This window comes from Actinia tenebrosa, unplaced genomic scaffold (assembly GCF_029948245.1).
Source record: "Actinia tenebrosa isolate PJP-AT-01 unplaced genomic scaffold, QUT_ActTen_1.0 PGA_scaffold5__44_contigs__length_20552954, whole genome shotgun sequence".
Lineage (NCBI taxonomy): Eukaryota > Metazoa > Cnidaria > Anthozoa > Actiniaria > Actiniidae > Actinia > Actinia tenebrosa.
This window is the reverse complement of record NW_028292582.1, coordinates 554,187-840,201: the sequence shown is the minus strand read 5'-3', so window position 1 is coordinate 840,201 and position 286,015 is coordinate 554,187. Positions and strand designations below refer to the sequence as shown.

Below are 286,015 nucleotides of genomic sequence, written 5' to 3'. Positions count from 1 at the left end.
GTCGAAATTCGTTTTTGCCCAAGTCCTACGCAGGCAAGAACCTTGACATAACATGGCAGAAATTTTTCTGCAAGCGAACAAATTTTTTGGCACGAAAATTTCGGTCAAAGAAATTTTCGAGGAAGGGCCAAAAGAGTTTTTAAAAAAATCAATCCCCCATTGCAGGGATCATTTTGATCAAGTTTTTTGTGGAGTTCGAGGCTTAAAAGACTATATAAAAACGTGGTTGAAAGTGAGTTGTTTTTTTCAAAGATGGCGACTTTAATTTCCTTCCTTATAAGAGTATATATGCCATAAGAGCAACATTAGATACCATTAGGGGAATTATTTAGGAAAACAAAGGCGCGCGCTATTATTATTATTATGTCTAGTAAGTGAATTATTTTTTGTGTTTATATTATTTCGACTGGAAACTTCATATTTTAGAAACTTCATATTTTGGAAACTTCATATTTTAGAGTAGCAAGGTCGAAAAGACTAGCGCGAAAGAAAGGCTGTAGTGCATTTTGATTGAATCATTGCACTGGATTTCATTATCAAACGCAAAAATAATCATAGTCGATTTTTTCCCCCGATTTTATCTTTACCGTTAAATTTTATCTAAATTGGGCTCCCTGTGGCTAAAACAATGCCACTCCCCTCTCTTAGGCAGTGCCTAATTTCATATTATTCGTCAGCGATGACTACACTTGATATTTGCTTTGCATTGCACATTCGATACATCAGATAATATGACCATAACTAAATGACACTATGATGCGTTTTCGTTAGCCTTGTGCCTCTGGCTGGAACAGTGTTGTTTCCATTCGTGACGTCACGTTCCAACTCTCTCTGATTTTCGAAATGGTGGTGAGTTTGAAGACTCATAGAAGGCGGCTAAAAAAATCTAAATATTCTTATTACGAAGACTTTCTGTCTTGATATAGCAATCAACACAAAGTTGTGTAGAATATGTTTTACGAGTTACGGATACCTTGGAGAAAAGGTATGGTTTTAGGAGCTGGAACTTAAAAAGCATAGCGGAAAACCGTGCAAAGTTTTGAATGAATCAACCGCAAAATAGAAGGTTTGATAAAGACGACATGAAACATTATACATGCCAATTTTAAGGAAATCTGTCTTCTTAAAGTCCATATCTTTCCCTTTCAAGCTTTAATGAAGCCCGAAAGAGATCGATGCAGTACTAGTTTAAGCTAGAGTTTTTATGTAACCAAAAAAAGCTCGTCTATTTTACAACAATGGCTCTCAGTACTAGTTTGAGTAACGAGTTATTGTAACGTCTATTTTCCAACAATGTCTGGCAGTACTAGCTTTGTTTAGAGTTTGTGCTTCATGCCGCTGGCTTCTCACACATAAATGGCTTCTTTTCCAGGCAGTGTTTGTCCAGCCACATCCTGTTACTTCTCATTGCCACGCACTTTCTGCCAGAGAGCACAGGTTTGGGATTGTAGGCTGGCAGAGGCATAAACTGACTGACAGGTGTACCATCAGACCAACGAAAGGCATTTTTGTTGGCTTGATCATTCAGGCCAATCCATACTCCTTGCTCATGCCAATCTGGAAAATAGGCCACAGTAATAAAACAACGATGACGTAACAGCACGATTCCAAACTTATGAACATTTTAAAAGCTACAGATTCAACGTACTCTGAAAGCCGCGGGGTTTTTTTTCAGTACAAGACAAAAGCCCGTACAAATTAAATATGCGCTCATTTGAGGGATTTTAAAGAGTGCACCTTAATAGTTCATTAATTAATAGTTCATAAAATGAATATCGTTTCACAAATCGTTCGGGATTTCATTATCTTAGTGTAACATGGACTAAGTATGTCTTTTATCTTGAATTGGTCATGTCAAAAATTACAGCACAACTTCTTAAGGTGTCCTATATATTACTATAAGGACGTTCATGGGCAAATGATCGCATGAACGTCCTCAATGTAAATGGCGTATTCATTGCATTAACAGAAAATAAATGAAATCTCCGAACGTTTCCTACAATGGCATAGACCCTTTGTATCTTAAAGCCAATCCGCCCGAAATTCAAGTTTTGCAATAGTCCGTCCTGTAATTTGTTTATACCAGCTGATGCTGATGTTTCAGCCTTGGATTTTGTAAGCCGGACCTCAAAAACGTATGGCATGAATGCGAGAAGCAGCAGTAAGGCGGACTCGCGAATCGCCGGCATTGCCAAAAATCACATATCGAAAAACACCAGGGGGGGGTGGGGTTTTTGGAGCAGTGACGAGGCCCTACAGGGGGTCTTGCGCGATCGGGTGGCAGCGCGAAAAGTCCCTTACTGCTGCTCTGTTGGGTACTGCAAACGGAGGTTAAAAATATCTTATAAATATACGATGCATGAATGTAAGAAGTTTGTTAACGACTTTTGCATAATTTGCCTAAGATTCAAAGTTAACATACCCAAGCCTCGGGGTTTCTGGTGTTGTGGTAAAAAAATGCAGATAGAAGATGACACGTCAGCACAGTGTTACGAGTGTGGTAAGAATATTCGTAATGCCGTACCAAATGCTACCAGAGAGCAGTATTACGCCAATGGAGGTCGTACGAAGACCCCATATAAGAGAATAAGATACTTCCGAGACTGGGTGAGTCATATCCAAGGTTTACATCCGATATATTTAAGCGACGAAGTAAGGCAGAAAATCATAGACCACTTAGAAGAGCCAACCCCGCAAAGTCTACGGAAAACGCTGAAAAAATTAAAACTAGGGAAATATTACAAAGCTATTCCCTATCTTTTGTCTGAAATTACCGGTAAGTCTATTCCTCATGTCCCAGATATGCAAAGGGCCGAGTGGTTATTCTGTCGGCTGGATAAGGATATTCGTTATTACCCCGACGTAATTTACGAAATATTTTACAAAATAGACCCCAACCACCCCCTATTAGAATGGATTCCGAGAAGATGAAATGTGCAGTCGAAATCCCCATGCGATGTCTACTGAGCGAGTTTTCTTTGTAGATCTTCCTTTGCCTTTTGGTATATCTGTTTGCGGGATTCCTCGGACAGATCTTTCACGATGGTTTTTTTATTACCCGACTTTAATTCGCCGTATTTCTTTTCCTCCGCGAGGATCAAAGAGAACTCCGCGTCGTCTATGCGGCGGTCCTGCAGAGCCTTGGAGACTAAGTCGGCAATGGTGTTAGCCTTTGCTCTTGCCAGGGCTATATGAGTGTCGTGCTTGGATATCTTACCGGACAATTGCTTTATAATGCCTGTCGTAACAGCGGAAACAATGCCGCAGACGGCTCCAACGCTGGCTAAAGGAACGCCAACGACTATTCCAGGCCCGGTAAGCGAAGTAGCAACGCCAGTGCCTGTTAACGCCACGGACATGGAGCCGGAAGTTATCGCGATTTTATGTAGTATGCTTCGGGCTCTGGCGTACTTTTTCCTGACCTCTTCGTAGTGTTTCGCTTGCCCTTCCAAGTAAGCCAGTATTAAGTTCGCTTTATTCAGACGAAAGTTCTCGGCATCCTTAGGAAGTTCAGGATAAAGTGGGGGTGCTGAAGGTATAACATCCATTATATACTAATGTACGACGCTTTTGGAAACGATATGGAGGATCGGCCACATTATACACCACCACCACCCAAACAACCTCCAAAGCCAAAACCAGCGCCAAAGCCTAACTTCCCTAAATATCTACTGCCGGCAGCGGAGGATTATCCATTTTACGATAATAAAGACGCGAAGGACTTTGCTGGGTTGGTTACCACTTTAGAAATACCCGTAGGTAAAGCGGCCTTTAAGATAAAGATTAGAGACATCTTCAGAGAAACCCGCATGAAGCATACATCAGGCAAGGAAGCCAGAGAATGGCTGGCAGGGTCTAACATGCGGTATTGGCCGCAGCAGCTGAACTTTGCTGTTTGGGCTGCGACGAAAGGATGCGGTGTGGCCATGGATATGTTACATATTCCATTTTTGAGATTTCACGTTGCCTTTACCATCCGCAGAATATTGTTTGAACTAGGAGCGCCTCTACCAAGTGATAATATCTTTAACGCGAAGGATAATAAATACGATAAAGTCGCATGGGAGCGTTTAAAAAACGAGTTTGGGCTTTCAAACCCCGACTTTCGTAATAAAGAAGGCGCCGCACACGGCCTCGGAGAAACGTACACTTACGCTTCTTACGTTGGCGCCAGCATAGAAAGGGCTGGTATGGGGTATCCGAGCTCTTATGAATTCTCAGACCTTGGCGGTAAAGCATCAAAGGGTACTTTAATTTACTTCATTGAAAGCAAAGAAACCCATCCGTGGGCGCCATTTGTTGCTGCGAAAGGCATTGGTTTGAAGAATCTAGCAAGGATTAACCGAAGTATTGAAGCCTTCGTTTACTGCATTCTAGGGGCGCAGGTTAGCACTGGGGCGTCAAAAGAAACGCAGCAAGTATTCCTTGTCCTCTTCGAAAGCGCTATCATTGAGAATGAGATCTCTAAATCAGTGCAGAGATATCAACTAGCGGTGCAGGAGTCTAAAGTGCGGTTAGACTACGCATTGTCGCCGGGCTGTTGGTTGATGCCAAGTAATTTGGTTATCAACGCCGATTCCGTAGTGGGTTATAACAACAAACTTCAACGTGCTACGAAAGACATGAAGTTTGGTGTGAACGACGTGAATGCTGACACCCTTCGAAATATACCCCATTTCGCTGAGAAGCCTAAAAATACGCATGAAACGAAGCCACTACCTGTAAGAAAGGTAATGACGAAGAGATACGTACGAAGGAAAAGAAGGGAGCCTGAAGAAGAATATGACCATGACCTGTTAAAAGCCGGCTTGGTTGTTACGGCAGTTGGTTTGGGTTATTATATATGGATGTAAGCAACCCACATGTAGATAAGCGAGGCCCTAAAGGACCGCAGGGGCCACGGGGACTTAAGGGAGACACTGGAGACCCCGGGCCGCAGGGGCCACGGGGACCAGCTGGCCCCATGGTGAAAAAATATGCCATAGATTTGGCGTCATCAGTCGTAGTCAGTAAGTATGACTCGAATCACTCGTGGTTTTATACGGATGTGACTACGAGCCCCGGGGTTAAGGAGAATGCTACTAAGTTCGATACTTTCGCACTGGATTTCGTATTAGACGACGAACCAAATAAATGGACTTTTACATACTTAGTGAACATGGAAGATAGAGGGTGGTATGCTTTTTGTCCATATCCAGACTACGTCATGAGAGCGACTCCGTTTATGGGTACCATGAACTTTTATAAAATAAGGGGGAACATCAAACTAACTAGATTTGAAATGTTTAAGTCATTCATATAATGGCGATGAACAACCCCTATGTAGCTGGAGTAGATTGTGTTTATACGGCCTATGCAGGCGAAAAAACATACACCCAGGCATCTTGGGTTGATGTCACGGGCATGTCTGTAGACCTGAACTACTCAGGAAAGAAGTTAATCCTTTGTAGTATTTGCATTGGTGCGAACAGTCACGCCAACGTGGGCTTTCGTTTTTGCGACGACAACGGCATACTACAGCCTATGCGCGCTAAGACTAATTCGAGGGAGCCTGTGCATTTTTCCGTAGAGCCCAACACCCAGAGCACCGAGAATCTATCCGTTTGGACCCTACACATGGTTGCCGACTGCCATGGGAAAGTAAAGCTGCAAATACGTGTAGACGATACGGGAATCGTCACGGTGAATAGTATACACGACCAAAGAGACCAGCCCTATAATCACGCTACCATTAGCACTCTTACGGTAATTAGTCTCTAGAAGCAAATTTATTTGCTTGTATATATGCATACTTACTGTCTAGACCAAAAGGCGTATAGCGAAGGGAATGAGTGGATTGATATCGGAATGTGGGTTGAAGTTGGGGGTTTGGGATTGATAATATGCACTATTAGCATTAACACGGGTAATGGCGCAAATGTGGGGTTTAGGCTCATTGACGAGAATAACCACCCATTGCCACTTTACAGGACAAAGGTCAATACTAGGGATTCGGCCCACTTTTCGTCGGAGCCCCCTCCGCTAAGTGCAGAAGACTTAACGCCGGTTACTTTTCATATGATAGCCAACTGCCAATATGCCAAGCTGCAAATTCTCCCCCACGATGGCAATGTAAGGATAAATTACGTCGGCGGGCGCGGCGCTGCCACCCCCGACAGGCCCTGGAATCATAAGCCCATTAGCACCATGAGTGTGCTGCCGCTAGTTCCGCATTATCAAGGCGGTGCGAATACTATCTTTACTTATCCCCAGTCGAGGACGCCTCGGGCGACCGACGATAAGCCACCAGTAATACACAAGGATAAGATCAACCCTTCATCTTCCTCAGGAGTACCATTACGATAGCTACCACGAGGAGCCAGACGTTATTCCCGACGAACTTTAACAACTCGCCGCCGGTTCTTAATATTAGACTCAAAACGCTACCAAGCAGCCCAGGAACGCTAGCTGCGAACGTTTTTCCCAGGGCTATAAGACCCGCGCCTAATTTTTTACCCATCGCCTGTATTCCTTTTCCCACTTTGTTTCCCATTTTTTCCATTTCTTTTTTCTCTTCTTTTCCCATTTTTTCTCCCATTTCCTTCGTTCCTTTGTCCATTTTTTCTCCCATTTCTTTCGTTTCTTTTCCTATTTTTTTTCCCATTTCTACCATGTCTTTTCCGAGCGCTTTTGCGCCCGAAGCCACGCCGTTAATTGCATTCATGATTCCAGCAATAGCACCTGCTAGTGCTCCGGCGAACGCCAGCGGAACGCCATATTTCAAAAGGGCTCTTTTTATCTTTTCCTTGGTGGTAAGCCCCAGCTCCTTTTTCTTACCTTCTATTTGCGTTTGTAATTCCGCCAGTCTTTCCTGAAGGGTTTCTACTTCCTTTTGGGCTGCCTCCCTTTCTTCTTCAGGGCGAGTTTGATCTTCGATTATTACTCGCTGTCGATCTATTTCGTACTCCAAGTCTTCGACGGCCTGTCGAAGTTGCCGTATTTGTTCCTCCGCCACTGCCTTGTCCAGCATCAATTGCCTTTCTCTGTCAACAGACTCCATTAATTCTTGTCCTAAGCGCTGTAGTTCCGTGTCTTTTCCCGCCGCTTCATTCAAAGCAGCCCTTAGCTGATTCCTTGCGTCGCTTTTTTCGTCCAACGCCTTAGAAAGTCTATTCCTAAAGTCTACGATTTCGTCGGCATGGCTCTTAGTAGTTAGTTTATTTTGTTTAATGAATTCGTCTTCCAATTCTCTTATACGTTCCTGCAATGCTTGGTTTTCCTCCTGGACGGCTTTGAAGCGACTAGTAAGACCGCCTTCTTTCTTGGTTACGTAGTCGAGTTGTCGCGTAAGGTCATCGATGGTTATGTTATTTTCCTGTATTTCATTCTTAAGTGCTTCCCTTTCAGCAGTCTCGTCGCTCCCCAATTGGCTAAGTCTTTCTTGGCGCTCCTCTTGCAGTCTTATTGCGGATCTGAGGGCATCTTCGCTACCCGGCAGTGAAAGGCGACTAACAAAGGCCTCCCTGGCAACTTCTGTATTCCTTTGAGTCGAAGTGCTTAGCATCGTCAAGTTGGGCGTTCCAAGCGCATTTGTGACTCCTTTTGGAAGCTGGTTGTTAAGCAGGTGGGAATTCTTCCTTTGATACAGGTTGTGCCATTTTTCCCTACCCGATTCTCTAACTTGAACTTGCCCTTTGTCTCCTATTTGGATGTCTAAGAGAGCCAGGTTTATGTTTGGGTATCGCTCCCTTAGGTCCTCGATGATGTCCGCCATTAAGTCCGACCGCACGCCAAGGGATTCCATTTGTAAGTATTCTGGAATGGGCGTGTGGGGGTTCTTAGACTTGAATTTATCTCTCAAAGAACGCATAGCATCGCGGGCCCTGACGCCATACTTGTTCAGCAATTTATCGAAGAGACCTCGTCCGTCTACGTTGTCATTAGGAAGTAAAGACTCGTATTCTTCATCGTTAATGTCAACTTGGCCTTCTTCGGTAAGGGGATCAAAATCCGTTCCTTCTACTTCCATTATATATGATAAGCTCAAAGTTAAATCCCAACGTATTACCTAAGCAGGTTGGCGGGCTGAAAGCAGAACGCACCTTTCATCGTGTCACCTTTACACCTTCTAGCGCTAAACCTGGAGAAACGCTGTATGTGGGCGTTCCCCGCCTAACGGATAACCTAGTATTGGTTCCTGGCACCCTGGCGTTAAGGTTTGACCTAGCAATACAACCAAGCACCAAGGACAAGCGCTATACCGTCAATAACGTGGGTAGGAACCTCGTCTCTAAGATGAGAATCAAGTTTGCCGGGGAATCCCTCTTGGATTTGAATAGGTACGACCTGTACACCACGTATAAAGATTTATGGTTGACGGCCTTTGACCGTGCGCAGAAGATAGAGCAGGGAATCGGAAGCGTCGTCTTACGTCAGCTTCGCAGCGACACCAACCCGGCACCTACGGACTCCGGTGACGCAACCGCAGTAGCAGACGCAACAAGGGTAGTAACTGCGTACGGTAGCAAGTACGTCATACCATTAGACTTTGAAGTAATTACGAACCATGGTGTGTATTACCCCAGGCAGCTTGCCGAACTGCAGTTTGAAGTAACCTTGGCGGACACTACGAACATTCTAGGAGGAAAGGACAGCGCAATCAGTGGAGCCGTGGATCCTTATTCTATCACTAATCTAGAATTACAATACGAAACCGTGTACTCTGAAGACCTCGCACGTAGCGCCGGCATGGAATACAGCGCCGGAAAGGCGTTCTTATACGACCACGTAGTGATGTATAAGACGTTCAGCTTCTTGGATAAAACAGACGAGGTTATCAACCAAAGTATTAACCTCCCCCGAAGAAGTCTCACGGGGTTAATGTTGGTGTTTGCCAAACCCTACGAAGCCGGTAAGCGCGACTCCGAAGCGTTTCACAACCCCAACATTACTAACGTCGGCGTGAATATCAACGGCGTTCCAAACAAGGTCTACTCCCAGGGGATAAAGCCCGCAGACGTGTACAGAGAGGCCATGCGCAAGTTTGGCGACCAAATTAGCCCCGAGGAATTCTTTAAGGATAAGTATGCGCTGTGGATTGATATGCGCACCATTAACGACGAAGACCTACATGGCCAGGGTTTACGTCTAGTAAATACGCAGGATGGCATAACATTGGAGATCAAGCGCACAAAGAACTCCTCCGCGGGTGACGCTGACAAGATAAACTGCTACATCTTCGTCGTGTCTGACGCGCAACTGAGCGTGGAAATGAACCAACTTAAAAGTGTTGCATATTAAGGTTAAATATTCCTTAGATATACAATGCTTCGCGTATTCGAAAACAACGACACCAAACTGCAATGCATAGTGCAAGGCGACAAACTGTACTTTAAAGCGAAGTCCGTGGCGTTGGCGTTGGGTTACGTAAATTCCAGAAAAGCGGCGTCTGATCACGTATCAGAGGAAAATAAGGTACTTCTCAGGTCTTTAAAGGGTGTAACTCAGCGTGACACCCTTAACGCACAGCCCAATGCCGTGTATTTGACGGAGGAAGGTCTTTACGAATTGATATTCGGATCTGAAAAGGCTGAGGCTAAAAAGTTCAGGAAATGGGTGTTAGGTGACGTCCTTCCCACGCTAAGGAAAACCGGTAAGTGTGAGATAGACAAGCGTTTCGACGGTCCAAACAAGTTGGTATTCAAAATAGAAAATGAGTTCGACCTGCATAAAAAGGTAGTGGACTACATCCGCAAGTTTTACCCCCAAATGCTCATAGCGCCGGGTCTAGGTGAACTGCAGGATTCAGACGGCAAACGTATAAAGTGCTGGCAGAAAGGATATCAACGCGGTCAACCCGACTTAATGATTTTAAACGCGCATACACATTACTGTGGATTCTGCATAGAGCTAAAGACCCCAAAAGGCAACGGCAGGTTATCTGAAGATCAGCAACTACTCTTACAGAGGTATGAAGAAAACGGCTATAAGGTGCTCGTAAGCAGCGACTACGACGTCATTTGCAGGGAGATCACTGCGTATGCTGAACACCTACGAATTCCCTGCAGGTGGTGTTGTAAGGGCTTTAAAACCTCGGAGACTTTGGCAACACACTTAAAGATATTTCATAGAATATATGGACAAGGATAAATTTAACGAGTTAAAGTTTATACAAACGCACTGGAGGGATTTGCAGGTGGGGGAGATTTACGAGATAAAGAATTATGTGGTCTTTGAAGACTTGGACCGCCTGCGTTTGGTCTTAAAGAATAAAAAAAGAACATACACCCTTTGGGCGCCCGATAGGATAAGGTACGCCATCGAAGGGCAGGATGTTACCCATGTTATGAGCCATGGTAAAAAGGATGGCAGGTGGGTATTTGACGTGGTTAATTGGGAGCCCGAGAGTCCTCTGCATTCGTAAGGACGTCTGCCGCGGAGCACCAATGGGATCCTTCAAGAAATACCTTGCCGCAATGAAGGCAGGTGTATTTTTTACGCGGTGCAGGAGTGGGCGTAATGCAATCAGCTGGTGGTTCGCACGTAATACAGTCCATATATTGAAAGGGTGATTAGGAATCCTCCCAGAAATGCCACAAAGTAGGCTAGCATATACCTTTAAAGGGGTTCTTATTTTTCTTAATAATGATAAATGAGAATAAGAATGGGTTTGCGCAAACCCCATTCTAAAAGGGTCTCAGAATGTTGAGTATAAAGTTGTTATATTGTTAAGGACGTTTATTTGTCGAGGCAGTTGAAGATATGTTCCTCTTCTCTGATGCAACCACAACGGTCGCACTCCTGCCTCCAATACTCCCTTTTAGTCCACGGAACGCCTTCTGCGCGTTCGAAAGAGGGGTAAGTACGGACTATCTTCTTATGGTAATCTATGCGATTCCTTAAGTAATCCTCTTTATGCGGGCAGCGACACATCATATCCGCACATTGGTGGCAATCCACGCCTTCTAAGTCGTAGCTCCCAAAGAGAAATCGATAGTTGACTTCATGTGTTTTCCGATGCGTCTGTAAACGTTGACGACTGCTTAGTATCTTATTACAGAAACTACACTGTCTGCTTTGTTCACAGACGCCCCTTTTCAGGTGCTCGGAGGTGTTAGGGAATTCCTTATTACAGCCCTTGCAAAGCCCACAAATGCGTTTGTCTTGATGTTGTCGCATCTTTTGAACGGTACTGAATTCTTTACCACAATCCTTACAAACTTTACTAATTGGTTTCTTTGTGCAAACGCCACGACGAACGTGGTATTGTAGTCTTTGCTTGGTGCTGAACACCTTTTTACACATTGAACAGTTCATTTATACTTAAGTGTACCTTAACCACAATATAACGTATTTTTAACTTTATTGTTAACATTCTGCAGTGTCTTTTAAAACAGGTCTACGGGAGCATAAGCTGCGTTTAAAAGACACTTCATAATGTTAAAGATAAGGTTATCATATTGTTAAGTATGTCTGCATGCTGCTTTAAAAGACACCTCAGAATGTTAAGTATAAGGTTGTTAAATTGTTAAGGATGTTACTTCTAAGAAAAAAGATGTCTTAGAATGTTAAAGATAAGGTTGTCATATTGTTAAGTATGTCTGCACGTGCTGCTTTAAAAGACACCTCAGAATGTTAAGTATAAGGTTGTTAAATTGTTAAGGATGTTACTTCTAAGAAAAAAGATGTCTTAGAATGTTAAAGATAAGGTTGTCATATTGTTAAGTATGTCTGCACGTGCTGCTTTAAAAGACACCTCAGAATGTTAAGTATAAGGTTGTTAAATTGTTAAGGATGTTACTTCTAAGAAAAAAGATGTCTTAGAATGTTAAAGATAAGGTTGTTATATTGTTAAGTATGTCTGCACGTGCTGCTTTAAAAGACACTTCAGAATGTTAAAGATAAGGTTGTTAAATTGTTAAAGACTATTATCTCTTCTTTTTTTTTTTAAGAAAAGAAATATCCTTATCCTTAGGTATATTTTCTTAAAAGAAGAAATAATAGTCCTTGACAATTTAACAACCTTATACTCGACATTCTGAAGTGTCTTTTAGAAGTAACATGCAAGACATCCTTAACAACCTTATAGTTAACATTCTAAGGTGTCTTTTAAATGACTCATACGTATATCTTTAACAATTTAACAACCTTATAGTTAACATTCTAAGGTGTCTTTTAAATGACTCATATGTATATCTTTAACAATTTAACAACCATACACTTAACATTCTAAGACATCTTTTAAAGCAGCATGCATATATCTTTAACAATTTAACAACCTTACACTTAACATTCTAAGACATCTTTTAAAGCAGCATGCATATATCTTTAACAATTTAACAACCTTATAGTTAACATTCTAAGGTGTCTTTTAAATGACTCATACGTATATCTTTAACAATTTAACAACCATACACTTAACATTCTAAGACATCTTTTAAAGCAGCATGCATATGTCTTTAACAATATAACAACCTTATAGTTAACATTCTAAGACATCTTTTAAAGCAGCATGCATATATCTTTAACAATTTAACAACCTTATACTTAACATTCTAAGGTGTCTTTTAAATGACTCATACGTATATCTTTAACAATTTAACAACCATACACTTAACATTCTAAGACATCTTTTAAAGCAGCATGCATATGTCTTTAACAATATAACAACCTTATCTTTAACATTCTAAGACATCTTTTTTTCTTAGAAGTAACATCCTTAACAATTTAACAACCTTATACTTAACATTCTTAGGTGTCTTTCAAACAGCTCTACAGCGGATATCGCATGAAGTCCTTAACGCTTTCTTTTACCCAACCGGCCATCGTCAACAAGGCGCCAAACCTTTCCGCGCGCTTCAGGCTGCACATTTCATCATACAATTCCTGCACGCGCTCCCGCAGCCGATCGATCTCCTCCCTTTGCATTTCTATGGTGTCTCTTTTATCTTTTGCGTCGGCGGCAATCCTTCTTACTGCTTCCACTGGGTCCATCGTATATATAATGGATCCGAACCATATTCCCTGCAATGCTCTGATAGTAGGACCCACCGGCTGCGGAAAGACCCAGTTCGTGGTAGAGCAGCTATTAGGACCCTTTAGATACCGCTTCGACTACATAGTGCTACTTTGTCCCACCTATGTGAATAACCGCACCTGGACGGGCATAGGAGTGAAAGATGACGACTTCTTCGTAGATATCTTAGACCCCAACGAGTTATCCAGCCATTTGAAGTTCTGGCACAAGCAATTCCCTAAAGATACGCAGACACTCCTCATATTGGATGACATTGCCTGCGGGGACGACGTAAAAAGACGCACTTCGGAGCTCGTTAAACTCGCCTTCAGCGGTAGGCATGACAATATCAGCGTTTGGTTGCTTTCCCAGCAGCTTACCAGCGTCTCTAAGCCTTTTAGGGAAAACATAGGTTCACTTGTCGTATTTTATACTCCGAGTCGGAGTGATCTGGAAACCATTCTCTCTGACTACGGGGGTGAGATAAGCAAGGAACAGTTACACGAATACATGCGGCATTTAAAGACGCACCAACATTCCAAGATGATCTTCTCTTTGAAGTTTCCGTATTCCATTAACATATATGGATATTGAGCAGTTGATAGATGAAGTCCCCACGCAGCTAGATGAAAGTAACCTCAAGGAACAACTTAACATCCTGGTGTCTTCTGGGAAGTGTAAAGAAATGATAGGCAAGGAACTTACCCATGAGCAGGTTAATAAGCTGTCAGAAGAGGAGGTTAAGAAATTCCATAAAAGGTACGAGGCCGCCCTTGCAAGTAAGACCACGGACGCCGTAGCAGACTCCGCTATCCGACTTGCGACTAAATTGCTTGGACTTGCACTGCCCATAGACGACGTGGAGCAACTGCGGAAGGACATAAGCGAGGACTATGTTATCGCCCAAGAACTTAAGATAACCTGCGGGTGGTTGTCTTTGAAGTGCGGTAAGTTAATGGCAGTCGCCTCTGCGGCTTTGCACGTAGCTCAGCATGTCGACTTGAAGGAACTTGCGGGCACCTTTGGTGCCTCTTGGAAGGACTTCAAGAAGGACAGAGAAGTCGAAAAGGTCTTCCAGGCAGCACTTGCTGAGGTACCTGATCAAGTCGCCTCAAGTACTTAGTCAAGTCGCCTCAAGTACTTAGTCAAGTCGTCCTTAAGTCATTCTCAAGTACTTAGTCAAGTCGCCTCAAGTACTTAGTCAAGTCGTCCTTAAGTCATTCTCAAGTACTTAGTCAAGTTATCCTTAAGTCATTCTCAAGTACTTAGTCAAGTTACTTATCAAGTCCTTCAAGTCCTTAGATATAAATGAGTGAACCAGAGTCGAAGGTAGAGCAGCCCGAGCAAAAGATTACCAAGGCTAAATCTCCAGGCAGAGTCGCTGCCGGAAAGAAGCTCGCGGAGATGAACAGGAAGAACAAAGCAAAGAAAGAGGAAAAGGTGGAGGAAAAAGAAGAGGGATCCTTTTGGAATCCCGGCTACGTCATCGGCGCGTTAGGAGTCGCTATAGCAGCAGGCAGCCTTTACTTACAATGGCGGGCTACGAAGCCAAAAGTAAAGTGGGAGGCCGCAACATATCACGCACCTGTGGAGGTTAGAAAAAGTAAGGTCCCTGAAATGGAGTAACCTTCTCGCTTTGTAATATAATGTCAACCAAATTAATTGACGCCGTCCAAGAAGCTGCTATCACAACCTCCATCATCGCCGGTATTGGTTGGGTAGGTAAGAAAGTCCTAAAGGAGGACCTTACTGAGGACCCAAGTAAAAATCTGAGTAACTTTGCTAAGATGACCGCTGCCGTATGCGGGGCTATCATGCTAAGAAATTACCTACAGAAGGAAAAGTACCTGCCTAACATATAATGGTTAGCTTAGTCGCAGGTGGAGTTATTGCAGCTTTAGCATTTACAGGGGCTAATTATGGTGGTAGATATCTGGATAAATTAGTTAGCGGTGATAGAAACGCAGAATCTAACGCTGAGAGGAAGAGGCACGACTTAGCGCTGGAGAAATATCAGCGAGACGTGGCAGCTTGGAATGAAAAAAGACAAGCTTACAGGGATTGGTTGGATAAGAACTACCAAGACAAAATGCAGGCGGATAAGAACTTCGAAAACACAGACTACGCCTTTAAGCTCTATGCGCAGGCGCACCCCGACTTTAGAATGAGAAAGCCTCAGTTCAAGAATTACTACCAGCCTTCTAAGAAACAAAAAGACAATGAATTGGTCTTTGTAGGAGTCGCAGGGCTGGCGGGAGGCGTGGCTTTGGCGTATCTAATATAATGATCGTCTTTTTGGAAAGCGACAAGAATGACTTTACCACTTACTTGAATCCCCCCATTAAAGCCCATAAGGTTCGGCTCATAAGTTGCTCTTTGTACAATTCTTGGTATAACCTGATTAGGGGCATAGTCACTGAGCATACAGGAGGATCTAACTATCAAGCCGTATTGCTGCCCGATGGACATTATACACCAATCACACTGGCCAAGGAATTAGCAAAACACGGTTATACTCTCACCACAGGATTGCCGCACGAAATGACCCTCAAACATAATATGTCAAATTATTCAATGACTTTTGGAAAGTCTGACCCATTGGGATCTTTATTATGTGCCTCAGGCAAGACGATTACCAACACAGCCATACCTGTGAAATGGAAAGTCGCATCCTCTTACGAAGTCTATTGCGATTTAGTCCATAGTTACAACAATGGAGAAAAGTCTTCTCTTATGTCCAAATTCCTACCTAAGGGTAATCCATTTGACCTGGTAGAATACACTCCCATTTCTTTAAGCTATGATTTGTCTAATTTGGTAGAAAGCATAAACATCACCATTAAGGTGGACGGAAAGACGGTGGATTTTAACGGACGTAAGATCAATCTTGTCCTGGAATTCATATAATGGGCCGCGTAGAGGACAAACTCAAAAGGATTTACTATGGGCCCGAAGGCTATTGGAGAGGAGCGTCGGCTATCAAGAAACTCGCGACCGCGGCCAGGGTATCAGAAGAAACGGCTAAGAACTGGCTAAGAAAACAAACCCTCTGGCAGGTTTATCTTCCCGTGCCCAAGTACATTCCCAGGCCCAGCTTTACCGTAAATGCCCCCAATGAAGTTCATCAGGCGGATTTGCTTTTCTTACCGCACGATAAGGTGAGAAAAAAGACCTATAGATACGCTTTGACCGTAGTTGATGTCGCAAGCAGATACAAGGACGCCGAACCCATAACCAGCAAGGATTCTGGGGAAGTCGCAGAAGCCCTAGGTAGGATTTATAAGCGCGTTTTGAAATGGCCTACGCTGCTGCAAGTGGATGCGGGGACAGAGTTCATGGGCGTGGTTACTAAGACCCTGAAAGACCACAGCACTAAGATTAGGAGAGCCGAGGCAGAGTACCACAGGGGTCAGAGCATCGTTGAAAGATTCAATAAGACCCTGGCCGAGCGCCTCTTTGGATACCAGTATTGGAAAGAGCTGGAAGATCCCTCCAAACGCAACAGGGAATGGACTCAGAGGCTCCCCCAGGTCGTCGCGGCTTTGAACAACGAGGCGGCCAGGGCTACGGGAATGAAACCCAGGGATGCCATAAAAAAGAAACACGTGGAACACAAGTCCTACGTCAGAAGTTCGAGGGCGGTCGGACTGAAGGAAAAAAAGCTACCCCGCGACATAGTGGTCAGATACCTCTATCAGCCGGGGGAACTCGAAGGTGGCAGTAAGAGGGCCACGGATCCTAACTGGTCTTTGGAAACGTATGAGATTTCGAAGTCCGTCACCAAGGAAGGGCAACCCGTGTTGTATTACCTAAATGGCCCAAGTCGTGGATTTGTCATGGAAGAGCTGCTCATAGTCCCCAAAGACTCAGAGTAGTGCTAGCTGCCCTTCAAAGTAGCGCAGCACCGCGCGCCCGATTACACTCTAGGCATGTTAGCCTTACGTTGCCTCTGCAATGCCCGCGTTTGTTATTTATGCGATCCACGGAGAACTGCTGATCGTCATTTGGGTCAAACCTCCATAGTAGAGGTATGTTACACTTTGCGCAGCGGGCCCCTTTCTTATAGACGTCGTCCACGCATAGGTCGAACGTCATATTTTTTTCTTCGTCGTGCCTTTTGTAGCGAAGGAGCTTCTTAGCAATGTTCTCCTTAGCTATGTCCTCTGGCGTCTCATCGTAACGCAGTTGCGGCCCCCAGGCTCTCTTCAACTGCTTGGCATATTCTACGCGGCTTACGGCGGTGTATATCAAATTACTCCAACACAGCCGCTGGTCTATGATCCATAAGGTTTCTTTTATGGTAAGCCCCTGCGCGCTGTGGACTGTCATGCAATAGCCCAAGCGCCAATCTGGATGGGAGGTAATTCTTTCCACCTTTTCTATGGGCACCCAGGCTTTATCATGCGTTACCGCATTTTGCAGTTGGATGTCGGTACCAGGTACCCAGACGTCTCTTTTTTGCATGCGGGTATCGTGGGGTTTATAACAAACAGGTACGGGATGCGTAGGGAAGCGCTCTCGGTGTATATTTAGCAAATCCTTTTGTATGCGAGACCGTGCTGCGCGTTTGCTGCTCAGCACCAAATCCTTTGGATGCCATGCGTAAAGGAAGTCCTCGTATTTCTTCGCTCGTATGTGCTTACGTAGTATCTTGTTTTGTTCCGCGTCGCTAAGGCCCCTTAATTCCGCCTTTAATTTACGTACTTGGTCTTTGCTGCGGTAGTCGGTGTTGATTTCTTCACAGTGGTCTACCATTCCTTTTAACCATTCGTGGGGCATTTCTCCGGCTATTGGAGGAGGTTGGCATGGATCCCCAGCAAATATCACCTGGCATTTCCCTTTTAGGAAGTCTACGAACTCCTGCAGTATTTCCAAGGGAACGGTGCAAATTTCGTCCCAAAGTATTACCGGAGGTATGTCGTGTACTGCCTCCGGTACCCACTTTTGGCCATTCCAGCGAAAGAAGCTGTGGTAGGTCTGCGCGTCGTAACCCATCTCCGTTAATTCCCTTCCCAAACGATGCGTAGGAGTTAACACCTTTATCTTTGGAAAGAGTTCCAAAACCCTGGTGGTCTTACCACTACCACCCGTTCCGTAAAGGTAAGAGAAGCGTTGGTAGGAAATGGGGTCCGTAACTAACGGTAATGGCTCTTCTGTGGGGGTAATGGCGCCTTTTGTGTGTCCACCATGATATTCCACACGTTCTCTCCAGGCTTTTATCTCTTCGTCTTTAACGCGCCATTGACCACTTTCCGCTAACTCGTCTTCGGTGTAGAACTCCTGCATCTTTTCTAACACTTCGGGCTTTACGTACAAGGAATCCGTGGCTACACGTGGTATGTCCTCTTTGTCGAACCGTAGCAGCATCGCAAGAAGGTTAATGTGCGCATATGCTAACATACTGGCGCGTAAATGGTAATATTGCGGTCTGTGATCTTGGTAGTAACACAGTGCATTCCACTTATGTTCTTTTTGACCTTCTACGAAGTAGTTCCACTTTTCCACAGATACCATCGATCCATCATCATGTGCGCGCTTTATGAGGAAGCTTAACTCTCCTTCGTCCGTTATTAAACGTCGCTGCATATGTTTTTCGCCTTCTTTTGCGCCCTGAGTGAACTTTCCTATGACGACCCGCGCGGTGGGGTTATGCTCAGGTAACCATTTTGTGAAGGAGGAGTGACACAATATGGCTTCGTGGGCGGTGTACGTCATAAGTTTATGCTCTTCAAAGAACTTTAACAACGGCACGGGAATCCATTCCTTCTCCTGTAAATGTTTACCATACCACGCGTAAATTATGGGGTGTAAGCCCTTTGCTAACTTCCATGAGGTTAATCTTACAAACCCCGTAGCTGGGGCGTCATAGCTGCCGTCTAAGGACACACGAAAGAACTGTGAGTCTGGATGTCCGTAGCGGTCATAATACTCCTTACAATCCCCCAATCCTTTAAAACTTGCGGGGTAACAGTGTTTCATGTCTAAGGAGACGTATTCGTTTTCGTCATACTCCATGTTCCACAGACCTCCATGACCATGCTCTACACAGGCTTTGGCTATGTCGGCGAATTCCTTAGGCGTGGACTTCCATCCGTTCCTCTTCTTTGCGGCTAAGAAGTCCAAACTACGAGAGCTAAGGACCTCGTCTGAGAAGTCTTCCCCTAAGGTTTCACAGGCACTTTGAATGCGTTGGTGTTCAATTTCGGGGCGGTAAAGAGTACCATCCTGCGTCATAAACTGACTTCCTTCCGAATCCATCAACCAAACGGAGTTTTCGTGGACTAATTCTACCAATGGTGAAGCTTTATAGACCTTAGTTTCCTTCTTTTTGGGGAACCTAAGTTCTCGCCAAGCGTGTCCATTGTGTTGGTAAATGATTATGGGGGCACCTCTACCTCCGTATTTGTGCGTACCTGGGTAAATGAACCCGTCAGTGATATCTTTTACGTGTATGCGGCGTTCTAAGGCAGTCTCTAACTTCTTGATGTTGTCTATGGTGGCTCCGGCCTTATGTGTGTCTTTTTCCCATTTCCTGATGGCGTCTCTTCTCTTTAAAGTTAACTTACTACCACGGGTGGAGTCCTCAAAGAACTCTCTTACTAACTTCGCAACACAGTTACCTGGATGTCGCATTGGTTTGAGCTTCTTAACGTCGGGCTTCTTAATCTCGTACGCACCGTAAATGACCACAGTAACTGGGTAAGCGACCTCGTAAAACATCATGTCAATGCCTACTAACGCTCCCGGGCGCGTATTTTCACTTAAGACAAACAGGTTTTGCTTACCTGACGCCCGAATAGGATTACGGCCCTTTTCGATTATCCACTCGCCGTCTAAATACTTTATAAATGTTAACTCCAAACGGTAGTTACCTTCGGGCATCATGTCGATAATTCTTTCTGCTCTTTCTTCGTTCATCGTCTCATCTGTATCTCCCTCCATAAATGTTGTGAAGGCAAAGTCGGCGTCCAGGCGATCCAACACCTGAGTTCTTAGCTTACGCACAGTTTTGTTTCGTATGCTCTTGATGGCGTCCATCTATATCTAAGGAATATCTTAACCTCCGTTTGCAGTACCCAACAGAGCAGCAGTAAGGGACTTTTCGCGCTGCCACCCGATCGCGCAAGACCCCCTGTAGGGCCTCGTCACTGCTCCAAAAACCCCACCCCCCCCTGGTGTTTTTCGATATGTGATTTTTGGCAATGCCGGCGATTCGCGAGTCCGCCTTACTGCTGCTCGAGAACATTTCCGCATATTTTTCTTAAACCTCGCGCCTGGTTTAGGTTTGTCATCTTCGTACTGCACCGTTTTCATTGGAACCTCCCTGCTACAAAATAAGTTCAGGAAATCAACAAATTTAATTAAGTAATCAATTAACAATTAATCACTTACACATGGCGGTTTGTGCTTCGTGGAGGCTCAATGATTTGTGAAATAGCATAAAGTGTTTGATGTAACCATGGAAATAGTTATTAACTTCATGTTTGCGAGACGAACCAAATACAAAATCGGTAGGTACTATTTCCAGACTCGTAGAGTTATAATTTTCAAACTTTTTTCCGTTGATCAAGAGGCCATACAAACTTTCTGTTTTATTCCAAATGAAGGAAAAATGGCACCACTTATTTTTGATGCATCTATGAATAAATGAAAATAATAAAATACTTTAATATTGCCTGATAGAACCTCTGCGCTCATATAAGTCATGGTACAGCTAAGTCGCAGATCGAATTGCGATTACTCTAGTTTTGTGAGGGAGGAAAACCAGAGGTCCCAAATAAAATCTTTCAAACCGAGGGAGACTTCAAATAGATAGCAATCACAGAGTGATTCATATTCCATAAATCTAACCCGAAACCCGAGGCGAGTGCACTACCACTACCGTAACCTTGATTCCCTTTGACTATATAGATGACAGATGTCATTGCTATTTTGTTATGGATTGGTAAATGGTATAAGAAGAAGGCGTAAAGATATCTAACTAGAAGCCCATGCATGGAGGCCATCACAATTAAAAATGACAAAGTATACAAACGAAGGTGGGCTACCGACCAGTCACGTTATTTTATAATCAATTCGTGCTATAACCAGTTGATCATTAACCAATCCGTTAGCCAATCAATCTTTCTACTATTTACTCAATCCGGTCTTCGGTCAATATTTTAAACGTACCCGCAGTTCCTCTTATCCATCGTTGCTGGAGTTGCAGCATTGACTTTACAGTAAATACATTTCTCCGATCTGGTGCCAATGTATATTACTAAATATCCATTACTCGAATAACCTTCAAATGCACAAGGATAACCAGCAGTCGTGTTCAGATGCTTGAGCCACATTGTGATTGTAAACCCCTCGAGATTGAACGGTACAGCATCTATCTTGGCATATCCACCATTTCCAGAGAAATACAGTGCATTTTCACCATCATGATGTGATAGGTATCGGGCACCTCCTGACGTCCCATGAAAACTGATTTATTTGAATAAACAGGTAAATATTTAGAAAAGGCATAGCATAACAATACTTAAAGAAAGAAAACATTTTACGGGTCGTCAAGACATCATTATCTAGCTTCCAGGAAGAACGTAAAGAAAGCTAAAGTCGAATATCTAATGAAATTGACGTAATCTTATTAGAAAAGCTTAACCCTAAGCTAAGGTGTTTTTCCCCTCATGGACAGCATTTCAAAAAACGAACGATCAAATATGTTTTTACATTTTTGAGAACACTAAATAGTGAATTTAGATCTTTAAACCATGTTTATTTTTTGCGCGATGTTTACCAGTGCTAGAAGACAGATTGCGAAGAACGCATATCCTTCCTAGTAGCTTGATAAAGGTGTGATAGTGGTGTAGAGTTAAAGCGAAAATGACAGAAATCAGGTGACTTTTTCTGGATGGAATTTGTAGAATTTCTTTATTATTTCCAGGTTTTAGCCTCGCATTCAAAATAATTTTGAAAGTGAGGTGAAAATATTAATAAGAATATGTACAGCCTTTCCTTATTTTCGACTGACCTTTTCAGTCATATTAACAATAGGGGATTTTACCTTTTCCAGTCCATTCTCCTGATTTGCAATCGGAAAATGATCAAATTTACTTTATTTGTATCGATCTGAATTTCAAGTTCAATGTTTGGTCAATAAAGGCATACAACGATGTGCATCGAGGTTAACATGTTATTGGTCGACTAAGAAACATCAACGTTGAATTATATGAACAATGATCTTTGTTTAACGACCAATATGTGAATGATTGATCTAGGCCTGAGCGTCATGTAAACGTCCATTTAGGCGGGGGGGGAAATATGTCTTAAAGATCGTTACACTGCACGGTGATCTGCTAACGCATCAGTGGCAAATAAACTAAAAATAACTGTTTTTCTACTTTACCTTACTCCTGGCTCGTAACCGTTAAATTTCCAATAAACATCAGGGAATTTCATTTCTGTTAAAGTTAAAACATAGAGTGTTGACAAATGTTTTTCTAAAATGTTTCTATCGCAGATGTTATGAAAGGCCTGTATTACAGTCAGACTCTGTCTGATGGTTGGTTTATTCGTTGGTTGGCATGGTTGGTGGGTTGGTGGGTTGGTGGGTTGGTGGGTTGGTGGGTGGGTGGGTGGGTGGGTTGGTGGGTTGGTGGGTTGGTGGGTTGGTGGGTTGGTGGGTTGGTGGGTTGGTGGGTTGGTGGGTGGGTGGGTGGGTGGGTTGGTGGGTTGGTGGGTTGGTGGGTTGGTTTGTTTTGGGGGCGCTTCTTCAACTGATTTTTGTAAATTACAAAGAGGAAAAATTAACAGGCAATAACATCAATTCTTGTCATGCAAGGTTGGTCAGTGACTAAACATTACCTCGTTCTCCGTAAGTCAAATTAAGCTTCTTCACAAATACATCGTACACAAAGTCATTCTCATGTGAGCTCGTTATGGACAGGAGGTCCCCTCCATGTGCCTGACAGAAAAGACGAGCATCGGTCCAGTTTTTCAGTTCCTGAAAAAGTTTGATGGCTGCTTTACCATATCGAAACCATCCATTACCCAAATCTGCAAACAACACATCTATAATTATTCTTAAAATCAAGGGAGGCGTAACTGTAGAACATTCGCTTCTAACCTCTGGGGTTAGGTTCGAATTCTAAATGCGGCCAATCTGGTACCCAGAGCCCAAGTACGTTTCTCTTTGTCAGCACCGAGAAACGAGAAAATATGGCTGTAAACGATTTTCAGTTAACTTCTGGTCCGTCAATATCGGAAGGGAAGTTACGACTGCGCGTGCCTATAGCACAGGCAAGCCGTTTTTTGGGTTACCTTCCAAATGTCGTGGTGGAAGAACCGTGTACGTGGAGCGATGGTTGTTAGCAATCAGTCCTGGAGCCTGAATGGTTTCCACTCATGCGAGTCAAATATTCAAACTCGCATAAAATGATCAAACTTGAATGTCGCATGGAAGAACTTGGATTTCGAGTTACTTCAATGTCACATTGTCAAATTATGCTCAAACACGAATATCGAATTGTAAGACTTCAGTGTCGAAATGTGAAACAGGAATAACGAATGCAAGACTAAGGGTAAATTGTACGGTTGACATGTAGAAAAGTAAGCTCTATTCGCCCTATTCTCCTCGCCTTAATTCTCGCGGAAAATTGCTTTAATTCGAGTCTTCTAGTCATCTGCAATACTATAAAAATACTAAAGATACTACGATCTCGGATACGAAAGATCGATTATTCTAACATATCCTGGCAAATCCATTTGCTTTCTAAGATTTTCCGAGTCATTTAGCCATTTTATTTCAGGAAAGACTATTGCTATTGGTTTTTCCTGAACCAATCAGATATTCAAATAATCGGCTGCCTTAACAGCCTCTCCTTTCTCGGTGCTGACAAAGAGGAACATGGGCTTGGGTATCAGATGTGAGTAAAGTTTCTTACGTCTTTTTCTTGATTTGAGGGTTTTATTCCGGATTCTCCGGTTTTCCTCGATCTCATCGCAAAATATAACATGCTAAATTCCATTTCGATCTGTAATGTAGCATTATTTGCCCTACTGTCTTTGAGCAGTCCAGAAGTTGTGAATTGTTTTAGGGTGTCGATCAAATATGAAGACAATATTCTCTTGGACTTGCACGAATCATAAATAATATTTTTAGATGAAACTCGCTAAACTATCTTTGCGCAAAAATACCATTTACTTTTTAAAGTTTCTAGTCTTTGGTTTAGCTAAGAGGAACGAATGCTGCGTTACCTATTCTAACCAGCCCTTTGAATTAGTGAAGCTGTTTTCAAAGTGCATACTGATGATTTCGTTTAATAATAGATAAGCATAGAATAGAAGTCCAAAATCAAGCAGAGTAAATACCTTCTTTTCTTTTACATTCATTCATCTTGCAGTAAAGATCATTAACTCCCTAACATGAACAAAGATATCGTTAGAAACAAATCAGCGTATGATTTTTTAGGCAAGAAAAGCGTAATTTTAAATTCTGTTTAAAGAATGTGTGATCAAAGGGTTCTTACCTTCATTTCGTGATACTGGAATCCCTGACTAGATACTAAGTTTCCAGGATTGGCTCCTTTACTTGAGTTATTCAAATCACATTCAACTGTTCCGTAATTGGTGGGACGAACATTGATTGACATGCACCATGACATCCAAACACAGTCATTCCAACATAAATTGACGATACTGTGAACAACAGTCGTGATCACGTGACCCTCTAGTTTTTGATTTTCACTTGCAACAAACTTGTAAATTTCACACGAATCAATGATACATAAGTAGAGAGCGACCAACAGAGATACATAAACGAATATTGCTTTTTTGGGTATCATTCTGAAATAAAACGAATTCATCACATTGTATATAAGTATGTTTCTGATCGTAGAACGTATTCATGATGGCGTCATTTGACTTCCACTACCAGAATCTTTGCACACATTCTTCGTTCAGTTGTTTAGCACCGATTGTCTTCAGTACTTTTCTCATTAGGAAAGCAAAATTTTAATAAGAAAGGAAAATCGCGAAGCATCTTGGTGGCGGGAGGCAAATGACGCTAACATGCATACCGGCTTCCTATTACAGGAGTTGCCATGACATTTCATTGGCAAGCAAACTTTTGTGTTTTCCGACAATGTCATGGAAGCTATTTGATTGACATCCACCAAAACTCTATTTCTTCACGACGGGACATTGTACAATTCCATGCATGCTATTGAGAACGACTGTATGAACCTTAAGGCCATGACATCCGTGATTTCAATATATAGCTTTATCAGAAATTTCGCTTTCTGAAAAACATCGCAAGATGGCTCACGAGCGTGATAAACGTAAACTTGAAGTTAGCTACTTCCAGTATTGACAATTTCATACTTTTAACAAGTTATATCTCAATACGTCTCAAAATTTCAAGATTAGACAATTTTATACTTAAAGAATTCATATCCAAATACGTCTCAATATTTGGCTTGCAAATAATTTCCAGAAAATTTTATGTGTATAACTGAACTAAATAAAAATTACTTGCTTTGCAAGAAGCTGCCAAATGGTAACCGGTTTGTGATTTAGGTTATTTTTTCCAGTTTTTCTTTTTCTCCTTCCGGCTTCTTTACAATATTTTGCAGTTCTTCATTGCTCCTCTTGTCCTTCTTGTTCTTCTTGTTCTTCTCTTTCTTCATTGTTTTTCTCGCTTTTCTCTTTTCTATTTGTTCCTCTTGTCCCTCTTGTTCTCTTTCTTCTTCTTCTTTTTTTTTTTTTTTTTTTTTTTTTTTTTTTTGTTCTTCTTGTTCTTCTTCATCATTGAGATCGCAGACACTAAATTTGGGGAACAATTCATCTGGGACGTAACTGAACTGACAGATTGAAAATTTTGCGATTGCTATCCAACGAACTGAGGGATATTTATCCTATCTTTACATAGGATCGTAATTTATTGCAAAAGTCTTAGCAATTTTTGTTAACAATAATCTATTCCGCCTTTTAAGGAGAGAGTATAGAATAAAGCAATATTATACCTAATTTAGTTGCGCAGGAATTTTTCGAGGTGAGAAAGTAAGCTCGGTTTAAGCAGTGTTGAGACGTAATGATAAAAGTTTTTTTTTTTTTTTTTTTTTGCAATAGAAAAAGATTAGATTCTCCTTCACTGAGGAGAATTCAAACTTTTTGTCAAGCGTTCATAGACTTTTAAGTAAAAAATCTTAAGTTTAAGATTAACACTCCCAAAATGCAATATATAAAAAATATATAAGAAGAACGAGAAGAAAAAAATAAAATGAATTTGCACAAAGATAGAAGGTTGATAAGGAAACAATAATATTAATGTAAAGATAAAATACCTGAGTTTGGCGTTGTTACAATGACTTTCGAGACTGTCAAAATTGTTAACCACTTTCGAGGTGCCGAGTCAAAGAAAGATTTAAAAAGAGTTGGAATTGATGAAAAACAAATGAAAAACAAATTAATTATGTAGAAGTTAAATTGACCTTGACTATGACGTCAGATGTAAACAATCTATTGTTTAGTCGAGAAAAACATGACTTCTAACCTTTAATAATGAATGAAATTTTGGTAAAATAAATTGTTTTTGAAGAGAGATTGTAGCTAACGATTGTATGTAATATTTTAATTTTTTGGGTCTTTTCTTGGACATTTCGTGTAATTTTTGACATCTAAATCACACTCGTGATGGGAAAAAAATTATTTTCAAACAAAGTAAATCGATGAAAAGCAATTCATTTATTTTGATTTATCGATCTTGGTATAATAGATTTACACGAGCGTGCGATCTAATTGGCGATATAAATGACTGATGTTTCGATGTTTGCGACATCATTGTCAAAATGAAATAAAAATAATTAGAATAATCGAGCGTACTGACTCTTGATTATTCTAACTCTTTCTATTTCATTTTGACAATGATGTCAGAAACATCGAAACGTCAGTCATCTATATCGCTAGTTTTTATCATCTTATGAAATATCTACATGCATATTTTGTTTGCATGTCCAAGTAATAACAGCTTGTGTGATGCAATTTTCACGAATTCAGACATTTGTTCTTTTAACAAATCTTCAGCATCAGGATAAGGAGGTAAATTGTACGTCTGCACGTTGAAGCTAAAAACTCTTAAGTAAAATACACACAGCAAAACATTCCTTATTACAGTTGTTGAAGCTTTTTCTTCATTCCTCTTGCGTCTTATTTGGAATTCTTCAAAACATTTGAAGACAATTTCAGCCCATTCTTTAGCAGTTAAAAGAACTGAATTGTCTTAACACTGGATCCTTTTCACAACATTTTCCATTTGTCTTTCATCGTTTTTTGCTTCATTGCGCAAATCATACAGGATACTACCCTGAATGCCATGCTTCTCAAATTCACTATAGACATCTTGGATGCGATAACAAAAATCACCCAAAATGTCTTTGTTAGTTTGAAAAGCTGGGCTCGTGACATCGTCACTATAGACATCTTGGATGCGATAACAAAAATCACCCAAAATGTCTTTGTTAGTTTGAAAAGCTGGGCTCGTGAATAAATTCAAAAACTTGACAAGAGCTCCTATGACTTCTGCGCTATCTGACAGCTCTACCTTTAAATTATTATGATTGACAGTCTCTATATCGACTACAGGAACTGTTGTTACTTCTTTTATCTCCAGAGTTTCGTTAGATTCAATGAAGTCTAGCAAACCATTAAAAAGGCTCCTACCCACTTGCAAAAACATAGCACTAATTTGAATCCTGGCATCTTGTCCAACATAGTCGATCTTTCTCGGAAGAACTACCTGGTCAATAACATCTTCACTCGTACCAGCAGTGAAGGTCATGCCTATGTCGATACCAAACTCTCTCCAACTACGTGACCACCTGTGGACCTCAGTGAACCGTGCAAGCATCTTTCTATCAAAGGCAAACTCTCCTCCTATTGGCTGGCGTACTACTTTGCGGCTGATGGCAGTAAAAAGAGGAAACATGAGGTGATTGGTGGCTCTTCCCTCGTATTTATAACGCCAGTATAAAGGAACAAGGTATGAGAAACCTTTGTGTAAGCCAAGACACATGCGATACACAAAACCATCGGTCCCTATGAAAGCCAAACATTGCCAACATTAGTGACAATAGTGAAGAACCGATAAGACGGTTCACTGAGGTTCGCAAAATAGTTAATATAACATTGTTGTGGAATCATTCAGATAATGTTCAACTGGTAACTGGAGCAATACATGATACGCAACTCTCTGTTCTTTTCCCAATTTTAGGCCAGTGATGTACCCAAAGACTCAAAAAAAATTGTAATATTATATATATATTGACAATAGTTTTACTACCTCTCAAGTCTCCATCGATACACATGACGAACCCTGGGGCATGACTGTCTTGTCTCATAGCATAATGGTGGATAAAGTTAAATGAAGACTCAAACTGCGAGCCTTTGCCTCGCTTATCTGTCTTCCCAGAAATTGACGAGAAGATGTCACTGTCTTCTGTCACAACAGTTGCAAAGTCGATTTTGTATCTAAACCAAAGAAATAATACCCAGTATAACCCAGTGGAGGATTCCCTAGTATCCCAAGTGCATTAGCACGCTTATTATTAATTTCTTTGGCATTAACCGGTTTATGTGAATCTTTTTGTAATGTTACTTCTACCTGATACTCTAACATTACTAATACTAAGGTGTTGCTTTAGAACATGACTAATTTGGCAAATAAAAGTGAATCTTTTTGTAATGTTACTTCTACATGATACTCTAACATTACTAATACTAAGGTGTTGCTTTAGAACATGACTTATTTGGCAAATAAAAGTGAATCTTTTTGTACAGCGTTACTTCTACCTGATACTCTAACATTACTAATTGCTTACTATCAATCACGTGACTTTTTTGGAGTTGACTGGGGGGCAAACAAGCGGTTGACTGGGGGGCAACTAGCGGATGCCAAGTCAAAACATATCAAAATAAGTCCTCAAACTATTGTATTTGACTATTTCCACGACATCAAACCAGAAAACAAGAGATCAAAACAACCTCCAGGATTCTACAAGCCATCAAAAAAGAGCTATTACCGGAAGTGACGTCTATATAAACTCAATAAATTATTGTTATTATTATTATTATTATTATTATTATTATTATTATTATTATTATTATTATTATTATTATTATTATGAGACACATGAGACACAAAAAAAGAACATGAGACACTGACTCCTTCAATCATGTTTCGGTGGTAAACGCTATTTCAACACTGTTCCGTGAGATAAATTCTCTAACTTCATCCACTTTAAAAGCCAAAGACATCACTTTGTCAGCATTACAGATGACACTTTTGCTGTTGTGCAGTTCGAATTTTGCACTTGATTGAATTCAGGGTTAGATTCGATTGTTTCCATTCCGGTAGAGAGACTGGCGTTGGTGTCGGTTTGAATATTTAATAAGTTCGATAGATTTACTCCATGTTGCTTACACCCGGTATATTCTCGCTCATCAGATGGCTGTAAAGTAGGAATTCTTCGTAAATAAAACTTTCGTCGATGGTTTCATCCTCGTTGACCTCTAAACGGTGCAAGAATACCGTACCGAACGTAGCGTGTTACAAACTTTACTTGATCAACTGCTTTTCCACTGAACCGCAACATTTCAAAGAGATAGCAGATTTCCAAGAATTACGCAGCAAAAACAGCATTTCTCTTGAGTACAAAAACATCTTACAACAACACACTGATACAACAGCACACTGATACAACAACACACTGATACAACAACATACCAATACATTGATACAACAACACACTGATACAACAACACACTGACACAACAACACACTGATACAACAACACACTGATACAACAACACACTGATACAACAACACACCAATACATTGATACAACAACACACTGATACAACAACACACTGATACATTAGCACACCAATACATTGATACAACAACACACTGATACAACAGCACACCAATACACTGATATAACAACACACTGATACAACAGCACACCAATACATTGATACAACAACACACTGATACAACAGCACACCAATACACTGATACAACAACACAATGATACAACAGCACACTGATACAACAACACACCAATACATTGATACAACAACATGCCAATATACACTGGTACAACAACACACTGATACAACAACACTCCAGACATTGATACAACAACACACTGACACAGCAAATTCATTTGAATATTTGTTAGGGTGGCCAAAATTGGTAAAGTTGCACTGTAAGGACATCTTTACTTAAATTTGGTGACACGATTGTGATTTCCCAAAAGTGTTTTGTTCCCTTTGGGTTGGGGTTAAAACACGGATTGTGATATTGGGGTGGAAAAGAGATGCCGCGTTGGAAAAAAAAAGTCAATAGTCTACGCATTGCATTTTAAAAATAATATCTAAAATAATAATATGTGATAAAAGCATCAAACTAGTCTCTATGCTTTTCTATTAATCTCAAATACCTATACATGATGATAATATCACTTTATTTTCAAAGAGCATACGTTTAAGATTACAATGAATATGATCTAATAATTATACATTAATATGTACAAACACAACTAGTCTATATAAAAAATAAATTGACTTAATTAACTTAATTAACTTAGTAATTAAGTGTTTAATTAAATTAAAACTTAATAAGTTACCATATGATTTCAAACTTAACCATGAGGGCTAAAAACACTTTCATAATGTAGTTCACAACTTCCACACTCTGTCAACTGTAGACTCAAATGATTAGTGAAAATATGTTATAACACTATGTATATGTTGAGGAAAAAAGAAAGAACGAAAGGCAAGAAAACCGGCTCATCTTGCAACACCAAGAAATACCCAGAAAACCGAGCAACACAGAATAGAAAAAGGAAGAGGTTATTGCAACTGAAAGAACCAAGTCCTAAGATAATATAAATGTCTCCTTGAATAAAGCAACAGGTGGCGTTTAAAAATTACAACAAACTTGACCACCAACAAATGATAATAAATAATGCAATTAACGTACAGTGGATTCCACCGAGTGGCTCTGTTTCCACTGCATTCCAATTGGACTTTAGAACTTGATTTTTAACCTCGAAAAGTAAACGAGAACTCTACTGACATACAACACCGAGCACGCACGGCTTGACCCGAACTACGCCACCCGTGTTTCCAATAGAAGACCACATGACTGACCGGTACCTTTGCTAGTGACATCTCATTGTTATATTATAATTAATTCTTTTAACTTTCTTACGAAGACTCTCAAGTATAACTGTTTCATTTCTGACTTTAATCATTTTTATTTCCAGGTAAATCATTTCCGCCAAAATGGAGAAGACAGATCAAACTGATTTATAGATGTCAATGCTTTTTACCTGTATATCAAACACAAATGGCAAATACAAATTTCTTGGATGTCTTGGTAAGTCTGATCTTTTTAGAAAATCACCGAAGAACAAATATTTCACTAACTCTTTGAAATACTTGATAAAATAACACGTTTACGTTGTACTACTGTTAAAACTTTTTTATGCAGGCGTCTTCAGATCAGATTACATTATTTGAAAATTTCACGCCATAAAAATGCTAAAGAACATTTTAGAGTTCACAGCTAGTTAAATATTTAAGCAATAGAAAATATTTTCCGTGTTTACATAGTCTGATAGCAACACGAGGGGAGGTTGGGAGAATTCGAGACAGTTATGCAAACCCGGGGAAATCATATATTCAAACAGCCATATCTCTGTTCTTTCGAAATTGAGGATCGAAAATTGTAAAACTGAGCAAAATTTGACTTTCCGTGACGTCACATTTCGTCACATACTCTATATATCCCAGTATTTTATAAACCGAGTGTTCATTGGTCATTTCATGATTTATAAAAAACGAAATTTAATCTTACTCCGCCAACGCGATGGTCGCGCGTTCGAGCTCCATAAAATACTTCGTATGGACCTCACAATTTTAAATTAAATCAAAGGTAAACCCATGGTAAGCTCGTGAAGCTTTTTGAGTACCAATGAACTAAGATGATAACAAATGACACTTGGTGACTCATTTCATTGAGGGTATTGTGACCCGAGTAAGGCGGTATAGTCGGAGTTATGTTTTGTGCAAACAAACTGTTGTCTTTATCAATTAAATTATTGGCTTGTTCTGATTGGCTACAATCCTTTCTTTTCCGATTTCTGGTAACGAAATTTTCCTACGATTGGGATTATCTGGACCGAGTAGTCTAATCGATCCAATATATGACAAACCAGGCTGTTTTCGGATTCTTCTTCCAACGTAATTGTTACACACGGTACTTTTGATCCCGTTCGAACCAATAGTTGACACGTTTTTGCTGGAACTTATATTTACTGCTTCTTTCTTTGAGATCTATGCTCAGTACATGTGTGTAAGAATATATCCCTATCTATATCTCTGGTTACAAAACTACTATCTGGTTACATGAACATTTCGTCACACACTCTAATATTTACATAAAGACTTAGTCACGAAATGCCGTACTAGTTTTGTGTCTCACATACTCCCCCACTTAAAATGATGTCCTCCTGGACATGACAAAACACTAAACATAAATCAGACGTGTACACTATTCAAAGACTATCTACAGATTATAGAGTTCAAGTGAATTGGGTTGATCAGGCCCAATCAGTTCATTGCTGTCTCGTTTTCTATAGTCCATATGACTTCTCTTGTCCGCCGGCGCTGGGCACGTCGTCTCTCTAATGTTTCGTGTAGTAGGACGTGTGTAGTCCCTGACTAATCATTGTGTATTTGACACAGTCCCGTTCCAGTTTTTTTTTTTTTTTTTTTTTTTGATAAACTATAAGAATAATATGCTAAAAATATATCTGTTAGTACTGCGGGTTGTAAGTGTTGTAGCCATTAAACTGTTGGCGATACACTGTCCATGGGTATACAGGTTGGTTGTAAGGTTGTTGAACTTGTCCTTGTCTAGACAAGACTGGTGGGTTGATGAAGGTCCCTCCGTGTGCAGGAGCGGGGTAGTGATACGTCCCTCCGTAATAAGGGTAAGCTGCGATACCATTTGCATGGTACCAGTTAGTCATTGGTGTCCCAAGAGTGTTGTAGGTTAGCGTCTGTGGAGGGCGTCTCTCGCGGACTGGTCTGCCTTCCGGTTCTGTAGGAGGAACTGCTTCTAATTCTGTGTCAGGTTCGCCTACAGTGATGAGCTGAGGTTGAGCGTCCTCAAGGTTCTGAGCTTGGTCATGGCTTGCGTAGTCTTCCTGAGGTAGATTGTCTTGCTGGGATACCTGGTCTTCTTGTGGGGGGTCTGTTTCCGCTGACTCATTATGTTCACGTTCATTAGTTGCTGGATTCAGTTCGTTTGGTAAAAACCCTCTAAACTGTTCTTCTGACTCGTCATCAGATGGACTGTCATTAGTTAGAAACTGAGGTTGTGTCAAGGCCGGTCTATCTTGATTCTGGTTTGCTTGCCTTTGTTCCATTTGTAGCTGGGTGTGGCCCAGTGGAAGTGAGTCACATGGTAGGAGTAGATTCCTGTGGAGTATTCTTCTTTTACCGTCGATTGGGCGTCCTTCCGGTCTCACAACGTATACCGGGATTCCCTCTCTCTTTTGTACTACCACATGAACCTTGTCCTCCCAATGTGATCTAAGCTTTCCTGGCCCTCCACGTTCAGAGAGGTTCCTGACCAAAACGCGGTCACCTGGCTGCAACTGTGTGTAGTGAACCTTCTGGTCATAGTTCTTCTTTCCTCTAGAGGTAGAGATATCAGCATTTTTCGCTGCCTTCAGGTATGCTTCCTGCATTGCTGTGTGCCATTTCTTAGCGAACTCGGTGTAGCTGGATGTTCCCTTTTTGTTTGATGTTCCGAGAATTATGTCGATCGGTAGTCTTGGAGTCCGGCCAAACATCAAATAAAATGGCGAGTAACCAGTTGAGCTGCTTTTAGTACAATTGTACGCGTGCACTACTTTATTTAGCGAGTCTTTCCATCTACTTTTCGCGGTTTCAGGCAAAGTTCTTAACATCGACAGCAGTGTCCGATTGAAGCGCTCTGCTTTCCCATTGCACTGTGGGTGATATGGAGTCGTCCGCACTCGAGATGTTCCTGATAGACGCTGGAGTTGTTGAAAGAGTTTGTTCTCAAATTCCTTTCCTTGATCGTGTACGATTGCACCAGGAAATCCGAATCGGAGAAAGAAGTCGTTGTACAGTCGTTCAGCTGCAGTTGCTGCTGATTTGTTTCTAGTTGCATATGCCTGCGCAAAGCGAGTGAAGTGATCGACTACTACCAGTATGTACTCATAACCACCCACGCTGCGCTCTAGATGAAGGTAGTCCACAGAGATTAGTTCAAAAGGCGCGGATGTGCTGATGGGTTGCAGAGGAGCACGAGTCTCTCGATTCGGTTTGCGTTGCTTGATACATTCGCATACGTGAGATACAAAATGAGTGATGTCTCTCTCCATGTTTGGCCAGAAGACTCGTTCACGTGCGAGGTGTACAACCCTCTCTGCCCCTAAATGTCCCATATCCTTGTGGAGTTCCTTGAACACTAAGTTGTGGTATTGTGGAGGAAGTACAAGCTGTTTATACTCTCCAATATGTCGGCGTAGTAGTCCACAGTCGTCTATATGTAGTTTATTCCAGTGTCGAACCAGAGATTTTGTCTGTGGTTGCTCCCTCCTCATCTCTCTGACTGTGGGGCAGCGTCCTTCAGTCTTCATGGCTAGTACGCGTCCTATTGCTGGGTCTTGTCGTTGAGCTTCCAAAATGGTATCTGTTGGGAGGCCGTTAATTGTCACTCCACTCAACATTTCTTCATCTGGAGTTATTAGAGTACCACCCACTGCTGCTATCCAGACGGCTTCACCTTTCTCTTGAGCATGGAGTCCATTGAAGGCCGCTGAGACGTCTTCTCTCGTTGTCGTGGTTGTGCAGGATTCCATGTAGGTGTTGATGTCAAGAGGCATTCTCGAGAGAGCATCGGCGTCACCATTTACGCTACCTGGGCGATACTTGATTGAAAACCTGAAATCAGCAAGTTCTGCTACCCAACATTGGCCGGTCGCGTTCAATTTAGCTGTCGACAGTACATACGTAAGGGGATTGTTGTCTGTGTAGACGGTAAACTGCGGTGCGTAATAGAGATATTCGCGGAAATGGTTACAAATAGCCCATTTTAATGCTAGGAATTCTAGTTTGCCTGAATGTAAGTTGTAATTCTTCTCAGCCTTCGTGAGTGCCCGCGAACCATACCCTATCACTCGCATAATACCGTTCTGCCTTTGATAGAGCACGGCTCCTAATCCCTCCTTTGATGCATCTGTGTGCAGTACAAACGACGTGTTGTAGTCTGGATAACCAAGTATGGGTGGTGTAGCCAAACAATTCAGCAGCTTCTCTAAGGCTTCCTGATGCTTGGCTGCCCAGGTTACTGGTTGCGAGGACGAAACGGCAGGCTGACTTCGTTTTCCACGGCGGAACGTTTTCTTGCACTGTTCTGGTGTGCTAGTTTCGTTTCGTCCTTGTAGGAGTTCAAACAGAGGACACGCAATCCTTGAGAAGTCCTGAATATATCGCCGATAATATCCGACCAGCCCGAGAAGTTTTCTTACATCCCCGACTGTTTTGGGTTGCGAGTTTTTCAGTACTAGTACTGCGGCAACGTTCGATGGGTCGGGTTTATATCCTTCTGCGGATACGATTTGTCCCAGGTAACGGACTTCTCTTTGAAACAGCTTACACTTAGCAGGTTTTAACTTAATACCATGGGATCGTAAACGACGTAGAACCTGTCGGATGTGCTCGACATGGTCCTCAAAAGTCCTACTGTACACGATGACGTCATCGATGTAGGGGACGCAACAGTCATCTCGCATGTCGTGGAGACAGCCTTCCATGAATCGTTGGAACTCAGCAGGCGCTGTCATTAAACCAAAAGGAATTCTAACCCATTCATAGAGGCCCCATGGAGTCACGAATGCTGTAAGGTTTCGACAAGATGGATGGATGAATCCTTGGTGATAGGCTTTTCCTTGGTCCAACAACGAGAACCAGCTGTTCCCTCCAAGGTTCTCTAGAGTTGTCTGCACACGCGGCAGTGGGTGTCGGTCTGGAACTGTGCGCTCGTTCAGCTGACGATAGTCGACACACAGACGTAGGCTGCCATCCTTCTTACGAACGCACACTACTGGTGAAGAGTAAGAGGATCTCGAGTGTCGTATCCAGCCACGGTTTAGAAGGTCCTCCACGTACTGTTTTACCTCAGGATACAGAGGTCTCGGGATTGCTGTGTACGTTTTCTGGACTGGTCTGGTGTCTGACAGGTTGATAGACATTTGCAGCTCTTCAGCACAGCCGATGTCGTGGTCGTCTTGGGAGAAACTGTGGGCCTCTTCTTTGAGCATGCTCAGAGCGATGTTCTTTTGCTCGTCTGTCAGGCCGTCTACGCTAGGTAGGTGGGAGATTTCCTCGGCGCTAAAATCCGTTTCGCTGGGTGGTGTCGCTTGTTGACATGGTAGATCTCTCCGTGTTACCTCGACAGGTGTCACCGACCGTACTTGGTAGAGGCTACCGAGAACAGTGTGGCCCTTAATACGTACGTCATGGTCAGAGTGGTTCTCGACACTGATTTTCACGCGACTGGATGAGCCTCCCGAGATAGTCACTACAGATTCTGGTACATTTATTTCACTCGGCCACGAGGCTTGGGGGTCTGGTTCAAACAAAACTGGAATCTTACCCTCAGTCGGACCAACCTTTGCTGAGCACTTTATAATTGTTGCTTGCTTTTTGGGTATTACAATGTCTCGCTTGCAAGTTTTAATTTCGGCAATTTCGCAGTATGGATCAACCGCGCGCAGCGTACTCACTAGCCCTTCTACGTCGCTTCTTTTCAGATGAGTCATTGTCGCCGCCACACTGTCTACTATTCCGTCCTTTGTTTCCCCTTCACGTTTAACAAGTTCTGCGATAACATTGTACCCAATAATAGGTGTGTCTAATTGGTCTCGTGAAACCAAGAAAGGAACTTTGACTTTAGCTCCCTCTCCTCCTGACAAAAGCTCAAAGTCTATTTCGACCCAACCCTCAAATGGGAAAGGGGTACCGTTGGCCGCTGTCAGGTTTAGATTTTGCCCATCTAAAAGTTCCCCTATTTTACGCACGGTAGTCCCATCCATTTGTTTGTCAATCCAGTCTTTGGGGAGGATAGAAACCTGAGCCCCAGTATCCCATAATGCATCAGTTTTGCGACCATTTAACAAACAAGTTATCATGCATTTCTTCCCCACCAAATTAACAACTTTGGTGAGTTGTCCTGGCGTGAGGTGTGTGCGGTAAAATCCTTGTTCTCTCATCTCTTCATTCTCTTGCTGGGTGAGATAGCCTATTGCATTGCAAAGTGTTTTGTGCTCATTCCAATGTGCAAACTTACACGCACTTGAACAGTAATTAACACTTTCGCATCCCGAACAAAGTATGACTGTTTCTTGTTTCCCTTGTACTCCGCACGACACGCACACATGGGACTCTTTGTTTTCCCGGACTACTCCCTGTCCCCCGGGCGTAGCCGTCGGGAGTTTCCCGACTTTGTTTTGCAACCCCGCGCGAAGTGTTCACCCGATCCACATTTAAAACAATGACTACAACTTTCAGCGTTGTTTTCTTCACATTTAGTGCAACGGCGAACATTCCTCTCTTCCTTCCTTCTTTCGCGCGGTTTATTTAAATCCGATCGAATTGCAGCCACTTCAGCCTGAAGAGCCTTGAGCGTTGCCATGTAGCTATCTTCACTCTGTGCTTTCCCACTGCCATGGTTCTTTGGCGCTGGTATTTTTCTATCGTTTTGTTCGACAGGAGCGTGAATTTGATTAACGAGCGCTTTGCGTGACCCAGGACTCAGCTTACTCATGCGCTCAGACTCTTCCGACGCCGCAGCATTTAATTTCTCCATTAGCTCTTCGTCACTAGCGTCAGCGTTTAACAGATGTGGCCGAAGCTTTGTGCGTATGGATTCCGACTGCAGGCCGGTCTCGATCACGTGGCGAAATAAACCATTTACTAACGCAGAGTCATACTTAACAGTTCCTTCGTTCGTTTGCGATGCAAAGAGAACTTGTTGGCGCAAATCCATGACTCTAATTAGAAAATCTTGCGGAGACTCCTTCGCAGCCTGACATGCCGTTGTCAATTCTTGGTAAAGCTCTGTACTAGATTTCTGTTTATAATGTGCTTTTAGAATCTGCTCAAGTTTTCCTATCGTTAGCGCTGGCATCATTTCTAAATAAGATCTTAATTTAAGTGATGGACTAATCGCTCTGATCACGCCTTCGATTACTTCTGTCTCGCTGTATTTGTTCTTAAGACCAACCTCGATTTGCCTCAAGAGACTTACGAGAGACAAGCGGTCTTTGTGCGTATCTCCTCCAATCATACCAATGATACGAAAATCGCGCCTGAGTGCATTTCGTACATCTACGACGCCTACGTCACTAAGAGTACATACCGGTTCGATTGCTTCCTGTTTTGATGATTTGTTATCTGGTTGTAGAGATACCAACTTTTCGTTTGCTTCGTTGATTTGCTTCTGGTAATCCTCCATCATCTTCTTGAAGTTCTCTTGCATCTTCTCTAGTTCTTTCTTCGCTTTGTCGTATTCAGCATCCTTCTGCGCTGTGTTGCTCTCCTTGGTGAATTTGCCGATGTCTTCAATGACTAACTGTTTGTCCTCTGAGCTCTCTATTACTTCTTCGACTGTCCTCCGTATTTTCCTCGATAACTTTAGTTTTCCTTCATCTTCACAAGGCACCTTGAGGTGTTCTGCTAACTCCTGCAAGCGTTCTAGCGACAAATTTAAAATTTCTTGCTCCAATCTCAACTGCTGAGCCTCTAAATCAAAATCCATCGTAGCCGGCTTGGTCTGTTATTACACCACACCCCCAAATCTTGCAAAACCACGTTCTCTAAAGTTTTCTGGCGTTCAAACGGACATTAATTCCTCTTAGGCCACGTACATCAAGTCTTCAGTACCATACGAAGGGAATGCTTGACTTATTTGCGATGAAAGCATTCAAAGGAACGCTAATTTCGTATCCATGTGCGTCCAACACAACATCAACTTCTTTGACCACGAGGTCAATCGTCTTCCAGGTCTAGAGAACCGCCTTTTTACGAGAAATTCCTCGATTAGCGGTCCTGGCAGGGTCGCCAAAATGTTACACACGGTACTTTTGATCCCGTTCGAACCAATAGTTGACACGTTTTTGCTGGAACTTATATTTACTGCTTCTTTCTTTGAGATCTATGCTCAGTACATGTGTGTAAGAATATATCCCTATCTATATCTCTGGTTACAAAACTACTATCTGGTTACATGAACATTTCGTCACACACTCTAATATTTACATAAAGACTTAGTCACGAAATGCCGTACTAGTTTTGTGTCTCACATAATGATAAATACGACAATCTCATATCTCAAGGTCCAATAAAAAGAGCATAAAGTAAACTAAGAATACTCAAAATATGCTGCTGATTACATGTTATTATGAAGTGATCGAAAATCCAAAATGGCTTCATCTGCAAACAACGTACCCAAAACGATTGGCTGAGAAACGTTATCCGAAAAATGCGAAATCTAGCCACTCCAATAGCTCTTCACGAGCTAAAAAGACGATATTTTACTATTTCTAGACAGCATAGTAACCAAATTATCGAAATGCGAGCGTTCCTTAACTTGTCAGAAAGTAAGGCATAACAACATCAAAATTTGAATTTTGATCGAAAGTTTGTCTATTTTAACAGTGTCACCTTTTTTTTATTTCTTGGTTTTAACGCATGCGCTCTAAGTAGATGATTATACTTGTATATCTCATATGATTTTGATTGGTTATAAAGCGCTTAGGACAGCGATAGATAAGCACTATATTAAATTCATATTATCATTATAATAATTACCGTGGATAAATAAAGTTTCGCTAATTCAATCTATCCTCCATTCATCCATTTCCTTCATCCATTCACACATTTTTTGAAATAATATCTTTTTCATTTTCTTATCTTGTTACAGAAAAGAAAGTTTCTAGCGCTGATGTGTTTCTCCGTCGCAGTTGTAGTTATTTTCTACTTTTCCACCAATGAAATCAAGCGTTCTAATGAGCATAACCACCGTCAACCACTGTATAAAAGAAAACTATGGCGTCACTTGAATCCGGCACAAGAACAAAGCCAACGTAAGGAAATTAGGCCACTTTCTCTTCCTGAAGGAATTCTGAATGTTTGGTCCCGTCGGCGTGATGCACAACGTACGAAGTTAAAGCAAAACGCTACATCGTTCAAACGAAGTGAGACAATGGATACTCAGTCTAGTAAGGAAATTAGGCCACTTTCTCTTCCTGAAGGAATTCTGGATGTTTGGTCCCGTCGGCGTGATGCACAACGTACGAAGTTAAAGCAAAACGCTACATCGTTCAAACGAAGCGAGACAATTGATACTCAGTCTAGTTATGATTGTTCATATGAAGGCCTTGGTGATGCAGCAGCGACAATCCACAGCCATCAACCTACTTGCATTCCATACAACAGATCGAAAAAAGATTGTAATAAAGCTTTTGAATATTATGATCTCTTCGATCTGAGTTCAAAACCCGTAAAATGTAAAGATATCTCCGATGATGATCCCATTTGTATTTTCAAGACACAAAATCGACTGAGTTTTGACGACAATGAGTCCAGCGTTGAATGTGATCCAGATATTTGTGATGGTGATGAAGTCCTTGTAGGATGTAGAGATGCAGTCTACGGTATCATCCCTAAAGAAAAATCCTGGCTGAGATTCGAATCGGTGGAGATTCTCCAGAAACAACTACCCAGCATAATCAAGGAGAACTCGATAAACGGTATGAATTTCTGTTTTATAAAATGTGCCAATGACGAAAAGCCGCAGCCACTTATTTTCCCGCCATTACTAAGACGGTTCCGAACGTCGAGTGACCGAGATAGAATCAGTGTTAATATCCTAGTGGAAGATGCTGTATCTCGTGCGCACTTTTACAGGTCTCTTCCAAGAGCTACCGACTTATTGCGCAAACTAAAACGCTCCAAAATCTCCACCGTTCAAATACTTGACTTTGAGCTGGTTCAGAGTTATGCGTCGTTTACTGTGGAAAACTTGAGAGCTTTATTCAGTGGAAAGGAGCTGATGGGAAAATCTGAGACGGGAAGAAGAACTGGCATTGACGAAATGACGAAGCGTTTTCAACAGCGAGGATACCAGACATTAATACAGGAGGATTTGTGCTTCTTTGATGAGTGGGGTTCTGCACTTTCCGAAAGTTATCAAAAAAGGTCGAAACCTTTCTCTAAGAGTTTTAAGAGAGTTTTTCAGGAATATTTGAACCATACAAGTTACTTGGACAATCGCGGACTCACTCATTTTGCGTGTGAGGTTTTACGCACTTATGGCTATACCAATCCTTTCAGTAAAAAGCTTCCGGAAATTTGCTTGGATGGGAAATTCGTCAGCCAATATCTACTAGAATATGTTGAACATTTTTTGCGCGGCGTTGAAAGCCAGAACAATGTTGCTCCTGCTTTTGTGTTCACGCATCTGAACACGGCGCACGAAAGCAAGGGGATTCGAATACGAGAAGATGATATTCCCTTGGGAAAACATATCAAGGTCGTATCCAAATTACAAAATACAATAACTATAATCATATCTGATCACGGGGCAAAAACTAACAAATACTCTATCGAAACTTTTCATGGAAGACTAGAAGTGTTTTCGCCATTAATGTTCATGATTATACCTGATAACGTTGCCAAAATCCTTGGCAAGTCACGTGTTCAGAATTTAATAGCCAATCAAAAGAGACTTGTTTCGCTAGTTGATTTACATGGTATGTTGAATTCATTGGTTGAGATGCCGTCAGCGCCCGCAGTAATGGATTATCGAGTCAACGGTCTTCTTTCTGCAATCCCTCTCAACCGCACCTGTTCAGATCTTGAAGGTCTGAATTCAGATGTTTATTGTCGTTGCAAAGGATGGAATCGATTTATTAGCACTAGTAACCACGAAGTTCATTGGCTGGCTGAGATAGCGTTGGGGCACATTAACAACATTATAACACAACAGTTTACTAAGGGCCGTCGTCCCAAATTTGACCGCTCTCGTATAGGTTACGGCGCATGCGCAAGATTTCTTGGTAAATCCGTCGAGACAGCGCGTCAAGAAATCTTGGGGAATTACGTCATAACCATCTTGTTACTAATGGTTACGCCGGCGTACGGCGTAGATTCAGTGGAACGATTTCAGGTTAAGCTCAACTATTCTTCGGTTGGCCAACCCAATGTTCAAATTATGGATATTGTGAGAGTCAGTGTGTATGGGAAGTACAAAGCATGCGTAGATAAGACTGTTGATGTCAAGCTATGCGCATGCGCTGAACGGAAGAAGACAGCTAGTGGCAGGCCACGGCCTGATCTTCGTCAACTTCTATCAAGTCATCATTTTGGGCTGAAAACGTCGTTGAGATTTCTGTCGTCGCGTTGTGTGATATTTGGAGAGAGGACATTGAAAACCAAAGCATTCAAAAAAATGCAACGTCGAGTCATAGCATTCGAGATTGCAAACCAGTGTCGAAAGAGAACTTTTAAGTTGAAGCTTAATGGAAGTTTGAGACGTTCACTTGTATCGCGGAAGCTGCCATTTACTTTAGTCCTTAAACCTCGTACTGTTATGTTTTTGTATGCTGTTAATAACGGGTGGAAGTATGGAAGATTTAAGCCTCTGGTAAGGCTCATAGAAAAGTAATTACTCTTATGGAAATGGTATGTAAATTAGATGTCGCCATTACTAGGTCAAGTGATAGAAGATAATAAGAGAGAATATTAGAGAAAGAGAGAGGAGAGAAAGGAGAGAAAGGAGAGAAAGGAGAGAGAGAGAGAGGAGAGAAAGGAGAGAAAGGAGAGAAAGGAGAGAAAGGAGAGAAAGGAGAGAGAGAGAGAGAAAGAGAAAGAGAGAGAGAGAGAGAGAGAGAGAGAGAGAGAGAGAGAGAGAGAAAGAGAGAGAGAGAGATGTCTTTTATTTAATCTCGGGAAATTTCATCAATGTACAAATTGGTTTTCATGAAAACCGAGTTCATAGGTAATATATATAAAAAATTAATAATAACGTTAAGAATATATAGACAGATTTATGAAATAAATTCTCATCTACCCCCCAAAAATATTATAGTAATTAAAGTGTTAAGGACCAACAGACGAAAGATTCCTCTTAAAAGATTTTAAATTATTGGACAGTCTGACACTTTGGGGTAACGAGTTCCACACTTTTGCACCGTCATAAGAGAGAGCTCTTTTTAAAAACTCAGTGCTGGGTTTCGGTAACTTTAAGCACTTCTCTCTACCACGAAAATCGTAGGTATTTTCTTGAAAATAAAAGAGTTCCCTTACAGATTTTGGTGCAAGTGCATTTAAAGTCTTAAACATCATTATTGCTTTATGCTCCTTTCTTCTTCTTTGTAAGCTTTTCCAGCCTAAAGAAGTTAAAATATCACTAGATCTGACATCGTAGCTGCTTTTTGTTATTATTCTTGCAGCTCTATTTTGCATTTTTTGCAATCTTTCAGCAGACGTTACTGGTAAATTATCCCATACCACGTCACAATAGTCAAACCAAGGTAAAACGAGAGCCTCATATATGGTAATAGCTGTCTCCAAGGGGATGTAATCGCGGACTCGTCTTATGCCACTCAATCCAGAGGATATTTTTTTACAAATGTAATCAATATGAGCAACCCAAGACACCCGTTCGTCAATCACAACACCCAGAGTTTTTGCTGTAGAGACTCTAGTAATTGGTTTGCTATTTAAATATATGTGTGGTTCGGAGGTAATTTTTTTCAATTTATCGTCAGAAGCAATAAACATGTGCTCTGTTTTAGCTGAATTTAAGCTAAGTTTGTTAGCTTTCAACCAGTTATGAATATTGGAAATATCAGCGTTCACCTCGTCAAATAGAGTCTTTTGTGATGTGCCACAAGTGGTGAGACTTGTGTCATCAGCATACATTCTAGCATTTGAAAATTTGACACTATTTGGCAGATCGTTTATGTAAATAATAAATAATAATGGCCCAAGGATTGAGCCTTGAGGGATGCCGCAATCGAGTGTTCTAGAGCTAGATAAGGTATGGTTTATGTAGCATCTCTGACTACGATCTGTGAGGTAAGATTTGAACCACTTTATCGACTCTTCTGCAATCCCATAATAGTATAATTTGTGGAGAAGTATGGAGTGATTTACTGTGTCAAAAGCTTTTTTAAAATCTAGGAAAGTGACACAGTTCAATTTACCTTCATCCATATTGGTAAGCCACTCCGTTGTGGCTTCTAGGAGTGCAGTAGTAGTCGAATGAAGCGGTCTAAATCCCGACTGCTTTTGAGAAAGTAAATTATTTGAGTTTAGATACTCATATAACTGGTTAAAAACTATTCTCTCGAAAATCTTAGCAATAGTAGGTAAGACCGAAATGGGACGGTAATTATTCAAATCATCTTTGTCATTAGCTTTATGAATTGGCGTAACTTTCGCAAGTTTCCAGCCGTTAGGAAAAATCCCTTTATCAACTGATTGATTGAATAGCTTCACTAGTGATTGACTTATTACTGGTGAAGCAATCTTGATGAAATGAGATGGTATACCGTCAAGACCTGTCGCTTTTTTAACGTCAATAGAATTAATGATTTTCATAAGTTCATCAACTGATGTGTGTCGTAAGGTGAATGTTGAGCCAATTCTAATTAGATAATCATTATAAGCAGTCGGTCCATCGGGAATTAAACAAGCTAATTTAGTCCCAATTTCAGAAAAATGACAATTGAATACCTCAGCTATTTCCTTCGAGTCACACATCGATGTATCACCTGTTTTGATAGATGTTACATAAGAGCCAGATTTAGTCCTTCGTGAGAGGACTTCATTAATAGCTTTCCAGACCTCCTTTGAGTTTTTTGAATTTTGTGCAAAATGATTTTCATAATATGACTTCTTGGCTCTTTTTATCTCGTTGTTGACGCGATTTCTAATAGACTTATAATCACTCCAGTCGTCCCTCGAATTCGTTTGAGTAGCTTTTTGTTTCATTTTATCTCTATCGTACATAGCTTTCCTCAAATCAGTTGTCATCCAGGGAGACTTCTTGTTTCTTATTCGTTTTGTTTTGATCGGAGCGTGCGAGTCAAGAACAGAGAGAAATAACTCTTTCCATCTGTCCCACATGTCATCCGGGCTTTCCTTATTATCCAAACAATCCCAAGGGAGTGTTGCTAAATCCATAAGAAACTTGTCGGAGTCAAAGTTTTTAGCCGATCTAAATGAGATCTTACAGTGATTGTTGTTTGTCGGAATTGCTATTTTCCGTATTGTATAAACCAGACTATGGTCACTGATACCAATGTGAACCACTCCACTTCGGACTACCCTATCTGGGCTATTCGTTAAGATCACATCAATGAGGGTTTTACTTTTTTCAGTGACTCTAGTTGGTTCTGTGATTAACTGCGTAAGTTGAAACAATTCAGCAGTCGTATTCAAATAGCGGGTTTGCTGATTAATATTAGTAGATAATAAATCACAGTTTAAATCCCCTAGGATATAAATTTCCTTAAACTCAGAATCTATTTTTGTTAACACATTTTCAAATATATTGAAAAATGAGCGTGTATCATAGTTAGGAGGCCTATAACAGGCTAAAACGGCAAAAGACTTGCTATTTGGCTTCATGATTTCAAAACACAGGGACTCTACTTTATCATCAGTTAAGTCACTACGGTTTTTCCCATTTACGCCCTTTTTCAAGTATAAACAAACTCCCCCTCCATTGCGGTTTCTATCAGACCTATGGATGTCATAGCCTTCGATGCTCACCATTGAACTTGGGATTGATGGATCGAGCCTTGACTCATTTATGCAAAGAAGATCAAAATTTTGCTGAATGACCCATGATCTCAGTTCATCTATATGAGCTACAAGACTAGTTATATTTAAAGAGGCCATTTTAAAACCTCTAACATTAGGAATAGAATGAGGTCTATTATCACCGTCAGACTTATCAATATTAGTATTTGAGACAATACTAGAGGGATGAATAGAGGAATCTGTTTCGTCTAGTGGTTCCTTACCTTTTAATCATGCTTTAGATTTAAGATATTTATTGAAATCTTGCGCAAGGATTCCTATTCCTGCACGATTTAAATGCAGTCCTTTGGTGTTAAGTCCTTTCTCTGTTACATTATGAGAAATATAGTCCCATTCCCGTTCGTTGCAGAAGGCTCTAAGCGATATGTTCACATCCTTTCTTGCTGTTTCAAGGAGACTCGAGTCTTGGCGAATGATTAATTCAGATATCGCTATTTCACAAGACGGCAGCTGTTTTTCCACAGATTCGCAGATTCCAACTATCCTCTCTGCAATGGCCTTAGATTCATCAGACTTAAGATTATTTGTACCAATATGTACAATAAGATTATTAGGTTTCCTTCTGATTATTGGCTTTATATAGTCCTCCATATCCTCCACTGTGGCCCCTGGGAAGGGTTTTATATTAACTCTGTTTGTCTTGCTTGACATTTTCCAACCTTCGAGCTTCGATATTATAGAATCTCCAATTATAACTGTACTAGTTTTGTTTCTGTCCTGAAGCGAATGGTCCTGGTTATTAGTAGGTAGCTTGTTCTCAGCTTTGTTCTTTGGTGTTGTCTTTTGTTGCTTGGCCTTTTTTTGTTTCCTTTGTACCTTTTTCCAGTTACAATGAGATTCATTCATTGTGTCACTCATACTACTCTCCGGGGTCGTAAGATCAACTACAGTAGCTTGTTTAGTTTCCGTATGATCATTGTTCTTGCATTGATCATTGTTCTTACATTGATCGTTTTCTTTCGTAACTAGCCTCAACGCTGTTAGTAAGCTGGCTTTTTCGTCTTGTAATTTGCATACTTGCTGTTTTTGAATTTTAATTTCCTCCTGAAGATTACAGATAATTTTACGAGAATCATCGTTTTCCTTCTTCATTTGTTGGATATCAAAGTTCTCTCCGTTTTGGAAAGTGTCTTTCAATAAACTTATTTCTTTACGCAAGTCAGTCAGTAAACCGAATAATAATGAGGCAATTTCAGAATCAGTCGGTTGTGAAGGCTCAACTCCTTTTTCTGCAGGACCATCATTCTTGCTTGGAAGAAGTTCATGAAACTTATTCCTAAGGCATTCTTGATTTGGCCCAAAGATTTTCAGTCTAAGTGATGATGTGTAGAATCTTACGGAGCATTCCTTGTCATCGGTACTCACTTTATACGTTATTGCGTTGTGAGCTTTGTCTTCTTTAAAGACGCCATTACTGCCTTCTTGGACATCGAACATAAAATCCACCAAAGATTTAAGTTCTTGTTTAAGTTCTAAGAGAGAGAGAGAGAGAGAGAGAGAGAGAGGAGAGAAGCAAATCTCTCGAATTTGCTTTTTTTTTGTAGCTGTTGTATAGTCAACAAAATGACGAGTCGTTTTGTGCCTCTTCAATTTCCAATGATGGAATTTATTCAGAACCAAGAAAACAATTTTTGACTGAATTCCGTACAGTTGATCAGTGACACTTTTGACTCGTTGTTGTTTATTAGTTCGCACATTACTTTATCCATGACAATTATCTAAGTTCCTAAGCTATCATGAAAGGGGGAAGCAAAAAGGAGCTTGGCTCCAAATTAAGTGCACCCTAACATTATTATTAGTAGTTCATTAAAGTTCATTCTTTTTGATTGTTCTTCAATGTAGACTGAATACAGACTAATAAAATTAGAAACAGCAAAATTATTTGGAGAGTATTAAAGATGTTTCCATAGTTTTGGGATCCGATTCAAGTAGCTTGTCTAAAACAGCGACTCAAAACAGCGACTTCTTGTCGACGGACTCAAAAGTTTCAAGTATTTTTCAACTTTATTCTTGAAAAAAGGAATTTTTTTGAAAGAAATATAACTCCGGATATCGGACCGCGGTGAGAGACACATAATACTGGCCCTCTTGCGCAGCCAATCAGGACGCACTATTCTTAGGATATCATGGTCTGGAAAATAATACAGTTAACAGCATTTACTTAGCTTGAATTCATCTTAGTACTTGCAAGGCAATACAAAAAAGAAGTCGCCTTGAATCTGACACAAACAAGTGCGCAAGGATTTCTGGTGTTGTAATAAATGAGGCATACAGACGGCCTGTGTTATTTGCAATGGTATATTTAATGTATTACATCGTTCAGTCCATCATTGTTTTCCCTTTCTTGTTCCGAAGCTCTTCATATAATCATAAATATAAGATCTCTCTCAATATTTAGAGTGACTTTTTGGAAATTGGAATTGCTGAAATATTTTTATATTTTGGAATATATCATAACTTGACTAAGTAAACGCATTAGATCATATATTTTAATGAATTTTGTGCTATATGAGTAATAAAATTATTATCATTATCTATTAATAAAATCATTGTTATCAATGTTTGCGGATAAAGATAATAAGTATAATATCATAATATCGAATATTATAATACGACACACTCAATTTCCCGTGTATTACGACCTTTTTTCGTGCAATTACAGATTGGTAATACACGGTCTGTGAACCGGTTTTGAAACTTGTTTATTTTGTTGATGTTTTAGCGAGGAAATTTTCTCCTTTTCCTTTGTGAGGTTCACGTAAGTTGTTTGAGTTCGTAACTTTCAAGTTTGCTTTTTTACAATAAAAATGGGTTATTTATCCGGCTGTAATATACGACTAGCAGTGTAATAGCCTCTATTTAATCTTAGGAATGGTAAGTGATCTAAAATGATAAAGTTTGAAAGTAAGATCCGAGATATTATGTGACAATGAAGGCTGTATACTGCCTGGCGCCAGTTTTGATGCGGTCCATTATGACAGAAGATTGATAGCCCCTTAAAACAATCATTCATATACTTTTAGTTGCTGGAAAGATTGAATTAATTATCTTAAATACAGAGCTTGATTGCTCAATCATTCACACATGTAATCCTTTTTTCATTCCTTGGCATGTATGTACGCTGCCATATGGCCGATAGGGCCAAAAGTCTGTGTAAATACAAATAGCGAAGGTAGAATTTGCCACACACCACTGGTTCTTCAATCAACCATGTATATAGTTTATCTGATTCACGATACATACACTTCGACGTCTAGCTTAAAAACCATTACTAGATTGTCTCAGTTTAGCTGCCACCAGGACCTGGTTTGATGTTCTCGCTGGAAGAAATCAAGAACTGTAATTGTTTGGTTGACTTCTCTCCGTAGGGGTTTAATTGCTATTTACACTGGAGATTAATCAGGTGAGAGTTTTGTAACTAAAGACAAAACAAATGACAACTGTTGTGCAAATATTAAAAGGCATTATGTTCAACTGTATAGCAAAACCTAGATAATACAGCACGAACAAAGACGAACTAGTACACTAAGCCGCTCAGTTTAACGTACACCTCTCCAAAAGATTAATGAATAACCACGTTTATAAACTAGATCGAAAGAGGTTTATCTTGATATCTAGAGAACCTAAGGTATGCCCCTAAAAGCGACACTGCATTACAAAGTGGATTAACAAACTTTGAAATCTGTTTGATATTCTTACGTTGTTGGGTGTAATGAATGTTTGTTGGAAAGATTTATTTTGACAATGTTTTGATTGATATATGTTTCGAGGCTAATACGACGCAAACTTGAAAGGTGGTTATGATTGTACAAGGTTTCTATGGTGAGTCTGAAAGGAAAATACCTCAACCGTTTCATCACGCCACTTTATCTTGTAGCGATCTTAAATAGCCTCCAATGGTTCACTGAATCATTCATAATCTGAGTGAACAACTTATTTAAAAAGTAATACAAAGGGAAAAAATCTTTCACTCCAGTATTTATAGAAACCTTTGAAAAGTGAAGTCTCCATGATGGCAGTGAAATAGTTGTACTTTTCAGTTTCAAAAAAAATTCAGATTTTAAGAAGTTATTGAAAAGTCTCGATAAAAACTTATTTTAAATTCATGAGACCAAGAACACAAAACAGGCGTCTTGTGATAGGTAATGTCGTAAGACTTTTGTGTTGACGTTGATAACTAATTTAAGGGATTTTTTACGTATAACCCCGTCGTATGCTATCCGGGTTTCTAACAACAGCATGAGAAGTAGATGGATCAGGGTTTGTGTTAGTCCAGAAATACAGATGAAAGCCATTTGCGCACCAACAAATAACCGGGTGAGTTCGTACAGTCATTATTCTTTTTTGCTGATATCTACGATATTGGACAGGCCGTCATCTTGACTTCAAAGACAAGCTCTTTGTAATTCATCAAAGCAGGAGACATATGGACTTAACTTGAAATTGTTTTAAAATCTTAGACGGCCTATTATTAGTCATTGATACGTGGAAATCTGAATGATTATTCAAAAGTTATCACCAGTAAAAGTAATGCAGTTTGTTAGTTTGAGTTTATCTCACCGAAGCACATGCAGACACTGACAAGACGGAAAGCTTTGAAAAATAAAGGCGGGAGCCCTTGAGCGGCCTCGAGGTCTCCACCCATGATGGCCAACCTGGCTCAAGTTCAAAATAGAAGCACCGATATGACTCTCCACTCCCGTAAATGAGGAGCCGGTATGATAAACGTGATAAAATTTAAATTTAATTAATTTCAAAAGCTATTTTGTTTATTTTTAAATTCTTATATGGTGAAATATTATTTACATCATATTTTTAAATAATTGCAATTTCTAATCGTTCACCCATAAACTGCCAACAAACAAATCAGGCAATACCGTTAGAAAACTAAGATATCCACTGAAAGGGCTAAGCGGTTAAATATTTTGCCAAAATTACTGATTATCATCAAGCAAAACCTAGGGAAAATTGACGGAGGCGCGAAAAAATGTTTCACTAATGCCACTACTGAAAGAGATAGTTGAGAACGACAGTAATTGAAAAGCTAGATAACAAAAGCAAATAAAAATGTAACGGTATTTGCTTACTGTAAATGCTAACTACTTGAACTGTTTTGTGGATAAATTGTTCTTGATGTTATTTGGCCCTTAAAAGAGACCTCAATTCTTAGAAACAATATCACAAATGTGTCTAGACATCAAGCCTAGCTTACAGCATCGTGTCAGTGATTCCTAAAAAAATCACTTAAGATTTCTATCAGATTTGGTTACACATCATATAAGAGAATAGGAGTAACGATTAGACTCGCAGCCCGAATGGCCTACGAGTCAATACGCCTTGAGTCTAAAGGCTGAAGCTGACTCAACAGTTGTTACTGATCAGTTTTTGCTACTAAAGAGCTTTTATGTCACAGAAAAAGGAATCCTATTCTATGCTATATATACCCTATGGTTAATAGGGTACGTTGCACGAGCATGCATCCAAAAAATCGATGGTTCACATAGCGTCAGCTATTAATGAAGATTTCGTTTATTTTTTATTTTTTTTCAAATCAACAAAGTTTTTTTTCCTACCGTTTTACTATGTCATAAAAGCATTGGTCAACCTCCCGCTTGCACCCAAAACTCGATGGAAGCACGCTAATTAATTACCAAACAAGTACAAAAACAGTAGGTCAAAAACATGAAATATATACATCATATAGAAAAGCTAGAGTGATTTTCATATGATCGTGAAAGAATAGGCAAACTAATAGTTAGTAGTAGACTCTAAACTAATGATTTTCTTTTGTTCTTTATCAACTATTACAAACTAAATGGTCTATTTTCTTTCACGGTCATATGAAAATCACTCTATTGCGGGTCAGTCTAATAGAACTTAGCCTGCGTAATGACCCACTAGCCTCGTCCACCCCTCCACAGGTTGCCCCACTCCTCCCCCCTCCGCCTTCCCCAAATTTGGGCTGCTACACAGGCTGAATAGAACTATGCTATATATGAATGCTCACGCCCTACGGTGAGCAAATATGTGATACGAAATGAGGAAAAGTAGATTGAGTCGAACACCCGAAAAGACTAACGACAATCGACTATGCAGGAAAAAAATACTAAATATGCTTTACAGAAGTATGTTCACACTGTTAGGTTCATGCTCTGCATCGTAACTTACTGAAATCAGAAGAAATATCTGGTGATACCTAAATTGAATGCACAGTTTACTAAAACATATTACAGAATGAACGCTGTTTTCTCCGTTTTCAAGCCGGCGTTGTAGACACCGTCTGACAAGTTGTTTGTTTTGCTAAGCTGTTCATTTTTGAATATCCTGAACCGAAATGAATGTCCCAATCAAGTTTTGACACAAGAATAATTTGTTTGCGAAGAATTTTTTTTCAATTTAAATATTATCCTAACACTTTCATGAATACTGCAGGTCTTGGCGTTGAGGGTAGCGCTTTCAATTTAATTTCAGCTTCTGGGCCGTTGTTGAGGATAATAACTCAGTAAAGTCAAACTGTTCTTACTAGAACTAAAATAAAAAACGAGTTGATTGATTGAAAAAACGTTCAGACATAAAGCTAAATGATGTCAGCCATTTTCCTTTAAAAGAAATTTAACATTTGAAGATTAAGTTTTATTTAGTCTAGATTTATTAGCTAAGTGCTTTGATCGAACTAGTATATTTACCTCCCCTGGATTTGTCTAAACACTGTCAATTGAAGAAAGTTTACTTTTCACAAGTAGAAAGTATAACAAAAAACACAAAAGGCACGCCATAGGTCGCCATAGTTGTAAGACTACATCTTTAGTCCTGTTACTAGTGGAGTGCTGTTTATGTATTGTCTTCTCAGAATACATGCTGTCTAAAATTCCCCTCATTGTATAGGCTGGCTGGGCATTTGGCTTGAAAAAAAAATGGGTGGCTTGGCCGCGTTCAACTGACCTGAAGTAATATGGGGTCATCATTTGATAAAACAAAAGCCGTTGTTTAGAATAATTCCGTTGGGATCATCAAGCTGTCTTAACAGCTAAACATCTCAGTTCAAAAGAAATCTCATCAAGTTGTAAAACTGTGTACAGGTCTTTCAAGTCTTTGCCCCATTCAATAGCTTGTGTACTCTCGCTGTCAAACAACGCACACTCATTTGCATAATTGGAGATTTCAATGTGTGACTTTGACAGGGTCCAGGGTATAGTCGGGATTCCGCTTTATTGAGTATTTTGTTTCTCATGTTGAAATCCGATACTGAAGATATTTTAATTTTAAAACTTTGTGACGTGTGTGGATAAATCTATACTTTAGTCGGCATCCGTGTGAAAAGCACTCAATTCGAAGTTACTGTTGTGTAGCGCAGTGCTTGAGTCTAGTGGATTGATGCCCTTGCCCTCTAGTGTAAGTATAAACAATGTCCACTATAGAAACCTATTTTATCTTCTGCAATCATCAACTAGTATCAGATTTAGAGGCGCTATTTTCATAATATGATAATCACTAGTACTAGCGGTTGGCTGTGATACGCGTGAGAACGACCACCTTTCTTTTGCTATTCTCGAGGTATTGATAACTGGTTATAAGGCAAAGACAACAGCGTGTTCTGCGAAGCAGATTGCGCCCTAAGCATGGGGAATTTAAGTATTTACGAAACAGACAGAACACACTTCTTCTTTGCCTATCTTCTGTTAGATGGAAATCTCGAAATCAAATTGCTGTGTTGATGTATTCATTTTGTGCATGTTTTATTCTAGACTTCGCCGATATGCGGTTGCCAAGAGAAGACTTACTCCTGATTATAGTTCACTTGCAATTGGTTTATGGCTTATTGAAGAATTCGCATGGGATTCCAGATCACAACCAAGGTGAGTTCAAATTCTTGGTTAATTTACTAGATAACTTTACATTGGAGAAAATACGTATATATTTTTACTTTCGTTTTAAAATACTTTTGATGATGATGATGATTGCATTACCAAAGCGCTTGTCGATGGACTTCTTAAATATCAATCACTTATGAGATTCGAATTCATCAACTCTCTTTCTTTTAACACTCTAGGCAATTTTATCAACCAACTACACGACTACGATATTGTGATTCCAACTAAAGTGGATAAAGATGGTACATTTATTTCCCATGCTGTACATCATGATGTTGAAGAAGGTGACACAGAGGAAGCGAGTGACATCCAGTACAAGATACCTGCATTCGGTAAAGAACTTCATTTGGCTTTGACGCGCCATGTAAAATTTATTGCACCTGGATTTGTCGTCCAAGAAGGAACACGTTTAAGACAACATAATCACAAGTGTCATTTCAGTGGGCGCCTCAAGGATCAGCCTGGCTCGACGGTGTTTGTGAGCAACTGTCGTGGATTGGTAAGTTTATACATGTAAAGCCAAACCCGGGATAAATTGCCTTTGTTTCACGTAATTACCACCCAAATAACAGCACACACACAATTCGAAAACCAATAAACTGACAGAATTGGAAAAGCTCGTTCAATACTGTTTACAATGATATGCAGGATACCGCGTGACACTGCGCCGGCTACTTGGGCTCACAGCACGGCGTGCAAGGCCTTTGCCCTCTCTTGTCTACCGTTAAATTGTTTTAATATCTTAATATCATATGTGTATATTTAAACCACAAGTTGGTTGGCATTCCAAGAGAATGAATAGCTAAGGTCCTATTAAAAACTAATGAAACATGAAACTATTCATTATTGAAAAATAAAAACATCAATATAGCCTTCTGACGACGCTCTAAATCTATCGCATGGTCAATAGCCTTACTTATACACAGCAATAAAAAGATGTTTATTATTGTAAGCTGTTTCTAAAGGATCAGAAAGAAACGTTTATCTAAAGATGGTTAACTTGGGAATCCCAATTGTTGACAACAACTTTCGAAGCGATGAAAGGTTTCGTCTGGATCCAATTTGCCTACAAAGTGACCGGAAACTGAAACTGCATTTTTGCAAATAAAAGTTGTGTTTTGACAACAGTCAATAGATTTGCGTTGATGTCATTACTAAAGCACTTGGAAATGTTCAGGAAATGGTTCTGTTCCTAGATTGGATCTGAAAACATCATTACGGACAAGATAATCATTCTCGAACATATTTTTCTCCTGTGTTAATTTTTCGGTGTAAAAATGGTTTTTCTCTCTTTTATCTTTCTTTTCTTTTTTCAAGTAGTTCTTAGTCCTAATCTTTCTATTCTTAGCTGCTGTTATATTTTTAAAACTCGTTATACTTGTGGATTAACTTATTTAGTTTCAATGAAGCTTCTATCGTCACGTCTATCTCGATAAACTTTGCCCTCTTTCGTTCCCACTCCTTGTCATATTTCTTACCGCACCGTCTTCACAACACATACTTCTGCTCATTGGGTAGTCGTATGTCTTCTTAATATTCCTTTTGTTTTCACATCAAACATTTTTCTCTAAGGTTTAGATCTGTAAACGAAATGCACCGACTCGGACATGTTGGTTGGTGGCTGGTAATGTGGCACATTCTACACTCCATTCTATACTCCATTCTAGACCAATGAATTAAAGTTCACAGGTCATAAAGTGACCGCGAAGAAAGAACGAGTGGTACCGAATGAAATCAAGATATGATCTGCTGATCCAGTTATCTCTAAAAGAATAACGAGAAATGAAATCGATGCTATCCATTCATTACTGGTTTCATCTGCGAACATTAAAACAGGCCCCCATGTTCTTTGCATTAGTCAGGATACAAGTATGAATTGTTCATTGATTTCATATTCCAGGTATCATGACCAGCATCTTAATAGGTCAACGCCTTAAGAAAAAATTCAAATTTACCTCAAAATTGAATTGCTCTTTGTTTCCTCAAGCGATTGCCATTATCGTGTGATATGTTAATGATGGTGAGAATGATGATAACACATGAACACAGGAGACGCTTTCAGCTGCAGTGAAAGACATTCAGCGGTTTAATGAATGAGCTGCCAACTTGAGCACAAAGCAATGCATCGGGAGTTTTGAAACATCACTTCATTATCAAACTGCAAGCTCTTCATGAATTTTTATGTAGAAAAACAAAACAGCTCATAGTTTGCTCTTCTTACCATGAAATTAACTAAGGAATTCGAATCTAGAATAAACAAAATATCACTCGTAAATTAACTCTTATTCAAAACGTTTGTTCAAACAATTCCTTAAGCCAACAACATTTCTTTTTTGGGGGGAAAAGGATAAGACTCTTTTAATGTTTTTTTTTTTTAAGTCAGGAGAAAAAGATACTCAGTATCGTGTTGTTTTTGATCTTGCAATTAGGTTTGAACTTCTCAGTAATCTTGGTTAAAAGGTTGATATCGATGCTAAAGCGTTAACGGATATCCTTCAAAACTGACATTCTTGAGTTCAGGTATCTAATTTGTGTCAACGCCCATACTTATAATTCACGTTCATCCCGAGCTCTTGTGGATTGTTTGTGATTTCTCGTAGTTCTTGGCGGACTCGCATCTCTCGTTCCATCTTATCTCAATAATACAAGCCGTGTTTATCTCTGCACTTGGTATTATTGATAACCTTCCTGCCCTTGCATTAGAAATCCATAGAAGAAGATAAGTCAGAGCATTCTTCCTTCTGTTTTAGTCGCACCCAGGTACAGACTTGCAGATATTTTTGAACTCCAACCTCGTTAATACGACCACAAGTATCTATACTTTGCATTGCTAGCCGAAGTATGGCATTAGTTTTATGTCATACTATTTGTCTAACTCGTTTCAAGTTATCCAGCGACATTGTTTGGTTTCACCTTTGCCTCGCATTTTAAGATTTGTTTGTCTTGCTGGTTCTAGAATCCTATTTACAAGTAACAGTACAAAGGAATTCCAGACATTCTTTCTATAAACACGAACACTAGGAACTAGAAATAAAGGGGCTTTTTTATCCACTATATGGTTTGAATCGGTGGGGGATAGACATACAGACAGACAGACATAGATAATATTAATTTAGGCACTGCATAAAAGCGGAGCTCCCACTATGCACAGGGAGGCCAATTTAGATAAAACTGAAAGTTGAAAATAAAATCGGGGGGAAATCTTCAATTTCTTCTTCTTCTTCGCGATGAAGAAAAGTAAAAAAATGCCGCGATTGTTTTCTACAAACACAGACCTGAATTCTTGAAGAATACTTCTTGATCCATCTTTGACTACATGAAACTAGTTTTCTTAAATCTGTTGTTGGTCTGGCTTTGAAATCAAGCGGGATCTCCGTGTTGTGTACACGGACGGACGTACTTACGGACGGACGGAAGTGACGTCAGCCAAACCATAAAAAATCAACTCGATGGGTTTACTTTTTTTCTCAAGTATGATGCTCCGCTCTGGCGGGGGAGCTCCGCTAAAACGTGTAGTGAGAAAGTTATTCCATATGCTCGACAGAAAATTTCTCTTAAATTTCTCTTTTGCCATAGAGATGTGTTTTTCCTCCTCTTCAAAATCTCATATACTTTAAAGTTCAACGCTCCCTCAATTAAACGCATGGATATTCTTAACCTGAAACCAAGGTTTGCTAACGCTCGGTAAAAGAAAGTGTGAAATTAGAGTATTTGACCATAACTTTGGAATATGACCTCGGACAAAACCTATTCACTACGGACCGACTGCAGATGATAAATGACCAATATATTCATTATTTTAGTTGGTTAGTTAATCAGTTTATTGACATAAGTCTAAAGCCACACCTACAGAGACCTCTAATAGCGCTAAATAACCATTAATAGTACGTATTTTTTCTTGATACTACAGGAAGGTGTTATCCAGGATCCTAATGGTGATCATATTTTCATTGAGCCGGTACGTGGGTATCTTAATAAAACACACGATGTCAAGCATCCACACCTTGTTTACAAACGATCAGCAGTTAAACCAGCAGTTGATGGAAGGCCAGGCTGCGATACTCAAGGTAAGCGGCAACATATGTCTACACAGCCAAAACGTTACATGATCTGAGCATGCGCAGTTGTCGTCCTCAAAACCTTACATAATCTGTTCTTCCTTAAATTTATGTAAGATATGCTTTTATGTAAGATTATTAATTTCTTTATTTAGAAAAAATATCGCTAGCTCAACGTAAAAAGGAACCTTATCTGGAACTGATACGTGAGTACAGTCATGATCGTCAACGACGGTCAATATCAAGTGAGCGTAATGTGGAGGCACTGGTGGTTGCTGACAAGACTATGTATGACTTTCATAAAGATGACGTGGAGAACTATGTCCTCACCGTTATGAACATGGTAAGAACAGAAGAACTATTTCTCTTTACCCTGGGGAGATATATATATATTTTTCATGTCAGACCACGTGTCATTCCCCATAAGTATAGTATCGTGTCTATGTTTAACGGTCGCGCGCGAGAAGACACATGAATATGGATACAACTCAAACAAAGAATCTTATTCAAAAGAGAATGGCAATGAATGGCCTGAAATGGGAAAACATCACGCCAAAGGTAAAGAGGTCTATTATCTCAGATTCTAAGACAAGATGCCCGAAGTGAAGCTGGCTATATTCTAAAGGTAGAATATGATGGACCAGACACTCTTGGAAATTTTTCATGATTTTGCATTTCATATTATCTCGTAAAAAAAGTAGGGGAAATGACAAAAATAGGCAATATTCATATGATGGTCATCTGCCATCTTGGAGGGTTAGAAACATAATTGCCCTCCAATATGGCGGGAAATAACCTCGTGATCAATGCACAAAAGTTGAAAGAGATTTGAGAAAATGAGGGAGGATTAATCACAAGGTCCTGATAAGATCTTTCATGTCTAGTTTATCATTTGTTTTATAGTGGATATATTTTCTCTGTCTTGCCTCTTAGGTGAATAATATATATCGTGACCCGAGCATCGGCAATGCCATCAACATAGTGGTGGTACGACTGATAATACTGAAAGAAGACCAGGTATCTATATATTGCACGTATTCAGTTAATTGTTACAAAACACCTATTACATTAAGCACAGGAAAAAAAGAACTTCCAAAACCAAAACAGTCCCCTATCTATTGATGGGTGGCAAGCATTCCCAAGAGAGTCAAAAAACAAAAACCTGGCGGCCATTTTGGTGTCGTTAACAATGGATGCTAATGAGAAATCTCTTTCCCGAGAGGCCGCGATGAAGCAACGTGCAATCGAAGGGTAGAATGTTCCTCATTACAGACCACGTGTTCAAGCAAATGACAGAAATGAAGACGTATCAGTATTGAAACAAGACGACAAGGGCTAAGAAATCTCCCGCAAGAAAACTTAGCTAAGTGTCTTATTGCATTTTTTTTCTTTTGCAGCCGGATTTGAATGTAACACATCATGCAGATGACACTTTAGTGAGCTTCTGTCGATGGTCCACGTCTGTTAATCCTAAATCTGATAACCACCCTAACCATCATGATCTTGCTATACTTGTGACAAGGTTAGTTCATAGTCGGTCATAATAATCTGTATCAGTCCCTGCCATCATTATCTAACTATACATTTGACATCCGAGGTCACTATTGCAACTGCCCTCCTAACACACAAGGCATGAAATGAAATGGATCAAACACATAGAAATTATAATATTCGTGGGAATTGTGCAGATTTGATATGCGTTTATCAAATATTGTCGTCCTTCAGACTAAACAACCAATCAGACTGACTTGATTTACATTCAACAAAATGATAAAGGCCACCACAGCTTTTGGCATTTTATGATGAATTACTGAGGGAATTCCAAAGACAAAAATGTCTGACTGAATCTAGCCGTTTGCAAACCCATTTTCACAAGAAGAATATTATCGAGTCTTTTTCATCTAGCATCTCAAGAACTTATTTGCAATATGGCAAGAGTGAATGCCAGTTATTAAATTTTCTATCCAAATCGAAAACATTTCCAAGAAAAGCATATTATCACCATCTGTTAAATCTTTTTAAAGATTAAAAAAGATTACATTTTGCAGTCGGTCTGTTTAGCTTAGAATCGTGCACGTAGCAAGAGCTCGTTTAATGGGAAACTTCCACCCCATTTTCGGCTTTACAAGGGTCGTATTGAAATGTGAAGTGCCAAAACAAACGACAAAGTCTAAAACATTAGCATATATACAACACCCTTCAGCGTTAGGATTCAAAATATGCCATTGACTGAGTCATGTTTTTTTTTCACAGACGTGATATCTGCAAAGGAATTAACGAGCCCTGTGGCACTCTTGGTGAGTGATTATTAGTAGGTTGTTCAGTCTTATCTAGAGTTTTGAAGTGTGGTGTCACTCGGACATATATTGACATTATTGCAATTTTCTAAAGATTGGTTCACAACATCCAACTGAAGCTCAATACAGTGGCCTACGAATTATTTTATTAAGCGCTTAAATGTGTGAGATATTTTGTTCCGTATATTAAAGGATAACTGAAAAATTCTGTGCGAACAAATAAAGCTTGGATGATTGATTGATTGATTGGATGATCGATCGATATTGACTGCTTTCTTTCACGCAGTTCCTACTGATTTTTTGGCAAAATCTTAAGCGCGAAAACGCGACCCCCCTCAATTCATAGTCTTCTCCGCAGCGGTTATTAGTTTCGGTCCCAGTTCCTCACGGGCCCCTTGCTCGAATTAGTTTTGACATTTTTGGCTTTACTAATAGATTAGACTGTTACTCACGACATTGCATTTAGTGCCGCATTTTTGCCCCGTATATGTTCAAAGATTTGTCGTGCATACCAACTGTCAAATTCCTAAATGTTTTTGCAGGTCTGGCTCAAGTAGACGGCCTCTGCACGAGACGAAAAAGTTGTAATATTAACGAAGATAGTGGTCTCTTGGTAGCATATACAATAGCACATGAAATAGGACACAAGTATGTTGCACTATTATATGCATATCTAAATGTAATTCAGCAAATACAGCAATCAACACCCACCCTCACTGGCCTGCAGCACCATCCCTGCACAAGTCATTAAAACTAAATCAACATTTATAATACATTTAATATGCGGGCATTTGAACTAATCAGGGAAGAACGACATAGCTTTTTAATGGTTCCAAGACGGTATTATAGTCAACTCAAGTGGTTTTTAAAGAGAAAACCATAGTGGTAAAGCATTTTTCTTTCGTCAGGTTTCGTTACCGCACGCGTTGCAAGGCGTTATGAATCAAGCGTTGCTGAGAGCTCCTATCCAAACACGATAAATGGGAAAAGAATCCGACTCATACTCAGATACCACATTTAAAAAATCCATCACAAGACAAATTTTGCTCCTTTGAGAAAGCGATTCCTGTTCGTGATTCATTCATTCCTTTTGGATCACATTTATTAACATGAAATCAACTAGCTATCGCTCTTTGCTGCAAATCATATATCATCTTGTGATGTTGATAGCCTAAACCGTTGCAGCCGAAGTAGGACGAAATTCAATCATTCAGTTCGCAAAGGCACGGCTACAACCTATTAAATTACAACATATTTAGTCTGAAAGAGTCAGGATGACATGGTGGTAAAATGCTCACGGCATCTCTCCCCTGAGGTGCGGGGTTCGAATACCAGTCGTGCCATGTGAGCTGAGATGTTTTGTTCTCTTTCTCGGAGGGTTCGTACGACCTTTCGGTTCCCCCCTCCTCTTCCCCCCCCCCCCCCCCCCCCCATCAAATTAACCCTAACCAATTCAAACTGGTTAGAGCTGTGCTCCGAAGTCATACCAGGCGCCTTCTCATTGCTTTCAATTCGACTCCGTTGAGATGCGCCACTATTGTAATGGCGGTGGTGACTAGCGACATCAAGTTGTTATATCACGTTTAGAGACTATACCACCGACCAGGATAATATGACGTTAGGTTCATCGTTACACCACGTTAAAAATGTTTCTATATATAACATTTATTTTAAATGATAAAACTATTAATTAATTCCTGACCTAAACATTTCTATTTATTCTGCCATGACAGTTTTGGAATGCTACATGACGGCGATCTGGGTACATGTGGCAAAGATATAGTGAAGTACATAATGTCCCCTGCGTTACATTTATCTGGCAAACAGAAATACTGGTCTAAGTGCAGTAGAGATTACATTACACGGTTTCTCAAGTAAGTCGTACAATATGTGTAGTGAGTGATACGTTGTTGGAATAAGTTTAGCAACGGCTTGCCTTTAAACTTGAATTCCCCCCCCCCCCCCCCAACCTACCACCGGCCCGTCTGCGCCGAATAAAACAACGGATTCGTTTGAAACCTACTAATAAAATCAGGCACCAAAGTTCTATACGTTGGCACATTTAATAACTACAGTTACTCTAGTGCTGGGGTTGCGTGCTTTGGCATTGTGATTGTGGGGATGGATTCTTTTCATTGATATTCTGATTGCTCTATCTACAGCAAGGGCTGGGGTTGGTGTCTAAACGATGCACCAACACCACATCCTGAACTCCAGGGCCCCAAGGTATTACCTGGTGTGCTATACGATACTGATTATCAGTGTAAGATACAATACGGAATGAATTCATCACACTGTGTGGGTGTAACGGTAAGTAAAAGCCTCGCTTCTTCCGCTATATGCCACCCTGCATAAACTTAATGCTCTTGAAAGACAGCCTGGCTTGCAGCAAAAAAAAGGAGATACGTATTTACAAGTGTAAGTATTCTTACCTCATATTTTTTTCTTTGGCAGGATCTTTGTAGTACCTTATGGTGTAAAGTTGGTCATTCTTGTCAGTCCAAACTAGAACCTGCTGCTGATGGTACCGAATGCGGTGAAGACCAGGTAAGGAATATTGGACCTATTAAGAAGAGAAAATTATGCATGTTTTGGAGTAAAATCTTTTTTGTGTTATAGATTTGTTACAATGGTGAATGCATCAAGAAAGCAGATCTGCCTAAAAGTGTTGATGGTGGTTGGGGCTCGTGGAGCAACTGGAGCGAGTGTTCACGATCATGTGGGGGTGGAGTGTCCTTCTCACAGAGACAGTGTGACAGCCCCAGGTAAGGAAAAGCCATCAGTATCCATGCTGGTAACAGCAGGCAGTATCGCCGAACGAAAGCAAAACGATACATACACCTATTTGAACAAACGTTCAGTCATTGCCAAAGGCGATAGGCGATAGGCAAAAAGTGATAGGAGATAGGCCATTCCAAGATCAAGAATAGCTGAAATGACTTGTGTTTCTGCTCCTTATTCTCGTCAAGAACATGGACCTTAGTGTTAAGACTGATTCAATGTTGTTTGTATTCGACGAAACCATTTCCATGTCGGAATGGTTTCAATGTTTTTTGAAATAATGGTGGGGATGGGGGGGACGTGCACCCTGTGCTCCCCCCTATTTACGGCCCTGTATGCGAGTCATATATGGTTTGCGTGGGTATAAGAAAATGAGTATGATTTAGAGTCATTGTAAGTCGTCCGACTTTTTATTTTTGAACAGACCTATAGCAAACGGAAAGTACTGCATTGGGAAATGGAAGAAATACAAGATGTGTAATGTCCAGGTAAACAAGGGCTGTGCATCGGTTCGTACACTGGTAATGATAATAATCAAATACCAGTGGCATGGACGATTCGCTAAGGAAAAATTACCTATATGACTTTGAAATGGATTGTCTTTTTAAATCTGAATTTGCCAGGATTTGATTATCTTTGCCAATTATGCATCTTTGCAACTCTTTTAACGTACCTCTAATCTGTTTTAATCTTTCTAGGAATGCGAGAAGGGAGCAAAAGATTTCCGAGATGAGCAGTGCTCCAAATACAACGACAAATCATACCAAGATAGAAAATATCAATGGAAAGCCTTCGCTGTTCATGGTATGGAGGATTTGCTTATCTTTTAACTAAGTAGTATTGCTATGCAGTGTCGGAACTAGGTTTTGAAGCAAGAGGAAGGGGGGAGGGGTAGGGTTGGGCATTCAATATTGTAATGAGAGATAATTTCATCCCTCTTGGATACAACTGCACTATTTTATTTATTTATTTTTAATTTAACCATTTTTACTATACATGTGGGATAATTTTATCGTAGCAATTGAATAAGATTAAAGCTTGCCTCAACATTTTGTCCATAAATGTCCTCAGATTCTTAAGGGGGGAGGGAGATTTAAGTTGTAAAATTGAAATGACTAAAAACATAATTCAAAAATAAGAATTTAAAACCTAATTCATTGAGGAATTATCATAGGTAAAGTGTTACCTTCGTCATCTTCTTTAGATCGTCCTTGTGAATTACACTGTTCTCCTAAAGGAAATTATGGATTGTATATCAGGAAAAAATTTTCTGATAAAGTCATTGATGGTACGAAATGCTATCCCGATAAAAGACAAGTCTGCATCGATGGCAGGTGTGAAGTAAGTAAAAGACAACGATTTGCAGAACAAAAATGTCATTTATACTTGTACTTCCCCACCCACACAACCCACCCTTGATCAAAATCCTGTCATGTAGATAAATGATCATAGTAGTGTCTTGTTCTATCTCCAGTACTCCCCCACCCACCCCACCCTTGATCAGGCCCCCATCATGTAGATGATTGATCATAGTGTCTTGATCTATCTCCAGTACTCCCCCACCCACCCCACCCTTGATCAGGCCCCCATCATGTAGATGATTGATCATAGTGTCTTGATCTATTTCCAGTACGTAGGATGTGATAACGTTCTTCACTCTAATGCTATGGAAGATCGATGCGGTGTTTGTCGTGGAGATGGCTCGACATGTGAGACGATTAGCTCGGTATTCAACCAGACAACGGGCACAGGTAACGACCATCAGTTCTCTTTGGAACATATTTTTTACCAATATATTTCCTTTATTTATTATAGTGATTCGTCTTCTCATACCAATATCCATACAAAGATTTTTTAAATTTTATTTGACAATATTTTTCCGCTATGTTTTTTCCAAGAGCCGATAAATGGCTCATTAATCCAGATTACCCTAGTAATAGCAAAGGTTTGTCAGTCTTTAGTTCATATTGCTCATGTTCTCGCCAGGTTTTTCTCTGTATAGTCTCCTTGTATGGGACGTCAAAGCAGCTCAATTTGGAAGATATAAAACAAAATAGTTTCAATCTAATAATAATTGGAAATCTATTGTTATTTCCTCCAAATTGAGCTGCATTTCGACAGATTGCAAGGGGTCTATTTACGGGTTTTTTGTGCCCTCTTAAAGTCTTCGAAAAACTGGTTTTACGAATTTCATAGTTCCCACATTATCAATTTACACTAAAGAATACAACAACACTGTGTAACATAATTTTTCGGAAATAAGTCACTGGAAATAATACTTGAATTTCTCAACTATCATGTGTTGGTTAAGGAGAAAGATCTTTTTTTAAAATTGTTTTTATTCATTGATAACCAGGTTACGTGGAGACCAAAATCATCCCTGAAGGTGCGCGTAATATCAGAGTAGAGGAAGTTGCTGGAGCTCATAATTACTTAGCTTTAAGGTCGTCTACAGGGAAATACTACCTGAATGGTCACTGGTATATACAGTGGAGTGGGGAATACAAGGCAGCAGGGACTGTTGTACGATATACAAGAAAACACAACAAAGAAACATTTGTAGCTGATGGTCCTACTAACAGTGATCTGCATATTATGGTATGATGCTTGCGCATGCGTGCAATTCAGCTCATTTTCCCCCAAACGTCAAGAAAACCTTTCGAAGACAAATATAACTTTTTGGTAATAATATAGTCTATTATTTTTTTCCGGTCCGGTATCCTAAAAAATCGTGCGTTCTGATTGGCTGTTTGAGCGAGCGGTATTTTGTCAGTATCTGCCCGCGGTCGCGGTCCGGTATCCTTGGCCGCTAAACAACAAAACAAGTATTGCAATTTGTTGTTTTTACTGGCAATATTTATTCACTTATTTTCTCTACAAAACACGCTGTTTTACAGTCACGTTTATCTCAGTAAGATGTCTGATGACGAGCATAGTGATAGCGAATTCTATTATCCTTTGGACTACAAAAACAATGAAAACGAAAGCGAGAAAACCAGAGAAAAGCAAAGTTTTTCAGTGGACGACGTCCAAAGTTTCATACAGACTCAGCGTCCAGAAAATACTATTAAGAAAACTCAGTATGACCTAAATGTGTGGCGAAGATACTTGTCCGAGTGGGGAGAAACTACAGAAGTTGAAAACATACCTCCACAAAAGCTAAATTTGTTGATCTGTCGTTTCTTCATCGAGATACAAAAGAAAGATGGCGAAGCGTACGAGCCCTCTACACTAACCTCTTTCCATCGAAGTCTTCAGAGATACCTCAATGATAAGCAGTCCACAGTCAATATATTTAAAGATCAAGAATTTGCCATGTCAAGAGACGCTTTAAAGTCTAAAAAGAAACAACTGGCTGAAGTAAAGGCCAAGGGAAATCTTCCTCAAGCAGCCCGTGGTGTAACAGATGAAGAAGAAGACCTCTTGTTTGCATCTGGTGAGTTTGGCGAGCAAAATCCTGAGTCTCTTCAAAGGACTGTATGGTGGCTCCTATCTCTACATTTTGGTTTCCGTGCTCGCGATGAAAGCCGTAAACTGAAGTGGGGAGATGTTTCCCTGAATGTTGACAGCGTTACCGGAAAGGAAGTTTTAACTTGGGGCACAGAAAGAGGCTCAAAAACACGACAGGGCGAAGGAAATCGTGCATTCAAGCCAAACGCTTACGCTTCTGATAATGAGCGCTGCCCAGTAAAATATTACAAAGCCTTCCGTAGCCACAGACCACAAGAAATGCTTCATCCAGACTCTCCGTTTTACCTGGCTATCAAGCATAAACGAATGCAAAATTCAAATGTTTGGTATTGCAAAACTCCACTCGGTAAAAACGAGATTGGAAATCTTCTCTCGAAAGCTGCCAAACGAGTAGGGTTGAAAGGTAATGTGTCCAACCATAGTGTAAGGAAAACGTTCATTTCTCGCTTGATGGATGCTGGAGTTCCACCAAACTACGTAGCCCAGCTGAGTGGACATAAGAATCTCAAAAGCCTCGACTCTTACAGCACAGCTTCGTTGACTCATCAGCGCGAAATGTCATTGACTCTCAGTCGGTCAAAACAGTCAAGCCGCTCTATGATGGCTGCCAATACAACAGAAGTTTCTTGCTCTGAAGATATCAATGCCAAGCCAAGTACATCCACAAGTTCGTCATCAGAGGGTGGACCATTTGGCTATGGTATTTTTCCTGGTTCGTCCATTGGTAGAGTTGAAGGCTGCTCATTCACTGTGAACATCGTTCATCAACACGTGCAAGCACCAAAACCAGCCAAAAGGCGAGGAATTCTTGAAAGTGATGACTCTGAATCGCAGTAGACATTGACTTTGATATAATTTAATGCACCCATCTGCAGTTAAGCTTTTTCTGATGTGATCTTGTGCATTTCTTAAACGAATTAGAATTTGATAAAAGCTCTTTTTTAAGTCATCGTAGCACTGCTGTGCTTGTTGTTTGATCCATATCAGTGCGCATGCACGGTTTCTCAATCGTTTGATTGACATGACATGTTATTGGCTTTTTTGTAAATGTGAATAAATTACTTTCACTTTTTCTAATTTTTCAACTTGATCATATTGTTATTACTCAGTGAATAAAATATTTTTTTAATGATATTACTTCCCTTACAACGTATGCAAATTTTTTTCTTTCAATAAATATTGCCATCCATTATCTTTGACGTTTTTCAAATAATAACAGCAACGTTGCACGATTAAAAAGAAGTAAAAAAATACGGGGAAAAAATAAATAAGTTATTTACCGTCCTATAGTCGGTCCGGATAGGGAAAAACTGTGCCCTCGGTCTTGAAAACGGACCTCGGCCTAACGGCCTCGGTCCGTATATTCAAGACCTCGGGCACAGTTTTTCCCTATCCGGACCTCCTGGCCGGTAAATAACATATATATCCTTTTGAAACAATTTTATCAGCCTTAAGTTTTAAGAACTGACTGAAGTTTCCTGAAATTTTGGAAGACATTTTTGGGTGGCTTGGTGTTCTTATAAAAGTTTGAACTGCAAACTATCCAACTCTACTTACATATATATACGACACCGTGTCTGGGAATCTAACCCGACTCAAAGTGAGATGTGAGCGCTCTCACCGCTGTCACTCATGCTTCTCTATTATTGTGTTTATAAATACACTGTATTATTTAAAAAAGGGGGACAGAGGGGGTGGGGTGGGGGGTGGGGGTGGCACGACAGTTGCACCGCATTTGCCGAGGTCGCAATTCTTGCTATCACTTTCAGTTTTGGTACCACCACATGATGTCCCTACTGCACTGTGAGTGATAAGACTTACAAGTTTGTTTTGTTTTGCAGTTACTATTCCAGACACGAAATCCTGGTGTGAAATTCAAGTACACAATACCAAAGAAGGACATCGAAAAAGTAAAAAATACGCTTCAGTTTAATTGGCGTTACAGGGACTGGTCACCATGCTCGACCACTTGTGGCATAGGTGAGGAAAACAATTAGACGGTTTCGAAGATGCTCAAGCGCTTTCATAAATATCGCAGTCGCAGATATTAAAACGAGGCATTTTCGGGCAGTGTGATACCACTGGAAACCATAGAATTCAAGGCGATTTCTAAAACCCTTGAAGGAAAGATTTTGTTTGAATTGAGCTTTATTTTTTCAAAAAGTAATTATCTTTTCCCCAACCAAACGAAACTTCAAAATATTCCTTCGTTAACACAATTTTCAAAGTTTTGTATGTGTTTTCTCTCTTGAACAAAAGATTCTTTGTTTGAGGCCCCGTCCACACGTATCCGGAAATTTTTGTATCCGCAAATTATTTTTTTGCGGATACGAAAATGTTTGCGTCCACACGCAGCGTATTCGAATCGTCACCATCCACACGTATCCGTTTTCGTAAAATTTCCGGATACGGACACAAAAATTTGCGGACACGTGTGGACGGCGCCTGAGTTGTATCCATATTCATTTATCTTCTCGTGCGCAACCGTTAACAAACAATGAATTTTGAATTTTGGTGTAACAAGCTTTATTGTTTTCTGGGTTAGTGTTTTTGTTTGCAGGATATTGTTAGCTCCAAATTAATTTATACTGTCAGGTACCCAGCGGTCAGATGTCATATGCTACGAACACATTGGGAACTCACCTGTTGACGATAGATATTGTAATGGTACAGAACGACCTGACGATAAACAACGCGCCTGTAACGAGAACCCTTGTCCTGCCACGTAAGTACAGGCCTAGAAAACACGGGATATCATATAAGACTACGACAATATATTATTCAGGATATTATGTGCAAACTTTTCATATGGGATCCCTTTAATATATGGGAGTTGGTATTTATATTGTCTGTGTAGTATTCGTATTACTAGTCCCAAGGAATGCTCATGAAAATTTGTTGGGATCCAAAATGGCGGGAATGATAGTCACGTGAATAGTTGGTGAATATTTTACCAAATGTCTTAAGACTAATGCTGCTGAATTTTTCTGAAAACGTACTCGAGGAGAATGAACACTTGTATTTAGTTGAAGGCAAAAAAGCAATATAAGAGCAGTCAGGGACGACTGCATGGGAATAAATAGCCGCTACTTTGGTCCAAAGACGTCATGAGAGCATCAGTCTCGCCTACAATAGGGGCTTTACAACTTATGTTATTGTTGGTCCTATTGCTATTCAAATCCCTTGGCTTCATAATCTCGTTACTTGATTCCATACAGTTTCAAATGCCTTACGTATATATAGATTACTTCATAGAAAGTGCGGCGTACGGGGTTATATTCACGAGTTGTTTGTGTAAAACACGAACGAGCGAGAGCGTTTTACACAAACAACTCGTGAATATAACCCCGTATAAAGCACTTTCTATGATATTTTGTTTTCATTATATATATGACTAGAATTCACATGCAAACACGTTTATTTTAAGTGAGTAAAAAGGACAAATTTTGTCGAAATTTCATAAGTTTTAATTTTATAAGTTAAGTAGATGCAATGTCAAATATACAAAATGGAAAAACTCCGCACATCAGTTTATAAAAGGAAAATGGATATACAAATAGTCAATATGAATTTTGAAAAAATGTACTTTGATTGTTTTTTCATTAGTCACTGACCTTAAAGTCGTCGGTTCGTATTCATCCCCATCTTTCTTCCTTACTTCAACGAGAAAAGCAGAAAGCAGCTCGTCTAAATCTCTTGGCTGGATTTCTTCCAGGTTTTGCTGCACATTTTTTGTCTCGAGATATTCAGTCATAAAGCCAGGTCTCTCCACGTCTTGCTTAGTGTGTTTTTGTTTTCTTGGTTTTCAATAAACTCATCTACCGGCACATCTAGTGCCACAAAACGACTCGCCATTTTGTTCACATCAACAAAACTAAAGAAAACGCAAATTTGCTTTGGCGGGAAGCCATTCAAATGTCACAATTGCTCGTTTTATGATTGGTTGGTTTGGTCAATTCTATGTTTTGATTGGTTATATTTTTTACACTGTGAAAAGCTGTATGCGAAGCTGATTAATCGTATTGCATTTTTCACCAGTGAAATATAAAGCATAGAGATTTTTATAATAGAGATTTATTGCATGGAATTCTAGTTATATATATACATAATAAATGACTTTACTGATTTATTACCAGTTGGTATAAAGGGCCATGGCAACCATGTTCCAAGTCCTGTGGTCAAGGAGTAGCTGTCAGGTCTGTTCTGTGTGTCAGAAGTATAAAGAATGACGAGCAGATTGCTCTAAAGGACAGCGCCTGTGCTAAAGCAAAGCCTAAAACAGTTCGTAGCTGCGCCAAAAGATCGTGCCCTCCTCCTTGGAAAGTGGGCAACTGGACAAAGGTGAGAGCAGTAGTAGTAGCTAAATGGCTTTTATTCAGTTGTTTTCTCATATTACATCCAATGGCCAAGCGAGAGTACCAGAGTTGGGAAAGAGCATTTAGGCAAAAATTCCCACCAAATCCCACAAGTAGCCAACAATGAAGGAAAAAATCTCAGTGATCAAAAACTTGATATAAATGTATGGTTATGCAGGTTTTTGTGACTTAGACTTGTGTTTTCTTTGTGTGTTCAAAATGTCCCCACATTGGAGTATCGACACTACACGAGTGAAAAACGTCTGCGCATGCTCTTAATCTGTATGTAAATTATTCAATACGTATGTAAATTTAACTTTCAAACATACCTGATAAATTGGACTTCACAAAATGCCAAAACCTAGTGTCCATGCTTGAGACTTAAGGCTAATTATTTCATCTCGTGTTTTTTAATACAGTTTCTTGGTCTGACAAAAGCATACTCTGGAACTTTTTTGTATACTTGGAGAAAACAAACATTAATTTTCTCACTCAAACTCTCCAAAATTCTTAGAAAACGTGCCGAAATGCACTCATGCGCAAACGTTTTTCTCTAGTGTCGGCCGACACTATACTAACAGCTATTATGGTAGATGGTCTTTTTTTTTCTTTTTTAGCCGTTAATTTTATTCTTATCCTATATGATTCATATTCTCGTTTAATTTCCACTTGTATTACATATGTATTTTTTTAGTGTTCGGTGACTTGTGGTCGAGGTACTCAGCGACGTACAGTTATCTGTCAGAGTGCTCACACCACTCGCTCACCATGTGACAAGAACTCAAAACCAATCACATGGCAGTATTGTAATGATGGGTCATGTAAGATTGCTAACAAATATCTTTTTTCTAAGGTAAGAGTAAAAGACTGGGACCTCAACACTAGAAGCACCATTCTGTTTTGCCTACTGAACCTGTAAAACTGCATTTTCTCAAGTCAAAACGGTCACGGCTAATTACTATGAGTATCCATATGTATATGCCAGAATCTCACGAATAAGTATTATCCATTTCTTATGATTGACAGTCTGTGAGTCAGCATACTCTTACTTTAAGAACTCATTGTCGTAGTATGAGTGTCGATCTTTGCTGTACTGTGACCCGCCAATAGCACACTGCGCACGGATTCTAAAATTAGCTTGAAGACGCAGACAAACATCTTGCATTCTGTTTAGTAAATCGTGTTGAGCGTTATACGAAGAGATTTTATTATTTTTGCTTAAAGTTAGTATGATAACCCAATTAAACAAAGATCTACTGCGATCGGCAATGAAAATTATCTGCTAAAGGTAAACTGATAAGTTTGTCCGAGTTTCGCCTTCGTCTCGTTGACGTCGTCATCTGCGCGCAGCGCTATCACTATAATTGATCAGTTATTCAAAATCCTATTGCAATGTAATTGACAAAGTTCTTTCCCTTGATAGTTTTCACTGGAGTCGAGGTTCAACGATGAACTCAATGTCGTGGATCGAGAGCACGAATCACCATATTCATTTACCCATGATGCTACGGGGGTAGTTACTTGTAAGGGAGGCAAGTGTCGAGACTGGATCCTGGGAAGCTGGAGTAAGGTATGGTTAAACGAATCGGAATTAACTTGAATTGGAGGGCAGACTTTGGTTGAAGTCGTGTAGAGATTGAATGTTAAAACAAGTGGAAGTGGTGACACGATGGTTGCGCGCTCATGAAATGATAGTACCAAGAGAAAATGAACTATTCAAGCTTGTAACAATTTGTAACGTTTGTTTTTCTGCACGCGTATACTGCGTGCGCAATTTGCTGTTTGCCCAATTTTTACTTGAAAACACAAGAAAACATGAGCAGTTAGCGTAGAGCGCGCGCAATATGCGCGTACCGAAAAACAAAAGTTGAAATGAATGTTTCTAAAAGTAGCATCAAAGATTTTAAAAACAGCATCACAGAGTGCTCATGATGGGGCGCGGGTCTATAATTCGCGTCCAAAGTGACTTTTTGTAACGTGATAACGATATACCAAACCGTACAATATGATAACACTGTTTTATTGATATAGTGTTCTGTGAAATGTGGCCAAGGAGTTCAAACGCGTCGTGTTTACTGCCCTGGTTCACACAGATACTGTAATCCATTAGTCAAACCTGCTAAACACCGCAAGTGCCGCATGAAGCCTTGTCTTGCATGGAAGGCAGGAGCATGGACCAAGGTATCTTCCATTTGTACATCACCTTCTTTAGTTTCTAATTGGCTGGAATACCACTGTAACCATAGTAACTAATGATGTATATATATATAGCTGAAACATTGACCTCCATATTGGATTTGAAAGGAGGCTTTCGTTAAGAACACTCCCATATGTACTACAAATGTCTGTTCGACAAGTCTTAACGACAAAGTGCATCGAATGATCCCTAATATTTCAAGAGTTTTCTCGGCTTCGTTTTCATGCTGAAGAGATTTCGGACATAAGCATTACGGAAAACTTAGGCTCAGGTCAAACGTCGAGCTTCACATGAGCCGAACCTATGACATCAAAGAAGACCGCCTTGTTTTCCATTGTTTCAATTAGGTTCGGCTCGTGAAACTTTTTTAACACCTTGGACAATTATTCACGTCTCGATTATTCTAATTATTCGATGCAAAGGCACGGCTACCTTTCAAGACGGCGCAGGGAATTGTGAAAGGTACTATTGTGCCAACTTTGATGCTTGTATCGAAAAAAGAACAAATTTTACCTTAAAAGCCAGTAATCTTTCTCTTCAACTTGTCTCGAAAAAGCGTTGCGACACAAGTTGCAAGAGTGTTTACACGCGGTGCAACGGAAACACAACCGCTGCAATGCTCCATGCAACTTGTGTTGCAACGCCCTTTTATAATCAACTGGCTTTCGATTCGCAATTCTTAATCTATTTTATTACTTTCCCGCTTAATTAAACGTGTTATTTTATCTTCTAGTGCTCTGTGACTTGTGGCAGCGGCATGCGTAAGAGAATAGTCAAGTGTTATAACAAAGACACAGGTCGTGTAACGGCTGGATGTTCGAAAATCCAAAGACCCAAACATTACGAGAAATGTTCAGCTGGGAAATGCCCTGTCAAGAAGAAAGGTTCGTAACAGCTATACGTAACAACTATCAATGAATTTAGATCTTAAACGATATGTTCTCGAAAGCCGTAAATCAATGCTGAAAAGCCCTGACAAAAACCATGTAATATAGAAATGCGTTTGGGGAGCAGCAGGAACAACAGCAGCAACAGCCATTTGCAACAACAACGACAGCTAAAACAGCAGCAGTAACGACAAACGTTAAAAAAAGCTGGTTTACACCATAAACCACGAGTGTAATAGTTTTTCATAATGACAGACAATTTAATTTTCTCTTAACAGAAACCAAGAAAAAATGTCCAGAATATGGAAAGGATGCTTCCTTTTGTAAATTAGTTGGACTTCATGGATTTTGCAAATTCTCTCACTGGAGGAACCGATGTTGCCTGACTTGTGCAGGACGGCCTAAATCTATATTCTGATCCTGCCATCGATAGGATCTAGTTGAATTGGATCAAGGCGCGATTTTGAAAAAAAGCAAGAAAAATGGACATGAAGTAACAGCTTCACAAACACGTGACTGCGGTAGCACCGAAATATGGTCTTACGTTGAACATCACGCCATATCATGGCACATAGCTTTGACCACTCCGACACCCAAGCTATACGTCTTGTAGTCCTTGTAGAAACGCCATGGACAATATAAAGCATTGTAGAATTATTATCATATTAGCTAAATATAAACATAGTTAATATTATCTATTAACTATGATATAAAGCAGCATTTGTTGAACAGAGAAAGACAAACTTGTCTTGTCTTGTCGGACTAGAGAATACGTGATTCGTCACGCCATAAATGAAATAAACAGCTCAATGTGAACAACGTCTCAATATCAAAAAAAATAGTTTTTTCGAAACTTTTTTACTAAAACTTACAATGGACATAAACGATATCATGACAAGATGTCCAGCAAAGAAAGTACATCAAACAAACAAAACAAAACAATAAAAAAACTGTTAGTGCTTCTTTTTCATGGCAGAAAAATAGAGCTATTTCACATAGGTTGAATGGGAGAATGACGATTGCACTACCGAAAGGAACTGTGGTCAAACTATCAAGAAGACATAAATGGAATACATGACGACCGCGTCAACTCACTATCTACTGCGATTCTCAATATTTCACTGCAAATTTAAACATTTCAATAGAGCATTTGCATGATGGCGTCATTTGACTCCCAATACCATAATGCTTCGCGAATTTTCTTTTTTATTTAGATTTGTATTCTCTAAAGAGAATAGTAAAACAGTTGGTGCTAGTTAACTGAACAAAAGAAAGTGCGCAAGGAAGTCTGTTAGTGGAGGCCAGTGGAGGCCAGTGACGCCATCATGCAAACGTCCAATTGCTTGTTGAGAAATTGTTTTTCACTGCTGCCAGTCAAAAGTATAAAAGGTACGGACTAATTTTTTTTTGATTGATGGCAGCGATGAGCCAAATTTCCGAGTTGCAGAATATCGAAAACAGCAGTAAGGTCGGATCCAGCCAAAATTTTAGGGGGGGGGGGGGGGGGTAATTGAGTTTCTTCCGTCAACACAACGGCAAACAGTGAAAAAAAGAATCTAATTCTTCAGTTTTGTTTTGTTTGTTTTTTTCTGCTGAAGGGGGAAAAATAAACATAAATAGGTGATCGTAAAAGGACAGCAGACAGTACTGCCTATCGGGTATGTACCCTCTGCCTATTCTTTTTACAAAAGCTGCGCTTGACTTTACAGTCCCTATTATATTCTAAGACTTTAATACATCCATGATATTGCTCCATATGTCGATGTAAAATGGGGTTTTAGAGGGTGGGTTATGCTTTTCCTTGAGTTTCATCCTAATTTCTTTAGCTGATATTGTCTTTCTGTTGTCTCGACTTACTTGAGACATGGGTTTTGATGATCGAAAGCGCTTGTATAGTTCATTGGTCGTTTGGTTTGTGAATAGTAAATAAATATGTACACAGGAGAAGATAGACAGGAGGAATGATACCATCAGTGCTGTCACCAAGAGTGTAAAAATAATTGGTTGGTCGATTAACAAATGCTGGGGGGAAATGATGAGCAGTAATTAAGAAAAGAACAGTAATTTAAAATTATGATCATGGCTTTAGCCTCTTTTTATAGTGAACAATATTGATAAAAAATTATAAGGAATGATCACTAAGGAAAAATCATGGATGGCAAATTGCATTTTGGTTGTTCATTATCTTAAGAAAAGCACTTAAAAGCACTTCAGAGGCTGTAGTCACATGTTTGTCTGTAGTTCATGGCATACTTCTGTATGTACAACTGCATGACTCAATGAATGGTCATGGATGTGTCATACAGAATGCTGAGCATTGCTATTTCTCAACATTGTCTAACATCACCTCCAACTGACCCGTAAGTTAGCCTATCTTGACTTAGGTCAATCAGTCCTGAGGTTGTTTCAGGGTTTGATCTGTTAGTTAGGCATGCCCTGACTTAGATCAGCCAAGGGGTTGTTTCAGGATTCAATCTGTGAGTTAGCCATACCCTGTCTTTGATCAGCCCTGAGGTTGTTTCAGGATTCAATCTGTCCTGAGTGAGACATGCCCTGACTTTTATCAGGTTGTTTTAGGGTTCAATAAAATTTGAAGGTGTCTCTTACCTGACATATGTGTCTAATTGTGACAGGATAGGTTCCACCATCATTACCAACATATTTCATCGACATTAGTCCTTCAGATATCACAATATATGTAAACACCACAAGGATGATTACGGTTGTGTAGATACTGAGTAGACAAGTAGTGAAGATAAAGGCCAGAAAATACTTGTAGTTGTGCTTCCCTATACAATTATTGACCCACGAACAGTGGTGGTCAAATCTGCTGACACACATGTTGCATATAGCTGGAAAAATGAGGAGAAACCATAATGAGAAAATGGTTTGACATATTTGTCCAATACATGATACTGATGATACTGTACAATCATGCAGGTTGGATCACAGACCCTGGGCGAGGGGGGTGGACTCCCTTATAAAAGGGGGCAGGGGGTCCCCGTCGTCCCTTTTAAAGTTTGAAATCAGGGTTTTGGTCCTGCTTAGGGTGATAACCACGAGAATGCACACCAACTGAATTTTGTGGTCCCTTTTAGACTATAAACTACAAAAAGGCAAGCAATTTGTATATGACTGCGTCATCATAAACTCGTTAGAGTAGACAGTGCCTAATGCAAATAAAATTGAGAAACCAAATTTTAAAAAATGCATTATTGATTAGTCCCTCTTAGGGGTGAAATTTCATCACTGCCACGCCCAACATCCCAAAATACAGTCATTTTCAGAATTTCCGACAAGGACCCCGCCCCTTTTATAAGGGAGTCCCCCCAGGGCACAGACTTACACCCATTTTTACTACACAAGTTTGGTTTTGCATGGTTTTCATGTATCAAGGTTAAAAAATTTCAAGTCTATGCTAGCAATGAATTTGATTGATTAATCAAATTTCCCTAATAAAATAAAATGTATGCAGATGTACTATGTTTTATCATATAAAACCCAGAAGAAAACCCTCGTGGAAAGGGCGAGTATGAAAAAAACAACCCTCAGATGAACTGTGCTGCATGACCTCAGAAGGATCCCCTGAATCCAATATGTCCCTGCTAACCCATGTACTGTAGACTATCTTTATACCTCGCTATACTTACAACAGTGCTTTGATCTTGATGGTTTATCAGTTCCACAAGTATGACACTTTGATTTTGTGTAATATAATCCATCATAATGATAGTCATTGATGTATTTGTCCAGGGTATGAGATGAGATTATTCCTGGGTCACTACGGCAACATATGACAAAGAATATGACGTCTGCAGTAATCAACAAGTATGTAATGACACAAAAGACATTAGCCTTTTCAAAGAAGGGCACTATCTTTACTGTATAAATAGCGCTACCACTTGTTATTAAGAAGGTGTAGAACAAAACCATGCAATAGTTCCTGTGGGACAGAGAATGACAGCAGTCAGGAACAAAAATATTATTTTCTTGGTTTTTGATATGTTTTAACAGGTCACTGATTTGGCATCAATATGTTGTACTAAGCCCAGTTGTACGAAGGGCGGATAGCGCTATCCAATGGATAAATCCTTATCCAGTGGATAAGTCGATGCTGTTATCCAATAAATATATCCACTGGATAAGATTTATCTATTGGATAGCATTATTCGATCCTTTGTACAACTGGGCAAAGTGTTTCAAAATTTGATGTGTTAATTATTTGGTAACAACTATCTTATAACACCTTATAAATAACCATCTAGTCTTTTTAAAAGAACCCTAGTCAACCTTGTACAATCTTCCACTGCACACCAGAATTGATGAAATACTATTTTCACTCTTCTTATTTCCTACCTCTTAAAGAACAGATAATCAACAATCTGATCAATGAAATTCAAGACTATCTGTGGCAGAATTGCTTGACAAACAGACATGAAACAGTCATTAACCTGCAGATAAATACATATGACAAAAAAAAGTTAGGACTTCTTTTGATAAGTATGCTGCGAGCACAATATATCTGGATCAAATGTTAAATCTATCACCAGTGACTACAGCTGTGAGTTCAGGATTTTTCTCCAGGTTCTCTGGTTTTCTTCCCTCTGCAAAATCAATACTAAATTCAAATTCGATCCATGAGCTACACTGTAGCTGTCTAATTGTAGCCCTGACTTTGATTAGCCCATAGTTTTAGGATTCAATATGACTTGGATCATCCCATAGTAGGTTGTTTCAGGGTTCAATTGAAGAGTTATTTGGGCTCTGACTTTGATCAGCCCAGAGGATGTTCAGCGTATAAATAAAAAAAATGAAAATCATTTATTTATATTTAACATATCTATAAGAGGCTCCATAGGTATTCCTGTATCTTTTTAAGCATTTTAACAAAGAAAGAAATAGTACACAAGGGATTAATGTCGTCTGAAAAACAGTAGTAAAATACCTGGAACAGTTTTGATCTGATCCACGAAATGAGACCGCCATCATGGAATGAGCTTCCTCCCACAAGTAAGACATAGCTGAAAGCCACAAAAACCACTGTGTAAATGATAGCTAAGGTTAGAAAGTCCATGTTTAGACTTCGTTACCATCCGCCATTTTGGATTTGGTCCAGTCCTTCGTGCTCATTATGGGCTTCCTGTGTGATATGTCAGGGAAGTCTTGGGTAGGGGAGGGGTAGAGGAGTTTTGACTCTGACTTTGTTAAATTTTTGAGGTGCGTCGAGGCAACTGTTGATAATAAAAGTTCCTAACTAAAGTTCACGTGCTGGGTTTTCAAACATCCCACACGCACGCAATGAGTCAACTACAGAAACTTTGTCATCAGAGAAACAAATATCTTTCGCTGCTCATAGTAATGGGTTAATCTTACACGGTTTAAATTCTTTAAGCTAAAGTCTCGGATGATTTTGACAACTTTTCAGAACACGATGACATGCTTTTTGCTCATCCAACGCCTTATTAGTTTACTGCGCATGACTAACTCCTTTTTAAAGTCTTCGATTCATTTCCATACATCCCACACACAATAAGGTGAATACAGGAACATTCTCATCATTTAGAAACAATTTCGTTTTGCTGGTCATAGCAAGGGGTTAATCTTACACGGTTTAGGGGCCGACTAACCTCTCCCATAGGCTTCGTCCGAGCTCCCTGGTCAGTCACTGGATAGCGGTGTCGGGGTCGAAATCTCCGGCGTAGCCGTAAATGCTTTGCGCTGCCATAATGCGCTTCAGCACAGGGTCTGGAGGTATGGTCCTAATTTTAAAGAAAGAGTAATAAGATAAATAAAAAAAACTGAATATAAAAAGTTAAACGTGCAACATAGAGAACTATGTAAGCAAAAGAGCGTTTTTGCGTGACGTCACAGCCGCCATCTTGGTGTTCCAAAACAATGCCTTTTCTAACCTAGGGAAATTTGAACTCTTTTTTTATGCAAAAACTGTGCAGAAAGTTTCTTTTGTTTCGTACACCAATCTGGCTACCTTGTCACGTGAGTGAAAACACTCTATTGAATTAGCATAAGTCAACTCTATTTAGTACTATTTATAGGTTTCACGCTTTTAGTGTTTGTACCAAGTATTTACCAAGACGCATGGAATTATATACGCCTAATTATGAAAATGGTTGTAACTCTAAGACATGTGCATGTCGTCACAGACCGCCTGAGCAACACAAAAGCGCCCTTGAAAATGAACGTAGACAAAACTAACTCTTTTAACCCATGACCATCATCGCCCAATAACAATATGGCCCCCGTTGCAGACGTTTTATGTGGTTTGCTTCCCTCCCACAACAACTTTTTTGATAATAATAATAATTTAGCTTTATTTCCGTCAACGTGAGCTCTCTTAATAAGATGAAATCGGGCATAAACTTAATCCCTTGAAGCCCCCGTGAGGAAAAAGTTTGTCTGAAAGAATTTTTGGGAGAAATATTTACTTATTTGATATACTCAAAGGCGTTTTACAATTGCTTTTTACAATTGCTTTTTTCCCAGATTGGTTTTTATGCAATAGACCCCTTTCGAGTTCCAAATTACCGCTGTGTTCCTTGATTACAGATTCATTTACTCAGGCTTAGCCTCCAACCAGTGTCTAAATATTCACAAATACCAAAAGTAAAGTAAAAAATCACTTCAGCAATACAAACACTTTGAAACTTGACGGACCTTGACTGGAACACGTGAATATTCTTCACAAAATCGAGGCTAACCCTGAGTAAATGAGTCTGTAATCAAGAAACACAGCGGTAATTTGGAACCGAAAAGGGTCTATTAACAAACATGAGATTGAGGCGTAGACACTGAGGGTGGTCGCTGCAAGGCGCCTCTACGGGGGAGGAACGAGACCGAGGGGCTTTGTGTACGAGACTGGAAACGAGATAAATATAAGTTCACGCGCCGAAAGTTAAGTTCTTAAAACCATGCGTCTGTGATCCACGGAAGTACAATTATTACTGGTCGATTATCTTCAGTCACTTCGCTTACGATTAAAGTCCTTTCTCCAAAATGTTGCTGAAAGAAATATCAACCAAAGATTTCTGGATCTGCGTGTTGGCTGAATTCCTTGCGACGTTCTTCTTCGTTTTCTTGACGACTGGTTCAGCGATTACCTGGGATCCCAACCATCCACCAACCATTGAACATATCTCACTATCATTTGGTCTCAGCATCTCTACCCTAGCCATGTCGATACTCCACATTAGTGGGGGTCTCATCAACCCTGCTGTAAGCGTAGCACAGACTGTGACCGGAAAGATCTCTCCAATGCGAGGTGCTTTTTACATGATCGCCCAAGTCATAGGAGGTAAGAGACATAAAACGCACATGAAGCTAACCACATATATCAGTACTTGATCCTTTGGTGATTTCATTTGCTTTGACCTCAAAATCACGGCACTAAATGCGGTTTCTCTACGTATGCGCAAATAGCCATTGATTACCTCAGGGGGGACATCTCAAGATTAAGTGTAGAAGTAGATATTAGTTCCAAGACAATTTTGGGAAGGGTCCATTTGACCTAAAGAGACCACAACAGCTGCCAAAATAAATGCGCAAAGTTTTGAGTGCCGGTGAAGTAATCCTCGTGGTGGTTTTGCAGCATGGCCGACAGTCTGAGATAATGTCGTCTGAGCCGTGACGGGGATCAAAACAGTTCGGTCAAGGTTTCACACTGATAACTAGATCTGCAGAGTTTCTTTTTTCAAAAAGAATGCCACAAATTCCATCAAGAATGGTGCGATTTCTTTTGCTTTTCTTGTTAGCCTTGCATAAAAGACTGCCGCACCAGTAGCCAATGTTAATGCGCAAAATTTTGGGTTGCGATGAAGTTAGTTAATCTTAGGAATCCCTCGTGGTGGTCGGCAGCATGGCCGACAAGTCTGAGATATAAATGCTCTCTGAGACAATGTTGTTTGAGCCGTGACGGGGATCACAGCACATGGCGAATGATTACTAAAAGGACTACGAAAACAAATAAAGGCATAATATTATAAAAGAGCATACAGGAATTAGTGAAAACTAAAAAGTTTCAAGTGGTTTTGCTGAAAGAGCGCTGAAGTTACGGGCGACAGAAGTTGGCTTTGTAAGGGTGTATGGTGGCCAAGCTTAGTTTCCAATTACCATTCATTTATTCATTCCGGAGTGATTATCTCAAAAGCAAAAGTACAGTTCACGATACATAATGGGAGCTGACAGACGGGTGAGCCATGTTAGCCTACTTAACTACAATTCAACACTGGTCAGCCCAACGTACACCAAAGCGAGACTGTTGCTAATGGTCATTTGCATTTACCACTTGCATTTACCTTGTCAAAGGAGAAGAAATGAGAAGAGATCTCGCTTGCTGTGATTTGTCCAATCGATGTCATTAATTTAAATAGAAAAATCTATTTTTCTTTCGTCCCTCCCTACCCAGCCCCCTCCACCAGGGACTTTTGACTCGTAAAAAGCCAATCTTCCTCGACCAATCGACACGGACAGACAGACGGACAGTAACCAAGGGAAATAGAGGGACGTAGCTCGCAGTCTAATTCTACTTCAAAATTCTTTCTGACCATTTTCTCTCGATCTATTCTAGGTATAGGAGGATCAGCTATGCTCTATGTTCTTACTCCGTCAAGTAAGCATGGAACTTTGGGAGCTACAGTCCCATCAGTTGGTGTCTCTACAGGTCAGGCTTTTGGCATCGAATTCATGTTGACCTTCTTGTTGGTGTTGACGGTGTTTGCCTGTACTGATCCCAAACGTCAACATTATGGCTACGAGATTCCTCTGGCCATTGGATTTTGTGTGACTGTTTGTCATTTGATTGGGGTGAGTAGATTTGAATCATTGTAGTTAAAACTTGTACTTGGCAGATAGTGTCCGTTTAGAGAATCAGGTCGAGATTGAGGAGACGCACGGTGGAGGGGACTGACTATCAACAGAGACGGTAGCGGTAGTGCACTTGTCTCTCCCCTCTTGACTTTTGGGTTCAATTCGTAGACTAGGGGGTCACATGTGAGTAGTGTTTGTTAGGTCTCTCCCTTGATCCCAAGGATTTTCTTCGCAAATCCTAGCACGCAAAATTCAATTTGATCTGCCGAATACCCATGTCCTGACTTTGATCATCCCCGAGGTTATTTCAAGGTATCGATAAATGCCAGCCTTTTTTTAACTGAGGAGAGAGGGGTGAGGAAGATCCTTCCCTGTTCATATAAGTTATATTTATGCTTTAATTCTTTTAGATTCGTTTTACTGGTTGTGGAATCAATCCGGCACGATCCATGGGTCCAGCGGTCATCATGAATATCTGGACTAAGCACTGGGTGAGTTTGGGGGAGTATCCACTTATTAAGCTAATTCACTAAACTATCATTGAATACTACCAATATTGGACCACACCCAACAACCTTCATAGTTTAATTCAAGAACAATTCATTTGTACCATTTTAATTTGTAGTCATATATATATATATATATATATATATGTATGATTGTTATGGAGGGAGGAAACCCGAGTACCCAGAGAAAACCCTTGTGGCAAGGGAGAGAACAACACATCAAACAAACTCAACTCACATCTGATCTAGTGTGAGCCGTGGCTGGAACCCGGGCCACAGTGGTGAGAGGCGAGCAGTAAACCACTACGCCACTCGTGCCACCAATTAATCTTCCTAATTCAATCTTGGAGACGCCCTCGAGCACGAAAAAGTGTTCATGTGTCGTCTTTAGGCAACGTTTTTACTATAAGTTTGATAAATATAATTATAATATGGGATATTGGGCTGTAAGATATATGCTGATGATGAAATGGAAAAGATAGAGGTTGAGAAACATTATCTGCATTAATTACCGCATGGCCATAAATGATTCCCTGGGTCAGAGAGCGAGGTAAGGAATGCAGGGGGAAGGTACTTCATTGACATATTCTGTTTCACCACACAAGCTAAGACCTAATATCTAGCATATGTCACCTGCAGGTGTACTGGATTGGACCGTTAGGAGGAGGGATAATAGCAGGCGTACTTTATCAGTTGGTATTCCGTGCACGAGAAGATCATGCATCCATCACCGAACCTGGTGGCATTGTCTTAAACAGCTTGATGTCACATTAACACTCTGTCTAATACAACCTGGTTTACAGTGGCACGAGTTTGTAATATGTATTTGTCTTAGGCCAGTACGTGTCCTTTACTGAACGCGGTTTTATAATGGTAATTGGACTGAGTGGAGAGCAGTTTGGTCTGAAATCAAACGAGTGATTACAAAATTACACGGCACAACCGCGTAGCGGGAGTGCACAATTCGTTAATAACAAGTTTGATTTTTATACCAAAATTGCACTATTACCTTTTAATTATATCCATTTTGAAAACTCCTACAATAGTAAAACATTTAAAATTAAATTTTACTAAATTAAAAAAAAACTGTCTTTCACCTACAAAATTGCCTTACAAGTTTTTGAATAGTGTGAAACATTTTTGACAACTGACATTTCACGTTTGCCGTAAATAAAATGCTTGAATTCTCAATTGACGATGTCGTACGAATATTAAATATATATAGACCCTTTAATGTGTGCCAGTTAAATAGATGTTGAAGTCAAGATCCGCCAGTATCTTGTGATTTGCTAAACAACCCTACCTTACGTAAATGCTTCGCGCTGCCATACTGCGCTTCGGCACTATGTCTGGAGGTGTGGTCCTAATTTCAAATAAAGAGTAAAAAGATAAATAAAAAAACAGAAAATAAAAATTTTAAATTTAACGTGCTACATGAATAACTATGCTTCTGTCGGTAGTGATGGATTTAATGTGACGATTGCGACCGATGACTACTATGATGATTCAAGATGACACATGCAAGGGTGGGTAAACACGGTACTGATAATGAAGAACAGGACGAACAGGTTGACATTGATAATCATTACCTTCCGATGTGTCCTTTACTCATCATTAATACAGTGAACGTCCAGAGCAGCGGCAGACGCCAACATCATTTTCCAGAGGAAATGGCTGGAGGCATGGAAGATTGCTAATGAATCACATGCTCTCTTTAATAGAGACAGTGGAAGAACATTGCCTGATAGCTATCGTAGCTTGATAGGCAATTAAGATCATATAGCTTATCTTAATAGACAAAAAAAAAAAAAAATAAATAAATAAAATAGCGCGCGCAATTAATTCTCCCTTCGTAACACGCGCGCTCCTAGCAACTGATACATTTAACTATAGCACGCGCACATTGTTATGTTGCGTGTTTCTTGTAAAATTGTCACAACCGTTTGCCCTGATGAAGAGCAAGATGCTCGAAAGCTTGGCTGGATTTATAATTAAAAAGCTGATGAATCATAACTATCATGAATCATTTTCTCTTTCGTGATTGAAGTTTTGGAAAATCTTCATACTTAGTCAACTAGGGAAGCCAAGTCCCGGGGACAAGGGAATGTCCTTGGTGCTAACTGCTTAGAAAGTAATATAAACTTTTGCTTAATCTTTAAGCTTCCAATGATATTGTACTGGTAAGTATTCTATATCTATATCCCTGAAGATGGCATCTATTGTCTAAAGCTTGTTTAAATCCCATGTTGAAAGCCCAGTTTAGATCATAGTGCCAAACTAAAATAACAGAATTAACATTTGGAAAATCAATAATATATTGGTCAGAGTCAAAGAAATTGTGCTGAATAATGCAATCAAACAGGAAAACCTAGCAATGACAATGAAATGAATTTTTTCGGCTCGCCTTTGGTTGCTATATGTTTTACGCTAAGACAGATTTTGGATGCTATCCTGGATTCATAGTTTACATCACTCTAAATCTCCTAACCATACAATTTCATTCCCCATCCCCGAATATCCTCTTATTTACCTGGGCCCGGCTGAACGAGAAGGATGAATAGCGCTCTCCGATGAATAAATCTTATCCAGTGGATAAGTCGATGCTGTCATCCAGCAACTTTATCCATCAGATAAGATTTATCCGTCGGATAGCGCTATCCACCCTTCGTAGAACTGGGCAGAATTTTCCCCCAAATTTCGTATGTAGGACTCCCTAATCTAATAGTTCGTCTCAGTGGACATAAGGAGATGTGATTTGTTATTTCTCTGGTTCTTGTTTTAATGTTTAGCCAGGCTATTGTCCACTCTATTTCTAGTCGTGGCCTGCTTTTTGGGTGCAGCGACTTGTGAAAGTATAACATCTGATAAAACAATTTTACAAAATTGAAATATTAATACTTCAAATTGATATCAGTACACTGACTAACCCGGATTTCCGAATTAATTGTCAACTTCGATACCAGACTAGCTTTACCGGCAAATGAGCTTATTATATCTTGCCATACCATATAAGGTCATTTATCAGCCTTCAAGATTTATTTGCTCATTGACACTACCCTTAGTATGTAAAAAATAAGTATTTTATAGCCAGATGAGTCCGTAGGGCTTTAGAGTTAAATACAGGAATCAACAGATTTTTTAATTTTCAGTAATTGCATGCCATTAATAACCGCTGCGTCCCGATGGGAGTTAGTATAATGAGTATACAAGCGCAGAGGTTGAGTGGATCAAACCTGTGTCGAAGCGAAAGTCTACTACGTATACAGGTTTAGCGTTTTAAAATTTATTCGCAAAGGCTGGAAATGACATTAGAAATAACTAGCTTCAGTACGTACTATTATATCTTCCAAATTTTGTAAATTGTCTTCTGACCAGCTGATATAGATATGTCGCGATGTAGAAAGGAATTTAGATCAGGATTAGATAACGGATGACTTGAGAATACGATCGAAAATAAATCATAGTGCATGGCATATGTTTTGAGTGACAAATCTCTGACTATGTTTTACGAGTATTTTGCGACATGCATTTTATTTAAAGACTATTGAAGTTATCGCTGACTGGATACTGAACAGTGGCGAATCCAGAATTATTTCAACCTTCGAAGGCATAATACAGTATCCTTTTTAGGTTGGATCAGCCCCTTCTTTGTTGTCTTAATTATTTTCCAAATTCCAAGGAGGGTTGGCTTCATACAATAGCCACCCAATCCACCCCATGTATACGCCCTTGATCACGGTATGATCCTGTAACGCCTGTCTTTGACTCTCTGGTTATAAATCAATACATGACAATTGATATCGTTACAATTGTGCTATCTTGGTACTGAATTAATCAGAGTAATTAGCCAATTATACCTTAATATGTTAGGCATCAACTTGATGACAAATAGCTCAATCGATGGCTATTAACTGGTTGGATAAATACATTAGTGACCTTGATCTTTAAGCACATACAGCCATCATTACCCGTGGGAGGTTAGACTTAGCATATCGGCCTATGTGTGCTTACATGTGTATAACATTGGGTATCGGATAAACGCACAATAAAGCAAAACAGAATTAGGAAACCCCCTGCTTTTTTGATCAAAGAATTAAGAAAAAAAAACAAAGTCACGATTGTACCCCCATCTTTTGGGCTCCAACCCCAATCACTAGAGATATAAAAAACTACTGCTTTTTTGGCCGTTTTGGGCTATTTAGAGTTACCTTTAATGGTAGGTTTTGTAATTAGTGTATAACCGGGGCTAAGGTTAGGCAGACTTTGGAGTGCAAACTAGTCTTAGCTTCATCTATGGACTTTGTTTACTCTAGTAAGTAGCACAGCAGTTCAGTAGTGCAGTTTTCGTATGACTGTGAAAAGCTCAGTGCCGTAAGCGTGACGTGACCGTGATACTTTCTAGAATTTTAATTGGCTGATTTTTTTCACGCGCAATATGATTGGTCTAAAAGTGCCGTGATCTTGGCGTGACCGTGTCCGCGCCGTGTTTATGCCGTGTTCCGGGTATTTGATTGGATGGAGAGTAAATTCTCGTGCAATGTGATTTGTCTGGCGTATCCCTTGCTGTGTCACGACCGTGTTCGTGCCGTGAACTTTTTACAGTCATACGAAAACTGCAATATATACAGGATTTTCCCAAGGGGGAGGGGGATCACGCCACTTTGCTTGACCCCTCCGCAACGTCAAACAAAAACATTCTTCCATTTAGTACAATACTGAGGGGGGTCAGTGACGGGCATCCTAGATCCCACCCCGGCCCTCGTTAGTATAAAAAAATCTGAGTATAGTCCTAAAATAATGTTTTAATTTTCAATATATTTTTATAATTAAAAATGGTCAGATATGTTAACAATGTAACTTTTAATGTTTTGCTTTGAATAGTTGAACGGATATTGTCATTATATTAGCTAAAAAATTTAACTGAAAGAATAAAATGTATAAATTTTAAATTCTTATCTATGTCTTATTTTCTTTACAAAATATTAGCATCAAATCTAAAATCTATAATTAAAGCCACTATATATTTGCCATTCCTATCAAGGCTTACTTGGTTCTCTCATTGAGAGGCTTGTTATGATCAACAACATGTACTATGGTGTAAGGAATCCAATATAGACCAGACAAATGACAACACTAGCTTAGTGTTTTAGTACAAATGCATGAATAAGTAAGTTAGCTTTATTTATACTAAAGAAAAAGCAGTTCTAAGTATAAGCTAGTAAATGTAGACTCAAAAAGAAAGATAAGGTTTGGTAGCCGGTATGACGATGAGTGAGGGAAGAGATTTTCAGACAAGGTGACTGAAAAAGATGGTAAAGGGTAGGATTCATTAGGTGTAGTGAGGCGTAATGGACTGGTAATTATAGCACATGGTATGTATTTGCCTGTGAGACAGTATCAAAGTGTTTTCTTCGGCTGTGTATGAAAACCTTTTCTCTAAATGAGGTTGAACCTGGTCGACTATGTAATAAATTTCCAATAATACATATCTTAACAATGACTATATAACTTAATCTCAAATGCTATATATTATATGCTTCTATATAATCTTAATCAAAGAAACCATGACAACTGCTCAATATGTGCTATCATAATACGTTAATAAATCTTACTCTTATGCTTTCGTCGCATTTGACATACATGTATTAAAAGTACGAAACAATAAAATAGTTTGGTTCTGTAATATAAAGTATATAAAAAGTATGAAAAATATACTATTTAGTAAGGCGAGCATCGTGTGCTTCTCTTGCTTCTTAGAAGGAAGGAAAGGCTGAAGGTAGGGCGACTGCGAGTACCATCCAAGAACACTATATACACGACAAGACGGAATCGATTGCGTCTTTCAGAGTCCACGGTAGATAGTTTATAGACAGGACAGCCAGTTTCTGGACTTTCGTAAATTGCGTCCAAGTCAACGGAAAAATACTGATGGCTTTGGTAATCCTGCGAGAAAAAAAAAAGATTAACCAATTCTTTCGTTAGTATCAGCCTGGATGTTCTCTGTGTTTTAATGTGTAACGTGGGTATCTAACGCGTGTGCGGTCTTTGAAAGCGGTCAGCCCTTAGTGTATTTTCTACCTAGCTGAAGCGAGAAAAATTATTTACCGAACGAGCAATTACTATGCAAATAACTTAGGAGCTGACAAGATTTGTCACTAAATATAACAGAACTTGCAATATGACGGGCATTTTTCAAAGGAAATTTCGTTAGATTGAAATTTAGAGAACCTTGGACTCAGGTGATCTAATGTCACCTGACAATTGGAAAGGTGTCTTGTAATGAGGCAATTTCTTGAGGAAATTTTCAAACCCAGGTTTAAATATATTCAGCTCTCTAATGTTGTTTCACTTCCACTTTCCACGATCTTTCTTTGGGGGGAACTTTAGAATTCTGCTTTTACAAACCGCAAAAGCTGCGTTACACAAAGGATGGAACGGACAGTCGAGTGCATGGGCTTTATTTTTGAGAGCAAAACAAAATTGGACATCCAACGCTTTATTGATCATTCCGATACAAATTTCGGTTAAATAAACATCTGTATTACTCAGTACAGTTTATTTATCCATCTGGAAGAAAAAGGGGGCCAACGAATAATAATTGATTTATCAAAAAAATCCCCACATTATCTAATAGAAGACTGTTTAGTTGTTACACTATGTCAACAACAAGACACTGGGGGTATAATGGCTTGGCTTAATTAACTTGTAACGGGTTAACCGAACATTTTGTTCCAACGGAAGACTGATTACGAGAATGTCTGATTATTTTTGACAAACGGAAAGAAATGAGAAAGAAATGAAAACTGTCAGTTATTGACGAACACCGTTTTCCTGATATATCCACTGTACGTCACGAGGACACAACACACAATAAGTCACGAGCGACCAACGAGACATGCTATTCAAACACTAACTAGTTTTGTTTCGTTTTACATGCACACTTGTGATTACAGTACTTACATCAGTAAGCATGAGATTATCCATTCGAGGTTTGAGCGGCACCTGTCCATTATGATCGCCACATAGCTTGGCAGCCTCTGGTAATCTTTCGACATAGACTTCAACATGTTGTATCTGCGCGCAGTACGTCACCATCATATCTATGACTGCTCCTGTAACCCTCTGTTTTGAGTGCTTGTTTTTTCGGCACTGTACTTTCTCATAGACGCTTCGAAGGTTAAGGAAATACACTCGTTCCTCGTGGCTGTATGCTGCTTCACCTCTGTATGTATTTAAGGGGTTTCTTGGGATCTGTTGCCATGGTGAGTTGCTGTAGCAACAAGAGGAATAGATTTCTTGCTCGCGTTTGGCTACTTGATATGGTTTTACTTCTTCATCACATTCTGAAAATGAAGTTTAATTGGTTAAAAAATAAAGAAATAAACGAGTGAAAATGCTGGGAACATTTACTTAATTACATTTTTTTTTTTTTTGTAATTTATCACATTTGTTGCTGTAATTTATTTCTTTTTCATTGCTTGACTTTCTTTCTTTCTTTCTTTTTTTTTTTTTTTTTGGCTAACTACAAAAAATTTGATAAAGGTATCATGTTATTTGAAATCTTTCATCTTTAATTGTGATTGGTCAATTGGTATTTTTACTGACTTTATTTATAGCTGCTACGTATTGGCGTTTGTGCACTAAAAAATACCCATCTAAATAATCCGAAAGAAGAAAAACTGTTTAAAATAATTAGTACATATTCACTTCAAAAATGAAATAATTAAGTTATAAATAAAACATAATTCCCCTAAGTCCACTAACATTATATTATTCAAATAATCAATTTTGCTGTCATGATTGGTTGATATTTTTAGATCTAGACAGTGTAATCTGTTTTTCGCTGACACACTGTTCAAAATTATTAATGTTGTTATTTCATTAGGTGTCTACACTTGCTCGGGTTTCCCAAAGCGAAATACCACACCCTTGTTTGTCCATTGAACGTTAAAATGACGCCACGCATGGAAAAAATGTAATATTGTATTAAAGTGAAAGAATAAAAATATGACTTCATATTGCGCAAACTAAAAAGTACACGATTACAGACAATCCACGTATATCAAGCGGAACCTTTTCATACAAAATACAAGGGGTTTCCTGTTGATCTCACTAACTGTGAGACTGATCGACTCACGCCCAACAAGTCATTTCCGCTTGCATAGAATCACGAGGGCGCGCCAATCGAGTGATCCACAGCATAACGTAGTTTTCCACTCGTAAAACAGCTCGCAATCTTCACTAATCATAACAACTAAGGGAACTATTAATATGGCTGATTCGAAACCCACTAGAAGGTTTTATTTTAGTGTCAAAAAGCTTTATGGTAGACTTGAAGAAGCTGTGAATCAATGCATGTCAGTATCCTCAGATCCTAAGAGAGACGATATTGAAATCTTCAGTTATCAAAAAAGAAAATCCTGATTGAATCGACCTTACAGATCAGTACACTCAATTAACCATTGTCCTCAGTAGAGCCCAGACTTTTCTGGTTATCAGTCAGAGGTTGAATCTCGAGTCAATGCATTAAGTTCGTAAAAAGAGCAAATTGATACGATTAAGACTGATAACAACACACCGCTACTAAAACACTGGACGGATTGCACTGTCCATCCCTGAGTTAAGTAGTAAAGATAGACTGTCTCTGTTTAGAATCATAAACGGCTAGTTTTGATTCAAAAACAACTCCCTAAGATCAACACTGCATAAACAGGCTGGAGTTCTTTTCATGTCCGCTGGAATAAAATATCTTGGCACCGGGCAGTTAATTATAACTTTCAATCATCATTGGCGGAATTAAGACTTAGAAAGCCTCACATACCGACTGAAAACTAGGAAGAATTAGTGGCCTATTTGTAAAGGGGGAAAGGCCTTGTGATATGTCAATGACTACAGTAGAGTGTGAAAGCGACAGGGATTTATAATCGATGTTGTCATAATTCAAATAAAACACAGAATAGAAAGTATAGTAGTTATATATAGTGTATTTGGAATGACAACAGAAGAAAAAATGATCAGTAAAAGTGGAAAATCCGGCAAAAGTTCTTACCAGTAATGAAAGTCGTGTTGCTTTTGCAAAGTTTCATTGGTTTCATTCTGTGTTTGACTATGCCTCGCTTAGGTCATCAGGAAAAACGAAAGATCTACGACTTTCCGCATGTGCGATTTTCAAAAAAACTTTTAAAAGCAAAAAAAAAAAAAACCTTAAATGTCCTAAAATTACGAAACAAAATTGTACTAGTTCTCTCTGGCTGTTTCGAAGCCGTGATAACTAAAATCTTGCCATGAGGATATGTCTTACTGAGCTGATTTGAAAGTGAAACTCCTCATTTCGTAGTTTTATCATTTGTTCTCGCTTTTAGTTGAAAATGTGAATAACGAAACTAGCTGATAAGCAAATTTCTTTTCAAATATGAAGGTCTCGTAACTTAACAAGATTTCTGCGCGGCAGCTCCCGTGCTTAATAAGTCTTCGTCACTCTTTTCTCAAGTTGATTTTAAATACAATCGTTTCCTGAAATGTTTAATTTGTATCAAATTCAAAGCCACAACCTCGGAACGAGTTGCCGTAGGGGGGAGCTTAGCGTATCTACACAGTACGTGGGTCAACAAGTGAGCCTTAAGGGCCTTGACGATGCTTTTACTCCTTCTTTTCTTCTTTTTTCATTGTTTTCCTTTTGCAAAACGCTCCTGTCTTCCTGTTCTGCTTACAAGCGCTCTAGAATTACTTTATGAATCAAGGAAGTACTTTGTAATTAAATGCGATCAATTGGAGTTGGTTCCAACAGGATACTGGTCAACCTTAGTACACGACATTCTAAAAACACGGCCAGGTAGAACCCTTGTTAACAAGAATCATGCTAAAACGATATTTAACACAACCTCCCAATCTTTCTCAATCTGCACATGAAAGGTTTCCTTCAAATTAAGGGCTCAAAATGTCCTAACTTGACCAAACGAACTAGTTACAAGAAAAACTTCGTAGCATGGAGTACTGATGTAATGTAGAAGTTTAGTTAACGTGAACCTTTTGAACTCACCGTGTTAAAGTGGGCGAGGATATAAACAAACAATCCTGCGATATCAGAAATTCTAAATCTTAAGATTTTTATAAAAAATACATGTACAATTTTTGTAAAAAATTTAAGAACTTTTCAGAAGAATGCTTCTCGTTTAGATGTTCTTAATTATAGGCAATTGGCAATCGTAAAGTCAGATTTAATTAAAGATTGATTGTCGATAAAATTGTATTTAAGAAATGTGACTTCAAAGTAAAATATATTTTTTAAATGATAAATATAAGACAATTTATAAAACTTACCACAATTCGACATCATGTATCTTTCTGTACTTGGATCGTTGAAAAAATCTCTCAGTAATTCTTCCATCTTTTGGGGTTTTATACCTCTAGAAATATTGATCAAGTCTGGCACACTTTGACCTGAAATTTTCGTTAAAAGATAACGAGGTTTTTTTGGATTCTGATTACTTTAAACGCCGTTTTTTGATTTTCTCTTTTCTTTGCGTGTAAAATACAAGTTGGACGTTTCCCTTGGATTTGTCCCTTAGTTCACTGGCTTTTACTTTCAATGTATCAGTAAAACATTTTCAACACAGATCACGATTTATATCAACGACAAACTTTGATTGACAAGGTGGGGAGGGGCAAAATGAATTGGCGGAAGTTTCATATTCCTAGTCCAGCCACGTGTGAAATCTTGACATATTGACTTCCGGTCTCTCTATTCTGCAGATTGCGTTACTCCAATCACAATTGATCTTGTTTACCAACTCAAAGTTGTTAAAACAAAATGTTCACTGATAGTTCAGGCAATCATTTAACCCATGGCTTGACCTAATTATGATTGTAAAACGTTATTTTCTTACATAGAAACGCAAAAGTAAGAATTTAGTCCGAATTTAGTCACCAAAAACGAGCTCCTAGAAAATTCTGTGACCCTAGACTAGAACTAATTGACAAAACTCTACGTAATTCACAACTGGCTGGTTTGAGTAGCTTATCGACCCAGAAGATTTCCTCAAATGATAGATTTATTTGTAGGGGTCAAACATAGAGGATAGGCCGGAAACAAAATATGATCAACTTCGCCATATTTGGAACTTGTCGGAGTTGGACAGAGTTTTTTTAGTTCAGTGAGTCTGTTCAAGTCATAATAATCTGGTCATTTTATGTTAGTTTGTCGGGGATTTTTGCTGATAAAAATTTTTATCAAAAGTTAGCGATTTAAGAATTATACTTTATGAAAGAAATAAAGCGTATGTTCAACTGCAAGGAAATGAAGGAAAAATGACGATAAAAAAAGCTTAAAATGATAACTCATCCTCCTTCCTGTAGCTATTGGAAACTAAGTTTTAAAAAGAAACATATCGAAAAGGGACAAAAAGAAGCTCACATCTGTGCGTGGAGTCCCAAAACACTAACGATTTTTTCACTAAAGATCGACCAAAACCAATTAATACGAGCTAAACCTGGCATAGTTTTATCGGAATTTTTTTAAACGCTTCATTTGGTAAGCATGTGAAAAATATTTTTGTTGCTATTTAGTTTTAATTCTAATAATTGCTATCCTAGTTTTCATTCTTTATGTGTCGCTCCATGTTCGATTGTTTCCGCTAACACTTTCAATCTTTTTGAAATACGTAATTCTCAATCATCTTCTCGTACATTCTAGTTCTTTATATGCGAAAGGGAAACAAAGTAAGAAAGATCGGTAAGCAGAAGTTGGGGGAGGTATATGTACGAGGGAGAAAAATACTACCTTGGGACTTCCGGTTCTTTCCTTGCAGCCATTTAGAGAGCAATCGGTGAATGTGCTAGTTTTACACAAGACAATCGCCAAACGTGATTTATATATTCAAATTGCATGATGTTAGAGAATCGAGACAGTGGAGAACAATTCTGGTTTCGTTTCTGGGATATTTTGATATGATTTGAAGGTGAAAACGGATGCTGGTTTAAGCTAAGAGCTGATACGGTCCAACATGTACCATGCTGTCTCATGTCATGAATCTTACATTATCATACATAAATTCAACTAATATATTGACTATGAAAGTGTTTTGCTATTTCTATCAAACATCTGAATCATATAATAGCTACCTTGACATTTTAAGCCCAAACTAAATATGACTCAGCGAAGCAAAAACCGGCACCATAGCACGTTTGTCAGCTAAAGTGTTTTGAAAAAGTGATGACATTTCTCAAATTCAAAAAAGCAAAAAAAAAAAAAAAACAAACTAAGCCTTCCTTAAAAATAAAATGCAGGTATTATTTAGACTAAATATATCCTATAAAATGCTGTCAGCCATAATTTACGTCTATTTTCATTTCCGAGATAAAACATTTATTTTCGAGGAAATCAAAACACTCTTTTTCGAACAACAGGAAAATAAATTGATACATTATGTATTTAAATGAAACATAATTAGCTCATATCTGAGTTCTATTAAAATCTACGCTTTCAGAAGTTTCCCCCACAATATTACCACATTTCTTATGACAGAGCTAACTCGGTGCTTTATCGCTTTGTGGTCCATACAAAACACGCCGGGCCATTGTTTTGTTAATGTGCAATTATGAATTTGCGCTGTTTCAGTTGGTTCAAACGAGAGATTGCAAGCCAAAACTGTAGAAAGAGAAACCCTTGCCATACAAACATACACACAAACAAAAAATCAAGAGGCGAGGCTTTTTTTTCTCCTTCCGTAAATTTATGAGCTTTTTCTGGAGCCAGACTTTTAGTACTGTTTTTCATTGTACTTTCAAGAGCTGCTTAATATTTTGTCTACGATACCTTTTCTAAATAAACTGATTAAACTGAATTCCATTCTTAAAAGCTTTTTAAAAATATAATAAAGTTTCTTACCAACGCCATTAAAGTGTGAAAAATCCTTTCAACGTCCAGGTGCTGAAAAGAAAATAGTTTTAAAATAGAAGGCAAGAATACAAAAAGTACAATCTTGAACCGCCTACGAAAGCTGTCTCCTTAGTTAAGAAATGTCTGGCTTGTTATAAAGGGGTTTGAAAGTAAGGTTCAGTTAGGATTTTTAGGATACATTTGTGGTATCATGCCGGAATAGCACAAAGTGATTCAACTGAAAACAAGCTTTAATCTGAAATATTCCCGACTGTTGAAAATAGATAAAGTATTATTTCCTTTAAACGTACTCCCTCCCCGGCACGGTACAGGGCTGCAGGTGGATTCTAAGTGAGAGCGGAAGCTAAAATCACAAAATAATGTATTGGCATCTAGTTTTATAATGAACAATGTAACCCTGATTTTCTCGCTATTTAACATCGCTTGATGAACATCATAGTTCAAAAAACCGTTCTCGTACAGACCTTTCTAACTAAACGCCGCCGCGCCGCTCGTGCTCTTTTATGACTTAGAAGACAGAAAACAACAGAAACAGAAACGGCTTTCTTAGCTTTCCTGAAGTTATTTTTACAGAAGCTTGAAAAGCATCTGATAAAAGACTTTTTATCTCTGATAAACGCTTTATTAAACGACTATGGAACTAAGCTAGCCATTTGACGTTTGGCGGGACCACGAGTTTGACAAACAACGCGAACGACTCCAAGCCGAGCTGCTTAAACAATTAAATTAAAGGTGCATTAAACGTCTTTTGATGTGATTCAACACTAGTTCACTTCAGACAATTTCAGTTCAAATTCAGCAGCCACATAACTGATCCCCGTATATGTGACGAAAAACTTATAGGCGATGCCAAGTAAGTAACTCTTTGCTTCAAGAAAAAAATGGCGGTAAAAAAAATATAGAGTGGAGTTTTCTAAAAATAACTACGACTGACAGGTAACTTTGAAGTTCTGTACGTTGTGATTTGCTTTGAAAAGGCAGATTTTAATACTGTTCTTATTGAATTATATACTTTGTAAATTATATCGGTCCCATCGAATTCATATCGAGAGTCATCATGAAACAATGCTCGTTAATGTAATAGAAATGGGTAAACACAGTCCAATGGAAAACAAACATGACTGAATGCTGAATACAATTACCCTGTTTCTCAACCAGGTTTCTATCACTAAATGCAACTCTCGAACGTTGCGTTTTGTGAGGATGGTTAAGTGCTCCACACGGAGCAATAGTTCTACAGTAAATAGTTTTCTTTTTATACTGCATAAAAGGCGTAATTTCTATTTTTGGGGAAAATGCCGCGAGACGGAAGAGACTTTTTTCACTGATACGGCACTTTAATTATGGGATGCTCAGGGAGCAAACTTAGAAACATTTATGAAGCATAGAGAGGCAAAGTTTGGCGTTTTACAAATCGCCCCAACTACCAGCAAATTCAATTAGTTTTCATATGTGTTACACATTGGAGAACGTGAAGTTACATAAAAAGAAACACTGACAGCTTTGCTTTCTATAAACTTCCAAATATTTGCTCCTTCGGCATCCCATCTTTTACTGAAAACAAAATAATTCAAGATGGCAGCCTCATCAGTAAAAATGAAATAAGTCCCTGCCTCACCACAGGAAGCCCAACTTTCAATATAAACAAATCTTCAAAAATGCGTTAAATTGTTTAATCACGAATTGAGTTTTATATTTAAAAAAAAATCTTTACACGTTTTACAAGATTCATTAATTTTGTTATGATAAGGATACAGTTCCTATAATTTCAACCTTCTTCCTCAATACAGTCCTCAACTATCTTTTTGAGGTTGGGATTTTCCATTGCAGCAGCTATTCTCTCTTTGTCGTTAATTTGTTTGTTGACTGTGGGGGGAAAACACAACTGTCACATCCATGTTCCATGTTTCTACCAGCTTAGGGACGGACCATTAGATAGTTGATGGGGGGGGGGGGGGGGGGGGGGTTGCATAAATCCCCCAAAAAATATCGAGCAAGCACTTAAACCTAAAAAAAAAAAAAAAAAAAAAAAAAAATCATGCAACCCCTTCTGCTAGAAGAAAAATATCTAACGCAAAAAAAAAAAAAAAAAAAAAACGTGCAAGGGTTGGGCCAAAAAAATAAATATCATGCAACCAAAATTCCTGCAACCCCCCCATCAATTATCTAATGGCTAATCCCTTATGAAAACGTGTAGAGCGTATCATATACTCATGACCTCATTTACGCATAGTTGGCACGGCATTAGTTAGCGTGCTCTGTGGGGGATGGATGGAATAGTATTTCAATGTTGAAGTTCAAAGTATCAAGAAATTCTCCTACAGAGCTTACTGCATGGAAGTTGTGTACGTGGATGACATGGTTATAGATTTTAATCTTGGGTTTTTATAACTTTTTTTCCAAATTATTTTTTGGTTCCTTTACAAGAGAATATCAATATTAATTTAATATTATTCCTCGCTTTATACAAAACTATCTGGTAGTAATTATGACAGGTTTTGGGAGCTTTTAAGAAGGCAAGGGACAACCAGAATAGCAAAACCTACAGCTTAAAATAAGTAAATATACATCAAATCCTGACTAATTAAGTTCACTATAAACAGCACTGTAACATTGGAATACTGTCTGTTTCTGCATGCAATGTGAATTCAAAGTTCAACCAGAAAACATAATTTTATAACATATAAAAAATGTCATAATGGAATGAGAAGTCAACAATAATTTTAAATGTGTGGACAAAAGACAGCGTGTACAGGTAATCTTTTGGTTGTGGTGTGAGCTGCAATGTTCAACTTCAAAACAGTGCATGTAACATTCTGGGTCATACATAGCAGCTGGGGGGCACAGATTATAGCCCCCCCCCCCCTTCCCCACCCCAAATTAAATGAGGAATATTTTTCAAATTTCTTAAATTGTATATAATTTAAATGCTTGAAATGATAATAAAGCTTGCAACCCTAGCGTACACGATAAAACAAACTTTGCATAAACAACAATGCAGTTTCAGGGTAATTATTGTCCATACAAACTAGGTTTCAATCTTACCTCCCCCCCCCCCCCCCCTACAAATTGTGGTAAATATCTAAGTGTTGTAAACTTACTTTCTTGTTCAGTTGAGTGTGTTCCCTTGGCCAGGAAAATGTCCAGCTTTTTAAATAAGAATAAAACAAAATTAGTTGGTAAAATAACACAAGATGTCAGATTTTACAGGAAATGACACAACTATACAAGTCTTGTGATTTTTAAATAAAACCTGCTTTCTATAAGCAAGCATTTAAATTTATTTATTATTGAAACAAGCAGTCAAATTGTTCAGAACTGCATGTTATATGTTGTTGATAGTTCCAAAAAAAGAAATGTTTTATATACTGCTAACATTCCTTTTTTCGATGGGATATTGATAATACCTTGAATTTGTCAGGCAGTGTTCTCTCCAGTTTGACCCTAAGGCAAAGACCTGTAAAAAACAATACTGTTAGCATAAATCCGGGGGGGGGGGTACTCCCCTATATTTGCTATACGGGTACATGCCGCCAAACAGGTATGGTTTTCAGCAATTCTACTCTGGAACAGGGTATATAAAATCGCGCTCGCTCTGGAACAGGGTATATGAAATCATGCTCTCTCCTCTCTGGAACAGGGTATCCATTTTTGCAATACCGCAACATGGTATGATTTTCAGTGATCTTGCTCTGGCACAGGGTATGAATTTCAGCGATTTTACACCGGATCAGGGTCATGGTTCAGTAGGCTCAGTTGCACATCCCTACCCTAAATGGGCAAGAGTACCCCCCTTGGGCATAAATACCCTGTTTTTATAAATTAAAATGCAAGTTTTAATAAGCTAACTGAGCTGTCAACTTTGTTCACGCTAGCTGGTCATGCTAGATGGTTTCTTATGTGGTTTATCCATCAGTAAAGAAGCCATTGGTCTTGGCTGGTTGCTTTTCAAGATCTGCTGCATCAACCTTTGAAGATAAAGGTCATTGACCTCTCTCTTGGAGATGTAAATCTGTCCTCAATCAATCAATTTGTTCATTAATGTAGATCTATCATGCAAAAAAAGTAGAACAAACTATGCTTTTGAATTTAAAATGCCGTAAAAAATAATTCTAATTAATAGACCCCTTGCCAAAATGGGGGCCGCAAATTGGGTTGAGTTAAAATTAAACTGAGAGAAAAACCAATACCATCCAATACCATCACTGGAAAGAGCACCTTTATTTTAGTAACTCCAAGAAGATTTATTATGTCAGGTGTTATATCGGCCGAGAAAACTGGCCGGCCATTGAAAATTGACAAATTTACAGGCGTTTATATGTCTGGGGGTATAGCGTATGCCCCCCATTCCCCCCCCCCAGAAGCTTTTCTTACTGCTGTTTAGAATAGTAACTCAAGAAATCGATCTGAATTTTCTTTTTTATAGTCAGAGAATTTGTATGAGAATCTGAGAACAATATCAGAACTTTTTGGTGACCATAACACAATCCAACACGTTTTTGGCAAGCGCTCAAAAGGTGAATTCAATCACCTGGTTTCTCATAAATTTCAACTTTCACAAAATATGCAAAAGATCATGGATGAGTAATTACTTCACTTGGCTGAGAGGATATTTAATTCTAATATTCCTTACTGCAATAATATAAACCAGCAGCTATACCCTAAAAAATTGCATTTCATTGGTTGATGGTATCACCTTGTTGCCAGCATGTACTATTTTATCATTTCTTGCTTCCAGAGCCATTATTTCTTAGTATGCATGAGTAAGAATAGACTTTTAACAGTCTCTTTTTTCCTTTGTCCTGTTTTCAAAGCGCAGTGAGTGGGGGAGATTGAGGTTCCCTACTTTTCCTCTCCCTACATGCTGTTTCACTCAACCCCACTCCCCACATGACCAAGTTATGGAATAAACTCGACTCAACCCTTTTTTTTTTTACGTATCAGAATCAGAAGTTATTCAAAGCTCAGTAAGTGAGATATTTTCATTTTTATCTCAAAAACTGAAGGTAAATTAAGTGGCAAAGGACATAGAGTCACTTCCATCTGATTATGCAGTAAATAAATACAATATGTTTACACACCTATGAGGGTTGCCAAAGAGCAGTGTGGCACGGTAGGGGTAAAGATGATTGTTATGTGATTATTTCCTCCATTTTGCTCTACTCTGATATTATCTTCTGATACAACATTCAATTCCTCCAAGGTCTGAGGCTTTTCTGGATCCTAGTGAAACATTAATACAATAGCTTTACTTCTAGATAACCCATAAGTTAGGTATATATAGCTGTGTGAGTAAAAGAGTTCCTAAGAAGGAATTGCAGGGGCAGATCTAGTGTGTGTGTGTGTGTGGGGGGGGGGGGGGGGGGGGGGGGGTAAGGGAATCAAGACTATGGTGTCAACCCCCCCTACCCCCCTCCTTTTTTTAAAGTTTAAAAATGAGTTTAGAACTGAAAACATTGACATAAAATTTCACTCAGTTTACTTGAAGCTCTCAAATTCAATATTTTTCACGACCTTCCACCTAATGTGTTACAGGACACAAAGGTTCTTGCAACTTGCCTCATAATTACAAGTTGTGTATTTCTGGTATAGTCCAGGATATCAAGGGTTCAAGAGTGGCATAACAGTAGTGCACTCACCTCTCGGCTCCAGGGTTTGATTCTTAGACTCAGGTCATAAGTGAGTAGAGTTTGTTAGGTCTCAACTCTATTAATTTGAGGGTTTTCTTCAGATTCTCCAATTTAGTCAGAGGTTTTACCTTCTCAGGTAGTAAATTAGGTTTGGTCTAGACTTGAGGTATTAATCAAACCCATATTCAGGACAGGATTTCTAGATACATTGCTATGATAACGTACCTTAATATCTTTGACGAGATCTGGGGATTTAGTCAGAGGTTTTACCTTCTCAGGTAGTAAATTAGGTTTGGTCTAGACTTGAGGTATTAATCAAAGCCATATTCAGGACAGGGTTTCTAGATGCATTGCTATGATAACGTACCTTAATATCTTTGACGAGATCTGGGGGAAAAACAACACATTATTAGCCTTAATCAAAGGTCATTTCAATAAACTGCTCTGGAGAAAAGCAGAACTTAATCCAAACATTTAATGCTAGCAACCATTTACCGTAGACCTCCAGAGCAAGATCTATATTTTGCTGGCATTGCTCAGTCGTCAGATTACTACCAGTGTTGGTATCGTTAGGTGTTTCTTTGGACATCATTCAACCTCTCAACACCGCCATCTTGTTTTTGGACCGGCCGTGGACTTTACTATGAAGACTGGGAACTAAAATTGTCACAGGTAACCCAAGAACCTTTAGCATATTGTATTTCAACGAAATCTACTGCTGTACGGTTTGGATCGACATCTTGGTTAGCAACCAAAAATAAATCAAGTAATTTTTCCTCAAAGATTACCAAGGGTTTGATTCCAAGTGAATTCGGGACCGTCACTTGGTTTCCGTAATAGCCAGCGTCCGCAATAACGAGAATTAATTACGGTCATTTCTTTGTCATTATTTTTGCCGGGGATTTTGCTCCTGTCCGTATAAAATAGAGAGGAGTCCGTAATATCAGGGTGTCCGCAAGGCGAGAGTTGACTGTAGGTAGGGGGTGGATAGGGAGATAAGTGAGTGGGTAGGTGGGCGGATGGTAAGGGTAAAAAGGTGAGTTGTACGTAGTCGGGTGGTGAGGGAGAAAGGTGGGTAGAGAGATAGGTGAGTAGGTAAGGAGATAGGTCGGTAAAAAGTTAGGGGGATAGATAAATACGCGAGTTATTACGGGAATAGTGAGAATTCTTTGAACATTTAAATCTTTAGAATAACCCTCTTCTCTTCTCTTATTTATTTGTCTTTTCCTCCCACAAGGCACTTCCATATTTCCTCCCCATTCTGGCAACGAGAATACATTCTATCAAATCCTCAGGGAATTCAAACGGAATTTTGCGAGCAAAAAGTTTGTTTTTCATCTTTTTCCCCAACACCCAACATAAGTCTTTCACATGTATCCAACAAAGGCCTCGTACCCAGATTCCATGACATTCCATTCCATGTTTCATTTTGCTAATAATCCACCGCAAGGCCCGCGATATTTTACATGGTTGATTCCCAGGGATCCCCCCTGGGGCAAGTGGGTGCTGCTGTAAGGAGGCGTAAATAGTCTCATCAGGAACATAGGTGTCTTTTATAAATTTAATAGTCTTTTCCAACCTTGCTGTAGGAAACGAACCTCTCTAATGGCGACAATGTGGGTCGACCCTTTGTAGATGGACACATTGTGTGGCGGTGGTGAGTTTTTAATGAGTGTTCTGCAACCTCGAGATTTCGAGACTTGCTTTATTCGACGTTTAAAATGTTTACGCATTGGAAAACTTTCGATGCTATTTGCGTTGTTAAGCATTTTTAATGCTTCTACGATTTCGTTGTTCTCGTATAGCGGAAAATCTTGCCCAATTAAACTAATACAATATTTCCATTTCACCGTTGATTCCAAAAGTTCTCTCATGCATTCTGACTGAGCTTGAGCTAGTGAAATATACCCCCATACAACATCAATCCTCTTGGCTGCAATAAAAACATTGGGCAGACAGCGTATTATGGCCTTAATGGCTCGATAAAAAAACTCTGAGGATTTCTTGTCGATGTGAATACATTAAACATTGTGTGGCATGTAGATAGCCCGGAGAATCGATCCTATCAAAAAGGGAGGCACCTTTGTAGATTGTGAAGCCATAAGCGATTGGTAAGTTTGCTTCTTCTTCAGTCACGTTAGGATGAGCAAAACAAGAGTGTAAAATATGGTCGCAATCTTCAAAAGGCTTGTAGAGGTCGAGGATTTTAAAGTTGTGATTCTTTGTAATTGAAGTTCTATTTACTTTTTCTTCTCCAGATGTCTTTTACACCTTTTCCATCTTGATTCCTGTAACAAAAAGTAACTCTAACTTTTTTGGCAATTTGTTTGACCTTTCAATTTAACTCGAAATGTTTCCATCTAGTGGTGTTGTTTTTTCCCCCTTGTGTTATACTGATAAAGTTCCTGTAAATTTGGCGGGAGGTTTCCGGCGGGTCAAAACGCACGCGCGCTGCGACTAAAACTTCGAATACATGGCAGGGACACATGGGGAGCCCAAAGTTTTGTTGATGTTAAATATATTTTTTACGCAAAAAAATTACATTATCTGACGAATGAAGAGATTTTTTAAAATCTCAGTCACGGGTTTATGAAAATCACTCTAAATAGGTAAAACGATGTTGAGATCAATTTTTACAATAACTTCAAATTTTCTCGCGCGCTGATTGGTTATTTCTTATCATCAATAAGAGGACAGACAGATAAAGCTGACGTCAACGAGTGCGCCTCTTTCCTTTGGTTGTTTTGTCTTGAAAAAGAGAAGTTTTATTGTTTTTGTTATTGTAAAAAACAAATAGACATCTTTTATGTCTCAAAAATTCATCAAAAATATCAAATGAATATATAAGAATATTAATATTAATAAAAAATAGATAAATAGTATGATTATACTAAACTTTACTCATTTCTATTCATATTTATTATATATAGCCCTGAACCTTTTATATATAAATAAAATTAGGAAAATTACACGTTTGAACAGATATGCATTTTAAAAAACCCAGTAATCAAGCACCGCCAAGCAGTGCTGTTGAGATTGGCCAAAATAAACGTTAATAATCATTGTCGACTCGTTCTTATTGTTTTGTTTATATATTTTCTCCAATCTCGTATGCAGAGCCTGCGTTTCTTCCGGCCTGCGTCGAAGAACGAGGACTCTCTCTCTATTTTAAATAATTTGCCATAAGGCAGGTGCTACACAAAAGAACGATTGTCCCGTACGAGGCGCAACACCATATTTTATATTTAGTTTTATCAAAAAGAAGCAACCAACCTTTTTTAACTCGCTTCCATCGGTATAAAATCATGTGTTATTTTAAAAAGATATTTTGAACAATAAAAAAACGTTTCTTCTAGAGACTGGAATGACTAAGCTATAACCAACGACCGTGTTTACATTTCTTTACAGACTTGATGACGTCAGGTCCATACCAGTCGGATAGAAGCTTGATGGGGTTGTTAGGGCAAAAGACTTGGACACCCATAAACAAACAACGTCGAAGTGGAAAGAAGTCTTTCTTGGCAATTTCTGCTCGGTGTCCTTCAGGAGCCGTTACAATAAAATCACCCAATTCAAAGAAATTAAATACGTCCAAGAATGCGCCTCGGTTGTAGAGACGAACCAAAGGTTCTTGAATAGAACAACTATCTATGTGACTGGGAGCGATCTACATTGGTAAAAAAACACAACATCAGTCGATTAATACTCTGTTAGAAACAGAGAAAAGATTACTCAAGTTAACATTAAACTAATCAATAATCTATTACTAATTAATAATAATTAATTTTTGATGATCATTGTGATTGTACTAATGACGATGGGGTTGGGGATGATAGTGATGGATGTGAAATAATAGGGATGCGTGTAGGTGATGACATGGCAGATAGGGCTTTCCGCATATGATAGCGAACAAATAGTGGTCTGAAACCATTGCTTTCTCTCCCTGTTGCCGTAAACAACAACGAATGCAAATGCAGTAGCATCCATAAGCCCTGCTTTCGAATAGGCCTTTTTACTGATACGGCGACCATCTTGGACAGAAGCAGAAAGTATATAAAGCACAGAGTGGCGGGGTTACGTTTTCAAGTCTTTGAGTCTCGTAATTTTTTCCAAATACCAACAAATTCAATTTGCTTTTTAGATGTGCTTTTCATTGGGAGTAAAGTCATATAAAAAGACACCCTGAGAACTGTGCAGTCTATGAATTTTCCAACTATTGCCCCCTCTGCATTCCACGTCTCAATTGAGTCCAAGATGGGAGAGAGAAGTTAAGAAACTATGCGGAATGTCAACATCGAAAGGCACCGATCCGACCTCATTATACCAACACATCGACTGTAGAGAACTGGATTCCTCGCAAAACCTTAAAGATACAGCTAATACCATCAATAATGCTTCTTTGTCTGTGATGAGTGAGTTTGAGCCTCTCCAGCCTAACACCACTGAACAAATCACCGATGAAGCTCCTCCCCTTCAAGTATCTGAAACATGTGTGTTTAAGAAGCTGTCTTCACTTAACCCATCTAAAGCAACTGGTCCAGAGAGCGTTCCTGCATGGCTCCTAATTAAAGAAAATGCGGACTTGCTTGCCCAGCCAATTGCTGATATAATCAACTTATCTTTCAAAGATGCAAGACTTCTTCAGTCGTGAAAAGAAGCTGACATTGTCCCCGTACCAAAGCAGAAACCCATCAAAGACGTGAACAAACATCTCCGTCCAATATCACTGACACCTGTGTTATCCAAGATTGCAGAGGACTATATGGTGGAATACATCAAACCTGACATACTAGCCAAAGTTGACGAAAATCAATACGGAACGGTTCCAAGATCCAACAATACCATTGCTCTCATTAACATGATTCATGCATGGCTGAGTGAAACAGACGGAAATGGTGCTACTGTCCGAGCAGCTTTATTCGACTTACGTAAGGCCTTTGACCCAAGAGAATATTATTACTTCATATTCTCTTGCTTTGACCTTATCGACCACAAGATCTTAATGCAGAAACTCTCGACTTTTGGCCTACCCTTTCCATTTCGAAGAAATAGTTTGTGAAAATGAAAATGTTTTCATTTTTACAGTTGTAAATCAAAGGTAACCCATGGTAAGCTCGTGAAGCGTTTTGAGTACCAATGAACTAAGATGATAATAAATGACACTTGGTGACTCATTTCATTGAGGGTATTGAGACGATTCGAGTAAGGCGATAGTCGGGAGTTATGTTTTGTGTAAACAAAAATTTATCAATTAAATTAAATCTATTTGATTATCTATTAAATTAAATTGGCTTCTGATTGGCTAGAATCCTTTCCTTTTCGATTTCTGGTTACGAAATTTTTCTACGATTGGGATTATCTGGACCGAGTCTAATCGATCCAATATATGACAAACCAGGCTGTTTTCGGATTCTTCTTCAAGGTCCAATAAAAAGAGCATAAAGTAAACTCTAAGAATACTCAAAATTACATGTGATTATGAAGTGATCGAAAATCCAAAATGGCTTCCTCCACAAACAACGTGCGTGGATTCTTCCAGTGACGTCACTAGGCGAATACAATGGATTCCATGGTTACGGGAATTACCCAAAACGATTGGCTGAGAAGCGTTATCCGAAAAATGCGAAATCTAGCCACCCCAATAGCTCTTCACGAGCTAAAAAGGAAATTTGTGTCTCGTATTTCTTGTGTCTCGGCCAATGTCCTTACTTAGGTCTTTACCTCCCAGTACAACCCGAACTACGACCTTAGCTTTGTTCACAACTAAGTACAAGATTGAATGCACAGAAATAGTCAAAAATTGCTCGTCCTTATATAACTAGGTAATCTTTTACATCACTTATCTAGACAAGTTCAACCTTGGTGGTTTGAATGTTTAGGTTAATTTAAAGAGGTATGTAGAGCAACTAGAAACTACAAGTAGATCTCCATAAGTCAAAACAGTCTCGGTTACTAAAGTAAACATGCTAGACTTGCAGAATCGTACGCAAAAAGCATATTCATGTAAACAAATCATTCCTAAAATTCTGTTGCATAACATTTGCAAGATCTTTAACATTTGAAAATATCACCAGAAATACCGTAAATTTTCAGTTTCGGAACTAAAAGAAGCTTGAAATCTGTACACAACAACGGTCAGAAGCAAATGAGCACATTTTACGTTTTCACCCATCATGCTTTGCAAACCCGTGTCGCACACCCCCTGCCGATCACGTGAACAAAACGTGCCTTCAACAATAGCAAAACCTGATTGGTTTAATTTACTGCCCAAACGAGTGCAAAACATGATTAGTTTACTGGCCAAACGTGTTGATTTTATTGGCCAAACTAAACGTTTAATTCACAGACAAAGTGTCGCGTTTCAAATTACATAAACAAACGCGAAATTTTGGCAGCGGTGAATGGTTGAACGAAAATGGTCAAAGTAATGTACAGATGCATAATGATGTTATTTTATTAATAACATGCCCTTTGGAAAACGATTTAAAGTTTTTTCTAAAACTTCGATTTTCCGAACTGAAATTTAATGCTGATTTCAAATCTCGAAAGAAAAATTGGGTGTCCCGAGCTTGTTTTCGAGATAATCAGCATTTAATGGAAGCCTACGCGCGAGCTTTTGGAGCAAAACTTGCGCCATCGGAAGTGAGCAGAAAAAAATTAATACCCCATTCACATCAAGGCTTAAACATGTTTTAAAGTGGTTTAACTAAAGAGATTTGGTAAACTATTTACGAACACTGCACAATCTTTGGTGAAATAATGCATGTAAACTATCCTTTGTCTTGCTCTGACAATATTTTAGAAAGTTTCATTATATTGTAGGTTTCTAGTTTCTCAATTTTCTTCCTAATGATAACATAGTTTAACTAAACACGTTTAGGTGTGAATAGGGTATAAGATTCATAATATATTAGTTATTTGTAGACTATATGATTGCACGAATGACGGCTAGGCAATCCTTCTACAATAATACATAGATATTTTCGGCAAAAAGACAGAAATACATTGATTTGTCATATTTTGTAGTTTCGGTGCTCTTAAAAAATCTCATAAAGTCGAACAAAAATCCCTACAAAAATCTATTTTTTCATGTGTTACAAATATAAACTTTTTCTAAAATGTTGATATAACCTAGATTTTTAGGAGTTTTTTCGAATGAGCTATTAAAAAATAGAGAGTCCCGTGCAAAATTTGAGGGTTTTGCCCTGTTGAAGCTCAAAACGCGTATGGTTCTTCAATAAAATCTTGTAGATTTTTCAGCGGTTTTTGAGCGCGCGCACATCGTGGGCTCAAATCGAAACTTAAACGCTTTATATATCATGAACAGTGCTCATTTATTTATTTATTAGTTTCGCCATATGTTAAACTGGAAATATAATAATTGAAAAATACTGTGTTATATATGACAGGGTGACCGCAACAGCGTTAAGCCAATAGCGATGCGCGGACGTGACGTCACTAAAATGTAACGTAATACGAGGGTCGGACATTCGAACCGGATGTACTATACATTTACTATAATATTGTATGGCAAAACAAGATAGTTTATTGAAGAAAAAAGTAGTTATTTTGACCGAAAACGACGACGTTCCTGGCTCAAAATTTACCAGCTGCCCTGAAGATTATACGGTTGAGCAACTAAAGCGCTGGTTAAAGTGCAGAGGCCTAAAACAAAGTGGCAAACGTCAAGAGTTAATCACTCGTGTCAAGGACTGTATCGCCAGTGGAAATCACCATTTACTCGATCATGGAATCGATGATGGAAAATGGCTGAAAGCCAAGGAAGATCGAGAGAATGGATGTAGTTTAGCCCACAACAAATCTCTCGTACCTGATCCACCAGAGAAGAACTGGAGGCTATTTCCTTCGAATAATATTCCATCATTGTTTAACTACGGGCACGTGTATCACTATGCCTTAGAGTCGCTTCCTGCCCGCAGTGATCAGTGATCAGTGATCAGAAGTCAGTCCAACGAAGTGTTTCATTAGTTCTGAGTTTTCCTTTACAATTTCATAAGATACGTTACTAACCACCTTTGTTAATACTTCTCTTGAGTTGATAGCAGCATTTCTCATCATCATGGTTTCGAGTTTAAGGGCCAGTTCGTGCTTGCTTACATCTGTTTGTGTCGCAAACTCACGACTTTTAGCTGGCTTCTGTAAGTCATCCTCTGGTGTGGGATTTTCATTAAATTCAGTGCTGTTATCAACTTTAGCTTCGTTGATGACTGAAGATGGTTGGTCTTGGCTTGCCTCCGATCGACTTCGTTTACAAGGAACGGCGTCCGCATGTCTTTCACGTGGCGGCTTTCGCTTTCGTCTTGACGCTTTCAATACTTCCCTTTGGCTCAGAGTTGCCTTCAAGGGCACATCGAACTCCTCTGTAGGTCCTGCCTCTCCTGGCCAATGCAAGTAGCATATATATGTGTGTTTTGTGACACGATCTACTGTAAAAGCTTTACCTTGACCACAAGCATTAACCCATCTAGTACATCTCTCGAGTCCTTGGGACTTCTTTGGGAACGGTAGAAATATCGGTTTACTTTCCTGCAATCTCTTCTTTAGCGCCGGGTGAAGCAAATCAGGATATCTAGAATCACTCTTACACTCTCCCCAACAGCAGTGCTTTGTCGCGACCATTTACAGCACAAAATATTCGACAACAACTATATATTCTTCCCTTCGACTCACTATTCTTTAGCAATGTTTGTCCGACCTTTGCGGGGGGTCCAAAGTTGACGTAATCTATTTTTAGAACGTCCGCGCATCGCTATTACTGCGGGCACAGAAAAAATGTCTTAAATGAAACTTAGTGTTGCGTTATGCATGTCACAGTACTCGTCAACTTGCCATCACAATACGACAAGATCAGAAAATATTCATTTTCTCTTCAAAATAAGCCGATCTTTTCTACAAATTCCTTTAGAAATATTATTAAACTTGCTTTTACACGGATATGTATAATCGCTAGTTGCTTTTTGTTGTGAAATCTTCGAGTTGTTGACCGAGACGGCGGTATACGCGGTCATAGTTTCTACTGCAATATCGATCAAAGCCTAAGGAGTGTTTTGTTCCTTGAGAAACTGCGCTCGATTAATATGGTAAGTTAGGCCGGTCATTCCATAAAGATTCCATCGGAATTGGTATTCGTTTTGCTCTTTGTTAATGTTTTGAGTTCTCCTCTCATTTCTTATTTTCTGGAAGAAACCATTTTGCAAAGTTCAATGTTAGCGTTACGCACTTCGAAAAAAAGAGCTTGTGGATTATTAACTTTGTGTTCGTTCAGATCAAACCTAACACTCAAATAAACGGCTTTTTTATGTTTTCTATGTTCGTTGAAAGCATTATTTCATCTCATAATCAGTGAACAGGAATGAGAATCTACGAGTAAGAATGAATTGAAACTCGGTGAAAGCCTACTACGGGGAATTGAAAGAACCACGAAAGAACCCCGAGTAAGCGCCACAGCGCGCGTCTAGTTTCTGCATGAAGATTGAAATACTTTTATTTAGTAGGTATTGGGTGAAGTTCAAAAGACCATGACTCACTGAAATTCGAATAGAAAGACTTCAATATTATGGAAATTCGATTTTTTAAACTTTCATTATTATATTTGTATACTTTGCATATATCAAATCATCTGAGCAAACAGAAACAAACTTGGGCTACCTGATGAGAAACTTAATTTGTCCTCCACTGCAGACCAACATTCTGGCTACAGTCATGCTTCATTGCAAATTACGATGTAACAGATCCATACTTTTTCTATTTGACTCCGTAAAGTAGGACGAGCTGAACTGCTACAAATCTACTAAAGGAGTTTATTTACAACATACACGCGTTGGAATAAAAGCCTAGAGCATTGACTCACCTTGCCTTGACAGTCCCATCGAAGTCTGTCGTCCATTGACTTATTATGTTCAGAGCTAGGGATAGCATTAATATAGGTATTACCGTCCCATTCCTGAATATTTCTTGGCCATCCTAGTTTCTCTAGTACTAAGATATCTTTATAGTGAACGAGAAGATCCATGTCGTGGTCCCAAGGAATCACATCGTTGTTACGAACTATTCCTATCAAACTTCCCCAAAACAAAGCATACTGAATGTTGTGTTTTTCAGCAATCTCAGACCATTTTTTTAAAATTGCCGTTAATGATGCTCTACGACTATTATCAGGGCAGTCCAAATCACCGTATACCAACTGCCATGCTGTCTTGTTTTGTTTTCCCCATTGTGTTGTCCTTTGGTAATCGAAATATATCGGTGACGTAGTTTTTGGAGGAACCGCTGTTGGTTTTCGTTTCTTTATATCAACTCTGTTGTATAAAGTATTTAGAATACTAGTCCTAGAGCTTGAAGAATTGTATCTAGCAAAATACACAGCACTTTGTGCCTTCGATACTGTGTCTTTTGCAATTTGAATCCAATACCTCACAGCTTTTGGTCGTGGAGCACTGCTTGTCCTTTCGTTTTCAATCAACAAAAAAGCAAATAAAACACCAATTACAGCCAAACCAAGAAGAAATCGCTTGAAGCCTCCCAAAATACAAGGGGAATTAGGTTTGGTTGTCTTCATCATCTTCCTGTATCCTTCATAGTGCCGCTAAGCTAGCCTTTCTGAGAGGTTCGAATGAAAGTACGGGACTAGACTTGCCGAGCCGAATAACGTGTTATCGCCAAGCGTCCGTCAACACCCGACACTAAACATGTTCTCATTGGTTGCCGAAACATAAGACGTCAGTCAGCCAACAAAGTCCTGAAGTCGCCAGTTTCACATCATTCTAGGAGCGCATTGCTATAGAACACTTTCTAAAGGCCGGCTTAGACGGTACGATTTTCGCCTACTATCGTATACAACACGCTCGCGCCATCCTACAACTCGAGTCGTAGCGTGTAAATCGAGCCTACTATGACGTCACATCAAAACAATCTTCAACAATCTTTTGTTTAAACGTAAAGGATCATGGTCGTTGGAGGGGGTCAAATCAACGCAAATTCACCGAAAATTGTTCTAAAACCCGTATCAATCCACGAAGAGAATTAGAATAGCCAGCAAACTCCCGGAATATTTTTTAGTACATATTAACACATATTATATCTGATGGTATTCCGATCGGCAACGTTGACATGCTATTGCTTCTCTACGGACTGCAGAAGAGTCGAGGATCGTTGTGTAGAGCGTTGTGTCGATTTGATGGAAAGGCCCTGGCAACGTAGAGAGGTTCTGACGATACTGCACATCAAACTCGTAGACAGCTTTCCATTGAAATTTCCGATTAGCTTTCTGTACTATGATTCGGTAACTCGAAAGTTCCTGATAGAGTGATGGGTCGGTCGTCACTAGTTTGCGTTCGTAGCTTGACCAGGCTTCAAGCCAATGATCGAAGGATTCGATCGTAGGGCTTTTGCGTCTGTTGGCGTCTTCCCCGGTTGAATCGTGGGGTTTAGGTAGGAGGGCGGACAGGTCGACATAGTTATAGCTAGAAGACGTTTCGTTGAAATTACCTGAGCTCGCGCTAGCTTGTAAACCTGTAGGAATTGTCGGGCCATTTTGTTGCAGTTGGTCACGGAGATCCTTCTGGTCGAGTTGCAGCTTCCCCACTTGTTGCGATAGAAGCCTTATTGCGCTGAGTAACTCTCCATTGGTCTGTGTTGGGGAAGTCTCATGAATATTAGCCTCGTGGTCGCTGTATTCGTCGTAATCGCTACTGGGTCCCTGGCAAGATTTGTGCATCTTACCAAAGCGATGATTTTCCTGTGTCGTGTGACACCCTGGACAGTAGCGCTGTCGCTGTTTCTTTTTCGATGACATAGTGAAACGATTATTGACTATATTGACTATTGACTATGAAAACGCGTAGACTACAGAACGACGAACACTGCAATATGAAACACGACACTTAATGTACGTGATCTAGTTCCGAATCCCTACCGCTCCACTCCCATTAACCTATGTTAATACTTAACATCACAAAACCAGGCCATTTTTAGATTTAAAACTGTTTCGCTAGGAGCAAATTGTGTTGAATTTTCTATTGGATTTGGCGATTCTATCCCCCACTGAAACAAGCAGTGAAAGCGTTGCGTGACGACACTAAAAGCGGCTGTGGGGGAGACTAACGACAGACGCGAGCGTGTTGTATACGATAGTTGTAGGCGAAAATCGTACCATCTAAACCGGCCTTAAGGGACATCGATCTGAATTCGTTACAATATGATTCTCATTCTAGAGGCAAGATTTGTATGACTAATTAATCTAACCTGGGAAATCTCTCCGAGGCGCTTGCGAGAACATATTGCTTTTATACCACTTGGAAGTTTATTACGAACGTGTTTTAATATCGTGTGGAAAGAGAAAACACTCCACAGTTTACAAACATATTTAAGTCTACCTATAATTCTTTCTGAGAAGTTGATCCCTTATTTAACACCATCGTTTCCAGTAAAATTGAATCGTCAAATGTTAATTTTTTCAAAGTTCTGATGTGATCTTTTGAAGCATGCTCAACGGTTCCTTGCTGTTGATATCGTTTACTTAACAATTATTGAAACTGTTGAGGGATCTATCCTTAACCTTCGTCCAATATCTCTAAACCTTTTAGCTCGTGGATACGCGAAGCGTTTTTGCTGATGTATTGAAATATAAAACAGAAACGCTTATGTACAATCGTCAAATACATTTAGATTTTTTTCATAAGACTCGTAGATCGAGCTGGATGCATCGAAAAAACGCTTTGATTAGAATTCAAAACGAGATTCAGATTCCAAATTTTGGAGGAATTTATTCTCATTAGACAAAGGTCAAAGTCACGGCGCCATTCAGCAAAAAACTCATATAAACTCGATCGAGCGAAGTTTTATAATTCACATTTCCAATTCCTCGGCTTCCACGAGGGGGGGGAGGGGATTTCGGGCTAGATGTGGGGGAAAGTGGGGACCTGAAATCCTTGCCCCAGTACCTGGAGATTGTTTCAATAAAGTATTGGACTCTAAAGGTCTAAAAAAGCATTGTTTTTTGTTTGAGTTTTATTTTGACTTTGATTTACCGGCATTGGGGTTGCTGTGTTAACCTACGCCGCTCGTAAACTGGAAACTAGTCATGCACAAACGGACACTGAAGGTCTCCACCTATCAAAAAGTTAGTCTCCTACGCAGTCGCTATTAGTTTCGTCAAGCAACGTTTACTCCACTTAGGGGAGTGAGTGTGGCGTGACGACACTAAATAGCGGCTGCGTAGGAGACTATGACTTCCTTCTAACATGTTCAAATTATATTATAGAAAGGAAAAATCTTCTGAATAAGATAAAGGAGACAGCAAACTTTAAAGTAGAATGGTTAAGCGAAAAAGGATAAATTCAATTTGTACTGGAATAAACCCAAACAAACCAATCCAAAAAATAGTACCTAAATATATACATGACTGCTTTAAAAAGAGGGATTAAGGCTAAAGCAATAAAATCTTTGACAAATTTAACTTATTGATATTTTGGTGAAAAAAGGAAAAGACATTATATATAGATCGATGGGCGGCGATCGCTGATAATATCATAAACAAGAAGTCAATATATATATATTAGTTTATGGAATTATTCTATATTTTTATTGGCAGCAATCCAATGTAAATTTGCTTATATTATACGGAGCCAATAAAATACGTTGTCTTGTCTTGTCTATCAAATAGCCTGTACAAGTTCACATCAATTCAGTTTTGCTTGTAGTCTCAGGGGCGGCCGTTCATTAATGATCTCTAAAGTAATAAAGTAAAATACAGTCAGAAATAAGATTTTTTAGCCGATTCGACCTTTTTTTTGACGAGAGAGAGAGAGAACAAAACAAAACAAACAAAAAACCCAGTAGATTCTGTTTACAAAATCAAAGAAAGAAATAGGCGTTTTCCGTCAAGACATCATAAAAAAGTTGCTGTTAAAGAATAATTTGAATTCGTAATATACTCTGCCAGCGGAGGTACTCTTCCCCTTTAGCAATTTTACTAAGGTGAGGTCGTATTGTGGCCCAGCTGACAGAATATTGAATATTTTTGACATTTCCAACTATTTATATCTTATGAGTTATATATATACATTTATATAATTTTACTTTTATTTCTAGTTATACAATTTATATTTATTATTTTATTATAAGTTTTAACACGGCTCTTAGGAAGAGCATTTTGTATGATGAGACATCCGTGTTTAAATAAAGATTATGTATATATGTATGTTGCTGAAAGAGACGCAACACAGACGATGTGGTCGAAAGCGTGCAGTCTACGTGATTTCTTTCATATGCGATCGATCGAGTTCGGTATGGTCCGAAGCAAACGCCTGCGAAAAACGGACAGCGGAGTGCCCTACTTACCCGCGGATATTCCAAAAAAATTTTTGATGCCGGCTATAAAATGCGTTCTTTTTGATTGCTTCGCCATATTGAATCAAGTACAAGTAACGCTCGGCGCATGCGTATTGGTTACATGGTCACACCGCTGACGCGTCCATTGTGTTCGATGCCCAAAAACAACGAATCGAACCTCGAAGTTCGATTGCGCTGCAAATTGTGTTCGGTTAAATTCGTAGTTACGTCGGGCGAAGGGCTAAGTTCCGACAAGGCGACTTGGCTTTGAAAAACCGGAAACACGAGAGCTAACCACGACCTACTGCGACGAACTAAAATTACGCCGACAGCAAAGCCCTTTTAGAGGTAAATTCCGACATGCGAATGTGTACCCCCTAACAGGGCCTCTCTACTAGGAAGAACGTAAAGAACCTCCCGAGGGGGGGTACTCCCCTATATTTGCTATACGGGTATGCGGGTATGTGCCGCCGGTAAGTGGCTTTTGGGTCTGGGGTAGGGTATCATTTTTTGACAAGGAGAGGGAGAGGGATGGGAAGTGGCATTACACAGGCTACGTTTATCAACTAATACTTCCACGAGTGATTTTTTTCTACGCATTTGTGTTTTTTCAATAAGAAGTCATTCCATTGTTAAACCATGAAAATTTAGCACGGCTGATGATAGCCGCTAGTTATTAACAGCCGGCACGCCCGAACTAACCAATGACGACGCCTTTTCACTACAACCTTACATATAATTCGACAGAATTGCAGAAATCAATATGGTTTTCTGCAGTAGCTTGCATGAAATAACTTGGAATCAATAAATAAACATTATATATTTAACATGCCTTAAACCTTTTAACGAAGCTCTATTCAATCAGAACATTTGATATTTTCCGGAGGAGGGATGGTGAGGGTGAGGGTGTGTGGGAGGGGAGGCGGGCGGGGGGGGAGGGTGCAGTGACGTCAATAAAATGTTACACAACGGTGCCCCATCATCGGTTCATATAGCGGCATTGAACATCGAGAGGATAGTTTAATAGATGCACACCAAATCTGCTCTTCAATCCCCTGTGATATCAGGTGTCAGTTCCCCCAGTCTAGAGCCTTGACAAATTCTTCTTCCGAGAATTGAAGCAATTTTGCAGCTTCGATATGCATCTGAAATAAACGAAAAGAAAGTAGAATGAAGAAAACCAGAGCAGGCATAGATTAAAATACATCCAATACATCCATGCAGTAGTCCGGCTCATCTCAAACCAACCAATCCGCACAGCTCGGATAATTTGGAGAAATATGATTGGTTGCGCGGTACTGTCTAAAAAAAGCTCACTCCTGAAACACATAAGCCGCTGTCCTAGTGCAGTTTTCGTATGACTGTGAAAAATTCACGGCACGAACACGGCCATGACACGGCAAGGGATACGACAGACAAATCACATTGCACGAGAATTTACTCTCCATCCAATCAAATGAACACGGCGTAAACACGGCGCGGACACGGTCACGCCAAGGTCACGGCAATGCCAGACCAATCACATTGCGCGTGAAAAAATTAGCCAATTAAAATAATAGAAAGCATCGCGGTCAAGGCACGCCAACGCTGAGCTTTTCACAGTCATACGAAAACTGCACTAATACTAGATAGACACTTCTAGTTATGGATTTCTGCTTAGACTAGTTCCCTTGGTTCGAGGGCTACCCGGAACAAAATCCTCAAGGGAATGACACATGATCAGATACATTCATGTGTCTCCAATAACCACTCTACTGGAAGTCCCGTAGGGTAACCACCTTGAATATCTAAATATGCTTGAATATGGGGCTAGCGTTAGGTATCCATCTAACACGGGTGGTCCAAGAGACTGCATGCATGAATGCCTATAGTTCACGTCAATACCTTCTGTCTTTTCAATATATCAATAAGCTTCATCTGCTTCTTAAACCCTGTCATCAACTCATTCTTCTGTTTTTCTAAACGTTTGCTCTCAGCCAGGATCTGATCAAGTCTGCGCCTATCTTGATCACTAGAATCCTATTGAAACAAAATGAAGCATCAACAAGGATGTCTGAAGTATAAGGCCCCTTATCCAATGACTTTTCCGAGGAGGAAGAATTTGAAATAGCTATTTTAATAAGAAAGGATTTTTCCGAATATTACAAAGCAGCCAAGTTAAAGACCTGTAATTTATTAGAGGAGGGAAGGGCTGGTGCAAATGAAGGGATAGTAGTTAGATTTTATAACCAAAAATCGGAGAGCTACGAAAATGTCTGCAAGTCTTTGAGGGGGGTCACTATTTTTTGTGCACATTGCTGTTAACTTAAAATTTAAAAAAATAATTAAAAAATAAATAAATAAATCGACGAGGAGAACGAGGAAGAGGACGAAGAGTTGGAGTAAAGTGACAAGAAAGATAATGCCAATGCATGTTGTGTTGTTATCTGTACAAGATGAGGGAGGAGAGCAACTCGCTTTCTGTTTATATGAATAAGTGAGAGTAAAGATTGCTCTCTACGGTTTCGGTTACGTTTCAAATAATTTGAAGTCAAGTTATATAAAAAGGCATCCTGACAGCTGTGTAGTCTATAACATTTTCAATAGTTGTGCCCTCGGCATCCCATAATGTCTTGATCAAAATAATAGAATTCAAGATGGCCGTCGTATCGGTAATGAAAAATCTATTGGGGGAGAGTATGCAGGAAGTGCACCTGGTAAAACAAATTGTTCCAGCCCTCCCTCCTTAGAGGATGATCCTCTGAAATCAGCAGTAGAGGGATGCTAGCTGTGGGAATATAATACCATAAAATGTTCAATTTTTACTTACAATCAGCTAACTATTTAATGTGCAACCATACGTAGCAATGAGTATAAAAGTAGACAGAACACACGCATAGTTGCATAATCAGTGAAGTCACCGGTCGCACGAGTAGGTGTACCATATTGGGATGGTTACCTCATTGACTTATTTTAAATGAACGGACAGGGAAGGTCCTGTCATAGTTTTTTCTCTCCCTTAAAGTTTGACAAATTAAGTAGCCATCTGCTCCCTCTATCGCGGTCTCGCATTTTTCCCATAACTCACTATTTATTCTATTGTGGAGCATTGTTGCACTTGTAATAGATTACTAATGACCAAATGAAATGGACAACATCCACTTTGTTTCAGTTGTATCCATATTCATGTGTCTTTACATGCGCAACCGTTTAGCAAAAATTATAGTCTTGGGAATGGCACAATGAGCAGGGCCCCTCTGGATACCTGCCTCGTAGCTGGAAGGGCCTGACCCTGGCTAAATAAAGTTGACATTGACATTTTACACGTGGTTTGAATTAGGAAACATTAAGTGGATCGAGCAAATAAAATATAATTTTTTAAATAAAAACGTTTAGACTAACGATTTTATTCTGCACGGGTGGAGAGATAAATCAAATTATAGAAATGTTCGTACCTTGGAGCTTGTCTTGGCCTTATGTAATGCTGTTTTGTATTTGTCTATTTCTTCAAGTGCACGGTTTAATCTGATAGAAATAAGTAAGTAGCCGCCGTCAATGGAGTGAATGGGTTAATAAATATTATGAGACCAAAACCTAAAATTACATTTTCTTTCATTCTAGTTCATCTGGATTCATTTCTTTGCGTTTCATTGGATTGATTGATTGAAGTCCATTTGTTTCAAACGACTGTGAGCAACACTACAACACTATTAAAACAATGTCGGCAGATCCCCTTTACCTGACTTCGGTAGCATTTTTATTGGATACAAACTGCTTCTGTTCTCTTTGTATGCTATCGAGCTCCTGTGAAACAAGACATCATCAATAGCTGTAGTAATAGAATTGAAAACATCTTGATCGCGTCAAAACGTCTCCACAGTATTAACACGTGGCAACGACTACAGAAAAAACAGTTGCAGATACGCAAGTAGTACTGCCATATAACAACATCATTACTGTAGTAACAACTGATATAAACAATAACAATAACAACAGAAACAATAACAACGGTGGGGGGGGGGTGGGGGATGGCTAATTTTTGTTTTTCTTCATGACGGAACTCAAACTAAGGGAAAATAAGTTGTCATTCTCGTAAAACGTGGGAGGGCCAAAGCTCCCTAGCTCCACCATCTTTGTTGTTAATGACTACAAAACAGATGAAAACAAACTAAACTGCAGGACGAACAGGAAAAATGTCAAACCTTTTTTGTTGAAGAGAGAAGTTGTTCCAAACTATCGTTCTTGCTTTTTGATTCTGCGTAAAGTTTTTTATGCTTCTCGATTTGTGACTAAAACAGAAACGCAAACATGAGCAAAGGTTGTAAGACACATCGTTTTGCACTTGATCCTGATTTGCAAATTACTTGAAGCATAAAAATTGGCGATCATGAGTTTGATATTTTGCTCCTCTTAATAGATAACAACAATAAACACCTCTATCAAGAACTATGCACATTAGAATTTGAAGGAAGCGCCTCTGAATATTGAATAACGCATAAAAATCTGATATCTGTGTTACCGTGATGTCTTTGGAGCAGACTCGTACCCAGTCGTCAATCATGTGTTTTCTTCTGTAGTTCGCAATGGAATATGGGAAGACAATTAATGCGCAAAAACTCACTAAACCCTTCCCATCAACCACAGCATGAGATCAACCACAGAATAAGAGAAGCGACTGGGTACGAGTCTGGAGGCATTCTGAGCATATTTATAGAACACAGTACCTGTAAAGATGTATTTGTCTTTTGTAACCTAGATTGTTCTTCTGTCAGCTCTTTAACTTGACCTTGCAAAGATCCAAGTTGATCATCCTAAAAAATACACAGCCTATCAAACCAGGATATCTAAATAGACTGAATGTGTTTATCATAGCTGTCACATTGAACAGCCCATCAAACCAGGATATCTAGATAGACTGAATGTGTTTATCATAGCTGTCACATTGAACAGCCCATCAAACCAGGATATCTAAATAGACTGAATGTGTTTATCATAGCTGTCACATTGAACAGCCCATCAAACCAGGATATCTAGATAGACTGAATGTGTTTATCATAGCTGTCACATTGAACAGCCCATCAAACCAGGATATCTAGATAGACTGAATGTGTTTATCATAGCTGTCACATTGAACAGCCCATCAAACCAGGATATCTAAATAGACTGAATGTGTTTATCATAGCTGTCACATTGAACAGCCCATCAAACCAGGATATCTAGATAGACTGAATGTGTTTATCATAGCTGTCACATTGAACAGCCCATCAAACCAGGATATCTAAATAGACTGAATGTGTTTATCATAGCTGTCACATTGAACAGCCCATCAAACCAGGATATCTAAATATCAGCAAACCCAACCATTTAATAAGACAAGATCTGCACCCACCTTGTTAGAACACTCTGAAGATAAACGATCCATTTCTTCTTGCATTACGTGTAGTTTGGCTTTCAAGAAACGTATTGTGGCCTCTATAAATGATGATACAACATGGATATAGCTTTAGAATACAATTTATATCATCCACCATCCACCATGATCCACCAGCTGACTTATGGAATTTCAAATATTCAAGTTCTATCAATACCCTGAAACAGCCTATGGGCTGATCAAATAACCTGGACATAATAATAAATAATAATAATAATCTTTTATTTGTTGGAGCAGGCTGATTATTCTGGCAGCTTTCGCTGATGTGAGCCGGCTTTCACTCACACTCACTACCACTACATTTACTATTTTATGCACACAACGCTCGACATGTTGATTTTTTCAGAGGGAGGAAAACCGGAGAACCTGGAGAATAATTCTCGTGGCAAGGGAGAGAACAAAACATCAAACAAACTCAATTCACATGTGACGACCGCAGGGCTTGAACCAGCGACCAGACCCATTGTAGCAGTGAAAGATGATGCATTAGCAGAGTACGCCACCCATAATACCCTCACTCACGGCTGAACCATCAAATTGGAATTCAGTGTGTTAGGTTTCTTCTGAGGGAAAAGGCTGGAAAACCTGGAAAAAATTCCCTCACATCAAGGGAGAGACCTAACAAACTCTACTGAAATGTGATGCTGAGTCTGGAAATTGAACCCCCAGAGGTGAGAGGTGAGTGAACTACCGTCACACCACCTTTGTTCCCCTAAGTTGATTCCCTGAGAATGAACTAGTGAATGTCATCAAATGGGCTTGAATAAAATATAAGGAATAAGTTGAACTTTTGATGTTATTACCTGAACCCATGTCTTCAGCTCCAGTTGGTAATATACCATCATCGGCATAAGATGTAGTAGTGATAAAGCTCTCATCTTTTGCCTCATCTTCAAGACTGCTGATCTTTGTAGCCAGATTAATCCTCTCAGCCAGGATATCATCTACAACTACATTGTTTGCTGAAGGTTTTTGTGCACTTTTGGATCTCGGAGCACCAGATTTTGGTCTGTTATCTACCCCAGTTTTTGATTTTGGCCTACATTTTGGAAGAGAAAATTAATTGAATGCAGATCTATTTACATCTGTTCTTAATGAGGTTTTGGTGGACACCAATTAAAGCACACTGTTTTATTGCATGTGTTAGGGAACACAGAGTTTTCTATGGCACATGCCACAAGGGAGCATCATGAAAATACTTTAACCATCAAAACCTACTTTTTGGTGATGTCACAATGATGATGACGACGATGATGAACATGATGATGATAATAATAAATGCTACAGAATGTTGTTTAAAATTGCCTTACCTCTTTTTATTCTTAGATACTGGTCTGCTCTGATTAGGTGTGGTTGAACCCTATATCAAGTTAGTGATTCAATAACATTCAGTTTGGTACGATTATAGAATATTATATTTCCTACTGTTGCCCTATAAAGGTTAATAATTATATGATTTGTGCCTACTGTATTTAAAGCAGCTCAATTTTGATGTAACTAATAGAGCAATAGAAAACCACAGTATAGATATGTTGCCAATGCGGCAGCCTTATGGATTAACTGATTACAGTAACCTGGTACAATGTGACAGTGTTGTGGTGTAGAATATGGATTAATTGATTACAGTAACATGGTACAATGGCATGGTTAACAGCATGTCAGTGCATGATATGCTGGAAATAGTATTTTGAAATCTGCTTTTAGTTAAATATAATGTACTTATTGACTGACTGGGAGGGCCGTAAGGGAAATATTTGGCTCGATGTGACGCCGTACAGACCGAGCACAGTGAGGTCCACGCAAATGACCGAGGGCCAAATAATTTCCTGTACAGCCCTAAAGGAAAGAAAGAAAATACGGTTGCAGGTTTCAAGCAGGGCCTTATGGATTCGTGTGGCCCTGCTCAAGCCATTTTCCAAGGCTTTTTTAAGAGCGCCCCCTGGCAGATACGGGTCATATGATAATATTTAATATTTTTTATCAAAGTGGTAGGTAATATGGACCAAAATTCATAGAGTAGATACATACTGGCTTTGACATAGGGATTGAAGCACCAATACTCAAAGATAAAAAATCCCTATTACAAAACAAAAAAAAAAAAAAAAAAAAAAAAAAAGACAATGTTATTTTGTATAGAAAAAATTAAGATGTCAACATTAAAATCAATGTTAAATTTCAACACTGGCCAAACTATCAACATTTCATGGCTGTGCCTTGCACTAGATTTTTTGACTTAAAGTTCAATTTTTGAAATCAGATCTAATACGATACGAAGAACAAATATTCTTCTATTGATATTTCACCAAGGTTATAAACATAATATTATTATGTCCAAAGTTTTATTTGCTTTTCCAAGCAGCAGCTATTACCCTAACAGCTTGAGCCAATTTTGTTCAAAATTTGTTCAGTTTTGTTCAAAACATTGTGGGCAATGCTTGACACTAGCTTTTTTAGACACTAGGCAATGGATAAATCCGGTAGCCCAACAGAGTAATCTACTAGCCCAGATAATTAGCAATCCAAAATACCCACTCACCTATGGATGAGTGAGTTCTAATTTTCACTAGCCAGGAGCAAAGATTAGATTATTGGATTAGCCTTAGTGTCAAGCACAAGTGGGTCCTCATTATCTTAACATTGTCTGTATTACAGTCCATTTCATATATCTGCAACCAAACCAACTCCATATGTTTGGTGGTTACAGCCAATCAAATTTACCATGGGATGAGTGCTGATCAAAAGCAATACATATTTTCCCATGGGAAAATGGCTGTCAAGTTGCTGGTGCTTTTTATCCCTTGTGATCAGAAAGCACCCAGCCCATGGTAAATTTGATTGGCGGTGGCCAAAATGCCAAACATCTGGAAGATTGCAGAAACATGAAATAGTCTGTAAGGCCAACTGTGAGCCAAAAATGTAACAGTACATACAAATCTAATGAATATCTTACTCTAAATCTGCTGAGCCTGAGAGATCTGTAATGGTAGCAGGTCTAGTCAACAACTTATCTTGATCTTGCTATACAATATAATAAATACAGAGTGTTTAGTACATTTTGGGAAAGGGAATTAGTTGAAAACATTTTTTCAAAAATATCATAGCCTAAACAATAGAGTTTTGAACCCCTTCTCCCTTCCCTACGAAGAAGGGAAATCAAAATGTGGGATGATTTACCATAACTTCTTCAGCTTCTTTAATCAGACTGGCTGTTTTTTGTTCGATTTCTGCATTCAAACGCCTGGAAAAAAGTGTATTTTAGCTTCAATATTCCAGTACATTTAACCGGCGACATCGTTAGGTCGTTCTCTGATAGATATACTGTATTGCTTACATATATTCTTCTTCTTTGCTCAATAACTGTTGGGTGACATTCTGTTTTTTCCCACTCGGTGGTCTGTTGTTTGACCCACTTCTTCGTCCTCCATCTCCGCTAAAACCACTAGTAGGCCGTGAAGACTTCGAAGAGAAACAAAACTATTAGATGAAATTAAGGTTGAGGGGATTTCTGATCGAGAAAGTGGTTAAAAAAGACAATAAATATATAAAGGTTCAGTAATCATACTTACCGCCATATTGGTTTTTGAACCTCCTAACAACAAACCGCTGGACAGTACAGATTATAAAGCAAAAAATACTCCCTTAGGGAGGGGGGGCAGGGTATTGTAATACAATACATAAATACTGAATGCACGCCAGTAAAAAGTACATAGAGTAAAAAGAAAAGTAATGCGCACGTAGGGGACGCTGGAAAATCTTGCAATGTTGTTGTTATTTTCCCATAGCAATATTACGATTTTCTCCTATGATCATTAGCCGTGCGCACAATGAGTCGCTAAGTCACTCACTGGGAGATGCGAAAAGGGCCTCGGCGAAGAGGGACTAAATAAGTCGCTTGGGTATTAGCACGGGTGGCATAATGGTGAGAGCGCTCGCCTTCCACGCTTCGACCCCATGCAGGTTGAGTGATCCTCGTGAGTTCTGTCACTCGTTTTTCGCTTCCAGAGTGTGGTATGTGAGTAGAGTTGTTTGTTGGTTCTCTCCTGTGTAGTATGTGAGTAGAGTTGTTTGTTGGTTCTCTCCTGTGTAGTATGTGAGTAGAGTTGTTTGTTGGTTCTCTCCTGTGCTTCAAGTGTTTCTTCTCCGGGTTCTCCGTTTTTTTCTCCCTCCACTGAAAAATCAACTCCTAAATTCTAATTCGATCTATCGATTGCCTTATCAAATGGGCGTGTGCGAATCCTGTTAGGCTTTCCGTGTATGGCTGCCGCCTTATATAACTGCAATTAGCTAGATTCCGCCCGCGGCGGACTTATTTACACTAAATTACCCAAGGTTCAAAATAGCCTCAAGCACGACCCCCTTTTGCGGTTTACCACCCCCCACCCCTCCTTCCCCCCCAGCCAGGATTTGAATTTCTTGGATGCCAATCAGGTTTAAACTTTAAGTCGCATTCCTTTTTTCCCCCTAGGCCTTTGTTTATTTCTTCCTTCCCTCCTTCCTTTCTTTCTTTTTTCCCACGTGAACCTTTTCCCTTAGTAAATTTAGATAAAATCAGTTATATGCCCAGCTGAGGTAGAAGACAAGTTTATTATCATATAATAACTAGACTGAATATTACAGAAAAACTAAATATTGAATTATAACATGTACTATCTACCAAAACACAAAACACCACTAAAGCATCTCAGTACAAGACCATAAAAAATAAAAAATAAAAATAAATAAAAAAGGAAAAAGAAAAAGAAAAAAAGAAAAACGAAGAAAACCTACTCCTAAACCTTCAATGGAAACAACTGAGTGAACAGAATATTATTTATAGGTGGATCAAAGTCCTATTCCTTAGCCCTTAGCAAATATTATGTTAAATCCAATGAACAAACGGGTATTAAGTAGTAGAATCATATTGATATCTACTCTCCACTATAAGTGTCTCGAGTATACTAATGTCTCCTCTACCTTTGGAAAAATTTAAAAGAGGGCCTGTCCCTTCTCGATTCCCTCTCAGTGTGTGCGAGAAACTAGGAGGGGGGAGATGGGGGCGTTTGGACGCAAGCTAATTTGGTTTTTATTTTCTATCCTTTTCCTATTGTATCTCTGTCAGTCAATCATTAATCTCTCTATAATCTTGGACCAAAATTGTTATTAATTGCCCTCTTCATTACAGACTTTTTCTTCAGCCCACCTCCCCCTGAACAATGTTGTTTTGTTGACTCATTGGTCACGTAGCCCGTTAAGATGCAACATTGGATGGGGGGGGGGGGGGGGGGGGACACAATGTAGATCTTTTTAGCTAGTAGCCTTCTGCAAATGGATCACTAGAAAATTTAGAAATTAGGGTTTTGATTTGTTCCAGTTGTGCATAGTCGGCTGGTGTTAACGACTCTTTGTTCTCGGCGTACTTGTTTGCTCCTGCCATCAACAAATCTTCGATAATCTCAATCTGTGCCGAGCTGGTGCTAGTCCTCTTGCTATCAGGGTCTTCTTTTGTGAACGATGCGATCACATGAAGAGGCGTGCTACCTTTTTGGTTCTTGGCATTAGCATCACCGCCAGCATCTATCAAAACCCTTGTCATTTCCACACTTGGTAGCTTAATTACACTACTAAGTTCTTTATCCTTCCGAAAGGTGTCTTTAGAGACGGCTAAATGAAGTAAAGTGTTCCTACCTTGGCACAGTTCTCGTTCAAAATGAATGAACCTCCTAATGTGTTTCATGCATCTTCTCTGTTCTTTCCTCGACAACTCTAGCTCCAACATGACAGCAAGGAAAATAAGAGTGATGAGCTGGGTTTGTTCCAACATCTTTTGTATTTCTTCCTTTGTCGGGGAGTTATTTTTCCTGTCTCTGCTCTCAGCTCTCTTTGAGTTGCCCTTGTTGTTTTCCATCTCTCCGCTTATCTTCTCGACATCGCTCAAAAGCATGGCGAACAATTCCTCTATGTGGACAAACGTCACCTGTTGTTCTTGTTTGATCATTTGCGCCATAAGTTTTCCGATACGAAAAAGCTGGTCAAAAATGTTGATGGAATTTCTTTGGTCAAGCCTAGCAGCGTACTTCCATAGCTCTAAAGCATCCTCGAATTTTCCCTTATCTGCATAACAAGCTCCCCTGTATCGGATGTGCACTGGAACTGATACATTTTTTGTCCTAAGGAGTCTTTCACGGACGATTAATCCTTCCATGTGAATAGCATATGGGTTGTCCTGTATTTTGGCAAGTTCCTCTGGTGTTTGGCATTCGAAGCGATAACCATAGGCTCTGACAGGTGGACGCACGAACTTATGGAGTACATCACCGTCGGGATCTTTGTACCTGTGCTGCATCGCTGTCCATAACAGTTTGTATGCTTTATTTATGTTGCATTTTTCTGGGTGATTCGCATAGGTAGCGCCGAGCAGCTCCAAAGCTTCGATTATCTCGTATCTTGTAATTTGTGGGCGAAGGACAAAGAACTTCATCACCTCATCCTGGCAACCATTGCAGGCTAGTTTCAGTGGGGATAATCCTTCGTTGTTCAACAGAACTTGTGCATCCAGTTTGATTAAGATTTTGACTACCTGTAGATGACCTCGTTCGGCGGCGTAGTGAAGGGCTGTATTTCCTGAAGAATAAATCAGAATACCATTACGTACAATTCATTAAGCGCTGGGAGGGAGGTTGGGATATTACCGTTACAAAAAACACGCAAAAAAGGGATGGGCTCCCAGAATATTATTAACGCACACTGTCGGACGGCTGTCGGCCTGAGATACATGCTAATATAATTTTCACGAATATTTTGATATTTCTCGGAATATTATGCTTGTATTTAAAAATAAATTTAAAAAGATCGAAGTGTCGTACAAAACTTCATGGGATTTGTAGAAAAAAATACTTATACCATCAGTGAGTGTTATTTCCACAAATGTTGGGGATAAGAAACAGCCAATGAGAAGGAGAAGCCTAAGCTAAATCGAATCAAGCCTATATAGCCTACAATAACAAAGATAATATGACTAATTGGTAAAAATCAAGGGAGTGAAAGACCAACACACACAACAAAATCCGTATTGAGGAACATTTTAGAGTTCAAAAATACCTTTTTTGTCTTTGAAGTTCAAATGAGCGCCTCTGTTGATCAATACAGTCACGATGTCTCTGTGACCATTGTAAGCTGCCGCCATCAAGCAAGAACTACCTTGGCTGTTCACGATATTCACATCTGCACCGTAATTTAACAAACACAATACGACATCTTTCCATCCTCTAAAGCAGGCAGTTCGTAGGGGGGATGAATTGGAGCTTGTAAGATGATTCGGATCGGCACCGTTTAGAACCAGAAGTTTGACGATGTCTAAATGATTAGAGAGAGCAGCAGCCCACAGCGCCGTAACACCTTCTGCTCTTGTCCCATCTTCAAAATCAATAGAACAAGTTTGCTCTAAGTCCACTAAATCGTATTTAATAATGAGCTCGACAACTTGAATTAAGTTGTTAAGCGCTGCTACGACGAGAGGGGTTCCTATTCGCTTATTAACTCGCACCAGTGTCTCACTTAATATCGCCTTGCGTCTATCTTGTGTTAGCTTTGGATCTTGGATGATCTTTTGTAACAGTTGAAGCCCATCTTTGCTAATGGCTTCGCGGTTTGATTCAGGTTCACGTATGTTTGAAGGATTCGAATTGTTTTCTTGGGGAGAATCTCTCATCATCCACTTGTGTAGCTACGAAAAACGTTTTGCAGATGTGGGGATACAGGCAGAATGGACACCTTCCTTCGTCATGTACGCGGTTAGTGTTCAAGTGCTGTTTTGTATATATTGTTATGTCTTACGACCTCTTGACCTCTCTCTCTCTCTCTCTGTCACTAATAACGATTATCGGTTTAGATGAAATTGCCAAGTTTTAAAACAATCAAAATGAGGCTGATTACCACATAGACTAACTTGATACGTGAAATTCTCGCGACACTTAAACGAGTTTAAGACGCGCGTTTCAGGAATCGGCCTAAAAACTCGTCCTTACCAGAATTTCTAACTCGTCCTTACAGAGACTGGAAAAAATAAGTGCCGCAAAAATATAATATGAGACCTTCAATTATGAGAAAATCTAGAATTTAGGTCCCGTCCAAGCGTATCCGGATACAGTACACGGGTAGTGTACGTATTTTGAGGGCATTTTTTTCATTTGCTGTTCCGTCCGGCACGCGTATCCTGTTACTACGCCGGTTGAAAAAAACGTTTCCAAGAGTGGAAAATCATAAAAACGCCGTTTTCAAAGGATTGAAACCGAGGTTTTCGTAAACGCCGACGTCACTCAATGACACTATAACTTTTTAAAAGACCTTTTTAAAGGTCTTTTTAAAATGCATTAGAGGTCGGGATTAAAGGTGACTTTGATTTTCAAATCGTCGGATTGACTCCAGTGACGTACTGAGTCACAAAATATAGCCATTCAATGGAGAACTCGTGGATATTACAGTGTATATGAGTTATAACTATTGTGTAGAAATTATTATATGAGTATATATTTTCTGATTGAATGATTGGTTTTAGAATTTTTTACCCTTTTGTTCATCTATCTTGAAAATGGTCCATTGCAGATTCTTTTAAATTATCTCAAATTCATTATAATGATGTATTGATATTATACAGTTGTAAGTGTGCTGGCTTTTAGGTAATAATAACGGGGCATTGAGAAACGCTTTGATTGTCTTTATTCTTCGTTTGCACGTTACGTCATCGCAGCCATGTTGGTACCATTTAACAAAGGATTTCTCATTAGCATCCATTGTTAATTGTACCACAATGGCCGCCACGCTTTTGTGTGGAACCAAACCAATTCAGGGACGGATCCAGAACTTTTTTAAGGGAGGAGTGCTGCGCACAAAGTTAACCCAGGGAGGGGTGCACCCCTTAGAATCAAAAGGAAAAAACAGTATTGGTTATCTTCGAAGTAGGGGCACAAAGTGGAACCAGGGAGGGTTGCGCACCCCTCCCCTGGATCCGCCCATGCAATTCAGAGCGAATTTTGGAGCGAGTTTCGCTTCGCAAAACTAGTGCGTCAATTTAACATTTTTTTTTTTAGTTTTTGGCTTTTTTCTCCCCATCCTCAGGTACGATTTTTTTGAAATTTATCATCTAGTACTAATTCAGCCTGTGTATAAATTTGGACGGAAAGTCTTGGACAGAAAAAAAGTTTGATTAGGACACCGGTTAAAAATTCGATCCAAAAATTGAAGCATATAAAATTAATTACCTATTTCCAAGTATTGCGGATGAGCCTTACGAAAAATCAGCATCAAAAAACTCATCGAATAATTTTTTCACTAATTGAAGTTGTAAAACTCAAATATGAGAGTTTTGCTAAAAATGACATTTTCGCCGTTTTTTTCAAGATTTCCTCCAAACTTCCTACATCAATAGATCAGATTTATCTAGGTGGTAGTGAAATTTCTACAGCTCGTCCTGTCCAAATTTAGGAGAAAACGTTTTTTTAATTGAGGAGTACCTAAACAGCTCACCTCATCGATCGACAACAACGCTCTCGGTCGTTCAAAACGGTTACGTTAGGGAGAACGTTTGCATAACGACATCTTCAATGTCATTGTGTTTATGCAAATATTCGGCCGAACCCGTCCCAAAGGCGTTGTCGACCGGTATTGAATTATTTCTAGCGGGGTGAGCTCTTTAGGTAACCTCACTTTAAAAACTGTTAAATATTTATTTGACGGGTTTGGTGACTTCACTCTAAGTAATAGAGTCGGATGACTGAGGTATACCTAGCTGTGTATGTTATCAAGACCTGAAGTAGAATGGAGAATATGGACACAGATATTGTTTAGATCAGGATGATTATTTTGATCTTAGGCTACACACGTCCAAAAGACTCGACAAATTACTGTCATTTACTTTAATGTTTATATTTGTAAATTGATACAAGAACCATGGTTTAAGTTTTATTCACTGCTCCTAGTGCAAGTAACAAGGCGAGATTCTATGGATTTGTTTAGAAGCGTTCTTTGATGAAATCCCTTGAGCTTGTAGACGCATTTACAACTTGTCCAGGAATTTATCCAAGGAAGGAATGGCTTCACTAAGACCCTTTCTTTTTCTGGTGTCTGTAACTACCACACCAGGCTTGGTACCTGCATCGGTAGGATCACCTGGTAGGATTGCCCAATGGTTAAACACGCACTGAGGGAAGGCCTGCCCACCAGTATTGGAACGAAGGTCAGCCGTGAATCCTACACAAAACAATAATTACCATTATTCTAAATACTGAAAAAATAAAACGATATTTGCATCGCCTTGAATCAGCTTGAATAAGGCTATCAAACAGTATCCAAGTGCTGCATTTTCTTATGTTCGGCGCCAAAATATTATAGCAAAAAAGAGTATTTATTAACCTATGAGTTATATACACTTGTTTCAGTTAAGTTAGTCACCTGAAAGACTACGAAGCTGAGACCGACAAGGTTATGGATAGATACATTTTACATGCTTCAACCGCTTGATAACTGTTGATGGACTTGAGATCTTCTACCAGTTATAAATTCACCTCCTCTGAGCATCAAAAGTGTCAAAAGCTTTACTTGTTGGATATAAAACATTTCCCCATGATTCTCAACGATCTCAGCTTTCTAGGTTTTTGGTGACTAACTTTATTGAAAAAAGTATATTTGGGGTGTCATTGTAATGAGAACTCGAGGTAACATTAGCCTGTGTTCAGCTGGTATAATTTCCTCTAATTAACGTTATTTTGAGGAAATTATACCGGCTGAACGCAGGGCTAGGTAACATACGAGCTAGTCTTTTAAACTTTTTGCATTATCAATATTTGGTTTTAGAGTTGTGGTGAGTCAAGTTCTGTCACGCAATTCCGTCACACATTTCAAAAGCATTAGAAATAGGGAAATTCGATTGAAATAATAGGTTTTAATATTTTAGACCATAGACCTTTCCCGAATTCTCTTGGATGACCACGAAACAATGGTTTGAAGTCAAGAGTGAACTTGATTCTTTTATTCATCAAGTTCAACCTTGACTTGAAACCATTGTTTCGTGACAAGTTAAGCGAATTCGGGAAAGGTCTATTGGGAACTTTATTTTGACGATTTTTTGTTATTAAAAATTTGAAGCATCATCCTTCATGATTTGGCCACCATGTTTGTGCAGATAGAACATACATTTCAACTAAATTATAAGCACAATCTATCACTCGTATCGTCGTATCTAAAACTCCTTTTAGCTAGAACTTTGCTTTTTCGGCCTATGGAAGTTTTGTTCTATAAAAGCCCTGGGAAAATGTTCGATGAGTTAAACACTTACCAAATGACTCATTGACTGGAAGATGCGCTTTGACCAAAAACATTGGAGTACCAGCAACCTGTCCTTCCTCTATGACATGTCCACGTCGCCTGTTTAGCACACCATAAATGCCACCAACTGCAGTTTCTGGACACTAAAAACATTTACATCTGGCATCAATATCATAATTTTTTAAAATAGAAAATGGCATACCTTTATCTGACAATAGCATTTTCCCTCACCTTTTTAATGAACTATATAGTTACACTCATATATAGGTTTAGCTTCACTCCACACAGGCTTATGGAAGTAATTTTTTAATTTTAGTTAAAGCTCATGGAATTTGAAAATTCCAATGCCTGTTCAATTTGTACATTGTTTATATTCTGGCTGCTATTTGACGTTGTAAATTAGAAAAACTCCAGAACCCACAGAATGATCAAACAAGACATTTACAACAATTTCAAAATTCCCCAACCTTGTCAAGCGTTACCCACCTGAATTTCACAAAGATATATAGGTTCAAGTATGCGGGGTTGAGCAGTCAACATGCAGGCAAGGAGTACCCGTCTAGCTGTTGGGATGATCTGTCCACCTCCACGATGGATGGCATCAGTATGCAAAGTAACATCTCTAATGTTGAACCTCACACCACGTACATTCTCTTCACACAGTGGTCCTTCCTTTGTAGCCCACTCAAAACCTGCTACTACGCTGTCCTTGATCTCATTCAAGTATTGGACTCCTTTTGTGGTATCAACTAAAAGGTTTGGACCATTAGTTTCAGGTCCAAAAGCCCAAATCTTTCTTGCTTCATTAACATCAAACTGGTACTTATCAGCCAGATATCTGCCACGTGTTTTAGGGTCATCTCTTGGGTTGACCTTTCCTTCATCAATTTCTTCAGGCAGTCCATCTGGTAATGGCCCGCCTGTCAGGAAAAGACGGTTGTGTTTGTTTGGTGACTTGGACAGACATACTTGGTTGGATTCTTCACTAACAGTCTCACGATACGAGACTACAGGATCAGATTTCTGCGGAAAAATACACATGAAAATAAGCTAGAAACAAAAAGGCAGCACTAGTTATCAAGATAGAACCGAAAACATTTAAGACTATTCATTCTCATTGTTTTTTAATCTTAAAAACAATGCTATCTTTACTTTTGAAACCATTATACTGTATAATGCAAGAAAACTTTAAGTGTCATCTAAAAATAAAGTTCAATAAAAGCTTCTATACATGATATAAACAGTCTCTCATTTGTTTTCAATAAAACACGTGGAATTGTTGTTGCAACAATATAGGATTTTCGGAGACGTCAAAGTATTTCCCGGACATTGTTGAAAAACCTAAATGCACAGTTTCACACCAACTAATTTGTTAAAACGTCTGGTGTGGATAGGGTAAAAGTTTTCAAAGGCATATTGCTATTTACTGCCACGGAAATACCATGAAATGTGTGACTGATGGACATAAGATTCTCAACCACACCCAGACAGAAGTGCCCTAAGGCTGGAAATGCACCAAATGGGGAAAAAGATGATGATGATGACCTTGAAGGAGTCAATAACTCCTTGTTTTATTACAAACCTTTAGAGGGATGCCAGCATGATCTTCTTCTAGGTCCTTTAAGCAAATTTCTAAATGCAGCTCTCCTGCTCCAGCAACAATGTGCTCTCCACTCTCGGCAATTGTACACTAATTCATCAAACAAAACAAAATGTAAGAAATCTATTTCATGAAATTTATTGTTGCACTAGAAAAAGCCTTCACCAATAGTTTTTGGGTGGTTTTACCAAACATTATTGTGAAAATGTGCAATGGCAACATTGATTTCTAATATAATTTAACAGTTAATAACAGCTAGATGAGAGATTTTGTAAATATCATGGAGTATTTTGGCGAGCCAAGATACAAGTGACGAGTAAAAATGCAAAGCCGTATCAGTTGCTTGGCCTACTGATAAGTTGTTTATCATTTAATTCTGCAAAGAAATGTTCAAAATTCCGCTAAACTATATCGTACCAGATCGCGAGCAGATGAGCAGTGCCGATACGGTCTCACATCAGGAATGGTCTTTCCCTGTATCATGCACGTTCTTTGCAGAATTAAATAATAATGCAGGTTATTTCTTTGCCAATCATATTTCAAGACCTTTCCCTTACTACTAAAAATACTTCTGTTAACTTATTACCTGCACCATAGGATCAGACTTTGAGAGCCTCTTCAGGCCTTCCACAAGTTTTGGTAAGTCAGAGGGATTTTTTGGCTCAACAGCCACACGTACAACAGGTGAGACTGAAAACTTCATAACCTGATAAATAAATAAAAATCAGAAAAGATCACTCAAATGATTTATCTTTGAGCATTATTATTGATTTACACAATTTTATTTTTCAGGACAATTCTCAAACTATAGATGCTGTACTTTGCATATCATTTTGTTAAGGTGTTAAGATTACAAGTTTGAACATAACATACAGTACATACATCAAGGAATGTGTAAAAAAATCAAACCATTCTTGACCAAGTAATACAAGATTTAATAACCCCAAATACCCTGCAGTCTTTGAAAACATATTCAAATTGTATTGAGTAAAAACGTTTTGATACAAAAAGATAGCCCTTTGTACTACTTTGTGCTTAAATAATGGTAGAACATCAATGCAGTTTTTGTTGAACTGATGTTAAACCAAAGCCTGCACACACACCTTCAAATTGTGAGCCTGATCATAGGTTGTAATTGTTCCTGTCTTGACCAAAAACTGATCTACTCCAACAAGGCCTACAATATTACCACAGGGGACATCAGGAATAGGCTCAATGTATCTTCCCATCATCAGAATTGTCCTTTACATTTAAAAGGAGAGAAAAAAAGAACCATCAAATTACCAATGGTTTCAATGTAATTTACATTAAAAAAAAACTAATATTGTACGACTTTCCCCACGAGAAAAAAATGCCTTTTAAGTGTTCAACTGCGCTGCCTGTAAGTGGCATTCGCAAACTCATGTAGTGATAGACAACCTTGCAGTCTGCAGTCTTGATTGAGTAGCTGAATCAAAATAGATTTTGGTAATCCTTAGAAATCTTGGTTTACTGCCATTACTGTAATTAACTTGCAACTATGATGAGCCTTGAATCACAACAGGTAATAGGTAGACACCAATTTGCAACATGTGATACGCATATCAACCTTTAATCAATCACTTTGGTAATGCGGTGACATTGATTGGCAGCTGTCACATGTATAATAGATCAGACAAAACGTGGGACCCCTGTATCAAATGCCTGCCAAATTTCTTTACTTGAGTAATGCCATAAGACTCCTGCAGCTTTGTACTATTACACATTTCCCCCATTTTGTGGAGGGTAAAAAGCTATTTTAGATTTGGTTTTGAAGATTACTGGGTTGCTTGTCGCAGCCAGTGTCTTCTTACCTTTGGATTGGCTTGTTGTACAAATCTTCTTTCTTGCCAGGAATATATTTTGGCCCCATAATGCGAACTTTTTGTCCAGTTGAAACAGTTCCAGAGAAGACACGACCAAAAGCATAGAATCGACCCTTATCAGTTGTTGGTACCATCTTTGATACATACAGACAGAGCTCAGCCTGAAAAAGATAAATGAACAATTTTAGATATCATAGATTTGTTTTCGCCCTGGGACCTACAAGGGATTGGCTGAAGTAAAATAAATTGGATTATAAAATGGAACTTGATGATTGCTACAATAACCCAATAATGAAATAACCCAATAATGATGAAGGTGGCACTTGAGGCTAAATTGGTGTCATTTTACTTTACTTCAAAACACTAAAAAGGCCTTCCACCTCATGGAAACTATCCCACTTTCTACAGTTAAGCCTGGTTTACACAAGCCTCACAATAAATTACACTTGAAGGGTTTTTTCCCATCTTTTGTAATAATCTTTTTATTTAAATTTAAGTGTCACTAGAGGAGCCACAAACTTTAACAGTACATCTGTTTTCAAAATTACGACCTGTGTATTTGGCACTTGAAAGGTATTTCTTGTGTTTTTGCTGCCGTCAATCAAACTTTGGCCAATTTGTTTTCATTCAAAAAGCCCAAAATGATCTTAAAGTTCCAACTGTTTGAATATTCTCTACAGTCTACAGTTTTTCGATTGGTTACTCCCCAAAGACCCAAGGCATTATGGGGATGCGAAAGTAGAGGATTACAGAAAGAAAGACAATGAAAAAAAATGAGACGAGTTGTGAGCAGTGCCGTTTGCGTAATTTTGAAAATAGGCATAAAAGAATATGATATTATGCTACATGCCACACGTCAAGTCAAAACATGAGAAGGATTTTACGTTGGAAAAGAAAAACATCTATGTGTTATCACCTAGTCAGCGATCAGCTTTTTAAACTACATAACGAATACACTATGGATCCCTTGGGAATCAGACTGATTCTAGTACTCTCTTACCTTAGAGTCACAAGTTTTGATGCCCAAAGCAATGGGGTCATCCTTTGGTCCTTCATACAGCAACTCCATTCTGTACTTTTGAGCAATTACAGGTGATGGGAGATGCATGGTGATCATCTGAAGCATAGTCTCTCCAGCAGGAAGCCAGCGCCTCATCATAGCCTTCATCAAAGGTTTGCCTTCCATTTCCTATTTATACAACACAAAATCATCTTAATACCATTAGCGGACTGCCTACTGGGGTCAACACAAATAAATTTGTATTAAGTTGATGTTGAACGGAAAAACATTTATTGTTACTTCTTTCTTGTGCTTGTTATCTCGACAGGATGATATATTGTAGTGCGAGATGAAAAATTCATGGACAAGATTTTACTTAAAATCACAATATACTATAATTTGGAAATTTTATCAAGAAAGCTTGAAATATTACTCTTGGCCACACATGCCAATAATGACAAATAAATAGATTTATACAATTTTAGACTTTTTGGATCAGATTTTCATGTTTTTTAAAGCCAAATGATTCTGTTCAGTCAAATCTTAGTCAAATCTTACAAACATAGGTTTATAGAGTGACATGCAAAAGTATTATCATACTTCTATTTACAGGCTTTCTTATGTTAAACCAACACATTTCTACGTGAAGCTGGCTGGTCTTAACTAAATATTTAAAGCTTGAGAGAGCTTGTTTGGTAGCCTAAAGCCCAAGCATAGAAGTATGTACCATGGAAATTAAATGTGGTCACACTTGCGTGTTGCGCTGTAAAAAGCTATTGGAGAAAAACAAAAAATCTGTAGAAATTATTTAGACACCAAAAGTAGCATTTCTTACCTTCTCAGTAGAATCAAGCTTGATATTCAGCTTTTCAATTAATTTCTTGGTGTCTTCCTTTTTGAAATTCATTACAGCATCAAAAACCTAAGCAAAAAATAAAAGTTTTAAAAGTGTTGAAGGGAGAGCCCATATACTATAAGCAAATTTATGTGTTTAGAAGCTGTTTGATCAAAAACAACTGAAATACCTTGTAGATTGGATCAAGGACAAATTGATTGAAACCACGTACATATCCTTCATTTTGTTCTTTCTTCCATTTTTTTTCTTTGTTGCTGTAGAAACTATTGCCCCATAGTCGAGACATGAGCTTTTTTGGCTCAATCTTGAACTTCTTAGCATAGATTTCTGCAAACTGCTTCAAGGAGAAAGCCCAACCATGAAGTCCAGAACCAAAACCCACAGTACCTTTCTCTGGTGACACCTGTAATTATAGGTAGGAAAGGAGATTATGGATGAACAACAACCAAGTAAGTAACTAGTAAGCATTGGTGTAACAAACAAGGAAACTTTAAATGAATGCTGAGCATCATTGGAATGCTTACTCCAATTAAGGTCTTGGAGCCCAAAATATCAAATAATCATAGGCCCTGTAACATGAACACTTCAACCCTTTTATTTTGTGAACAGAACGAAATCTTACACACACAATTTCTACTGCAACTTGTATCAAGGAAAAAAAGTTTCAAGCAACACACATAAATGCTCAAGACTCAATTATTCCCAAATTAATTTTTTATTATAAGAATTTATTATTGTTATTATTATTTGGAAAAAACTAATAAAAGTACTGGATGTAATGGCAGAAAAGACTCATCAGAAAAGAGCAGACCTTGCTATTCTTTGTATTTTAGACTTAGAAGTACCAAAACATTGTGATTCTTCCTTGAAAGAACATTTGGGAGTTAGCAGTACCCAGAGGTTGATTCATAAACATAGCATGTACCTGAATGTCACCCATAGGTCCCTCCTCATCATTGTATGTAGAAATAATCACATTGACAGACTCCACAATACGGGAAAAGGTTTGATATAAATCCTCTTTTTCCAGCTGCAGTTCTAAAAGAGCTCTGTCCATTTTGTTTAAAAACAAGACTGGCTTGATTCGCTCAGCAATTGCCTGACGGAGCACTGTTTCTGTTTGGACACACACTCCTATGATGAAATTTGGTAAACTATAAGCACAGATATATTACACATGATTAAATACAGATGAACTTTAATGTGTTTTAATACTGATACACACACTTTTGATGCAAAGCACTGGCACATATTTACTTTTTCACAACAAAATTAAATTTTCTCACTTTCTGATTGGTTGAGACCCGTTGTAAATTAGGATATACCAACAAATTACATAAATAAGTTACTAATCCCTCACACAATGCACACTTGAAACCATCTTTTATTAAACTTTTTACTGGTTTATTTGCAGTAAAAAACAAATGTCCAATGTTTTTTCCGGCTATGCCAAGTGAGTACCTAACATTCTAGCCAACTGTTTACATCATGCTCAATAAGCTTTAAATACCCAGGAGTCAAAGGGTTTAACTATCATAAACAGTTTAATGCTGTTAATGAAGACAATGTATAAATAATCAAATTTTATCAATACTGACCACTGATACTGTCAACCACAACTAGAGCTCCATCTGTCACACGCAGAGCAGCTGTTACCTCAGATGAGAAATCAACATGTCCAGGAGAATCAATCAGGTTAATTAAGAAACCGCGCTCATCTTTGCTGCCCCCAGGAATGAATTCCATATCAGCCTCAGACACTTCGTAATACATGGAAATAGCTCTGAAGTGGCAAATGAAAAATTGGCATGCTTTAATAACTCTTACTGTGCTGACACTTGAACCATTAACGCTCCAAGTTTTTTTACTAAGGTTCCAACATATTTTTATGTGATTCCAGTCTCCTGTGTTGTTTGTTGTTGCTGTTAAGGTTTTATTTTATAACAGCTACTTTGTCAATGAACAATATTTTTGATTTATTTCTGTAAACTGTTGAAAGTTTACACTTCTTGCCACAGTTTTGCATACTCATTAGTTATTAGTATTACAGATTTTTATACAGTCTCAGTGTATTACAGATTTGTTTAAAGTCTCAGTGTATTACAGATTTGTATACAGTCTCAGTGTATTACAGATTTGTATACATTCTCAGTGTATTACCGATTTGTTTACAGTCTCAATGTATTACTTGAAGGCGAACTGCAGTAGGCAAAATGATGCATAGGCAAACTTCAATTGGTGAGACAATACACAGGCAAAACAATCAAATATATATTGAATGTATAGTTTTGAATGTATAGTTTGCTAAATCAGTAGGGTGCCAATACTTACGTTGATTTGATGGTAATGCATCGCTCCTGCTCATCTTTTCTGGTATCAGTAAATCTTGTTTCTCCGGCTTTAGCCCCAGCAATGATACCTGCTTTGCTAACTAGAGAGTCAGTCAAAGTAGATTTTCCATGGTCCACGTGAGCAATGACAGACATGTTACGGATGTTATGTTTTTTGTCCATGATCTCACGGATCTAAGATTATAACACAAGATTCAATAATTTATTAAGAGAAAAACAACCTCTTCCTTACCAAATCTCCATCAAAAAGCACCACACATTCGTTTATAACGGAAGGTACATTTTTATGGGTGGAGGGTGGGGAGAGCTAGTGATGCAGAAGGGGGATTAGTAAAAGTTGGAACTTTTGTGGAGTGTTACTAGTGGAGGGTCAAACCTTTTCATTTTGAGGAAAGCTGTTTCCTCATTGACTAAGGTATTAGGCCTAAATTAGAGACCTTTGTGATCACTTAGCGTGCAACCTGAATTTGTGCTGCCTTTTTTTGAGGTATTTCAAATTACAATGCTTTCATACCAAGACCAAATGACGAAGTTGGGAAAAGTAGTTACAGTTATAGAGAGGCTGTTCTCTGGAATATTTTACCAATAGATATTTTACAATAGCTTACTAATTTATCACATGCTGATTGGTTATTTTTTATCTTCAATAAGACGACAGACAGATAAGCTGACATCAATGAGCTATTTCCATTGGTTGTTTTAATCACTAAAAACTAGGAGTTTTTATCGTTTCTGTTGTTGTTATCATAAAAAAAAGCTTACATTTGTTTAATATTTCATTATAATTCAAAATGTTTACATTACTACCATAGGACTATTTAGCATTTCACTTTTTTTTTAAAAGTCAATAAGATAAGATAATTTAAACTTAAGTTTTGTATTTTGTCTCTGTAGTTTTTAGTGTTCTATCTACATAACTCTCTGGAACAGCATATGTAATGAAGTAATTATCGTGTTTAAATAAAATTTACCTACTTAAGCATAAGCATAAGAAGAACGGAACGTTTTGATCCTTCATGTATATTTTGCTATACTATGTTAATAGTCAACCCAAGGCTTTATCTTTATCTTTGTTTTTTGTATATTACTTTTGTCTTTATAACTAAAACGTAACTTCATTCCCCTGATAGATTTGTTCCTCCGAATATTTTATATTTTATTGTTTAATGATTCAGACATTTTTTTTTTTTTTTGAACTGCACGCACAAGACCACACTCAAATATAATCACGTATCCAGAACTATCTAGTATAGATTTCTATACTGTAGAATAAGCATAATAATAACTTCAAACACGATTTTAAGACACAAGAATATGCTAGGTGTGAATCACGATATATTATCTGGTTGGATGAAGCTAGTTTTTTTTTTAATACTCCTTGCTCAACTTGATATACCGGCAATAAAAAAAAAGTATTTTCTTACCTGATCTATCGTGAAGTTCACCTAATAAAAAAGAAGACAAAGAAGAACAGTAAGTTCTCAACATATTTGGGTTTAAATAAATATGAACAGTACATTTATGATATAAGAGTCAGAAGAAAGCGACGTGGCAAACAAAATCTTAAAATGGCGGTTTTCCATTGATACTTCTCGTTTCATAGGGTCTTTTTTAAGGAATAAGAAAAAAGTCTTTGGCTTTTTTGCTACAAAAGGCTTAAGTCAAAGTCCATTTTTACTGGATTTACAAAGATTGTCACAGGATGGCTACTTACCATCTTGAAATTCGGATTTTTTACTCGCCCGTTCGGCGATTGAACCTTCGATGGTAGACCACAAGAAGTAAAAGGAACGAGAAGATGGAAATGTTGCACAATCAGTCGCAATAATTCGGCCTCGATTCTGTGCAGTCGAGAAAGTTCGGAAAACGATCGATACCCGTTCGTAAAATCTCCACAGGCAACCCAAGTTTAAAAAAATAAGGTCAGGGTCAATGATGAGATGAATATATAATGAGCACACGCTAACCAAATAGATTTCAAAATACTAATCAGTAATCTTACATTAGTAAAAACAGCAAAATAAATAGATTATACTGGTATACTGGGAAAAAATGAATATAAACATGAAAATAGAGCGGATGCAATTAAACCGTGAAATAAAATCAAACTAAGCCCTAACTAATGGTATCTATTTAGTGACTAATAGTCCGATTATCCAGGGGCGGATCCAGGATTTTTTCAAAGGGAGGGTTGTAGTATTGATTGAGGTGGTGGGGAGATATAGCAGACCAAAGGGTTAGGGAGACGATTATTTGCTGCAGGCGAGCATGGTTGTTTCAGGTATACACGCAGCGTATAGAAAAAAGTGAGCGAAATGTGTTCGGCACCCCTGTTTTAATAAAACTCGCGATGTTGTTGGTGTTGTCATGATAAAAAAAAAAAAAAAAAAAAAAAAAAAAATAGTAATAATAAATCACGATGGCTCTCATAGGGGGGTTGCAACCCAAAACCCATTCCTAGATCCGCCACTGGATTAACTTGGATGACCGAGTTGAGGACTGGGTACGAGCTTGATAAGTATTTATTTGAAAACTCACCATTATTTCAATGTTTGAAGTATATTTATTAATGGAAATGATAATAGCAAACAGTACTAGCTATTTGGAATCAAAAATATGAATTTTGAAAAGGATATCGGCCAAAAACCACATTTTTAAGATAATGACCACAGGGAGCCCATAACTGGCTTTTTTCAGAAAATTCTGAAAGTCCAACTAATATGGAATCCTGAAGAGATTGAAATGGGCACCGGTCCTAATATTGATAACCATACTCTAATCTACATTTATGCAAATTTTGGTGCTTTTGTCCACTGTGTATAGATCTGACCAAAATTTTGCACTTAGCCACCTGACTAAAGTACCTAACCATTAGAAGATCGATACGTGAAATACCTAACCGTCAGGAGATCGTTACTTGAAATACCTAACCGTTAGAAGATCGATACGTGAAATACCTAACCGTCAGGAGATCGTTACTTGAAATACCTAACCGTTAGGAGATCGTTACTTGAAATACCTAACCGTTAGAAGATCGATACGTGAAATACCTAACCGTTAGGAGATCGTACCTTGAAATACCTAACCGTTAGGAGATCGTTACGTGAAATACCTAACCGTTAGGAGATCGATACGTGAAATACCTAACCGTTAGGAGATCGTTACGTGAAATACCTAACCGTTAGGAGATCGTTACATGAAATACCTAACCGTTAGGAGATCGTTACATGAAATACCTAACCGTTAGGAGATCGTTACATGAAATACCTAACCGTTAGGAGATCGTTACATGAAATACCTAACCGTTAGGAGATCGTACCTTGAAATACCTAACCGTTAGGAGATCGTTACATGAAATACCTAACCGTTAGGAGATCGTTACATGAAATACCTAACCGTTAGGAGATCGTTACATGAAATACCTAACCGTTAGGAGATCGTTACGTGAAATACCTAACCGTTAGGAGATCGTTGCTTGAAATACCTAACCGTTAGGAGATCGTTGCTTGAAATACCTAACCGTTAGGAGATCGTTACGTGAAATACCTAACCGTTAGGAGATCCTGCAGGATCTGCAGGCTCATGATTTAAACCTTAAATCATTGCTGCCATAGCTGCTTCGGCCAAGCAATTTCAAAGAAGATTCCGCATTTTAAAATTTCGTTCATTGCAAAACTAAGCGGACGACTAAATTGAAACTGATAAACGAATAGTAAAATGAAAAATCAAACAAGCCTTTTTAACTCATTTATTCAGTCAATTAAATTAGAGACAAAACTGTATAACATTAATCATTAATTAATATCAAGTGAAATAACATTTAAATTAATGAAATAATGTAATGGGTGATAGTAAACTATTAATCTGCTTTGATTGAATATAAGCCTGTACGAAATTAAATCATTACGAACGAATTTCGAAGATGGTTAATAGTAATAGAGACAAAAGATAAGGGGAATCAATAGGCATAAAGTAAATCAAGCACTGATTATGGACTATTCTCCTATAGCCCGTTTTCTCAAGGTTGCGTGCGAATCCAATCTTTACGGGCCACAAAACTGAAAAACGCAAATTCAGTTAAATTGAGAAGCCAGTTCTACATTTAAGAGGAGAATAATCGATTTCGTATATCCTTATTGGAAAACCTCATAGAAATATAATCCCGTCAAGTTTCTTAAATTTGGATGAGCGCGCAACCTTGATAAAAAGGCGTACTGCAAATCACGTCATTCCTAACAGACGGTAAAGATATATATAGCTATTTCACAAAAGGTTGGTGAAGGATTTGTTGAATGTCGTATACCAAGCCCGAAATGAACTATTGGTACATTTGGTATTTTTGTAACCAAACCTTCACTAACCTCTTTTGAAAGACTAAAACACGGCGATGTCTAAGCTGCACAATATGCAGCATTCGTCGAGCTACAAAATCGTACACATTGTTGCAAAACCTTGCTGTATTCAATTCGTACGATTGTTTGTCTCTAACTTTGCACCTGAAGGGAGGAATATTGCGTTCCTTTTGTTGATGTTAAGTAAGAAGGTTCAAAGGGAGGGGCTACATCTCAGTTGCATCTTTTAAACAGCTTTTAAATAATAAATTATCCGTTCTAATATTAGTCCTTACAAATTTACTACGATAATAAAATGGAAACAAAACTGAACCTAATCAGAAAGCCAAAGTGGAGACATAAACATAAGGAAAAAACTAAGACTCCAAATTTAGTTGTCTCATGGAGTATAGCTTACAAATGAGTAAGTAAAAAGTAGCGTTAAAAATGACTAGTTTATAATTGATTAAAATACCAAGAACTATTCGGCTTTCGTAAATGTGTTACCAGTCAAGCCTTTTGGGTTTTAAAATGACCGAGAATCGTCGACTATGTCTACGAACTTGCTTTACACCCACATAAATTATTATATGTCTTAAACGTCTGGATAAGAATTTCAATTTGTTGAACACATTCAAGGTAAATAGGCGTACACTTTGAAGAATTTAAGGATTGCGCCTGATTTCGAATTGCAGCGTAAGATGAGTATAAATGATCGGCAAACTAAGTTGTGCGTTATTTAACATATATAACAGCAATTGGGTAATGCCGCTCGCACTTATAATAAAGGATCTGTTCTCCTTATGCTGCAAGTTAAAATCAGGCATCAAGGTACAAAAAGTGTTTTAATGGCAAGTTGAAAGGGTATGTCTGGAATGGTTTAATTCAAAGGGATGTTAGGTTCAATTAAATTGTCTCTATAGACGGTAGCCAAACGACCTAAAGACCCACCTAGCAAACGATTTGTAAACAGTGGTGGTTCGAAGGTACGTTTTCCTTGTCTCCCATACAATAGCAATAGGAATCATGATTAGAGCCAAAATAAACAAAATAAAGATAAACATCTTAAAGCCATAATACTCTACTTCAGCTTGCTTGGGAGGAGTTTGTGCAACTGTTTTTGGTCTTCCGGGGCTCACATTATTTGCCATGTTGTTGTTTTTCATTGGTTCAGCGTCTATGACGTCAGCAGATTCAGCGGACACGGCAGAGTCTTCAACTGAAACAGGTACTTCTGGGAAGTGTTTGGTTTCGAATTTTGAAAGGTCAACAGCAGGGTCTGGATTATCTGATGTGGACTTTTTATAGTTGGGAGTGGTTGGCAGTACTAGATCGCCAGTGCTTTCAGATCTATTATCTGCAGCCGTTGGTGGTTTGAGGCGACGAGAGATTCGAATACTTGGCGTCCTGTGAACATAAGCAATATGCTATGATTAAAAAGACAATATGAATATTCAGTGAAGGTAGAAAACAGTCGACTCATTGGTTTGAATCTTAATGTGGTACAAACGACTCTTTCTCTGAAAATTAATCCGTGCCTATTTTATCTTTTGACAACTGCCAGTTTAAACTTTAAGTGGCTGGCGATGGGAATATATGTTGAAAAGAGTAGCATGAACAATTGAGATTAAGCCGAACACGAAGAAAGAAAACGTAAAAAAAAAAAAAAAAAAGAAGAAAGAAAAAAAGAGAAAGAAAAGAAAAACAGAACAGAACAGAGTCCAAAATTACACAATACCTAGTCAAATACTTGTTTTGCTAAAAAAAGGACTGACGATCTTAACAAAATTTCGCAAAGCCTAGTCAAATATGTGTATTGCTAGAAAGCGGACTGACGATCTTGCTGATCCTTACTAAACGTTAGGGCAATAATATTCAATATCAAGTGAATATTTTCACTTCAATATTTCCTTGCCTGCATGTTAAACAGCTTACCGTTTGATTTCTGGCTCAGGACGACTTATCTTCTCGCTTTCAGCGATAACTTCGTCCTGTGTTGGACCACTAAAGCAAAAAAAAAGGTTGAAATAAATGCTGAGAGAGAGAGAGAGAGAGAGAGAGCGAATGAATAAATAACACAGCCAACAACAGGTGCAGCCAGCTTTACTATTTACTATGGTAACCTATCAAGCAATTATAAGCCAAAAGACCAATGAAATCATGTGCAAAACCAACAGCAAAGCTTCTAGGGCATGAATATTAGATAGTACACCAGCTGCTAGAAAAGACAGAAAAAAGGTGTACTCTTTTGGGGAAAGACAACGCGTCTTATTAACTGCCAATACAAAAAGAAAAGCTGTTTTTTAAGGTAATTGTTAAAAGATTTCAAAGGATGTTTGTGCTACTACAAAAAGAATGTTTAGAATATTTAACAATTAACTGGGCCCGGTTGTAAGAAGAGTGGATAGCACCATCTGGCGAATAAATCTTATCCAGTGGATAAATATATTGGATAACAGCATTGACTTAACTACTGGATAAGGATAGATCCATCGGATAGCGCTATCCACCCTTCGTACACACCGGGCCCAGACCACTAGTTGCTCAGCCAATCAGAGCGAAGGATTCATGATAAACCATTGGTAGGTTTAGAATAAAACAAAATAATTATTCATGGCCGTAATCCATTTATTTTTGCAGTCAATTTTACATAAAGAAATTAAAGGCAATTAAAAGACTGAAGTAAAATTTATTCTTTTTTTTTTCAATTATCAGTTTTAGCTGGGCATACACACATCAGTATAACAGTGTAGACAATGCTTGCCTGTATTTATATTTGGAGCGTCTGAACAGCCTCTGTGGTGACAGGGAGGACCTTCTACGAGGCTTGATTTCCTTTTGGCTTTGGGAGCTTTAACGAAATACGATTCATATGAATTATTTATTAATAAAACTATTTCCTAAAATTATTTCTTTTTTTGCCTTGCTTAATGAACCACAAGATCTACAAGATTAGAAACCTTCACATTTTTAAAAATACTCTGAAATACTCTGAAACAACCTGTGTGCTGATCTAAGTCAGTGCACGGCTAAATAACAGATCAAACCCTGAAACAACCTATAGGCTGATCAGTCAGGGCATAGGTAGCTCACACATCTAATCCTGAAGCAGCCTCTAGGCTGATCAAAGACAAGGTATCTCACAGATCAAATTGGAATGTTAATCACAACCACCCCCCCCCCCCTCCAAAAAAAAAAGATATTCTTGGATTGCGTTACAGTAGTTATCTAAACAAAAAGTCAAACTCAACAGAAAGGACATATTAAATGAAAACAGACAAACGGAGAGACTGACAGGCAAACAGACAGGTGACACAAAAACATGCAAAGCAAAAAGATATCCAAGTTAATGATGAACTAAGTTAACTTACCAGTAAAATGCTTGGTGTTCCACAGAGCATTTCCACAGGTGCTTGCATGCCAGAGGATCAGGTAGTCTGAACCCATAATTAGCTTTGCGCTAGGAAAGACACCACATTAAGTAAGTAGTTTTAAACATTCAAACAAAAATCACCAAATCTTTCTAAAAATATCCACACCTCTATATGTGCTCTGGATGGGGGCAAGTTTGAAGCAGCATGAGTGGGGAGGGAAAGGTACCCTGCTAATACTATATTGTATGCTTGCTTCCACTAAGACTGATGGCATAAGTGGATTGTTGAAAGCCAACAGTACATTTTGTACTTCGCATTGCATCTAGAGAGATATCACAAACCAATCAGCAGCTTTGCACTATAATTTGTGCAGTTTTCAGTGAAATGGCATTTCTTTGAAATTGCTCCATGTTTTTGGGGATCACACATTATTTGATACTAACCTCTTCCTTGAGAACTTGGATATAGAAGACTTTACCATCATAAGAGCATTTGATGATCTGCGGCCTGACAAAAAAGGAAACGTTTATCAAACAATGGAACAAAGAAAGTTCAGACCAGTAAAGTTGTAGAATTTACTACAATGTAACAAATAGAAACGCGGGGAACATGAAACATTTTTTTTTAAAAGGCCATGTGATTGGCTGAAACATGTTGAATAGGAATCAAGATATTTGTATTATGGTATGGTTGACTTACCAGTCAAATCCAGAAACCTTCTTGCCATCTCTGATTATTGCAATTCCAGATGGGGTAAGCCCCAGGTACAGCTGCACATTATCCTGATCCTAAACATCGTACAAGCAATATTGTCCTCAATATATGTTGGGGTGGATCTGGTGGTGATGATGGGATGAATAGTTCATCCCAACCCCACTTCATAATGAACTTAATATGTCTTTTAAGTCAAACAAAACAACATTATATAAACCAACTGCTTGGCAAAGTTGCTTCGCTGCCTAATACATATGGTTCATAATATTACCTTGCATGGATGAGGATCAACTCCATACATGTCCAGGGCTTTGACTTTGGAAAGGAAATTCTTCTCAGCCACAGAGGGATACTGGCCACTGTAACAAGATCAATATTGTTAATTAAAATTAACATTAAAATGTTTCCAAAGCATATTAAGTGCTCCCACTCTACGTTAACCCCTTTTACTAATTAAAAATTTAAAGTATCAAATGGTAAAGTACAAATATAGTTGAGAATTGTGAGAAATTGTGCCTAAAAAATCTGACTTTTTTCTTAAAATTGTGCTAACCCACCAAGATTAAAAAAGAGTGTTGCTCCTTATATTTCCAAATGGCTTATCTTTTTCTTGGAACATACACCATAACACTTGTATTAATTTAATAGGAGGGAGGTGAAGGTTACCAGCAATTCCTAAGACTGTTCATTATGTATGGTTTAATGGGGAGGGGGAGGCCAAAGAAGAAGAAAATTTCAAAACCAAGGTGTCACTTTTCTCTTAAAATCTTGAATTTCTAGGCCACCAAATGAAAATAATAAAGTTGCTAATACGCGCTTGAGAACAGTGACAATAATAATTCCTGAATTTTATATTTTTATTCCAATGGTGGGCATGTTATTATTTTCACTGCTCAATTTTCACAGGTTCATAACACCTCAGTTTTGTAGTGACGTCATCTGTACGTCACTGTTTCAGATCAGCAAGAGGGTCACAAAAGTTTTTGATTTCATGTGGACCCAAATGTTATAATAGCTATTGGTTAAACAGCACGCTCCTTCCTGCCAAGGAATGTCACATTGATGCAAAAAAATAAAAATAAAAAATAATAATTGAAGATATCGTATTTTGAAACTTGCCCCTTCAGAATGTGCAACTCCTGCCCCTTAGCAGTATGCAATCGAGAAAGAATAAATGTAAGAACATACAAGCTTTTTGGTTCAAGATGCATCAATCTAATATCTATTGAACGTCAATACTTACACCAACTGCTTATGAATTTCAGCAATTTTTTTCTCAAGCTTTTCACTTTGCTTGGGTACAATGCGAAATTCTGACACATAGCCTTGATCGTTGTCATCTGCATCAAAGTCACCCAGTTCAGCTGTGTATTGAAATGGAAACAGATTGCTGTTAAAATGCAAAATAAGGCACAGCATTCCTACCTTGGTTTACTAACTGTACTAATGAACTAATGAATCCTCGTGGTAAGTAAATGAAAAAAAGCTGATTGACATACATATTTAATGGAATCATCAAAATTATAGGAATTTAAAAAATTAACAAATAATTTGAAATGAGCATATTAGTTTAATATATAAAGTATGGTAAATATTTCATAGAGAAGAAAGAAGAAAAAGATTATATTTAAAAGAAAGGCTAGAAAAAGGATCTCAAACATTACATGGTGCTGACGAAATTTTCAACCTTAAAGCATTAAGAGCGGTTATCATATAATAGAAGACTTACCCTGAACTATGTAGGCCCCAAGTTCAGCTAATTCATTGTAAGAACAGAGAAGCCTAAAAAACATAACAATATGAAGTTTATTATTCAATCTAATGTAAGATTTAAAAAAAAAACCAGATATCCTTTCTTCTTGAACTGATGCTTTAGCACTTAGGAAAACAATTAAACCCGGGGGCGTACTCTTGCCCATTTAGAGTAGGGATGTGCCGCTGAGCCCTGAGTTCCAGAGTAAAAATTGCTGAAATTCATACCCAGTTCCAGAGCAAGATCGCTGAAAGCCCTGTTCCAGAGAGGAGCGAGCGTGATTTCATATACCCTGTTCCAGAGCAAGATCGCTGAAAACCATACCCTGTTCCGGTATTGCGAAAATGGATACCCTGTTCCAGAGCGAGCGCGATTTTATATACCCTGTTCCAGAGTAGAATCGCTGAAAGCCATACATGAGTACCCCCCGGCAATTAAATTACTTTTACAGGTATAAATAAGAAGAGGATTCTGGCTAATGCTTTACTCACCTTCCATGAAGAATATCTCTCTTGATTTGTAAGAAAAACTGGTATCTGGAACAAGATGAAATTGGAATGCATTTGTAAAACAAAATGTGTTAATCACACAATTTCATGGTATAGGGGTGCCTGTGGCTTTTAAGACACTGATCCATGTTTACACCACAGGACCGGTGTGTACTAAGCCTGGATAGCTCTATCCAATGGATAAATCTTATGGAGTAGATAAGTTTATTGGATAACAGCATCGACTTATCCACTAGTTTTACTGTTATTTATTAGATTTTAATACAATACTTTTTGATGAATATAGAGTTACTATGTAGAAAGGTCATCAATAAATAAATATTTTTATTATTATTTAACTAAATTATTATTGATGAAGACTGTTTATTTGACAGTCAAAATGTTTAAATCAAAAACAAAAGTCAGTGGGGGAACAATGCCTTTTAATTGATAGCCCTGTGATATCTTCAACAGCCATGGTAACTTGAAGTAAAGAGTACTAGTTAATATCAGACTTCTTACCTTGTAATCTCTTCATGCACTACACTTGGATCTACGGCATAAAACTTGACTCTAAAAAACAGCTTGAAGGGAGGCTTTAAGGCTATCAAAAAGAAACAAACATTTTTTTTTACATTAATGCTAGGATGCCACAGAGTTGCGTTGGTAAACTTAAAGTGGTTTACATGCAGGGGTCAGTAGAGTGTTGGTAGCATGCAATAAACTACCAGCAGCAAATTTAGGCTACTTATATTTTTAAATATTAGAGTGATTCCAATGCAGCTCATGTCAGACACATTTAAATGTTTACAATAGTTTTATTTCAAGATGTGGTGAAGGCTGTCAAAAGTATATTGGACATGGAATTTGGCAAGGTCGCCTGAGAGTTCTGTTTCCCAAAAACTTCGATGACTAACTATGACCCTCATTTTTTATGAAAGTGTTTTTGCTTCTTGGGCAAGCTTTAGAAATAATTCAAAAACTCACGAATAATTAATAAGCCTTTGAATCATTTGGAGCGACCATACACGTCACATGCATGGACCTTTAAAAGTGGCATCACATTTTCGTAAAGGTCATTGGAATTTACTTTAAGAGCGACTGTCTGTAAGGATCGACCAAAATCGAATTTTCATGGCACAAGTCAAAAAATCGATTTCGCTCATATTTTGTTTTTAGATAGCCCTTAGTGTAAAATAAATCGAGGTGTTGTTAGTTTTGAAAAAAAAAATTTTTTCCCCACGAAATTTACGAAAATAGATTTCGCCCAAATGCAGGTGGAAAATGACCGACGAGGTCAAGGAATTTAGTACAAAAATAAGCGTATCCTACAACTAAACTACTTAACAATTTTTTCGGTTGGTACTTTTTACCGAAGGAATAGGTATTCCTCTTGCTTTTCGTTGTATTTATTCTAGAATATTTGGCGATTTAAAATTCGAAAAAATTTTTCTACCGTGTACACTTTTTCCAAAGTTTAAAAATGCAAATTAAGGCCTTAAAATACTACTTATAAAAACTATGTGCGGAGATACCAAATTATTCAAAACCTACACCCAGATGATTATCTAATGTATTTCTATCAGATTCAAAAGAAAAATCTCTGGGCAAATCATTTTTAGCTTTCCGTTGAAGTCTTTTTACGATCTCTATTTCGCGATATTTCAACCGTAAACAGCTTGTTGCGTTACCTCCACCGACGTGACTATAATTTTAATTGCAATCATTCCATCGCTGAATTTTGCTAAAACTAGGGGATCAAACCAAGAAAAAGACATCATAGTAATATCCAACACATTTCAATTGCGATATATTGGCATATTTTATCACATACTTTTCTAACTCATTCTATTGCGTGACACAAAGCATGCTTTGTCAGTAAAATGAACACGCAGATGAAAATCGAACAACAATAACTTTCAAACTAAATATATCAGTGAACTAACTTTATTTTATTTAGCTGCTCTTTCATTGGATTTTCAAAATACGGTTTTACTAATCCAGTAGCATTTAATAATAGCAATTTCCTTCAATAAACATTGTTTTGATAATGCATGAAACTAACACTGAGTTGACTGCCGCAATGATTAAAATCACGTGCCATCTTTCCATGGGAAAGTTCAGCAAGCACTGTATAAACATGGAAGTGGTTTGTTCGTTTTAATAGTTCTATAGTTGGAGGTCCGTGTAGCTATGATCGAAGAGACAGAAATAAGTCAGTCGAGTCGTTACCCGTCAAACGCAAGAAGGTATATCAGACAAGCTCGAACAACTAGGCAAGTCCTGTTCCTGCTCTTGAGAAAGCTGGTATAGATGAAATTGCTTCTCGGCTTCTAGTGAAGAAGATATATGAAAATTGCATTCTGACGAAAATACGCGCATTGTGGTAGTTAGTCCTCCTACGTACTACTTTTGATATTTGGTAAATAACGCTAACTTGATAAAAGTATCCTATATTCAATAACAAATACCAATACCCCAAAGGAGGGTTTGACATTGGTTATTTTTTAAAATCTTTTTCCTTGTTGTGTTATCGTGTTGTAATCTTTCACACCAACCCAGGCATCTATCTCTCTCGCTGGAGTACTTCCCGGCCACTTCGACCAAGAAGTACTGCAGCAAGTCTAAGATCTATATTAATTATCGTTTCAGAGATAAATGTATACACTTATTTCAATAAAGTTAGTCACCAAAAACCTAGAAAGCTGAGATCACTGACATGAGCATCATGGGAAACTTTTCATATCAAGGAAGCATATACATACAAAGCTTTTTTAATACAAACTGCAGCTCGATGATGCTCAGAAGAGGTGAGACTATAACCGGTAAAAGATTCGCAAGTCCATGAACAGTTATCAAGCGGTTGAACGTGTAAAATGAATCTACCCATAATCCTTGTCGGCCTCAGCTTTATAGCTTTTCGGGTGACTAACTTTTTTGAAATAAGTGTATTAACTTTTTATAGACAGACAAACATATTTATTTGGCGTTTTGTGCATAGTTGCACATCAACTTAGTTCCAAATAAGTTAGAGTGCTCACACTAAATCCGTGAAACAGATACTAATTTTTAGCACTAAATAGTGATAATTAAACAATAGAAAGCAAAGGATTCTGTATGAAATAGTACTAATTAGTACTATTTAATGTTCAGGGTTTTAGTGCGTGCACTCTACGAGTATATATGTATGTTTATGTGTGCGCATAATATCTATATTCACATATTCCCCACATACACGTCATACGTACATATATATTCTGTATATATAAATGTTCATATAATTAATTCGATAAAATGCGTTACTAATCCTAATCATCTTTATGCAATATTATAAAAGTATTGATTTTTATTTGTTTTGTTGTTGTTGTTATATAAGGCTGCGTTCATAATGTATGGCAGAGGGGGGGGGGGGGGGGGCAGGTAGAAGTTTGAAATATCCAGAATAATTCTCAACATCCCCCTTAAAGTCATGCAAAAAAATGCAATCCCCCCTAAGCAAGGCTTGTAGCTTCTTTCAAAAATTGTGCATCCCCCCTTTTTCCTACCAAAATTTTCCCGATCCCCCCTCAATTTCAACTGCCCCCCCCTCCCCCTCTCATACATTATGAACGCAGCCTAATTTAAGTTATTTACACGAGTGAATTTCGCTGGTTGGCAACACGCACCATTTTTATGATGTTGATATATGTTGAATGTTTGGAAATGTTCTGCATCTAAATGAGGACAGTTCAGCTGTTTCAAAGTCACGCTGAAGATCTTGCGAAAGCATATATCAATCACAATAATGTGAGATTGGAGCCGGTTAGTTCACATATACTTTTTACCGACAAAGCATGCTTTGTGTCACGCAATAGAATGAGTTAGAAAAGTATGTGATAAAATATGTCAATATATCGCAATTGAAATGTATTGGATATTACTATGATGTCTTTTTCTTGGTTTGATCCCCTAGTTTTAGCAAAATTTAGCGATGGAATGATTGCAATTAAAATTATAGTCACGTCGGTGGAGGTAACGCAACAAGCTGTTTACGGTTGAAATATCGCGAAATAGAGATCGTAAAAAGACTTCAACGGAAAGCTAAAAATGATTTGCCCAGAGATTTTTCTTTTGAATCTGATAGAAATACATTAGATAATCCTCTGGGTGTAGGTTTTGAATAATTTGGTATCTCCGCACATAGTTTTTATAAGTAGTATTTTAAGGCCTTAATTTGCATTTTTAAACTTTGGAAAAAGTGTACACGGTAGAAAATTTTTTTCGAATCTTAAATCGCCAAATATTCTAGAATAAATACAACGAAAAGCAAGAGGAATAACTATTCCTTCGGTAAAAAGTACCAACCGAAAAAATTGTTAAGTAGTTTAGCTGTAGGATGCGCTTATTTTCGTACTAAATTCCTTGACCTCGTCGGTCATTTTCCACCTGCATTTGGGCGAAATCTATTTTCGTAAATTTCGTGGGGAAAAAATTTTTTTTTTCAAAACTAACAACACCTCGATTTATTTTACACTAAGGGCTATCTAAAAACAAAATATGAGCGAAATCGATTTTTTGACTTGTGCCGATGTTTGGTCGACTCTTACAGAAAGTCGCTCTTAATACTTTACTTTTACTTTTTTTTATTCCTTTATAAACTTGATCCTTGTTTAAAGTATCAACTAAAGTCGATTGGTTCATAGAAGAAGAATAGTAAACTTACATTTCATTTGTTTGAGAACACTTTTACCTAGATCAAGCCAGTGCTGAAAAAGATATTAGAACAATGGATTACAAAATCATTAAAAAACTACAGTACAGGAAGAACATTCTAGTTTATTTATTTATTTTGGTGTGTTATCAATTAAATTTGCATAAAAAGCAGTATTACAGTATGTCACCAGCGGATCAAGGGGAGGGGTGCAGGGGGTCAAATGACCTTGTACCCCTACTCTGAAGATAACCAATACAAAATAATGTTTTTCCCTTTGATTCTAAGGGGTGTACCCCTCCCTGGGTTAACTTTGTGCACAGCACCCCTCCCTGAACAAATTCCTGGATCCACCCCAGTATGTGATCTATGACTATAAGATATAAGCAAGAATGAAATAAACAGTCACAAACTATAAATAAATGGTTTGTTCCAGTTTTGTTACACAACCCCAAAACATTTTAAGACTACTTTCCCAATAAAAAATAAAAAAATGAAATTGCAACCAGCAACCTAAATACTCTGTATACTAGTTAACCTTGAAATATGTATGTATTTGTGTCCACTAGTCTTGTTTGAACCTTTAAGGCTATAATAAGTGTACTAGTAATGAATATTTTTAGACAAATTGCCCATACCAACTGATTCAAGTAGCATTTTGTAAAAGTACATTTACAGTTTTAGAGTCTGGGCACAGTGTACTGTAGCTTGAATGAAGTTTATTCACAGTATACATGTATCAATTTTTAGACTGCCTTGAATCAAACAGAGCGATTGGATGGGAATTGACAAAGAGGCATAGCCGAGTGGATCTGCATTCTACTTTGACAATGTGAAGACAAAATGTATAGTCAATATAATAGGACAGACACATTAAAAACTGATGTCTACTTGTTTTTTATGTAGCATTTGCTAGGTTCTAAATAAAGGCAAATCCAAGACTAACAGAATAAACATCTTTACTTGGGAAAACTCCTCGCCTTTGACTCTCACATAGCATACTTCGCAGTCATGCGCATGTACTTACAAATTCCCTAGGGGGTAGGGTAGTAACTATTACATTTATGATAACAAAAACCATAAAAACTTCTCATTTTTAGAGATCAAAACAACCAACGGAAAGACGTGAGCTCGTTGACGTCAGCTTTATCTGTCTGTCCTCTCTTATTGATGATAAAAATAACCAATCAGCACGCAAGAAATTTGTAAATTATTGTAAAATTAGCAGTGACATAATAATAAATGCCAGTTTTACAAAGTAATGTTGACAATAAAGTTATTGAGGAAGATTTTTCTAAACAGAAACCTTGCCAAGGAATCTTGTCTAACAATTAATCTATTTAATGAGTGCTGTAATATTAATTATAAATTGTGATGGCTAATCCTCTTCTTTAGTGAGGATTCTTTATCATTTAAATATCACATTTTAAGATTGTCCCATACACCTGTTTGGTTACTTCCTCTGAGCATAATGCAATGGTGATAATCAATTAAATTTTCACAAACCCAGCCTAGAAAGCTAGACAACCATTTTCTTTTAGTATTTCATGCAAAAAACCATACTGTCCATTTGTTAACAACCAGGTGAGAAGTTAGTTTTAGATACACAATTTTTGAATAAATATCATTGATAACACCTATAATTACGAATAATAATTGTCCTTATCAATACTGAGTAATGAATGATGAATTGTAATGAGTCTCAATTCACTCAAACTAAGATCTACAAACCTCTAACCTGGATATAATGTTTTCCATATCATACTGTGCCATTTCCTAGAATATCAATTCTTTAATGGTTGCTTATCAAAAGAAAAATGAATATGGATACAACTCAAACAGAGAATCTTATAGACCCCTCGCATGTGATGTTAAAGGAGCTCAATTTGGAAAACAAAACAAAATAACTTCAATTTTCTGAGAATTGGAAAACTATTGCCCACCATATTGAGCTGCAATTAAAAGTGCTGTGAAGGCTCTTTTCCAAGGAGTATGACACGTAGTCTGACTGTAATGGGAAATTATCATTTTGGTTTATAATGACCTTGTTTTGGCTTCTAAAGATTCAATATAATTTATCTCTAGCTTTCTACTGTGTAGTAATCAGTACTTATAAATACTAATTTTATGAAATAGCTGGGTATTTCAGTAATGTGTATTTTAAGGTGGCTGACTGCTTTTCAACATCCAATTTGAGCCCACAATGTACTCACGCTCGAAAATCACTGAATAATCTTCACAATTTTATTGAAGAACCTACACGTTTTAAACTTCAAGATGGCACGACCCTCAAATTTTGCACAGGACTCTCTCTCTCTATATTTTTTGTTATTTTCCGGAAAAACAGGTAACATCCCATTATTTTTCAAAGCTTAAGACAATTCTGTTCATTAGAACAATGTAAAAAATCGTTCTGTTTGTTTTGTGCTCAATTTTTACAATAACTTGCACATCGTAGAACCTGAACAAAAATCAGCATTAAATTTCAGGTTATCAAAGTTTCAATTTTCAATTTTCTGTTTATTATTCACCAAAATAGTCATCCAGCTTAATATCATGTAAATATATTGTAATGACCATATGGTCACAACAGTAATAATAGCAAATTGTTTTCTTAAACCAATATTTGTGGCTTTTTCAATGCATTTTTTCCAACCAAATAATTAGTTTTTTTGAATTAAATTGTTTTCGTTCTGATAGTCAGAAACCATTTTTAGTGTTTTATAATATGCTTAATATTAGCAGTGAGCAAAAATAACTTATAGGATGCATACAGTATATAGAACATTGCTTTTATTGCTATCCTATCATTATTGTCTTAACACATCAAATAATCAAACATATCTTTCAATTTGGACATCAATTTGCTTAAATTTATAATGTTATATTTTGTATAAAATCTACAGTATGATTATAAGTATAATATTTTCCAAAATTCAACAGTTAACTGTTTATTGTTAGCTCACAAAATATTATCATTCATATTATTTCAAATTACCCACAGAATATAATTACAGCTTAATTAGTTTTAGACTCTTTAGTCTCTTTTTAGGAAAATAAGCATGCAAAAGTTTGATACGATAACTTCATATACTACAACTACCAAAATTTCTTGCACATATTCCTATCTCTATCAGTTACCATCAACTATCTACTATAGTTTACTATTCTCATATTTTATCTACATAACAGAGATTTTAAATCAATTATTGTATTGTTAGTATTGATGAGTCTGGCAAATATTGGAATTAAAAATCAATCTTACTCTTTACTGTTATTTTCTTTGCTTGGATTCCGAAAGATTTAGTCTTTTACACATAGATTCGTTATGGAAACTAGTTTCTATAGACATTTTCAGTCCTTAAAGGTATCTAAGGATTAAAAAAGGTTTATAAAGACGAAACTAGTTTTCATAAAAAATCTTAATTTCAAATGTGTAAAAGATTATTTTAAAGGCTTAGGACCTCATATCATGAAATATTACTTTTGTAATGAAATCTTTTATAGGATTGCTTTATTGAGCCATGAGGTATTCAGTACATTTTCCTAAATCATACCAAAGCCATATACCCAAAGTCAAGGATGAATAAACCTGTGTGCGTAGCTAGTTATATCAAAACACAGCAAAGTTGCAAAATATATGGACTTGCACATAATTGGCATTTGTATGGAAAAATGCACTGGATTTGCAGAAGTTTGCAATCCTGGCAATACACTTAATGAGCTACAAACTGATCTGAGAGAAAATGTTAGCCAAACAGAATCAAAAACATTTGCAAAACTGACGTGTCACTTTTCCTTTTGAAATTATGGATTTCCAAAAAAAAACAAACATGCTAATAAGAGGTTGATAACAGTAACACAATAACCAATGAGTTTTATATCCTATTGCAATAGTGGACAGGATTTTATTTTTCACTGCTCATTTTTCACAGGTAAGCCTTTTGACACCTCAATTTTCCAGTGACGTCATTGACTATAACATGTCACTATTTCAGATCAGCTGGATGCCAGTATATTTTACAAAATGGGCTGAAAATTTGCCCTCTCGCTAATATTGAGGTGAAGATGAGAATATGTGGACCGCATGGCACTAATGAAATACATGAAGATATAGAAATATAGATAAGTTATAGTGCTTGGGAACGAGGTTATTCCGGGCGAAAGCCCTTGGAATTAAATTCGGAAAAATTAATTTCCGACCTCGCTGATACTGAGGTGATACCATTTGTGGTGTTTATTTGATACAACTCCTTGGTTTAAAGGGGGTAGGGTCACATGACCTGGAGTAGTCGAGTACCCAAATGATGATTTATTAGCTGTATGCAAGTTGTATAAAAAAATTTTCCACATCATTATTTTATGCCTGGTAAGAGCCAACAAGTGTAATATTTCAAAAGGTAAGTATGGTGACCATTCTAATTTTCCTTGCCTCTTCTCATTGAAAAGTAACTCCCTTAATTTTTCAACAAGCTACATGTATTTGTAGATGTTTCTATTTTTTGTAATGGGTGATTTGAAAATGGGTTCTGAAACGTCAAAAGATTATAAGCTTGAAGATACGCTAAATATATATATATATATATTTAACATACAACCGTCATAATATTACCAACATTGTAAGAAAGCACCACCTGTTAAAGCTTCCACATGACTTGTATCACTAAAATTGCACTACTTTGTCAAAGCAACATTCGTAAATGCTTTTCAAAGTTTTGAACAAGATTAGAGAAAGTTTGCTTGATGAATAAAACACTCAGACCTACCCTCTGCTTGGAATCGTCGACGAATCGTAGTCCAAAGTAATCTTTCTCCAGTAAGTCCAGAGACTTGCAGACAGTATCAAATACAACTTGTCCTTTCGCATCTCTCTGCAGTAGTAAGAAAGTACAAAAAATCGAGTCAAATATAAGCTATAAACTTAGCATTAAAGATAACAAGAGAACACAAAAGCTTCCACGAGCCTGCCTGATTTACCACTTAATAATTCTGCTTACAGCAAATGAAATTAATTTATTTTGGCATGTAATTTACAATGAATAACACAGAAAAGTGTGAAAGCTAGCGTTGTTTTTTGCTCTTTACCGAAATGAAAGCTTTGGCTTTTGATGTTTCAGTTGAAAAATCGCAATTTGGATCATTTTGCGGCATTTATAATCAACGTAAAGAAAATAATGAATAAACTATAAAGGCTATAAAGAGATCGCGGCAAAACCGCAGATATAAAGAAAACGTGCATATTGGGAAGCTCAATCGCGCTTATTGCAATTATACAAAATTTCTTTTAGAGTTTATGAGCTTTATGAACAAAGGAGAGAACAAAGCATGAACTGTTTCTTTTAGCGATAGCAGTATAGCGATATTTAATAGTGAATATTTTTAACGAGTCCAGTCAAGAATGGCTGGCGACGCCTGGGTCATCGACCAAGTTCAGGAAATACTCTCTTGACCGTCACCGGACATATATAACATTCATTGATATTATTTTCACTTTAAACCTTTTCTGAAGCTAGCAAGAGGCATCAAAATTGAGTCATATTTTGCTGCAATGTAAAAATACCATCTTTTCAGGGGAAGCTAGCTGCTGGCAATGGTCTATTGTGGGTCATGTTTGCTTGCTACCATTCGCTCTGCGTTACCTTCAATTTTGCATAAGCTTAAGCTTACTTGTATTCCCATAATGAAAAAGTCATGAGACAAACCAATCTATGATTCTATGCTGTCATGCTAGGTATATTCCTCTTTCAGAACCGTAATTGAACAGGAACGTATACTGACAAAAGGTAGTGTTTCACAGCTTTAGGTGTTTTCCGGTATTAAAATTAGGAAGTGTTGTTGTACAACCAAAAAGTTTTACTTACCCGAAACTCGCACGTCATCTCAGTGTCATCAAGTAAGCTTATCTTGCACACATACTCGGTATCGAGATTACTCTTACTGCCAATTTTAAGCATTTTTGTTAAGCTATTTGTTGTGTAGAATAAATACCCAAGCAGAGTGACTTGCTTAAAGTCATACACGATCAGGATAGAGTGGACGCGTTAAACTTTAGACCTTAGACTCAACACTAATGCGCATGCGTTAACCCCTTACCTCGCCGCATAACATACAAAGAAGTCACATTCTCATTTGCTCATTGTAAATGTAAATCTTTATGCTCTCCACTCTAGCTTCATTTTCAATTGTTGTTATTCAAGGTATTTAACAAGGGATTTTGGGGGTTTTATTTCAATATTGATGATCAATAACTCACACATAAATATACAAAGAATATATTTATAAAGCCGTGACGTGTTTTCTAGTTGCTTCTTAAGAATTCTTATTATTCTTATTGGTTGTTATGCCAAGGGCATTGATTGTTCTTGTCCTGACCATCGGACAGTCATCAGTCTATCAGCAATCATGCAGAACGCCGTTAAAAAGTGAGTTGACCAATCGCCTTTAAATTATTTTGCAGCCTAGCTAAATGCACAGATGTTGGTATTATTACTCATCAAAGAATTATGCAGTGATTATATTAATATATTATATAAGCTTTTTTTCCTTTTTCATATGTACATAAGCTTATATAAGGCTAAAAACGACATGTCGCTAATACCAGGTCATAGAGAGGGGAAAATTGTGAGAAGGGGGTGCTAGGGGTTGAGAAGAAGTGGTAGAAGAAACAGTGCTTTAGATTTCTGCCACATGATAAGGAACAAATACAGAAAAAAGATAAAACTAAATAGACACCAGTTTTTATGTTGTCTGTCCTCTTATTGATGATAATTAAATTTGATCATCACATTGATCCATGCTACTTTGACAATGTGACGACGCAATTTATTTATCATCAATAAAATGACAGGCACATTAAAAAAACTGATGTCTATTTATTAAACAAATTGGAATTTGAAAGTTGATTTTGTGGAGGGAGAAAAACCATAGAACCTGGATTGAGAAAAATCCTTGAAGTACATTAGGGAAACAACAAATGAATCGAACCTTGTTGCAATGCATGGTCAGAGGCAAAGCATTAGCAGCCTGCAGCACATATATAGATGCCATCTATATATCCCATATGTTTTGTATTTGCAAAATATGTGGCCCATAACCACCCCTGCCCATGGAGGAATTTCTTTAAAAACCCTCCCCCACTCCTGGAAATTCCAATCTTCATCCATACAAACTCTGTGATTGTGTTCATTCTATGACCCCCTACCCCTCTGAAATTCCAAATTCCTCTGTGGGGGGTATGGATAATTTCTGGAACTACACAATCTATGTTTTCCCATTTCTATCCTCGATTGATGTTACTAAGAATCCAAGTTTCCCTTGTAATAATGCTATATTTTTTTGATACTTGATATCCTAGGAGGACTTCTCCAGGAAATTGAGCAGAACTAAGTAAGAAATTGTACAGCCTTGTTGTCACCCTTACACTTGCAAACTGAAAGGCAAGAAATGGTGATCGTTTTAATTGCTGGAGTGTGTGGCTGTGGAAAGTATGTCAAAAAACTGATTATTTTATAAAAAGTTAATAAGTACATTGACTATATTAATCATTAAGTTAGGGATGCTTGAATAAAGTTTGATGAAAAAAATCAGCATTCAATCCATTCAGTTTTATTTTTTTCCCTCTGATTTATCCAAGATCATCTGTTGGAAAGGCATTGGCTGAAAAGGTATTAATTACTACTAAGGTAAATATGATATAAATCCTAATAGTTGATAAATTAAATAATCCATTTTGGTGCCATTTTTTAGATAGGTTGGCCATTTGAAGATGCTGACAGTTTTCATTCTACGGCAAATGTCAGTAAAATGAAGCAAGGAATTCCCCTGACTGATGAGGTTTGTGATCTATCTCTATTCAGTCACTATGCACTGTATGCACGGTAGACCTGCAGATGGGCTTTCCATTTTAGTAATTTTTAAAATAGAAAATAACAGTATGAAATCATGTTAATCAAAGTAATATGATCATAATATGAAGATAACTTCCGCTCAGGTTGTCGAAACGTCAGTCACATCATCCTTCTCAGGACTACATCCATCGGATGATCATATTACTTCGATTAACATTCATTCACCTGGGTTCAGACCGTTCTATGCAGTATGAAATCAATTGATTTAAAAAAAAACGTCAGTGTATTAGAATGATAATATTCCATTTTAATTCCATTTAATACCTATTGGTACTATTTATCATCTCTTTCAGGACAGGCTTCCTTGGTTGAGGTCTTTACATAAACTCATTCTAAAGTAAGGGTATGTCCGACATTCTGTACCTTCTTGCTAATAGCTTCAAAGCATGATTATCATAGACGATGGTGTTGACACCATACAACCAGCAGGAAGGTTTTGCTTCTATACCTTCCTTTGACTGTTCTCAGACAAGTTTTATGATCCAGTCAGACAGGATGTGTTATATTAAATTAACTTGTTTATTGCAACCATAATCAAGAGTATCCTTCTTATAATAAATTGGACAGGTATACTCAAATGCTTTGCCATGTCAAATACTTATATTATAAACTACACATATATTGGCAATTATAGTAAACAATACAACCCCCAAATCATTGCTGCTAAGTTATAGCATATTGGTAGGTTGTTTATATGGTTATTGACAGGATCATAATTAATGGTAGGTTGATGTTAAAAAAATGGCAGGCTTTCGGTAGAGTATTGGTTATTAATGCCTGTAATATGGTGGGTTGTTGGATGGAATGCCATTGTCGATGGGGTAATAATGCAAGCGATCAGTATAGGTTGTTGGGATCTCAGCTGTGATGATGGCTGAGAAGTAATCATAAACTTTTGGAAGCAGGGGCCTCACTTAAGAGTTTGGGGGAGCTCAACCCCCACTTTTTTAGGGCATTTTCAAATTTCCCTATTGCATTTAGCTTGTTTGTTTGCTTTTAGCTCCCCACTTCTGCCACCAGCCCCCACTTGAAAATGTAATTAATACTGTAGTACCCATGAAATAAATTCAGAGGCAACAAGGTACAAAAGAAAGCACCAAAAGAAATAACTAAATGTCTTAACATGTCTTATTTCTCTTTCACAAACATCTTTTGCAGATGGCGTGCTAATTCTGAATCTGGGATTCTTGCCTGCTCAGCTCTCAAGAATTGTTACAGACAAATTATTCTCCATGGCAAAGGATCAACTACAGTATGCACAGATGAATCAAATCAGGATTACATAATTGTGTTCTTAGAAGGTTCTAAACGACTTATACAAGAAAGAATGGTACAACGTGACCAACACTTTATGCCACTCTCTTTACTTGATTCTCAGTTTGAGGTCTTTGAGCCTTCAGACAACTCATCTTGCTCACTAAATATCAATATTGAAAAACCAGTAGCTGAGATAGTACATGAAATTATTGAAAGAATTAATGAAATACCTCACAATTGAGTGCAGCAGAAAGAAGAACTTATTTTAATGAAAGCATTTCTTCATTAATACAATGTACAAGATGAAAAATGACAATCTGAGATACAAATTACCCTGATGTTTGGCATCACATTTAGCCAACGATTTGTTCAGAACCAGTGTTGTGCTTGTTTGGTCTGCTGACAACATGCCAGGAAAGAAAATTGATGAAGAGTTTGCAAGAGACTGCAATCCTGTCTCATTCTGCATTTATACATGTGATTTGCATTGTTCTCCCCAATACTGATTGTGCTTTAACGTGTTGTTAGCATTATTTTTCAATTCTATTTAGAAAAATAGTAACCTTATTGTAGTAAAACAATGGGGAAAAAGCAGGTTTTATCCAACAAAGCAAAGACAAGAAAAGCAAGATCTCCCTAGATGAGTCGTTATGGCTCTTGGAGTAAACAATTAGAAAATATATGGTAAAATAATGAAAAAGAAAAGAAAAGCTGTAATCGGAAATAAACCTGTGTACAGTACTTATTTATACAACACACAAAAAGGTAAACTAGCCTGTATGGACAGGTAACAACCCCAACTAACCCAGGTTTTGTGTTCAGCTACACGCAAGCTAAGTTATATAAGCAAGTGTAAATGCATAAATTTCACAAGTATCAAATAATGTTTATTTATCATCAGAATAGATATGAAGTAACACATTTTTATTTTGAAGAATGTAATGGTGTATTGCATATTTAAGGTTTAAGGCAAGAAAGAGTCTCTATTCAAAATATGTACAAGCTCAAAGCACAGAAAATAAACCTGTGAAATAGCTAGATATTATTGCTATGTGCTTCAAGCAGAATGAATCAAGTTGTAAGAAGATATTGTTTGTCAACCTTCCTGTGTATAGAATATCAATTATCAAATAGATTTTAACCTTTATCTAATAACAATCTATGTTAACAGGTTTGGATATGGTTTGCACTAGCAGTTCCACCAGACAACTGAATTTTGCAAGAATACAATAGCACCATTTTACAAGCATTACTTACTACAGTAGTAATTAATTTTTTTCACAGATCTATTATTTGCAGACTAACTCACGAATATGGTCAATGTGACAGTAAACTACTAAACAGTTTGTGACAAAACCTATAAACGATATGATAGGAGATGATAGGATATATTCAACATGAATAATAATATGTCCATTGGATACGTTTTCTTGATGTGCAAGCTGGCACAATACCTATGTTTTAGTATTTTATCTATGACAAAATAAATGGAATTACATTTGTACAAATTCTACTCCGTTATCACTTTAATGCTTTTCAAGTCCCAGTTCTTTGTTAGAAACACCAGGCTGATCAGTATCACTGCTCGTATTGCTTGTGGATGACTCTGATGAAGAGTTCTCTGATGTTTGGCTGCTTTTTTTGCTGTTATCAACCTTTGGAAAAAAGTCTCCAACACCTGCCACATAGATAGGGAGATGTAGTGTCAGCATGTCAAGATAACATCTCTTGCATTGAGTAACCTAAGAATCAAGACTGATTTTGATTGTGTCAAAACACAGACTCTTTGGATACAGATACACCCAAAAGCTAACAAAAGCAGTTCAGCTTTAACCTCCGGGCTCAGTGGATTGGAGATGGAGATTAGAGCCAGTACTCGCTGACTACCTGGCTCCAATCTCTGTGCATCCAAGGAATCCAAAAAAAACGTCTTAACTGTGTCCGAGCAGAAAAAGTGGGACTGCTCTAGTCTATGCTGTTTGATGCTGATGTCTTTTGTAACAAGGTGTTATAGTAATAATTTATTGGGAGAATTAAAAAGTAAATTTCGTAAAAATCTGTCATAGTGGGGTGTCTAACTATAAACCTTCAAATTTTATAGATACCCTGAAACAACCTCTGGCCTGATCAAAGTCGGGGAACAGCTAACTCACACAACCCCAAGAAAAACCCTTGAGTCAAGGAAGACTCCGAAGGTGAGAGACAAGTGCACTTCCATCCTTGAACCTCTAAATGATGGTATAAAGGAATTATTATTTTCAACTAACCTTTTTGCCAGTCAGGAGTTGGCCACCATCTTATTGGGTTTCCACCATTACAACCTCCAGAATTTTTACCAGGGGACATCATTGATCCAGCACTGTCTGATGATCCACCACCAACTTGCTTACGTGGAGCCTTAGCTGCCACAGCTAACCCAATAAACAATTATCTAGTTAATACTTTTAGCAAGTCTTATTTTTTCTATTGCTCACTATCAATCGTGACTTTTTGTAGTTGACTGGGAGGCAAACAAGTGATTAACTGAGGGGCAACTAGCGGATGTTAAGTCAAAATAAGTCCTCAGACTATTGTATTTGACTATTTCTACGACATGAAACCAGAAAACAAGCGATCAAAACAACCTCCAAGTTTCTTCAAGCCATTTAAAATGGCAGCTATTACAGGAAGTGACATCTATTGATAGAAACATCTTGGACTTTTGATAGCGAGGACTGTTGGAGGGTCGGATTGTTCAGACTCTACCCCCAACTACGTTACCACCCCAACTATCTGGCACCCACCCAACACCCCCCCCCCCCCCCCACCTCCCACCCCAAACTGCATTGCATTGATTTAGTAAAGTCCACGTCACCTCTGCTTCGTATGTATCTCATCTCTAGTCTTTGCATTCTCTTACTGTCGAGTTTCAAAAAGATCGAAACGAATAATCGGGTATGCTTTCCAGAGCACTGCAAAACTTTTGCACTCATTTTCCGTGTTATTTACATGTCTACTTATTTCACACAAAAAGGCTGCTTTGAAACGTGTCGTTTTCAATGACAAATGAACAATCTCGCGATTCTATCAGTCTTCTTACTCGAAGCAATCATTTTGACCCAGTATCAGATCTTTAGCTAAACCGTTTGATAGTATCAAAAATTATGGTTTAAAGCTGGAATAAAGGGAACACATTTAAGTTCGCCGCCATTAGGCTTAAATCGTATTTGAAAACACCGTTTTAATACATCGAGGGGTCAAATCCAGTAGTGGTGTAGTTTAGCTCATTTTTCTCGAAAGAAAAACGACTACTTTTATCACTGTTGACGATAAATAACTAAGTTTGCTTGATTACACTGACCTTTCCTCCCACCGCCATCAGCTTTTGTTCTTACCATCTTGAGTGATTTGAGGGGAAATTTTCAAAACACGACGATCTTGATGATCAACTCTTCCGATGTGACTTGATCATCAAATTTGGCGCCTTTTTTGCGCCAAATTATTCATCGTGGAGCATCAGGGGAAGGGTATTACTAGACCGGAAGTGATCCGTGGTCGATCAACTGCAACCATTGATCTTTTTTTTGTGGTAAAATCTATTTATTAAGATGTATATTATCGTAATTCTATCTTAACGCAATCCAGATTCGTTTAAAGCTTTTGGGATTCTTTTTTTGCTAACTTCCACATAACTAGTATAACACTTTTATTGATTAACGATAATTGTTGCTATGACAACTTCAAGTCATTGTTGATTGTTATCATGTGTTTTGCACACACATTCCAAAGGACTAGGAAGCGCAGTGGTGACAAATCTGAAACAAAGTTTTTAAGTAAGTATTTCTCCCTTTAAAAAGTTATCTTAGCTCATGAATAAAAGGAGCATTCGCCTTTAGTTTAACTTCTGTGGGTTCTTAGAGTTCGATAGGAAAAAAGAACGTTCTTGAGTTCTCTGAGTTCTGAACAAGACGTCTCCGAACACTGCTTTCATGCTTCGAAATCATTTAACTCTTTTAAGCTAATTTAACTTTATCTGAGTTTAGTTCTCGCCAAAAATTTATTACAACTATCCCGAATGCCAGATAGGAGTCGAAAGCCAAAAAAGTGACTTTTGACTAAACTTGCTATTCATTAAACGCTTTTTTATTCGCCTCAAACAGTTCTTTACCTCTTTAAAAGATTAAATTAGTTTGAATTCTCATAATTAAAGGTTTCTTTAACCATTATATTGAGGGGAAAGAGCTTACATTTCTCGTCCCTTTTTAATTAGTATATTTTACTTTTGCTATTTCTAAATCAAAGCTAATAAGAGTGATTTATATTTATGGTTGTGATAAAATAAATGTGAAGCTTCTTTCGATCTATAATTCCTTACCTTCCTAAGAAAGTTTTAAATTGGATCTATTTCTTTGATTTACAGCTTACTGACAGAGAACATGATGGAGGTTGAAAACAAAATCCAGACACAGAAGACTGGAACAGAGTTCTTGGCTGCGTCACACTTCAGCATCAGTAATGACAGCAGATGGGGTCCCAGACATGATCCTGAAGCTCACAAAAGCATTTTTAAGATCGATTACCCACCTTTACCATTGACCAAAAGAGGCCGCATACCATCACCCCCTCCAGCTGGGATTATGCACAAAGATGACCGATATGCAGACACTATTTCCATGACCAAAAGCCACTTTGTGAAAAAGCCTTTGTCCAAAAGAGTTAAAGAGGACTTTGCGTCATATGCCTTAAGAAAAACTAATTTTAAAGGAGACTCAGATTCCAAGCTCAATTCATTCCAGACAACACATAAAGAGTACTTCCCTGTCAGACCACTACAAGAGGCAAAAACACATCCCAGTACAACAAAGACGGAGTGGATGAAAAGCTGTATCCCTCAAGGTAATATATTATCCTATGATAAGGGCGGATCCAGGACTTTTTAAGAGAGGGTAGGGGTACAAACATATACTAAAATTAACTTCTAAATTCCAATTGGAATCCAGTGGAAGAAGAGCCACTCTTTGGAATCCACTATTAATCCCATTATTATTATGAACCTGGTGGGTCTTCTCACGTCAACTGACTCCCAACCTCCTCTCTGGTTAAATATTAAAAATACATTTCTTCAAAAATTAAAAAATACTTCAAACTTGTGGCAAAATTTTATTCTAGTATAAAACAATCATTGAACCTCAGGTAAAACAGGGAAGTCTGGATGCCCCCCACCCTCCCCCTACGTTAGCTATTGTATGATTTACTGTGACTGTAATGGTATTCAAGTAGTGAAATATGGGTTTGATATTCATTTTTAAGGCGACAAAGAAAAAGAAGTGTGGCCACAGTCAGACTACCGGAGCAGGTACCTAGGGGAGCAAACAGAGGGTCCTGTATTTGCTAAGGGAGACCTGAGTGGAAGACTTACTATAACAGGAGATCCAAGGACACAGAATGGCCAGTTTATAACTACAGCCAAGACTGAGTTTGTTAACAGATACTTGCCTAAACAATCAATTGACCCCTCTTACCTGGTAAGTTATAGTTGTTTATAGAAAGGTAAGTCTTTCAATTGGATTACCTTCCCAGTCTTGAGCATGATGCAACAAGTAGTATCACTAACTACTGAGCCTGGAACATGTACATACCATATATATACACCAAATATACTGCAGGAACTGACGAGGTGTGGTGGGAGGGGGGATGGGGGCACTTTTGTAACCTAAAGATTGTCTGTTTTGAATTGCCAGACGCTTTGACACAATTTTAATGCAATAAATAGGTTGCAATTGCCCAGTCTCAAGACACTAGAAATTGTATTTATTAGACCCTCAATTTCAAAATTTTCAGGGGAGTGTGAGTACCCCCCAGACCTATTAAATCAGCCTCCCCACTTCAAACCTATGCTCGACAATTCTGGTAACATATATACACTAAGGTGAAGGCAACTGGGTGAAGAGTGGGGCTGTAATCCATCACCAACAGCTTCATGGTAAACCAGTCTCATAGCTGAAGGAACTACCTGCAATCTTAAATATAGTTACTTTGCCATTTCCTTTTAAATTCACGCCCTAGACTTTAGTTAATTTTGTATACATTTTATCTGTTTTAGGCTGGAGGGTCTAACATACCACAGGGTGACCAAGAAAAGTGTAACGACAAGATTTCTACACAACAGCATTCATTTTGTCCAATTAAAACCACCAGTAGCTTTTCACCATTCGACAAAGAAGAAGCAGTAAAAAGGTTGAGACAGACCACGTTTAAGCTTGGAGACCAGAGAAGTCCTGGTCATCTTCAAACAACTGCTTCAGAGTCCTACCCATACCCAACTATGGAGAGTAAGATTAATACAGAACACATCTCATTTCTTTGATTATTTTGCCTGAATTTCTTAGTCTGAACAAAATGCATATTGGTATAGCTTTGATACAATTAATGTACACATATGTACAGCGGGACACATTTGTACTGAAGTGAGAGATGTGCCTCTACTGTCTGAGACCAATTTTTGTAGGGTTACAGATTAACTCAGTCCGCAAGGCATTTATGTCCAGTAATTACACATATCCCAGTGAAGTGAAACCTATATTCTTCTACAGAAAATTTATCAATTATTACTATACCTGTTTTCATTTTTAGGTCGTAGTGAAGCAGCAAATGTAAACATGGGACAAAGTTCTTTCCCAGAAGGTGATATGCATCCTGAGCGCTCTCATGAACGGATAACCAGAACAACAAATAATATATTCTTTGGCAATGTATGTTAGGCATTTAAAACCTATAGTATGAATAGTGCATATGGTATAGAATAGTGACGCACACCATACATCCATAAAACAGTGACATTGTAACATGTGTCCACCTTAACAAGCATTGTGCACACCATACATCCATAAAACAGTGACATTGTACCATGTGTTCACCTCAACAAGCATCGTGCACAACATACATCCATAAAACAGTGACATTATACCATGTGTCCACCTTAACAAGCATTGCGCACACCATACATCCATAAAACAATGACATTGTACCATGTGTTCACCTTAACATGCATTGCGCACGCCATACATCCATAAAACAGTGACATTGTACCATGTGTTCACCTCAACAAGCATTGTACACACCATACATCCATAAAACAGTGACATTGTACCATGTGTTCACCTCAACAAGCATTGTACACGCCATACATCCATAAAACAGTGACATTGTACCATGTGTCCACCTTAACAAGCATTGTACACGCCATACATCCATAAAACAGTGACACTGTACCATGTGTCCACCTCAACATGCATTGCGCACACCATACATCCATAAAACAGTGACACTGTACCATGTGTCCACCTTAACAAGCATTGTACACACCATACATCCATAAAACAGTGACATTGTACCATGTGTCCACCTTAACAAGCATTGTACACACCATACATCCATAAAACAGTGACATTGTACCATGTGTCCACCTTAACAAGCATTGTACACACCATACATCCATAAAACAGTGACATTGTACCATGTGTCCACCTTAACAAGCATTGCGCACACCATACATCCATAAAACAGTGACATTGTACCATGTGTCCACCTTAACAAGCATTGCGCACACCATACATCCATAAAACAGTGACATTGTACCATGTGTCCACCTTAACAAGCATTGTACACACCATACATCCATAAAACAGTGACATTGTACCATGTGTCCACCTTAACAAGCATTGCGCACACCATACATCCATAAAACAGTGACACTGTACCATGTGTCCACCTCAACATGCATTGCGCACACCATACATCCATAAAACAGTGACACTGTACCATGTGTCCACCTTAACAAGCATTGTACACACCATACATCCATAAAACAGTGACACTGTACCATGTGTCCACCTTAACAAGCATTGTACACACCATACATCCATAAAACAGTGACATTGTACCATGTGTCCACCTTAACAAGCATTGTACACACCATACATCCATAAAACAGTGACATTGTACCATGTGTCCACCTTAACAAGCATTGCGCACACCATACATCCATAAAACAGTGACATTGTACCATGTGTCCACCTTAACAAGCATTGCGCACACCATACATCCATAAAACAGTGACATTGTACCATGTGTCCACCTTAACAAGCATTGTACACACCATACATCCATAAAACAGTGACATTGTACCATGTGTCCACCTTAACGAGCATTGCGCACACCATACATCCATAAAACAGTGACATTGTACCATGTGTTCACCTCAACAAGCATTGTACACACCATACATCCATAAAACAGTGACATTGTACCATGTGTCCACCTTAACAAGCATTGTACACACCATACATCCATAAAACAGTGACATTGTACCATGTGTCCACCTTAACAAGCATTGTGCACACCATACATCCATAAAACAGTGACATTGTACCATGTGTCCACCTTAACAAGCATTGTACACACCATACATCCATAAAACAGTGACATTGTACCATGTGTCCACCTTAACAAGCATTGCGCACACCATACATCCATAAAACAGTGACATTGTACCATGTGTTCACCTTAACAAGCATTGTACACACCATACATCCATAAAACAGTGACATTGTACCATGTGTCCACCTCAACAAGCATTGCGCACACCATACATCCATAAAACAGTGACATTGTACCATGTGTCCACCTCAACAAGCATTGCGCACACCATACATCCATAAAACAGTGACATTGTACCATGTGTTCACCTGAACAAGCATTGCGCACACCATACATCCATAAAACAGTGACATTATACCATGTGTCCACCTCAACAAGCATTGCGCACACCATACATCCATAAAACAGTGACATTGTACCATGTGTTCACCTTAACAAGCATTGTACACACCATACATCCATAAAACAATGACATTGTACCATGTGTCCACCTCAACAAGCATTGCACACACCATACATCCATAAAACAGTGACACTGTACCATGTGTCCACCTTAACATGCATTGTACACACCATACATCCATAAAACAGTGACATTGTACCATGTGTCCACCTTAACAAGCATTGTACACACCATACATCCATAAAACAGTGACATTGTACCATGTGTCCACCTTAACAAGCATTGTACACCCCATACATCCATAAAACAGTGACATTGTACCATGTGTCCACCTTAACAAGCATTGTACACACCATACATCCATAAAACAGTGACATTGTACCATGTGTTCACCTCAACAAGCATTGTACACACCATACATCCATAAAACAATGACATTGTACCATGTGTCCACCTTAACAAGCATTGTACACACCATACATCCATAAAACAGTGACATTGTACCATGTGTCCACCTTAACAAGCATTGTACACACCATACATCCATAAAACAGTGACATTGTACCATGTGTCCACCTCAACAAGCATTGCACACACCATACATCCATAAAACAATGACATTGTACCATGTGTTCACCTTAACAAGCATCGTACACACCATACATCCATAAAACAGTGACATTGTACCATGTGTCCACCTTAACAAGGATTGTACACACCATACATCCATAAAACAGTGACATTGTACCATGTGTCCACCTCAACAAGCATGGCGCACACCATACATCCATAAAACAATGACATTGTACCATGTGTCCACCTTAACAAGCATTGTACACACCATACATCCATAAAACAGTGACATTGTACCATGTGTCCACCTTAACAAGCATTGTACACACCATACATCCATAAAACAATGACATTGTACCATGTGTCCACCTTAACAAGCATTGTACACACCATACATCCATAAAACAGTGACACTGTACCATGTGTTCACCTCAACAAGCATCGTACACACCATACATCCATAAAACAGTGACATTGTACCATGTGTCCACCTTAACAAGCATTGTACACACCATACATCCTTAAAACAGTGACATTGTACTATGTGTCCACCTCAACAAGCATTGCGCACACCATACATCCATAAAACAGTGACATTGTACCATGTGTCCACCTTAACAAGCATTGTACACACCATACATCCATAAAACAGTGACACTGTACCATGTGTCCACCTCAACAAGCATTGCGCACACCATACATCCATAAAACAGTGACATTGTACCATGTGTCCACCTTAACAAGCATCGTACACACCATACATCCATAAAACAGTGACATTGTACCATGTGTCCACCTTAACAAGCATTGCGCACACCATACATCCATAAAACAGTGACATTGTACCATGTGTCCACCTTAACAAGCATCGTACACACCATACATCCATAAAACAGTGACATTGTACCATGTGTCCACCTCAACAAGCATTGCGCACACCATACATCCATAAAACAGTGACATTGTACCATGTGTCCACCTTAACAAGCATTGCGCACACCATACATCCATAAAACAATGACATTGTACCATGTGTTCACCTCAACAAGCATCGTACACACCATACATCCATAAAACAATGACATTGTACCATGTGTTCACCTTAACAAGCATTGCGCACACCATACATCCATAAAACAGTGACATTGTACCATGTGTCCACCTCAACATGCATCGTGCACACCATACATCCATAAAACAGTGACATTGTACCATGTGTTCACCTCAACAAGCATTGTACACACCATACATCCATAAAACAATGACATTGTACCATGTGTCCACCTCAACATGCATTGTACACGCTATACATCCATAAAACAGTGACATTGTACCATGTGTCCACCTCAACATGCATTGTACACACCATACATCCATAAAACAGTGACATTGTACCATGTGTCCACCTTAACAAGCATTGTACACACCATACATCCATAAAACAGTGACACTGTACCATGTGTGCACCTCAACAAGCATCGTACACACCATACATCCATAAAACAGTGACTTTGTACCATGTGTCCACCTCAACATGCATTGTACACACCATACATCCATAAAACAGTGACACTGTACCATGTGTCCACCTTAACAAGCATTGTACACACCATACATCCATAAAACAGTGACACTGTACCATGTGTTCACCTCAACAAGCATCGTACACACCATACATCCATAAAACAGTGACATTGTACCATGTGTCCACCTTAACAAGCATCGTACACACCATACATCCATAAAACAGTGACATTGTACCATGTGTCCACCTTAACAAGCATCGTACACACCATACATCCATAAAACAGTGACATTGTACCATGTGTCCACCTTAACAAGCATCGTACACACCATACATCCATAAAACAGTGACATTGTACCATGTGTCCACCTTTACAAGCATTGCGCACACCATACATCCATAAAACAGTGACATTGTACCATGTGTCCACCTTAACAAGCATCGTACACACCATACATCCATAAAACAGTGACATTGTACCATGTGTTCACCTCAACAAGCATGGTACACACCATACATCCATAAAACAATGACATTGTACCATGTGTCCACCTTAACAAGCATTGTACACACCATACATCCATAAAACAGTGACATTGTACCATGTGTCCACCTTAACAAGCATTGTACACACCATACATCCATAAAACAGTGACATTGTACCATGTGTCCACCTCAACAAGCATTGCACACACCATACATCCATAAAACAGTGACATTGTACCATGTGTTCACCTTAACAAGCATAGTACACACCATACATCCATAAAACAGTGACATTGTACCATGTGTCCACCTTAACAAGGATTGTACACACCATACATCCATAAATCAGTGACATTGTACCATGTGTCCACCTCAACAAGCATGGCGCACACCATACATCCATAAAACAATGACATTGTACCATGTGTCCACCTTAACAAGCATTGTACACACCATACATCCATAAAACAGTGACATTGTACCATGTGTCCACCTTAACAAGCATTGTACACACCATACATCCATAAAACAATGACATTGTACCATGTGTCCACCTTAACAAGCATTGTACACACCATACATCCATAAAACAGTGACACTGTACCATGTGTTCACCTCAACAAGCATCGTACACACCATACATCCATAAAACAGTGACATTGTACCATGTGTCCACCTTAACAAGCATTGTACACACCATACATCCATAAAACAGTGACATTGTACTATGTGTCCACCTCAACAAGCATTGCGCACACCATACATCCATAAAACAGTGACATTGTACCATGTGTCCACCTTAACAAGCATTGTACACACCATACATCCATAAAACAGTGACACTGTACCATGTGTCCACCTCAACAAGCATTGCGCACACCATACATCCATAAAACAGTGACATTGTACCATGTGTTCACCTTAACAAGCATCGTACACACCATACATCCATAAAACAGTGACATTGTACCATGTGTCCATCTTAACAAGCATTGCGCACACCATACATCCATAAAACAGTGACATTGTACCATGTGTCCACCTTAACAAGCATCGTACACACCATACATCCATAAAACAGTGACATTGTACCATGTGTCCACCTCAACAAGCATTGCGCACACCATACATCCATAAAACAGTGACATTGTACCATGTGTCCACCTTAACAAGCATTGCGCACACCATACATCCATAAAACAATGACATTGTACCATGTGTTCACCTCAACAAGCATCGTACACACCATACATCCATAAAACAATGACATTGTACCATGTGTCCACCTTAACAAGCATTGCGCACACCATACATCCATAAAACAGTGACATTGTACCATGTGTCCACCTCAACATGCATCGTGAACACCATACATCCATAAAACAGTGACATTGTACCATGTGTTCACCTCAACAAGCATTGTACACACCATACATCCATAAAACAGTGACATTGTACCATGTGTCCACCTCAACATGCATTGTACACGCTATACATCCATAAAACAGTGACATTGTACCATGTGTCCACCTCAACATGCATTGTACACACCATACATCCATAAAACAGTGACACTGTACCATGTGTCCACCTTAACAAGCATTGTACACACCATACATCCATAAAACAGTGACACTGTACCATGTGTGCACCTCAACAAGCATCGTACACACCATACATCCATAAAACAGTGACATTGTACCATGTGTCCACCTCAACATGCATTGTACACACCATACATCCATAAAACAGTGACACTGTACCATGTGTCCACCTTAACAAGCATTGTACACACCATACATCCATAAAACAGTGACACTGTACCATGTGTTCACCTCAACAAGCATCGTACACACCATACATCCATAAAACAGTGACATTGTACCATGTGTCCACCTTAACAAGCATCGTACACACCATACATCCATAAAACAGTGACATTGTACCATGTGTCCACCTTAACAAGCATCGTACACACCATACATCCATAAAACAGTGACATTGTACCATGTGTCCACCTTAACAAGCATCGTACACACCATACATCCATAAAACAGTGACATTGTACCATGTGTCCACCTTTACAAGCATTGCGCACACCATACATCCATAAAACAGTGACATTGTACCATGTGTCCACCTTAACAAGCATCGTACACACCATACATCCATAAAACAGTGACATTGTACCATGTGTCCACCTTAACAAGCATCGTACACACCATACATCCATAAAACAGTGACATTGTACCATGTGTCCACCTTAACAAGCATCGTACACACCATACATCCATAAAACAGTGACATTGTACCATGTGTCCACCTTAACAAGCATCGTACACACCATACATCCATAAAACAGTGACATTGTACCATGTGTCCACCTTAACAAGCATTGTACACACCATACATCCATAAAACAGTGACATTGTACCATGTGTCCACCTTAACAAGCATCGTACACACCATACATCCATAAAACAGTGACATTGTACCATGTGTCCACCTTAACAAGCATCGTACACACCATACATCCATAAAACAGTGACATTGTACCATGTGTCCACCTTAACAAGCATCGTACACACCATACATCCACAAAACAGTGACATTGTACCATGTGTCCACCTTAACAAGCATTGCGCACACCATACATCCATAAAACAGTGACATTGTACCATGTGTCCACCTTAACAAGCATTGTACACACCATACATCCATAAAACAATGACATTGTACCATTTGTCCACCTCAACATGCATTGCGCACACCATACATCCATAAAACAGTGACATTGTACCATGTGTCCACCTTAACAAGCATCGTACACACCATACATCCATAAAACAGTGACATTGTACCATGTGTCCACCTTAACAAGCATCGTACACACCATACATCCATAAAACAATGACATTGTACCATGTGTTCACCTCAACAAGCATTGTACACACCATACATCCATAAAACAGTGACATTGTACCATGTGTCCACCTTAACAAGCATTGTACACACCATACATCCATAAAACAGTGACATTGTACCATGTGTCCACCTCAACAAGCATTGCGCACACCATACATCCATAAAACAGTGACATTGTACCATGTGTCCACCTTAACAAGCATTGTACACACCATACATCCATAAAACAGTGACATTGTACCATGTGTCCACCTTAACAAGCATTGTACACACCATACATCCATAAAACAGTGACATTGTACCATGTGTCCACCTTAACAAGCATCGTACACACCATACATCCATAAAACAGTGACATTGTACCATGTGTCCACCTTAACAAGCATTGTACACACCATACATCCATAAAACAGTGACATTGTACCATGTGTCCACCTTAACAAGCATTGTACACACCATACATCCATAAAACAATGACATTGTACCATGTGTTCACCTCAACAAGCATTGTACACACCATACATCCATAAAACAGTGACATTGTACCATGTGTCCACCTTAACAAGCATTGTACACACCATACATCCATAAAACAGTGACATTGTACCATGTGTCCACCTCAACAAGCATTGCGCACACCATACATCCATAAAACAGTGACATTGTACCATGTGTCCACCTTAACAAGCATCGTACACACCATACATCCATAAAACAATGACATTGTACCATGTGTCCACCTTAACAAGCATCGTGCACACCATACATCCATAAAACAGTGACATTGTACCATGTGTCCACCTCAACATGCATTGTACACACCATATATCCATAAAACAGTGACACTGTACCATGTGTCCACCTTAACAAGCATTGTACACACCATACATCCATAAAACAGTGACATTGTACCATGTGTCCACCTTAACAAGCATTGTACACACCATACATCCATAAAACAGTGACATTGTACCATGTGTCCACCTTAACAAGCATTGCGCACACCATACATCCATAAAACAGTGACATTGTACCATGTGTCCACCTTAACAAGCATTGTACACACCATACATCCATAAAACAGTGACATTGTACCATGTGTTCACGTTAACAAGCATTGTTTACACCATACATCCATAAAACAGTGACATTGTACCATGTGTCCACCTTAACAAGCATTGTACACACCATACATCCATAAAACAGTGACATTGTACCATGTGTCCACCTCAACAAGCATTGCGCACACCATACATCCATAAAACAGTGACATTGTACCATGTGTCCACCTTAACAAGCATTGCGCACACCATACATCCATAAAACAGTGACATTGTACCATGTGTCCACCTTAACAAGCATTGTACACACCATACATCCATAAAACAATGACATTGTACCATGTGTCCACCTCAACATGCATTGCGCACACCATACATCCAATATTCATCTACACATGTACCTCTCTTGCCTGTGTTTCTCACGATCGAATACAAACATTTGTTTTTTTTAGCCTGCTGTTGGTCACAGGAATACGTTAGTGAAGGGATCTCATCTAAGAACCAAGTCTAATGTCCACCTTGGACATTGTGCATCTTCCAAGTATTACGATACATCTATGAAAACAGATTATACAGCTCTGCCAAACATTCACAAGAACCCACAGATTGGCAACTCCAACAATAGCTCTTTACCTTTGGACTATTACCGTAAGTTACAGTTTTATATAACGTAACATGCATGAATTAGACCAGGTTTTGTTTTATCAATCGTACCGTTGCCGTGACGGAGCTGCATGAGTATAACTATGAAAAACTAACGTTTCACAGTACCATCGTTTCGTGATGTGACCGCGAAAGTGACGCGTTTACCGTGTATATTCTGCAGGATGAATAGCCACGCGCGATGTGATCCCGTGAGCGTGTCACACTCATCATTCATCATCTACGGTCATTGCAACTCTGTATCAAAAGTACCAGAATATTGAAAGTCTTTGTGCCGTCCTATACTTTATCTGTGAAGGCACTGTCGCCCTTGGCCTGGTTGTACGAAGGTTGGATAGCGCTATCCGATGGATAAATCCTTATCCACCCTTCGTAGAACCGAGCCCTGAGGAACCCGACTCACTGCAAGGATTGGTTTAACATATTGTTTACTCCGTACCGTGATCGTGCCATGCGCAGTACTTTTCAAGCTAAGCCAATATAAAGACACTTGAAGACCGAAAAAGGCTAGGTTTTCAAGGATGTGTTTTTAAAAAGTGCCTGGTGTCGGCCCTGTTTGTTTTGTGTTTTGAGTTCTGTGTTGCTGTATTACCCCTTGCAAGTTAAAAGTATTTCTGAACTTCATGGAATGAGATCTAGATGCGCTGATAACATGATCTTGTCACGAGAGAATAAAGCGCTGATAATAAGAGCGAATACCGCGGTATAGAGGCTTTTTACCATCATGTGATGGCAGCCAGGACTGGACGCAGGAACATGCAATCCAGTGAATCTGGTCTAATATAATTTACATGAGAAAGAATTCGGGTTCCCAAGGGACTCCATTGCGCGCTGTGCTACCTGTCATGGCTGCCATCATGTGATGGTTCAAAACCTCTATTGACTGTACCTCATGGTCTAACAAAGTTTTTGTTATTTAGGAGGATTCGTTGGTGTACCTACAACGTGGAACGATTTCCAATCGCATGCAGGAATCCCAAAACTAGTGCCCAACCCACTTTCACTACAAAATGTAAGTAGTGTTCACCATTCATTCGGTTCACTATTCTCATAAGGAAATACAAATCTGAGGAAAAAAGGAAATTGGTGAAGCTTTTTAGTAGTTGTGGCAAAAGTACACCAACATGTAAACGACATCACGAAGCGATTAATAAAAAGGAAAAATACAACGATTTAGATATGCGGCTAATTAAATTCAAATGAAACAGCTAGCTGACCTTAGCCTGTGTAGCCAGGCGTTCCTTGTGGGTTTCTTGTGGGAACCTCTCTCCTCCTCTCTCCTCCCCAAGCCCCCCCCCCCCCCAAAAAAAAACCCACAAGAAACCTACAAGGAACGCCTAGCTACGCAGACTAAGCTGACCTCCATTGGGGGGGGGGGGGGGATTTTCTTGAAGAACATGAATCCAAGGATCGAAAGGTAGTCTTGAAAGTGTAGATTGAATTTGGTGCAGAGAGGAAAACTAGATAAAAAACCGTTAAGGCACAGCGAGAATAACTGTGATAATTCCTTTTTTCCCACAGCTCAAGATGTCTCACATTCAACCTCAAATCCCTGGTGAGAGAGAATTTAGCACGACACATCAACGCTGCTACACACCAAAGAAGAGTTCCCGTGTGGATGTTAAGTTAGGCAGTTTACAGCGCAGTTCTGTTCCTTTAGGCAACCTTAACATGTATCGATAAAATGAACACTCGTGTTCTTGAACTGATTATAAAGAGAAGAGTAAATGTAAAACAGCATCTTTATTTAGCAGCACATGAAACACATTTTCTAAAAGTTTGTAAATTTTGACAAGAGACAAATACGATCGAGTGCAGTTTGTTAAGATAGCGATGAGGATCTGGGGAAGGGTGGGAGGGGGCTAGATCCTGAAGTAGCATAGCTTTAAGTTATATCGTAAAAGATATGGATCTAAAAACAAGGGCGTAGTCGGGATTTTCCGGGGGGGGGATTTTAAAAATCTGCCATTTTGCTTGCGTCTCCGAAACATCGAACCAAAAAAAAGAAAAAAATAAAGAATCGAAAAACGTTTTCCTTACGTTTTACATTTCATTTTTACAAAAAAATATTTGAAAATACCATATAAATTCTAAAAAGCAGCCATTGTGTTGCCACGAAGTCGACCCCCTGGCTACGCCCTGGGGGATAATGGGGATAATGCGTGCAGTCAATTTATCAATAGTTATTACAGAACACTAAGCTTGTCGAAAATCACATTGAAAGGTATTTGGTAATAAAACCCTGCTCGCAGGGTTAAGGAAGATGTGTGTCCAAAGTAAATGCATCAAAAAGGTACTTTATAACCAGCATTCCTTAAATCTTAGCAGGACAACAAAGAGAAGCACTCGATAAAGATCTTGTTACCAGTCCATTATGAATGGATAAGTGTAATCGTTGAATATTTCTGGAGTATAGGTAGTAAGATACCCTGGGCAACGGTAATCCCCAATCATCCTGTGCGCCGCTACTTATAGGGTATAAATAATACTGGTGTGAAATGTAAAAATTATATTGTAATATTAAATAAACCACAAAAATAAATCTCGTTTTTACAATACAGAGTACTGGAATGGTATTTTTATGGTGATTTTAATTTAAATATTAGCACGCACACCACTCCGTGCATGCAACCTTGGTACGTTGATAACGATGTGACAGTCCGTGTAAGATTTTGTGAAAATAGAATGAATTTTGTCCCAAAGAGTCATTCCTGCAAGTATTCGTGTTATAGAATAAAACTTTACAAAATAATATTTCCACTACGACCAAAACCGCACCTCACTGATCGCTGCAAGCATCGCCGGCCCTATTGGCACTGTGTAGACCATATTTATAAGGGGGGACAAAATCTTGTGGCAGTGGAGATATTGTCTGAATGTATAGGGGAATGATGTGGTCTGACTCAACCAAACATGTTGTTTTTACGTATAAAGTTTTGTCGTTCTGAGACCCAATCCGGGCTGATAACAAAGAATGTTTTATGTGATAGTTCTTGTGCGGGATGGAAAAAACATTGCTTATCGATGTATCTGAAATCCTTCGGAAACCTTGACAGTTGACTCTGTAAACGACGTGCCACTAAACTTTGAGATGTTCGAACTAACTCTTCGGTTCTTGCTCGGCTTGATGTCGTGATTCCCGAGAACGGCCGACCACGATCCAAGCTGTTTTGGGTAACATTAAATGGTATGGTATGTCGTTCTGTCGCACTTCTAATTTTTCTGTGACTGGAAATACGGTTTGGTTGCAAGCCTTGAAGATTGATCGTTTCATGCTTGACTCGGTTTAATGGAAGCTGCACGACTCTGGACGTCGTTGGCTTGTTTTGATTATGAGGTGCTGCAGCCCAAGCTGCTCTTCTGCTAAAATGGCTGGGAATTGGAATATTTTGGAATGGATCGTCAGCTCCTCTAAAACTCGATGAGTATTCTGTTCTGTACACGATCTTCGAGACTGTTTCTCTGAGGAATCCTGGATCCCCTCTATTGGCCGGCATGCTATGATCCAATATGTCGAACTCCAAGTCACTAGACTGTCCTGCAAAACTTTACAAGTTTTTATAATCACGATTTATTAAAGTAGAGTTCTCCAAGTTCTTCAATAAAGTCTTTAATGACACTTCAGCCAGCTCCGAACACTTTTATCGTCACCTGGGTTCTTGAGCCGAAGCGTGTGTTACACAAACCTGTTGCCATAGTGATGAATACATTGGTATGCAGACTTCACATGGAAGGTCACAAAGACAAAGACGATGTAGAGAACTTTAATTGAAAGTCAATATACACATGCTAATTGTTATTATCTTGTTATGATTTGTTAGTTGATTGTTTGTTCAGTTGCTTTAATTCTCATTAGAAACCTGGGACATGTAGAAAGGATAAAAATCGTAAAATTCCTCCATCATTCCATTAGATGAAAAAAGGACAGGCCCTGTCGTCTTGAGCTTCATGCACTCATTTCAAATTCAATCAAAAGTTTACACAATTCGCCACTGACAAGGACGTTGAAGATTTAAGACAAACGTTTATCGGAGTACTGTGAAGCTGGAAAAATTGAATCTAAGGACCTGACATTTAACCATCGATAACAAGCTAGGGACCTGGCCAGTACAAAACTAGGTCAGTTATTCAGTAGCCTTAGATTCGACTTTATCAGTTTGCTAAGGGGCCCAGCTGTGTTCCTATGGCTCTTTATAACGTAATATCCTTTGTCCACAACAGACTGCATGACCATGGTCTCAAGAGAGTTTAATAGGCATTAGCTCGGCTTAAATTGCCATGGAAACAACGCTATTGACAAAATTATACAAATGCGAGTGAATAAAAGATTTGATGGGTCTTAATTACCAAAAAAGTGACTGCGATCCGTTTGTTTGTTTAGAGTACCAATATTTTGTAAAGGCGTCATTATTTCTGGGAGCAAATAGGTTTTGACAGATAACAGTCCAAACATTTATAGATCATCGTACGCGTGACAAGGTAAAGCGGGAAAAACATTACAATTAATGATCGAACAGAATCGCATGCAAGATAGTGGACGAAACCGATAGACTGCAAATCTGCAAAGCTGAATTCTCTGATGTCGTAAATGTTGAAGGTTTGGAGAAATACGTGCAGGAAATAAAAACAGGTAATAAATTGGTAGTTTTTCTTAATACTACATATTAGTGCATTAGTAGTTTGAGTTATTGTAGCTCTATGACAAAACAAATAACTTGAATGGCAGTATTCAGTAATGCCATTATATTTTGATATTGAGTTTTTAGCATAGTCCCAGCATAGTCCCTTGCATTGATCTTCATGTCTTAAGAGAGTTGTAGAATAGTAGTTATGTCCCCTTTTTTTGCTCATTTCAGTCGACATGGGTTTACGTACAACACTGCCATCTTATCAATCTGTCAAGCTTCCCCCACTTCTTTCCATGACAGTAGCAAAGGAGCCTCCTGCCAAGTCAGAGTATGGAGTTCATTTTACCCCTAAGATCAAACACACACAAATGAACGTCAAACTAGCTCCCAGTTTCATGTACAGACGGCCACCAGAGTTTGTTCACGGTAAACCAAGACCTGGTATTAACCCTGGTTTTGTGCCTGCCGCCCAGTCAGGAGAAACAAAGGATTACCACTTTCTACATAATAATGCGTTTTACAGCCATACTAGTCATAAAAGAACATATTTTACTGTCAGACCTGATTGGGTTTCTGAGAAGTGTGTTCGGAAAAATAACCCATTTTCATGAATTGTACCTACTTATTTATCCTAAAAATGGTTGATCTTAGATCATTAGGAGTTCATGATAGCCCCCTTTCAGAAGCTCATTGCAGTCCAAAATCTTGTACCTCAATTGGAGAGTGATAAGTTTTTTTTATTTGAGTCAATAATGATCTAGAAATGGTTACAATTTTGTTTTCAAATTTTCTTTCATGACTCACTCATAAAATGCTGCACGGGACTGAAAAATCCACTCCGAATAAAAAGAAATTGAAAAGGTTTCTTCCAAGGATTAGTATGCAGCAGTGCATTGAATATCTTGTATGCCTAGTCAGCCTATTCTCCCATAATGCAAGGAGTACTGTTTATGATAGTCTATGGTGTATGTCTTGTTTGTGAAGGCTTCTTTACTTTTTCGTTTGAGAAGACTTTTTTACTGCATTGATGCAGGGAGGTGTGAGGTCTTTTTATCGTGTTAAGACTCAATTATGATTGTAAATATGACCGCACGTTAGTTGGCAACGCCTTATACAGTGTGCAAAACTAGCAGAAATAAATCAACACAACTTGCCTTCAAAACAAATGTTTTAGAGGGGCCGGGAACGACTCAGTGAAGAGCATCAAATCATTGATCTCTCCATGTCCGCATGTTTTATTGATTTTCAAAGCAAAGTTTCTGTTTCGTCTACAAATGACTTCCACCGAGGTTATCAAGACTTGTCTGGTGCCCAATTTGATTCCAACATTCATTCATTAACCTATTTTCGTAATTAGGTTACCAAGGATTAGACTGATTCCATAGTCGTAGTTTTCGCTCCTTCGTGCTTGGTGATCGCTCAAGTGGTGAGCGGGGGGAAATATTCGACAGAGAGCACCTGAGGCCGACTTATGGAATTAATCTAACCAAGAAATATTAATCTAGGTTTTGGGCATACCTAACATAGAAAAACTACTAAGTTAGACTATAGGAAAGTTGACTCGGGTAGAAGGACTGGAATCCAAAAACCCAAACACCTAAAGTACTGGTCGGTTGTCTGGTCTGCTTATAATAGAAATGGGGGAAATGTAGCACCATCAGAGATGTGGGGGAAGTATCAATAATGTATGACGTCATGTTTTCTTGTCAAGGCTCTCTAAGAAACTAGATTCGCAGCAAGGCATAGTCATGTAAATTCGTATAACACAAGACTTGACTTGCCCATGAAATACATGTATTTGAATATTAGTCAACTGAGTACATCTAGGAAAATTGATGTCCATTGTCTATAAAAACAGGCCTTGAGTTAACAGATCATTATTGACACAACAGCATTATTTACTGTACACAAGTTGAGGTCGAAACACTAGCCCTGCTTCACCTTAAGGTTGCCTAACTGCTTCTGCCACAAAAAGTCAGACAAACTGGAAAAGTTCTGCAATAAAAAAAGTGAATGATATCAAGAAATGCAATCATAAAAAGAATTTCCGGCAATATTTTTCATTTTGAAAAACAAAAATCCCATGCTTTTAGAGTATTTTCAAATCCATGAATTCTGTTCAGTCAAATACTCGAATCCTTAGAAAGAAAAATGCTTTTTTTCAGCAGTCACGTTATTTTATTTTGCAGGCCGATTAAAGGAGCTGTGGTACACTTCTAAAGGTCTGCAAGAGTTTTGAGGAGATAAAACGCCAGGAGTTTACAGACACGTATTGAGTCCTGTGATCTTAAACCTGTTTTTGAATAATTACTCTACCTGAATTGCCAGATAAACCATTCCTAGATAACTTGCTATACCAACAGCCAAGAATAAATCAAAGATAGCTGGTTTAACCCTGCAAGGAATAGAAAAAGGATTGAGCAAATATTACTTAGATACATATTTTATCAATGACAAGAATTTTAAACTACGAACTAACTTGCTTGGCATTTCTATGTCTTGCCATGTAAAATAAATTGGAATTCAGTGAGTTGGGACGAAAACCAGAGAAACTGGAAAAAAATCCCTCAAATCAAGGGAGGGACCTAACAAACTTTACTGATATGTGATGCTGAATCTGGAAATTCATCTTTTTAGCGCTAGCTTGGATTGTGTTACGGTCACCAAAAAGTTCGGACATTGTTCTCGGATTTCCATACAAATTCACTGACTTTAAAGAGAAAATTTAGGTAGATTTCTTTAGTTAGCTATCTTAACAGCAGTAAGAAAAGCTTCAATCAAGCTAGAAAAATGATCATTTACTTGTATTTAGAGAACTAACTACACATTAACCAAGTAAATAGTTCATTTAGAGTCAGTACATTTGTACAATTTATACCCCGTGACGGCTGACGCCGAAAAGGTGAATTGAACCCCAGAGGTGAGAGGTGAGTGAACTACCGCTACACCACCCTTGATCAAATTATACATTAGGTGTTCACATATCCGTTGCCTCTAAATCCATAAGCACCTTGAAAAATAGTTTCTTCAAACCTGTCCACTCTATTTACCTGTATGCAGACATTTTTGTTTCAAGTTGGTCATAAAATACGAATTCAGGATCCCTAGAATAATAAGAATATCAAGGAGGTTAAAGACTATAAGCACTGCTGATGCTTTCAGGATTTCAATGTGGCTTATTCCATAGTTTCAAGACTTACCTTTTATCTGCCTTCATGGTGGTTCTTTTGACATCTTTTATAAATTTAGACAATGTCTGTAGAAAAAAATCATAAAACATTTACCTAAAGCCCTGTTTACACTGGCGATTTTTGCGGTGATTTTCGCTGCGATTTTTGTGGCAATTTTCGGAAATATGAAATCTTTTGTCTCATCCTTCAAAAGAGACATTCGCCATCTTGGTATCCTGAAAAAAAACTTTACATGTAAATTCTTTACCATTATTTATTATGGACAAAATCGCAAAACATCGCAGCAAAAATCGCCGCAAAAATTCCTAGTGTAAACGGGGCTTAAAAATATTTACAGCAATTTGAAATTTTCAAGGGAGTTGCCATCCATGTGGTTCCTGAATATACTGGTATGTGTTACCAGACTGTAAGGTATTAGAAATAAAGAAAGTATTGCCATGTTCTGATTACCTATACCATTGTAGGTCTATTAGTAATGGCATTTGCATAGGGGTGGGAAGCAGCTGTGCACAGGCAACAAATTTCATTTCGACAAGGTAAACTGATGGACCAGCTTACTTATTTTTACATCAGCTCAGTTTTCATTGTTTTTCTCGATTGAATAAATCACATACCCCTTGGCCCAATTCCAAAGTGTCTCAAAGCCTTAGGCAGCTTTAAAATCTTCCAGGGAAGATTTGGGGCTAACAAGCTAATTACATACTACCGATTAGTAGGGCACTTGTGCCCGGCTAGAAGAATTAACGACATTAATAAAGTTATTATTATTATATCTTCCCATGGCATATTTAAATAGCAGGGGTTTGCACATCAAATCCAGCCATAAGGTTGAGGTAACAATAGTGCTGAGAGCTGCAACTCACCAATTCTAGTCCTTGTAGAAATGGATGATCTTTGTGAAGACTTTGGGCTGGTCTTGGCTGTAAACTCAGATAATCCATCCATGTTTTAACAAATTGAGAATCAACACCCTAAGAAATAATGATATTCAAAGCTTAAAAACTAGAAAGTATTAAATCATTCAAAAGCATGACCTGATTACTTACCAGTCCTTGTGTGAAAGTCTCTAAATCTTTGGAATATCCCTAGATTAAAAACACACAAACAGAATATTGAATTGTTTAATTAATTTGGATAATAACTTCTAGTTGTGGCTGGCATTTTAACATGATATACTCTCCTCTACAAGGCTGCTTACTGTTTTGCTTTTTTTAATGACATGTGCTGCTACTGTGATGTCTCTCACTGGATTTCTCTCACTGCTGTGTAGTTCTGTGCTGAGTGTTGCTTGTTGTAAATATAGAATGTAGTGGTAGTGTGTGTTTGGCACAAACCTCACTGAAGAGGTATGGTGAGTGATGGTTGTAAAATTTTTTTTTTTCCATGCCTGTGGTTGCAAATCTGTGGTTGCAAGTTTGGTTCCTGATTGAACTATATAATATATATGGGTTGAGTTTGTTTGATGATGTGTTGTTCTCTCCCTTACCATGGGGGTTTTACTCAGGGTTCTCTGGTTTTCCTCCCTCCACAAAAATTCACATTTGAGTTGAGTGCTGTGTGTTGTAAATTAATAGTCTGTAAATGTGTTAGTAGTGAATGTGGAACAAACCTCACAAAAGAGCCCCTTACGGGGGCAATGGTTGTAAAAATTTGTTTTTTAAATTTCTGCTATTTCCTCTAAATGAGGAGGAATTTAGATGACTTGACTGGTATTGTTTGGTGCCAGGACAATTAATTATCTTTTTATGCTCTTTACAACAGACTGGAATCCATAAATGATCCAAACAAAAATATAATCTTAAGCAATATGTTTGGTGGTTTTACAGCAACACTTGGATCTTTTTAACAGATCTCATTTCCTTGGGCATAATGTTTTCCCATTTCAGACCACATGCCATTCTCTTGAGAATATGATTCTTTGTTTGAGTTGTGTCCATGTTTATCATTAAACAAACAATATTGATACATGGTCTAAAATAGGACAACATTACACCCAAAGTAAAAAGGTCTATTGCTGTACCATAGTCAAGCAAAAATATGACCTCAGTTGTCCTTTATTTCCAGAACAAAAATCTAAAGCATGATAAGTTAGCAGAAATGATGTTTAGTTTCTTGTATGTCAGTACAAGAAACTGTACTCATACCTTTTTGGTCAAATTGAATATATGTCTAGCCAGGCTCTCAGCTATGAACTTTATGTTTCTTTCTAGTTTTTGGTCATCATGAACCCTTCAAGAGTAAAAAACAAACTATCAATCAAAAAGTTGTATAAATAAAGAATATAAACAGCCCCAGAAGACTCTAAAAGAATGGTATGAGAACTTTACATGCATATCAATAAGTTTGTGAATTGATCAGGATAGGATAGTTCCACTGTATAGCATGAATCCCCTGTATAGCACAGTTCCCCTGTATAGCAAAAATCCCATGTATAGCATAGTTCCCCTGTATTACGTTTGCTCAGAGGCAAGCTAGTACAGTGTATAAAATATATTCTATGAAGTAAAATAATTAAGAGAGAATGTTACCTAATGTCAAACATGGATCTTCTTCCAGGGGTTTGAGGATCACTGTAGTGAGATAAAGTACCAGCAGGAAGCCGCTGTGTATGCACTGAAAAGCGTTCATGTTCCCATGACAACACCTCATCAGCTAGGTTAATTTTTTTGTGGATTACTGAGAAATTAAGTTGAGGAAACATGTTCTGGGCAACCTATGAAAAATGAAAAAAAAATTATGTACATCAAAGTAGGATAAATTGGTATTCCTCTTGCTGATCTCAATGGCAGTGAATATAAAGTTGAAGGAAAGTTTCAGTCAAATTAGTACATTCAACCAACGCTACACAACACTACACAAAGATAAACAGTAATGAAAAAAATAATTTTTTTCCTTTTTTTAATATCACATGATTGGAGTTCATTGGCTGTGAGTCAGTGACAAAGTATTCGAAAGTTTGTAAACAAACAGCAGATGAATGAAAGAATGAATGGATGAATGGAATATCCACCACTAGTCAGTCATCTGTCATGATAATATGATATCCTTCTAAATAATCATGATCATAAATGTCAGGCACAAAAAAAGGAACCTTACCTGTTTGAAGTCCTGTAATTTTGATCAAGAAGAAAAAGGAAGAGTTTAGTAATTCTATATCTTTGAATGATAATGATGATCATATTTGGAACTAGAAAACCTAAATTTTAGCATATCAAGTTTTGCTCCATACATTAGTGTCAAAGTTGGAGGTCACTCCATATATGGAATCATATAATTCCATATTTGGATTGCGGGTCTTTACCCTGAGGTCAAAGATGGCCGACAAGCGTGTTCGTCGGCTGGCAAAACGGCTGAGAGACATTTATGAGCTTGGAGAAGAGGAAAAACAAGAAAAAAAGCTATGAAAAATACGAAAAAAATAAGCTTCTCCCCAGTCCCTTTTCTTTAAGACCGGGAAAGAGAGCTTTGACACTCATAGTTTGATATGGGTAAAATTAGGGTATTTCAAGTTTTTGACTGACAACATAATGGCAATTATTTTCAATCAATAAAACAAGCACAATATAATATTCTTTAAATCTTCCTTCGTTACCTTCCACATGTAAAACAAAACTGTTCTTTTTAGAATTAAAAAAAACACATTCTTAGTCTAATCACTAATGGAGTTGACAGACATTTATTTCTATTGTGTGTAAGACTTACTTCAAAGAGTTCAAATGCAAGTGTGCCTTCTTTTGGAGGCTTAGAAACATGAAGAAAAAGGTTGTCGTCTCTGCCAAGACTATCCAAACACAGCACAAAATCCACTTCATTTAAAGCACTTTGCTCTAAGAAAGAAAAAAACTGATTTTTAGAAAAAAATTTCTGAAGCTCATGTTTACATTAGCTGTTTTCTGAAGCTCATGTTTACATTAGCTGGTACTTCAATCTTTTTCAAAGAATCTGATCTTAAGAAAAGACTACAAGACAAGGAGAAGAAGACACGACTATCAGTTTTGCTCCTACTCTACATCTATATTATATATGTATACCAATACTACTGAACCATTCCACAAGGAAATTACTCCAGACAAAAAACGTGCATATTAGTTTCCACACTCTTCACAAAATGCATTGAGGTTATTTACTGGCCAGAAGGTCAGGATAAGGGAAACTTTTGCCTGAGGTATTGAAAATTCATTTTTAAGGTCAAGGGCACAGTTTCTTTCTATTTGAACTGACTTTAGGATGGTGAATTCTACATTTTAATTGGTTCTCTTGTCCAAATGGTCTAAGTGGCCCCTGGTTCCGCTGTAATGAGATTGTAAACAACGTTTACTTTTGTTCAAATATTCACCTGGATTATCAAGACTGTCTTCAAGCCATTTCTTGGTTCCTTGATAATTAAATTTCCCTCCTCCAGAAAGAAAAAATACTAAATGATATCTAACAGGTGTTAAAGACCGATCAAGCACAGAGACAGAAGCAGGCAATTTGTTTTTATCAAATATTTTTGAATGATTTTGTGCAAATGTATCTCCGTCCTCTGATATAAACATGGTAGCCAGCCAATCAGTGTGCATGTTATATCATTTTCAAATACTTTTATATGTAGTTTTTTAAAAAATCATTTTAAAACTTTTCCCATACTTATCTATAGTCATCATTACAAATGATAATCAAAAAAAATATTATGAGCCTTCTAACTGTTGTTTATTTAAGCAATAGAAAACTTTTTCCGTGTTTACATAGCCTGATAGCAACACGAGGGGAGGTTGGGAGAATTCGAGACGGTTATACAAAGCCGAGACGTAGTCGAGGGTTTGCATAACTGTCGAGAATTCTCCCAACCCCCCGAGTGTTGCTATCAGGCTATGTAAACACAGAGAAAAAAGTTTTCTATTGCTTTTATAAAATAAATACTAACGGAAAACATTACCACTTGCAAGAAAATAAATCTTTATTTGAATTTGATTCTCATATCAAAATACAAATTCTCCATACATCACGAACTTCGATCGTTAGCCAATCAAATTTTGTGTAATAAACGACGAGGAGGCAAATGTGAAGCGAGAAAGAATCGCTAGCTATTTTAAACATTTATCATTCTAAAACTTTAAAGCAAATACAAAGAAATGTCCAAAGATTGAATAGAAATCTTAATAAAAGATTTCAGAATCGATTATCTTTACGAAAGTGATCAAAAGTGGATAACAAGTGTCACTGTGAATGGAATTCTCGGTTGAAAGAAACGTGGTTTTGCTCAATTTGAAAGCGAGAAAACATGGCAGCGAAGTTGATTGTTTCGTCTTGCCTCGAGAAGATATTTTGTGGAGCTGAAGAGCTATCGCTGGAAAACGTTTGAAGCTGCTGACTGTTTCCTTGAAATACTTGTATTCTTTATCGGGCGGTGCATTTAAATCATGAGAAAGCACGTCGCTGAACAACCGAAGCTGTCCTGATGGAGGACGTGTGTTGTAGCTCCTGCGGGAATTCTCTTTGCGGTGACCAACGAGAGATTGTCATGATATTACGATCAGAAAGACCTGCATGAGACCATAGGGTTATGCCTGTGGCACTGACACAAGTCAAAATTTGGAACTTCGTCTTCAAAATACATTTTTGGGGGCGTTTTTTTCCTCGAAAGAAACTGTAAATTTTTAATTTTTGAACTTGTACCGGGAAAACACGAAAGTTGTGACGTCACAACTGTGTTTACATAGCCTCATGCAAACATGGCTATCAACCAATCACAGCGTGCGTACTATTTAATTTATTTTATAAATATCAATAACAAATAGTTTGAAAGGATACTTGGCATGGCTTTGAGTATCAGCATACAACCTGTGAATAAATATACTTTTGTAAGGTCACAGTGGAGTGAACAGACCAGAATAGCAAAGATGACAGAACAGAACAAAGTGGGACAGATACAACAGAACAGAGTGGGACAGATACAACAGAACAGATTGAGACAGATACAACAGAACAGAGTGGGACAGATACAACAGAACAGATTGAGACAGATACAACAGAACAGAGTGGGACAGATACAACAGAACAGAGTGGGACAGATACAACAGAACAGAGTGTTATACATAATGTATTTGTGAAAATATTCACACCAGAATAAATTAAATTTCAGAAAGTAATTACAATGAGATTACCTGGAAAAAAGACGTGACAGCTCCAATAATGCGACAACCCCACTGCCATTGGAGTCAGAACCATTTGCAAGACTCTGTTGCAAGACAAATAATTGGCATTTAGCAATGATTTCAAAGAGCAAAGCTTCTTTTGCTGTATCTACTTGAAATTAAAACAAGCTCTTGCATTTCACTCTGCATTTAAAAAAATATTTGATGCCAATAACATTTTTTCCTGTGGAAAATCTTTGTCTTCTCATTATTATTGAGGTGCTCTTTCCATTTCTGGGGTCGAACTCACTGATTGGTTTAATGGGGCAGGGTATTGCAAATCATGTGTACTTACCGGAGCAACACCAAATGTATCATAATGTGCTACGATAGCAATTGTAGGTAGATTCTCATCCACTCCCATACCAGCTAACTTCCCCTGAAAACAGTATAATTAATAGTCAATGTTTGTTAAACTTAGGACAACAGTGAGTGTTATTATTAGAAACATGTACATAGAGGTTAAATACCAGCCAGGAGGGGAAAACTGTGCCAGAGATCTTGAATATACACATGGACCGAGGAGTTTTGACCAGGGCCATCAGAAGCTTTTCATTTTTTGTAGGAAGGACAACTGAAGAGTGCAATTGACCTTTAGTCTATTTCAGTGTTCATGTGTGCTATGGGTCTACCAGTAATAGACCATTTCACAGATCCCACGGCTCAACCTCAGCCTCTTCAGCGTGTAATATATTCTTTAGAAATTGCAACCTGTGAAATTTTTAAGTGTTTCAATTGTTCGTTGATGTGTAAATTCCTTTCATTACTGCGGACTGTAGTCAAATTCTAAAGAATAATTACACGCTGACGAGGCTGAGGTTGAGTAATGGGATCCGTGAAATGGCCTATTGGTACAGCACAACATGTATGACCAGAGATAATTTATTGCATACTTTTATGAATATGGATTTTTCCCAATTTTATTTTCACTTTTCACATTTATTTTAAAAAGTGCATGCAAATACACTAAAAGATGTCATCTTTTTCATGTCGCGCTGTAATAATGAATGGGTAATTATTGAAACACACCTGTATGTTGGTTATAACAGTGTCTTTCTTTTGCTTGGCCTCTGAAGCACTTGCCACCAACTGATATCCACTTGCGGATGTAACCCCAAGAAGAGCTGAAAGAACATGAGACACAGATATTTCAAAGGGTTTATACGGTTAAAAAAAATTCGAGGACGTTTAAAGGTCCAAAATAATGATTTTCAAGGAATACTTTTGGGGGGGGGGGATTTTTGAAGCTTGATAACATGGATTAAAATGATGGAAAATGGCAAATAAGTAACCAGCCTTGCCGTACTTGGAGCAAAGTTGCAATAGAAATAACAAACGAATTGTCAACAAACTAGCTTACAAGTGATCATAATAAACGAGGAACTGTAGCAAACTCAAATAATATTCCAGGAGTATCCAGCAACTTTGCTATTTCAAAGGGCTTTTCAAGTGCACTTAAAAATGGGTTTTGAATTCCAGGGATTTCCAAGGATTTCAAAGAGTAGCACGAACCCTGTATTATTTATCTCACAAATGATTGGCCTAGGAGTCAAAGGTTATCCTTTATCTTATATACATGGATATATGTCACAACCCTTATATTATACTTCCTTTGACATTCCTAATTCAACCTAAGCTGTTAATAATATGTCATTGGTAAATACAGCAGTGGATTTTACAGGCTTGATATTCGTACTATAACGATATATTGAGGTGGCTTTAAAAGATCAAGTTACCTTCAAAGCCTGAGTTGGCCTGATCACTAGTCACAGCAACCTGGATATGCTTGTGCAGATTAACAAGGTAGTCATCTTCATAAGCAAAATACAACGCAACAGGAACCATCTGAGACAGAAGCTCATTCTCTAGCAGCTGCCAATCCTGGGAATATGAACAAGGATCATTTGTAAAGGAGTTCACAACATCCATCGACAATTCACCTTTTCGGAGCTAGCCTGGATTGTGTTACGGTCACCAGAAAGTTGGGACATTGTGCTCGGATTCCCACGCAAATTCACTGACTTTAAAGAGAAAATTTAGGTAGATTTCTTTAGTCAGCTCTCTTAACAGCAATAAGAAAAGCTCAATCAAGCTAGAAAAATGATCATTTACTTGTGTTTAGAGAACTAACTAAACATTAACCAAGTAAATAGTTTATTAAGAGTCAGTACCTTTGCACGGAAATTCAAGAACAATGTCCAAACTTTTTGGCGACCGTAACACAATCTACAACAATTTATACTGGGAATTACATCCTAGGGTATCTAGTTCATGTTAGTACAGGGCCCAGTTATCTCACTTGGTTAAGGAAATTTTGCTTACTTAAATAGTTTACCTCTATTTCCTGTTGTGTCAGATTTGAGAGATGTCTTGGTAGCAGAATAAGTAGAGCACCAGCTCCCTTATCAATCACCTCTTTGAAGTGGTCTATTGTTAGTTCTGATAACTTAATGACCACACATCGTCTGGTAAGCACTTCTGATGACATTGGTCTTGCTTCCATGTTTACTAGCGCACTGCGGGATCCTTGGAATATACAAATATATTATCTCAATATTTTTTGCAAAGACCCAAAGGGAATGTACAGCGTTGACAGTGTGTGGGTGGGTGAGTGAGCTTTGGTACTGTGACTTTCAACTGGTAGAATTAGTATATTAGTTAAAATGGTTTTAAAACTGTTCTAACTTTAGTATGCAAGACTTTTTTAAATTGAAGAGAAAATATAACATGTTAAAATATTGTTCTTCACAACGAGATCCCACATTTAATAGAAAAAGAAAGTGTAAGAAATTTATATAGATACAGATGCTTGCATGACGGGTCACTTGATTGACCTATATCAAGATCTTTTTTACCTTTTTAAAAACAAAGTTATTGATACATAAAACAAAAGTAAAGTTAATCTAAGCATGTGTTTGAGTTCATGTAGCTGGAATAAACTTACCTGTTGAAGTTTGATGAAGATCAAATTGTTGCATCCTAAAGACAGGAAACTCGTGTGCTCCTTGTACACATGTTGGTCCACTCAGAATAACGAATGGTATCACGCATAATACAGTCAAAGATACTGGGAAACTCTTCAGTATCTCGAGGATATCAGGAACGTTTTCTAACATCCTGAAACCAGTTAAACTTCTAGAAATGATCTTTTTCTTTCAAACTATTTAAAGAACAGAACAAGAGACCGAATATTGTAACGAAGAAAGAAAAGAAGAAGCTATCGCTGGCTCATGATGGGTCAGTGGTAATCAGTAGCCTGGCCTTTAGTCATGCACAGGAAACCCACGGCTATGCTTATTTGGAAAGTAAAAAAAAAATCAATAGAAAATGAAATACCAGTGTTCTTGAGGCTGAAATAAGACAAGTTCAACGTCGCGTTTGGTGTCGGATGTGCAAACGACTCAGTCGAAGCTCGTTCATGACTCTTTCAGCAACGATGGCTTTCTATATTGAGACAGGTGGGGTGGGGGGGGGGGGGGGGGGGGGGTACTCCCCTATATTTGCCATACGGGTACGCCAAACAGGGTAAATAAAACTTACTGACTCTTTGCTCTTCGCTCTTTTACTCCGACGAAGGGCTAGCGTCCGAAACGTCAGTAAGTTTTTTCATCTTTTCAAGGTGTAAAATTTACCTTTTTATCATTATACTGTTTCATTAGAAACACCGACGCAGCTCACACTCTAGGTTTTAGCTAGTTATCTCTTCTCTTATACACGGTACTCTTGCAAAGCAGGTACTCTTTTTATTATGTAATTATATTGTATTATTATTAGTCTTTAGTTATTTAACTTGTAGGTAGCTTAGTATACGTTGTAAATAGAATTAAGTAATTTTTGTATTATACTAATTGTAAATCCTGAAGAGTCTAAAGCAGTCTGTCTATCTATCTATCTCAACGGTCTAAGTAGTAGACCGTTTTCTCAAGGTTGCGTGCACATCCAACTTGACGGGCCATAAAACTGAAAAACGCAAATTCAGTAAAATTGAGGGGACAGTTTTACATTTAAAGAGGAGAGTAATCGTTTTTAAGAATTCTTATAGAAAAAAAATTCATAGCAATGCATGATAATATACTCGTGTTCTGGTATCGTGGCCCGTCAAATTCCTTAAATTTGGATGCGCACGCAACCTTGAGAAAACGATCTATTTTGGACTTTGAACAATCTCGTACCCAGAGCCCTTATTTCTTACTGCGCATGCTCGACGAAATAATTGGGCTCTGGAAAAATCCAAACCGGAAGACCCAGATTCTGGGTTTCTCGCACATGCGCATTATGACAGACTAGGTAAATTCAAAATGGCGGACGATGTTTAACGAGCATGTGAATTTGCGCTTGGAAAATTAGGTTTTGAAGATGGTTTTCAGTTAAATTAACTCCGAAAATATCTATTGGATATCAATACAATTTCCATTACAAAACCGACAACACTTTGAAAAATCCGGCCCTACAGGCTTTTTTAGTGTACTTAATTCGAGACGCCATCTTGTTTATTTTCCCTAGTACTGTAATTTTTACTTTAGGTATCTTCCTTTGTTCTCGAGAACCAATCACAGCACAGGAAATATTGGAGTTTTCCAGAGCCCAATTATTTCGTCGAGCATGCGCAGTAAGAAATAAGGGCTCTGGGTACGAGATTGGACTTTGAATTCTATCCCACTATCCAATAATGCAACACGTCCTGACATAAACGATCCGCACTGCGCTGTAAACAAGATGCCTTACGAAAACTCAAAGCCCGAAGAAGCTGAAATCACGGTAAGAAAACTGCCAAGTTAATCAATAATACAACTGGGGCAGTCTGATATGCTTTTAAATAAAAAGAGGATATTACATAGGCGCGCGGAGATACGACATTTATCTTCGAGTGTTGAAAAGATGTTTTTCGAGTGAGCGCAGCTCTCTATAGCTAAGTTGAACACCGTAAAGGATAGACATAGTATAGTAATAATAAATTATCCCCCGGTGTGTGTAATGATATAGAGAGAATAAGAGAAAAATATCAAATGCCCTTGGCGGGAATCGAACCCACGTCTTCGGTATTCTAGTCCGATGTGTTAACCACTACACTACAAGGACCAACTAAGCAGGTAACGCAGCCGGAATATGAAATGTAGGGTTACTCGTGAGGATCCCAGAGCGATATTTTTTCTGTATAGGTAATTTGAACACCGTAAATATGTACGTAAAGAATAGACATAGTATAGTAGTAATAAATTATGCGTTCGGTGTGTGTAATGAAATAGAGAGAATAAGTTTTAATTGTGATTTATGCAAAAAGTGACTCAAGTGTATCATTACATGGCGGTAATTAATTCGCATTAACGTCTCAAGGCACGAGTAGGAGTTAGTTTTGAGTTCCTACATTTAAGGCTCTTTATTTGAGGCTTTTCCTTTCCCCCCACAAGATCTCCAACACACTGAATAACATCGCCGTGCACTGACTTAGATCAGCCCAGAGTCGGTTGTTTCAGGTTGATCAGGTTTTACATTTCATGCAAACTTATCCATGGATGAATGATCGTAGAGATCAGAAAAAAAGGAGGCTACAAATTGAGGAAGACTGACATCATGAGCCAAATTAAGGCAGTGTTTTGTGACAGCATTAGCTGTTGTGTTTTGCTTTAAGCAGAACTTAATGTATTCTAACCCCACACAAGCCTTGATTTGAACAAACGGTTTAATTTTCGGCTTTAAAAATCATAAATTTAATTTTATATTTAATTCTTAGCCGTCTGCGTCCATTCGGGAAAACACCCATCATCCTAATGCTTCTACTGAAAGAAGGTTGCTATCAATTTTAATTTCTGCTGAAATTTCGAATAGTGTCACAAAATTTTTAAACCTTTTGTTCGATGAATATTGTTCATCTGTCAATATAATATTTATAACCAATATGGCATTGTGATGTTAATGCGTTGGATTATGACTTTGCTTTGTTTGATGATTCAGTGCTAATTGCAATCAAAAAAGGAAACTATGCATGCATGCATACTGAATTTTGACCAATCAAATACATTTTACTACTTTCATACTGTGTATTATAATTTGAAATAAGCATTTTCAACCTGCACTAATTAAATATCTTTAGAAAGATATAACTAGCTAAAAACTAGTGTGAGCTGCGTCGGTGTTTCTAATGAAACAGTAATGATGAAAAGGTAAATTATACACCGTGAAAAGATGAAACAACTTACTGACTTATCTTTATAGAATTAAGTATTATTAGAATTGTTTTACATGACCGTTTACGTGTGGACGGACAGGATTCGTTTATAAAAGTATTATGCGTTTGCGAATGAAAACGTATACGCGTGGAGGGGGTCTTTTAGTTAGTAGGTTGGACAATCCCCAAACACATTTTAATTATAATAAATAAATAAATGAACTTTGTTTCTAGAGGATAACACTTGACAGTAATTCAACTGATAAACTCGTGGTCCTCTGTTAATTAGGGACGGGACCGCCATTAACGTGATCGTCCGAGCCACGTGAAGGTGTAACCATTTGCAGATGTGATTACAAAGGTATATATATAATATATACTATATTTTTTGACCAATGAGTGTTGGTCCGACCGAGGCTTGAACCACGACCTCCCCGCGCACAACAGACCGACGCTCTTACCAACTGAGCTAGCCGGTGGCGAGTTATATTGTATAGGACGTTTGCATGATGTCGTCATTTGACTCCCACTACCAAGATACTTCGCGAATTTTCTTTCTCATTTAAATTTGTATTCCCTCATGAGAATAGTAAGACGATTGGTACTAATTAACTGAACAAAAGAAAGTGTGCAAGGGAGTCTGGTAGTAGAGGTCAATGACGCCATCGTGCAAATGTCCTATTATATACAACATTTACAATTTCACTTACTCTCATATATATTCAACTATTATTTTTGCATTTATTTTAGATTCTTCACGTTGTTGGCTCACCAGATTCTCTGTTTTATTTCAAACTCTGTATCTACTATGCTAGCTCGTGCAAGGAGTTTGATAAACATGTTAGTCTTCGCTATGCTGTGATCCATCCTGATGGACTGTGGAGTTTCCCTGATAGTCTTGAGGATCTTGGTCCTAATGGAATACTGCCTCTTGATGAAGCGATGGCCAACATCTCCAAGATAAAGCCTGACGTTTTAATGCATCATTTGTTTTGTAAGAGAGGAACTTCCGAATACAGGTAAGACCCGATCAGTTATAAAGACCGTGCAACGTGGCCATGCTTTTCCTTTTCACATCACGTACAATCCGCCGAAATGAATATGAATTTGACTTAAAACACCACAATGAAATGAATTACTGAGCGTTGCTTGACTATAGGTTAACGTACCGACGTAATTATCGATCTTATTTCCACGTCTTCAGAGGTATCCTAGAGAGACTTAATTTCCCCATGATTGGCTCAAGTGCCCAGGTCGCCTCCATCTGTCAGAGCAAATCACAGACAAGAAATGTTCTTCAAAAACATGGTATCAGAGTTCCAGAAGGTCGAATAGTCAGTAAAGATGATGATATTGATATTTTGATGGATATTATTCCACTTCCATGGGTAGTTAAGCCAGACGGTGCTGAAGATTCTGTAGGTGTATCTTTGGTCAGAACAACAGACCAGCTTGATGGAGCTCTGGAAGAAGCTTATAAACATGACAACATTGCAGTTGTGGAAAGGTATGCCGAATGTCAATCGAAATATAAACAAATGATTTAAACATAACGCGCTCAAAAACACAAACGAGTAGCAGACTGGGCTCATGTAAATCGCGCGTGGAGACTAGATAAAGTATTTGGGAAGAGAGGAACTATAGGTAACATAGTCCGTTGGGGAGGGGAGAGGGAGGGGGAAGGAGGGGAGAGGGAGGGGGAAGGAGGGGAGAGGGAGAGGGGAGGGAGGGAAGAGGGAGGGGTGGCGATGGGGAGAGGGGTACTAGGGCTGCTTCAGTGATAGGGATAACCTAACAAGACAGGAATATCTTGAAACATTATACCCTGTTCAAGACACAACACTGTAAATAATTCCTAAAAAACTCTATCTAACAACAAAAAGAAATTCTATACCCTGTGTAATGCCAGGGGAAATGCGATGATGGATGGAAATTTCAGGAGGGGCGACTTTTTGAATATCACTATACTGGAAACTTGTGACAGATCACAAGGATTAGTTATGTCCGTTAATGTTACTAATATTTAACCCTTAACTTGGAATAGGTTTATTGCTGGTCGAGAAGTCAGAGTTGCGGTTTTATCCGATCATGAGTCAAATCTTAAAGTACTTCCACTATTAGAATACGTAAATATAAAAAAAGACGAAATAAGATCTTTTGAAGCCAAGCTTGATGTTGACGAAAAAGGACTGCCAATCGGTAAGTGTTTTGATGAGGGTTATTCGGCTAAACCGTGAAAGAATTTCGTGAAATAAACTTATAATGTCGTTCGCGCGGGATCCCTGTGGTTTTATACTCTTTGGGCTTCTTTTGGCAAATGCTACCCTGCGAGCAGAGATTTTTTTTTCACGGAGGGTCAGAAAAAAAACCTCTGCTCGCAGGGTAGGCAAATGCTAGCGTTCTATATCTGGTGTTTCATCGCGCGCTTTAATGGCGGGAAAAATCACCAAAAAGGAATCTATATTCATTTCAAAATAAGCTAAGCCTAGCAAATATGGATAGACTCTTCCACAGTCTCTCGCTCGTCCGTTCCGTCTCCACGCTTAGAGACTGTAACGGTACAATGACCGAAAGGACTTATGGGTCCCGAAAACTTGGACCCAGCGTGCTTTGGGAACCAAAATACTCGTCTCTCTCGTTTCAATATTTTCAGATGGCGGCGAAAACGAGAGAGACTGTGGACGAGTATTTTGGTTCCCAAAGCACGCTGGGTCCAAGTTTTCGGGACCCATAAGTCCTTTCGGTCATTGTACCGTTACAGTCTCTAAGCGTGGAGACGGAACGGACGAGCGAGAGACTGTGGAAGAGTCTACAAATATGGATAGCCACGCGACGAAACGTTCAATTGGAGGAAGTTTGATCGGTCACTTCTCAATATTGCAGGATTTCACATCGATATCTCATATTACAGATGAACTTAGTAATTCTATTATTTGATCGAACTTAATAGTCTTAATATTACACATGATTATAAAAAGAATGACAATATAAATAATATGAATACACCAATTATATAGTTATGACCACGAATGCCGGGCTAAATCAGAATGAAATAATAATAAAATAAAATAAAATTCTTGATAAAATTAAAAATCTTTACTTTTATGATTCTTACTCTAGGTAAAGCTGCTTGCAGTAAACCTGTGTTTTTAGATGAAGAGAAAGAACCTGATCTTGTTCGAAATCTTTCTGAATGTGCAAAAAGTGCTTTTCGTGCTTTACAGCTGAGAGACTTTGGACTTTTTGACATGAGGGTAGATGACGACGGAATACCCTGGATACTGGAAGCAAATCTGTTCTGTAGTTTTGGACCAAAAAGTGTAATGATGGGTATGGCAAAACACGCTGGAATCTCATGTGACCAGTCCCTGAGCCAAATGGTACAAAACGCTTTAGCAAGAAATCATTCTGTCGCAGTTTAAAAAAAAACATTATATTTGCATACTGGAATGTTTGGTTAAGAAAAAACATAGAAACAAATCCAAATTGGCAAATCGTTGTGTGTTCTTTTTTTGTCTGTTTTTATTTCCACTACAAAGATTAGAAGAACTCTATAATCTTTCCACAGTCCCTCGTGCTCTCTCACGTAACCAGACAGGGTTCCCAATACCCCAATTTTTTTTTAATTATTATTTTTTGGTTTCAACAATTCCCCCTTCTGGATTTACGATTGTTTAGAAAAATCCTCAACAACCAACATGTAACAATGTTCTTTAAACGCAAGCTATGATACTGGTTGAAACGAATGATCTAACGAAGTTTAACGTAATATACCACAACGTCTACTATCGCTATGTCCATTCACAACTTTGACCAGGCTATCTCGTCCCGCGTAAACTGCTTCTATCGGTCCGACATTCTAGTTGTGCCTTGAAGCGTCTACTTGATGAAAAACACGACGTCTCCTACCTTTATTTTCGCCGTAGGTAAGAACCACTTGCGTCTGGAGCCAATGTGTGACAGGTACTCGCGCATCCATCATTGCCAAACCTGAAGTGAGCTCCTGCACCCGTCTTCATCTGGCTCTGACGTAGCTTGCCCGCTGCATCCTCGGGAACCCAGGGGTAAAGTTCTGTCGCTCGTTTCTCGTTTCCCGAAAAATACCCCTGGGCACGAAGGGTCCACGAAGTCTGATAATATGAGAATACATATTTATGTAGTCGAAGATGGATCTAGAACTATCAAAGCCATTGGGACATTTGACACTTATGTGTTCTGGACACCTATGATATAATTGCACGCAACTTCCGGTTTGGGTCTCATATATCGGGCACGAAAATGTACGAATTTTTGTCGCTTTTCACGCTTTTATAAGGAAAAAACCTGCATATGATTCGTGTCTTCTGGTGACGTGACTGGACATTTTTTTGGCAAACCCCGCGTGAAAGAAAGTCAAAACAAAACCAAATTTTTATGGTTTTAGAAGGATTTTGGTCGATTTCTATCGACATTTAGAGATAACTAGCTAAAAACTAGTGTGAGCTGCGTCGGTGTTTCTAATGAAACTAATGATAAAAAGGTAAATTATAATTTACTTTACCGAGAATACTATGGAAAACACAGGTATTCGGACACAGGCAAGGGGAGAGGAGAAAGGGTTTTCGATGGGTAAAATGTTAAGGAGTACGTAAGAGTGTTTATAGAGCATAAGGGTATGGAAGGGAATGTGTTCGTATGAGTATTGTAGATTGGAAGAGACATAGGAGAACGGGAAGGAAAATATTAAAATATGAAGTGTCTATATATTGAATAAAAATTATATTTTGAATTTGTTTATTTTCATTGTTAGTTCCCCAAAACAGAAAAAGAAATGACATAATGTCACGGAAGACCTGATAAACGATTACTACTCAGCAAGTTAGTTCACGTCACCGGTTCATGCCCGAAGGTGCCATGACTTGTTGCATGCATATGCACGTTCAGTTTTACGCTGTTTCAGCATTTGCTGCGACTCTCCGCCTAATCTAAGTAAAGAAGACGGCAAGACGACACCCATGTCTATACAGGATATGAGTACATCCCGGCATAGATAGGAAGACGATTTTTAGTCAGTTTGGGCACACTTTTGTTTGTAAAATGACACGAAAACCAATGAACGGCTTGTTTGAGTGCATTCTTGCCGGAATTTCGCTTCTGGCAGCAACAACGTGTTGGAAAAATTCCATTTCTACAAAAGCCCTTTTAAAAAATATTACTTGTTTTTAGTTGCAAAGAACTTATCACCTATCAAAAATACTCCAGATCTGGATCTCTACAAAGCAGATAACACATATTTACTCAACCTTAAATTTTTTTATTTTTCACGTTCGCGTTTTAGTTTTAAAAGTAATTTTTATGAGCTCCTAAGTCAGTGGCACGTGGTATCATTCCAAAAAAGATAAAGAAGAATGATCAGCTCTTTCTTGGTGTTGCAAGGCACATGACGAAGAAGAAAATAATCCAATAGCCAAGAATAATGAACTTGGAGCTGCCCTTACTGTCCCAGAATATGATAAAGCTAAATACGCCAAGAAGGATCCGAATGAGAAACGTTTTATTGTACGTGTTATTCTAAAGTTATTGCATTTGCAGCTGCATGTTGGGGCCATACACACAGAACATAAAGAACAACAAAATTCAAACCACTTCCTGTGGAACTGAAACAACAATGAAGGAAATAGTAACTGTACCCGAGACTGCCGTGACTTGCTTGACCCAAGGACTGGATTCATTACATCAACACTCTGTATAAACTCAATTGGCATTGGTTATATGATATAGCGTATTAATTTACGTGATATACGTAAGTCTATCTTACAAAGAAGAAATGTTGTGTGTGGGAGTGAATAGCTTGGTTTCCTGATTTGCGCAACTGTTAAGGTATATAACGTCCCACTTGCAAACCATAGGAAGTTGAAAATCCCGTGAGTTGCAAAAGATGGAAAAGCAACATTTCTGTTTTTCGACGTTTGTTCTGTTTCTTGTGCTTTGCTCCATTCCTGTTGATAGGTAAGCATTTGCTTTTACGTTGCCGTTTATAAACTGGCAACAAGCCTAAATATTTTCCTTGTACTCAAATGGTTTGTATACCAGGAAGATTCTAAGAACTGCTACTCTTTGTTTAAAACTACAACTCGTAAATAATCATTACAGGAAACTTAGTGGTGTGAGCGTATGAGGTTTGGGCTCCGAGCTGGAGTTGCACTTACTACGACATTAGAAAACAAAACGGCGTCATGACGTATTTGTGCTGTCAACCAACATAAATCATACTCTTCGCTTATTACAGTCATTATTAGTGTTTTGTAGTGAACGTGAAAAGTGAAAGCTTGTGTTAAAACACATGGTAAAATGCAGGGTAAAATACATGATAAGTAATCAGAGTTTTTGTAGAAAAGCTTTGAAAATTATCCGTACATCTTCTGCGAGAATCAATTTGTTATCTTTTGATTGTCGTCAGTAAACAATTCGATAGTTTTTAAGAAGATTTATTCCCCCAACTGACAATAGATCCCAATGAGCAAGAACCAGACACATAACTCTATGTAATCATATATTAGTGTACTGATTATTACTGAGTTGCTAACTGAGCACAGCGGGCGCGATGTCAGTATTACCTTATGGGCATGGCGTACCATACAGGGTAAGGTCATGGAGCAAATGCATTTCCTTACAGTGATTCGCATCAAAATAATGTTTTGAATTTTATTTTGTATTGTACCTTCTTTCATTTGTCGTTGTTATTATGTTTGTTTGTTTGTTTGTTTGTTTGTTGTTGTTGTTTTTTTTTGTTTTTTTGCCAATTTCTGTAAGCTCCATATCTTCCTCCATCTTTCCATCGATCTATGCAGTAAATTATTGCACCCAGAATGATTGAGCGAATAGCAAGTCATGAATCCTACTCGAAGTTATGTGAAAGGCATGAATCGATGGATGGAAGAATGGATAAATTGACCTAGTAAATATCAATAATAAGTATTAACTAATATTTAAATACAGCAAATACTTGATTACGACAACACGCGTGTATTATGCCGGCACCACACATGATGTAAATGTAAATCTCTACGACACCAAAAACCCCTGGAATATTACCGCATCCCTCAAGATCGCTAAAGGAGACAAGACTATATCGACGGCTAGTAAAGTGTTCGATGACGCGTTACAAGGAACGTTGAAGATAAAGGTATGTGTGTAGTCCAAGTAGTGATTCAGTTAATAATTAGAGACCATTTGCATGAGATGGACGTCATTTTGCTGCAAATACCAGGATGTTAGGGCGATAATTACTGAAGTTGCTATTAAACTAACTAAAAAAGCGCAAGGGACACCAATAGTTTTAGTCATTTTCGCAATGTTTGAGGAGTGTGAAAGAGCTGCACCTCAGTATCTTGCCCACGATTCCTGAAAGCCCCGAAATCAAAGCCCCTACAAAGGGTCTCAAATTTAAGAAAACGGACCTTTTGCTATACTAACCAACTAGTTCCAAGCTGAAAAGGGGGGTCACGGGCACGCTAAGATCCCGCTCTAGATAAGTCCAAAAGATAACATAAACGATTCTTCCCTGATAGTGACATCAGTACCCCTTCCCCCTTCCCAGCCACTAGATTACTTCTGAGTCTTTTCATTTTTCTTCAGAGATGAAGTAAATATTCTCTGTTGTGTTTCTTTAGGTTCCTGAGATCGTTCCCGTACGTTACGACCACTTCGATATTGTAAATCTGGTTGTGGAAGGGTATGAATTGGGAGAGGCTAATCCGCAGCGATTCAAGGAAAAACAAGCTTTGACACTAAAGAAACATAGCGTTTCTATCTTTATTCAAACTGATAAACCAATATACAAACCTGGACAGACTAGTGAGTATTGTCAATCAATCTTTATATTTCTTTCCAACTTGACTTTTCTTGTATTTTTAGTTTTTCTTGTCAATCATTTTATTCCACAGTACGCATGAGGATTGTTTGCTTGTCACCTGATTTGAAACCTTCCAGTGGCCAGGTGAGCATGTATGCACTTCATCATTCTCGTACCAAGATTTTTTTCAGCGAAAAAAACAAACAAAAAACCGATAGAAAGACAAAGTGTCTGAGTATGAGAATGCTGATTCCAAGCATTTTATGTTTCTGGCTGAGTGGCTGAGGTCAGTGTACAGTCTAAATACTCTTTAGGTTTATGATATACCGAATCCCTAAAATATATTACCATGTATTACCACGTTGTTGTAGAATACTTAATGAGGCTTTTTAGCACGTTCGGAGATAAATTGCTCCTTGTTTACCGCTTATTTTTCAACAAAAACAGAACCAAAACATATATGTATTTAGCATACAACTACTAGCATACTATCACGAATCCTGCCATCTGATTGGCTAACGTATTCACTATCTATCCTGTGAATAGTGAGTAGCGAAAAACAAACAAGTGCATGGTCAAGTTTAGTCAAAATCTCTGCTTGTTCTCTAAAAATTCTTTAAAAATCGATTGTAGAAAAGACAAGACTGTACCAAAGAAAGGAATGGAGGTTTTGAACGGTACAGATAAGTAAAAACTGAAGAATTATGACAATTTTAACACGAAAAAGCGGCCGTCAGATTTCACTGATATTTTCATGTGCAAACTTTACGACCGACAAACAACTGACTACTGAGATAATGATGGTATTTTAAAAGAATTCCCTCAAAGAACAGAAAAAATCCAAAAGACAACTTATTCATATGTATTCAAGAAGAAGTTTAAACGGTAAGAACAGACGAAACAATAAAGAAAGTGCAAGTTAACTGACAAGAATCTTATGTTAAGCAATATTGTAAACACGGCACGGCTTTGAATGATCTGACAACAAAGTTTTTGTAAATAAAGTATTTCAGTTTATCACTCATTAATTAAAAAAATGATCCCAAAAACTGATGAAATAAAAAACATTGGAAAGAGAGTTTTGACAGTAATAATAGAGACAAAAAGTTATAAAAATAAAGCAAGTTTAAGGTTTACGTTAAGACTTCGAGTTGAGTTCGCAACTATGAATGAAGACAGTGCCACCGGTTGACCGTCGCTTTGTATAGTAAAGTTTTCAGTGTCATTTTTTGTTTTCAATATCATAATATTAGCTAGTAGTTTTATGCTAAAACCTCGTTCTCGTTTTTGAGTTTTCTATGAGTCAAATAGTCGATTCGGCGCTTCCCGCCTCACCGATTATCTATTGACTCATAGAAAACTCGACCTCGTAGTCTAATTGTTAGTTATGTAGCTAAAGTGTCAAAGTTTTAGAGATCAGGTATTTATATTTTTACCACAATTGTAAATTTTCTCGCGCGCTGATTGGTTAAAAAACGTCGTAAATAAGAGGCCATACCAACAAATGGCGTCATGCAAGATTTCGTGCAGTCTATTTCCTAGAGTTTTGTGAGTTTTGTAGTAAAAAACAAATTTACGATGGTTTAGCGTGGTATGTCCTCTTATTTACCACGATATGACGCCAAACGTTGGTCAAAATTAGTTATGGACCCACTCGGCTGACGCCTCGTGCTCGTGAGTCCATAACATTTTGACCAACTTTTGACGTCATATCGTGGTAAATAAGAGGACATACCACGCTCAACCATCGTAAATTTGTTAAATATACATGTATGTGTGTTAACATAGACCCCTTGCAATAAATCCCTACTTTTAACAAAAAACAATTGAGCATTTTCTAATGTTAAAACATCATAAAAGATTTCAATCCTCAAGAGAACGGATTTACTTTAATTTGAGCCCCAGTTTAAGCTGCTTTGAAGTCACATGCAATGGGTTTATAACTTGTTTTCGTTTATAATTTGCTTTCTTGTTTGCTTTCAGGTTCAACGTGTATCTATAGCGGTGAGTCATGATAATAGTTCTATGTAGATTACCACTTTTTTCCAATTGCCCTTGACCAGCGGGTAGACCAGTGGGTAGACCAGTGGGTAGACCAGCGGGTAGACCAGTGGGTAGACCAGTGGGTAGACTAGTGGGTAGACTAGTGGGTAGACCAGTGGGTAGACTAGTGGGTAGACCAGTGGGTAGACCAGTGGGTAGACCGGTGGGTAGACCAGTGGGTAGACTAGTGGGTAGACTAGTGGGTAGACCAGTGGGTAGACCAGTGGGTAGACTAGTGGGTAGACCGGTGGGTAGACCGGTGGTAGACCGGTGGGTAGACCGGTGGGTAGACCGGTGGGTAGACCGGTGGGTAGACAAGTGGGTAAACCAGTGGGTAGACCGGTGGGTAGACAAGTGGGTAGACCAGTGGGTAGACCAGTGGGTAGACAAGTGGGTAGACAAGTGGGTAGACCGGTGGGTAGACAAGTGGGTAGACCAGTGGGTAGACAAGTGGGTAGACCAGTGGGTAGACCAGTGGGTAGACCGGTGGGTAGACCGGTGGGTAGACCGGTGGGTAGACAAGTGGGTAGACCAGTGGGTAGACAAGTGGGTAGACCGGTGGGTAGACCGGTGGGTAGACCGTAGGGTAGACCAGTGGGTAGACAAGTGGGTAGACAGGAATCAGTTGCTGTGTTGCCCAGCAATTGTCCAATCCCCTACTCGTTTCTGCTTAGGGTATGAGGTCGAACACTTCAGTGGCTTCAATGCATGTTGTCTAGAAAATATATCTCCTATATATGTGCAGTCCTGTATGCGTCAACTAACTCACCTCGCAGCTCAAGAAACATATGAAAGTTTCACACACTCCATATTCCACCCCTTCACTCTCTTGTGAATCATGCTCAATTACCTTTCTACTATTTGTTTGTAGAATCCTTCGGGAGTTCGCATGATGCAATGGGACAAACTGGATTTGCATAACGGTAAGATCAACTAGGTGCAAGTAGGATGCGGGGGACACCATTTCCATGTATAGCAATAAGAAATCCATTCGAGATTTCTGTATAACATATGAATTTTTGTAGACAAACGTAAAACTAAAGTTATACCTTTTTTTTTTTTTAAGGAATTGCCAGTTTGGAAATGTCACTGTCAAAATACCCTGTACTAGGAGAATGGAAGATCGAGGCAAAGCATAAGGTGAATCATATATTAGCATACCACACACTAAATTTCACGGTTGCGGGGCTCGAAAAAATACGGCCGCTTTCTTTAGTAGAATTGACCTCAATTGTAAAGTTATTTATGAAATGAATCACGTGTTTCATGGCCGCTGTGAAGCAAAGTTTTGATTGGGGGAGGAGAGGGCTGGTGAGAAAAGTAGGGAGTAGGGACTAAAGCACTGTGACAATGTCTTGTTGAAAGGAATAGTGGAAGGAGGAGGGGGAGCAGCCCAATTGTTGCGTAGTATTTTGCATTCCTTTCCAGATTCTTACCCTTGCATTTATTTCCATTCTCATTTTTCCTTTCATTATTCATTCCTTTTTTTGGTTCATTATTAATTTCAAAATACCTGCAGCATTCAGGTAAGTTATCTTAACTTGTCTGCCTTCCATTTTGTAGGATAAGAAAATTATCAAGGTTATCGAAGTCTCCAAGTATGGTAAGAGCTCATCACGTATGACTTGGTTTAAACTGACTTCTCATGTTAAACCATCCATCCAATGTCTTACAAATATTTGAGTAATAAGCACTGATTACAATTATACAATAATAAATATATCATTTTTGCAGAGAGAATAAGAGAAAAATATCAAATGCCCTTGGCGGGGATTGAACCCACGTCTTCGGTATTCCAGTCCGATGTGTGGAATGCCGAAGACGTGGGTTCGATTCCCGCCAAGGGCATTTGATATTTTTCTCTTATTCTCTCTATTTCATTACACACACCGAACGCATAATTTATTGCTACTATACTATATCATTTTTGTAGTTCTTCCGAAGTTTGAAGTGATTATTCGACCTCCTCCATTTATTGCAATTGATAGTAAAGACGTTAGTGGTACCATATGTGCAAGGTTAGTATGAAGCACACCATTATTGAATTGTCTGCTTTAGGCAAGTTAAAACCTATTGTAAACAGGACATAACATCAATATCAATATCTGTCGTTATCCTGGTCTGTACCTGTGACTAAAATAAGCTTTTACGTATTCAACTTTTGAAACTCGTGTAAATAAGCAAATTAACAAAGCTAATTGCTAATTGTGTAGTTCAGCCGTACTGGTTGTTACAATTAGCCTGTGCTTTAAAATAAGGAACAAACTAAATGTACAATGTAATACTGATTATATACAAAACTACGTGCTTGTCATACGAAATAGAACATTAGTGATTTAGTGGGATAGGAATTATATTAAAAAACAAAAGAAGATCACTGAAGCTGAACTTTTAATGTATTCCTTTCTCACAAATTACTAATGTTCTAATATCGTATGACAACGTTCTTGCAAGTAGGTGTATATGTATTTATCACAAGAATCATTCAAAATGTACATTGTACTTTTATTTATATATATTACGGCACTAAATAAACATATTGCATTGTATGAATAAGTTCTAGAAAATGAATAAATATAGTTCTGTCGATTCGATTTCAACGTTGTTTACTCGGTTGAGACTGTATCTCAAACTGTATTCAAGCGTGATGGTTACTTTGTTGTAGATATACGTATGGTCAACTGGTCAAGGGCAAGTTAAAAGTGACTTTCAGGTTGAAGCAAAGTTGGTGGTGGTCATCAAGAAGAAATGAAAGGAAAATTGATGTCGAGAAAAATGTAAGTGCATGTTGCCTTTTATTTTCACCGAATTGAAAAAACCTTGTCGGGTTGAAACGATTTGATCAATCTATCTATTGAATCTATTAAGCTTTGGCTGTTGTATAACAGCGTGGTACAGTCACAACAGAAACAGGCTCCAGCTAGGTAAAACCAAGAGAGCATAAATAAGAGAGGAAAACTTTATATCGTTATTTTTAGAAATCGAGTGCAGTTTAAATGTCGCGCAACCCTTCCCCCGTGCGTCAACTGCGCGTGCGTGCGCTCTTTCCGTTTGTTATTTTGATCTCGTTTTTGTGATCAAAACAACAAACGGAAAGCGCGCGAAGATTAAATTAGAATTTGAAGTTGATTTTTGATGAGCGACTAAAACCGGTGAACCTTAAAAGAAACCCTCGAATCACAGGAAAGAGCCAACAAGCAACTGTACTCGCATACTATATACACCGAGACCGGCGGGACTCGAACTCTGGTCTCACTGGTGAGAGGCGGCGCATTAGCAGCGCATAGAAGCTAAGTCCGAAGGGTATTCTGGGTAAACAGTAAAGAGGCTCATATAATGCATTGAAATTATGCAGCTTTTAAACATCAATTCAAGTCAATAAACAACATTTGGTGACTCTTTATTTGTGTGTCTGTATGCAAAAACTTTCCAAATGCCCAGGATATTAACTACCCAGAATACCCCACCGTCTTAGCTAGCTATGATGATTCAACCTTTTCAACCCAACAACGTTTTAAAAATTTGCTGTCATATATAACTATCCCTGCATGACAGAAATTTGTTTTAATGTTCTATAGCAGCAATTTGCTTTTGAATCTTGAACAGATTACAGGATGCTACGATTTCACGCTGACCAATAAAGATCTTGGTCTTGCTGGGATGAAGTATTCCTATTATGGCGCTCTTCTGAATATTACTGCCGTTATGACGGAAGAAGCTACTGGCATCTCGCTAACTGCGACCAGCACCAAGACAAATATCGTTCCTTATCGTGTAAAATTGGATTTCCGTGTCGGTACACCCAATCATTTCAAACCTGGACTTCCATTCTATGGTCAGGTAAGTATTAGATAGAGTAACCATGCTCTTATGCTCTTATGCTCTTATGCTCTTATGCTCTTATGCTCTTATGCTCTTATGCAACATTCACTGACTGATCCTGCGCAGGCAAAGGAAAATAAAAAAATTCATTGTATGTCTTATTCTTCATTTTTATTATCACTTCACCGTGTTTCGGTAACAATAACCTTGATCCCTGTCTAGCATAGACCAGTTTCGTATGACTGTGAAAAGCTCACGGCACGAACACGGCCGTGACACGGCAAGGCATACGCCAGACCAATAACATTGCTCGAGAATTTATCTCCATCCAATCAAATATCCGTAACAAAGCACGAACACGACGCGGACATGGTCACGGCACTGCCAGACCAATCACATAGCACCAATTAATATTCTAGAAAACATCACGATCGCGGCAATGGAATGCACGCATACGACTGAGCTTTTCACATTCATACGAAAACTGCTCTACAAGCTTAGCATTCTTATATAGCACGCGATTGAGAATAAAGCCAAATGATATTCTGTCCTACCATTGTCTTTTTTAGCTTCATGTCACTTCTCCTGACAAAAAGCCAATCAGAAACGAGACCGTCACCATTACAGCTGAGGATGACAAAAGAGGTTTCATATTCAAAAGAAAATTCTTGGTCAACAACGGAATCGTTAACTTTGTCTTACCTGAAATACCAATAAAGGCAAAGTACCTTTCGATAAATGTGAGTGTTACCCCTTTTGTTTGCCAAAATAGTCGGTCGTACACGGTCACTCGACCAATTTCCGCCATTGAACACTATATAATTGATTTAAGATGCTCTGAATGTTTTCTTTGTTTGTTTTTGGTTTCTTTATTATCAGTTTCAACATACTGGATCTAAACCAGTGATTTGCAGTAATTTGCTAGTTAGCTCTTTAAAATTCCTAGACTTGACAAGCTGGCTCGCTAGCTGAAAAACATTATGAACCCGCGCGTCAATATACATGTCGGACTTATTCTTTTTGCATATTATATTTTGTAAAGGCTCGACATGGTTCCGGGCAAATATTTGGTTCAGACTATGGAGTATCCAACTGGTACTCAACAGCAGGAATCCACTGCAGGCCTTGGTATTCGAAAAGCTGGAGCTTCTTGGCCCTTGGTAAACTGCATACTCCATTAAAGGTATCTAGATGTTAGATATTATGATGAATTGTATATTCATCCTATGGCCGGGTTATTCGTTTTCCATGTATATTGTCACAATATTATGTTTTTGGTTCATAGGTTGGACAAAAGGCGAAAATCAATTTCCAGTACACATTTAAGGGAGATGAATTTAAAAGTGAATTTGTTTATCATGTAAGTATTGATCATACAAAGATATATTAGATTTTACGAACAGTAGACTTTTTACACTATAAGCGAGTGCGTTTTGAGCTGGTTTATAGAATACTTGAAATATAAAATATAACGCTCGCGCTGGTTGGCTGTCTACCGTGTCTATATCAGATGACAGAGACTCTCTGTACTCAGATATATAAACACTGCGAGAGCTTACTTCTCTCGTGCTCTACAGCTCACAGCTTGTTTTTAAAAATCACAGTACAGAGACATTCGCAGGAGTTTTATTTCATGAATGAAAAACGCGCGTACTGAATGCAGTTTATTTCCAGCAGTTTGCCCAGCAGATGAATTGTCAAGACATTTCGCCTACCTTATTAGCTTCTTTTCATATTTTCAGTTGATGTGCCGTGGAAAATCGGCAGCAAGTGGCAGGAAAACTATTTCATTCCAGACTAAAACTAGAGTTACACAACCAACCACCGAACCGACCACCGGAACGACCACCGGAACGACCACTGGACCGACCACCGGACCGACCACCGGGCCAGTAACAAACAATACGAACGTCACAACCTCCACAACTACTACCTCAACTACTACCTCAACTACTACCACACCTACTACCACACCTACAACAGAACCAATCACTCGCAGCAGTGCTTCAGACCTGAAAGCAGCCAATGGAATGATTGAGTTTCAAGTGACCCAGAGCATGGTGCCATCATGTCGAATGCTAATATATTATGTGAGGAAGGATGGTGAGACAGTAGCTGACAGCATGGTGGTAGACATAGAGGACAAGCTTCAAAATCAGGTTACTCTTTAACTAACTACCCTGACTACAAACCCTTACTGATTCATCAACGGTTACTTGTTCTTTGCAACTAAAATCATGGCTTTATTAAATTTGTATTATAAGGTACAAGTGCGACTCAGTGAAAGCGTTCGAAGACCTGGCGAGCAGGTTCAAATCACTCTATCAGCTGCACCTGGGTCAACAGTTGCTCTGGCAGCGGTAGACAAGAGTGTTCGTATTTTACGAGAAGCTGACGATCTCGACTCTGACGATGTAAGCAAGCATAACCGTTTCTTTTCTTTTTACAGTCAATTCAAAAAATGTTGTCGTCGACCGGCTCAAGCCTACGCGACTGGACCGAAAGGAATATGGGTAAAAATCACTGAAGCGATTAAATATTCGTTCTGAATTAATTGTTCCCGCTAGTAATAAGATAATAATGGCTAGAAACAATCCATCGAATGCATGTCTTCGGGTTTGGGAAAAGAAAAAAAGTAGTTATGATTCAGTTCAAAATTCCGAAAATATGAGGGCATTAAAAAAACGTCTCCTTCAACACTTCCCGCTCGCCTACGAAGGTTCGTGCTGTAAACCAGGCATAATTAGTCAGATAAAATAATGGAGTCACCTCGGCTTCAATGATTGCTACCTAGAATTCCTTTCGGTCCAGTCGCGTAGGCTTGAGTTGGTCGACGACAACATTTTTTGAATTGACTGTATCTACTTTTGTATCCAGCATCCATTCAGAGAGAGGCGGGGAAAGGGGGGAGGTGGAGGGGGGAGAAGATGAATAAAATCTAATATGGTTTCTTTAAATGTTTCTTCAAAAGATATTTGATATTTTGTCTGCACAAGATGTTGGTCCATCAAGGCAGTATAAACAGCAAAGACATTGCAAGCCACGTTATCCATTTTGGAGACCGCCTATAAGGCGAACGCGAAGTATCATGCCACGCTCAATAGATGTGTATGTGGATGCGTCCAAAGCATTTTACGTGAGTAAATACAAAGTGTATGTATTCATTGCCTTTTCAGTACTGAGACTCTGAACGGTACCTCGAATGACCTGTAACTATCAGAATGCACTGTGCGCCGGCTAAGTTGGCCAGTGCTCGCTCACTTATTCTAAATTCTCTCTAAGCCTTCAATGCTCTAGAATACTTAGAGGTAATACTGAAGATGTAATATGATGAAGAAATAGAAAACGCGCGCGCGTGCTGTGTGCAGTCATAATGCACGCGGGGGTTGGCAGAACACGAGAGAAGTGTTTCTCGACACTTCTTGAGTGTTCTGCCAACCCCCAAGTGCTTTATGACTGCACACAGCACAGCAACAAGTTTTTTCATTTCTTTTATAAAATACAAATTACAATAATAGATAGGAATGACGCAACGGAAAGTGCGCGCGCGTGCAATGTGCTCTCATAAAGCACGCGCTCCAAACCAATCAGAACACGACATTCGTAACAGTTATTTTATAAATCAGGATACATGTTTTATTTTTCTTTATTTTAGGATACTGGTCTTGTTTATTTTTCTAACCTGACGATAGAATCGCGTCCATGTCCCGAATTTAACTACCTGTGGAGGTCAAGAGAAAATGGTAATTCTCTTTTACGATAACTTGCTTTTGAGTTGAAACTATTCGCCTAATATTGCCTGTTTCTACTCTTCTTACCATGACTTCAAAAGGTCCCATAAATGGTGGTCCAAGGCCTGTACCTCTATTCAGCAGAATTATTGGTCAAAGAGGAGGAGCTGGGGGATTTGGTGGTCGTCCTGGTCCTAATTTGGTACGAAAAACTCAAAAGAAAGCAGTTGTAGCTCCTCCGACTGTAAGGAAAAACTTCCCAGAAACTTGGCTCTGGACGGATGAGGTTGTCAGGTGAGAACGGTCGGTTTATCTAGTTTTGAGAACATGCATGCATTATTACTTTTCAATGCTCATCTGAAACAGTACCTTTTCACAGCAACTCGACTGGACAAACTGTAATAACGGCCAAAGTTCCAGACACGATCACCAGCTGGTATGCCAGTGCCTTTGCTATGTCTACAAGTCATGGAATCGGTGTGACAGATCCGTCCATTCTAACTGTCTTCCAGCCTTTCTTCGTGTCATTTACCTTGCCTTATTCTGTTATACGTGGAGAACAAGTCAGTATCATCACTACGGTTTTTAACTACATGAGTCAATGCTCGACGGTAAGATGCTTTTATTTTATTTTTAGCTTTCGTGCTTTTATTTATTAAGAGGGCTTAGGAATTGGGACGCTGATCCTTAATTATATGTATATATATGTTTATATAATTGTGTATATATATAAGAAAGAGAAAGAGAAAGAGAAAGAGAAAGAGAAAGAGAAAGAGAAAGAGAAAGAGAAAGAGAAAGAGAAAGAGAAAGAGAAAGAGAAAGAGAAAGAGAAAGAGAATATTTAAAAAAAAAACGCTTTATTTAAAACGTTTTATTTAAAAGTAACGATTCCAGCTATCATGCACCTTTTAATCAGTGACGTATCTCTTATCTGCTTTGGATACGAAAACCTTTTTTGATATATGTATAATAAGAATGTTTTGTGTACTTAGATTCTTGTAAGCTTGACAAGGACAGAACATTTCGAGTTATCTTCCAATGTCGACCAAAGAATATGCATATGTGGCAACGAGGCAAAGTCTGTCAAGTACGTCCTTACGCCCCTCCAACTTGGACATATTCCCTTGAAGGTTACAATCAGGAATGTCTTACCAAGTCTGTGCCAAGACCCATCCAACGAGGCCCCGTTAGGAATATCCGATGCTGTTGTGCGCAAGCTCTTAGTGGAGGTAAACGCTTCTTGTTGAATAAAATTCTCATTTCTAATCACGGAGCGTAATACTCCAGTTTCAAATTCTCTGTTCTACAGGATTAGCCTCGATTGCGTATAGAATTACTTTGAATATTCATGCATTCTAGTCAATGTCCGTGTATTTCAAAGTGTCGTAGTGTTGAAGTTTTGCATTCTTTACTTTGCCATTGGTATTTGTGAATATTTGGACACTGAAATGAGACTAACCCTGAATAAACGAGTCTAGCAGGACTAAAAGTAACGGCCTATCATCGGACAATTTCCGGCCAGAACTGGGACTTGTCCGGTCAGGTTTTTGTCTCTTTTTGATATGAGTTAGACCCAGGTCAAACGTCGAACTTCACATGAGTCGAACCTAATTAAAACAATGGACAACTTGTGAAGTTCGACGTTTGACCTGAGCCCAACTTTTAGCCAGAAATGAGAAATGACTATGCTGAAACTAATTTGGCCTGTGATCCTGACCGGCGACTGACCGTCTATTATATTATGATAACAATAATCATCGTCTTTAGTATTTGTTCACACAAGTGACTATAATAAATCCGGCGCGCTCATTGGTCACAATTTATGTCTGATGCTACAGGTGAATATAACTCGCGCATGCGCACGCTTGTTTGTCGATTCGTGCCGGTTGCAGAGATATATAGAATTGGAACATCTTTCTGAAATTGTTTTAGCCGAGACTTCAAAAGATTTTGTAATCACAGTAAGTTGTTTTCGTTAGGTATAAATCCCTAACTAGCGAAAACAACTTGCAAGAATTGGAACAAAAATATGCTTAAGTTAATCGACAAGAAAATAAAAATAAATGACCGCTTCCCTAAATGACGTGAAAGAATCCGATACCTTTTAACTATTCCAAAGTTTAGGGGAAAACTGTGTCGAGTTGGCATTGCAGTGCATTTTGGGACATTTTAGGGGACGTATTTCCAAGATGGCGTCTATTTCCTTCCCTAAATCATTCCCACAATTAACCCCAATGCCAACCAAAGACATTTTTTTCCTTAACTTCGGAATGGCTAATAGATACGCATCTGAAGACTATATATAACTCGTGGTATTTGTGATTGTATTGCAGCCAGAAGGCGTGAGACAGGAATACACGTACAGCAGTTTTGTTTGTCCTAAAGGTTAGAAATATTGTAGTTCCATGGTAGAATGAACGTCAAAGAACACACATGTTAAAAGATATTAAATAAATATGCTAAACAAATAAATAAATGAATATATAACAACATCAAGACAGCTCAAACCTCAGGAAACCCAATCTTTGTCTTTTTTACTGATTAATATTAAAGTGAATTTATATAGTCTTTATTTTGATTTGATTGGATTTAACTTCACCTTCTTACAAATAAAATAGATCAGTAGGAATGTAAGCGCAAACGAAAAGAAAAGAATAAAAAAAGTGAAAAAATGACATGGAGACCACAACAGCCTCCGCCATCTACTGCGAAGTTGTGACAACTGGGAAATACGGGAATCTTTTTTCGTCTATGTTTCACATGTGTCCTGTTATTAGCTTCGTTTAAGCGCAATTTGAGCGTTTTTAACAAAGTAGCGATAAATAGTGAATTTGAAATCAGATTTTCACATATTGACTAATTTGTTATTCTATTGCTTTCGCCCGCAGATTCCGCAGTAGTCAGTGATAAGATAGAAGTGAATCTTCCAAAAGATATTGTTACTGGCTCTGTCCATGCAACTATTTCGACTATTGGTTAGTTTATTTAAAGTTTATTGGCCTTGCCTTGCCTTGCCTTGCCTTGCCTTGCCTTGCCTTGCCTTGCCTTGCCTTGCCTTGCCTTGCCTTGCCTTGCCTTGCCTTGCCTTGCCTTGCCTTCAATGTTTCATATATTTTACTTATATGTTTTCCAGGTGACTTGATGGGGCCTAGTTTAACGGGGCTTGAAGGATTACTCCGGCTACCAACCGGCTGTGGTGAACAAAATATGGTCAAGTTTGCTCCCAACATCTTTATCATGCAATATCTAAACAGTACTAGGCAACTTGCTGGAGACTTACAAGATAAGGCTGTTGGCTTCCTAAGGACAGGTCAGATACATCTGAAGAAATAAAACACAAACAAACAAACAGACAGATACATGAATGAATAAATGGATAAATAACACTCAGTAAAATAACGCATTCTTTATAAAAGCAAATAAAGACATAGACTGAACGGCTACTAATATGAGTGCATATGTTATTTCCTTTTCTTATGGTATAGGATATCAGCGAGAACTAACTTACAAACGTAAGGATGGCTCGTACAGTGCTTTTGGTGACAGGGATGACGAGGGAAGTTTATGGTGCGTAACATAACAAGCTAGTTCGTTCGCCTGTGGCCGGATGGGTTTACTAAACAGCAATAGTTACATCTATGATTTATTTTTTTCCAGGCTGACTGCGTTCGTACTGCGGTCATTTTCTCAAGCACGTCAGTTTATCTTTGTTGACGAAGAAGAAATTAAGTCAACAACGAAGTGGATCGAATCCAAACAACTGGACAATGGTTGCTTCAGAAAGCAAGGAAGATTATTCAACAAGGCTCTAAAGGTAAAACTAATTAGGAATAAACACAGAGGACATAAAGATGTACAGTGTAAACTCTCCCATACGGTCACCCTCGAAAGCAATCAGCCTAGGCCAAGCCCGCACTATAATGCGTTTACGAAATGCCCTGTCTTCGTCTCATGCACCGAAAACGCATTGAAAGCTTCCCTACCACTCTAGCACTAAAACGATCAAAACCGCAGGTACGATTGCCAATGATACGATATCATCATCTGCGAATGCGAAAAATAAACTTGCCAGTGTTAATGACGTCAACGTTTTCAAAACCTTACGTTTTCGCTAATTAATGTCTGCGCTCAGGACAGCGTTTTTTAATGCAAGCGTTTTGAAACGGCTTAATACGCATTAGTGTAGATTAATGATTAATGAAGAAATAGAAAACGCGCGCGCGTGCTGTGTGCTGTCATAAAGCACGCGGGGGTTGACCGAACGCGAGAGAAGTGTCAGGAGAAGCATGACGCGTAGTGGAGTGCTTTTGGACACTTCTCGAGTGTTCTGCCAATCCCCAAGTGCTTTATAACGGCACACAGCACAGCAAGCAAGTTTTTTATTTCTTTTATGAAATACAAATTACCATAATAGATAGGAATGACGCAACGGAAAGTGCGCGCGTGCAATGTATTCTCATAAAGCACGCGCCCCAAACCAATCAGAACGCGACATTCATAACAGTAATCTTATAAATTCCAATAGTGTAACAACAGCTGCTCAGTATTGTCTGTTTTTAGGGAGGTGTATCAACTGCCGTCACATTAACGGCTTATGTCGTTATATCATTATTGGAGAGCAAAGTAGATCCATCGGTAAGTCTTTGTTAACAAGAACGACCCCAAGACGTTCAGAACGATTTTGTTCTACTTATTTTTCCTCTTGTTTTCAGAGTCCAGTTATTGTGAATGCTCTTCAATGCATTACTGCCCAGAAAGACACCGTGACAGACTCTTATAGTAACGCAATCATTGCTTTTGCACTGACTCTTGCTAAACATTCTAGTCGGGGAGAGTTTATTGCTAGGCTTAGATCGAAAGCGATTTTTAAAGGTACGTTAAGATGTTCACTTTTTTGATGAATTTTTTTATATTTTTGTATTTTTGTATGTAAACATATTTTGTCGTTACATTAACCCCAAGAGCGTAACGCTCATCGAGGTGGTCTTTGTCAATTAATGATGAATTAATTGACTGCAAGGTAGAGCCCGCTATTAATGTCGATCCTAGAAGCCTTTTTCTTTCCACACTTCTAATTCTATCGGTGGCAACTAATTAGTCTCACATTAGCTCCATCGATTCATGCCAGATGTTGGACAAATATGAAAGTTTACAATGATGGACGTTGCTGCAGTTCAATCAGCGTTACCATAGCAACGATCAAATCGTTTTTTTAAAGTGTAATACATGATGTTTTAGATTGAATCTTTCATTTCTTCAGATGGACTGATGTACTGGGAAAAAACCGTAAAACCGGTCAAACAAACCGAATATTTCTGGTTGCCTCCATACAATCGTGCTGCATCCGCTAATATTGAAATGACATCGTACGCATTGCTGGCCCTGGTTGGTGACGGAAGAGACAGTATTGCTGTTGCTGATGCCTTGCCAATTGTACGTTGGATTACTAAACAGAGGAACGCACTTGGAGGATTTTCATCTACACAGGTAACATTTACAGCCCGGAAGAAACAGAGAGATATTTAGGCAACAGAGATCAAATCCTCATGGTCGATTTACACGGAACGATGTCGCACACAGCATGTTAAGTCACGCCAAGTTTTAGTTGCCATTTACCGACCGTCGTGAGCAGATTGTACTGTCGAATTCGTGTCGTCAACATGTTGTGCGCGACAGTTTTGAAAAAAACCTAGCGTGTAATTTGATCATAAGATTTACTTGTTGGCCAAAAATTAGACAGATGGAATACGCACGAAGGGCTGTGCCGTAATGACTATCAGTAAATATAATGTAAATATATCTATTTCAAAAAAGTTGCCGGATCCAAAGGTGATATGAAATAGAAGTAGATCATTCCGAGATCAAGAATAGCTCGTAATTCTCCTAAGAACAGAGGAACTTAGTGTTGGGATATCCAGTGTTTATTTGTGTTTAGTTGTATACCCATAATTCCTTTGGGCCCGGCTTGGAATGATCTGTCACTTTCTGGTCTCCTTTGGCACCGCTAACCTTATTTATGTGTATACTGAATGTATAATTGAGGTATATGTTTTGCTAGGACACATGTGTAGCCCTACAGGCGATTTCACGATATGCCGGGTATACCTATAGTGGAACTACTAATATGAGAGTTGATGTTGGGTATACAAATGATCCAAAATTCCGCCACACTTTCCGTATCGACGATATCAACAGACTGGTCTTACAACGGGCTAAGGTAAGTACCACGATCCAAGAATATTCTATTGCTTATAAGGAAAAGTATATATACCTTAGATGTGTTTTACGATTCTAAAATTATCAACGATTCAAAACAAACGAAAACTGCAAATGACTATGATTTTTAAACATTTTTCATGGGTTTTATCATAGTTATTTGGGGGGACTCGAAAAACAAATAAGAATTCATGAAAATTCTTGGTGAAACTTCAAAATTTTTGAGATGTTCAGGCGCGGCGGATCCATAGATTTGTTTGGGGGGAAGGGGGGTGTTCTAAATGAAGAAATCTATATAGAGATATCATACCTCTCTTCAAAAAATGCGTAAGAGTAATTACGGGTGTCAGGTGCCTCATGTTTTGATAAGAAACTGAACATTCCTCGTTGTTGTACAGATTCCAGAGGACATTCTACCAATAACGATTCCGGTTGATGCTTTTGGTAGAGGCTGTGCTTTAGTACAGGTAAGCATGTGTCTTGGGCCTTTTTAACAAGCCATAAATACAATAAAGTTAATATACCTTATTCACATCGTATATTTCACTGTTTTAGGCGGATGTTGCTTATCATATACGCGACGTCGCAGAAAAACAAGCATTCGGGTTGTCAGTGAGCGTCAGACGCCGTCCTGTAGAAGCGTCCTCCCTTGTAATGACCGAAGTAGGAGAGGAACTTTGTCAACCCCTTGAGATGTACATCTGTGCTAAGTAAGTAAAACATCGTTATGACCTGTGGATTGGTTAGTGTAATGAAGGTGTTCTGATCGACCCGCCATCAGATGTGAGTAGGATTACTTGTCAGTTCTCCATGGCGGCGCTTCAAAGGTTTTTCTCCGCATTCTGCTGTTCCCCTTGACCTTCCCTGAATTAGTTTGGATAAATAAAAGAATCAAGTTCAGTCTTGACTTCAAACTATTGTTTCATGGTCAGTCAAGAGAATTCGGGAAAGATGGTCCATTGGATCTGGTTTCGAAGACTTCAGTCATTATCCTTTACTCGTGATGTAAACGTTTATAGATTTATTAAAGAGCTTTCATAAATAAAAATGCCATGGGACGTTATTCCCAATTCATGAACAGGAGAAAATATTACATTGCTTCTGCATGCCCTCAGTTGAGGTATACAAAGGATGCCCCAAAATTCTCAATTTCTTTCTTTCTTTCTTTCTTATTTGTATATATTTTTGATCAGGTGGTTAGGAGAAGATACTTCTGGTATGGCTGTAATAGAAACAAAGCTCGTATCTGGATTCACTGCTGACGAAGAAACATTGGAGAGGGTAAAATATACTAAACCATAATTAATGAACTTCAGCTCACAGGGGCTGATCCAGGATTTCGTTCAGGGGGCGGGGGGTTGCTGCGCACAAAGTTAACTTGGGGGGGGGGGTGCCCCCCTTAGAATCAAAAGGAAAACCCCCCCGCACCCCCCCCCCCCCCCACCCCCGCCCATGGCTTAGCAGAGGGCAAAAGTTTTACACGGGACTTTATATGTTTCTTTGAAATTGTCAAATTAACAGGTCGGGATATCCCTTTTTCTTCCTTGATTTTTAATCACCGCTAATTTCTGAGTAAAAAAAATTCTTCGAAAGTTTTCTAATTACTTTTTGCTTAAAAGTAGAGTCTTCCACGTTAAGCATGCAGAGCATCAAGATACAGCGGCTCCGAATCTAAATCTTGCTAATTATCGTTATCATTATCCTAGTTAATGAATCGTCATGATCTTGGTCTGATGAAATACGAACTAGAAGAAAACAAAGTCATTCTTTATTTTGACGAGGTAAGGAGAACTTATAATTGGATTGTACCTCTAATATTTTATATATATATGTATTCATTGCCTACCATGCACTGTTTCTATCTAGTAGGTGTGTTACTCGCTCTGTGTTTGCGTTGAATATCCTATGGTTCGTCTTGCCATGCATACTGGATCAAGGATTTAAGGATCCAGAATGCTTTGGCAACATTTTCTCTATGATATGGAAACGTAAGGGCTAAGGGGGAAAGTTTCATGTTGGTTGACGTCATGATGGGTGACAACATGGCGGTTGACGTCATGATCGGGGACGTCATGGCGGTTGATTTCATGGTGGGTGACGTCATGGTGGGTCTCAATGAGGTTAACCGTTAGCCGCTAAAAGGCTGGAAATTAATCGTAAGGGGGAAAAAAAAAAAAAAACAATAATGACAATATGTTAGGTTTTCTATGCATGAATAATCTTTTTGAGCATCGTTATTTTGAAGAAATAGAAAACGCGCGCGCGTGCTGTGTGCTGTCATAAAGCACGCGGGGGTTGGCAGAACACGAGAGACCCCCAAGTGCTTTATGACTGCACACAGCACAGCAAGCAAGTTTTTTATTTCTTTTATAAAATACAAATTACAATAATAAAAAAAACAATCAGAACGCGACATTCATAACAGTTATTTTATAAAACTCTTTTAGAAACGCCGGCCGCTTTTGTGTAAATAAAAACAGCACCTTATTAAACCTTATATCGTTATCATCCGTATTTACGTGAATATGACAATTAATACAAATCCTTCAATACTTTACCATGATCAAGGCACAGCCTGTCATGATGCATTATGAGGTTCACAGTCATTTTCACAGTATTTTGTACCTGGAACATGTATTCAGAAATAATTTTTTTTATATATTTACAGATAAAGAATGTTTGCGTTTCATTCGGAATTATTCAATCGTCTGTGGTGAAGAAAACCAAGCCATCTTCTGTTATAGTTTACGAGTACTACGACACAGGTAAGTACAGTCAGTCCCGGCTTCCTTTAGATGTCTAGATGTTGAAACGACCGTCGCCTTGACAACTCCAACTCCAGGTTTTCAGTTGGGTTTGCTTGCATGTTTTGTTCTCGCTGCATCTCTAAACAGTCTTTGGGTAAAAAACAACTTAGGTGAAGATGTAAGGGGTGTCGATTACGGTTCTTTTGTATTTTTATATAATAGCATTGATGCCAAAAAAAAGCTACACATGCTGAGCAGTGACAGACAGACAGACAGACAGACAGACAGACAGACAAACAGGCAGACAGACAAAAAACTAACAAAAGCAGACAGACAAAAAACTAACAAAAGCATTCAGAATTGCCCATTTTGTAAAAATGAGTGAATGCTGCGTATCACCCTTTTGATAATTTTTGGTTATATGATTAATTTTCAGATAAATCAGCCACTGAAATGTATAATATAACAGAAGAACTGTGCTTGCCAGAAACAGGTAAGGGACAGGTGAAGGGAGAAAGGAAAGGAAGGTGGGGAATACTTCGAGGAAAATAATCCATAAGTGGAAAGAACGATTGAAGAAGAGGGCCAATAGGCTTTTCACAGCTTCAAGTCGCCTAAAATGAGCCAGCTCAACTAGAAACCGTGGACAACTGTTTCGGCCTGTATTGGTAGGCTTCGACCTTAAGCAGGATGCTTCAGGTTCTGATGCACTTTATCCACAATAGATCCTGGCTCTTGTTTTCTTGAAGCAGAAGCCTGACTTGTATGACATAGTCATGTACAGTACATGAAAACTCTAGTGAACTTTAAATTACTTCTTAATATCTTACATGAGTTCGTTCTAATTGCAGAAGTTTCTCTGCCCGAAATAACGCCTGCACCTCAAGCAAGCTGTCTTTTGTGCCCAAAGCAAATTGACTTTGATATTTCTAAAATACAGGGACTGGTGTGCAAGGCCAATAACGGTAAATAATTATTGTTCTTGCATCTTCTCTAAAAGGATTAACCAGCGAGTTACGATAAATCTTATGGTATTTGCGTCAATAATGTTTGTTCCGTTCGCAAAAGGGTTTCCCACATTCCTTCATTCCATGGCTTTTTACTTTTTGACTTTCAGTACTGGCTGTTCGTACAGTGAAAGACGGAGGGATGAGATTCGAGTTCATTTCCACGACTGCAGAGTTTATAGTTGGAAAGAAGCTCGAAAAGAAATCAGTACGCCCCATTGAGATCGTTCTGCCTAAAGGTTGTAGTTGTTCTGCCTTGTCTCCTCGTTCTAAGGCTTTGGTCCTGCTACAAAAGAAGAAAATCAAGAAGAACGTCAAGAGGATTGTTTTAAGTAAAACTGCTGTGGTTTTGCATCGCAGGAAAGCATACAAGACTCAACTCTTAACAGCTTTGCTCAATTGTCCTTGAGTACAAGCCACAGCTCACTGGACTGCAACAATATAATCAACTCGCTTATTCTCATAGATTTTACGTTTATGCATGACCAATAGATGAATACCCTGGGCTCCAAAAGTTCTATTTCGCTTCTTGTAACGAGCGAGCGTCGACATCCCGTCAAAACAGCAAACGCCAGAACGAAAATATATAACCTCTGAACCTCAGCGTAATAGATGAAAGAAGCTTGCTACACTATTATGTAGTTACTGTGCTTAGCACTCTTTTAACTGTTGATTGCATATTTTGTTTTCAAAAAAAATTCTACGCTACATTTTTGGTGACTATTTCTTTCAGTTTTAAATTTGTTATGGGTTTTCTGACGGAAGCCTTGTCGTAGGGTAAAACCGCAATAGAAATGTTCTCTAATTTATTTGGGAAATGGAATCTCATGCGAAAACATTTCATGGTTTCTATCCACAACATGGCTGCCGTTAAAGATCCACTATATAGCGACATTCAAGGCCGCGCCTTACAAACATTTGTGTCAGATCTTGTATGTTATACCACGAAATAAAGAAAAATCAATATCAATGAGTTACAGTTACTTGTTAACCTTGACTTGCATGCCGATATTGCTCATCTTCTGAAAGCAATGCCACACAACCCATCTAGCTACGTATCATTTAATCTTGGGTATGATTATATTTTTGATTACAAAGCTTCCTTCACTTTAGCTCTGGACAGAAATGAGAGGGTTTGGGCACTGATTCTGGGACTGGGAAACTCCTCTTTGGAAAGACAGTCATCGCAGTAATGTAGCGGCCGAGCTCCCTGATCAGTCATTATGGATAGCGGTGTCGGGGCCGAAATCTCCGGCATAGCCGTAAATGCTCCGCGCTGCCATACTGCGCTTCAGCACAGGGTCTGGAGGTATGGTCCCAATTCGGATCTTTTATTGTCCGAAAGGCTAACATTCGCTATATAAACTCGATAAAAGTGAAATACCTTGGTTCGGATTCTCAGACTCAGTAACGTCCTCTAGGTGATTTGTCCTAAGTCAAAGTTCCAAGCCATTCAGTTGGAGTTAGTAAGGGAGCTCATTAAGCATACATCCAGCAAGTCATGCGCACCCGAACCTGCGTAATAGGTAAATTACGAGCCTTGTATGAAACAACTGAAGAAGAGGGCCAATGAGCCAGCTCAACTACGTAGCAACCGTGGACAGGTGTTCGGCCTGTATTGGACCTCGTGAGCACAGTGTATCTAGTGAGCTGGTAGAAACTACTAGTGTGGTGAAGGGTCACCTGCTATATTATCCATCTTAAATCTATTCCTTGAAGAAGGTCACTTCCCTGACAATTGGAATGGGGTCTGGTTAAGCCGAAATTTAAAAAAAGTTTGGAACTAGTTTGGAACTGATAAAGAAAACAAAGACGCGCGCGAAAAAAATGTTCTAGCGAATTTTTTATCGATTTTTTTACTCTTTCGTATTATTTTGACCTCGAATTAAAAAAATTATTATTTAGTTTTTCCGATTTTATTTTCACCATTCATTTTAATCTAAATTGGGCTCCCTGTGCTTCCGGTTGTAGGGTTTCCCAGAGCCTCTGGGGAGGGGAGACGGGGAGGAACGACGACCCAGGAGGATCTGGGAAGAAGAATGTACGAAAACAAAATGGCGTACGAAGTAGAGTGGTACAAATGATCGACACAGCAGAAATATTTGTTGCAGAAGCTATGCTTGATGGCCAGATGTTTAACATTGATAGTGGTATGGTATTTATCTGGCACCTGACTATGGTTTAGACACTAAATTTTCAGTCTGATGTTGTGTTGTTGTTAGATATGTCGGCCGGAATGCACGTACAACATCCTGAAACAGAGTTTAGGTTGAAAAAAGGTTGGTTCTTTTATACTCTTCTCCCTTCCCTGTCCTCTATAATGTATCCTGTTCTCCTCTTCATTATCGTTAGTTGATTTAAAGCAAATCTCATTATCGAAATTATATCATTACAACGTGTAAGACCTATATTAATATTCCGAAAGTAACTGAAGATTGACAGCCATATTTATACTAGGAATATAAAACGGCGCGCGTGTATACATACTGTGATATAAAAAGAGTGTTTTCATTTGAAATTCACATATTGCGTAGGAAGGTATTGGTTGAAAATATATCTAACTGCAGTACAATGTATATATTGTGGTGCAAATGGCATTGGGGCTTTTGGTAAACACATTTCTAACTGCAGTGTAATAGTATATTTTTTTCATTGTTTTCAGTATCTGAAAAGTTTATAGAGAGCATTCATTTGATGGTAAATGAACCTTCAGTGGGTTTATTCAGAATACATGAACATGTTCGAAGGTCGGTCCCACAAATAGTGGATAAAAAGGTAAAACATTATTTCGTTTACACAAGTTATTATCTCTATAATTGTATGATTTCTTATTTATATTAGATCTGTTGTGTTAAGTGGACTACATTTCCCCCCTGTATTTGTTTTACCTGCTTCAAATAAAGATTATCATTATTATTATTGTGTGGTTTGAGAAATTATCCATACCCCACAGAGGAATTCTGAATTTTTGAGGGCTGGTGTACTTGTTGTTGTCGTTAAATGTTCCACTACCTTTCTCTTCATTTTGGTCAATTTATCTTTTAGTTAGAAATGCAGAATTTTCAAAAAAAAATTCATGGAGTTTGCTATGACTTAGATTATTCTATAAGGTATGTAACACAAGGTGACACATGATTTCTGTGGATCTTAGTTACAGGATGGTCCACCTTTGTAGTAGTTAGGAATAATGTTAGCACTATTTTAGTTTAATAAGAATACTAGTTGTAAAGACAACGTTTTGCTGTCATCTCAACAACATTATCAGGTCTAATGAAAACTGTAAACTCTACTATATGTAAATATAGCTTAAGTAAGTGTGAAAGTTCAATGAATAACAATGAGATGGATTGAATCAAGTGGAAAAATGAATGGTATTTTTTTTCCATAATTGAAAGAAATATCAATGCTCAATAATTTCTTGCATACAACATGTGAAAAACAGAAAACTACATATATATTGGTGATCATGTCTAGAAGAAGTAATGTACTAATGAAATGTTTAATTATCTGATTCCATTAATAAGGACAGTGCAGTCAATGCAGAAGATTCCCCATTTCACCATAATCCAGGTGAGTAAGTATTTTGCTGCTTGTAACAAATATAAATATCTCCTTAGTTTGACCCTCTCTCTTTCTTTCTGTCCAATAACTAAATAAAATGACTAAACATTTTTCAATCCTATTTTACCTATAGTAAGGCACACTAAAGCCAAAGTATGAAATATTGGCCGGTCCAAAACATTTTATATTTTTGTTTTCTCAAAAGGGAAAGGGAATATATTTGGATGAAATTATGGTCACACTAGAATTGATGTCAGAATGTCCAAACGTTTCAAAGGCCTCAACAACAGTTGACATGCTATATATTATATGGAGTGCATACCATTTATCTGTGAAAAACCTTGCAAGAAATTGTACACACTTGCACAAATTAGCAAGATTAGTAAACTTAGACCTATGAAACTTTAATTTGTACAATTTTGATTTGTACAATTTTGATAGTTAACTTTTTCACCGATATATGGTATGCAATTTAACTTTAACAAAATGTACCAGAACAAACCAGTTTGGAAGAAATGTTGATTCTGACTAAATTGTACTTGTATTCTCTTATACAAGATGAAGTGTAATAATAAATGGCATATAACGTATTCTTCATAGGAGTGTCTAAGAAGTGCTATAGCTTCAAAGCAAAATCTGGATGCAGCAAAAAATCAAAGGTTCATATAAACTGTCTGCTTTGAATAAAGTTTTACAATCTTTATGATAACCAGAAAAAATGATTATAGATGTTGATATTCCTATAGTTGTCATTTCTTTACTAGCTCTGTTTTACTTTATATCCCTTGAATGACATTTTGTCAGGTATGTTGATTTCAAGCAGTTTACTTTTAAACTGATAGCATCCAACTTTGTTAATATCTCTCAACGTTCATTAATAACCCACTTGAAGGGGCGCGGGAACTGAAAATCTTTAGGGGGGGGGGGCACTGCAAAAAATCACAACAATAACTTAATGACAGTAATAAAAATCGAAACTATGCATTTATATTTCGTGTGAACCAATATTTTGTGGGGGAGGGGGGCAGGCTCCCCCAAAAAATTTTGTGAGGGGGCACGTGCCCTCCCAGACCCCTGGTTCTGCCGCCCCTGACTTGTTGCATACCATAAAATCTTGATTATATACTCATTTATACCAAAAGGCATTGATAGAGTTATAACTGGGGGTGGGGGTGGGGATGGGGCGCTTATTTTGTGTATTTCTTATATTTAGCAGTTTGTTTAATTATCCTTGAATCCTATTTAGAAGAACAATGAAATATGACAGCCATCGTATTGATGAAGAGCCTGTTGTGATTGGTCCTCCACAAGCCGAAGTAGAGGTAAACTAAATTTCCAACTAATTTAATACTAGTAATAATCAATTATGACAACAGGAAATCACAAACAAAAGTCAGGTATGTGAATACTGATACCCAAAGAAACAAAGTGATGTTTTTGATACTTCCAATTGGAAGAACACATACCACGAACTTTTTGTTTTCGAACCATTTGTTTTCGAACCATTTGTTTTTTGGTTTTTCCAGGTAAATGGTACGCATTTCATATATCCTAACAAGATTGCCAGCCACCGCGAGGTCATGATAGGGAAAAAGTGTGCCTAAGGTCTTGAATATATAGACTGAGGCAGTTAGGCAGAGATCCATTTTCAAGGCCAAGGGCACAGTTTTTCACTATCCTGATAGTTTTTTAAGCGTTAAGTGAGATTTTTATAATATTACATAATTTTAAATACTAACCGGTTCAATTTTCTAAAGTACTTAAATCATCGTTTGAATATTAAACAATTCCTGGTATTCAGTAACACCTACTTAACTAAAGATCCTAAGCAATAATTGCCTTGTATCTATGTATACAGGGTTCCATTTGTCCTAACTGTATGAAGATATGGAATAGTCAAGATGAGTTGATAATACATTGGCAAAACGAACATGCCACACAAGAGACCCCTATTAACACCGAGGTTAGATGTTCCTTATAATCTGACTTACACTAATACTAAACTACCTTAAATAACTACATTCAGTGTTAATCTTTCCTAGCCTGCATGCAGCCGAACTAACTAACTATATGAGAGAAAAGTTGGGCTGTACGCAGGCTAATCTTTCCTAACCTGTGCCCTCTTTTGGGGGAAAAAGGTTGTAAAAGTACTTTATCGAGATGCTAAATATAATGTGATAAACTTGTGATAGTTCTAAACCCTCTTATAAAAGATATTGTCCTCCTGGACATAGAGTATTTTGCTTTTGAATAGATAATGACTAGTATTAACTAGTTGGGACTGCATTGGTGTGTTGAATACAACAAGTGAATAAGAATGACTAGTGGTTACTAGTTGGGATTGTAATTCGGGAGGTTATTTGTTTAGGATTGAAAGACTTAAGGGACAGACATGTGCCTGAACTGAATTAATTTTGATCCAGAAAGTTAATTAAGTTCTTTCACTACCCTGTAAACAGAGGTTTTTTTCTGTCCCTCCGTCGGCTGGCTGGTTGGGGAGAAAATGAATGTTTGATGTTCTTTTTTTCCAGGTTGCCGTGCCCGCAGAACAAGATAACAATATTTCTTAATTGATTATTTGATTGATTAATTCATGAATAATTTAATCAAAGGGTTAGTTTGTTGGTTGATTGATTGATTAATTGATTAATTGATTGATTAATTGATTGATTGATTGGTTGATTAATTGATTGATTGATTGATTGGTTGATTGGTTGATTGGTTGATTAATTGATTGATTGGTTGATTAATTGGTTGATTAATTGATTGATTGATTAATTGATTGATTAATTGATTGATTGATTGGTTGATTAATTGATTGATTAATTGATTGATTGATTGGTTGATTAATTGATTGATTGGTTGATTAATTGATTGATTGTTTGATTGATTGATTGTTTGATTGATTGGTTGATTGATTGATTAACTGGTTGATTAATTGATGGATGGATTGATTGATTAATTGGTTGAATGATTTAATGATTAATTCAAAAAAGGAATGAACAATAAATTAACTACTTTATGTGCGCGATCGAGGCCAGCGGTCATAGAACAACTTTCATATGATTTGGCTGACGGGCCTTGCAGTGATTGGCCGGTACCTTGGCTAATTTAAGTGTTTTCATTGGATGAAATTTTTTTTCGTGCGCTGATTGGTTCCAAGGATGTCTTCAATTCCGTACCGTTCCGCGCCGTTTCATAATCGTGCGAAATCCACTGCAGATATTTTAACATTCGATTAAGGTAGCATTCTTATCGCATAATCATATATACATAGACACTTGAATTCTTTTGACTCCGGACGTACTATGACATAGAGCTCATCTACTCCAGTCAAAAAGTATATACATATCTACTCTTTCCTCACTCGATTACTGTAGACTGTACTGTAGTGATGTAAAAGTCGAAGTCCAACAAATAAGATGTAAAGTTCGTTTAAACAGCAAAAAATTTCATTAAATATACCTTTTTATTTGAACATGTTTTACATGCACTAAAACTGTATTGAATACACTAAAAGTCTGCAAGCTAAGGTTACTTCCACTTTGTACCTTAACTTGTACCTGCTTCCCTGCTTTGTTGTCAGCACCAGCTCGCCGACCAAATATAGCCGGAAGACTCTTTGCCAGAGATTGCTAATTGGCAAACCAAATTAGTTATTTATTTGAGAAAGCATCACATGATTCATCTTGCGATTTGCCTTTAGCAAAATAAGAGCTGTCTCCCCCCTCCCTCTGGTTACCCCCAAAGCCGCAGTGTATTATGGGTATGGGAAAGAAGAGAACAGGTTTTCGAGTGTGGAATATTTTTTACGAAGAATGTATGGTTACAGGGAACAAGTTTCGCTACTAACCGTACATTGTTTGTACATTTTTGACACTTTTGAAAGCCTGTAATCCTAATTTTTTCAAGGGAAGCGTACAAACTTGTCAGAATTACTAATCTTGAGTACAATATCTGCCTGTACAATATCAAAACAATTGGATCGTCATTCTACTCACACAGTCCTTTCAGATGGTCTCCACTTGTATTAACAAAGATATTTTGTTCAGTTCTTAATCTACCTTTCTCGATTAACTTTTTTTTTAACTGTTAAACTATTAACTGTTAATTTATAATACAGTTACTTCTATTAACACAAATCAAGAGCGTATGAGGTCCTAAATAGGGCCAGGGGCCGGGGCAAAAGAGAAAAAAAAAAGAAAAAAAAACCCGGATTCTTGTTGACAACTACCCGTTTCCTTCCTGGTCATTGATCATTTGCTATTATGTTACGCTTTACTTTGTCCTGCCAGTTGATTTCTTCCTGGCGATTGAATTAACATGTCACACGTCGCATGACACACTTCCTACTATACAACTTGTTTTGCATGCCATGGCCGTGGTTATTCCTTGATTCGTGTTTCTTGCACGGCCTCCTCCTTGCCATCTTTCTCTTCTACATTTTTCAAGTCGACGTCATTGCTTTGCAACTTCTCTTGTTTCTTGCTGTAATGCCAAGATAAAAAGTACCCGACACAGGACAATGCTGGAACATGGATGTAAGACTGACAGTTATAGTAATACCTTGATTTGGTTAACGTCTTAGATCAACTGAAAGAAGCGCTGACAAAATTAAGTGGGGGAATATTCGCGTGCATTACGTCATGCGCTGGCAGTTTTGCTTGTTACAATACATATCTTACATAATGCTCCAATACTCATTTTGCAGTTCCGTTCAGTGACCACGAATAATAGTTCCTAGCCGAGGCTGGAAATTCCGCGCATAGCAAAACTACAGCTTATCATGCGCGGTAACTCCAGCCTCGGCTAGGAATTATTATTCGTGGTCACTGAATGAAACTGCAAAATGGAGTATTCGAGTTCTCTGTACGTTGCTCAAGGTAAGTCTCGATTTGTTGTGGAATATTCACGTATTTTCGAATTTATGCGCAGTACTAGTACTGTTAATATTAGTAAAAAAACTTTGGCGATGAAATGGGACTAACCCTCAGTAACTAAAGCTGTAATCGAGAAACAAAGCGGTATTGTGTGTACGACAATATTCATGTATGAATCATTCCCAGCCTTACCGTACGTAGGCATTGCGGTACCCATCAATATCCAGCTTAGCGTGACGTGGTCATAATTTCGACAATTGCCATCGTTACCGCATTTTTCCTGCCACATGGTACACGTTGTGTCAATTATTCGACCAAATACTATTGGTCCTGGTAATGATCCAAGACTTCGAAGAAAAACGAATTGTAACCCCAAAGCATATGCTCGTTGGTTATCAGGAACAGATCTAAACCACAAAAACATTTAGTTATTGGTAGTTAACGTTATTTTTCAGTTCTTAAAGTGCTTATAAGCCTTTGCACAATATTTTCAGAATTGATACTTTAGATAGTGAATAGTTGATTGTGAAAATATTTCGTCATTTGAATGTCGGGTCTTTAAGATACGAAGGTTTTTATTCCCAATATGTTAATGACTATGACGTAACATAAGGGATCATTTAATATACAACACTGCACTCGTTCCGGAATACAGTATTTTAAAAGCATCACCCTTTTACTCGTGACTCACATAAAGGTTCTTACAAATTTGTTTTCAAAAAATGTCCAGCGTTCAATATTAAAAGTTGCCACAAAATAACTCAAATCCCTTATGTTACGTCATAGTCATTAACATATTGGGAATATAAACCTTCGTATCTCAAAGACCCGACATTCAAATGGCGAATTATTTTCACAATCAACTATTCACTATTTAAAGAATCAATTCTGAAAATATTGTGTAAAGGCTTATAAGCACTTTAAGGAATTACTTTTCCATTCATCCTTTCTACTCTCCTACCGCCTTTCTAGCTTTCTGAATTCATTTCCTAGCGAAACAGATGATTTTATCTATATTCCATCTATTGGTTCTTCCTTCCTTCCTTTCTTTCTCTCTCTCTCTCTCTCTCTCTCTCTCTCTCTCTCTCTCTCTCTCTCTCTCTCTCTCTCTTTCTTTCTTTCTTTCTTCCTTCCTTCCTTCCTTTCTTTCTTTCTTTGTTTCTTTCTTCCTTTCTTCCTTCCTTTCTTTCTTTCTTTCTTTCTTTCTTTCTTTCTTTCTTTCTTTCTTTCTTGCACCTATGTACTTTGAATAACTATATTATACCTGAGTGTAACAATCTTTGATGGAATAGCGTTGGAGAAGCTGAAAATGGTTAAGATAACAGCTCCAACCAAAAAGTAGATGAGATTCTTGCAGTTCTGCTCGCACAAGCCAGGTTTCAAAACTGTACTTGGTGATGAAAGGCACGAACATCTTGTGTACGACTAAGAACAATAATCAAACCACTTTCAAGGATCAAATCTGAGCATATCGATATCTCTAGTCAACGCGTTATTGTTTTTACAAATGATACCATCTGAGTATATATCCATAATTCGGGACATTCTTTATTTTCAAAAATCTATTTATTTGATCCATTGGTGTAATCTAAGGATTATTCTAATTTGAACCTTGCAACCTCGACTAAATGCTTTGTGTTTGACCAGTGAACCGACGTATGGAAAATGGTGAATAATGAATGCGATCAGCACAAGTAGAGGTATAATTGTATGCTTAGATACTTACCAGATTAGTTACTTTCGTACATCCAGCAAAACACGGTGAGAAGTAGTTTAACCCATCAGGTCCACAAATTGGATTGTACGTTGACAATGAACAATTGCAATTGCTATTGCAAGAGTCCTTGATATTAATAGCATTGCTGGTGAGAGAAATAAGAGATATTGATGATATATTTGGTATGTCGACATACTTCTTAACCACACTAGATAGACTTTCAGTAAAGAACCGAATACTTTGCTAAGCGTAATAGATTTTAGTTTCCCAACCTTCACTTATACTTTTTCATACCTGTTCTTGTATGATTTATCAATTCCTGCAAAATTGGAATACTCGCAGCCTGGGATTAGGAATATCACTGCTGTCCATATACCAACTAACTGCAGATAGAACGTCATTTTAGCCGCTGATTTACACGAGTCTTTAGCACCAAATTTCTTGACGAGGAAAGAACCTTTTAGAAGTATTAAAACGCAATTTATTAGCAAAAACATTATTAAGATAATGAGATGAAATTGTGTATAAATATTGAGTGTATTTATACAAGTAAAAAGTGTATGTATATAGTGTATTTGTATGCATGTAGCTGGATATGTCTCTACCTAAAGCTATTCCTCCACCAGCACCAGGAATAAGAATCAGGGCGATAGACAGTCCTATGATAGAGGGCGAAGCTCCATATCGAGTACGAATGATCTTGAACAAGAAAGGTCCAAGGCCTCCTCCGACCAAAGCGCTGTGAAAGAAATGAAAATTTGAATGTCAAATTTTGAGAGTGGCATCGGCAATGGCCGTAAGGCCATCTCATGGTGATACCGGGTTAGCATGTAAAACCAAAGCTTTTGCACATTCTTTGTTTTGACTTATTTGTCTTTGCTATCCTTCCATGTATAAGCTGCTATTTCTAAAATGTTAAAGAGGAGGTGATTGGCTATTACATAGCCAATAGGAACTGTAGGCGTACACCTAAACACGAATAATTAAGTCTTTTAAATGGTTTTGTCGTTTACAAACGACGCTAAATATCTCAACTTTATCATCTGTTCTTGAAAAGAATAATAAGAAACACCAATCATTCTAGCTATTTGGTATCGCCTATAGCTATTCGCTCCTTCAACCTCTCTTGGCGGAAAGATCTCTATATGTAGTGCTGCATCATTTACGTAACTCACCTAACAGTCAATGCCATATTCTGATACATGAATGCCCCATTAGTCAACAAGGATTTGGTGACAGGCAAGATATCTTTCATGTTTCCGGAAACATTTTCTCCCTTTTTGATAAGACCTCGTTCAATGGCTTGTTGACGTAACCTTGTTGCATTGGCAAGCTGTTTAGGAAAACCCAGGAGAATGATGCCTACAACAAACAATAAGCCTCCACAAGCAAGAGGACCCAACCACCAGGCACCAATCCATGCAGGGTCTTTACTCTTTAAATACACATTTGGTGGCTTTGAAAAAAAACAGACTACCGTGACTTTTAGATTCTACAAATACATATTAGAACTGAAATTCGTTAGAAAATCATATAAAAATATTTAACGTCGGTATTTCCTTAATTCAACTGCTATCAATAGAAGCCGACGCTGCGCACTTAACCCTCCCCCCCCCCCCCCCCCCCTCTCCATCAGTGCGCTATCTTAAAAATATTCAAAGCTGAAGCTACACCGGGGTGAGAGAGAAGTGGAAACCAACGTGGAGATCGTCAGGATCGAACCGTGGACCTCTATATAGCTCTGAATGCCGCGCAGTAACCAACCGAGCAACGACTGCTCCTAAATATACTTGAAGAGTATTGTAGCTGTACAGTCTCTTGTAATGGCGCGAAAACCAGTCAGACAGGCCATAGAATTTCCCAATTTTTACCTTTACTGAATACGTTTTATCTAACAAATGAGTTGCCACATACCAGTTTGATGTCCACGTATATAAAGTTAAGCAAATTTCCTCCAATTATACTGCCGAGTCCAGGCCCTAACATGATGGTGGCGTAGAACACACCAATGTAGACTGAAGTATATTTTGGATCTACGTTCTCATCAATGTACGAAGTTCCTAAAGTGTGTAGAGGTGTCGTTCCTGCTCCTGATAACAACTGGGACAGGATGAAGATCATGAGATACATCGATGTTCCAACAGTTCCGTCTGCAGAACAGCCTTCTTCATTTCTGTAACTGTGTTGTGTTGTATTAGAGCCACAAAGTCCAAATGATTCCTCGTTTTTTTCTGGTTTGACAGCAAACCAGATGTATTAGTCACAAGCAAATCACATAGTTGTTCATAAAGTCTTCATCTTTTAGGGCTTGACAGAAATAGCCAATACTGACTTTTTGCCCTTAGTCATGGAAAGCGCCTCTAAAAAGTTTAGGTAGTACGTACTTACTTGCAATGTCGCCTCTTTCGATGAGGAAGTTAGGAAGAGCAAACATAATGCAACCTATGGATGTTACCAGAGCACCGTAACCCAACCACTTGGTCTTGTGTCCATAATCACCACGAAAACTGACAAAGCACACCAATAGGAGACCCATGACATCATTAGACGACACTATGACACCTGTCTGTGTGCTGCTAAACGAAAACTGTTTCTCCAAAGTTGGTATCGCAATGCTCACAAATGAGTTGATAGCCATTCCTGTTTCCAATAGAATCAAGAAGTCACCTGTATTCTCTTCCTATTACATACACATACTACAAATTTTCTATGAAGAGAACAGACTGTTGAATTCCTTGGAAACCTCCTACTGCAAGCTCATCATGCAGTGGCCTACCATCCATATATTCAAGTTTATATGATAAAGTAAGAACATAGGTACCTCATTACGAAACATAAATACTATCTTTACTTTGAATCATAATGAATATATATTACCTTGGGCTATACTGAAGAGAGAGACAAAGACCAAAAACCATCTTGGAGTCAACAGGGATTGAAGAATTTCGGGTCTGAATCTCAACCAACCCCATCTGACGTCATCATCTTCAAGCCTTACGACCACATCAGAAGGCAACCTATTGCTGTCTTGCTCATCCGGGGGTGAAGGAGAAACCCTTACTTTGTGATTAGTAACCATCGTATTTTCTGAACATGACGAAAAAAATAAATACGACTGATAAATGATTTATTAAATGAAATGTTTTGACGCATGCATGTTAGTTTTACATATTTTGCGACACTTTAAAACCATGATTTTGTCATGAAAATCGTATTTACACTTTCCTCAAAAGAAATGACGTTTTGCTTAATACAGTCAGGGGGTGGCCAAGCTAAGGGGGACAGGGCCCCCCTTCTCGACAACAAAAGGTGGCTTTTTAGAATTTTTAAAATTAAAACGTAATAAATAATGTCGTTTTATAATTGTTTTTCTTCGTTCGTCGTTTCGGTGGCCCAAAAAAAATTTTAATCCCCCCCCCCCCCCCCTCTCCCGGACAATCCTTGCTACGCCCCTGTAGTAGTAAGGACAAGAAGCCGAATAATTTCGCGTTTTTTTGGTTGGTTTTGGCTTGAGTATAATGACTACTGGAGGTGCCAGTACTTTGTTCTCAATACCAACCTTCTTTTATCACTGCTTTTTAATGGTCATTAATCGATTTATTTTCTCAACAATTGAAGGTCACTCAATTTTCTAGTTATTATATTATCGCCTCACTTATTCTCGCCGAAATTATGGCGGAATTGAAGTGTCGCGAGAATTTTTTGTTACCAATTAAGGTAGCTAATCAGCCAGTGAGAGGGAAAATATATACTATAAGTGAACAAATTTAAAAGAGCAATGATTTAATATTTATCATTGGACTGAGAATCGATTCAAAGATATTCAGTTATTTAGTTCCCTGCAGTTCGTCTGTCACCTAGATATTTAAAGACATATATAACACATTATTTCAACATTCATGGACATCACAAAAACCCATTAGAATCGCTAAAAGTGACCTTTCGTCGGAAAAACCGGTTATCTGCTTATCCTTATTTTCTTTTGTGGGTAACATTTCGAGCACGTAGAGAGCAAATGTCTTCAGTTTTTACGACAATAATTCAACCAATGATTATAGGTTTTGGATCGGAAAAACCTATACTGAATCTAGAAAAAGAATTACACACGCTCCAAATAAACTTAAAAATCGCAGATGTTAAACCCATTGCCTATGTCTTTGTCAGGTTTATTATAATGTCTAACGTTTCGGGAGAATGACTTAGTGCACGTCTCTGATAGTTTATTCCCTAGAACAAACCAAGGTTGTGTGGGAGTTGGACACAAAAAGGTCTGGAATTCTTCCCTTCAAAGAATGAATGTTAAGTATTGAATTTGCTTGCATGTTTGAGCTGATTTGCATTCCGTACATTTTTTGTAGTCTAGTTATTTTACGTCAGTCCGCCTGTTTGGTCAAGTTATATTGGAAGTTCAGGCATCCACCTCCACACACTTTCATAAGTATTCCGCAAAATCTTACCAATCTGTTATTTGCTGTTTGTTAATGATTTGCCATGAGTTTAGCAATAAATAAAGAAAAATATAAAGAAAGAAGACAAAAAAGAGAACTTCCATCATAAGATGCAGTGCACCTTACTTACTGTAGAAAGTTGATATTCCGAAAAGTGCTCCGCAAAATAAAAACCAACGGGCATTGTAGTTTTTGATCTGTTTTGAAGACCGGAATGTAAGTTTGGAGTTACGAGACTTCCAGGGGCGGAGTGGAAGAAATTCAGTCTTAGCATCTTTTTTCCAGTACATAGTTTTCTTTTAATACTCGGCCAACTGATTTCAAAATGTTAAATTATACTAATAATTTGCAGTAACTTGAATGCAAATTGTTCACTTACTTGTTATGATCTAGCACTAGGCAATGGAGTGCAGCTTTACGACGTATACTTACGAAACAACTGAGAAGTTGTTTGTGAGTTGTTGCAAGTGACCTTGGAAGAGTCTTACTGTAGCTATACACACATTGTAAACGGCTGTGTGACACCGCGGACATGTTTATGACGTAATATAACAGGTTGGCTCTGCTATCATGCCGGCCCATGCGGCTTGACAATGTCAGCAGCGAGATTCAAATTGTTCGAAGTGCAGGAATGCTAAAGGTGGTTGGGTACGATTTATAGCCGACCGCATCAAGCTTGTTTATTCGCTTCGTTTATAATGTTGCTTTTATTTAATTACCATGAAACGTTCATCAAATATTAGACAATAATTGATAGTTTATAATAATTAATTTTGTTTTGAAATAGCGTTAAATACACAAACTATGACATATGGCTTTTTTGATATATGACGTTTTTTTCCTTATTACCTCGGTGATCATGGTGTTACAAAGTAATACCATGTCACTCGGGAAATTAGTAATTACATTTCCCCTAATACCTCGGGAAAATTTATAAAAGTCCCGAGGGCGGCTAGGAAATTTAATCACTAATTTCCCGAGTGACATGGTGTTACTTATAAATACTAGTACCTTTGATGCAATCGCTTTCTCCAGTCAATTTTTTTAATCACTTTTGCCACTTTAGCTCAAGCAGTGAACCTTCATAATATACTGATAGTAACATCGCGTCATCTGTATTCAAGATGCATCTCATAGTGTGAGTTTATTAATTAGCTGGCGATGACAATGATTACATATTTGTAATGTCTGACACTGGGCAATTTTAGGAAGAGAGGCCTACAGGCTACTGTTCTTAGTCACGTAAAAGGAAGGATTTGGTTTTGCCCCATGAGAGAAGGTTCATCGTATCATTTTCCCGTTTTTAGATGTATCAACATGTTGATTGACTACCAGCACTAATGTACGCCAGCATGCATGCCTGAAGCATTGCCTAAAACATTAAACCCAATTCGAGCTTGTTATTTTGAATCTACGAGAGTGACCTAAGGTATACTGACGAATTCGACTGTAAGCCGACAACGAACATACCTACGACATCTCCAAACTGATGATCAGTCTAGTCCATGCATGGATCGATTCGTTGATCCCGTTGATCTCGTTAATTACGCGAATGCCTTCGTTCAAAATCGTTGCTCCTGTGATGCCCCCAAATTTCCTATCATATTCATTAATTTATTTTATAAAATAGCTGTTATGAATGTCGCGTTTTGATTGGTTTGGAGCGCGTGCTTTATGAGAGTACCTTGCCCGCGCGCGCACTTTCCGTTGCGTCATTCCTATCTATTATTGTAATTTGTATTTTATAAAAGAAATAAAAAACTTGCTTGCTGTGCTGTGTGCCGTTAAAAAGCAATTGGGGATTGGCAGAATACTCAAGAAGTGTCCAGAAGCACTCCGCGACGCGTCGTGCTTCTCCTGACACTCGTGTTCTGCCAACCCCCGCGTGCTTTATGACAGCACACGGCACGCGCGCGCGTTTTCTATTTCTTCAATATATAACAGTTCGAGCTCGGAAATGCTATTATATCCTATAGATATCCTATAATGCCTATCGACACATACATGAAGGCTGTGTTAAAGGTTCATCTGTAACAATATCCAGCAGCTGTTGGGGTACGTATTTCTTTACTGAATTGAGATTTAACAGGGATAGACTGGGGACTAGGCAATTTTCGATTTCTTTGCACCGATCGAGAAAGTAGGAATTGATGCATGAGAGAACGTGACAATATGAATGGAAAATAGATACAAAAAAAAAAAAAAAAAAAAAAAAAAAAAAGGAATGGGATTTGCTCTTCAGTATATCTATATATACATAGATTTTAGATCTCGGGCATTCTGATCATGGATGCCGGGAAAAATGTGTGTTAATAAACATAGTGCACTAGGGTCTAGCCAACTGGTCTAGCAGGACGCAAACACCTTTTGTTCATCGTGCCCTATATGGCGGTCCGTACCCAAGCTAGACCACAATATACCTTGTAGGACTGACAAGGAAGAAGAGACGCTTGCGAAATAGAAAATTATCTTATCCTCCTCCAAGAATCTGTGCTAAACGAATTGAGCAACAATGATTTTCTGCTTTTTATCTGTTGTGCAATTCCTGTCAGACCTGTCATGACTCGAGGGTAATTTTCAAACAGTTTTCGTTTCAACTGATCATGAATCTGCGCATGGGCTAATGATGATACCACTTAATTACTTAACGCAGGCTCGATGCTGACGGCGCGTCCCAATTTTCCCTCCAGACTCAGTAAAGACGAGTTTTTAAAATACTAGTTTTAGGATTCCTGTTGACGAGAGCGAAGATTAGAGGCAGCTACGAGACTATAATCACCAAGAAACAAAAACCTTTTGTAATGAAATAAAACTCGAACAAAACCAAATTGTGAAGTAGAAGCCAACATCTATATTAAGTCAGTCAATATTGGCTGGGGGACCTGGGGAAAGACGGCCGGTGCGCACCGCCTAGTGGTGCGGGTCTGTTGTCAGTTGTCTTCTTCGGGTTGTATTTTCGTTTGCTCCAACATCCGCATTCATTGATGCGTATTGGGCTAATTGTGACAGTAAACTATATCAAATGCTTGATTGATTGACAATTGTATGGAAATACACCCGTATCTTATTGATAAGATACTATAAGATAAGATACTATGAGTACCAAACTACCAGTCAGATCGCGTAATGAAGCTAATGTCTGTCTAGCTATTGCGTCAATAAAACCCGGTAATCTTCAGTGTTTGTTCATTTATTGATTCATTTCCTAATATATTTTCCCTACTTATCCATATTGTTTGGTTCTGGACTTTAGTCAGTCTATTTTGCCTTGCCCTCCAAACTAGCTAAGTCTTAACAATTATCGGGAATGCATTGCCTGCGGCTACTATTAGGGTGATAAACATAATGTAACTGATAGTCGATGTACACTTATTGCAGCGATATAAAAAACCTCAACGTGCTTGCCACGAGAATTACACTCTTATCTGCTCACAAATAGATACAATACAGAGACATCGCTATCTCAGTGCTGCACATCGCGATAACTATGCGATATATAAGAGGCTGATTCGTCGTTAGAGTAATTTTGTGGGTTATTGGGACTTGATCGTATTTATCTACCTATACTAATCAACAGTTAAAAAGGCTTACCTTCCATTTCAAATGTCTCATTATATATCACAAAATTTCTTTTTCTTCTGCAAGCTCCTACATCTCAGTTACGTTAAATACAGCGAGACCAAGGTTACAGGTTTACTCGTTGTTCAACTAGACACATGAGAATTCATTTGCTAAGCTAGTGTCAACTGATTCTATCCTCATTGGATAACACAGAATTCCTGGCATGACTTCTGCCCTAGAAACCTATCATCGGTATTGATTTTTTACTGATCGTGAGTGTGCGGTTTCTTTGACATGTTAGTGCAGGCTCTCAGCCTTTGAAATATTTATCATACAGCTCCCATACTATGTTTATGGCCGTCGATGACGTGTTTCGTTTTCTATTTTTGAAAATTGTATGCATACGAAAGAATCTTTTGATAGGGCGTCTTCATGTAGTCGGTCAAGGGCTCTAGGTGACGTCAGCCGAGTATTGCACAGCAGTTACTTGCAGTAAGGGACTGTGCAATAACTATCTGGAGGGGGTGGGGTTCTGAAATGAGCAAAGTAGGCCTTAAAGTGACGTTAAGTCCCCCTGTACTAAATGTAAAATAACTTCTTACCCCTCCCCGTTTTAAGATAATATTAATACACCACCACTCCCCTCCCTCTCCTCCCCCACCCCCTCCCCCCCCCCCCCCCACACACACACAAACACACACAAACAATAAAACAAAAAGGTGAAAAGTTAGAAACAAAGATAGCTGACCATAATGGTAGCCTATTTCCTATTTTCGAAAGGAAGTGGAAAACTGCAAAATGGACTTAGCTGTGACCATAAATTCAACTCATTATTACTACTGGTATTCAGAAAAACATTGATGATTTGCTGGATAAACCTGAGCTAACCTGGATAAAGCAATGGACAAGTATCGTGCCAGCTACTGATTATTGGATCTAAAACACTGTCATCAGTTTCTAGACGGAAAAAAGGAAAATAGGAAAAAAGCTACAAATCGCACTAAACTAATGCAACAGAACTTCGAAGTTAGAGAGCTTGCATAATTGCTAATGAGTACCACACTGATATGTATGATGGGATCCCGCAACTAGAAGATAGTATTTGCCAGGATACTCTCTCAGTGTTTACCTCACAAACGGACAATATATCCTGTTTGCATGATCTACTTGCTTGCAAATGCTTTATTGGGGAAGCCGAGGAGCTTGTTCTCAACTTCTGTTATTACCCTTGAATGTCACCAAGTATTGGACGCAAAGATAATGTAACAACTTTGAAAAAAGGAAGCATGCATAATATTTTGGTCATTACAACCCGAGTTCTATGAAACCCCACAAAGAGATAATGTTGACCAAGACACTATCTAGGTATTTACTGTACCTCATAACTGACAAATCCTGTTTGTAATTATGTATGAGTACAGAAGTTGTGACATGTATACTGTTCTTGATAGTTTTTTAGAAGTCTTTAACCACAAAGGCTATTCAGTTTCAATATAGATTATGCATCATTTCAATATTATAGTTCGGAGGTTAATGTTGTGATATGTACTGTTCTTATATTTTTTTTAGAAGTCATTCAATTACAAAATGTATAAAAAATGTGTCAATAGAAAGGGCTACAGTACCAGATTGCCTGAAGTGTGCGTCTCTTTAGTCTCGTCTCAAAAAACCATCTTTGGACCCACGCGAGTATAATAACTTTCGCCCAGTTTCTATCCTCAAACTTGTCAGTAAAGCAATTGAAAAGGTGGTTGCAATTCAAACTAATCGACACGTATTGGACAATGACTTGGATGATCTTTACCAATCTGCCTATAAAGCACATCACAGTACAGAGACAGCATTGTTTAAAGTGCATAATGATATCCTTAAAGCTCTTGATAGTCAGAAATGTGTTATTCTTCTGCTATTAGATCTGTCAGCTGCATTCGAAACCGTAGATCACCACATCTTGCTGGAACGTCTAAAAACAAGGTTTGGCATCGCTGGAAAAGCACTCAACTGGTTTAAATCTTACCTCTCTGATAGAACATTGACAATCAACGTCCCCAATGGTGAATCAACAGTACGACCTCTTCCCTTTGGGGTCCCACAAGGGAGTGTACTTGGGCCTGTACTATTTTCTATGTACATTTCGCCTCTAGGAGACCTCATTAGGCGTCATGATTTGGAGTATCATCTCTATGCTGATGACACTCAACTGTACATCACCTTTAAAGTCAACTGTGCAGAAGAAATGAATGTGGCAAGATCTAGGATAGAGACGTGTGTACGAGATGTCGATGCATGGATGACTTGGAACAACCTCAAGCTTAATACAGATTAAACAGAATTGTTACTATTGAATGCACGCCATCGTCCTCAACCACCTCTGAAATCGCTGTCAGTATGTGGTGATGTAATCCACACAGCAGCTGAAGTTCGTAACATTGGAGCACTGATGGATTCAACTTTGTGTATGGACCAACATGTCACGAACATTTGCAAAACATGCTTTTATCAACATTAGTAGAATAAGAAAATATCTTACTCGCAAGTCCGCAGAAACATTAGTCCATGCACTTATTACATCTAGTTTAGATTTTTGCAATTCTCTCTTATTTGGACTACCAGACTATGCTATCGAACGTTTACAGAAGGTTCAGAATTCAGCTGCTCGTATAGTAACCCTTACTCGCAAGTATGAACATATAAGACCTATTTTATACGATTTACATTGGCTACCAGTCGAACAGAGGATTAAATATAAGATATTACTATTAACATATAAAGCCCTTAATGGACGGGCTCCAGGATATATATCTGATCTAGTTAATATCTATAAACCTAGACGTACTCTTAGATCGTCATCAAGTAATAATTTAGTCATGACTAGTTATAATTTACGATCTTATGGATATAGAGCATTTTATTATCCTGCCCCTTATTTATGGAATTCTTTGCCTCATGATATCAAGACTGCTGTCTCAGTTTCCAGTTTTAAGTCCTCAATTAAGACTTACCTTTTTAAGGAAGCATTTGCTTAAGTATAATTATATAGCCAATGTATATATATATAATTTATAATTTATACTTGGATAAACTATTTTTGAATATACTTATAAGATAGATATTTATTTATTTCAATACGTTAGTGATACATAATTGTAAATTCTTATTCATTTATTTTTATAATTGTTAAGCACTATTGGGCTTTTTATGGAAATAGGGTTATATAAAGAAATAAAGTTATTATTATTGTTATTACAAAGGATAGCTTCATAGTGGGCCATTTTATACGCACACCCGGCCTTCAGTCCAAACTTGATTATTCAAAAGTGTAAAACCACGTTTACACCAACTAACCTTGTTAAGTTATTAATTTCTCTCTGCAAGTCCTTTCTAATTCTAAACAGGATGAAGAAAAAACAGTAAAAAAGGAACAGGATTAAAACTACCTCCCAAACGTAGCCGAGTTTAGTGAAACAACGTTTGAAATAAACGTTTTTAGTTAGCCGCGCCAAGCAACCACAATAGTTAAGTTAAACAACTTCTTTTCAAACATTTAAAAAAAGGTCTGGTGTGAAGTGTAAGGCTTTTATCGCTGAAAAAGTTAGGCTACGTCAGTCCCTCAAAACGCAAATCCTTAAAATAAAACCATAATGACAAAAACGGACATTTTACTGACTCTATATATCACGTTATAACAAAAAAAATTCGAGTTTTTGCCAGTTGCGATTGAACCAAGGCTTTTTAATGTCGAGATGAAATGTTAATGAAGACTAAAAATTCAAAATTTTGGAAACCATTCCGAACTTTACAGCTCTGAAAGTTGTCATTGAGAAGTGTGGAAAAATGCCTCCAAAAGAAAAACATGATACGCATTTAAGATATCGATAAAACCAATTTGATTGGCTTAAAGAAACTAACGAGGATTAGGCACACGGCAACCAAATAAAGTAACAAAAGTTGATTGCTGGTCAGATCTTTTTGGAAGAGACTTCTAATATTACATCTTATATAGTCAGCATGTACATATTTTGTACAACTGTACATATTGAACAATGAAACATGCACTCCTATGTTTTAAAAAACAAACGAAAAAGATAATACAAGTAAATAAACAATTTTTAAAAACCCAGTAGTCGCAGTACCTTGAATTACTTTGCTGTCTGAGGTCCTAGGTAAATGTAGTGCCAACTTTCACATTGCCTGCATTGATTACAGTAAAGTGAACGGTAATTGTTGCTCGGTGTCTCTTTAAGAGGAAGAAGCCCGTCATCTGACTGTTTGTTTTGACTCTGCAGGGTTGTTAAATAAGTAATTTGGCTATTTTTAACTTTTAAGGTATGCGGAGATATATCAACTGGTGATGATTGATAAGGAATTGGGTTAAGCTGCCAACTTTAGTATCACAGCGGACATAACCGAAAAATTATCATTCCTGAATCAAAAACACCATGTTGGCCGGACCGATGATATAAGAAAATGTTGCAGGAGATAGAAGAATTGATGGTTAGAAAATCAATTTCAATCACTAGCATTACAAGTTACACTTTGCTAAAACATTTTACATGCCAAGCAAAATGTTCGTAACTTTATTTGAAGTATCGATTGATCTTTGGTACAACTTGGAGAGGAGTGAGTGATTACGTCACAGTGGGGATTGAATCTATTCGTATAAAATGACCAGTTACCATTTCCTCAGTCGTACCGTTCGTTGCGATAGTAACCACAATGCTGCATATCTATATGACGGAAAAGTATATCGGTGTTTGATAGGTTTCTTAGTTGGGATGATTTTTCCCCCTATCCCTCTACCCATCTGATCCGTCCCTGTGTTTCACGTAATATTTATTCTTACTGTAGCTATATTGTTTAGCTGTCTTTATTTGGTATAGGTCAAGTCTTTATGAATGAAGGCTTTAAATTTTCTGGAATTTAAAGGATAGATCTGATTGCTTATCTGGTTTTATGTATCAGTTTTCATGCTTATTTTTCTTGATAACGTAGCGTGAAAGTGCGGATTTCCGAAGGTTACATAATTTGATACACGATTGGAACAAATAAATAAACAGCCGTGCGGATGTTTTGAACTCAAAATAGGGAAAGTCGTTTTCGCTGAAGCGATGATGACGCACGATATCCTGTGCGAGTTAGGTTGGGAGGTACTCGGTGAATTCCTCTTTCATGGCTCTTCCATGGCCAACGTATTTTTGTCAGTACAAACAATCCACAATCAATGAGAATAAATCAACAAATAATTAGATAAATCCTGCTTTCTTTAGAGAGAAAAGATAAGTTCAGTGACAGTACTGATACTGATACGGTACAACAGTATCCACACAGGAGGTGGGGTGCCCCGGGGGTTGTGTTGGTCTAAGATGTTCTCCCATATTTTTATCATTACAATTTACATTTCTAAAATACTTAATTTATCAGCCGATAAAGAGTCACCTTTTTTCACTGATGTCAATAAAACGAAGGAAAGAAAGTAGCAGGAAAATTTAAAACAAACAATGATGAGACTTTGAGAATGATAAGGCGCTTGAAAACAAATCTTTTATCTGTATCTTATATATATATATACAGTCAATGTCATTAACGTTGTCCACCGAAAAAACACATTTACACATTTACACATTTACACATTTACACATTTACACTAAAAGATATATCACGTGTTTCATTATGTATTCTCTGCCTCGTGTGCGTCAGCCTGAACTTTAAATGTAAAATTCAACTCATGAATCGAAAATCCAGAATGCCCCGACCATTTAGTGAGGATTTAAGATGGAGAATGGTATTTCAGCATTTGTTTTATGCCAGAACGTTCGAGGAAACATGTGATATTTCTTTTAGTCTAAATGTGTAAATGTGTAAATGTGTAAAAGTCTTTTTTCGGTGGACAACGTTAATGACATTGACTGTATATATGTATATATATATTATTTATTTTTTGTATCTTTTATTTTTATTTTTTATTTTTATCTGTATCGTTTTTATCTTTTATAAGTTGATTCAGTTCTGTTCGTTAGCCGTATATATAATATTTTGAACGAAATCTCCAAAACTAAAAATACTCGAGCTTCAGGCCCAACTTCTCCTCTCCTCCCCTCCCCTCCCCCTTCCCTTGGGTCTAAAACGCAGGTTTAATAAATAAAGGGATAACAGTGACGGTTTCAGTTTCAGGGTTCGACGAAGCTTGAAGGTTTTTCATTGGCAAGAAGTCGGCAAGCGAATTTATTCGAATCGTTATACTGTCCAATGATTCGAAAATAAGGAAACTTTTGCTCCAAAAACGCTTTTCAACTGAGGACTGACGGTTAATCTGATAACCAATCAGAAAGCTCGTAAGAAAGTCGTTTGCATGCTATCACAATCGATTATCGACAGCAGATGTAGCTCATCGCGATGCTTTAGTCTGGTGTTTGTCGACGGATATTTTGAACTCTTACTGGCAGAATCTCCAACAGAATCTTACTGGAAGACATGCAGTATTTTTTGGTAGCCATTTAGCTACTAAATCTGTGAAATTTTGGTCATTCTATGATGAATTCCAAAGGCGAATGTTGTCGTCGTTACGTGAGAAGTACTGTGGCGATCATGGTTGCTGTATTGGTGATAGTTGTACAAGGACGTGAATCATCGTCCATTATCACAACACTACCTGTGAGAATGCCTGGTACTATGGCTAGTACGGTAAGCACATTCATCCCAGTTAATCTTACTTGTTATACAAGATATATCAATGTTGAAAAATATGCTTATAACTTATGCGTGAAAGGTATATTTTTCAAGTTGTTTTGAAGAGCATTCCTTTGCTTTGTTTTCTCAAGTTTTAAAAAAGTGCTTTGAGTTGTAGTGCTAGTAAATGTATTCTTAAGTTATATACGATTAAAGGGCAGGAAAACCTGTAAGCTTATGCTTGTTTGAAGCTAGTGTAAACTCTGCATTCAATATTTATGAATTTGAACAATACACATCTGACCAGCTGTAAAGCTTACGTTCTCCTTATCTGCATATATATTGAGCCTGATCGATCTCAGAGATTTGATTTACGGATCGATCGACCACTTTCTGTTTCAAATTTTGAAATAAAACGTACAAAACCAGGTTAAAGTGCTTTCAATGACTTCAATGCTCTTATATTTCACTTGAAAAACAAATGATTATAATATTTCCCGGCCATACCAATCGATAATTCAGATAACCGATAAGAATCAATAATAATCGATAATAATCAATATCAATTAATCGATTGATATCGGAAATCGATGAAAATAGATAACATGGAAGGGTGTGAGTATTGATTATCATCGATTTTTATGGAAAACTATCGATTATTATCAATTTTTATTGATGTGCTTAAATTGCTTTCCTGGCTGTATAAAGTTTATTAATTGCAAATATCTATTCTGATGCACAAAACCCACAATATGAGAGTTATAAACGCGACTATATTAACTATTTAGGTACATCTAAACAATATGTTAAAATTTTGGGCAATCACCTTACAATGAAAAATTGTACAATGCTGTACATCTTTTAATGATTTCTTATATCTTAAGAGTTCTTTCCCTAATCCTTAATACCTATAGAGTCGTTTGCTTGTCGTGTCCAGTTAAAATTACTCTATATATACCATAAACGAAAACTCGAACAGCAACAAACATTATTATATAATATACATATATAAATCACTGGATATCAGCAAATGAGAGCTCTGATTGGTTACTATACTCACATTGGCCCAAATGTAATGTGCAGTATAGTAATCGATGAAATTCAATATTAATTGATAAAAATCGATATGATTAGGAGTCTTGAGCTGTGAGTATCAATTTTCATAGATTTCCAATATCAATCGATTCCCATCAAATGATTGTTATTGATTATTATCAATGAATTCCAATATTTTCCAATGATCAATTTTTCTGGATTGGTATGGCTGGGTATAAAACCAGGTTAAAGTGCTTTCTATTCGATGACTTCGATGCTCTTATATTTCACTTGTAAAACATATGATTATAATAGTCACGTCAGTAATGCAATGCTGTTTCTCCGCAACTGCATCTGTATATTTGCATGAATCCTTTACTAATCGAGTCTCATTTCGCTTCACTGGTTTGGATGTTAAAAAACACTATTAAGTGTTTATCTTTTTATCCTTTTTATGCACACTTTAAACATGTTCAGTTCAATACCACAACAGCAACAGCAATAGCATCTGAATCTAATATTTGTTCTGAGGTTCCCATTTCAAATTCGTTTCCTAATCAGTTTTTTTTAAAGTGCTACTGTGACGAAAATCGCTCAAACTTGGATTCAGCTGAAACTTCCTAAGAATACTCTTTAAAGGTCCAATAATCACTGTATGAAGTGTTTTCTCGATATTCAGGATGAAAGTATGATATTTTTACGATTTTTTTTTTGGAGTCTGTGACGTCATACACTCAACATCGAACATCGCTCCATACATTTCTTTGTAGTTTATGATCAAAATATCAGTAGTAAAGGGAGAAAGAAATACCCAAACACCCCAAAATATAAATTATAGTCACAAGTAATATGAAATAAGCACATTAGCCACCCTTTGGGCTTCATAGGAATAAAATAAATTAAGGATTTATATACAAAGAAATATATGTAGCAATGTTTGATGTTGAGTGTATGACGTCACAGACTCCAAAAAGTAATCGTAAAAATATCATACTTTCGTCCTGAACATCGAGAAAACACTTCATACAGTGATTATTGGATCTTTAAAGAGTATTTTTAGGAAGTTTCAGCTGAATCCAAGTTTGAGCGATTTTCGTCGTAGTAGCACTTTAATTAAGCAATTGAAGGTTGACTATAGGTTTCCAAAGGCAAAGTGAATATTGGTAAAAATTTACATGTACCATAATGACTGAGGCTGAGGTGAATAATCTTGGACTTGAATATCAGAGAAAATACAAAATTCAGAATTACAAAAACGTCTTAGTATTACTAACTTATGCCCTGGCATACTTCACCACTCGAGCAGTAACATGTATTCTTATAACCACTGGTATGTAGCTCGACCAATCACAACATATGGAATTCTATATTCAAACTTGTCTAAAATTACACTACTAAAGAATATTTTGATAATCTACAGTAGTAAACCTCTATTGAGGGAAAACCAGATATACTTGTAAGGACCCAAGGCTGTCTGCTTAATAGAGGCAGCACTGTATTCAAACTGGTTAATCATCTCTTTTTTTCTTTAGGATAATGCATATCTATGTACATCAGTAAAGCTACATGAGAGAGAGGAGTATGTTGGTGAGTAACTGTCAAATATATTATTGAATACTACATGCTTTACTCTATATACATGTATGTACTGGGACGATCAAAAAGCAGATTAGGAAGGGTGAAGTCTCACTGTTTGAATTCCAGGAATGTAAACAAAGTTAAGTTTAAAAAACCTAAAAGGAGCTTGTGTTTTTGTCTAGGGTCTAATGTCGAGGGTGGTGGGTGCCATATCAAGGGTCTTTTCAAAGTTATTTTCTATATTATGCATGCAATCATATTCCCATGGTTACCAAATTAAGAGATCATGAGAATGCTTTGTTGCTCTTTACCATTGGATTGTATATATATATATAGAGGCTGTTAAAAATATTAAAAGGTTAAAACCACTTCAGCAAACACAATACTAGTACGTATAACAAGCTTCTCATAATCAACCCATGGCCACCCACCCTGTGCACCCACAATACAACTGTTTTGGTTTTGGATCCAGAAGTTATTTCTTCAATACATGATTGAAGTCACACTTAAAGCTCTACAGTATGTAAAGCAGACATTTCCAACACTGATGACATCATTACCAAAAATCAGGTGTATGTCATCACTACAGAAATAAAGCTCCTTCAATTGTTCTATTTTTGAATTTTGGATAAAATTTGTTTGGAATTTTATGACCTCTTAGTAGTACTGTACAAACCAAATTACAGTATACTGCAAGATGGAAAATCTGTACAATTTTTCATGAGTTCAAATGATGTACTTTTCCATCCAGGGCTAGAAATAGTGGCCTGCCCATGACCAAAATGAAGATCACATTTTGCTACTGGCAGGCTAGAACAATTTTTAAACAGAAAATAAAATGGCACAGGAAATATTGTTCACCTATTTTTCCTGCTACAGTACTAAAAAAAACTATTTGACCATATTTATTTTTTATTTCAAACCCTGGCAGCTTAATCTACATGTTTAGACTTCTACACAGCTGATCTTCTTAGGGTTGTCACATTTTCATGCAATGTTTGTGTGATATAGACTCCAAGAATATTTTTGTATAAGAAGGTATATATATGTTATCTACTGATAAATACTCAGACTTATCCCATGAATCTTTTGTTGAACCTGTAGTACGTTTTGAGCCCAAGGCAAGCCAAGATGTTGCACACCACATGCTTTTATTTGGTTGCTCTCATCCGGGAAGTAATGGGAAAATCTGGTAAGAAAGTCACTATTGCTTAAACATGTACTATTAGTAATGCATAACTTTAAATTCATCTTGGTGCTACATTTACCCATTTCAAACCATTTCAGCAATTCCCTAGAGAATAAGATTCTTTGTTTCAGTTGTATCAATATTCATGTACATGTATCTTCTCATGACAGTGCAGATGAGCGCAACCATTAAACAAAGAAATAATACTCTAGAGAATGACTTGTGGTCTGAAATGGGGAAATGCGTTTTGATGTTCATTTACTTTTAGAGTTATGCTTTGCAGAGACACTAACTCAGACCACTTTTGCAAAGTTATTGCATTTTGATCTTAATCAACCATAAATTATTTATCAGATTTAGATCTTGTCTTCCTTGGTTTGCCTGTGTTATTAGTCTTTTAACTTGTTTCAGCCAACCCAATCAACAACAGTCATTGATATACTTGTCATCTTACATTATCTATCATTGTCGTTACCCCCAGGGCTCTCCTAATTACTTTAGAGACTCATTGCTGTTATGAGGACCATAATGTGTATAGAATCAACATGTTTTGGAAAAGACATGTACCAAAATCAAGGACACTAGGGCAGACAGATTGGGTTAGGTGATGTGTTTGTTCAATTATTTGTAGATTTCAGATTGGATTCAATATATGTATGTTTCAGTTATCCTTAGATATAAATAGAGTTCACTTACATGTATCTCATACAATGTAGGTGGTATTTGCCAGTCATATTTTCTGGTCATCAATGTCCTTTTGAGCATTTCTTTGATTTATCTTCTAGGGACTGTAGTGAAATGAAAGGAATGGAATGCAGTGGGAAAGAGAAAATTCTGTTTGCTTGGGCCAAAGATGCTCCTGCTAAAGACTTACCCAAAGGTGTGCTTAGTCTGCTTGTAATTCACCTTAATTCTGAAAATTTTATAAATAATATTGATAATTAGTATAATTTTTGACTTGGATATGATAATAATAATAATAATAATAATAATAATAAGATATAGAGTTTCTCAAACTGTGATCCAAGTAATACTAAAACATTTTTTATCCTGAATTTTGACTTTTAATAATAATAATAATAATTTATTACTTATAACGCGCAAATTAGCATGTGTATATGATCAAATGCGCTTTTCTCTGATATTTAAATCTAATATTTAACTAAAACAATTTTCCCTCAGGCTTGGTGATTATATATTATAGAATAAAGATACTATGTTATATATCAAGTTGTACATGAACAGTTATTTAGTATAGGAAATTGCATGAATATAATTTTGTAATTAATGTTCAAATGCATCCAATTAATGATCTTTCAATTCAAAAAGAGGTTAAAAGGTTTTTTGTGACAAATGATTTAAAACATAGATCCCAGGGTCAGATAGTACATCAGTACATCAGTACATCAGATAGACTTGTTATTTCATTTCTTGATCAACTACATTTAGAGCATTTGTTGCACCATAATTTTGATCCACATTATCATACCCATTAACTACTCAGCAACATGTTGTCTCGTTATTTCTTTGTCATATTTACAGTATGTTATGACTTGAATCTATACATAAACCAAAAAGAGCATACACAAATAAGGAACTGATCATACACATGTAACAAACCGACCAAAATGCATGTAACGAAACAATTGTAGTGCTCTTGACCAATCAGAATCAAGTAATTTGTGTGGATTTTATGAATTTTTCTGTGTTTGAAACTTTCAAAAAATTTTAAATTACATGAAAACAAAAGTCATGTCTGATTCAGTGGTGTTTTTTAGAAACCATGTTATGTGCCACACGAATAATGCAGGTATTTGCTTTATGGGCAATGAAATAGTAGTGAGTTGAGAAAAATTTTTTATTAATTTTGTAATCAATCTTTTAGGTGTTGCTTTTAAAGTGGGAAAGTCTTCAGGCATCAATTATCTTGTTCTACAAGTACACTACAAGCACAAGGCTAAAGGTATGAGTATGTCTACAGGCTTCAGACAAATAAACTTGTCACCACCAGTAATTGTACATATATTTTTTATTTCACAACATGTTTAGCCTCCTTCGCAGACATTCTTCGTAAAGAATGTCTGCAACTTTAGGAGGCTACAACATGTTTTGTTTTGTTCGACACGGGTAAGCAGATTGCAAGGTTGTCTATCTCTGCATGAGTCTGCAAATGCCACTTAGAGGCAACCCAGTTGATGCCTGTTTGGCATATTTTGGCATACACTATAGAATAGAATAAAGTGAAAGTGCCTTTGCTACTCAAACACACATCAACCTACTGTAGATCAATACAAGTGTTGTTGTATCGTTGCAGCTGGAGTAAAAGATCATTCTGGCTTTATACTACACACTACCCTTCAAAGGTACATATATTTCATTAATAGTAGATATTCATTCATGATCATGTATTGAAAATTGATGATTTAGTGGATGGTAGAGAGACATTGGGGTGGGGGGCTATAGCAAGCCACACCCAAGTCTCTCCCTCTCCATTTTAAATCCAGTTATTCTACTTTTAATGAATGGATAAATATTTTGTTAATTCATCATTGTTTTCCTCTGTAGGCAGCCGTTCATAGCAGGGATATTTCTATTATGGTCAGCAAATACAGACATTGCACCAGAAGCAAATGGTACATTTTTATTATGATTTTTGCATCATTTTATAACCCCCCCGAGGGGGTGGGGGTACTCTTGCCTGTTTAGGGTAGGGATGTGCCGCTGAGCCCTCTGAACCCTGACCCTGTTCCAGAGTAAAACCCCTGAAATTCATACCCTGTTCCAGAGCAAGATCGCTGAAAACCATAACCTTTTCCGGTAGTGTAAAAAATAGATACCCTGTTCCAGAGAGGAGAGAGCATGATTTCCTATACCCTGTCCCAGAGCGAGCACGATTTTATATACCCTGTTCCAGAGTAGAATCGCTGAAAACCATACCCTGTTTGGCGGCACGTACCAATATAGCGAATATAGAGGAGTACCCTCCCCCCCCCAGTTTTGAAAACAACTGTACAACAACAATTCCATTGCAACAATGATTACCAGGATCTGTATCCTTTTGTTGTCAATGAACATCCACACTTGGGATGCATTAGAGAAGGCATTCCATTTTAATCAGTGTAATCAGAACAAAATCAGAGAGAAAAGGATACTCCTTCACCAAAAAAAAAGCAACTATTTTATAAAGGGACGTTTTAACAGTGATTATATTTTTTGCTCATTTATAACAAAATTATTATGTCATTTATTGCAGGAGTTCATTCTGATATCGGTTGTATCTTTGACGACGAAACACCAATCTATGCATTTGCATATCGTACACATGCTCATGCTTTAGGTATGATAATAACTGTATTATGCAATCTATAATTGAGACCATCTCGTTGAGGCTACAGTATGTTGCACTTGGTCACAAAACCTCAAATATGCACTGTATTAGTTATTTCTCTCTTGACATTCCACTATGTTACTGTATGTCCAAGGAGAAATAAAAGTGCTCAATAGACTTATTTAGCAAGATGGTCTCAGTCTTCATCTCTTTCTTGATATCCACATATAGATTAGTAGTAATCTATATAGTTCTAAATAGACACACAAGGCTTTCAGAATGTTTTGTAGTAGGTGCTCATTACTCTGAAGAAGCTTGCTGAGATCTGATACAAGGAACAGAATTAACTTTATAGAAAAGAAGAAGTAGCCAGCTAACTTTGAAGCAATCACTGGAGCTCCAGTGGCCACTGGCCTACTGTATTCTGAAAGCTTTGTGCACAGATTTGCAGAGCACGAGAGAAGGGTTTGGAGAAGCATGACATATACTTTCAACACTTCTCATTCCTAGTGCTTTATAATTTCACTCAGCACAGATAGCAAGTTATTTATTTTTTTTAAAAACACAAAATAGAATACTGTACATGTAAGCATTATTTTAGATAGGAGTGATGAACTTGAAAGTTCTGTATGCTCTATGCTCCCATAATGAATGCACCCCCAACCATTCAGAGTATGAGATTTATAACTTACAATTATCTTATAAATTGACGATACGTGCTGATGCGTGTCGGGTATTTGGGGGGGGGGGGGGGGGGGGGGGGGGGGGGGAGGGAAGGGGAAATTATGGCAGATAAATCAATAAAGCTGATTGCTGTATAGCTTTCATTCAGTGAAAGAATGAATTCAACCTGAGTAAATGTATCAAACATATAGGTTGGAAAAAACTGGCTTAAATGATTTTAAGTGCTTTTTTCAGTCAAGCAATTGTGATGTTGGTTGGCATCTAGTTTAAAGTTAGAGTGCAAACAATATAACCGTGAAACTTTAGTAATACTAAATAGCACAATTTCATGCAAATTCCATTGTTTTCTATTGTTTAACTAGCACTATTTTGTACTATTTAGTAATTAGTGTTTCATGGATTAATTGTTTGCACCCTACTGGCAAATTAAGAGTATTATTTCTTCTTGTTGTTGGATATATCAGGATATATCTCTTTACATGTTTGAAGTATGATTTTTAAAAGGCTTAATATTTTAGTTTCTATGATATTTTTATTGACCATATTTTTCGACCAAATTAAAGGTCATCATGAAAATAATTCTACAGATTTACATGCGAAGCATTTAAGTTACAATGTTCAGGAATCGTTGGATCAGGAAGTATGACGTTTGTTTGTTTACTGAAGGGATAAGAATTATATTGAGCATCTTCTTATGTTTTATATGTGTAGGTTCATTGATAAGTGGATACAAGGTTCATAGACAGAACTGGACATTACTTGGGAAGAAAAGCCCTCAGGAGCCGCAGGTACATGTTTGATGTATATAGGATTTTTCCTTTTCACTATGACTTAAGCATAAGCATAAGCATAAGAATATGTCCTCACTATGACATAAGGCAACATAAGCACAAGCAGAAGCATAAAGAGAAGGAGATTGCTTTGATCCTTGTAGCGTGGTTTTCCACTATGACATAAGCATTAGCATAAACATAAGAACACATCCTTACTATGACTTAAGGTAACATAAGCACAAGCAGAAGCATAAGGAGGAAGAAAAATGCTTTCATCCTTGTGCTTATGCTTGTGCTTGTGCTTATGTTGCAGTGAGGACGTTAACAGAGAAGTGAGTGGGATTGATACGCTTATGTCTGTGTTTATGCTAATGCTTATGTCACTAGTGAAAACCACGCTTAAGCTTTGACTGCCAACTTAGTATTGATAATGAGTATTCTTGGGGTGCAAACACATGACTCTTCATCACTTGAGATATGAATAACAATGAAACAACAAATGATTGCTGATGTACTGTAACAAGATAATTTAAAGCTAAAGAGGAATGCTTTGTTATCATCAATCAAATGGCAGCTATGACATAACATGCACCTCAAGAATTTAGATTTCATTTTCTTGGCTTATTTGAATATTTTTCTTGTTTGGGTTTGTTTGTTTGTTTGTTTGTTTGTGTGTTTGTAATGTACTGTAAATATTGACAGCCATGGGCCAAAGGCCTGCACTGAACAGACATTTACATGTATTGTGCACATTTTATTGCGCACAATATACATTGATTGTGCGCAATAAGGCGATCCTTTGTGATAATTTCTGTTTGTTTTCATCCTACAGGCATTTTATCCCATGAATAAAGTCGTCAAAATAACTAAAGGGGATAAACTGGTGAGTGTTAACTAAGTGCATATGATATGCTGGGTGTGGTCATATGTATTATTACATGATCAGCTGCTAGATACAAGAAGGGCTATTCAAATATGATATGGTTCAATAATACTGCATTAATATACGATGCACTTTGTACTGAGATATATTCTTCCTCTGTTTGACTTTGTACCCAATAGGCAGCAAGATGCACATACGATGCTAAAGGCCATCATTTAACAAAGCATGTGAACATTGGGTAATTCTACATTAAATATCGATAGCATTGTTCTTGTTGCTTCTCTATGAAGAACAATAATATAAATTATAACATTGTTTTAACAAATGTTTTTTTCCCAGGTCATCTGGTAAAGATGAGATGTGCAATTTCTACATAATGTACTATCAAGATGCAAGTCTACATGATATAGACAATGACGTGTGTAGTGATATGGATTTGAAAGGACTGACACTAAATTTCCCAAAAGACTCTAAGAGTACTTCTTCAAAACCACAAACACCTATCAGCAAAAGTAGACCATCATCAGAAGCTGTAGTAAACAACAACCATGACAATGATAGTAACGATAGTTTTTCACATTCAAAAACTTTGAAGGAAGAATATGATTTGGTAAAAGACTGGCCCAAGCTGGGAAAAGAAACACTTGGCCAAGTGTCTGGGGTTGCATTAGATTCAATAGGAAATGTTATTCTCTTTCATCGTGGCAAACGAACCTGGGATGTAAAGTAAGTAAGACATTCATTTGATTATTCAATTCATTTGGTCTACAAAAAAGGAACAAAGAAAGACAAAAAGAGGAGTAACTGACAGTACTGTAATAACCGTTTGTAAATAAATTGTACTTTAACAATGAGTTGAGAGAGTTCAATTAAACATTTTGTTTGGAATGGCAGAAAACCAAAAATCGAAACTATGGGTATGGAGGTTTGAAAAAACTTAATATTCAGTTAATTAAAACTAAAACATGTGCTAAAAATGTGTGTGATAATTTGGAAATAATATACCTGGAATATCATCCCTCGTATGTTTTTTAATCAAAATGGAAAAATAAAATAATGTATTCAATTAATTATAAAAATAACAAACAAACAAAAATGAGCAAAGAGTAAATGAAACAAAACGTTAGTTTAATATACCACCTGCATGTTTTTGTATCAAATTTTATTGTTTTATATCATTTCAGCTCATTTGATGACCAGCACAACTTCAATGGCCAAAACCCTATTAGGGAGCATACTGTTCTTACACTTAACCCCATCAGTGGTAGAGTGATTAGTAGATGGGGCAACAACATGTAAGTCATGATGGGTGGTAGTAAAGAGACTATTAGGGAGCATACTGTTCTTACACTTAACCCCATCAGTGGTAGAGTGATTAGTAGATGGGGCAACAACATGTAAGTCATGATGAGTGGTGATAAAGACACTATTAGGGAGCATACTGTTCTTACACTTAACCCCATCAGTGGTAGAGTGATTAGTAGATGGGGCAACAACATGTAAGTCATGATGGGTGGTAGTAAAGAGACTATTAGGGAGCATACTGTTCTTACACTTAACCCCATCAGTGGTAGAGTGATTAGTAGATGGGGCAACAACATGTAAGTCATGATGGGTGGTAGTAAAGAGACTATTAGGGAGCATACTGTTCTTACACTTAACCCCATCAGTGGTAGAGTGATTAGTAGATGGGGCAACAACATGTAAGTCATGATGGGTGGTAGTAAAGAGACTATTAGGGAGCATACTGTTCTTACACTTAACCCCATCAGTGGTAGAGTGGTTGGTACATGGGGCAACAACATGTAAATTATGTTAGGTGGAGATGAACCAATTATATTCCAGTAAACTCCCTGGTCATCCTTAGATAAAAGTAAGAAAATGGTTTCCTTTAAAAGACTCTAGTGAACCTTGTATCAAGTTGAATGAATGTACAGTAAAATGTTTTTCAGAGAATTGGGAGTGGGGGATGCAAAAATTTTAGAAGAAGCTGCGAGAGATTGCCTGGGGGGGGGATAGTTATTTTTTGGGGAACTTCAAGGGGGGGTCTTAAGAATTTTTTTGTCATTTAAAGATTTCACCTGCAAGCCCCCCCCCCCCCCCCCTGCCAAACATTATGAACGCAGCCTTATTTGTACCTGGGTGTACATTAACTGCTATTGAATGTGATGTTTCAGGTTTTATCTACCCCACGGCATAACTGTTGATCACAGTGACAATATATGGCTTACAGATATTGCCATGCACCAGGTAATCATGATATGGTCGTATATTATCACATTCATCAATCACATTGTGTGAATAAATGTGATAGGATGCACATTACAAATCGACTTTGAAAATTATACAAATATCATTTTGATGATAATATATAAAATTCTTGCACGATACTGAAGCTTTCCGGAATAAATTGTTCAAAATTGCATTAAAACACAAAAAGATCATTTAATATAGAGCAGTAGATTCGATCATGACGTTGTGTAGTGACTACGTATATATAAACCGTGACTAGCATCTCCACCAAAACGTCGTATATGGTACATTATTTGCGAGATAATTTACGTTGCTAGATGAAACTGAAATTAAACTGTCTTTGCTGAACTTCAGGTATTAAAGTATCCACCAAAGGGAGATGACATGCCGTTGTTGTCGGTAGGGGAGATGTTTGTTCCTGGTTCAGATGACAACCACTTTTGTCAGCCAACAGATGTTGCTGTAGAAAACAGTGGAGTATTCTATGTGGCTGATGGGTAATATATATAGATTATCACATGTTAAGAGTTTGATATAACAATTTATTACACATTTGGGATCGATACAATAACAAAGGTCTCAGTTTCTAGTTTACCGTGAAGTGATATCATATTACTTCATTGATATGGTTTTTATTCACGGCTTTATCCGCACACTGCATGACTTCCAACCTAAATGTGTAACAAACATTTTTATTTCCTTTATTAAATGGGCTGTTGAGCAAGTGAGCCATGTTCACAAAGGCAACGTTAATGCGCATGAGCAGTCTATTATTTGCAGCAAAACGGCTTTGCACCGTAATGCGCATGAACAGAATATCATTCGTACGCATTTATTTGCAGTTATCTCGGCCAATCAAAACGATGGAAAAAATAATTGGAATAATATCCGTCGAAAAAGATCGGTATAATAAGTAATCCAGTTTCTGTTCTCCCTGTTATTAAATGCAATAACAGAAATCAACGTTATCCCACACGTCTAAAATAAAGGTGGTGTCTCGAAAGGTCTAATAGTGTACAGCTACATGAATGTCACCAGTTGGCATTGCGATGTACTGTGGGACCTTTTAGAGAAAGACATAGACGCCTCTTAAGGCCGGTTTAGACGGTACGATTTTCGCCTACAACTATCGTATACAACGCGCTTGCGTCTGTCGTAGGCGAGTTGTAGGCTTGATTTACGAGCTACGACTCGAGTTGTAGGATGGCGCGAGCGTGTTGTATACGATAGTTGTAGGCGAAAATCCTCCCTTCTAAACCGGCCTTTATGTAGGAAACGTTTTTTCTGTCCAGGTATTGTAACAGTCGCATAATGAAGTTTTCATCCAAAGGAAAGATGCTGGCCAAATGGAGTGAAAAAGGTACATGACCTTTTAATGGAATGTTCCACAAATAACGAATACTTTTTTTACGGTCGGCTGTTGGCTTGGTATTCTGCCACCCCCTCTTTATGAAATTGTCATTAATGTGTGGAATGATATCATATCATTATGTAAAGATGATCATGATTCTGGTTTATTCTAATTAACCCTACATGTGTAGGATATTGTGGCATACTTACGCGATGCTTATTAACATTGGTCATTTCTGTTGTAGGTTATTTATCTTTAAATATTCCACACAGTCTTGCTCTGGACGAGATAAATCAACGACTTTACATTGCTGATAGGGAAAATGGTCGTATTCAGCATGTCGATACGATAACAGGTCAATTTGGACAACCAATAACCAAACAACCATTTGGATTAATATATGCCGTTAACTTCAACAATCACAATGGTAATTTTTTGAGTTTGTTTTTCTCTTCTTTTCTCCTCTCTTCCCTTTTAGTCAGCCTATTAACTGAACTGCGTCATTTTTGACCACAGGACTTCTTTATGCTGTAAATGGTAATTCTGTAGAAAGCAATCTCCCTGTCAAAGGCTTTACTTTAAAGAATGGCTTGATACTCAACTCGTGGCCAAGCGATAGACAAGTAAGTAAATCAGATTAACTGACGTCTGTTGTTAACTCATGATATGTGATATGACATTGAATAATACTCGTCCTGCGAGTATGAGATGAACATGGTGCATTCTGGTCTAGCTTGGGTACAAAGCTCTTAGCAAGCCTTACTAGTATTTATATGTATCGAAGCTACAAGACAACTTTAGATTTCAACTTCAAATTTTAATTGATACCCTGAAAAAGACTCTTGGCTGATCAAAGTCAGGGTACGGCTATTTCACAGATCAAAGTGGAATTTAGCGTTTTAGGTTTTAAAACCAAAGAACCGAGTCTGAGAGTTGAACCTAAGACCTCAGAGGTAACCAGAGAGTACACTACCCGGCTCTACGCCACTGAGCTGTAAAAAGATGAAAACTGTTCAAATGTATCACTATTTATATTGTCTTTCCGTAGCATTTCAGACATCCACATGACGTGGTTTGTTCCTCAGACGGTAATTTCATATTCGTGGTAGAAACTGAACCCAACAAAGTGTGGAAGCTTTCAAGGCGTGGCCAATCACGTTTAAACAAGGAATCTACCTTGGACGGAGAAATAAGGGGGGATAAACCCAAAGAGGACATAGAAACTAAGACTTGGACAAGCACTAAAGAGACCCTTCCAGGTAATGGTGAGAGTAATGTACAGCGTTTGGTGTATATATATGTTACAAGAAAATGTTGGACGGGCATTACTTGTCTGTTATACAACTCGCACGTTGATTGGTTAATCGTAGTAAAAACAAACAAACAACAGCAACAATGGTCTGCATTGTACGACAATGTATTTCAAGCACGCCTTTATTCGTATTTGTATTAAGATTAAAAAGATGGGACATTATGTGGGAGATAAAGTCTGAAAGGAGCAGGAGATGTTTTTTTGAAGAAAACAGAAAAAAGGTTCAGTGGAAAACCACAAGTAGTTATTTCGAACTATTCTGAAATATGGAGCACTTTTCAGCCAATTAATGTTCAGGCAATTAATTTTCAAAAATTCCACAGATAGCTCTTTTGTAGTAATTAATGGGCCCTTTGCAGTTAACGGTCACGTGTTTGTACTGGAATGCAATGTTTTTATTTTAAATTGGTGATTCTTTTTAGGTACTTGTAAAGAACTGAATGAAAACATGTGTATCCAGTGTGTTACGAAATGTAGTTTTATTACGATCTCTCGAAACAGGTTGTAGAAAGTTTGTTTGCAGTCCAGTAAATTTCACCGATGGGAATCAAGATGTTCATTCATTCGCTCTCAGTGAATTAATCAGCACGTGATTGCTTAGCTGCAAAGGGCCTATTTGATGTAAGTTTGTGTGGAACCACGTGTATTAAACATAGTGTTAATTCAATTTGTTTAGAGAGGTGTACTTATAGTAGTGAAACAGGACCCTGCAGAGCTGCGATACAGAGATGGTACTACGATATCAATAAACGTCGATGTATGCATTTTATTTATGGTGGTTGTCAAGGAAACGAAAACAATTTCAAGTCTGTAAAGGATTGTCAAGATACATGTGCTTCTAAAGGTATGCAGTGTGCATCAAGGAATAAATTATATACCACGCGCGTTATTTAAGGGTACCAATGGGGGTACCCGATTGATTGTGAACGACTATTTTTTCTGAAATGTGTTTTTGTCACTCGGTAAAGATCTATATGTTAAGTGTATGCTACATCGAGTGTATAAGCAGATTAAAAAATCTGCCTCAGTTGGGTTCTCGCGGGACTCGAACCACTGACGTCTCGTTTGCTAGACGAGATCTCAACCGCTATTTTTTACTATTTTTTCGCCGAATGTCAGTTAACTGTAATAATTTCACGAGCGCTGGCCATATTAACGAAAATAGTGAAATATCAGTTAACTGTAACTTTTAATTTTAGGTTATTCGTCAGTTTAACAAATAGACATCAGTTCTTTATGTGTCTGTCCTTATTGACGATAAATTGAGTCATCACATTGTCAAAGTAGTATGCGGTCCACACCACTTTGACAATGTGATGACGCAATTTATCGTCAATAAGGACAGACACATAAAGAACTGATGTCTATTTGTTTTTTACAATAACAAAAACGATAAAAACTTCTCATTTTATGTGATCAAAAAAAACAACGGAAAGAGTGTGCATGCTCGTTGACGTCAGCTTTATCTGTCTGTCCTCTTATTGATGATAAAAAATAGCCAATCAGCGCGCGAGAAATTTGTCAGTTAAGTACTAACCCCATTGGCACCCCTTTGTCTCTGTCCACACCGTGTTACTAACCCCATTGACACCCCTTTATCTCTGTCCACACCGTGTTACTAACCCCATTGACACCCCTTTATCTCTGTCCACACCGTGTTACTAACCCCATTGGCACCCCTTTATCTCTGTCCACACCGTGTAAACCGCTTCTCGCTCCGCTTAAAGTTTTTTAAACAATTTACTTTGACCAAGAAACTACAACAGAAAAACTTTGAAAAAAAATATCGAAAATACATGTGTAAATAACATGTTATAACGGGATTTTTTAAAATTTCGACGTCTAACTTGAAAACCTTGGTCGCCATATTACTTCAAGCGACCCGGCCCCGGAAGCGGAAGCGTATTCCTAAGGAGCACGAACAATCTAAAAATAACCTTTCGGGAATACTGCGGCTTATATTGGAAGAGTCGCTGTCTGTCCTTTATGGTCTTTCGATCATAACCAACAACTTCTTATCGTTTATGTTAGGACATTCAAACCAAAGTAAACATTTTAGTAGACCAAAACCTGGTGAACAAAATCAAAAGACTGTGCTTAAGGAACTTTCAAGCAATGATGATAAACTTTTTAAAGAGAACATGACTATGGCTAAATCCAAAGGAAGACCACAACAGAAACCTGAAATACATGATGATTGGGAAAATGCCGCCGGTGAAGATGAAGGCGAAGAAAGCAACCTGCATGTTTGGAAAAGCCACAGCAATACATCCAGTAAGTTATGCCGGTTCCAGTACCAATACATGTGCATTCTTTCTGGGGTATAACAATTTAAAATTACAGCAAGCATTTGATTCAGGGAAAATCTTATTCAGGCTGTTTCCAAAATGTTTTTTTAGTCTTTTTCGGCCACGATTGGCTAAAGCCACTTGGGCGTAATGTTTTCGTATTTGAGATCACGTGTCATTCCCTTGAGAGTAAGAATATTTGTTTGAGTTATATCCATACTTTTGTGTCTTCTCATGTACAACCGTTAAACAAAGACTGATATGATACTCTAGGGAATGACATGTGGTCTGAAATGGGAAAACACTATGCCCAAGTGGATTTGGTCCATCACATTCGACCACTGCAGTAGAGTTTCATAGTGGGCGATATATAACGTGATAGTTAACTGATTGTTTTGTATGACTATTAGATACAACGATAAGTACTCCATATCACATCCAAGACAACCAATCAACATCTACCGACGACATCCAGGCTGGTATGATGCCAGCTTTGATAATCCTGTCTGTTCTAGCGGTACCTATTATTTTCCTCTTGCTTATCAGCATTGTATTACGTATCAGAGCTTACCGAAGGGAACGGAGGTACAACTTGAACCGTCTCTTGAATAAAGATGGATTGCCTGTAGATCGCACAGTAGGTTGGTGGTCCTACCTCAATTGTTGTAGTAAAAGAAAATATGGATTTGATAAAGTTAATTTAGCAGAATTCTATAGCGATAGTGAAAGTGATGGAGTTTGACACACGAATTTACTGTTTTATTTTTAGTTTCCTTCAAACGAAACAGATTATGCGCTGTAATATCATAGTCTTTTATTTGTGCAAAAAGAATACTTCCAGTCTAGTGTTTCATTGTCTTTTAGGGCTGCCACAATGCAACAGCCTGTTGGTAGTAGTTGTCGCAAATAGCTTTGGTAGGTGCTCTTTATGTGCCTTAAATCTGCCTATTTTATCTCGTGTAACAAAGAACTAATAACTAATAACTGAAAAGCTTACCATGCACTGGCTACGAAGTCTCTACGTCGTACTGTTGTAGTCTCCCCGGCCCCCAGGTAACTGACTCCATTGAAATTCTTTGGGGACATAAGTGGGGTAGCCAGAGGTCTTAATGAATCTTGTCTCCGACAAATACTGCTAGAGAGCCTCTAGAGCCCATGGTAAAAAATAAGCTAACAACCACAAGGATCCCAGCCCCAACAAACGAATTCCAAAGAGATACCTGTACTTAGGAGGCTAGTATAAGTCCAGTAGAAATATTACGTATATTCAGAATATGTGGCCTGCGTGCAGCCCGACTTTAACTCTGGTTCGTAGACTAAGAGTCGGGCTGCACGAAGGTTAAGGATATGTGGCAATAAGACCTTTATTAGTAAGACTAGATGTTTGAATGTCTAACTTTTGAAAAGCTAAGGAAAATCCCCTGAATATGAAGAGCTTGTATTAAGAATACAATAATAATAATAATGATAATAATAATAATAATAATAATGATAGTAATAATAATATTAATGATGATGATGATGATAATGATAATAATAATAATAATAATCTTTATTTTTTTTTGCCATTTCTAAATTATAAATATTTACATATATATATACATATATGTTAGTGCATTTTTTTTCTAATTTACTTTTATTTTACATTATATCTCATGAAAAAGAAAAATGCTTTACATTCAAGGAAATGACTAGAGGCTAAAGGAACCGACTATTGGTATATGTACTTTTGAATAACGACCTAATACACTTAATCCTTCGTAGATATTTTGAAGTTTACCCAAATCTGTTTCATAATCGAATGGTTGTCTTGTGAATAAGACTGTTCAATTAAGAGACCCAAGCTTTGGTCTTTAAAATTATTTTTTAATCTTAAGAGCGAGTGTCCCTAAAAATCAAACATTAGGTGGCAAAGCTCAAAAATTCAAAATCGCTCAAACTTTCACCATTTGTAACCCATGGTTAGGTGAGAAATGCTGTGGGGTTGGTTTGTAAAAATACTTTTTATTTTGCGAGAAATCCGTGAAAAACTGAAATTAGATTTGGACGTAAAAAAATCACCTTCAAAAACGTCCATATTCAACGGCCTCGTGTGACTCGGAAAAGAAACTTACAAACCTCTATTTTATACCATTGAAACACTCGACTCTTTGTGAATGTATTTCGTGAATTTCAGTTAAATTGGGATAATCTTTACTTTGGAAAGAAGTCGTTAGAAAACGCTACCAAATTCAAAACGAAATATGGAGGTACACTACAAATTTTTTTTGTCCCACTGCCTTTTGCTCAAAATTCAAGAAATTTTAGAAATAAAACCCAAAAGGGTACTAGATTTTAAATATATAAAAATATTTCTGGGCAAATGCAAGCGCGCTCTGTAATCCAGTGCTGAGTTTGGCGTATTTTAAGGAATCGGTCATGAGTTCTAATATTGCGTGACAGGCCGTGACAGTACTGTCATTACTATTTACACTGTTATTTGCCGTGGTATTATTTAATTCCTTTCGAAGATCATGTAGAAACTTCCATTTGAGTTATATATCACCCAATGAATGAAAGACCTGCAAAATATATGGTAAAAAGTTACAGGTTATATCCAAAGTTTGAAACTAAATACTGGTATGCAAATTTAGCTGAGAAATTCCGTGAGACACTACTGGGAATTAAGCAGTTTAATATACTTTCCCCACCTGCTATGAAAGTTATGAAATGAAGATAATCGACGCAGGAATACATAATCTGTATTACTATAATCATTTTTATTTTCCCCAATGATGTCGAGTCTAGGAATCTGAAGCCCGATAATTTATGCTTTTAAATAAAAAAAACTGTTCTGTACAACACCAATTTGCTTTTTTTTCTTGAATTCATAGTAAAACATAGAACACTATATTGCGCATTTAATTTTTTCCTCTAGTATATATAATACAAAATACAGAACCGGCCAAGGGGGGGGGGGGGAGTTGGGAGGGTTTCGAAATAATCCATATGTTTTGCGATACCAATATACACAGAATTCCATGGATGAACGGTCAAATACCTCAAATTATCTAGAAGTGAGTTCTTGAAAATATCAAAAATTGTTCTTGATGTTGCCTTCATACCATTTACAGTGTCAGTACCAGTTTTATAGTGACTCCATTATTAAGAAGAAAAACGGCTGAGTAGAAATACAGAAAATAAAAACTGGAGGGTTAGCCTCATTTTTATACAGAATGATCATGTGTTCAAGTTAGAGTCCCGTGGGCTGTCAAAGCGTTCTTATTTATTGAAGTTGCTTTGCCTTTAGTATTTGTGAATATTTAGACACAGAAAAAGGAGCCTTCAATCAAGGAACACGACTTGATATTTTACGATTTCGAAGGGTCTATCATCTAGCTATTGGTTGCAATCACAACCCTTGACCAAATTGGTAAGCATGTCTACGTAAGGCTTCTTTCTCCTGACAACAATGTCTGATGTGTCAAGGCCAAGGGCTTCACAAATGTCCTGCAACTTGGCTATTGAAAGCGAGTTGATCTTGGAGCTCATTACCATTTCACAAATATTACTGGAATCATGCATAATTGGGTGTGAGTGTTGAACACTGATGTCGGCCAGAACCTGGTTTTGGAGTTCATGGTGCAACTCATTTTCCAAGTCGGCATCCTCTTCATCGTCACTTTCTAATTCATCCGGCACAGTACTACGCTTCGCAGCCATGCGGGAAAAATAACTACGGAGCTGTTGCGTAGACAAAAACTCGCCACTATCAAATAAGCTCATTCCGTTAATGTCTTTTGCAGTTCTCATTTCTCTAGACACATCAGATGGGTCAACTTTCTTCCCAGTGGTCTCTCCTATCAGAAACTTAGCATTAAGGTACTCTTTTTGCTTGTCAGAGAATCTCTTACGCTTACGTGTAGATTTCAGCGCCCAACCCATTTTAAGAGCAGATGATGGCGATGAAGGTGAGCTGGTACCTTGCTGATGAATAACGGGAACTTGACTTGTACCACTTTCTAGCTTGGTTGCGTACTCTTTGATAGCCTTGTCATAAAGGGTCTCCTGTTCTAAACAGCGTTTGTGCTTTCCGCATTCCATGTGCGTCTGAAGGGATGAATACCTCACATACGATTTTATGCATCCTTCTTCAGGACAAGTAAACAAACCAGGTTCTTGGCATGCGTCATTGGGCTCAGTGGATTCTGATGAACTGCTGTCAGAATTGTTAGTTGTGCCACTCTTTGGCTGTTTGCAATTTGCTTTCCTGGATTTAACGGGTACAAATTTCGCATTGCCGCACACTCTACACTCGACTGTTGGTAGTTCCCCTTCATCAGGTACGTCGAATTTCTTCCAAGGCAATTCGTTCCCAGGGCCAATGTTATACGCTCTCCAAACCTTGAGTCCTGTCTTGCTAAACTGAATGTTGTTGATGTAACTGATTTTTTCCAACTTGTTGACTTTCTTCAATCGGTTTGTAGGTTGACTACACACTGTTGTACTTACCCCCTGCACGCCGCCAGACGAGTCCATGGCCTCTTTCATTTGAAAAGCTGTTTCAAGGTCGTGTCCAGCACTTAAATACCGCGCCATGTGTGACTTAATCGTGGCCGCCTTACGGTCACACGAGCCCTTTCCACCCTGTGGATCCGAAAAGTCAATTCGTGATATTTCTACATCATTGTATTTAGCGACTTGAGGGACGGTAATAAGGGTCTGTGCACTGTGGTAGCAGGCAGCATTGTCCTGCCTCAGATGAACTTTTTTTAGTTCTGGCATTATTTCTTTGAGCTGTCTGAATACATCGTTCAGAACGGACAGTACTGCGCAGCTATCTTGGGAAATAGACTTCTCGAATACATGCGCAAATGTCATCATCTCCATCACTCCATCCTTCTTTCTAATAGCTACGGCTAGGTGCCACGAAATACCTCGTTTGGCGAACCAATCCGACTGACTTTCGCGAAATTTACGAGGAATATATTTCATCGCCCAGTCAGAGACTAATAACACTGAAGAATGATCCAGGTCTCTGAGTATGTCCAGTCTACATTCATCCTGATTGATAGAGCGAAGAAGATGAGATTTCCAGGCATGTATATCCTGCTTTGCCTGTGAGAACAGAAAGGACATTTCTTGCCTTTCATCTTCCAAGCAATCGACAACTTTCAAATTCTCTTCAATCTCTGCAATGACCGACTCCAGAAGAGAACAACGATCGCAACTTGCGTTGTGGGTATGGTCACACGTGCCTTTGTAATGCTTATCATTGGGATCACTTAAAGCGTACACACGACAGTGGTCTGGAACCGTGGAACGTTTGGACACGTGAACCTTAAATTAGATAAAAGAACCTTAATTTCTTATATAGAATCTTTGGAACCCTGGGAAAAGTTGGCAAGAAGATGAACCCCAAAGGAGAAAAAAAACGACTGCATGAACAAATGTCAGAGAATAGTGAAATTGCGCAAGGAGACGAGATAATTCTCATACTATTCAATTAGAAACACAATAAAATACATAGTTTATTACTCTTGAAAACATTAATAAAATATTGCTTGTTCTTATTCTGTCAAACCCCACCCAAAGTATCTACAGATAACTAGGCTATTAGAAAAGTTTGTATTATAATATATTTCTTGACATACCTTGTAATCACCCTTCAGGTATCTCTTGGCTTCCTTTAGTTGCTCTTTCTTTGCCTTTGCCCAAGACAAACCCAGTCCGTTGCTATCTCCAAGACAATCGACAACTTGCTCTAGGTCTTCAAACGCTCTGGCACCCTGCGCTCCAAAATAATCTAAACCTTGGAGAGATTTCCTTATTGAAGCAGAACACACATCCAATATTCTGTAGAGGGTACTACGTCGCATGGGCTTGAAGCCTTCTTCGCTACAAAACGATTCGTACTGCTGAATAATTTGTGCCGGGATGACAGTCCTGATGACATTGGGAACAACTATTTCTTCACTGGACGATAGCTTTAACTTCCTTTCACCGAATGGGAGGTCCTGTACAATATGTGCACTTGTGATAAAGTCAATGAAGTGGCTTAGCTGTCCCGTAGATACATACATTCTAGTACAAGCAGTGTCAGGTAATGCAGCACCACGCCCATGAAGAAGTCGATGATGTCTAGCAATGTTAAATCTATAGCGCGTCAGGTCTGGAATCCACCGCTTAAGTGTCTTAAAGGTGACTTTGTCAGCTATAATCGAAAGTATTTGACGACGCGTACCCCAGTGTTTAGCGTTCTTATAGCATTCAGTCAAGGCATCTAATAAAAGAGAATCTACATCGTCTTCTTGATTTAATGGGATTTCTTGAGCTACGTTCCTTGAACTGCTCATAGCATCCCAAAGGCTTTCCACGTCTCTTGGTGCTATCTCCTCAAGAACGGCTTGAACTGCTTGCCGTGCTTTCCGTGTATAATATCGTCTTGTTCGTCCTTTAGTAGACTGCCACGAGGTCTTAAGCTGATTCCGTACAGGACTTATATCTCTACTGGACAAAAACGCATTTAACTTAGATCGGCAGCTGTTACTGGATGGTTCGGTTTCCTTGTCAGATTCTTCTGAACTTTCTAAAGGCTTATAGAGACTGATGGGTGTCTCTGCTGGCAAAGACAATAAAGTAGGTGTGGAAAACTTCACCTCCTCATTCTCTCCCTTAACGATACAAAGACAGTAGAAAACTGCAGTGAGCTATTTTCTTTCGTGAAATTGCGAACAAAAGCTAGCATGATTGTACAGTCAATCTAAGGAAAGCTGCAACAAAAAAGGTTAAATATTGAATACTGTATACATACTGAATACACCCTTCTCATAATGGCTGACAAGTGCACGAAAACGAGGTCACCCAGTCATTATTTCACAATAAAAGATCGATATAAAATGACATGAAATGACTTTAAAGAAGAAAAGTATGAAAAAATGACATTTGTTTTGATCTTAATTAGCGCTAACAGCCTTTATTTTGAATGATCAGCTTGGCTCAACCTTGCAAGATGACTGGGTGACCTCGTTTACGTGCGTTCATCAGCCATTATGAGAAGGGTGTATAGCGCATTGCAAGTGCAAATGGTATTTGGGGTCTCGTTAATTTGAAATAAAAAGTAAATATACAGGTATTTGCTATTCGTATGCAGCTATGTTTCATATTTCATATTGGATGCACAAACTAAAAATAAATAAATGAACAATTATTATTGGTCATACTTTAGACAATGTCACTGTGACCCATAATGCATTTGTTCTTGGAACACATACAGTGCTAGTATTCAGTATTCAACGTTTTTGAACTAGCTCTATTTAGCAGCACGCCATCTGCCTCCCTCCCATCAAACACTTCGGCCTAAGGGTATTTTCAATGGTATGACAGGTATGACAATGGTATGACAATGGTAAAACAGTTACATTTCAGTCAGATGACTGAATTACTCGTCCTGAAGCCTATTAAAGTTAGGGGTGTATTAATAAACTTGAAGGTTTGTCACCCTAATCACTTTTATTTTCTCGGCACACCGTGTGCATCACAACAAGATAATACAAACGATCCAATAAAGAGATGGCATACGACGAAAATCCATTATATAGAGCATTAGTGAAAATCCCCGTCCCCAGACGCCCGGGGACAGGGCAGGAATTAAAGCGGCGAGACTGTGGATTTACGCACATTTAACAGCGCGAATACGGGTGTTAGGGGGAATCTGAGGCGTACTTCAACAGTTTTAGCTATTCAATAGGAGCAACTTTAACTATGTTTTAGCGGCAAGTTTTTCTCCGGGTATTCGGTACAGGGCGCCGGAATTTTAACACAAATGCATGGTAGGTTCCCCATGCTCCTTTTCTCAGACGTCAGTGCATGCATAAATACATATTACGCCTTGATTTTTTGGTTCTTACATGTCATGTTTGACGTTATAGTCTTCGACGGACACGAGTTTTTGTTCCCCAAAAACAAAAACTTGTAGATTTAACAACACATTACAGCTGCAACGTTATATATTTTTAATAAACTTATCTCTCTCTATCTTTCTAAATGTTTAAAGATGGTATATTTACCAATTTAAGAGAACCAATCTCATTCGAAAGGGCTTGTATGCTGCGGGGTGTGTCGCAGTCCCCCTGATCATATAAACAACCACTTTGGGTTTCTTTGCACACATTGAAACTTTCTCTACAATGCCTACAAATACCTTTGGATATGAAATAGTTACAGAAATCAGTGATATGCACATTTCCACGTAAAAAGAACAAAAGCGTAGAGCAAGATAAAAGGTGGCTGAAACTTTTACAACTTTGTCAGATGTAGAGCAAGAACCATATTGTCAATAATTAACTGTATGCTTATTATCATAAATTACTGATGTCGTTCTCTGCATTCCAAAATGCAAGCGTTGTGACTTGTTTTCAAACTAAGTTTACCTGAACCAACTTGAACAAGCACACCTGTCCTCTGCAAAATCTGTTCAGATATCGACAAAGAAATCCCGCGATCTCCTTTTCTTTTCTCGTGTTTCGATATTTCTTGTGGGACGGAACACTTGTTGGAATTACGTCGCCAACCTAAACCAAGCTCTGATCTGTGATGCGGGCAGATGGTACCTGTTTCGTGGAGTTTCTCCCTCTCACCAACGTTGAAAATACCAGATCGTGCTAAAATCAGCTCAGTTTCTGTATCTACTCCAGTAAAAGTCCACAGAGATTTATGATTACTGATGTCCTTACAGCAGGCGCGAAGAGGAATAATCTCGATGTTCTTTTTGACATCCCTTCTCTCAAATGAACAAGCAGTACCGGTTCTACTTTGAAAATGACAAGATACTTCCATTTCAGTTTAAAAGATATGAAAATTACGCCAACTAAAACAGCAGAATAAGACTAGCTTCCACCTAGAATACTTGAAATGAATAACCGCAGCACAATCATGAACATACACTTGTTGATTTCAATCTTTGATGAACACAAACAAAGGATGCCGCTAAAGTTTAGGGAAAATAAAAATGATTATAATAATACAGATTATGTATTCCTGCGTCGGTTATCTTCATTTCATAACTTTCATAGCAAGTGGGGAAAGTATATTAAACTGCTTAATTCCCAGTAGTGTCTCACGGAATTTCTCAGCTGAATTTGCATACCAGTATTTAGTTTCAAACTTTGGATATAACCTGTAACTTTTTACCATATATTTGGCAGATCTTTCATTCATTGGGTGATATATAACTCAAATGGAAGTTTCTACATGATCTTCGAAAGGAATTAAATAATACCACGGCAAATAACAGTGTAAATAGTAATGACAGTACTGTCACGGCCTGTCACGCAATATTAGAACTCATGACCGATTCCTTAAAATACGCCAAACTCAGCACTGGATTACAGAGCGCGCTTGCATTTGCCCAGAAATATTTTTATATATTTAAAATCTAGTACCCTTTTGGGTTTTATTTCTAAAATTTCTTGAATTTTGAGCAAAAGGCAGTGGGACAAAAAAAATTTGTAGTGTACCTCCATATTTCGTTTTGAATTTGGTAGCGTTTTCTAACGACTTCTTTCCAAAGCAAAGATTATCCCAATTTAACTGAAATTCACGAAATACATTCACAAAGAGTCGAGTGTTTCAATGGTATAAAATAGAGGTTTGTAAGTTTCTTTTCCGAGTCACACGAGGCCGTTGAATATGGACGTTTTTGAAGGTGATTTTTTTACGTCCACATCTAATTTCAGTTTTTCACGGATTTCTCGCAAAATAAAAAGTATTTTTACAAACCAACCCCATAGCATTTCTCACCTAACCATAGGTTACAAATGGTGAAAGTTTGAGCGATTTTGAATTTTTGAGCCTTGCCACAAATTTTCGATTTTGTTTGATTTTTAGGGAGACGCGCTCTTAAGAATTAACCATACCATAACATTCCATCGTTTATATTTGCTATATTAAAACCTATACTTGAAAGTAGCTGAAAGTTTGTCATGGGGCAAGACTAAAAAAGCCCCAGAGAGAAATCCAATGGACCTCTCACAAAAAAAAGAACCTCTTAGGAATGTATTGTGATGTGAACTGTCTGTCTTCCCTTCGATCTTTATTTGTAAATTATTTACGTCAGTAATGGCGGAATTTTAATGAAACTAGAATAGTTTTAGTTTGAAAAATAAAAAAAATATGGAGAGCAAACGATGCCTTTTGCAGGTTCACCTACGCGTTTTTATTGTTTTGGGGTGTAGGGGTGGGGGTGTGCGACCGTAAACAGGGCTGTTTAATTCGGGTCATTTTAAACTCGTAGGTAGGAGATCTATGATCTGCTCCAAAACAATACGTAGTAAGCAACGTCTTGCTGCTGTTTTCAATACTGATTCTGCGAACTGCACGCTGTCGTCAATCAAAAATAATCAGTCAATTATACCTTTTATATTTTTGACTAGCGGCAGCAAAAACCAATTTGAACAATGCCCATGAACGTCCTTAAGATCAGGGATTCGCAATCAAAGCACACGGAACTCGTGTTAACAAGCAACAAAACTAGATGTGTAAAACAAAGTTAGCTCAACAGCTGTCCTCCTGTAGAGCTGCTGACATTTGAAACTCTATTCCAAAAAGTATTACTCAGATAAACTCAGTTCCACTCTTTAAAAACACTCTCAGTAAGACTAGTCTTATGACTAAATGATTGGCTCATCAGTTCCATAAGTATAGATTTTAATTTTTCTTATCACATTGCTTTTTTAAAGACTTTTACTATCACCTATCCTCTCCCTCCAGATGATAGATCATTACCACCCTTACTATCACCTATCCCCTCCCCCCAGATAATAGCCCAGATAATAGATCATTACCACCCTTACTATCACCTATCCCCTCCCCCCAGATGATAGATCATTACCACCCATACTATCACCTATCCCCTCCCCGAAGATGATAGATCATTACCACCCTTGCTATCACCTATCCCCTTGCCCCAGATGATGGATCATTACCACCCTTACTATCACCTATCCCCTCCCCCAGATGATAGATCATTACCACACTTACTATCACCTATCCCCTCCCCCCCAGATGATAGATCATTACCACCCATACTATCACCTATCCCCTGCCCTCAGATGATAGATCATTACCACCCTTACTATCACCTATCCCCTCCCCCCAGGTGATAGATCATTACCACCCTTACTATCACCTATCCCCTCCCCCCAGATGATAGATCATTACCACCCTTACTATCACCTATCCCCTCACCGAAGATGATAGATCATTACCACCCTTACTATCACCTATCCCCTCCCCCCAGATAATAGATCATTACCACCCATACTATCACCTATCCCCTCCCCGCAGATGATAGATCATAACCACCCTTACTATCCCCTATCCCCTCCCCCCAGATGATAGATCATTACCACCCTTACTATCACCTATCCCCTCCCCCCAGATGATAGATCATTACTACCCTTACTATCACCTATCCCCTCCCCCCAGATGATAGATCATTACCACCCATACTATCACCTATCCCCTCCCCACAGATGATAGATCATTACCACCCTTACTATCACCTATCCCCTCCCCCCAGATGATAGATCATTACCACCCATACTATCACCTATCCCCTCCCCCCAGATAATAGATCATTACCACCCATACTATAACCTATCCCCTCCCCCCAGATAATAGATCATTACCACCCATACTATAACCTATCCCCTTCCCACAGATGATAGATAATCTTGTGTAGCCTTACCCTGTGTTGTTTTCCTCCTCCGATCTCATAGCAAACTGCTAAGCCCTGATTACGCTGTGATTAGTTAATCTTTCTTTGAGGTAAATCTCATATTGTGAAAGCCCTCTTGAACTAATCCAGAATGCTGTTAGCACATAGTTGGGTAGTGATACTCAAACACGTCTCTTGCCTCGTTCAGTCTTTATTGAAACTTTCTTTCATTTAAACAAAGATGTAAAAAACAGGCAGCTTTGATAGTGTTTTTTCTTCGTTACTCTCATGACCTTTTTATATTAAATAAAAATACGTTAGACAACTTGGGTTTGGATTGGATTATCGATTACGCTAAGTTACAATCAAATTTTGCTTTATCTTGCAAAGTCATTTTAAATATCCATTCAGTGATAAGGAATATTTATTCATTTCTACCTATTCATTCTCAAGTTTAAATAGTTTTTCTAAATTGTCATGTTTCGTGCGTTTCGTCATTACCAGCCGTTGTTCATGCACATACTTTTTCCTAACAGACCCAAATTCCTGGTGGACAATCGTTTGATCTTTTCAATTGAGACTGTGATCCTTGTAACTTTGCAGCATTCAACATCTTGGCAGATTCTCTTTCTTTTTCTCTCATTATCATCTTTTTCAAGATTTGTTGTCGTCTTCTGGTGTCCAAATCCATTTGTTTGGCAGCCTCCAGTGATCGTTTCTTCTGGCACGTCCATATTCCTGGTGGACAGTCATTTGACTCGGCTATAGGTTTGGGGATTTGAGCACGTTTTTTCCTACAGACCCATATACCTGGCGGACAGTCGTCAGTAGTGTACTCAAAATCATCACTTTTAGCAGGATGTGCCAGAATGATTTGCACCATTGTCACTAACAGTACAACTACAAGTGGTATTGCAGAGTTCATCTTGATTTTCTACAAAAAGTAAGGAAACCGTTGACAATTTAGAATAAGGATTTTTAAAAAAATGGCTGGGAAGTATCTGCAAAAGTCTGATATATGTCGTGCAGCAATGAGCGTCACAAAGAAAACTGAGCCCCAAGTAAAAACAAGCCGTGATAAGAATACTTAATTACCAAAACGAAGGTTCTTTTTTAAGTCTCTAAGTGATTTATAGGTGTAGTACCTGGTAATGGTCTAAATAGTACGTGCAGGAATTCTTCAGGTGACCTTCCATTGCCCGCAACACTACACAGCAACACTTCACGTGAAATGATGCCGACGCGATCGATGCTGGAATCACGTTTCTCACGACTAATTGTTAATTGTATGGAGAAAGAAATTTCACATCCCAAAGGCCAGTCAGATTGACGCGAAATAGGCGCAAAAAGACCGGAGAATCAACACGAAATGTTATAGGTCAGAGCTACACAAATTAAAAAAGGCTTTTTTCTTTTGTTCTTATCCCATCATTCAGTTTACTCAACAATAATCGATTGTGAAGCGCAGCCAAAGACAAGTCATGCATTCATGACCCATGAGGGAATCATCTGAGTTAATCTTTAGCCTGAGGATCCTCTTTGAATGTTTGATCATTTTTGCCTTTTTTGAAATTAACTGATTAAATCATGATGAAAATATCTATGTTGGTCGTTTAGGAATGAAAAAAAAAAAAGGAAAAAAAAAGACAATTTTAATACGAAGCAGAAGATCATTTTATGTGTCAATTCCGACGGCAGATTTGACTTTGATCCTTTGGACTGAGTAACACGATCAGTTCCTCGTATAACACGTGCATATATTTTAAAGCTAATCATCAGTTTACTTTAGAAATTTAAAAAAAAAAAAAAAAAAAAAAAAAAAAAAAAAAAAAAACGTTTTACGACTAACAAATGTAGCTAACACAGAAAATATACCATATATTTTAGGCAGCCAGAATGTAGAAACTGTGTGTATCACGTGCATATTTATAAAGCTATAATCATCAGTTTACTTTAGAAAATTGAAATAGCTTCGTTTTACGATGAAATATACCCACACAGAAGATATGCCATATATTTTAGGCAGCCAGAATGTAGAAACTTTACGAATTCCAGAATTTTTGCTCGCCACTAGCAGGAAAAAAAAAAAAGATTCCTTAAAATGAAGAGGCAATAAGATTCAAACTAAATGTACTTGAAAAAATCAGCGTTTGTTCAATTTTGCTTCTTGAACTCAGTATACTGATTCAGGATACATACAATGTGGCTTGTATGCTGAAGGTTTTATAACATTAGTCAATGTTCTTTCATACCTACCAAAAACTGCTGAACTGGAATAAGCCGGGCTGTCTTGAGGAGTTGGTGTGCTAGCTGCTGTCTGAACTGTTCGTGAACAAGTCTCGCCACGTCCTTTATATATCGTGTGCATCAATCGTTGCGAAATTGATTACTATTGCACATGATATCCGGATAAGAATTTAGGGCTATGGCAAGTGTTTGTTTTTGATATAGCTTTCGTTAATTAACTACTTAAACAAACAAAGGAAATGACGTTTGAGTGGAAGCAAACAACTATAAACAGGTTTATCCTGGAAAGACAAGCATTGACAAACACACTAATCAATCTGTTGTCACTGAAATAGCTAAGAAACATTACACTATTCAATCCCCACAACGTACTGTTGAAAAGGAACCTATTGAACCTAATAGCATTAAAGACAAGTGTGCAAGTAGGCTCATAATCAAGAGGAACGATTTACTTTGTGAGCATGCATGCATCAATGTCGTCTTCATGAAGCTAGATAACGAATATTTCTGGAGAAGGACGGCAAAGAAGACAATTTGATGTCTGTTCAAAGAATGTTCGTGGTTCGAGAATTACAACTTCCATAATATCAAGTTGTACTTAATAGTGTCATCTCATTTACCAGTTCGGATGATATTCAACCCTTGATTTCCTTCATCCATAATATCAAGTTGTCTTTGTCATCTGATTTACAGGTTCGGATGATATTCAACCCTTGATTTCCTAGGCTTCATTTGAGATATTTTCACTCTGAGAGTACTGAATGCCAAATGGAACTGTCAGCGAAAAAAATAGTGTGAGGTATTCTTCTTTCCTTCATTTCATTATATTGAAGTTTGTTACCCTCAGCCAGATCTTAATTAATTCCCTGCACTAGTTCATTCTTTCTGTCTGGATTTCAATCAAGCCTTATTAAGTGATACTTTCCAGACAATTCTTATTTTACGCCTGATCGACAGTCTCAGTGAGAGTTGATTGTATAACACTATGTACTAGTCGGCACACCGTTAAAGTACACGGAAAATAGATAGAATTTTGAATTTTCTGATAGGAAAATTTATTTCAATTTGAAAAAAAATGTGCCAGTCAGTTGGTTTGAAGGGAAACTATCAAGGGTGCAATTTGTCTAAGCACGATTTATGATGTACTTCCGGCGATATCTTCATGCATTCAAGCATGATTCAATTTAAGTGAAAAGCTTGTTTGTTGTAATTGATAACTTTACTATTACTGTATGCAGTACTTGAACAAGATTACCGTAATTTTATCCACTTTTACTAATCAGCCTATATCTGCAATTGTATATTTTCATTTGAACAACCCATTAAACCCTGTCGGGAACATTTACAGATTTCTTCATATGGTCATTTGCTAGAATGTCTTGGTTAGAGGGGATAATTTGATCATAGTACCAGTAATATAGTAGCACGCAATGTTAAATTTACCATCATCGATAGATCAAGCTGATCCGGCATAGTACAAGTATTAGTAGTGGCTCTCGTGCTGGTAATATTATTTTTTTCCATCTTGCAGACTCCATAAAACTTGCCTTTGAAAATAAAAGAAATCAAAGTAATATACTTCAAGATTTTTCCTCATGATATGTTTATGGTATATTTATGGTTCACTCAAATCATTTAACTTCACTTCCTAGTGTTTTTTAAAAAATAAAGTCTACATGTTTTCAAGTACATGTTGAGCATTCACAGGTTCAAATTGCCTTTGTGATTAATTGTAGGGCGTCGCCTGAAGTTTTGAAGTCTCGATGGCTTGATTGACTAAATATCGAGTTTTTCATTAGAGACCATTCAAGCTTTTCCTAAAATAATACGATAATACTTGGCATCCTGATTAAGAATAAACTTACAAAAAGCTTTCAGTAAAATTACCACCTCTTTGTCTAGTGGTCGGCGGTGACACTTATGTAGCAGGTGTAGCGTGCTATCACATAACCAACAACGCCGGCTTCATCCGTTAA

At 38.2% G+C, this 286,015-nt stretch overlaps 24 protein-coding genes, 1 non-coding gene and 1 pseudogene across 36 annotated transcripts in view; 9 read left to right on the top strand and 17 right to left on the bottom strand.

The window, feature by feature from the left end:
* The window catches only part of LOC116294204 (C-type mannose receptor 2-like), a 26,595-nt gene extending 213 nt beyond the window's left edge, over positions 1-26,382 (bottom strand). Inside the window, exons 1-8 of the mRNA XM_031701754.2 lie at positions 26,323-26,382; positions 24,508-24,823; positions 24,350-24,398; positions 22,844-23,035; positions 22,386-22,440; positions 21,167-21,463; positions 20,387-20,631; positions 1-1,557 (exon numbers count right to left, since the gene is read on the bottom strand). The exon at positions 1-1,557 is cut by the window's left edge and continues 213 nt beyond it. Coding sequence (XP_031557614.1) covers positions 1,331-1,557; positions 20,387-20,631; positions 21,167-21,463; positions 22,386-22,440; positions 22,844-23,035; positions 24,350-24,398; positions 24,508-24,822 — 1,380 coding nt within the window. The 5' untranslated portion in view covers position 24,823; positions 26,323-26,382 and the 3' untranslated portion in view covers positions 1-1,330. The remainder of the gene's footprint in view (positions 1,558-20,386; positions 20,632-21,166; positions 21,464-22,385; positions 22,441-22,843; positions 23,036-24,349; positions 24,399-24,507; positions 24,824-26,322) is intronic.
* Positions 26,383-31,296: 4,914 nt separating this feature from the next.
* LOC116294203 (uncharacterized) lies at positions 31,297-43,523 on the top strand. The gene is made up of 2 exons (XM_031701753.2): positions 31,297-31,418; positions 40,065-43,523. Exons 1-2 carry the CDS (start codon positions 31,389-31,391, stop codon positions 42,807-42,809), a joined length of 2,775 nt encoding a protein of 924 aa, XP_031557613.2. The 5' UTR covers positions 31,297-31,388; the 3' UTR covers positions 42,810-43,523.
* A 478-nt stretch (positions 43,524-44,001) lies between these two features.
* LOC148906247 (uncharacterized) lies at positions 44,002-46,054 on the bottom strand. Its single transcript, XM_089037698.1, has 2 exons — positions 44,353-46,054; positions 44,002-44,069 (listed from the first exon to the last, which is right to left on the bottom strand). Exons 1-2 carry the CDS (start codon positions 46,052-46,054, stop codon positions 44,002-44,004), a joined length of 1,770 nt encoding a protein of 589 aa, XP_088893824.1.
* Positions 46,055-49,125: 3,071 nt separating this feature from the next.
* LOC116294202 (A disintegrin and metalloproteinase with thrombospondin motifs 6) lies at positions 49,126-74,712 on the top strand. 4 transcript variants are annotated; one of them, XM_089038352.1, is made up of 26 exons: positions 49,126-49,379; positions 53,722-53,832; positions 54,027-54,346; positions 57,758-57,914; positions 58,061-58,248; positions 58,839-58,922; positions 59,303-59,427; positions 60,159-60,202; positions 60,745-60,850; positions 61,936-62,076; positions 62,365-62,512; positions 62,657-62,749; positions 62,822-62,967; positions 63,408-63,471; positions 63,682-63,787; positions 64,188-64,324; positions 64,614-64,734; positions 65,340-65,581; positions 68,296-68,434; positions 69,050-69,179; positions 70,591-70,795; positions 71,504-71,662; positions 72,233-72,379; positions 72,841-72,990; positions 73,740-73,890; positions 74,172-74,712. In XM_089038352.1, the coding sequence occupies exons 2-26, from the start codon at positions 53,733-53,735 to the stop codon at positions 74,309-74,311; spliced, it is 3,543 nt and encodes a 1,180-aa protein (XP_088894478.1). In that variant the 5' UTR covers positions 49,126-49,379; positions 53,722-53,732; the 3' UTR covers positions 74,312-74,712. The 4 variants fall into 4 exon arrangements, with proteins under 4 accessions (XP_088894478.1, XP_088894476.1, XP_088894479.1 ...); XM_089038350.1 differs by lacking the exon at positions 49,126-49,379 and adding an exon at positions 53,295-53,368; XM_089038351.1 differs by lacking the exon at positions 49,126-49,379 and adding an exon at positions 53,457-53,530.
* A 683-nt stretch (positions 74,713-75,395) lies between these two features.
* On the bottom strand, positions 75,396-78,999 carry LOC116294206 (palmitoyltransferase ZDHHC4). Its single transcript, XM_031701755.2, has 5 exons — positions 78,839-78,999; positions 78,250-78,344; positions 77,544-77,836; positions 76,501-76,745; positions 75,396-75,915 (listed from the first exon to the last, which is right to left on the bottom strand). Exons 1-5 carry the CDS (start codon positions 78,965-78,967, stop codon positions 75,616-75,618), a joined length of 1,062 nt encoding a protein of 353 aa, XP_031557615.1. The 5' UTR covers positions 78,968-78,999; the 3' UTR covers positions 75,396-75,615.
* A 1,801-nt stretch (positions 79,000-80,800) lies between these two features.
* LOC116294216 (aquaporin AQPAe.a) lies at positions 80,801-85,232 on the top strand. The gene is made up of 4 exons (XM_031701769.2): positions 80,801-81,202; positions 82,475-82,710; positions 83,124-83,204; positions 83,859-85,232. The coding sequence occupies exons 1-4, from the start codon at positions 80,905-80,907 to the stop codon at positions 83,991-83,993; spliced, it is 750 nt and encodes a 249-aa protein (XP_031557629.1). The 5' UTR covers positions 80,801-80,904; the 3' UTR covers positions 83,994-85,232.
* A 3,147-nt stretch (positions 85,233-88,379) lies between these two features.
* LOC116294212 (uncharacterized) lies at positions 88,380-95,154 on the bottom strand. Of its 3 annotated transcripts, XM_031701764.2 has the most exons (4): positions 94,999-95,154; positions 93,540-93,659; positions 90,180-90,562; positions 88,380-89,162 (listed from the first exon to the last, which is right to left on the bottom strand). In XM_031701764.2, exons 2-4 carry the CDS (start codon positions 93,604-93,606, stop codon positions 88,938-88,940), a joined length of 675 nt encoding a protein of 224 aa, XP_031557624.1. In that variant the 5' UTR covers positions 93,607-93,659; positions 94,999-95,154; the 3' UTR covers positions 88,380-88,937. The 3 variants fall into 3 exon arrangements, with proteins under 3 accessions (XP_031557624.1, XP_088894012.1, XP_031557625.1); XM_089037886.1 differs by lacking the exon at positions 94,999-95,154 and having other exon boundaries at positions 93,540-94,051; XM_031701765.2 differs by lacking the exons at positions 93,540-93,659; positions 94,999-95,154 and adding an exon at positions 92,269-92,482.
* A 2,622-nt stretch (positions 95,155-97,776) lies between these two features.
* Positions 97,777-102,396, bottom strand: LOC116294215 (cytosolic iron-sulfur assembly component 2A). 2 transcript variants are annotated; one of them, XM_031701767.2, is made up of 6 exons: positions 102,243-102,396; positions 102,115-102,134; positions 101,199-101,340; positions 99,525-99,574; positions 99,219-99,264; positions 97,777-97,983 (listed from the first exon to the last, which is right to left on the bottom strand). In XM_031701767.2, exons 1-6 carry the CDS (start codon positions 102,337-102,339, stop codon positions 97,886-97,888), a joined length of 453 nt encoding a protein of 150 aa, XP_031557627.1. In that variant the 5' UTR covers positions 102,340-102,396; the 3' UTR covers positions 97,777-97,885. The 2 variants fall into 2 exon arrangements, with proteins under 2 accessions (XP_031557627.1, XP_031557628.1); XM_031701768.2 differs by lacking the exon at positions 102,115-102,134 and adding an exon at positions 101,973-101,992.
* Positions 102,397-102,931: 535 nt separating this feature from the next.
* Positions 102,932-104,012, bottom strand: LOC116294199 (beta-1,3-galactosyl-O-glycosyl-glycoprotein beta-1,6-N-acetylglucosaminyltransferase 3-like; annotated as a pseudogene).
* A 631-nt stretch (positions 104,013-104,643) lies between these two features.
* LOC116294213 (uncharacterized) lies at positions 104,644-112,605 on the bottom strand. The gene is made up of 2 exons (XM_031701766.2): positions 111,619-112,605; positions 104,644-105,414 (listed from the first exon to the last, which is right to left on the bottom strand). Exons 1-2 carry the CDS (start codon positions 112,327-112,329, stop codon positions 105,121-105,123), a joined length of 1,005 nt encoding a protein of 334 aa, XP_031557626.2. The 5' UTR covers positions 112,330-112,605; the 3' UTR covers positions 104,644-105,120.
* Positions 112,606-116,681: 4,076 nt separating this feature from the next.
* LOC116294217 (testis-expressed protein 9) lies at positions 116,682-125,097 on the bottom strand. Its single transcript, XM_031701771.2, has 14 exons — positions 125,076-125,097; positions 124,841-124,965; positions 124,684-124,747; positions 124,460-124,527; positions 123,538-123,586; positions 122,820-122,869; positions 122,313-122,548; positions 121,468-121,550; positions 120,803-120,889; positions 120,281-120,367; positions 119,818-119,882; positions 119,534-119,603; positions 117,984-118,118; positions 116,682-117,244 (listed from the first exon to the last, which is right to left on the bottom strand). The coding sequence occupies exons 1-14, from the start codon at positions 125,079-125,081 to the stop codon at positions 117,170-117,172; spliced, it is 1,200 nt and encodes a 399-aa protein (XP_031557631.1). The 5' UTR covers positions 125,082-125,097; the 3' UTR covers positions 116,682-117,169.
* A 1,675-nt stretch (positions 125,098-126,772) lies between these two features.
* LOC116294218 (protein fem-1 homolog B) lies at positions 126,773-129,290 on the bottom strand. The gene is made up of 2 exons (XM_031701772.2): positions 128,587-129,290; positions 126,773-128,109 (listed from the first exon to the last, which is right to left on the bottom strand). The coding sequence occupies exons 1-2, from the start codon at positions 129,197-129,199 to the stop codon at positions 126,797-126,799; spliced, it is 1,926 nt and encodes a 641-aa protein (XP_031557632.1). The 5' UTR covers positions 129,200-129,290; the 3' UTR covers positions 126,773-126,796.
* A 2,094-nt stretch (positions 129,291-131,384) lies between these two features.
* On the bottom strand, positions 131,385-142,282 carry LOC116294198 (translation elongation factor 2). The gene is made up of 15 exons (XM_031701745.1): positions 142,173-142,282; positions 141,883-141,903; positions 140,439-140,632; positions 139,706-139,890; positions 139,033-139,241; positions 138,277-138,510; positions 138,087-138,173; positions 137,252-137,440; positions 136,240-136,412; positions 135,511-135,649; positions 134,994-135,113; positions 134,390-134,497; positions 133,294-133,830; positions 132,818-132,950; positions 131,385-131,733 (listed from the first exon to the last, which is right to left on the bottom strand). Exons 1-15 carry the CDS (start codon positions 142,173-142,175, stop codon positions 131,540-131,542), a joined length of 2,526 nt encoding a protein of 841 aa, XP_031557605.1. The 5' UTR covers positions 142,176-142,282; the 3' UTR covers positions 131,385-131,539.
* Positions 142,283-144,192: 1,910 nt separating this feature from the next.
* LOC116294208 (FERM domain-containing protein 5) lies at positions 144,193-161,873 on the bottom strand. The gene is made up of 14 exons (XM_031701759.2): positions 161,670-161,873; positions 160,575-160,679; positions 155,821-155,863; positions 151,641-151,722; positions 151,122-151,166; positions 150,607-150,659; positions 150,121-150,241; positions 149,149-149,236; positions 148,863-148,951; positions 148,607-148,670; positions 148,161-148,249; positions 147,554-147,640; positions 146,725-146,793; positions 144,193-146,196 (listed from the first exon to the last, which is right to left on the bottom strand). Exons 1-14 carry the CDS (start codon positions 161,760-161,762, stop codon positions 145,707-145,709), a joined length of 1,518 nt encoding a protein of 505 aa, XP_031557619.1. The 5' UTR covers positions 161,763-161,873; the 3' UTR covers positions 144,193-145,706.
* Positions 161,874-161,903: 30 nt separating this feature from the next.
* LOC116294210 (gluconokinase-like) lies at positions 161,904-166,480 on the top strand. 3 transcript variants are annotated; one of them, XM_089037325.1, is made up of 7 exons: positions 161,904-162,005; positions 162,157-162,230; positions 163,163-163,292; positions 163,442-163,490; positions 163,555-163,641; positions 164,009-164,052; positions 164,874-166,480. In XM_089037325.1, exons 3-7 carry the CDS (start codon positions 163,252-163,254, stop codon positions 165,211-165,213), a joined length of 561 nt encoding a protein of 186 aa, XP_088893451.1. In that variant the 5' UTR covers positions 161,904-162,005; positions 162,157-162,230; positions 163,163-163,251; the 3' UTR covers positions 165,214-166,480. The 3 variants fall into 3 exon arrangements, with proteins under 3 accessions (XP_088893451.1, XP_031557621.1, XP_088893450.1); XM_031701761.2 differs by lacking the exon at positions 161,904-162,005 and having other exon boundaries at positions 162,048-162,230; positions 163,442-163,472; XM_089037324.1 differs by lacking the exon at positions 161,904-162,005 and having other exon boundaries at positions 162,048-162,230.
* Positions 165,838-168,427, bottom strand: LOC116294211 (PCNA-associated factor). The gene is made up of 3 exons (XM_031701763.2): positions 168,313-168,427; positions 167,240-167,383; positions 165,838-166,650 (listed from the first exon to the last, which is right to left on the bottom strand). Exons 1-3 carry the CDS (start codon positions 168,347-168,349, stop codon positions 166,499-166,501), a joined length of 333 nt encoding a protein of 110 aa, XP_031557623.1. The 5' UTR covers positions 168,350-168,427; the 3' UTR covers positions 165,838-166,498.
* Positions 168,428-169,387: 960 nt separating this feature from the next.
* On the top strand, positions 169,388-183,582 carry LOC116294209 (uncharacterized). The gene is made up of 7 exons (XM_089037323.1): positions 169,388-169,847; positions 170,262-170,476; positions 171,055-171,283; positions 171,585-171,703; positions 180,816-181,011; positions 181,947-182,038; positions 182,548-183,582. Exons 1-7 carry the CDS (start codon positions 169,388-169,390, stop codon positions 182,707-182,709), a joined length of 1,473 nt encoding a protein of 490 aa, XP_088893449.1. The 3' UTR covers positions 182,710-183,582.
* Positions 183,583-183,600: 18 nt separating this feature from the next.
* LOC116306502 (uncharacterized) lies at positions 183,601-184,686 on the bottom strand. The gene has a single exon (XM_031716576.1). It carries the CDS (start codon positions 184,521-184,523, stop codon positions 183,930-183,932), a length of 594 nt encoding a protein of 197 aa, XP_031572436.1. The 5' UTR covers positions 184,524-184,686; the 3' UTR covers positions 183,601-183,929.
* Positions 184,687-186,865: 2,179 nt separating this feature from the next.
* Positions 186,866-198,243, bottom strand: LOC116306503 (BOS complex subunit ncln). The gene is made up of 18 exons (XM_089037322.1): positions 197,966-198,243; positions 197,357-197,547; positions 196,758-196,902; positions 196,051-196,145; positions 195,317-195,400; positions 194,992-195,065; positions 194,639-194,668; positions 193,182-193,270; positions 192,548-192,672; positions 191,942-191,953; positions 191,374-191,558; positions 190,990-191,074; positions 189,892-189,930; positions 189,709-189,816; positions 188,855-188,910; positions 188,705-188,758; positions 187,971-188,049; positions 186,866-187,649 (listed from the first exon to the last, which is right to left on the bottom strand). The coding sequence occupies exons 1-18, from the start codon at positions 198,135-198,137 to the stop codon at positions 187,581-187,583; spliced, it is 1,692 nt and encodes a 563-aa protein (XP_088893448.1). The 5' UTR covers positions 198,138-198,243; the 3' UTR covers positions 186,866-187,580.
* Positions 198,244-199,256: 1,013 nt separating this feature from the next.
* Positions 199,257-205,108, top strand: LOC116306499 (uncharacterized). The gene is made up of 5 exons (XM_031716573.2): positions 199,257-199,779; positions 201,938-202,206; positions 202,392-202,694; positions 203,232-203,386; positions 204,308-205,108. The coding sequence occupies exons 1-5, from the start codon at positions 199,738-199,740 to the stop codon at positions 204,607-204,609; spliced, it is 1,071 nt and encodes a 356-aa protein (XP_031572433.2). The 5' UTR covers positions 199,257-199,737; the 3' UTR covers positions 204,610-205,108.
* Positions 200,029-200,100, bottom strand: Trnas-aga (transfer RNA serine (anticodon AGA)). The gene has a single exon. It is a non-coding gene; the product is annotated as a tRNA-Ser (tRNA).
* Positions 205,109-206,985: 1,877 nt separating the features above from the next.
* Positions 206,986-229,557, top strand: LOC116306501 (alpha-2-macroglobulin). The gene is made up of 38 exons (XM_031716575.2): positions 206,986-207,175; positions 208,166-208,352; positions 208,840-209,023; positions 209,113-209,165; positions 211,005-211,025; positions 211,936-211,987; positions 212,131-212,204; positions 212,628-212,667; positions 212,998-213,082; positions 213,730-213,841; positions 214,671-214,904; positions 215,456-215,626; positions 215,929-216,069; positions 216,172-216,246; positions 216,629-217,045; positions 217,151-217,300; positions 217,858-218,022; positions 218,542-218,629; positions 218,719-218,911; positions 218,997-219,228; positions 219,610-219,846; positions 220,951-221,002; positions 221,506-221,592; positions 221,751-221,927; positions 222,103-222,184; positions 222,275-222,431; positions 223,178-223,252; positions 223,330-223,489; positions 223,878-224,104; positions 224,676-224,834; positions 225,232-225,300; positions 225,389-225,543; positions 226,027-226,114; positions 226,540-226,614; positions 227,502-227,598; positions 228,017-228,073; positions 228,432-228,545; positions 228,698-229,557. The coding sequence occupies exons 1-38, from the start codon at positions 207,105-207,107 to the stop codon at positions 228,994-228,996; spliced, it is 5,112 nt and encodes a 1,703-aa protein (XP_031572435.2). The 5' UTR covers positions 206,986-207,104; the 3' UTR covers positions 228,997-229,557.
* Positions 229,558-230,603: 1,046 nt separating this feature from the next.
* LOC116306506 (BLOC-1-related complex subunit 8 homolog) lies at positions 230,604-235,626 on the top strand. The gene is made up of 9 exons (XM_031716584.2): positions 230,604-230,737; positions 230,810-230,866; positions 231,250-231,362; positions 231,633-231,697; positions 232,112-232,157; positions 232,749-232,807; positions 233,395-233,470; positions 234,007-234,111; positions 234,680-235,626. The coding sequence occupies exons 1-9, from the start codon at positions 230,668-230,670 to the stop codon at positions 234,716-234,718; spliced, it is 630 nt and encodes a 209-aa protein (XP_031572444.1). The 5' UTR covers positions 230,604-230,667; the 3' UTR covers positions 234,719-235,626.
* On the bottom strand, positions 235,599-251,012 carry LOC116306505 (solute carrier organic anion transporter family member 4C1). Of its 4 annotated transcripts, XM_031716583.1 has the most exons (12): positions 250,888-251,005; positions 250,100-250,141; positions 241,623-241,832; positions 241,134-241,385; positions 240,660-240,976; positions 239,921-240,201; positions 239,351-239,484; positions 239,040-239,202; positions 238,755-238,890; positions 238,293-238,453; positions 237,221-237,435; positions 235,599-236,676 (listed from the first exon to the last, which is right to left on the bottom strand). In XM_031716583.1, exons 3-12 carry the CDS (start codon positions 241,822-241,824, stop codon positions 236,534-236,536), a joined length of 2,004 nt encoding a protein of 667 aa, XP_031572443.1. In that variant the 5' UTR covers positions 241,825-241,832; positions 250,100-250,141; positions 250,888-251,005; the 3' UTR covers positions 235,599-236,533. The 4 variants fall into 4 exon arrangements, with proteins under 4 accessions (XP_031572443.1, XP_031572442.1, XP_031572440.1 ...); XM_031716582.1 differs by lacking the exon at positions 250,100-250,141 and having other exon boundaries at positions 250,888-251,012; XM_031716580.1 differs by lacking the exons at positions 250,100-250,141; positions 250,888-251,005 and adding an exon at positions 246,785-246,910.
* A 1,938-nt stretch (positions 251,013-252,950) lies between these two features.
* Positions 252,951-272,941, top strand: LOC116306504 (peptidyl-glycine alpha-amidating monooxygenase B). Its single transcript, XM_031716578.2, has 22 exons — positions 252,951-253,435; positions 255,988-256,042; positions 257,138-257,225; positions 258,008-258,102; positions 259,108-259,185; positions 259,537-259,585; positions 259,788-259,855; positions 260,476-260,559; positions 261,946-262,022; positions 262,840-262,890; positions 263,070-263,128; positions 263,230-263,616; positions 264,075-264,185; positions 265,068-265,140; positions 265,498-265,640; positions 266,436-266,503; positions 266,739-266,921; positions 267,011-267,117; positions 267,543-267,753; positions 268,483-268,650; positions 269,838-270,080; positions 270,505-272,941. Exons 1-22 carry the CDS (start codon positions 253,283-253,285, stop codon positions 270,834-270,836), a joined length of 2,883 nt encoding a protein of 960 aa, XP_031572438.1. The 5' UTR covers positions 252,951-253,282; the 3' UTR covers positions 270,837-272,941.
* A 9,046-nt stretch (positions 272,942-281,987) lies between these two features.
* LOC116291359 (uncharacterized) lies at positions 281,988-284,198 on the bottom strand. The gene is made up of 2 exons (XM_031698530.2): positions 284,049-284,198; positions 281,988-282,726 (listed from the first exon to the last, which is right to left on the bottom strand). Exon 2 carries the CDS (start codon positions 282,715-282,717, stop codon positions 282,322-282,324), a length of 396 nt encoding a protein of 131 aa, XP_031554390.1. The 5' UTR covers positions 282,718-282,726; positions 284,049-284,198; the 3' UTR covers positions 281,988-282,321.
* Positions 284,199-286,015: the final 1,817 nt, after the last annotated feature.

Excerpts from the sequence above, each read along its gene's own strand:
- LOC116306502 (XM_031716576.1), bottom strand. The coding sequence starts at position 184,523 with ATGCCGGCCAATAGAGGGGATCCAGGATTCCTCAGAGAAACAGTCTCG.
- LOC116306499 (XM_031716573.2), top strand. The coding sequence starts at position 199,738 with ATGCCTTACGAAAACTCAAAGCCCGAAGAAGCTGAAATCACG. Across the intron at positions 199,780-201,937 it reads CCGAAGAAGCTGAAATCACG|ATTCTTCACGTTGTTGGCTC; the intron begins GTAAGAAAACTG and ends CATTTATTTTAG. Across the intron at positions 202,695-203,231 it reads AACATTGCAGTTGTGGAAAG|GTTTATTGCTGGTCGAGAAG; the intron begins GTATGCCGAATG and ends AACTTGGAATAG.
- LOC116306505 (XM_031716580.1), bottom strand. Across the intron at positions 238,454-238,754 it reads GTACGAAAGTAACTAATCTG|TCGTACACAAGATGTTCGTG; the intron begins GTAAGTATCTAA and ends TATTGTTCTTAG. Across the intron at positions 237,436-238,292 it reads TCAAAGATTGTTACACTCAG|ATCTGTTCCTGATAACCAAC; the intron begins GTATAATATAGT and ends TTTGTGGTTTAG.
- LOC116294208 (XM_031701759.2), bottom strand. The coding sequence starts at position 161,762 with ATGCTTAAAATTGGCAGTAAGAGTAATCTCGATACCGAGTATGTGTGC. Across the intron at positions 150,242-150,606 it reads TGGGGCCTACATAGTTCAGG|CTGAACTGGGTGACTTTGAT; the intron begins GTAAGTCTTCTA and ends TTCAATACACAG. Across the intron at positions 147,641-148,160 it reads GAACACCAAGCATTTTACTG|CTCCCAAAGCCAAAAGGAAA; the intron begins GTAAGTTAACTT and ends ATTTCGTTAAAG.
- LOC116294218 (XM_031701772.2), bottom strand. The coding sequence starts at position 129,199 with ATGATGAGAGATTCTCCCCAAGAAAACAATTCGAATCCTTCAAACATA. Across the intron at positions 128,110-128,586 it reads GAACTTCAAAGACAAAAAAG|GAAATACAGCCCTTCACTAC; the intron begins GTATTTTTGAAC and ends TTTATTCTTCAG.
- LOC116306506 (XM_031716584.2), top strand. The coding sequence starts at position 230,668 with ATGATCGACACAGCAGAAATATTTGTTGCAGAAGCTATGCTTGATGGC. Across the intron at positions 230,867-231,249 it reads AGAGTTTAGGTTGAAAAAAG|TATCTGAAAAGTTTATAGAG; the intron begins GTTGGTTCTTTT and ends CATTGTTTTCAG. Across the intron at positions 231,698-232,111 it reads GACTTAGATTATTCTATAAG|GACAGTGCAGTCAATGCAGA; the intron begins GTATGTAACACA and ends TCCATTAATAAG.
- LOC116294212 (XM_031701764.2), bottom strand. The coding sequence starts at position 93,606 with ATGGAAGAATTACTGAGAGATTTTTTCAACGATCCAAGTACAGAAAGA. Across the intron at positions 90,563-93,539 it reads ATACATGATGTCGAATTGTG|AATGTGATGAAGAAGTAAAA; the intron begins GTAAGTTTTATA and ends CTTCATTTTCAG. Across the intron at positions 89,163-90,179 it reads ATAATCTCATGCTTACTGAT|GATTACCAAAGCCATCAGTA; the intron begins GTAAGTACTGTA and ends TTTTTCTCGCAG.
- LOC116291359 (XM_031698530.2), bottom strand. The coding sequence starts at position 282,717 with ATGAACTCTGCAATACCACTTGTAGTTGTACTGTTAGTGACAATGGTG.
- LOC116294198 (XM_031701745.1), bottom strand. Across the intron at positions 139,891-140,438 it reads TGCATTACCATCAAATCAAC|AGCTATTTCCATGTATTACG; the intron begins GTAAGTATTGGC and ends TTGCCACTTCAG. Across the intron at positions 137,441-138,086 it reads AGCTTGATTCTACTGAGAAG|GAAATGGAAGGCAAACCTTT; the intron begins GTAAGAAATGCT and ends TTGTATAAATAG.
- LOC116294206 (XM_031701755.2), bottom strand. The coding sequence starts at position 78,967 with ATGGACTTTCTAACCTTAGCTATCATTTACACAGTGGTTTTTGTGGCT. Across the intron at positions 78,345-78,838 it reads TCAGATCAAAACTGTTCCAG|GTTAATGACTGTTTCATGTC; the intron begins GTATTTTACTAC and ends ATTTATCTGCAG. Across the intron at positions 77,837-78,249 it reads GATTATCTGTTCTTTAAGAG|GAACTATTGCATGGTTTTGT; the intron begins GTAGGAAATAAG and ends TCTGTCCCACAG.
- LOC116294210 (XM_089037325.1), top strand. The coding sequence starts at position 163,252 with ATGGTGATCGTTTTAATTGCTGGAGTGTGTGGCTGTGGAAA. Across the intron at positions 163,642-164,008 it reads GAATTCCCCTGACTGATGAG|GACAGGCTTCCTTGGTTGAG; the intron begins GTTTGTGATCTA and ends CATCTCTTTCAG. Across the intron at positions 164,053-164,873 it reads TTACATAAACTCATTCTAAA|ATGGCGTGCTAATTCTGAAT; the intron begins GTAAGGGTATGT and ends CATCTTTTGCAG.
- LOC148906247 (XM_089037698.1), bottom strand. The coding sequence starts at position 46,054 with ATGGCCTCTTTAAATATAACTAGTCTTGTAGCTCATATAGATGAACTG. Across the intron at positions 44,070-44,352 it reads GCTTACCAATATGGATGAAG|AATGTATGCTGATGACACAA; the intron begins GTAAATTGAACT and ends TTCAAATGCTAG.
- LOC116306504 (XM_031716578.2), top strand. The coding sequence starts at position 253,283 with ATGATGAATTCCAAAGGCGAATGTTGTCGTCGTTACGTGAGAAGTACT. Across the intron at positions 253,436-255,987 it reads CTGGTACTATGGCTAGTACG|GATAATGCATATCTATGTAC; the intron begins GTAAGCACATTC and ends TTTTTTCTTTAG. Across the intron at positions 268,651-269,837 it reads AGATACATGTGCTTCTAAAG|GACATTCAAACCAAAGTAAA; the intron begins GTATGCAGTGTG and ends CGTTTATGTTAG.
- LOC116294203 (XM_031701753.2), top strand. The coding sequence starts at position 31,389 with ATGGCAAATACAAATTTCTTGGATGTCTTG. Across the intron at positions 31,419-40,064 it reads CAAATTTCTTGGATGTCTTG|AAAAGAAAGTTTCTAGCGCT; the intron begins GTAAGTCTGATC and ends ATCTTGTTACAG.
- LOC116306501 (XM_031716575.2), top strand. The coding sequence starts at position 207,105 with ATGGAAAAGCAACATTTCTGTTTTTCGACGTTTGTTCTGTTTCTTGTG. Across the intron at positions 207,176-208,165 it reads TGCTCCATTCCTGTTGATAG|CAAATACTTGATTACGACAA; the intron begins GTAAGCATTTGC and ends ATTTAAATACAG. Across the intron at positions 222,432-223,177 it reads TATTCAACAAGGCTCTAAAG|GGAGGTGTATCAACTGCCGT; the intron begins GTAAAACTAATT and ends GTCTGTTTTTAG.
- LOC116294213 (XM_031701766.2), bottom strand. The coding sequence starts at position 112,329 with ATGATGAAGACAACCAAACCTAATTCCCCTTGTATTTTGGGAGGCTTC. Across the intron at positions 105,415-111,618 it reads GATGGGACTGTCAAGGCAAG|ATCGCTCCCAGTCACATAGA; the intron begins GTGAGTCAATGC and ends TTACCAATGTAG.
- LOC116294202 (XM_089038352.1), top strand. The coding sequence starts at position 53,733 with ATGCGGTTGCCAAGAGAAGACTTACTCCTGATTATAGTTCACTTGCAA. Across the intron at positions 53,833-54,026 it reads GATTCCAGATCACAACCAAG|GCAATTTTATCAACCAACTA; the intron begins GTGAGTTCAAAT and ends TTAACACTCTAG. Across the intron at positions 58,249-58,838 it reads TCCTCACCGTTATGAACATG|GTGAATAATATATATCGTGA; the intron begins GTAAGAACAGAA and ends CTTGCCTCTTAG.
- LOC116294215 (XM_031701767.2), bottom strand. The coding sequence starts at position 102,339 with ATGATGTCCAAAGAAACACCTAACGATACCAACACTGGTAGTAATCTG. Across the intron at positions 99,575-101,198 it reads CTCTTTGGCAACCCTCATAG|GTCTTTGCCTTAGGGTCAAA; the intron begins GTGTGTAAACAT and ends TGTTTTTTACAG. Across the intron at positions 97,984-99,218 it reads ACACTCAACTGAACAAGAAA|TCAACAAACAAATTAACGAC; the intron begins GTAAGTTTACAA and ends TTCCCCCCACAG.
- LOC116306503 (XM_089037322.1), bottom strand. The coding sequence starts at position 198,137 with ATGTTAGAAAACGTTCCTGATATCCTCGAGATACTGAAGAGTTTCCCA. Across the intron at positions 195,401-196,050 it reads CTGTTATAACCAACATACAG|GGGAAGTTAGCTGGTATGGG; the intron begins GTGTGTTTCAAT and ends TACTGTTTTCAG. Across the intron at positions 188,911-189,708 it reads TTCTACAAGGACTAGAATTG|ACATTGTCTAAATTTATAAA; the intron begins GTGAGTTGCAGC and ends TTTTTTCTACAG.
- LOC116294217 (XM_031701771.2), bottom strand. Across the intron at positions 124,748-124,840 it reads AGCAAAGAAGAAGAATATAT|GCGTTTGAATGCAGAAATCG; the intron begins GTAAGCAATACA and ends ACTTTTTTCCAG. Across the intron at positions 121,551-122,312 it reads AGCTGAAGACATGGGTTCAG|AGGCCACAATACGTTTCTTG; the intron begins GTAATAACATCA and ends CATCATTTATAG.
- LOC116294211 (XM_031701763.2), bottom strand. The coding sequence starts at position 168,349 with ATGGTAAGAACAAAAGCTGATGGCGGTGGGAGGAAAG. Across the intron at positions 167,384-168,312 it reads TGATGGCGGTGGGAGGAAAG|CTGTGGCAGCTAAGGCTCCA; the intron begins GTCAGTGTAATC and ends TTATTGGGTTAG. Across the intron at positions 166,651-167,239 it reads AACTCCTGACTGGCAAAAAG|GTGTTGGAGACTTTTTTCCA; the intron begins GTTAGTTGAAAA and ends TCTATGTGGCAG.
- LOC116294209 (XM_089037323.1), top strand. The coding sequence starts at position 169,388 with ATGATGGAGGTTGAAAACAAAATCCAGACACAGAAGACTGGAACAGAG. Across the intron at positions 169,848-170,261 it reads GAAAAGCTGTATCCCTCAAG|GCGACAAAGAAAAAGAAGTG; the intron begins GTAATATATTAT and ends TTCATTTTTAAG. Across the intron at positions 171,284-171,584 it reads CCCATACCCAACTATGGAGA|GTCGTAGTGAAGCAGCAAAT; the intron begins GTAAGATTAATA and ends TTTCATTTTTAG.
- LOC116294216 (XM_031701769.2), top strand. The coding sequence starts at position 80,905 with ATGTTGCTGAAAGAAATATCAACCAAAGATTTCTGGATCTGCGTGTTG. Across the intron at positions 81,203-82,474 it reads GATCGCCCAAGTCATAGGAG|GTATAGGAGGATCAGCTATG; the intron begins GTAAGAGACATA and ends GATCTATTCTAG. Across the intron at positions 82,711-83,123 it reads CTGTTTGTCATTTGATTGGG|ATTCGTTTTACTGGTTGTGG; the intron begins GTGAGTAGATTT and ends TAATTCTTTTAG.